At 45.5% G+C, this 288,358-nt stretch overlaps 3 protein-coding genes across 4 annotated transcripts; 1 reads left to right on the forward strand and 2 right to left on the reverse strand.

Annotated features, from left to right (window-relative positions):
• Positions 1 to 42,934: 42,934 nt before the first annotated feature.
• Positions 42,935 to 64,226, reverse strand: LOC146869788 (small nuclear ribonucleoprotein E-like). Of its 2 annotated transcripts, none has more exons than XM_085615280.1 (5): positions 64,060 to 64,226; positions 62,729 to 62,755; positions 62,231 to 62,293; positions 43,403 to 43,481; positions 42,935 to 43,220 (listed from the first exon to the last, which is right to left on the reverse strand). In XM_085615280.1, exons 1-5 carry the CDS (start codon positions 64,216 to 64,218, stop codon positions 43,165 to 43,167), a joined length of 384 nt encoding a protein of 127 aa, XP_085471406.1. In that variant the 5' UTR covers positions 64,219 to 64,226; the 3' UTR covers positions 42,935 to 43,164. The 2 variants fall into 2 exon arrangements, with proteins under 2 accessions (XP_085471406.1, XP_085471373.1); XM_085615247.1 differs by having other exon boundaries at positions 62,729 to 62,860; positions 64,078 to 64,206.
• A 552-nt stretch (positions 64,227 to 64,778) lies between these two features.
• Positions 64,779 to 229,944, forward strand: CIMAP3 (ciliary microtubule associated protein 3). Its single transcript, XM_085615411.1, has 6 exons — positions 64,779 to 64,905; positions 115,460 to 115,602; positions 144,403 to 144,501; positions 206,312 to 206,445; positions 206,898 to 207,015; positions 227,046 to 229,944. Exons 1-6 carry the CDS (start codon positions 64,890 to 64,892, stop codon positions 227,112 to 227,114), a joined length of 579 nt encoding a protein of 192 aa, XP_085471537.1. The 5' UTR covers positions 64,779 to 64,889; the 3' UTR covers positions 227,115 to 229,944.
• A 9,309-nt stretch (positions 229,945 to 239,253) lies between these two features.
• LOC146869790 (acidic mammalian chitinase-like) lies at positions 239,254 to 283,979 on the reverse strand. Its single transcript, XM_085615342.1, has 11 exons — positions 283,853 to 283,979; positions 277,297 to 277,326; positions 272,167 to 272,368; positions 271,153 to 271,209; positions 270,297 to 270,462; positions 263,126 to 263,250; positions 258,421 to 258,544; positions 256,915 to 257,100; positions 256,697 to 256,813; positions 246,440 to 246,578; positions 239,254 to 239,603 (listed from the first exon to the last, which is right to left on the reverse strand). The coding sequence occupies exons 1-11, from the start codon at positions 283,875 to 283,877 to the stop codon at positions 239,344 to 239,346; spliced, it is 1,431 nt and encodes a 476-aa protein (XP_085471468.1). The 5' UTR covers positions 283,878 to 283,979; the 3' UTR covers positions 239,254 to 239,343.
• Between the last annotated feature and the right edge of the window lie 4,379 nt (positions 283,980 to 288,358).

Below are 288,358 nucleotides of genomic sequence, written 5' to 3' on the forward strand. Positions count from 1 at the left end.
TGCTTCTTCTAATATACAATATACAAAATTAATTGCACAATTCATTGTGGTAATTTCAAATTGGACATTTTTGCTTACATACCACCCCACTCGACTGTACTTGTTTCTTACTTGGAAGGATGGAATCGGGAGTTGGCACCACCGGGGTAGCAGGAAACCTAACAGTCATGTGTAAAGTGCACGTTCCCCAAGGATATATTTGCGCTGAATAACAGATGTTTATTGTTGCCCCCCACTCTCTGGTACTGATTTTATTGACCTCGAATACCTGCCCAGAATCTTGGCTTATAACTGTGTTCCGCTTGCGTTTCATCGGATGAGAGTGCGAGCTTCTGTCCCTCTCTGGACTCTGGCACCCTTCAGCCCTAGCTGCTGTCATGCCCAGACCAGGGGCACTAGGACCCTGGGACGCAAGGGCAGAGGGCAGGGGACACTGGACACCAGTTCCGGTGTGGGGAGGGGGCAACGGGAACAAAGGGCATTGCTAGGCAGGACCTCAGGTCCACTGGTGTGACGACAAAGGACTAATAAAAGATACCTGAAAGCTCCGGCGAGTCCTGCGTGGTCTGTGGGGTCCGGGGAACACGACAACTGGCGACGAAGGTGCGTGATCACAAGTGCCCAGCAGAAGATTGGAAGAGCGGCGGTCCGAGGCGTCGAAAGACACTGGAAATCGAGACCAGGAGCCCACCCTGACTCGTGTGTGCAGCCATCGAAGTAGACACGGCGCGGGAGCCCACCCCGACCGTAATCGAGCGCAGGAAGACTGTCCTACATCACCCGGTAAGGAGATTCAAAGCCGAGTGGACGCGCGCTGTTTGGAGCGCGAAATATCGCGAGAAGAGGGCAAGGTCAGGCAGACATAAGGACAGCAAGCGTTAGGAAGCTGCGGGCGGCCATTTTAAAGTCAGGCAGAGCCCCGATTGGAGGAAAAAGTATCGTGAGACCACCGGCGGCCATTTTGAGGTCAGGCGAACAGACCAATAGGAAGATAGAACAGTGCGGCGGCCATTTTGAGGTCAGGCAGTGATAAAGAAGTGCCAAATAGAACAGCAAAAAAGGAAAAACAAGCATTGGCAACGGCAAACAGGCACCAGAATGGATTAAAGAAGCACTGGCAAAGGCAGATAAACAGGCACCATAAGTGGGAAACAAGCATTGGCAAGGACAATAGCAGAAACACCAGAAATAGAAAACAAGCACTGGTAAAGACAAAAAAAAAGAAAGAAAAAAAAGACAAGAAGCAACTAAAGAAGCATTGGCGAAGACAAGTAAAGAAGAAACAGAAGTGAAAACAAGCATTGGCAAAGGCAAATAAAGAGGCAGCAACAAAAGAAAAGGATGGCAGAAAGACAAAATGCGCAATATCGAAGACCACTACCATTTAACCCATCAGAGCCACAAGCAGGAATACGGTGGGAGAAATGGATCAGGCGTTTTGAAAGATACATGGAAGCGACTGATGTGACAGCAGCGAAACAACTAGGCCTATTCCTAAATTTGGCAGGAGATGAGGTTGAAGACCTACTTGTAACACTGCCAAAAGAGGAGACTACCACCTACGACAAACTAAAGGCGTGCCTGACAAACAAATTTGACCCACAGAGAAATGTTGATTTTGAGCGATACACTTTCACGATCGCTTTCCAGCAACAAGACGAAACGCTGGATGACTTCGCAACGAGACTGCGAAAGCTAGTAACACACTGCAAATTTGACAAATTCGATAACGAAGAAGCAATCAGACTGCGCATCATAGAGGGCTGCCGTGACACAGAATTTCGCGCAAGAATTCTAAAAGAACCAACGTCTTTAGAAAGCATCCTATCACTAGCAAGAGCGGAAGCAAGAGTGACAGCACAAGCAAAGGAAATGGAACGAGGAAAGGAACGGTCAGTGGACCAAGTGCACCGAATGACAAACAACAACCGCACAAGTGGATGGAAAAAAGACAGAAATGACCAGACTGTGAAGAAACGACCGGAAGGAACGTGCTACAGGTGCGGACTTGAATTTCCACATCAAGGGCCGTGTCCGGCGTTTGGTCAGACTTGTCGGAAATGCAATGGGAGAAATCACTACGCCAGTGTGTGTCAAGGAATGCAATTCAGGAATGATAGAGGAAGAACAGAAAGGCCACAAGTACCAGCCAGCAGGCATGTCCGGCACGTCGACACAGGAGCAAGGAGCCCCTCAATAGGATCAGAAGGAGAAGAAGAAAAAGAAGAGGTACCGACGGGACGACTATACCTCATGTCGGATGTCAGTACCGAACAAAATGAGGAGGGCGAAAGCAGAGAAAGCATATGTCTGGCAGACAAAAGCAAGATGAAAAAGACAGAATCGGTGACAATAGGTGTAGGGTCACACAAAGCAAAGTTCGTTTTAGACAGTGGCGCAACGTGTAACATCATGTGCGTGTCAGAATACGAAAAAATGAAAATAAAGCCCAACTTGAGGCCGTCTCGAGTTGAAGTCTTCACCTGGGGGTCCCGCACACCAGTAACAAACATGGGGGAATTCACAGAAGAACTGACATACAAAGACAAAAAGACGAAAGAAGAAATTCACGTGCTAAAGGGCGACATCCCAGCGCCATGCCTCTTGAGCAACATCACGGCTCAGATGATGGGTCTGCTTGAAATGACTTACAATATATCAGACAAAGGAAGCATCCTGAATGAATACCCCAAACTACTGCAAGGTTTAGGGAAGCTAAAGGGGCGGCAAATAACACTACACATTGATGAAACAGTAAGGCCGATAGCGCAACATCATCGGAGGGTACCAATACACCTGCAGCCACAGGTAGAAGAGGAATTGGATGCATTACTAAAGCAAGACATCATAGAACGAGCAGAAGGACCAACACCATGGGTGTCTCCGATTGTGGCCGTACCAAAGAAAGATACGTCAAAAATAAGAATTTGTGTCGACATGAGGATACCAAACAAAGCAATAGAACGCGAGAGACATCCCGGACCACACCTTGATGACATGATCAGCTGTCTAACAGGCATGAGGCGATTCTCTAAACTGGACCTGTGCAAGGGATACCACCAGCTAGAACTAGATCCTCAGTCTCGATACATCACGACGTTTTCCACACACCTAGGCCTGTTCAGATACAAACGTCTGAGTTTCGGTGTATCGTCGGCTGCAGAAATATTTCAAGAGACAATACGACAAGTAATAAGGCCGGTAAAGAACAGCCTAAACTACAGCGACGACATCCTGGTATTTGGAAAATCAAACGAGGAGCACGACAGAGCGCTAAGAGAGGTGTGCTCTCACTTAGAACATGCGGGTCTGACACTAAACAAAGAGAAATGTGAGTTGGAGCGAGACGAACTAGTATTCTTTGGCCACATCTTCTCCAAGAAAGGAATGCGACCAGATCGCAACAAGGTAAAAACGCTGGAAAGAGCACAACAACCAAGTGACGTGGCAGAAGTGAGGTCATTTCTTGGTCTGGCCAGCTACTGTGCTAGGTACATTCAAGACTTCGCTACAGTAAGTGTACCACTGAGGGAACTAACAAAACAAGGCCATAGTTTCGCATGGACTGAAAAGTGCAGCAAAGCGTTTGAGGAGATCAGAAGCACTGTAACAGCAGTAGACCACCTAGCATACTTTGATCCGAGGCTATGCACTGAGCTGACAGTAGATGCCAGTCCAGTGGGGCTAGGGGCAATACTGGCGCAACACCAACCGGGAAAAGACTCCCCAAGACATGTAGTAGCATATGGAAGCAAAAGCCTATCGGATGTCGAAAAAGGATACTCCCAGCCAGAAAAAGAGAGCCTGGCGGTAGTATGGGCATGTGAACACTACCACATGTTCATCTACGGAAAACCATTCACAATAATAACAGATCACCAAGCGCTGATAACAATATACAGAAACCCAAATGCAAAAATACCGCCCAGGATAGAGAGGTGGGGGATACGGCTAATGGACTACAATTTCAAAATAATACACAAACCAGGGAAAGAACACAATCCGGCGGATTATGTGTCAAGACACCCCCTGCCACAAGCATCTCAAGCAACTACGATGGCGGAGGAATACCTAAACTTTGCATTAAAACTCAACACACCGGCAACAATAGCAATGGAAGAATTGGAACAGGAGACAAGGAAAGACCCCACCATGCAAGCAATAATGAAAGTGATGAAACAACAAAGATGGAGGCACGTCAACAACAACAACAACTGGGAAGAAGGAGTGAGAAAAGAAGAACTGCTCGCATTCAAAAAGATCAGCGGAGAACTCTCCGAAAGCGAAAATGGAATAATGATGAGAGGCACTCGAATTGTAATTCCACAAACTCTAAGAAGAAGAACAGTAGAACTAGCACATGAGTCACATCGAGGGATTGTGGCAACGAAAAAAATGCTACGAGAGAAGGTGTGGTTCCCGGGACTGGACAACATGGTGGAAGAGACCGTGATGCACTGCCACATCTGCCAGGTAACAGGTCCCCCACCAAAGCCGGAGCCACTGCAAATGTCCAAACTACCAAAGGCTGTGTGGACGGAACTGGCGGCTGACTTCTATGGACCTCTGGAGACAGGAAATTACCTGCTGGTAATAATAGACGAATTCTCCAGGTTCCCAATAGTGAGGCCGGTAGCTTCGACGTCAGCGAACGCAACACTGCCCGTCTTGGACGACATCTTCGCAGCATGGGGCTCACCACAGACACTGAAGACGGACAACGGGCCCCCATTTTCAGGCGAAGAATTCAAAAGGTTCATGGCATACCTCAGGATCAATCATCGACGAATAACACCCCTATGGCCACAAGCAAACGGAATGGCAGAACGGTTCATGGGAACAATAAAAAAGGCCATACAAAGAGCAAAGTTGACGCAGATCTCGATAGGACAAGCTCTGTGCCAGGTCCTAAGGGACTATCGAAACACCCCGCACAGCTCCACAGGAAGATGCCCCGCGGAGCTGGTGTTGGGACGGTCGAGCAGGACGAGGTTGCCACAGGTGAAAGAAAAGGAAAGCATAGAGCGACATGACGTGGCAACGAGAGACACCCAAGCGAAGGAAAAGATGAAGGCATATGCTGATCGGAGAAGACACGCGGCAAGCACAAAAATAGAAGAAGGAGACACCGTGGTAGTGCGGCAGAGACAAGTGCGAAAGTCAGACAGTGTTTTCTCAAAGGACCCACTGACAGTGACAGGAGTCAAAGGGCCAATGATAACGGCTTCAGCAGGGCCATACCACATCACGCGAAACAGCTCGCATTTCAGAGAATTGAAATCAAAAGGAGAGGAGCTGCCACTACATGAACTGAAGGAAGAGACACATGAGGAAAGAGATCAAGCGGACAGCGGAACGCAACGACTGAAGGAAGAGACACATGAGGAAAGAGATCAAGCGGACAGCGGAACGCAACGACCGAGAAGAGAATGCAAGAAAACAAAAAGACTAATTGAAGAAATGTAAGGAGACAAGGGTCCGTGGAGACGGTCTCTCTCTCTCTCTATCTCTATCTATCTCTCTCTCTATATCTCTCTCTCTCTCTCTCCCTAAAAAAAAAAAAAAAAAAAAAAAATGTTTGTTTGCAACAAAGGGGGAGATGTCATGCCCAGACCAGGGGCACTAGGACCCTGGGACGCAAGGGCAAAGGGCAGGGGACACTGGACACCAGTTCCGGTGTGGGGAGGGGGCAACAGGAACAAAGGGCATTGCTAGGCAGGACCTCGGGGCAAGAGGTCAGGGTCCACTGGTGTGACGACAAAGGACTAATAAAAGATACCTGAAAGCTCCGGCGAGTCCTGCGTGGTCTGTGGGGTCCGGGGAACACGACAGCTGCCATTTTCTTTCATTAAAACCTGGCACACTTCGGCCCCAGCCGAGATCTATCTTACATTACAGTAAACATACTAACTGCAGTTTTGTCGCTTAGCTTAGCCACAAAATAGGTATGCTGAAGGCAGTAAACGCTAGAGGGCACTGTTGTCTATAATACCTTTCCTTTCTTCCCATTCGTGCCGATAACCGGCAGCTTCTTCCCGGACTGCAGAGCTGCAGGATGTTTCAGAATCTACATTATTTTCTTTTTGTTGTAGTTTTATTTAGAGCTAAATCATTAGGCCACCTAGTTTATCATTTCGTCTCAATCGGGTAATTTGGGAAGAAATATTGACCATGCTAAGAGCTAAGCACAATGTTTGTGCTCACAGCGCCTGGTATTCCGAGGTGGTCTCCCATTCAAGTCCTAACAAGGCCCGAGCCTGCTTAGTTAACGAGAACAGGCCCTTACAGGGGTGGTATGGCCATCGGCTGTAAAGATACTAAATATACTTTATTCGGCGGCTGTAGGCACATCATTCCGAGCTTTATATTGCGCACCAAGGTGGGGAGTACCATCATTCCCTGAAAGTGACGGCCTGCTCTCCGCTGGACCCCTGCGCAGCCCAATTGTTTCCTTTAACCATATCCTGCTGCTCTAGAGACACCCAGAGGCAGAAGCTTGTGTCATTTTTAGTGTAAGGTTATGCATGCTAGACAAACTTCAGTAATGCACGGGCTCCACGTGAGAGTGGCCCAAGCTTCAGAGTTAGGTAGCAGGGTGGTCGCAGGAATTGAAAAATTACCGGGCCATGATAAAAGGCTTTGATCGGCGCCCTTCCGCCTAAAAATCTCCCTCCCGGGAGATTAAGTGGTTTGACCCGACACACACAATATTCAGCATGAAACTTTCAGCTCACTTTTTTTTGTTTTTTATTGTAACATTACCTCCAATGGCTAGGAGTGCACAGCTGTATCTGGCGTGGACTCGGCCCGTTTTTCCCTCGCACCGGCAGTGTTATACAAAGGGGCCCATTCCTTGCTGTTAGTCCCGGGGGTGATTACGTGATTTGCCCCGAATCACTGGGTGCTGAGCCAGCGCCGTGGATCATGCCTGGTTCCCCCGCTCGCAAAGGCATACCGAAGGGGCGCACGTTGCATCACCAGGCACCAGCTATGGCTTGTGGGTCCCCCGAAGACTTTCTTATCGACTAAAAGGGCTCCCCTGGTTGCTCCAGGCCTGCCCTCACTCACCTTCTCTGGGTGAGTCCCTCAGACCTTGCTGGTCTGCACCATTGACTAAATTCACTTTCCACGAGACTTGCGGTTGCCAAGGCTTGTTGGCTCCAATCCGGTTGCCGACATCGCCATCAGCTGCAGAAGTCGTGGAACACTCCGAATCCAGCTGCTGGTCATCCTCGATCTCTCCTGGACCTCGTGAGCGAAGAGTCAAAACACCCTTGATCACCTGAAATCACCCGGCATCCGTGGGCATCATTCTTCCTGGCCCCGGGTCACTGGCAAGTGACTGTGACAGGCGCGGTGCGTCCATTGGGGTGTGGGGGCGTAGCCCCCCCGCCCGCGCCCGCAGCTCCCTCCTAGCTCCCTCCTCTGTGAATGTCAGTCAGCATGACGTCGGACCGTGGGCGGTCCTGCGTCATGTTGACTGACATCATTGTCAGACGCCTCTTTGGGAAAGGCAGCACAAGTGCGCATGAGTGGGCATGGAGCGTAATTTTTACTCCGTGCCCAGTCATGCGTACTTGTATTTTTGCGGCCTTGCCCATTAGCCCCTCGGTCTCCTAATGGGCAGGCGGCGGGCGAGGAGTAGGCGGTGCCGTCAGCCAATCCTGGCGCTGCTGCAGCGCCAGGATTAGCTGAGGGCCGGGTTGCAGTCACTTGCGTCACGTGGACGTGGTGTTCCGGACCGTTTGAAGGGGCAGAGAGGCGCCAACGCGGACCAGGAGAAGAGGCGGTCAGGTAAGTGTTTTTTAATTTTAGTTTTAGGGTGGTTTGGCTGGGTTGGGGTTGGTCAGGTTTGGCTGGATTTGGTTTGGATTTGTTTGGTTTGGTGTTGGGAAGGTTTTCCAGTGGTTTGGCAAAATTCGATCGAGATTTGCCTGATTTTGGGGTGTTTTTGCATGTTTGCTGGCGATACAAAACACAATCGCGTTTGTATCCGGGACTACTTCATTGTTACAGCAAGAAAAGTTATACATTTATGTTGACGGCAATCGGTGTGCACGTGGGAACCAATCTGAACATGTTTAGGTCAGTGTCATTTGAGGCTTCGCAGGTTTTCCTTTCAGAGGCATGTGTCGGTGGAGGTTTGTGGGTGGTGGCCTGCAGGTTTTCTGTTATTGGAGGCTCGCAGGTTTTCGGTCACTAACAGAGGAGGCTCGCAGCTGCAGGCATCGTTAGCAAATAGGATGGCTACCTTAGAAGCTGCCAATGAGTGTGGATTGGAGTGTCCATCTTCCATGATATCTCCCTGACACTCCTCTGTAAGATTGTGGAATTATGAATGTATAATGCAAGGATGAAAGTGAGTCAGAAATCTGAAATTAAATGTAGACAGTAGAAGGCTCTACCCCGCATATTAAGTTTCTAACCAAATACTGAGCATTTGTAGAGTGGGCTTATATGGTCTTATAATCCATTCACCAAGAGACATGACAAAGACCCCATTACAACTCCACTCTTAATTGTGATTCGGCTGGTAACAGGACTACAGAAATTATGAATAATGTGGGACGCCGTATCCCTGATATTTCCATCCCCAGACATTTCACCTGCTTAGAGCAGGTGAAATGTACAGGTGAAGAACTGGGAATAACGAGCAGGCATCTGTTCGCAAACATTTAGTCCAACATGTTATTTCTCAGGAAACATCTCATAATGGCTTTATATTCCCCCAACCTGGGTGCTTGAATACCAATACCGTATTCCTACATGAGTCATAATAATCGGTGCGGTTTGAGGATTCTTCCTGTTCCTTGTGCTGTTGCAGGGGCGGCTGGTGACATTTGAAAATGGCGGGATATGTACTTAGCTGGGATCAGAGTTGGGAAGGTCTAATTTTGATTGCAAGTGTTTTGAAGAAAATCCATGGAGGGGAAGGGGTGTTTTGGTCCTAGTTTGAGAGTGCGTTTTGACGCGACTTTGTTACCGGGCACTTTTACGCCCCGCCATTTTCAAATGTCACCAGCCGCCCCTGCAGCTATCCTGTGTAACATGATGTGGTAGCTCAGTTGAAGTATTTGAAAGAGGTGACTGGAGCCCAAATCTCGGGTCCATCACTCGACCGATCGTCTGCGATCCTGGGCACGTCTCGTATATTCGATGCCCTCACGTCGCGAACGTATGGCAGTTCCTAGGGGCGGATGCCGCCTGTAGTGTGCGCCACCCTAGAACTTTAATTTCATGTTGTTAGAAATGGGATTTCTGGTTGGCTAAGGCTCGCGCCAAAGCCAGGCAGAAACCACCACTCTAGTCAGGGCAAGGGAGTTACACGCCAAAGATAACCCCTGCTCACCCCCTTGGTAGCTTGGCATGCGCAGACAGGCTAATCCCCAAGGCAATGTGTAAAGTATTTGCACTAACACGCACAGTAACACAGTTAAACACCACACAGGTTGTTTATAAAAATACCAATATCTTTATATATATATATGAATGTACGACGTTATTCCGCCGCATTTTTCCCCGCTTGGAATCACAACGCGGTCGTTACAACGACCGCGTTGTGATTCCGCATACCATTACTCCGCAAGTCGGAACAACGACTTGCGGAGGGGGGGCACTGGATGTTGGAATAGTATAATTTACTATTCCAACTCCAGTGTGTGCGGACACTAGAGAAGGTGTTGGATTTTAAATCCAACACCCCTCCCCCCCCCAAGTCATTCTTCCGACTTGCGGAGTAATGTTATGCGGAATCACAACGCGGTCGTTGTAACGACCGCCTTGTGATTCCAAGCGGGGAAAAAGTTACGGGGTAAACGTTGTTTACCTATATATATCTATATATAGTTTAGATCAGATCAAAAACGCCCAAAAATGCACATACATAATGTGCTCCTTCTTTAGAATGTCTCTTTTAAAATGTTTCCTTAGTAAAACAAACTGGTAGGTTACTATTGGCAAAAGCTAAATTACGCAAGGTAGCAATAGCGCTGGTCTCTTTAGCCCCTACACAGTTCTGTTATCATCTGCACAGTTCTGTCAGCAGAAACCCACCTTGTATGCCCAAAGTTCACCTCAGTATGGCTCCTTCGTGCTTACACAGCTCCCTTCAGTGATAAGAGTTGTGCTTCCGCTGTAGTGTGCTTCCTTTGTGAGTGTGGGCCAGGGCCATCAGCCGCACCGCAGGAGGTGGTGCCAGCATTGTGGAAGGCAGGCACAGTACCATTCAGGCCCAGGTGCAACTCCTCCCACCACTCTAAGTGCAGATAGGTCTATTCTGCCTAGTGCTGACTCACCCAGCTTCCTGCAGCCACCCCCAGCCCCTGTCACTCACAAACCAGAGAGTCAATACACAAGCAGGCAGAGGCACACAGAAAGGTTGAACAGGAAAATAGCCACTTACTAAAAGTGCTATTTTCAAACACGGAATTTAAAAACCATCTTTCCTAAAAGATGCGTTATCAAATTCTGAGTTCATGGATACCAGACTTCAGATTCCCATCTTGCTCCTATCGGGATATATGCAGGTACACATGGGACACAGCATTCCCCATTCTATCCTATGGGCAAGATGGCCGTTCAATAGTGAAGAACGAAATTGGCAGTATTTCACTATCAGGACATATCACCCAAACTAGTACATGTCCTACCTTTCACATACACTGCACCCTGCCCAGGGGGGTACCTTGGGCCTACCATAGGGGTGTCCTATGTGTAAGAAAGGGGAAGGGTCAGGCCTGGTCAGTATGTACACTTGCCAGGACAACATGGCAGTTCCCAGACTGCGCACAGGCACTGCGGTGGCAGGCCTGAGAGACCATTTTAGGGCTACTCAGGTGGGTGGCACAATCAGTGCTGCAGGCACTCTCAGTGCACTTTACTAGGGACCTTACAGGTAAAACAAATATGCCAATCATGGATAACCAATCACAATAACAATTTACAGGGATAGCATATGCACTTTAGCACTTATCAGCAGTGGTAAAGTGCCCAGAGTCCTATTGCCAACAACCACAGGTCAGGAAAAACAAGGGAGGAAGAAGCAAAAAGTTTGGGGATAACCCTGCAAAAAGGGCCATTTCCAACACATTTGCTCGGCTCTCCCTTATTAGAACTTTACCCCATTTTATTTTATTTTTTTGAAAGGCTGCAGTCCCTCAGAGAAGCAGCAACACGCTCCAAATCCGCTAGCGCCAGAGCTCCTGCCTTGTTAACCATTCACCCCTACTGGATTGCTGCCTTTCCGCGGTGACCATTTTTAAAACTTGCAGCACAGCCCTCGAGTTCTGCCACTCTGTGCCGGGGAGTTACCAAACGTACTGACCCAACCGGATAAGGCCGACCTTTATCGGTGCACATCCGAGTTATGCGTAAGGGGGGAGGGAGTCCCCCTGCAGATAGTCTCCGAGTGTATATCTAGTGCTTTGGAGGGCATGCCTTTACTTTTGCCACAAAAAAGCTTCTGCTGCCAGCAAAACCAGGCCGCTTCGATTCCACTCCAATCCTACTCCTGCGATGCAGTGAAAAATGCACATAGCAGCGCGGCCTTCGAACTCAACCCTCCCTGCAGGGCTTTTAATCAAAAATGGGTGCGGCGAGTGATTGCCTTGTAAATTGCGTGCTTAGATTGCACTCTTCCAATTATGGCCCTATTTGAATAGGCTACACTGCGCACCTATCACCCTGGCCAACCTGTGCTCACCTCCATTGTTCTCTCATCCGTTGTCTCGAGGGCATGCGGATCTGCCCGCCTGGTCCTTGTACCTCCAGACCGAAGCACCGCCATGATGGCTGCAGGTGCTGGTAATTCCGAAAATCGCGTCGTCCTGAATATTTCTGGATTGCCGCCCGCAACATCTGAAGAGTCCTTCGGTGACGCGCCGCGTGTACCGTGGCTCGCTGCGCAGCCCACCGGCCCTTCGGCGCGTTCGCTAGACCGGTTGGGTGGGATAAAGTCCCACTGACGACAAACCAGGAGCCTGGGGAGAGCTTGCGCCGCGCCGACACCGATAAACCACATCCACTCGAAAATCGTTGGCGCCGTTCCCCCAGCTCCCTGATGTGAAGGTGAGCTGTCCAGGGGGGAGCGTCACCTTATATCCCCCTCCCCTTCCTCCCTTCCCTTTGTTATTGGAAGGGGGGGAGGGCCCTAGGCGCGTTTTGCCCCACGTCCTTTCCTGGCGGCGCAAACCAGATCTGTTCCTTTGTGGGCTCTGGCGGCCGTTATGGCGCCGGCCCACATACAGATTAACTAAGGGGCAATGTGCGAGTGAGACATACTGGCATAAAAGGAAAAGTCTATAAATAACCAGGAGCGCAATAATCCAAACAAGCACTGGCATAGCCAATAGGTCTCACTTTTGGGACCTTATAAGTATGTAGTTATGCAGCACAATATCCTTGATGCAACAACATCAACTGTTGCATGGCTAAACACTTATAAGGTCCCAAAAGGGAGACCTATTGGCTATGCCACGGGTACTCATAGTACGGCCCACGGGCTGCCAGCGGCCCAGCAAGCCTTCATTGGCGGCCTGCGGACTTTGAAGACATCGTACCTGTGCTTTTTTTTTTTTTTAAAGTGTGTCCGGTAATACCGACGGTTGCAGCAGCGCGGAGCTAGGGGGGCCGGGCGATTCTTTTAAAGACCATTCACTTGTTAATGAGGCTTGGTTGTATTTAACCTCTTCTTAGCGCCCCTGCAGCTCCCCTCTGATTGAGTGGAGATGCAGGGGCGCTAAGAAGAGGTGAAATACAACAAAGCCTCATTAACAAGTGAATGGTCTTGTAAAGAACTGTGAAGTACTTGGGTGCAGCTGTGTGGGTGCCCAGGGTGCACAGGCCTGTGTGGGTGTCCAGGGTGCACAGGCCTGGCTACTTATAAAAAAATTGCTCACTGAAACAAAAAAGACCTTTTTTGGGGAACAGATCAGAGGTGCTGGCTCTTCTTCCAAAGAGCTATTTAAAACCATCTATTTGCTAACCTCCGCCACTAAGCCTCAGATGGAAATTAATATAGAACTATGCGAATCACTAGCTGCCTTCTTCTTGCAAAAGGTCGGAAATATTTTTTCTTCTTTTACATTTATGCCTATGGCAATCAATGAGGCAGTGTTAACAGAGGGCCTAGAGTCCACTGGTCCCTCTTTTGTATTAGATCATTTTATACCGTTAGAGCAGCCTAGAGTCACCAAGCTTCTCTCTGAGATTCGCTCTGGCTCCCCGTTAGACCTGTGTCCAGCCTCAGTATTAAAATTGGTCCCAGACATCATTGGGGAAGCCCTCACCCCACTGTTCCGCTCCATTTTTAAGTCTGGCCATTTCCCAGTTCTTTGGAAAACTGCCTCCATCCTTCCACTGCTCAAAAAACCTAATCTTGACCCTAAACTTCCGAGCAATTACAGGCCTATCTCTCGTCTCCCTTTTCCGGGTAAGATGTTAGAAAGAGCCATGAATGGTCAACTTAGTCTATTCCTGTAGTCTAATTCCTCCTTAGACACTACGCAGTTTGGATTTCGTGCTGAACACAGCACCGAATTGCCACTAATAAAATATACAGACGAGATCAGGGAGGCCTTAGATCGAGGTGGCTCCGGCATAGTGATTATGCTGGATCTATCAGCCGCATTTGATACGGTTCATCACAAAGTATTGATGGACCGTCTATCAGCGGTCGGGGTCAGAGAGAAGGCTTGGGATCTCCTGAAGTCGTTCCTTGCCAACAGAACACAAACAGTGGCTCTTGGTAGAGAAAGCTCCAAATCCTTTTCTCTTCCGTGTGGAGTTCCTCAAGGGTCCTCACTTAGCCCGACTCTGTTTAATATTTATGTTACTCCGTTGTTGACCTTGATCAAATCCATTGGATTTCAGTTGTCTTCCTATGCTGATGCCACGCAAATTGTGTTGTCAATCAAAAAGGGGTCAGAAGCTGAAACTGCCTCAATGTGTCACAACTGTATGCAGGCAATTGCTGCCTGCATGGCTTCAAACTGCCTTAAACTCAACACAGATAAAACCAAGGTTATTCTCTTTGGGAACATGACCAATCTTTGGACACCAGATTGGTGGCCGGCCACAATGGGAGAACAGCCTGCCCCAGTGGCAAATGCAAAAAAACTTGGAGTGATTTTAGATTCAAAATTGTATTTTAACACTCAGGTCAGCAGGGTTGTTTCGTCCTGTTTTTTTATGCTCAAAACACTTCGTAAAGTCAAATTTCTCCTGCCTGAATACTGCAGTTACTGCACTCATTCTGTCGAGGCTGGACTACTGCAATAGTCTTTATATTAACATTCAGGAAAAAACATCTGTCCAGACTGTGCAGAATACGGCAGCCAGAATGCTCACTGGCACTCCCAGGTTCTCCTCAATAAGGGCGGGACTCAGATCACTTCATTGGCTACCTGTGGTATCTCGGATTCAGTTTAAAGCCATGTGTATTGTTTATAAAGCCCTCAATAGCATGGGCCCTGATTTCCTGAGACAATCCATTCAGTGGTATGTGCCGGGGAGGGCGTTGCACTCCCTGAATTCCAGACTTGCCTTCCTTCCCCGCTTTAAGAAAGCCGGGTGGGGGAAGTTTTCGTCATTGCGCCACTAAGGCATGGAATAATCTTCCTTTTTATCTCAGGAATTCTACAGAACTTCTCCCTTTTAGGAAGGGAGTAAAAACCTGGTTATTTGCCTAGACTACTTACCCAGCCTACTGGTTTTCAGCTTCTTCTTAGATAGGTAGCGTATAGCGCCAGGACACCTCAGGGTAGCAGAGCGCTCTAGAAATCTTAATAACATAACAGGAAGCAGTCTCAGCACGGGGTGACACACGCGGGGTGATGAGACAGAGAGAGAGCAGCGGGTGATGAGGGATAGAGAGAGAGAGCGCAGCGGGTGATGAGACAGAGGGAGAGACAGAGAGAGCAGCGGGTGATGAGACAGAGGGAGAGAGAGCAGCGGGTGATGAGAGAGAGAGCAGCGGGTGATAAGAGAGAGGGTGAGAGAGCAGCGGGTGATAGAGAGAGAGCGAGCAGCGGGTGATGAGACAGAGGGAGAGACAGAGAGCAGCGGGTGATGAGACAGAGGGAGAGAGAGAGCAGCAGGTGATGAGACAGAGGGAGAGGGAGGGAGGGAGAGGGAGGGAGGGAGGGAGGAAGACAGAGGGAGGGTGGGAGACAGAGGGAGGAAGGGAGACAGACGGAGGGAGACAGGGAGACAGAGGGAGGGAGGTAGACAGAGGGAGGGAGGGAGCCAGAGGGAGGGAGGGAGACAGATGGAGGGAGGGAGACAGACAGAGGGAGGGAGAGGTAGGGAGACAGAGAGGGAGGGAGGCAGACAGAGAGGGAGGGAGGCAGACAGAGGGAGGGAGACAGACGGAGCGAGACAGGGAGAGAGACAGAGGGAGGGAGTGAATTCAACTTTGGGGGCACAAGCGTGAAGACGGCAGAGCTCCGCTGAGGCACAAGAGCACTTCCACCCTATGCTCCAGTGCCGGCCGGGCTTAGCTCCTCCCCCTGACCGGGACCACAACGACCAGAAGCCCCACAGCCTTCAGACAGCAGCCGCCAGCGACATCGGAGCGCGCCAGGAGGCGCTATAAAGCAGTGACTGGGACCGAGTCCCTGGGGTGAATTCAACTTTGGGGGCACAAGCGTGAAGACGGCAGAGCTCCGCTGAGGCACAAGAGCACTTGCACCCTATGCTCCAGTGCCGGCCGGGCTTAGCTCCTCCCCCTGACCGGGACCACAACGACCAGAAGCCCCAAAGCCTTCAGACAGCAGCCGCCAGCGACATCGGAGCGCGCCAGGAGGCGCTATAAAGCAGTGACTGGGGCCGAGTCCCTGGGGTGAATTCAACTTGGGGGCACAAGCGTGAAGACGGCAGAGCTCCGCTGAGGCACAAGAGCACTTCCACCCTATGCTCCAGTGCCGGCTGGGCTTAGCTCCTCCCCCTGACCGGGACCACAACGACCAGAAGCCCCACAGCCTTCAGACAGCAGTCGCCAGCGACATCGGAGCGCGCCAGGAGGCGCTATAAAGCAGTGACTGGGGCCGAGTCCCTGGGGTGAATTCAACTTTGGGGGCACAAGCGCGAAGACGGCAGAGCTCCGCTGAGGCACAGGAGCACTTCCACCCTATGCTCCAGTGCCGGCCGGGCTTAGCTCCTCCCCCTGACCGGGACCACAACGACCAGAAGCCCCACAGCCTTCAGACAGCAGCAGCCAGCGACATCGGAGCGTGCCAGGAGGCGCTATAAAGCAGTGACTGGGGCAGAGTCCCTGGGGTGAATTCAACTTTGGGGGCACAAGCGTGAAGACGGCAGAGCTCCGCTGAGGCACAAGAGCACTTCCACCCTATGCTCCAGTGCCGGCCGGGCTTAGCTCCTTCCCCTGACCGGGACCACAACGACATTGGAGCGCGCCAGGAGGCGCTATAAAGCAGTGACTGGTCCCTCCTCCCGCGAGGACGCGCGCAGGACGCGCCGGGAGAAGCCCGGGACAAGGGCTGGACCGTCTGAGGCCGTCGTAGGCTGACGGAGGCTGGGCTGTGCAAGGTCTCTGTCCTCTGCCGATTCCCCTCGTGCCGTTTCATGAACACAGGACATTCACCTACTTTGCCTGTATTCAGCTCAGGCAGTAACTCTGTGAGTAGCCGTTGGCTTACGTTCTGCCTCTCATAACTAGTTTGGTCACACCCTTGATACTGTATCATAATACAACTTGTGTAATAATCATGGAGACACGCAATAGTTCTGTGGGGACATTGGATGCTTACCTTCTTCGGGCCGTTTCAATAAGCAAAGCGATACATCTTATAGAGCTGACTTTCTATCGACCCTTCCCAAAAGTCCTCGCTCAGACATTCGGCCCAAAGCACCCTCTTACCCCCTACCAAAACACCTCCTCCTAGTTCTCTTTTCACGCCTCCTATTCCTGCGACACAAATTCAATCTGGTATTAGTGACACTCACCCCCCACCCTGTTGTACCCAGCACGAAGGGTCCACAAACTCGGGGGAAAGCGAAACATCCTCAAGACCCGGCCTTAGGGATCACTCAGAAAAAGAGTAGGGCAATCAAACAACGTAACAACTCTATAAAACTGAAAATGCAAACTCAGGGCACACAAACAGACCAAGGGCAACTTCTTTCTGCCCCCCAGCCCACTCTCAATGCAACCTTATCCGAGATTAACTCACAAACTAATGTCAATTACTTAACAGCAGAAATAAAGAGTATTCTTGACCATAAACTCGAGGGCATGGCTCTTAGCCTTCTCACCAAGCTGAATGACGCACTCACGTCCTTCGAGCTCAAGCTAAATCAAACAGCAGAAGCCAAAGACCCTTCTAGATTACGAGTTCCAAGACTCGACAGCTTTCGGACACCCGCCACTCACACTATCCACTTGACTGACCCCTCCTGTCAATCTGAGGAACGTACATGTTTTCCGCGTTCTGAAATTCCACAACAATCTAATAATTCTCTTTCTAATAGGAGTACGACAGACAAGAATCTACCCTTGACAAATGTCCAACAAAAGAAAGCTTTTCCAACTACCCACCCCAATACTTCCATCAGAAGTTCTCATTCAAACTTAGACCGTCCAAACCTGCCGCCAGCCACTTGCCCATACATTGTAGTTTTAACAGGTGTCCCCCCTCTAGACCAAGGAGTGACAGAATCCTGGCCCTCTCTGCGAAACAAAGTGGTGGATTGGCTAGCCAAACACAGACACTTTAACGTGCTTAATACCAACCAAATAATCATGGTACGGAGAGTTGCCTGGATTGGCCCTTCACTAAAAACCATCCAGGGTGACTGCATTATTGTCAACTTCAGTACTCCTAGAGCTGCCCGTTCCATCCTAGCACAAAAGGAAGACCTTTTCCCTAACTCAACTGCAATTTTTTCTGTTCCACTTGGTTTTTTCTATCGCCCACTCACTCACCCACCAAAATAATCAAATGGCTCAATCTTAACGCAAAATAGATTTGACTCATTGTCACTAATAGAGGAGGTAGATTGACTATTCACGACCGCTAAGTTTTCTAATATATCAAAATCTGCGCAAGTAATCAATAAAAAATGATGTCATCCAAACCCCATCCCAGTAGGAAGCCCTCCTCACTGACCAATTCCCCACCTTCACTTCCCTTCCAACCTCTCCCACCTTCTATACACCCACAAGCTATCCCACATCTCTCTTCAAATTCCATAGATATTCAAACCAATCTACTAACTACAATTCACTCAGATTCAAAACTGATTCCTATTCTTGAGGATTCTTTCCCTGCCCAAAAAATTCACCAACCCATCCCACTAATAAGATCAAAAAAATCTTCCTGCTCGCCACCCAGTTAGCGTACCCTTCTGGAACATTGCAGGCCTTCACTCAAAAATACATCATGAGGGCTGGCTAGCATTCGTAAGGCGGCACGACATTCTCTGCCTGCAGGAAACTTGGGCACTTTCCCCCACTCATCTAAATGGCTATAGGACTTTTTTTTCTCCCGCACTCCCCTCATTCCCAGGACGGGCAAAGGGAGGTTTAGTGACTTCCATCTCCAATCTTATTCCAGCTCAATCCATCAGTGTTCAAAAAACGGACTCTAATTATCAGATCAGATCCATAATACTTAACAAACTCACCCACGTGCTGATTGTAAACTTCTATAACAACCTGCAAGATTGCCAACTGATTGGTTTAATGAAAGAAATCCGCTCTTTTCTTATAGAGTATTACAACCAGCCCCAAGCGAAAAATTCCATCTTAATTTGGGGAGGAGATTTCAACCTATCACTATGTGAGAAAAACAACATTACCTGTGGCCTTACGGGACACAAAGAATCTCCTTCCATTCATTTTTCTCACTCTCCGAAAGGCTCGCTGATGAACGAAACTATGTCCCTGCTCCAACTAACTTTTTCCAATGAATTATTAATTCCAAACGTCAAGATAAGCCCTTCATATTATGGCAGAGGTGCTATGACCTGTATAGATTTTATATTAATGTCACTTAGTGCAGTCAATCTAATTACCAACTTTATTACTCATGATTGCGCCTATAGTGACCACTTTCCCATCTCTATTACATTGGAATTAGCCGGCAGCACCACCTATGCAAAAAATTCCCTACACCAAGAAAATCTGTCAATGAACCGACCAAGTGGCTATGCCTTAAAATGGTCTTGTATTGACCCTGAAAAAATTCTGAAAGATTATAGAAGGGAACAGGGCAGCTTTTACAACTTGCCTGGCGGAGTCCTCCTCATCGTATGAGGTAGTAGTAAACTTTAAAATCATTATCACAGAGATTAATAAGGCTTTGACTATTTTTCCAAAATCCAAAAAGAAACCAATAGTAAGCTGGTTTAATTCTACTTGCTCCAAGGCATACAAAGCACTTAAAATGGCCCTAAAGAGACTCCCGAGAGATAAAATAGAGGTTTCCCGACGGAGAAAACTCTACAATGAGTCCCTTATGAACCGCAAGACAGAACTAAAAGAAGAACTTTGGTATGCCCTGCAAAAGAGCTCTAAATTAAAGGACTCCTCAGCATTCTGGGAGGTTATTTATTCTTCATTCTTCTCAGCCCCAAAAGAGCGTGGCACCCTAGAGGTCACCATAACCGAGCACGAATGGATTAACCATTTCTCGCACATGTTCAGCTTTACAGACACACTTTCGTCATCCCCACACCCCCTCGTTCAGATCACATCAGCTCCCACTCTTGCCTCTAACTTTCCCCCTCTAGTTTTCACCTTGGCAGACATCATCTCAGCTCTTAAAGCTAGTCGGGGAGGGAAGGCTCCAGGGCCGGACGGGGTTCCCGTGGACTTATATAAATCCAACACTGATCTATGGGCCCCCCTCCTACTTAGAGTGCTTGAAGCCACCAGTGAGACTGGACCAATGGACTCCTGGTCGGAGTCCATCTTGGTCCCAATCTTCAAAAAGGGAGACCGCAATAGCCCGTCTTGTTATCGACCCATCTCGTTACTTGACTCCCTGGGTAAAGTGGTGGGTCGTATCTTACTTGACCGGTTGCAATGTTGGACGGAACTCAACAACTCCATTTCTGACCTCCAATACGGTTTTAGGGAGGGCCTGGGTACCATCGACCAGGTCCTCAACTTGGTCCTACTAAGAGGGAAATATGTTAACGCTAAGGGAGGTAGCCTCTACATGGCTTATGTCGACCTCTCGGTAGCGTTTGACTGCGTTTCACACGCAAAATTATGGTCCATCCTGTTGGACATAGGGGTGGCTATGACCCTAGTCAATTATATTAGAGAACTCTACTCTAGCGCTACTGCTAGAGTGAGGTTCGGTACAAGGGGCCAGCTATCCTCACCATTCAGGGTTGAGCGGGGAGTTAGACAGGGCTGTGTCCTGGCTCCCTTCCTTTTTACCATCTATACCAACGGCCTGGAGGCAGCCATGTTGGAAGGGAGCCAGGATCTGCCTCAGATTACCAACCGCCCAATTCCCGCATTACTCTACGCGGATGATGCGGTAATCCTCGCCCGTACCCCATTAGAATTACAACGCTCCCTAAACCGCTATTATAATTTTATGTCCAGCCTTGACCTAAAAATAAATCCAAATAAAACCTTCAGTATGACCTCTGGTAAAAAACCTTCAAAGGGTCTGGGTACTTATATTTCCAACACTAAGATCGATAATACAACAACCTACCCCTATCTAGGAGTTGTGATAGACGAGAGGGGGACCTGGAAAAGGGCAATCGAGGCCAGAAATCTCCAGTTTTTGAAGGCAACAATGGCTTTAGTCTCTTTCACCCAGAGACTTGGAAAGAGATCTCCTAAAGAAATCCTGGAAATCTTCCGCCCAAAGTGCATTACCACCGCCACCTATGGTGCGGGCATATGGGGATACGCCCAAGTCGACTCCATCCAACAAACTGAAAACAGCTTTCTGAGATACTTATTATCACTCCCTAAATCTTCATCCACCTATTCCTGCCATCAAGAACTCGGTTTGCCATTTATTACTGACCTCATCCGACTGCAACCGATCTTGCTGTGGCACCGCATTTGGACCTCAGAAAAGCTGCTTTTAACCCAAGCAATCATCAAGGACTGCCAAAAATTGGAACATTCTCAAAAAATTCCTTGGTTACACTATGTTCAGAAATTCTTAATCGACATGGGCCATCCAAACTTCTACTCTGCTCCCCAAGACATGCTAAGGACCCCTCGAAAACTTGTTAAGGCCGAATGCCTAAAACATCTCGACGATCTCCGTTTGGCCGCTGAAGCCAACAAATTGTCCGTTCAGCACTCTTTATTAATACAAACCTCTTACAAAATTGAGCCCTACCTAATCTTAAACTTGCCAGTTTGATGTTTTTTTACTCACCAGATTTAGATTTAATAATTTTCATCGACTTATCACCTTTCCCAATATTAATGACTGGTCAAGGGAGCTTTCCACCTGCCCATGTGACGATATCTCCTCACAGTCCTTACTACATGTTACCTTCTTCTGTAAATATTTTTCTGAACCCAGGAAACGGTGGCTGAAACCTCTCCTGCTACAAATGTCCCTACGCGAATGCCGTCCTGCCCTGCTGGCATTACAAATGCTGGACTCTCCTGCAATTTGTTTTAACATTGCAAAGTTCTTAAAATTTTGCATAAGGCATCGAACAAATCTTTAATCATAACATTTCGTTCCTACGATTGCCAGTTGTATTTTTATAAATTCTTATAAAATTGTGTGTCATAATCACATTCCTAAATGAATATTCAAATGAATTATGCTTTTAAATAAGATACTCTGCATTTGACACGTTTTGCTACCTCCGTGCCTAATTGACTTTCACACTGAAAGAGCAGTTCTACATGAAATCATCGGTCTATTAAAAATCTGAATGTAATATTGATATTGACGATTTTAATTAACCATGTTGTATCTGTATTTTGCTTTTATGGATGTGCTCTGCTTTCCGAATAAAGCTTTTATTGAATTGAATTGAGAGAGAGCGCAGCAGGTGATGAGACAGAGGGAGAGACAGAGAGAGCAGCGGGTGATGAGACAGAGGGAGAGAGAGCAGCGGGTGATGAGAGAGAGAGCAGCGGGTGATGAGAGAGGGAGAGAGAGCAGCGGGTGATAGAGAGAGAGCGAGCAGCGGGTGATGAGAGAGGGAGAGAGAGCAGCGGGTAATGAGACAGAGGGAGAGACAGAGAGCAGCGTGTGATGAGACAGAGGGAGAGAGAGAGAGAGCAGAGGGTGATGAGACAGAGGGAGAGGAAGGGAGGGAGAGGGAGGGAGGAAGACAGGCGGAGGGAGGGAGACAGACGGAGGGAGGGAGGGAGACAGACGGAGGGAGGGAGGGAGACAGACGGAGGGAGGGAGGGAGACAGACGGAGGGAAGGGAGGGAGACAGACGGAGGGAAGGGAGGGAGACAGACGGAGGGAGGGAGGGAGACAGAGGGAGGGAGGGAGACAGAGGGAGGGAGGGAGACAGAGGGAGGGAGGCAGACAGAGGGGGGAGGCAGACAGAGGGAGGGAGGCAGACAGAGGGAGGGAGACAGAGGGAGGGAGGCAGACAGAGGGAGGGAGACAGACGGAGCGAGACAGGGAGAGAGACAGAGGGAGGGAGGGAGACAGAGGGAGGGACGGAGACAGAGGGAGGGAGAGAGACAGAGGGAGGAAGACAGAGAGAGGGGGAGAGAGGGAGGGAGACAAACAGAGAGGGAGGGAGACAAAGGGAGACAGAGGGAGGAGGGTGGGAGACAGAGAAAGAGAGGGAGACAAACAGAGAGAGAGGGAGAGGGTGATAGAGAGAGGGAGGGTGAAAGAGAGAGGGAGGGTGACAGAGGGAGGGAGAGAGGGAGACAAGCAGAGGGTGGGAGACAAGCAGAGGGAGGGAGGGAGACAAGCAGAGGAAGCGAGACAAAGGGAGACAGAGGGAGGAGGGTGGGAGACAGAGGGGGAGGGAGGGAAACCGAGAGAAAGAGAGGGAGACAAGCAGAGTGAGTGAGACAGAGAGGGAGGGAGAGAGGGTGAGTGATAGAGAGAGAGGGAGGGAGGGAGACAGAGCGAGAGAGAGCATCGTTTTTTTTGCTCTAGCCCCGCCCCCTCCCCCACTGCCCCCACCAGTGCAGCCCTTGGCCATAAACCACACTGTAAATTTGGCCCCCGAGAGAAAGTTTGTGAGTACCCATGGGCTATGCCAATGCTCGTCTGATTTTCCATTGTGCTTTTGAGCCATGACGTGTATCTCTAGCCCTCTCCTGTTTTCCATCAAAGTTTAATGTATTTTCTTTCATTCATTTCATTTCATTTCATTTCATAAGGCTTTATTCGAACATTAAGCAAGTTCATAAAAGCACACGATACAACAAAACTTGTTATAAATACAGAGGCAGAAAATTCATCAAGATAAAACAATTAAAAAAGCATACTTTTCCTAGCATTAATGGATTTAAGAAGAAAAGTAGCCGTATAAAAGCATACTACCGGATGATGTAAATTAAAAAGTAAACACATACAGTCACATTCTAAATCTGGTCAACACAAACCGATGTGCCTTCCAAGTTATTTGAGACAGATAAGATTGAAAGCCCACAACTTCACTTAAATCATGATAAAAGGTATAAGATGAAAGATTGGAGCTGTTCTGATGTCTCTCGATAGCAGCCTGTTCTAAAAAACACTTCTTGAGATCAGATTTAGACAACATATCTGCCCCGTGATGATCCGCTAGGATGTCGATGTTAAAGACCACCCGAAAGCTATCAATAACGTACTTCAACCACGGGATCCTTGTAAAGTGGTCCATAGTAAGACAGTCAGAAATGATAGCTCTACACAAAGAAGTCTCTTCTTTAATCCAAATGGAGCGCCATAGGAGCAAGGGTCTAAGGAGAATCAAATCGGAGAGATGGCAAATGCCCAATTCATTATGCACTAAGGTATTGGAGACAGAGCTTGGCAGGCATAGAAGTTTTTTCAAAAATACGTTCTCCTCAACCTGAAGAGAACCAGCCGGGGCATAGCCCCATATACCTGCTCCGTACAGAGCAATTGAGACACACCGTGACTGATACATTTTCAGCATGTCGCTTATCCGCCTGTCTCCCAATTTGGTAGCCATAGTAAAAATACCAAAGGCACTCCTGGCCATTTTAGACCGTACATTCTTAAATTCATTTGCCCAGGTGTTTTTATTTGAAAAAGTAACCCCCAAATATGAAAAGTTATCAACAACCTGAACCTTTTGACCCTCTATTAAAAAGGAGGGTTGTTTCTTTCCAATCCTATGGCCACATTCCATTACATAGGTTTTGGATTTGTTTAAAACTAACTTTCTGCTTTTAATGAATTGCATAAAACCATCCAACAGCTGTTGAAGACCGTATGGTGTACGTGAGATTAAAACCGCGTCATCCGCATAAAGTAACACGGGAACATATTCATTATTGATTTTGGGAGCATCCACTGCCAGAGATTTAAGAAAGGTTTCAATCTCATTGATGAAAAGAATAAAAAGCAATGGGGCTAGCACACAACCCTGACGTATTCCACGCCCAATCTTAAACATGGGTGTACATTCGCCTTGTGACCCAAAACGGACACAGGCTCTTAATTTAGTATATAGGCGGGCTAAAAAGAAGACGATGCCCTCTGGGGCCCCCATTTCTAACAACTTATCCCAGAGAATGCCGTGGTCCACCAGATCGAAGGCACTACTTAGATCCGCAAAGCAGAGGTAAATAGTGCCAGTCTTTGACAGAGTATATTTACCAACGAGCAATTCTAAATTTAAACATTGCTCTATCGTTCCGCGGCCCTTCCTAAAGCCAAACTGGCTCTCGGCTAAGATGCCGTTTTCTTCAGCCCATTCCTCCAATCTCACCATGAGCACTCGACTCATAACTTTAACAGAAGAGTCCAACAGGGAGATTGGTCGATAATTCTTGGCTTCCCCACGATTGCCTTTCTTGAATATTGGAATTAAAATGGATTCTTCCCATGTCGGGGGCATCTCATATCTGACAGCTGCGTTAAAAATATTAGCAAGCAGAGGCCCCCAAATTTCTGGGACCAATTTGTACACATCAATTGGAACCCCATCTGGGCCTTGTGCTTTTCCCCCCTTACTGTCCCGTATACTGTCTAAAACCTCTTGAACCGTAAAATTTAATGGGATGTGCGGCCATTGTTTCCCTGAAACTTGAGGTCCACCATCTGACTGGAAAATTTTAGAAAAATGCGTGATCCATTCTGCCTGCATAACATAGGAAGTTAGTTCTGGAATTTTGTCATCTTTAAGAAATGGGGAGTTGACAGTTTTCCAGAACAGGGAACAATTATTCAATTCAGCTGCCTTGGTCAAATTGTCCCAGGCCTCTTGCCGAAGTTCCATTTTCCTATTTTTAAGGGTTTCGTTGTATCTGGCTCTTAGATCTATGACCAGTCCCTTATCTCTGGGTTTAGCTGATAGAGCAGATTTCAGCTCCCTCAGGGCCGAGGTACAAGCTGAGTTAAACCAGCCCCACGGTTGGTCCTCTTTATGTTTACAGGTACCTGTGAGTTTTAGGTTAATGGCCGCATTAATACTAATAAAATGTTCAATAGAGCGAAAAGTACATAAATCATCTTCAAGAATCGCGGTAATATGTACCAGGGAACTGGTTATGATAGAATCAGACGTAATGTCTGCCTTATCCCCCTTCCATCTGAGTCTAGTACCGTTGGGGCGCTCAGCCTCTATACTATTGATAGTACGGCCCGGGATACTAACATCGTCCTTTTCCCACAACTTAGCCTTTACTACCAGGCAGTTGTGGTCACTTAATTGAATATCTATTACTTTTGGGGCCGTAAGCAGAACCTCAAGGCCCGGGGAAATGCAAATAAAATCTATTACAGAATTCATTCCCCGGCCTATAAAGGTAGGACAAGTATCCCCCTTAGTGTTTTTCTCATTATCCATGATGTACATATTATATGAGGCGAGGAAATTATTTAGGGCATCTCCATAAAAATTGTGTTTGAAATGGAGAATCCCGTCCTCGTGAGCGTCCACCAATCCGCAAACATTAGCCTCAGAGAAAGGGCAGGTGGTAATATTAAAATCCCCTGCCAAGATCAAATCAAAGACTTCATTAGAGTCCTTAAACAACTCTTCCAGTGCTTTAGAAAGATCTTTAACCGGCTGATCCCTGGAGTCAATAAAACGAATATTGTAAAAATTAATTAAAAGAATATTCCTGCCTCCTCTTATATGCAGCCATAAAATCTGGGAGTAAGCCCCAACTTGTACATATTTAATAACTGATAAAGGGGCTTTAACTGAAATCAAAACAAGTAGACCTCCCTTTGCTCTACCTGAAACGGAGCCAATAGCAGGAAGCTGGTATGAGTTAAAACCACTGTAGCCTTTAAAATCAGTACACCAAGTTTCCTGTGAACAAATAATGTCAAAAAGATCCAAGAATTCCAACCACCCCAAGCTATCTGTTTTTGATCGGACCCCAGCAATATTCCAACTTACAATGTAACAATCAAATGAGGCGTGGGTACCTGTCCCCAAATTTATACCATTGCTACCCTGTTGAGAAGGGACAACATTTAAAGTCTCGTCATCTAACACGGGGTTACCCGGTATATCTCCCACCTCAGCTGGGGGCAGACAGACTACAGGGATTTCCGCCTCCAACCCTGATACACAAATTTTAGGGCCACTTGACAACAAGTCTTGATTCCCCGAGGGTTCCGTACTGACGACGGTAGGGCCCGTCCTAACCATTAAAATGGGATCTTCTGTTGGACCTGAGACGGCACCCATCTCCTGTCAATCATTTTGGTCCAATCCACTCAGGCATTGATAGCGATTAACAGTAGCTACCTCGGTATTTATCAAGCTAAGCCCCTCGTCTCCCCGCATTCTCCCTCCCCCCCCCGATGCAATGGGAGGTGCTCAATATGTTGCCTATAGAAAAAGCCAAGGGGACGGAGTACGATACCCTGGTCAATGCTGGGCCGGGACGTAGCACGAATCAGAGCGGTCGTTGCTAGGTGAGGGTTACTGAAATTTATAATTACACAATCACCGGGAATGTATTTGGGGGACATTCCAATCCAATTGGTTCTGGTAGTTACGAGAATCTGGTCCGCCAAGGCCACAGGAAAGCCGCATTCACGGTTGAGCCATGCCACGGTTTTATTTTTGAGGGAATCATGTGATTCCACAGAACGATTGGGCCCATCCTCTCTAATAGCTGGCACATTGGTCAAAACTGCCACATAAGGTGCGCAATCAGGTGGCAGATTTGGTTGGGAGAGGCGACTATCATTAAACCTCCCTCTTCTTGAAGTCCTATTCGTGTTCCCCGTATCATAAGTAACTATATTAATAGGGGCACCATTAACTGGGGTAGCACTAGATAAATCCCCAAGAGTGCGTTGTGTTGAGTTACCAGTGAACCCCCGCCGGTCATTACTAGGATTAGTCCCTCTGGTTGGCTGAGTGGGAGAAATAGAGCCCACGCATGTTTGTCCGGTACTTGATAAGGCTTTGGATTGTAGCACATGTTGGCCCATTAAATCCCCAGTCTCCCCCACCACAGCAATCGGTGGGGAGCTATTATGGGATTTAAGTCCCAGTTGCACCAGTTCACCCAGTCTGTTCACTTCCCTGGATACAGCCTCGAGTTTATCTAAAAGCGGTATGATAATTTTATCTAACTTGCTATCAATCATACCGATTAACATGTCGAGCTGATCTGGTGCTAGTATCATTTGGGTAAGGTTATCTCCATTGTTTAGACAGGTATGCTCTGGGGAGCCAGCATTAGAGACCGTATTCTTTTTGCTTTTGCGGCCCCCCTTTTTGGGTGGAACATATCTGTTAGGGTGTAAACCTGATCTTAGCACTCTATGTGTTTTGGGGGGTACAGGGGTTGAAACTGCAGTAACATTGGGGGACTTGCTAATATCAGAATCCATAGGCAAATCAGTATCGGGCAGGGGGACCGGAGTGGGCTCAGTTACACAAACACCCACCCTCGCTGGGGAAACTGTAGAAGCCGATGCTTGGCTATCATCAGATGAATGGATCTCAACGGAAGCTAATTGGCTTGTAATCTCAGGACCACAATTACTGGTCAGACCTAGGGATAGTCTGCGTTCCTTGTTGATTTTGTCTACAACTTTGACTAAATAATTATCAAGTGTAGACACAGTTGAACGAGGGGTCCCAGTCGTTTTAGACATGCTGCCCTAAGATAGAAATCAAAATAATGAAATAAACTTTATAAAACAATAACTACCGTTTAAAATAGCACTTACTATGAAATGATACCACCAATATAAACATTGGATACAAATTAAAAATTGTTATATACCATGGTAAAAACGCCTTAGATTTAAATGCTTATTAGCTGGTACTATATTCCTTAGACCTTTATGTGCACGGTAAGAAGGCCAAGTACACACCACAGGAACACGTATATAACATACGCGGACACAGACCTGATTGGCGTAACACAACACCTCAAAATCCACAGCATACAGCAAGGTGTCGTTAAGCCACAAAAATAAAAGTTACCCTGATTACTTCAATGTCTTTAGCGATGTCCAGATGTTGACAACTTAGGGGGGTGGCCCTGCCCGGCCTCCTCCGGCCACAGACGGTCCCGCCCTTGTCCCGGGCTTCTCCCGGCGCCGCCCACGCGCGTCCCGCGAGGCGGGAGTCAGAGCAGTCTCTTATGCGCCTCCTGGCGCGAAAGACGGCGTCGGCGGCGACTTCCTGGTGCTAGGGGCTCTGGGTAATGGAGTACAGTGTCCGCTCCGCGGCCGCTGTTGGTGTAGAGGCGGCGGCGGGAGACCGGACAGACAGGGAGCCAAACACTGTGCCAGGAGGAAGGTCAAACAAGCACCACCACGGCCTGAGGGTAAGAGAAGCTGCCCACTCAGCCGAAATCAGAGCCGTCTCTTATGCGCCTCCTGGCGCGAAAGACGGCGTCTGCGGCGACTTCCTGGTGCTAGGGGCTCTGGGTAATGGAGTCCAGTGTCCGCTCCGCGGCCGCTGTTGGTGTAGAGGCGGCGGCGGGAGACCGGACAGACAGGGAGCCAAACACTGTCCCAGGAGGAAGGTCAAACAAGCACCACCACGGTCCGAGGGTAAGAGATGCTTTCATTCTTAAAGCATTAGGTTAGAGCATGGGTGGCTGCCAGAAACCACATGAAAGCTCAGCTCCATTTGAGCTGGAGTGTCCAACAGTACATCGAGCAGAGCCAGTCTTCTGGCTCGAGCTTTTATTGGTTCGCCGACCTCTAGCATATGCCTATTGTATGTGTAAAGCCATTTGCGATTCGGAAAGACTTCACAAAATGGTTTTAATACATGCAAAAATACCATTTTGCTGGCACAACCCTTGTGATTTTGAGAATCGCAACAGCAAAATGGTTTCCTATATATCACCCCAGGTTTTAAGCTGTGGACAAAAGATATAAAATTAAAGGCCATTCTCCTGCTGAGTGAAAGAGCGTTCCAAAGCATTGCACAGCTACGCCAAGGGCCTTATCAGTGCAGATTTTATTAATTGTAAATGTAAATGTTTCGGTCGTCCTACGGGCGTGCGCTAGGACACCCTGGAAATAAATTAGCAACACAGGATACCGGGTTATAAATATACACACGCAATTCAAAAATAGGAAATTGTCCAAGCTTCTCCCCGAAATGCTGAAGCGGTTAACAGACAAGGCTATCCTTTTTGATTTTGTAGCTTCAAAAGCAAAAATTATCCCAAGAGAGCTTTCTGTGCATTTAAAAGCAATTCAAAGGAAGGCAGGAGGAATGCGCATATTTTTGGCATTGTGTATTTCACCCTGAACTTACAAACCGTGCAGCTTGGCCCGTATGGTTCTTATTTTCACTGCGTGCGCTGCTTGTTATTTCGGAGGCCCACAGAACTCTGCGATAAAGCATGAACTCGCCGTTTCTCGAGGCTCGCGGGCCACAGGGGACAAAGTAGAAACGGTTTGTGGTGCGTGTGCCAGCGGACACCTCCCTGGCCAACAACTTGTACAGCATTGCGCAGACTGATAATACAGCACGCTAGTTGAGAAAAAACCTTCGGTGAGTTCACTTGACTTATTTGAAATACCAGAGTTTTATTATAGTTTATGGAAGCGCTAAAGATATCGTTTGACTTATGTGAAAACCTGAGCTCTACAACAGTTTAAGAAACGCTAAAAACATTGTTTAAAGGGAAGCAAGAAACAAGCATTGGATTTGTGAATGCTTATAAAGACTGCCAAAAACAATGCTAGGATAAAAATCTTTTCAAGTTGTTGTGCATGCTGGGAATCTGAGATCTTGGAAGGCAGGAAGTGACCGGAGCAGGCAGGCTGCAGTCAGAGCCACAAAGGAGGGATACAGGCCGGTGACCCCTCTAACCGCGGCCGGGCCCCCTACAGCCCCCTCCCTCGGACCCGGACAGCGCTGCAGCCCAACCCAGCGGCAAGGACTCCACTTTAACGGAACAAACAGCGTACCAGCCTCCCAGCGTACCAGCCTCCCAGCCTCCCAGCCTCCCAGCCTCCCAGCCCACCTCTCGCCGCACCCGCTCCGCGGGTGCCGCTTCGTCGGTGGGTGTCGGTAGAGGCACCATCCAGAGGACCAGAGGCGAGGAATCCAGCACAAAGACAGCAAGGCGGTAAGGGGCGCGAGGGACCAGCGGGGCTGCGAGCGTCGGGGACTTCATTTCCCAGAAGTCCCTGCAAGACCACGGAAGAGCTTCCGGTCCGCTCTCCCTGCTGGGCCCGCCTCCCGCCCTTTACGCCTCCCACATAACAACACCCCTCTCCCGCAGCGCGGGACGCAGCTTGGGCGAAGACAGGGCAAAGACAGGGCAAAGACAGGGCCGTTAGAGGACGGCCACGGCCCTGTCACCCTGAGCCCTACGACGATCCCCCTAGCCCCTCTTGAAGCCAAACGCACATTTTTGGGACTTAAGATGCGTCCCAAAACAAGAAGCGCTACTAAGAAAGTGGCTCTGGTCACACAAGTAACCGGCCCAATAGATCTCTTTATATCCAGGGTCAATGATACCATTGACAAAAGCATCATCTTACTGGAGAAAAGAGTCTCCTTGGACCTCATGCAGGCAAAACGATCATCGCTCGGTTCACTTGCAACTGCAAATTCCCCCGTTCACCCGGTAGCCAACAATTGCTCATTGCCACTACCAACAAATACCGCTCCAACGCTGACTGTTCCAAATTCTGTCGATTTGTCCGTAACCCAATCGGACTCTGATTTATCATACGTCGATCTCGATGCAACCCCAGACCTAGAAGCCTGCCAATCATCGGTCGAGAAATTAGACCAGAGTGACGCTAATAATCCTATACCACCTGACCCAGAAACGATCCGAGATACAACAAAAATAAGGGAAATCGTCTCCACCAATCTCATGGCAATGCCAACCAGCAAGGAAAAACCAAAGACAAAAGGAAAGAACCATAATTTGACTACACCAACCCCTAATACCTCGGCAGGTATACCCTGCTGGGTGGAAAATATGGTTATGGACTTAAAATCCGACCTTGAGGCAAAAATTACAGCGCAGATTAAACCACTCATTTCAAAATTGGACAGACTCACGTCATTAATCAACACCAAATGTAGTTGTAAATCAAGCAGGAATGGTTTCGCCCCAACGCAGGGCATACAGGAAATACCCCAAAAAAAACCATCCAACACTAAACAAGTAACCAGCACAATAAACAAGACTAACTTATCACTAACCAAAAAAGCGGCAGTACCTCATCCACTAGACAAAAAAGCGACCAATCTGGATGTCCCCAAAAACACCCTGGGCGCGGTAGATCTTTCGACCACTACCCAAACAGGCCCAGAAGCTCAAGCAAAATCAAAAACAAATAACAGGCAAACGAAAGGAAATCTCACCATCACAGCAGAGACCCCCTCCCAAGAAAATCCACCAGATCTGAAGACCAAGCAACCTCGGCCCAAAATAATCAACTTACCCCCGGAAGCTTCTCCCTTCGTGGTGGTGTTAACAGCAGTTCCCCCACTGAAGGAGGGCGTAAAAGAAACCTTCGCAGAGCTGAGGAATAAATGTGCCCAATGGCTCCACATCCACAGACCACTACCCGCCCACATCAGGGGCGACATCTTCTCTGCACGTAGAGGAGATTGGGTTGGTAGAAGCACGAAGACAATCACGGGGGATGTCATCAGTATCAAATTCAGGGAGATAGGGGCAGCAAACTACATTTGTAACTCGTCCAATAGAGGACCTGCCACACAAATAAACCCCTTTCCTCTCTCTTACTTCCTACCTCCATCCACAAGGCAAAATTTCTCCTCGTTCGCACACCCAATAAACCCCAACCTTATAAACCCCTCTGACCACAATATCTACCACCCCCAACACCACTCAGAGAGGTTTAGACCCCTGCATAACTTACAGTATCCAGCCTTTCAGTGGCATCCACCTGCTGCATTTCCCCAAACCACTCCTTTTGTTACCCCACCCCCGGTAAACCCACCTCCATGGTCACATCATAATACCCAACAATGGTGGCAACCTCAGCAATCTACGCACTATAACAACCACTTATGGCAACAGCCGCGGCAAGGATGGCTTCCCCCATTCAAATCACTAGGTCCAAATCGCCAAGATAGAGACATGAATGAATGGAGTGGACAGGACCATCGGTTAAAGAACAACGACCCTACCCGCTGGGACAGTTGGAACGGCCTCCACTTAACAAACAGATATAGTCCCCTGGACGGCGTCGATTGACCACCACAATTACAGGCATATTCCCAAAACCATACAGACCGCACGGAAACCATTGATCTCCCATCAGTCTCTCCAGACCGAGAGATTCCACCTGCCCCCGTGAAACTAAAAAGAACACAAAGCTCAGATGACAGCTCAGCAAACCTGAGCCTGATTTCATGGAACATTGCTGGTTTAAGGACAAAAATAGAGGATGGGACAATCCTGCATCATACGCTCAATCACCAAGCACTATGTATACAGGAGACATGGTCACTACAAGAATATCACCTGCAGGGGTTCAAGACGTACTCATCCCTCGCGCAGTCGGGACACCTAGGTAGACCAAAGGGAGGTCTGTGTATTTACCTAGCTAACACTATTCAAAATGTTAGAATAAAGGTTATTGAATTGACACCAAACCTGCAGATCCTAGGTCTTTATTTTCAGAAAAGAGAGACGATGATCATTATTAACTTTTATAATAATCTGGGGGAACTGGACTTAGAGAGAGTTTTGGCCAATCTCCACGGAACATTAACCACCCTTATAATGCAGCAAGGAGTAGGAGGCCCGGCATCAATAGTATGGGCAGGCGATTTTAATCTTCACGCCTGTACCCAACCAAGAAGTAAATGCCCAGGCATGGTAACAGAAGATGGCCTCTTACTCACACATTTTTCGCACACCAAAATGGGAAGGCAAATGAATGATCTCCTATCCGATCTGGATCTCCAGATAGTAAACACCTCGGAACATGGGGAAAACTCACTTGCACCTACCTACATAGGACGAGGTCATCAAACCACGGTAGACTTTATAATCATATCAGCCTCTCTGCAAACAAGAGTAAAGAACTTCGAAGTGCTACCGAATTCGCAGAGTGACCACGCAATACTAACTCTGAAAGTCTTATTAATTCATCAGAAATGCTCCCCAGCAATAATAGCAAATGCCCTGACCCAGGAAAACATCAACGTGGACAAACTAAATGGGTATACTATAAAGTGGGTGAGGATCAACCCTGAAGAACTCACTAAAGAATTAATAAGGTCAGTTCACCCACAAATTGAAACCTGTTTGGACCCAGATACTAACGACATGGAGCTTTTAACTAACTTCGCCAAAATCATGGATAAAATAAAATTGTTACTTACAAGAAAACAAAAAACTGACTCATCGCGGACCACAGGATGGTTCAATCAAGAGTGCACCAAGGCACATACAAGACTAAAATTAGCCTTAAATAAAAATGATAGGGACTTCAGTGCAATAGCCATTCTCAGGAGCGAATACCTAAAAATAAGGAAAAAGAGGAAAGAGGAACTGAAGCAAGCGCTGTGGCACGAACTCCATACTAGTGCTCAAGAAAAAAATTCAACAGCCTTCTGGAGAATCATCAGAACCCCTTTCCTGGCGGCCGAATCGGGCCCAAAAATCGAAGTCGCCATAGATGCTGCAACCTGGGTATCACACTTCACTAGCATCTTCCAAAAACCAACTTACGATCTAGAGCTAGAAGTAGGAGAAAAAATACTCCCACCTTACCCAATAGATATTAAATTCGAAATTTCTGAAATTCTTGCGGCATTGAACTCCACCAAAAAAGGCAAGGCTCCAGGGCCGGACGGCGTCCCAGCAGACTTTTTTAAATACCAGATAGACCTCTGGGCACCAATTTTAACAAGGGTTTGTAGCGCCACGGCAAAAGTAGGAATTTTAGAGTCCTGGACCAAATCTATAATGGTCCCGATTTTTAAAAAAGGTAATCGTATGGACCCCGCCTGCTATCGCCCAATCTCCCTGTTGGACTCACTGGGGAAAATAGCAGGAAGAGTGATACTAGAAAGATTACAGGACTGGGCGGAAGAAAAAGGTATCCTATCCGATCTCCAATTCGGATTCAGAAAAGGATTAGGCACGGTCGAGCAAGCCTTAAATCTATCAATAATTGTCGGAAAATATGTGCACGCAAAGAAGGCAAAACTTTATATGACTTACGTAGATCTGTCCGCGGCCTTTGACTGCGTCTCCCACACAAAATTGTGGTCCCTTCTAGCTCAGATCGGGGTAGACCAACCACTTTTGAACTTTTTAAGGGAACTCTACTCCAATCCATCCGCAAGAGTTCGCTTCGGGACAAAGGGAGAACTGACGGAGACTTTCACAGTAGAGCGGGGGGTCAGACAGGGATGCGTCCTGGCACCCTTTCTTTTCTCCCTCTACACCAACAACTTGGAGGTTGAGTTACTAAAGGGTGCCTGTGACCTCCCAAGGGCCAATCATCGCCCGATCCCCGCCCTGCTGTATGCGGATGACGCCGTCCTCCTTGCACAAACTCCCCGTGAACTCCAAAGGTCCCTAAACAGATATTCCCGGTATATGAAAACTCTTGACCTCCACATAAATGTGAAAAAAACTTTCGTAATGAAGGCTGGGGTCGGGAAAAAACAGCAAACATCCATCTACCTCGACAGCCAAAAAATTGCCTCAACAAACGATTATTGTTATCTGGGGGTCACGATAGACAATAAACTTTCCTGGAAACCAGCAATAGAAGCTAGAAAGCATTGTTTTAAAAGAGCTCTAGCAGCTCTGATGTCGTTTTCTCAAAAATTAGGAAAACGTCCACCCAGAGAACTGCTAACCATATATAGAGCCAAGTGCCAATCTACAGCCCTATATGGAGCAGGACTATGGGGATACACGGACGTTACTTCTCTGCAAACTGCAGAAAATAAGTTCTTCAGATTTATCCTGTCTGCCCCCAAAACATCTTCCGTTTACGCCTGCCACTTAGAATTAGGGGCATCATATATTGAAGATCTTGCCAAAATCCAACCTCTTCTACTCTGGCGACGAATTTGGGTGGCAGACACAAACGACGTCACAAAAACAATACTGGCGGATGCAATGTCTCTGCACTATGCTTTTAAAATCAAATGGCTGGCCTATATCCGGACCTTTCTTGGCGATCTCGGACTGGAAAAATATTATTGTAATCCCGAAAAACTCGGGGAAATCACAAACGACAATTTAAAGAAGCGAGCGTTGGACCATCTGACAAATATGAGACTTCAGGCAGAAGCTGGAAAACAGTCGGTGCAGCATGCTACGCTGGTCCAAGCTACTCTTTCAATGCAGCCGTATTTAAAACTTGACATTGGCACCTTTGAACGTTTTCTCCTGATAAGATTTAGATTGAACATATTTCATAAACTGGTGGCCTTTCCAACGCCAAATGTGTGGGATTTAAATCCATCCCCATGCCCATGTGATGGGACATCAAGTCAATCTTCTATTCACACAGTCCTATTTTGTAAATTTTATCAGGAACACCGTAAACTCTGGCTACTGACCCTTTTAAAATCCTGGGGTCTCAGACAATGCAGAGCAGCCATGTTAAGTTTGCAGCTTTTGGACACCGAAGCCACATGTTATCATGTCCTTAATTTTCTGAAATGTATTTATAGACATCGGAAAAACCTTTAAACAGTACCGTAATTTATTTTCTGCTTTTTTAACTTTTAAAACTAGATCTCCTTGAAAGACTTTTTAAATTGTAATTGTAATGCTTTTATGGATCGTAAACAATCCGAATAAAGTTTATATTCATTCATTCATTCATTGATAATACAGCACAGCCAGGAATTGAATGACAGCTTAAAAAAACAAGCATTAAAAATGCAATAGTCTCGCCTTTTATTAAGTTAAAGCCATTTGCTTTGCTATACAATACCATTAGCAAAGCAAATGGCTTTAACTTAATTAAAAATGTCAACTCCCTTACGGCCCCCCAGTGAAGAGCTGATATGGCCCAAGTCAACTGGAGCTTAACCCTACACAGAGTGGCTTTCCAGCTTGTGTGACGAGGAGGATTTGCACAGCCGACATATTATTGGCGGAGGGGATTTGGCCGGCGGGGTGTTTGGATCAAATTGTAGTCAAACTCGTTCTGTCTAGGATGGATTCGTTCAGCTTGAAGATTTACTAATGCCAAGCATTTACAATGCAATAGGTCTCGCACTGACATTATTTTGAGCTATTGACATTGTAAATGACATTGTTTTTTCTTTTTTTTCCTTTTGTAAAACAAATCAAACGCATTGTAATTTAATACGGCAATTGCTAAAAAAAAAAAAGTTTAAATGCGAAAACTATTGCATTTACACGAGTGTACACTCAGTGCTTTGTCTGCCCTAACTCCATGGGAGGTGAAATAGCTCAGTGGGTTACTGCGCCTGCTGCAGCAGCCTAGCTGTCCGCAGTTGTAAATGTAGGCCTTGGATGAGCCGCTTTCGGGGACATGTTGGCGTAAGTGACTTGTGTAAATATGATGTATCCGAATTGTGCCCGATTTAGAAAGTGTTTGTAAGCTGGTCTGCGTGCTTTGTGACTCTTTCAGTGCTTTTCTATTGGATTCCTTTGTGACTGTTTCTCTGATTTTACATTGGATTCTTTCTGTTTGTGCCCGTTTCTCTTGACCACCTCTCTTATTATTTCATTGTTTTGCCTTTGTTTCTCTGTTCATAAGATATTTTTTCTGATTGTGTGTATCTCTGGCCCGTGAGATTTTTATATGGCTGTTTCTTGATAATTTGACATGATGTGATTTTTTTTCTCCAATTGTGTGAATGCGCATTTCTCAGCGATTTTTACTCATGATTGTCGGAAACGGTAGCCAGCACTGCTGATCAGCTAACAACTCTGAAAGATAAGAGTTCGGGGGGGGGGGGGGGGGGGGGTAGTGAGTGGGATCAAATGCAGAGAAACACCAGGAAACAGACAAACGCTTACACACACGCGGAGGCACACGGAAACATACAAATACAAGCATGTGCTTATATACACACACGCATATATATGAATGCACGCATCCACACAGGTTTATATACACATTGGCACACGCAAGCATGCAGACAAACATATGGACGGGCACACATTCACAGTTCATAAAAAGACAGGTACACACGCACTCACATGACCCCTCCTCACACACACCTGGAATAGCCCATTGGTCGCCACCCCCTCTCGCCTGCTGAGTCTTTAATTAACGAGCGTTGATCCCCAGGGCCGGCCTCGGATATGCTCTGCGGCTTCCTTTCATCCATCAGCTGGCCGTACCATGGTCTCCAGTGTCACGGCAATCTCTAACCATCACTCATTAGCAAAGCCCCAAAGGTCAGCTGCAAAATTTTTGGGAAACCAACAAGCACTGCACAATCCCAATCCAGGCTGTGGGCACGGAGCATCCTCCACCTTTACTGAGGTACCGGGGCTCAATGTGCAGAGGCGATACTGGACAAGGGCATGAGTACGGGGGTGGGGGCATTCCTGAAATGAGAAATAACTGCTTGTACCTAGAATTACTGTCTGATTTTCCGAGCAAATTTTCACCATGTTGGTGGAAATCAAAAGGCTGACATTGTCTACGGTCTGCTGGTGATGGTGTTGGGGGGGGGGGGGGGGATGCGGTGTCCAGTGGGGTGCAGGGATGATGGTCCCTCTGGTGGGGGCATTCACTGGTCTCAAGGCCGACTGTAGCACATAGTGGGTAGCAGAGTTCAGAGCTTCAGCCCCGGCGCCTCCGAGTGGTCGCCATGTCTCTTGGATGGAATTATCGGGCCTGAAGATTTCACACCCAAAAGTTCCAGGCACTAAAACACTTGTAAGTGCGGAGTGTGTTTCTTCACCCAGAGCTACCAGAGCGAGTGAAACACGGCAACTTGTATCGAGGGACGTAGGAAGTCTACAAACTGCCACCAGTCCAGGAGAGACCTGTAAATGGTCCCGCTTGCTGGGTATTGCACCCACCATCTGCAAGGCCATCTGTGCTAAGGGTTTCACCCTTTCCTGATTTCCACTCAGCATAACAAACTGTTTACTTCCCTTCCATCTACTAATATCATCTAAACCCCCCAGCCTTTTCCGTCCTTTGTTCTTTTTGCTTCCAATCCTCACAGCGCTCACAAGTCACCGCTTGGTGGCATGTAAGCGCTTCACAAACGTCCTTCAATAAATAAGTAAATTGAGTGCGTTAGCCCCCACACTGCTAAATGGACCCACCTTGAGGTGAATTGGTGAAACACGAACCGATGGCTGACGTGCAGGCTCGGTGTAAGGACCCCCCATGGAGTTACATGTTTGTAATAGTTAGCATTTTTGTGGTTACAAACTAAGCAAACCGGGGGAAGCAGCATTTAGGTGGAGACTGAGGAGAGGGTGTGAAAGGCAATACCAGGGGAGCTCTCACACCCGAAAGAGCAGCGGGAGGAGACCCTGCTTCTGTGAAACGGCAGGGGCCGCGCTGAGTCAGGAAAAATCCTTTAATAACACCGAATAGGGAGATAAGTGTGCGGCCGCCATGAATACAAAGCTTGGCGTGCCGCACTTAATAAATATATATTTGAAAAGTAAAGCGTTAAAGACCAGCTCTTGGAATGAAAACCGATCGGAGCTTCTCATTCCGTGCCCTAGAACACAGGCTCACACTGGCGCTGCCGCAGCTGAACAGGTCGCTCCTGTGTCCAGCGAGGAAGCACCATGTCTGCTCCTCCCCTCCGCCGCCTTCTGTGTGTGCTGGAGGCAGGGCGCGAAATGGTGGCCATCAACATCGGAACAAGCTTTTACGGCAAAAGTAAAGCAAACGAGTCTGTCCAAATGGGACGGCTCGAAAAGCAAAGCAAAAACGTCAGACACCTCTGTTCCAATGGCTGTCCACCGTTTAGCATAAACAGTGACAACAGCCATTAGAACAGAGGGGAGTGGCTTAAAGCCCCTTACTGAAAATACCCTGCTAACACTAAATCTCACCAGCGAGACTGTCCATGTCTGCGCAGCCTACGCCAGCCGAGACCTAAAAAGACAAGCAAAAGTGACGCGGCCGCCCGTGAAAGCAAAACTGATCGCAATCATGTAAAAAGAGGGAGGAGGGGGGGGGTTAGGAAAAGGGAGGCAGAAGCCAAACTGAGTCAGAAGAGGGTGGGGGCAGAGAAGAAAGAGAAAGCCGGGGAGGCGGAGAGCGAGGGCTTTCTGTAAACATACCGAGGGAACCACACGTGTGTGGCCGCGGAAGTAATTAGGACAGCGATGCGGAGGAAGAGATGAGAAAGATGGCGAATGTGCACGCAAGCTTTTTGCCAGGAAAAGCTTGTGGGGTAGCAATTTGAAAAGCCCCTTAAAGTAGAGCAGCAGCGCATGCGCTGCTCTAGGCTCGACCTAAAAAAGGGCTGCCAAGGATCACATCAACTGTTCACCCCGAAGGCAAGTATTTTTTCATCATTAATTCAACTGGTTCATGCAATCACTGTAGAGATTTGGGTAACCTGAGTGAAACAGAATGGGGTCATGCTTGGTGCACTGGCAAGTAGTGACTTCTGTATTATAGTGCTACATGGTCACAGCCAGCAACTAAAAAGTGTGAATACTCACATTATCTAAAATTGTATTACATACAATAGAAGGCCAGCTGCTGGAAACCGAGCAGACATTTAGTGCTGAATAAAAAGCATTTCTTAACCTTTCATTTCAGGAGTTTTGCAGCAGTTTCAATATATTTTAGAACTCCTCGTTGCTCATCAGGGTGTTATTTCTGATACCTTGTACGTTCCATGCACTCAATTGCTTGGTTTTACCCTCAAGAAAGTGACTAATTGTTACACATTTGGTCACTGAATGTCACTCAATCCTGGAAACATCACACATAAGAAATCTGAAAACTTGGCAGCTAGGTTCAACAGATAGCCATTGCCGCCTCACTCAACGAAGGTTACTTTGTGGGTATTAATCTACCAGGCTTTAAATTAACGCAGTTAAATAAAGCAGAATGTTGAACCACTTTAAGGATTCTCTGAAAATTTCCACGAAGGTCCGGCATAAAACACACAGATGTCTTAAGTCCTACAAAGTGTCAGTAAAAGGTCAGGGGAAGGTTTAGAAGCCCTGCCTTTCTTCCCATCAAATCATTACACATTAACACTGTCATAAGTAACAAGCATTTTCCCTTTATTTAGAGAGAACGCTTTAGAGGCGGCAGGTTATGATTTTCTAATTACGTTCAGACAGAAGCACACATGAATGCTGAACTGCTTTATGGGTGTTATTAGAGAGAGAAAAAAAAAAGGCCTCGGCTTCGAAATAACTAAAAATTCGTGGCAGGATATAGGAGAGGGTTTAATCAAGGATTCAAAAGAAGAGGCAGTGCCAGATGGGTGGGATAAGGGGAATTGAAAAAGAGTCCTAGAAGTGGTGGGGGAAATGTTCAGGGTAAGAGAAGGGAAGCAACCAGCCGAGTAGATGTGTATAAGGGAGTCAGCAACTAGAGTTAGAGGTTGGAGGCTGTACAGTATGAGGACTGGGAAAAGATAATAGGGAGGATGTGAAAGGCAATTGCTAAGAATACAGAAGCATTAGAGGAGGGTAAAGGTTTCTCTCAGGTGTAGCACTGAACTCTATGACTCATTGGATTGGACGTTTGACTCATTTATTAACTCAGAGTGCTCAAAACATTTTGTTTTGCATTTAACTCAAGTTTGGGGACATGGTTTGGGGTTGTGTGGTAGCTAACCTGTGCTCTTGAACACTAGCAATCTATTACTCATCGTCTTTACCGTGTCCTGATAAAAACGGTGAGCACCTTATCTTAGACCTGGCAATCCTGTAAATTTAATTGATATTCTACACCACACCACTCCAGTACTCCATGCTACTGCATTCTACGTCATCCTACTCTAATGTACAACTATCTACTCCGCTCTACACCACTCCACAACACACTATGACCCGCAACTCTACAACACTCTGGTCTGCAACACTACTTTACGACGCTCCACGCCACTAACTTTTAGCCATGTTGAACCGCAGCCAAGCAGATGGACAACATACTGGCAAAGCCAATTGCTCTGGCATAGGTGAGACCTATTGGCTTTGCCAGTGCTTGTTTTTATGTGCTCCAATGACTCATCTTCTGGGTGACTAGGGTCAAAGTACACAGGCATATGCATGTATTTACTGACTCACGCAAAAAGAACAATTGGACAGAATGCAGAACAATGTCATACATTCACCCCAGTAGAGAGATCTGGGCCTTAATCCATAGTGTGTTTTGCTTCCCATGCCGTTCTAGTTTGAACCCAGCCATATGCAAATCAGTCTTGACCCTGCACCCAATGGAAACAGTCCAGCCCGAACTGCCAGGCCAGCCCGAACTGCCAGGCCAGCCCGAACTGGAAACAAGCATCCTAGGACCGGTTTCAGGCTTTCATCCCTCATCAGCCAAGATAGCTGGACTCTAGTTGCCATTGTAATCAGACTAGCTGCCCATCATCTGTGTTTGCTTAAATGGCCCATGCAACAAACTGTCTCTGTAATTCTCCCACAAAAAAGAAAAACCCTTGGTGCTTAAGAGAGGACTGGACTAACGAAATGGCTTCTCAACAGGCTACCTCGAAGCCCATAACATCGCCAATAATACTAATCTTACATCGAAGGCAGGGATCTCGAAACTTTCCTTCAGTGAGCTACTTCTGATCATTGAAACTCACTGAGCTACTGAAGGCCGAGCTACTCGCGCATTGTTACAAGACGCCCCCACACCCAGTTTCACTGAATTTAAGCGTAATATCCATAGAGCGTAACACTATGGTTTGAACAAAATACTTTGACTAGATTCACTATGAAGGGACTGCCATGTGTGTCAGTGTGGTTATTGGGGATGTCTGAACATGTGTATGAAAGGGATATATTTTTATGGGTGACTGAGAGCCTTATATCTATTGTAATTGAATTAGAACATACCTTTCGCCATATGAGGCACTATTAAATGTGTAACACAAATGTACAGCCATTTTTTATTAATCGGAGAAATTTATAGTGCACAAAATATTCTGAAAGTTCTCATTGGGAACATTTTTCTGCACTCTTAATTTCTCCAACTTTGAATTTTTTTTTTTAGTTCTAAATATGACCCCATGTCTAGCAGCCACTGAGGGCAAGACGCCTGTTGTGTGTAATGTAAATGAGACACTTTGTAATGACCCTACTCTATAGAACACACATTCGAGTTTGACACGTTATATTACAGATTGCAGGTCTTCAGCACTCTGCACAATGACAGACTTGCTTTCAACAGGCAAGAAGAAATTACACTTCACTAACAGTCGGGTTTATTTATCAAAATAATTTCAAAAGAAACACACAAAGTTATCAAAGAGACAGTAACATTGATAAGCCCGGGATACTCCAAAACAAGAAGCTGTTTCCGCCTGCAACTTCCACCAACCAAACAAATGCTTTCTTGGGTGCACCAATTCTTCAAATGTTCACGTGATACTGCGCGGTCACAGATAGAAAAAACTACAGTTCATGGATAGAGCTGCTTAGACAGTGACGCTTTGAAGTAAAGTGATGTTGTCGCCTTTCAACATGACACGACCTGCAAAAAGAGCAAAAAAAAAAAAAGTATGTTTACACACATTATGCTACAAAAAAAACAATATGTTAATTCCCCAGAGCACTGAGCCATCTTTAAGTATTTGCAACAGAACACTTGGAGCTTCATTATCAATTAGCCCATCTTTCAGACACACCCCTATGCCGTTAAGGTTATGCACTCACCCAACTGTTTCCTGGACTTGGTCTTCAAGTGAACTTCTTGTGCATCATCAAGCACCAAGTTCATGTATTCGTCAAATCCCTGAGGGGGTAAAAAGATTTTGGAAAGGTTTCCATTATGGGGGTAGACTGAAGAGCAAGTTTAGGAGAGCTACAGAACAACATTCCTAACATGCAGCACTGTCCACCCAGAGATACACATTACTGGATGAGGGCAAATTTAATTGACAAAATAAGATCTATAGATTACTGATGCTGAAATGCATCATAAATATGCCAATGAAGTAACCAAGTATAAAACGAAAAAGGATGGTAAAAGCCCTGCTAGTTGAAGATGCAGCTTCCGTACACCTATAAAATTGTCCTAGCCTGTGATAAACTTATAAAGCCCCACACATACCAAAACATTTGACAGCAGACGAAAAGTACTAATAGGAAGGGCAATAAATGTGTGCAATTCAGCTTTAAACCAACACTTGACCGTGTCTGCAGGAGGATTTGGGTCAGACTGTATTTTCTTTTTGCTGGGAGTCAGAAAGACAGTTAAGTTAATTGAATTCCTGCGAAAATGTATGTGCAAACCACTGGTACCCGGTTTACATAATTGAATGAACCAGTCCTTTAAGATTCAAATTAATTTGAGACTTCATGGTGATTACAAACTTTACAAAACACACACAACAGTGTTGGGTCCATTTATATCTGGCATGGACAGAAAAGAGCAATATACAGATCCAAAAAGGCTTCAGCTGGAGCAGAGGCGGTGCTATTTCTTGGTGAACCAACTTGAGGTGTGTACCCCCTCCTAAGTTTGTACAAACATTGGAAAAGCTTTCAATTCGGTTCATATGTTTTGCGGTTTTTATAATACAGCCAATACCAAATAGGCAGCAAAGTACAGAAAAGGAACAACATTTTTACAACTTAGAGGGGTTACGAAATGGGTAGGCAAACCTGTAGATGGAGGTGAGGCCAAAATGATACACCTTTCAACTCTTGAAGAATGCAAAATGATTCACAGTGGTAAGGATTTACACACTTTGGGTGCATGCACACACCCCTGGTTAGAATTTCTTTTCATTCTTAAAGAGCACTGGTAACGCCAATAGGGTTTTACTTGACAAAACAAAATGATTTTAGAATAGCTGGTACTGAATAAGTCTTAAGCTGTAAGAAAATCTAATCAAAAATTAGAACACGCATGTTTACATGCCCACAGCAGTCATCCAACTGTATCTACTAAAAGCATAAGAAAGTTATTTCAAGGTTGGATGCTGCAAATGTGCATGCCCTCAGTAGCTATGGGTTTAAACTGCGAACGCGTTCAAACGCAGTTATCTAGAAATTGTGTTTTTTCCATACAGCACAAACTTAGCACAAGACTACGTAACACAAGGTCAAATTCATTGTATTTTTTTTAAAGTCTCGCTCCTAGCAATGCACAGCAGTGCTCGCGCAGCTAAAGTTCTTTTGTCCGGGTTTCTGAAATGGACCCTGGAATTGTACACGCTTGTGCGTGCCTTTTTAGTTTGGTCTTCTGTGATTGGGCTTTGAGAGCGTGTTTTTTCTTTTTTTTTTTTTTAAAACAGACCACGCAATAGGCCAAAGGCAGGTGCACTGCTCCGCCCATGGCCTATTGGTGTCTGTTACGCGCACCAAAGCCCATGTGGTTTTAATTATCGTGCCCAGACACGGGCGCGATAGTTGAAAGCACATGTTCGCTGTGGCGCGCGCACCACTTGCGGGCGTGTCTTTTTTTTTTTTTTTTACAAGTGCCACTTGTATTCAGATGGAGCTGGGAGCAGAAGAGCTGCAGACGCTCCTCTGGCTGTAGCGGGGTAAGTCACTCTATTTTTTAATTACTTTTAGCGCAGAGTTGGAAACATCATCCTGGCAATATCACAAGAAGGGGGGGGAATAGGAGCTAAGGTTAGAAAACAAAAAAGAGGTCCTGTACCTGTGCTCCTAAGACAATATGTATATAGCAAAATGGTACAGTTCCTTAAGGATAAAAGGAAGAAACTCCGTAACCCTAGTATGTTTAGGAGTAAGGTATAAGTGTCTCCAAAGGATAGTTGTGTGCTTGTGAGTGTGAGAACTCCTAATATCTTTTTGCCCTCACACAGTTGCGAGTGTAAAGCATCATCGTTGGGCGTTGCTCCTCGTGGGGGTGGCGCTGCAGTCCCTCACGGGCTCTCAAAGAGAGCTCTTTGTTCGAGATCTTTTCAGGAGGTGCCATACTTGTGCGTGTGGGTAAAGAAAGTAAGTGAAAGTGGGGTTAAAATTACCTCTAGGTACCCAAATGAGTTTAATTAGGGGTCCATGAGGTAAGTTAAAAGTAAGGTTTGGAGACTATCCTTCAGACTAGATAAGGGGAGGGTTTAGTATGTTCCCATCTTCTCTCAAACCATAAGCAAAAGTGTCAGGTGAACTAAAAGTGAACGATGGTCGACATGTTTCGCGCAATCCTCTGGTCCCTAATGGATCCCTGTGCGCTTCTTCAGGACCTAATGTGTGAAAAACAAAGTAATATCAGTGGTAGTCAGGGAAAGACACCCTATACTTCCACTTCGCCCATAGTCCGGTAAGAGGCGACCTCTGCATCGGAGACACGTAGTGTTCGTTGTCTCAAAAAACCAGAACCTGGTGGAGACATAAGGAAAAGGGGATAATGTGGAGCTGTATGCAACATTGATATAGCTAGAAAGGAAGATAAAAATACTGTATAGAATCACATAGTATATGGTACTAGCATGTACATATAGGTACAGCATCGAAGGATATAAAAAGGGAGGTAACTGGTAGCAACGCCATAGACGAGGTGCACAACAGAAAGTAAACAGGTAAACAGAAAATGGCAACACGGTGATGAGGCCACAGTAAGGTGTTAAACAGTGGAGATTACTAAAGACTGAGGTGCGGCGCAGTAAATGGTAAAGAGGTAGCGTCGTACGTGCAGGCACCCTGGAGGGGGCAGTGTTACAGCCCTGAAATGTAATGTGACGAGAGGAACGGTTAAAGAGCTAACAATAAAGGGGGGGGGGGCCGCTAAACACAGGGTAGCATCAGTAGGCGGCACGGAAACCGTTAAGTAGGGGAGGTAGGATCAAGACCGAAGTACAAGATAAAGCTGCAGATAAGGCATGTAAAACATTGACAACTACATTAGTAAAAAAGTCATACCCTCCCCTAATGGTGTGGAGGGCCGCGTCAGCGTAAAGTCAGACTGCCAAGAGTTGATGCTGAACAAGTGAGAAAAACACAGCATGGTTACAGGGCGTCCGCAGCGGAGGCGAAGTGGGTGGTGCAGCCGATCCGGACGTGGCAAAAGAAAAAGGGGGACAGCAGGGTAACTCACCGTGTCGTCCTCAGCGATGTGCCTGTACACCTGTCAGCTGATCAGGATACGCCGGTGGTCTGAAAAGCTGGGAGTGGGAATAAAAGGGGGGGGGGGGGGCGCCAGCGTGTTGGCGGACATGACATCATGTGGAACCAACATGTGCGAAAGCATCGCGCGAGAAAGACTGGAGAGCCGGGTTGTTGCCATATTGGAAGGGGGAAGGCTATGCGGAAAAGTACCGGATGAGTAGATAAACTGCAGTTGGATGCATGGAACGGACCTCTGTGTAGGTTGTGTGAGACAAAGGGGCGCTAATCCGGAGTTAGAGGATCGCAGGTTGGTGCAAGTACCCGAGGGTGCGAAGAATAAAGTATATTGTATGACAACTCTGAATGTGTGAGATGGTACAGATATGCAAAGCAAAAGGAGTACCAGAGTTAAAATGGCAAGGATACTTGAAGGAAGACAAATAAATTAAAGAGGAAATAGACATACCTATGTGTTGTATCCTGCCTATTGTATATTTCTATGTATGCTTTTACCCACTTCATGACCTTCCAGTGGAATGCCTCTGCACTGTGATGTACTGCGGAATGTTGGGTGTGGGTTGAAGATAAGCCACAGTTATGATGGGGCTGAGCTGCCTGCTGGCTGCTCCTGGTGGGGCTTATTCCAGGCTACTTAACATCTTACAATAAATCTACATGAAATACCTCAACCAGTCTGGACTACATTACTACTTAATTTTGGCGACGAGTTGATCTTACCTACGTGCTCAACTAAAGAAGTCAAGTTTCAAGAAGGCAACTAAAGAAGTCAAGTTTCAAGAAGGCGAGTTATTCTAAATCTTCATCAATTTATCTTCATGTCAATTCAACAACTCTATTTTCAAGAAGGCAAGAAATTTCAAACCTCAAACATCAAGCAAAGACTCTGGCTTCAGAGCCCCACCAGTGACCACCTCATCGGTCGTCCCAACCTGCATATGCCAGATTCTTCTTCAATTTTTCATCATCTGCGGTGTCTTTTCAACAACTATTTCAATCTCTGGTAATTGGTCCTTTTGAAAAAACGAAATATCAATATACAAATAACTACTTTTCACTCTAACTTAAGTATCTGCCATCCAAGGAAGACTGCTGAGGTTTTGCCCAGATACTACAGAATAATGAAAGCTGCCTACAAAGTAACGCGGCAATTAATTCAAGACAGAAGGAACCTGTCAGGTAATGCCTTTAAGAAGAGATGTATGTCATTAACCAAGCTGCTACCACGAATGAATGAAACTAAAAGAAATCATATTTTGCCCAGCTGATACCATCCAGTGTTCCCGTTTTGCGGTTATGGAGAAATTCGGCAATAAGAGCTCTGGTACTCGAATTCATCCAATTTAACAGTGAGTCAATTGCTGGTGTGCCTGTATTTGTATGCGCGTGCCCTCTCTCACCGTTTGTCAGCTGAGCGATCCTTCTTTGACGCTGTCATCTTTAGACTGATGACGTAGTCGAATCTCCATGTGTACCAGCGGAAAATCAACGCGTCATTGGCATCCAGCGTCTTTATGTTTTCTTCATTCTTCGACTTTGGAAGGACTTTGAGGACGTCACTGCGTAAGGTAGCACAACGTCAAGCAGCCATTTCGTGTTGTGTTCCCATGGTAACGGGAGCGCAACGTAGCGCAAATAACACGATGATGGGAGGTGTTCTGCACAGTGAAAGTGTTTTCTGCCGGACTGGGGTTCTGCAAGTAATCTCAATATCTTAGTCAATTTCCTTACGCAGCGCATGTCGATGTATCCCAAGATCGAGGTTTGTGCTGTGGAATTGCCTTGCACTTCTATTATAATTGTTAATGCCCGTCTCTCAATTCGATGTCACCTTTCTAAATTATAGGGAAGCGAGCGCATGCATAACTAAGCATAACACTGTTTTATAATTTTGGCAGCCAACACTACCAACTTTTGAAACTTTTCTTGTGTGCACGGAACATGTTTTTTCGCTGGTACTATCTTTGAGCACAGAGACCTATCAATTTCTGGAATCAACACGAAAACAGAAACAAGCACAAACGAGTTCGAGTTAGGTCTTTCAATTATTTCACAAGAGTGCCATCTTGTGGTTATTTTTTGTATTCCAATTGTCAATACTTAGGGAGTTGTTCGAGATCGTCACTGTTTGATCATCTAGTGCATCACGAAGCTACAAGTTTCTTTTTGTTCAATATGCTCAAGTTCAATTGCCATATTTATTTTGGTGGCTTCTAATAAGACAGCTCCAGGTCTATGTCAACTAAGTTTCTAAGGAGTGTGTTCTATTTCAATGTTTTTTGGGTGCACATTCAAGCTATTGATCACATGTCTAGCTGAGCATGATTTCTATTCATATTTCTATTTTCGTTAATGGGGTGTTTATATTTATGACCTTAGTGACATGCTCTCAAGAAATCGATTACTCAATATTTTTTATCTATCAATCTACTTGCATGTACACTGATATTTAAAACGCGCAGTTTTACATTTTCTGTGTTACAGGTTGCATGTTTTCAAAAATTCAATTTCTCTATTTTTCAATTTGTTGCATGGAAAGTTACTTTTGCATAGTTGACATTTACATGCGTGCAGTATTCCCTGTAGGGATTGCACATATAGATTTGTTTTCTCGATTATATCAATGTACATGCATCCGTGCAGTATTCCTTGCTAGGGAATGTGTACCACAATTCACTTATCAAGTTGCATGTATTCTGGTTGTATTTCCTAGTTGGAATTACATTGTGTTTCTACTTCTCAACTATTCAATGTTTGACCGTCTCAGGTTGACGATTTGGGGTTTATCCCTCAATTTTTCAATGGAGTTTCTATCAAGCCGCACTCCTCTATTTTCAATGTGTAGCCCTTTTACGAGGTTGTCTCTATATGGGTTTTATCGCCTCTCAAATGTTCAATAATTTTCAATTTTTAACCGTTTAGGTTGTTGATATGGGGGGTTCTCTCTATTCTTCGATGTCTTCATTGGGGTTTTATTCCTCTCAAATTTCTCAATGTTACTTCAATCTAAATTATTTTAATGCTGTTTTACAGGGTGGTATGAATGATCTTTTTTTGTTCTTTCCTCTGCCCCTCTGTTTGCTATTTTATGTACTCATTGCCTCTCTTTTCATACCCTTTTCTTCCAGTGGGTGTGTCTGGAGTAGTTTTTGGTTATATCTTTCTATTCTCTCTCGTTGTTTCATTGGGAAGGTATGAAGGTTACTTATTTGTGTTCGTACCTTCTGTTCCTTTTTGTATTAGTTGGAGAGGGGAAGAAGAGTACCTATTTATGGGTTCATACCCATGTGTTCGTACCTTTCGGTTTTACTTCTCTAGTCTTTGTTTTATTTTATGCATTTTGCATTGCCTTGTGTTCTCAGAGAAGGTATGTATCTGATCTTTTTTCTCTATTCCTTTTCTGTATTTTCTGCATACTGTGCATTGCCTTCTGTCGCATCTGTCTGGCCAGTGGGTGTGGTAGCAGTTAATGATCGGTACGCTTTCTCTTTCAGTTTTTATGCTTCTCTGTTCATTGTTCTGTTGTGGAAGAAAAGGAGGTATGTTGTATCCTGCCTATTGTATATTTCTATGTATGCTTTTACCCACTTCATGACCTTCCAGTGGAATGCCTCTGCACTGTGATGTACTACGGAATGTTGGGTGTGGGTTGAAGATAAGCCACAGTTATGATGGGGCTGAGCTGCCTGCTCCTGGTGGGGCTTATTCCAGGCTACTTAACATCTTACAATAAATCTACATGAAATACCTCAACCAGTCTGGACTACATTACTACACTATGCAGTGTATGTCGGGGAAGATAGTGAATGTTCCACGCTGAATCTTAAGGAAGAGATAAGCCTAGGCTGTATGGAAAGGCACTGGTTGGTGCGGTAGTGCACGGTTGTGTGGGCAGCGTAGCCCTCTCCCCCCCCCCCCCCCGATCACCCTCCACCCATCCCCCCCACCCACTGTATCTCCATCGCTGCCCCCCTGCACGTCTAATTGGCGCTTGAAAGAAGTAATAAAGCTCAGGGCATTGACGCGACCAATCAGTTCTATGTGACGAGCTCCACTGACGAGGAGCGCACGGGGAGACAAGATAGCCCGAGGGCACGGACGTGTTGTGGTATGCAGGCCAATTAGCCCAGGTTGTGAGTCCACTCGAGTATCAAAATAGAAAGCAGCAACACTTTTACACGAGTATGTGCCTGCCACGTACAGTGCGGTGAGCACTTCTTGACTAGGTCACCAGCACTGCGCATGAGTGCCTTCCAAAGTTGAAGGGATATGCACAGCACTCGGTCCACGGGGCTGGATCCTCGCCGGATTGAGATAAAGTCGACACTCAAACTTAGCCACTCCCTCGTGCAATACTGTGCTGGATCTGGCTTTCCGGGCCTACTTTGGACACTCCACCTGTAATATGTACGATGTTCGTTGCATGATTGCAGTGAGACGGGTGCTTTTACACAACCAGTGAAAGAAGGCTATCTGCCAGGGTCAGAGAGCCCTGCTGACTTGTAATAAGGGCTGCTTTCAGAATTGTTCCTTCACGTTAAAGACTCAGATTTAAACCCATGATATAAGTTTTCTTGTGGAATTCGATGAAAGCCTGGGCTTCGGGCACTCTGTTGTCAGTGGATTTTTGCACTAACTACACCCCAGCCCTTAAGCCGCTGTCTGAATTGTAGCACCCCCCGCCCTGAGGATTTTTGCACCCCCACCTGCACTCTGCTGTCCGTGCCCAAGCTAAACACCCAAGCTTTTGATTGTTGTGGATTGATAAGGGATGAGATTATATAAACCAAGTGTTTGAGATGTTGCTATGGTTTCCACGCCTTGTAAAGTAAGGCCTCCGGCACCAATTACAGCAGAAAGACCACAAAGCCAGTGGCACAGACCCACCCATCCGGGGCTACCTGCCCGTTTAAAGATAGTTATTTTACTATTCATAACCTATTTTATAGAGTCATGCAACGTGTGTGTCTTGTGACTAGGGTTACTACTTGTAGTAAGTGAAGATTTCTGCATGCAAATTTTGATGCCTCAGCTAGTGCAATACAGTCATGTTGCGACACCAAAGCTTTAAAGAGGACTCGCATCGCTCATCGTTTTTCAGCGCAGACTATTGATTTTAACTTGCAACGAAGTATGATGAGCAAGCTTGCCGACAAACTATATCTGAGAATAAACGTAGGAAAAGCAGAAATCTGAGTTGCAGACCTCTAATCTTGATCTCCGCGAGCCTTCAGTTGTACATTAAGGGGCAGATTTACAAACCCTTTGCACCACTTTTGCGTCACTTTTAACATGGGACTAGTGACGCAAAAGTGTCGCATGGGGCTTGTAAATCTGCCCCCAAGAATTTTGGAAACCCGTAGGCCTGAATGTAAACTTTTCCAGAATGAGAAATTAATGTTATATAGTACAGTGAAAGCTCTTTTAAGCCAGCGCATAGGAATTTAGGATCCTGGCTAGAAAAACGTTCGTTATTTCTGCTGCCTCAATGTCGGTGGACCTGCGAATCGAATCACCTATTAAACTGGTTATTTTAAAGCTTTCTATATAATCAACATAAGCAGCACAAGTATAATTTAAAACTTAGTGAACCGAAAGAACAATCTGACAGGTACAATTTAACACAAGCATTTGCAATGCAATAGGTCTCGCATTTACGCGAGTTTGAGCTATAGGCATTGTAAATGACAATGCGTTTTATTTAGGTTTCAAAAACCAAAACATAAATAAAAGGCATTGTCATTTACAATGTCAATAGCTCAAACTCTCGTAAATGCGAGACCTGTTGCATTGCAAATGCTTGTTAATTTGTGAATGAAAGGTGTGTGTATGTGTTTATTTTCCGCCTGCGCCTTGCTTCCCCTCAGGCAGCTGGACAGGTGTCTGTGATGGCTCCCTCCTTTGATGCCGGGACAGGTTTTTCAAGTCCTCTTTGGTACCTCGTTATAACCATGGGAGAAGCAGAAAATAAACAGCTCAGTCATTAAGTGTCGTTTGACCTCCCGCGTGTAACAGAACTGGAGCTAAACCAGCTTGGTCTGCTTTCTTCGATCCTGTGCGTGGTCTGTCTCTGGGAGTTGTGTTGCGATTGGAATCAGTTTTCTGAGTGCACCAGCTTCTACTTATTGTGAGTGGGCTGGCTTGTGAGAAAGTGACTATCACCTCACTGCAGCATCACTTCTGTGGTCCACGGGGATGGAGGAAGTGTCGCAAGAGGACGTGGGAGACGGTGGCAACATTCACCGACTTTCCTGTGTGGAGGGGCTGGAGAGACAGCAATGTGCGAGCATAGCATAAACACGTAACAAAACATAACGTAACAAAACAATATACTTTTTAGAATATATATACTTTTTAGAAAAGAAATATATAAACAAACATTTGCAATGCAATAGGTCTCACATTATTAAAGTCTGAGCTATTGGCATTGCTAAATAATGGAACACGAATAGCTCAAAACTTTAATAATGTGAGACCTATTGCATTGCAAATGCTTGTTTTTTTTAAGGCGTGGTGAGAAGGTAATTTTGCCCAGAAACACAGTTAAAGCCGAAGCTGGGACTCAAAATTGGTCCCCCAATTCTCACAGATGGCAGCTCTGGCTGTTAAGGCACACCACCTCCCAAAACGCAGTTAGAACATTTAAGCTATGTATACTAGCTTTACCAGTGGTTGCGTCTTTTATGCTCTGGTTGCACTTTGCTTTAAAATTGCATAGAAGCAGTTGTCATGACAAAAACAAGAGTAACTAGCTCAATATCAGGTCAGAGATATAGCTTAATGGTTCCACTGCATGGGTGTATATACAGTCCCCAGACTAATTGTTTTTTAATGTAGCATCAATGTGATGTACGCACTAAACATGAACCACACAATACGGTGTAAGAGTAACATTTAACTAAGGAGTTTTAACTACTGTTTCATGTGACATTCAGACGAATGATACTGTTGTAGGTCTGATGTCCATCTGGCATTTAGCAAGTGAAGTGGAGGTTTGAAAGAAATGGCTATTTGTGAAATACAAACACCATCAGTTTGGCCCGTCTACCATAAGTTTCAAGCACCGTATGCCAATTTCCATCACCAACCGGCTTAAATAAACCAGCACTGACAGCAAACCTGTTAATATACGATTAGTAAGACGGGATGTTGAAAGTTATATGCTTGCTGATCACATAATGACAGACCTCAAATGTGCAGAAAACAGACAGGTCAGTTTCAAAGTCTGGCTGAACAGTTCCAGTGGGAACATACAAGGAGCACTGCTTCAGTCCTATCTTCAGTTAACAGGTACCCGCTGTGGTGAGAAGATAAACCCCCTTACCACCAATCAAAGCAACTTGGACACGTTGTGAAGAAATCTCAAGTTAGCATGCCATTTGAAAGGATTACAGTGCATGTGCGCCGGCCAGCCGCACCATTTGGAGGCCTGAAAGCACTAGTTTGCTTTCACTTTCGCAGGCCGCACGGCAGTAAAGATAGTCAGTAAAGATTGCAATCTTTGTTCCCAGCATCAGTGAGATGCAAATGAACAAACAGCGTGAGGCCAAAAGTCTTATTTTTTTTAAAAACAAACCAGGTCACTGCTCCAGTGAAAGGAACAACAAGCATTTACAATGCAATAAGTCTCGCATTTACGCAAGTTTGAGCTATTCACATTGCAAATAACATGGCCTTTTATTTGTGTTTTCGTTTTCCAAACAAATAACAAGCATTTGCAATGCAACAGGTCTCGCATTTATACGAGTTTAAGCAATTGGCAATGTAAATGACAATGCCTTTTATTTATGTTAAAAAAACAAAAATAAAAGGCATTGTCATTTGCAATGTCAATAGCTCAAACTCGCGTAAATGCGAGACCCATTGCATTGCAAATGCTTGTTTTTAATACTTGCTGTGGGACTTAGTGTATTTTTTTTGTGTATTAAATAATATGCCATTAACAGCGTATAGCTAGTAGATGGATGCTATAAAAATACACCTATTTCCTGAGGATGATTATTTTGTTAGTGGTATTATAGTAAGTGGCGCAAAAACGTTATTGTTGTTTGCTACTGGAATATTGTACACTTGTTGAGCTGGAGGCATTAGCAATATAAGTTTTACCAAATGCAAAGAGAATGTTTATAAATTGCAAACTGTGAAGCATGTAATGTAAGTAAGATATTAATGCAGGTATGCAAGTTTGTTATGCAACTGTGCATGAAAATTATGTAGTTGCAATTGCATGCAAAACGTACCGAAATATGTTTTGTATCGTCGTAAAGCTTTGGTCGACATCTGTTGCCAAATATTATTTGCATTTATTGTGCAGAATAGAGAATGTTTATATTAGTTTGAGTAAATGGGCGTAGGGGTAAAAAGGTCGGCACATGTCAAGTGAGACTGGCATGGTGAAACAAAGGAGTTATGTGCAAGTAAGAATTTCTTTTTATTGTTCGACATGTTAAAAAGTGTTTGTTTCTTTTGGGAAAGGGGTGTAATATGATAAACCACAGTTAATAAAAACGTGTTCGTAGTGTAAGTAAAGGGATGGAATGGAGTAAGTAAATCAATATTATGGCTAAATAAATGGAATAGTGACATGGGTAAAGTGCATGAGGTAAAGGATATTTAAGATGCAAAAGTGTTAGTATTGTAAGTAAGGGATAGTATGAAGGGAGTAGATGGTGGAATAGAGTTAAAAAGAAAAGGAAAGTGTAAGGTAAGAGGGCTAACAATTGTGAGGAGGGTATTGTAGTGTGTGTGTTGCAGAGCGTAAGCAAATTGTTAGATTAAATATGTGGTTATGCTGCATTAAAAGGGATATGTGTAGGTATTTGGGTAAAAAATTGCTTTTTTACGTGTAACAGAAGAATGAGAATAATTAGTTGTAGAAGGTGAAGGAGATTATTATTAGTGTATGCTTTTAAGTGTTTAGTTGTTTATAGGTAGGTAGCACAACAAAAGGGGTAGGAAAGTTAAGGGTTCAGTAGTGCAAGAAGAGAAATGGTATGGGGTATTGAGGAGTTGGCATCGACAAAAAAAGGATGGAAAGTAATAAAGATTATGAAGACTGGAATTACATCTAGAAACAGTGATGTACACACAGGCAGAAACGCACACACACTGATGCACACAAAAAGACAGTGACGTACACAGAGATAGAGGCACTTACACAGAGTCAGAGACGCACAGACCGAGGCGCACACAAAAAGACAATGGTGCACACACAGAGACGCACAAACAGAGACAAACGAACACACCTAGAGACAGAAAGGCACACACTGCGACAGGGAAGCACAAACAGAGACAGAGGGCACACAAAGACAGTTAAAAAAGACAAAGAAGCTCACACAAAAGCAGTGATACACAAACACAACTAGATGCAAACATAGAGACAGTGATCCACATGCTAAGACAGTCATGTACACAGAGAGTCAGTAATGCACATACAGAGACAGTGATGCACACACTGAGACAGAAACGTAACACAAAGACAGTGAAGCACATACAGAGACAGTAATACACAGACAGACGCACATACAGAGACAGACACAGAGATGGCCATACAAAGACGCTTACACAGAGATACAAAGACAGTAATGCACAGACAGAGTAGCCAAGAAGCTTTACATTCTTTTCCATTTAAATGATTGGTGGACACTAAATTGTTAGGCACGCTATCAGTTGAGCTCTGGAATGGCCAAAGTGCAAGGCAAAAGTTTGAGGGACAAATAAAAACCAACAAAATGTGCGTCTAAGATTGTAGACATTATTACTACCACTTAGTAAAGTATATTTTTCATTAAAATGTAGACCATATAGTGTATGTTTTTTAAACTTGCACCCAGTGTATCTAAGCAATAATTGTATGTGTTTTATTAGACATTTTATAATATAAACAGTGCTTTAAATGGGCCAGTACTCACCGGTACCGAGTACCGGCACTTCTCATTTTTATCCCTCAGAGTACCGGCACTTCTCTGCTGCCAAGGAGAGTACCGGTACTCGTCAAAGGTAGGCTCATTGTTGCTAGTGCTCACGAGCACGAACGAGGCTGTCTGACAGCCAAAGCGCCTCTTGCCCAAGCTGAGCCACCTCTAAACAATTCAGCAAGGCTCATGTGCATAATGTCCGGTGTTCACCACGCTGTATTTGACAGAGCAGGGTCCATTCAGGCCCTGTGCTGTCAATCACATTCACACCATGGTGTGTACTTGTGCGCACACTCGACAGCAGCAATAGCAGCAATTAAGAAAGCCACGGGAGATAAGGAGTGTAAAATGGCCTTTATCCAACCGGAGTCTTGTGTGAGTGTCTGTCTGCTTGTGTCTGGGTGTTTGCCTGCTTGTGTGCCACATGTTTGTGTGCGAGTGTGTGAGAAAAGCGAGCGAAAGAGGGAGAGAATCCAGACACTTGGGTGATATTTTAAAGGACATACTTGGAATGCTTTGTCTGAGCATTGCTGCTTGTTTTTGTGAGTGTGCACTCCAGAATATATAAGTAATCTGCCACATAGTAGAAGTGTCTCATATGTCTTGTCATTAGCCCCACCCCTAGCCCAGTCCACTTGCTACACTCGTAGCTCATTTTAAGAGTACCTGCACTTATTTTTTCCCATGTAAAGCACTGAATATAAACCTTACTATTTATCTCCTGCTGGGTATTTTGCAACGTGTAAGGCAGCTGGCAGCAGTCTACGTGTTTGCATGCCGTTGCTATGAAGCCACCCGTTTGTTCTCTGTAAACAGCTGCTGCAAGTGCGAAAAAAAGCACCCGCGCTTGTTTAAAGTATGGAGATAACTTATAGTAGGAGGGCAGAGTAAAGGATGTTAATGGGAGACGACTCGAGCACAGAAGAGATAAGGGAAGTGATATAAAGGAAACAAATGGCACAACGTCTTTTACGTTGAGCAAGCTAAACCCTTGCACATTAGCAGTTCCCCCGGGGCACAAGCAGGCATCCACTTCTGTCAGGACAGCTGATCGTAGCAAAAAGACAGAAGTGGGTGCCTGGTTGTGCCCCGGGGGACTGACATTTTAAAAAAAAAAAAAGACACGCGAAGCCTCATGCGCGCGCCCGGCGTACATGCACTGTATTTGGAGGCCTGAAAAGCACTAGTTTGCACTTCCAGATCCCCTTTTACAAAAGCTCTCGCGAGAGCAGCGCTAAAGCGCTGTCTCAGGCGAGACCTAAAAAGCAGTCATTTACAATGCCAATAGCTTAAACTCGCGTAAATGCGAGACCTATTGCATTGCAAATGCTGGTTATTTGTCTGGCTTGGTGTCCTTAAAAAAAAAAAAAAACTTGCTTTCCAATGGGCAATCTTCCGCCTTTGTCCCTCCCAATTCCCGGTTTTCTCCGAACAGCACCGACTTAAGTACAACATCATTACGCTTTACGTGTTTATGTCTTTGTAAGGGGACTACTTTTCTTCATCATCCGTTTCCCCTTCCTCGGCCCCACACATGCTTCACATCTAGCACGCTTCCCATTTGTAGAAACTACAAAAGGACCGAACCACTTCCTTGTTAGACTGGCATATGCAAAGTCGTTAACAAGGAATTAACTTCACTGATATTAATAACTTTGCAACAGTGTAGCATACGCTTACGGCTGCTTCTTCATTAGTTTCATCTATCGGCAATCTCTTTAATGTTGTGGGCGTACCCATGTGACGTCACAATCCAAGACGGCTGCCTTGCTGCTGGCATAGGGGAGAGACGCCATGGGTTGTTTCTTTGACAAAGAAAGTGAGGGCGCTGTTGACTTGCGTATTGATCTTCTTCAGCCCCGCCTGTGTAGCTGCTGCTGAGCTACACAATCCACTCATGCCCAGGTCGGTGCATGCTGCTGGAGGGAGTCATTGCAGCGAGGTGTGGCCCCCAGCTGTATAATTGCCGGTATCCGTTTTCAAAGTGTACATTAAAACGTTGGTAATAGCACTAACGCGCCGCCAGTGCGGATGGTCCGGTCCTATTACTTGCAGCGCCAGCGAACTTAATTCAGCACAGGTCACGAATGTGTGCAGGAGCCCCTCTTTTCATCTGGGCAGTGTTCGGGCCCTGCATTCACATTACCTTATGTTATGCAAGTTATTTCATAACGTGTTGTAGAGGCCTGCTTGGGAACTGTTTAGCAGTGAGCCTAGTGTATTTAAATCAGAACGCCTCTCGTTAGGCACATGCGCGGACTGCTTCTGATCTCCACGAGTTCGAGTTGGTTTTCATGTTAGAGTGCTGCCATTTGTATGGTAGGGTGCATGTGCCCTGCTCTCCACAAGCAGCCCAAGCAGCATATTGCTTGCGAGTCTTGAAACAGACTCTTTAATTAAGCACCAGGCTCGGGCTGTGCAGGAAATGCCTCAGCAGGTATGAAGAGGGTACTGTGTTGCTAAAATAATGCATATCCTTGCTGTTCCGATGGCCTTGTAAATCTTTCTTTAAATATTAGCATGTCCGCTGTGATGCAGTTCTTCTGTTTGCAAGTAAATACTATGTGGGCTGTAGCAGGTATTAGCCCGACCAACTCTTGGGTAAAAAACGTTAGAGGAGGCAAGCACTGAAAATATTCCAGTTGATACCATTTTCCAATACTTTACCCCACCGCTTGTGCATTTTTTTTTTGACACCCCCTCGTTATAGCTGCTATTGTGCTTTCACTCATCTTTGGTTTTTCTCTTCGCCCATCACTTCACCTCCAACTCAACTATTTCTCTTACCATTTGCTCCTTTCCTCCTTATCTCTTCACCTTCACCCTCGCCCCCTCCATCTGATTCTTCTTTCAACACTCACAAACCTTTGTAGCTCTCTGCCGTTTTACCCCTTCTTCCCCTTGCACTCCTTCGGTCCTCTATCTCTCCCGCTTTTTGCTTTCACTTATTTCGAACACCTTTTGCCCGTCCTTCCATTATTCGTCTCTTACTTAATTCTTTTCAGTCTTTTCTCCCTCCTCTACTGTTACCCTCTTCATTTCCCAAATCACTTTCTCCCTTTATTTCCTCTACCCAGGCACCCTTCTCCCCCACCCCATTCGCTCTTCTCCCTCCCTTACTCCTCCCCCTGGTATCCTGGAAATGACCAAATTGAGGGACTATCTCCAGCCTGTCCTGCTAGAGGAATAGGAGGCTAAGGGGCCGGGAGTGTTAGCAGCATCACCACCCACACGTCCAATGCAAGTTCATTCCTTTCTTTAAGAAGGTAATGCCCAGGCCGGCATAGGCACTGCTGCAAGCACCTGAAGGAGGGCTAGCATCTCCTAGCAGGCACCATGCAGGGCACAGCGGCATGTAGCCATGTTTGTTGCTTTTAGTGTAGTGTTTTCACTGGAAAACATTCTTTGCAAAAACACGGTCTCAAAAACAGACCGTGCATAAATATCTCCACTCAAAATGTCTACCTGCACTTAAAGCCACGTCCCAAATTATAAACAGATCTACAAATAGTGTGCATACATTTATTTCTTGATAGGGAGCACCTAGAGCCCACGAGGACTCCGATCACATGACCGATAACTTCTCTGTGCACACAATTACATTATTTCCTACCAATATCTTCTTAGCTTTGTGACCATGCCTCACACACCCATGTTATGTTTTGCCAAAGTGGAGACTGGGGTGGTATTTCATAGGCCTTCGTATTCGCACAGCACGTTGCTATCACTGGTGGTCCTCAAGCACTGTGCAGAAGTTGTGCACTACAATACTTATTATAGTGCGCCCTTTCTGGGAAGCGTTGGATGGTGCCTGTGGGATCCAGAGGGGATCGCCATTGTCGCTGCAGACTTGGCACCGCGCTTAATTTGTGCTGGTGGTTGCAGGTAGTGGCCACTGGCACTCCCTTTCTGGGGAGCAGAATTTGTCAAGATCACTTTCACTGAGAACACGAGAGGCAAAGGTAGACAATGATGACAAAGGAGGAAGTGGAGATAAAGAGTCTGCAAGAGTTGTCTATCTGGTCATTCCAAACCATAGATCCATGTTACCGCCCCAGAGATCAAAAAAATGCTGTTCAAGGGGAGTCAGCCCTGTGCCGATGTTCTCCTTGTGAGACACTCAATGGTGCTATTGAGGGAAGTCTTAACCAGCATACCACCTCCCTTCAGGGGATATTTCAGTTGGTTTCTCTTGCCTTAATTTTTGATTAACTTTAGGTCAGACGTTTGAAATCCAGGTTGATTAGAAATAGTGGGGCCTGGGTCTCTCCAACATCAAGCAAGGCCCCTCTATGGCCATCTAGCCTGTAATGTCAATCCATGCAGCTAGTTTTCAAACACTGCTACCTTTTTCACCATTAAATTGTAAAATTCTCTCATGTGCTCCTATAGTTGGTAGATTGCTCCAATTCTCTGTGGACACGTCTGCGTTTGATAAAGACGAACAATAAATTATTTTGTAAGTACTTTTATGTTCACTTTTGGAGAATCTATTATGAATCTACACTATCAGAAAGTCCCCAGAAATATTAACTATGAAATAATTTAGAGCTCAACTGCCATCACCAAAACGCAAGTCTGTCCAGACAGTTATGCGCCACACAATTCCAACTTCACACATTTCCCATCCACACCACCTAATTTGACACCAAACTACATAACACAACTCAACAAAACAATTGCTAAAACCACCACCTAGACCCAATCCACACCACACAATTACACATTGTGTCACACAATTCGACAGCACACCACATAAGTAAACTCCACTACATACCACTCCACAAAATACCATTCCACATAACTACCCTGCGTAACACAATCCCTCTACATAATTCCAGAACACTCAGTACCACATTATCATCCACATCACACCACATATTTGCGCTACACAAATCTACTCCACACAACACAACTCCACGCCCCACATTTACACAACTGATCCAATACAACCCACATACCACTACATACCACATACACTCCATAATACAGAGGTAAAAACATTGACATTTACAATCTCAAGAGCTGTAACTCAAGGAAATACGAGACCGATTACATTCCCAATGCTTGTTTTTTTAAATAGTAGTGCTACTTCATTCATTGATCAGGCAGTCACCGCAATTCTATGGCAGGACCGGAGTGTCAGATTATGCTTCGCTATCTTAACTGCAAAATTCGCAGCCGCCAATGAAGACAGTTAAACACGAAAAACTAAATTTGCCAATAAACTTAACCAATCAGCACATTCATAGTCCTTCAACTGCCAGAGGTCTTGCCTCTTTGATGCAGCAGCCAAAAGTTAAGTCAGTCTCATCTGAATACCTTGCTGTTTAATACGGTCAGAAGAGAAAAAATGTTATCCTTAGTATTACAGACTGATTCAGTGACTAAACACTTTTTTTTGCCAATTCAGAAGATAAATTACACCAAGTGAAAAATAAAATTGGTTTTGTACAAAGATGGTACCATTGCAGGTGTTAGCTAGGATTGAATCTATAGAAGTAACAGATATGCATGTTTAACTTACAATGATACAGCCCTCTATCCGCATGTTCACCTGTTCATACAGCCATACTTGGATTTTGGACCTCTTGAAAAAGGGAGAAAGCATAGGTGGTAAACAACTTTGCCCATTTAAAACAGTTACTCGCCGGCTCTAAGAGGCAATTTAGTTAGCAGTGAATTACAAAAGCAGACCAGCAAGGCAAATCAAATGCTGCTGTGGCGGAAAGCAAAAAGTTGGCATGCTCTAGAGACTCAAATTGTATGTGGAGCGACTGAAGCGTAGCGTTTGAAAGTGTGGGTAAAACGTACGGCAGGGTAAATTTTATGAAACAATGGGAAAATTGAATTTTCTGTTTGCAAGTGTGCACGGTTTTATTTTTTTATTATTTCAAACCGGGCTTGCAAATCAGCAAAACGTTATGTCTGCTTCCACAACCAACCAATATAGCGCCCACCCATTCCGCTCCCTTGCAACAAGAAAGTTAAATTCACTACTCCCCAACTAATTGTGTATACTTACATTTTGTAGGTATCTGAAGATGAGATTCTGAAATAAAGCTGTTAAGGAAAACCACCAAACGAAAGAAACGCAAACGATGAGGGACATTAACACCCATATCCACCTTTCTAACCTTCTAGACAATCTGTAAAACTTTGGTTGAAGGAAACGGCAGTGTTAAATAAAAGCAGAGTCAAACTCCTGAATGTGGTTATAAGTATGAGAACATATATAGCACTGTACAAAAGGGGAGGGCATTGAATTAAGTGAGGGCTGACGTTGGGAATAGTTACAGAAGGGTTACAAATGTGGGTGGCCAACAAGTCGAGATGCTGGATTTAGGTTACCATTTAGAGATGATTGAGTTGAGTTTGCCACTTGGGTTTTAAGACACTTCAATATACTGTGATGAGATGCTACTAGAGGATTATCTTTAGATACTCTCTTACAGGGAAGTAGTGGTGGTGCGTGCCTTATGTCTCTACATAGCATGACTACCTGGCCTATAAGGTAGATTACCTCACTAACACTTATCCCAAACAGCACCTTAGGCTCGCCTAGTAAACTATTGCCAAACATGTACCTATACAACTTGGGTCTTCAGTCCACCGAGGGGTGTTTGCCACTCCTTTTGTCAAGCGGGAAGTCTTTGTAAACTCTGAAGTTCGCCGCCCCAACACCATACCTCGCATGATATTACATTTTACTCGATAGCGTACTTTTCAAGCGCGCCATAAAGTCGCTTGCCTCACGAATGGGTCAAAATCACAAGCCACAACTAATGGCCATTTCTCCATTAAATGTTTAAATAAATCACATACTCCAACCCAAGGCAATTTCACAGTACAAATTCCGAACTGTGCGTGTTCCCAGACTCGCTGGGACATTACTTTCTGGTACGCACCACTCGCATCTCAGATCTATCCACAAGCTTTTATGGATGCGCTGGCTGCAACAATGTTTTTAGCATATTCGCTCCTCACCCTTGACTTTCCCTCTATTCAATCAAACGAATTCATTAGCAGTCCCAAGAGCTCAAATAAAAGCATGTTAGCGTCTTAGGACCGCTAAGATGTGTACCAACTGTCTACAGTAACCTGTATAGTAAGTCTGATCTCTTTTCGGTTTTTAACTCGCTTCGAAACGCCCTTTGCGGCACCCACCCCTTACGCGCCGAACTCTCACAAGGGAAACCCACCCACATACAAACATGCAACATTTTCAAATAGGTTGCGTGGTTCACTCGCCATTCAACAACTCATCATCCCCCGCCTTCACCATACATATTTTGGGACAACCGTACAATAGTCTCCCCCTCTTTCGCCTAACGCACGCTAACGGTTTCAGGATACAATGGGCTGTACCATCACCTTCTGCACCTTCGGACCTTGCCCACGGTAAGCCATGACTGCGGCTGTTGGAACTAAGAAAGACCGGAAGAGAAACGAACCCGAACGCACGGTGAGCGCGAGGGAAGCAGGAAATGACGCCAAAAGCTGCGCGCCAGGCATAGAAAACAAGGGCGTTCCTCGCGCTAAAAGTAAGCAGCAGGGGGAGGGGCGAGAGGAGGGGGGCGAGTGAAAAGCGTTTCACTTGCGGGAGCGTGCAGTGCCAGGAGCGAGAATTGCTACCATATTGCGACGCGCGATCCCGCAAGTGAATCTCCACAGGTGCACGCGTTGCCATGAAGGCAATGGAACGCGTGCACGTGTTTGACTGAAAAGCCAAAGCGATTTCAAAAGGTCTTGCATGCGCTGCGTCGGCGAGACCTAAAAAGCGTTCAGAACGTAAAAACAGTAACCTTCCAAAAAAAAATAATAATCTTTACGCCCTCTTCAGAAAACGTTAAATACGTTTCCAAATCAGCATAAATTCGAACCAACTCGAATAAATACCGCCTCCTCCTTCAAAACGGAACGAAATATCTCAGAGAGAGAAAACAACCTTCATGCACGGCAGCACGCTCACTTCCGCTCAGTGTATCTTTGTCACTTGAAGTACACTGGGGGGGGGGGGGGGGAGAGAGAAATGTGAAGCCATGTTATAGTCAGGCGCTTTGCCAGTAGGTTCTCACCTTCTTCCAACACTGGCTCCTCCTCCACTGTGAGACAGGCGTGTCTGTGACGTAAGGCACCACCCTGATCTCCATAGTTACCGATACCAAACAGGAGCAGTCGGCGGCATGGAGGAGGGCCTAGGTGAGCAATTTATTTATTTAATGCAGTTTTCTATAGCGCGCACGTTACCTAAAGGTGTCAAAGCGCTTTACAATAGAACCAAGTAAGTTACACGAGATACACATGATGGAATTTACACACTAACAAGTTACATACACAATCAGGATTATTAAAAATGAAAGGTGGCAAAAGTAGGTTAAATCAGATATAGAATGCATATTTACAAAGTTGAGCTCATGTGAATGCCCAGCGACCGTGAGGGTAATTAAATGGGTTGAATTATCCCTGAAAGTGTCTTTGGAAGAGAAGAGTTTTAAGATCTGTTTCGAAAGTTCGGATAGAGGCAGATTGTTGTGGAGTCGAACATAGCTGCCAATGTGCTGCCAAGGTTTCAGATTGCCATGTGCGACATTTTCTTAATTTCGGTGAAATTATGATTGACATTTCAACGACTGTGAGTGACACTTTCTCGCGAGCAAAAGTCATGCAATGAAGACGAGGGAAACTTCTAAATATCAGAATTTACATCCATTTGGTGATGGAGATAAACCCACAAAAAAGGATATACGCCTGATTTGTTCATAATGGAAAGGTATTTCAAATTCTATAGGAGTGATCTGTTAACTATGAACAGTTCATGCACAGACAGGAGGGCTGGCTTATAGTGAAAAGCATACGTTAAAGCTATTCGCCTATTAAAGGTGGATTGTCGTTATAGGCCTGTAGGCAGTCACTTGCTACACAGAAGCTCACGACTACTGTAGGATGCAAAGGTTTTGGTTGTAGTTACTTCCTTTGACAAACCAGGGGTAGAAGATTTGCAGTGTGGTAATCCTTGCTAGAAACTTAGGAGGACCTCAGAGTTGTAGTTGTCTGTCAGGCCCTTATAATAAGACAAAAAAACACACACAAACTTTACATACAAATATTCATATATGTATATTCAGAAGGTGTTATGGGTCAGCCTTCTTTCCATTCGAGTGTCATTTACATTGTACTTGTCCCCATGGCAGCATACTGCGGGGGGAACTGGTTACCCTATTTCTGCCATTGGCTGTCCTGCCCTGTGGGTAATGGCATTTACCTAATCACATGTGTACATCTGTCTAAAAATGAGTGTGCTTCAGTGTCTGGGCAGGTGACTAGTCCTTTGTATTTCCCCTTTCATAAGGTCCTTTCACTTCTTTCCTTCTCCGTTTTTTTAGTGGCCTGCAGCTCCATAGACAATCATGCCAGGTCGTTCGCTTGCCACTGATTTAATCGGTACTGTGCTGCAACTTGTACAGCTTCTATTTCTGAAATGGGCAGCCTTCTTGGAATGGTATTGTCCACACTCTATCATTGTTTTACCATTCCCAAATGACAGTCATGGTTAGAAGCATTAAGTTGGATTAGCCCCTGGTTTTCCATTAAAACATGCATTTTTGGAGCACCCCAACCAAAGGCAGGTTGACTTTACCCTTACTTCACAGTTTTATAATGAGATAATAATTCTGCAAGCAAGCTCATGACTCAGGTGTGGTATATATAGGACTTGCGGAAGCACATGAATATGTCAGATGTTTTAGGCCCATGTATTCTTAATTGAAATTGTGATTCAACGAAGTGAGGGCAAATTGTAATTAAACTCTGAAGTGAGGGCAAAGTAAGCCACTCCACGATAGATTTCCCCGGGGGAGGAGCGTGCTCCGGGCCGCGGGGGCCTCCCGCCCTCCTCCCCGGGGATTACCTGTATCTTCGACCTCCGCTAGGCCCTTGCGCCGGTTCCCCAGTCGGGAGGGGCTCCCTCCTCCTCCCGCTTGTCGACACTCTTCCCGGAGCCGTCCGGGGCCAGCGGAGACCTCGCGGCGGAGTCTCTGGGGATCAAGAACCAGCTGGGCCGTCTGCAGGGGAGGGGCGCCCGCAGCCGCCAATCCCAGCGCGGCCTGCGGGGGCGCGGCCTCCTCAACACTCCTCGGACGGCGGGGGCGGCGTTTGGCAGTCCGCCCCCGTCACGTGTCCCCAGTGCGCGGCTTCAAGGCCCGGCGAGGCCTACCTCGAATCCCGGCGGCCCTCTCCTCACGGAGGGCCGCGTTGCTGAGGCTACGACGGCAGCGGCGGGGCCCCGGTCTTCCCCGCGGGCCTCGAGGGTGGCAGGCGACAGGCTACACGGCCCAGGGCCGCAGCAGTGAGCAATTCTTCTTGGTATCCCCGACGGGGGTGGAAGAAATTAAGGGCTGGCCTGTAGCTGGGGGGAAGCGATTTGTTCAGCGCCCAGCGCCCCCTTACTCTCTCAGTGACGCCCCGGCTCGGGGCAGGTAGGCTGGGAGGTGGCAGGCCACACGCCCGTGGCAGAATAAGTTAGGGAGAGAGCCCAGGTTAAGTCAGGGAGCGCAGGAGTGGCACAGCGCAGGTACCTGGTCGATCCCCCAGCAGTTCTGTGGTAAGTTTCTGTGGTAAGTTTCTGTGGTAAGTTTCTGTGGTAAGTTTGAAGGTCCTCGTGGCGCTTGTTGGTTCTGGCGCCCTTAGTAGGTTTGTTCCTTGAGGGGGGAGATTGAGTTGGTGACTAGATAGTTCTTAGTCAGGCTTGGTAGGTTGTCCCTGGGTTCCGCTCCCGCTGGGCCAGATCATTGGGCTAGTTCAGGATCCCTCACTCAAATTAAAAGGCAGCACCTAAGCCCTGTCACTTTCAGTGGCATAGGTCCCTGACTAGGCCCTACCGCCAAAAAAACTCCTGCGTAGGTTCCCCCAGGTCTGCGTCGCCCCAACTGACTAAAAATGTTCCCTCCTTTCCTTAAGTATCCCTAGGTCAGGTGACCACTCTCTAAGGCAGCAAAGGTAAACCCCACCCTTCTTCTAGAAGGTTCCAGCAAGTTCCAGGAGCTTCCCCACTCTAGCTATAGGAGAAAAAAGGCGGGCTGGGGTCGCAACAATGTTGTAGGGGCCCAGCCAGCTCCTGGGAACTAGGGTGCTACTAAAAAGGCCACTCCGCAGTAGCAGGGGCCTGTTGCAGCCATATTGGGGGAAGCGAGCACCTGCACCTTAACACTGATTAGCAATGGAAAGGCGCTTGGAGACCTAAGGCCAACGAAAAAGAGGGTGGAAAAAATGAGGCAAGGGCAAAAACACAGGGAAAAACCACCCTAGGGCTGACAGGTCTAACACTCATTCTTCCATGCGTCTGCCCTTTCCTTAGAAAGTGTTGAGCTTGTTTGAGTTGAGGTGTACACCAAGTAACAGCTTTGTTTGACAGAATTCATTCAAATGTTTTAGAAGGGCAATGTTGGTTGCCAACCTATTCAATGTGAAGTTGTGTAGTTCAACTGTGTCTTGTTGATCAGTTGGCATCTTAAAATTACAACATGTCTGCTAGGCCTTTCTTTGATCTGTGCAAGGGGCACACGTTGGTTTCCACTCACTAGGGCTCTAGGCACTTTGGGCCTGAGTTAGCATTTGTCAGATGGGCACTCTGTCACAAATGTCATGGATTCCCTGCCCAAATCATTACAAATGCTATAGAATATAATGCACTTGTAATACAGTGGATGGGATATCTGTCATGTTTGTGATGGTGTTATCCATCTGCCAAACTCCAAATCAGATACGAAAAACAATGGTCCTGGACCATAAATCAAAATAGGTAGTAGTTCCTAACTTAGTGATATCATTCACATATTCTGAGCTACATATAATCTATTTTGGTAGCTCTTAGTACCCAATACAGTATTGCTCGTAAGGTCAACCATGCAACAAAACAATATCCACAGTAAGTAAAGCTTTTTATTCTTTTTTATCAAAGATTTTATAAAATTTCCATTAACAATTGTGTCAAGGTTGTTCCAAGGGGAACGTGCAAATAGTAAGGGTGCTTGAGTAAAGAGAGTGAAAAAGGAAAGAGGGAATTATTTCAGAGGTTGTGACATAAGAAAAATTTAAATTAGTTAAGCAATGGACTGGTTGTCATTCACCATCCAAGTGCAAGAACCTGGTCACGTGTATCGGTTTATAATTAAATCAAACGATTATACATTCATTAGAAGCCAATTCTAATAGAGCACGTGGGCAGATAGGCGTATCCCAGGTATGTATGTATGGGGCGTCGACGTTTCGATCCGTCTTGGTGGCCTAGTGGTGGTTTGAACCTTGGCCTTGCGGATCTTCCTCAGGACTGGGGAACAACCTGGAAGGGTTGGGCCTAGTAGGTTGCCTAAAATTAATGAGATTGAAGTTAACATGTGTTGCATGGGAAAATGATTAAAAAACCCCGTAAGAAGGCCTGTGAAGGGGTAGGGAGGGCTTACCCGCTGCAATGCGCGAAGCGAATCCCTTAAATGGAAATCCAGTGGTGTACCACATATGGCTGTCCTCCGTTAGTAAGGTGTCACACAGTGGGGCTGGTGGGGGCTGTAAATATGAAGAACCGGCTGTCAATTAATGGAGCCAATCTTACGCATGAGATTACCTCAGTTGCGAGATGGCACCCACTTGCGTTCCAAAACTTGTTTCTTTTGTTCTTATTTCACCACGTTTGGAGTCAATCCCGGGCTAAGGACGGGGATATATAAAAAGGGGGGGGGGGAATGTGGTTAGAAGGCGAGTGTGTCCAGGTACTCTTAACAAGAAGCAGGTGATATTCCACACAAGCTAAAATTACCTTAGCCGTTAAGATCCGGCAACCATCCGTAACACGTTGTGTTCGTCTACTAATCACCGCGCACCGCGAGGACGTCTATTTAAAAGAGGCGTCGACGTAAGGGCTGCGGTACCGGGGCGTGAAAAAGGGGAAAGAGTTAAAAGACTCGAACCGGACTGCCGGTTGCGAGTCCACCTATCATGCGTTCATAAGGAGTCAAGGTCTTTAGGTTGCTGACAACTTAAATTCGAGTTAATAATTGTATCTGCATTAAGCCTCCGATATATATACTTCAAACCGAGAGGTGTCCCTTATACTTCTGTAGATAGTATGGAGCAGGCATTAATTAAGACAGTCAAACCTAATTACAATTTTACATATATTAACAAAAAACAAGAAATTCATAATGAAACATTTAGCCATTAGGTAAACATCATCTGAGTACGTAGAACAGTGTTGTACAGGAATAATGGTTAAACAATGTGTACAACAGAATGTATCAAATTACGCGTGGTAACCAAAGCTGGTTAGGTGTGGTACATGGTGGTTAAACATCATAGTCAGACAATATGTACAACAGAAATCAGCGTTACAAGGTAAGCTACCATAGCAATTAGACATTGGGTGTTGGTCATGACTAACTTATTAAGAGGCATATTTGACATACTAGGGCCCCGGTGACTACATGACCCATTATGTGTGTGTTCCACAAGGGTGGACTCATCCAATGTTCATCCAATATTCATAATTGAGATCTGCTTACTGATTTCCTCAAATTCATTCAGACCCCTGGCGATCGTGTCCAGGGAGTGTATCCACCTGCATTCTCGTTTGCTAAGTATACTATTAAAGTCACCACCTCTTGGGTTGGGTGTGACCTTCTCAATTACCCACCATCTCAGGCTATCTGCAGGGTGTTCAAAAGCAGAGAAATGGTCCACGAGGGGGGCACCTTGTGTCTTGCAGCGTATGCGGCTGCAATGCTGCAGGATGCGGCATTTAACTTTCTGGATTGTCTGGCCCACGTACATAAAGCCACATGGGCAGACAATGGCATAGATAACTCCCATGGTATTACAGTTACTATGTACGTTGAGTTGATATGTCTGATTATTATGTGAAAATTCCGTTATCTCTTTTGTCAGTGTACAGGCCTTACATGATCCACATTTGTGGTGACCTCTAATCGGCGGAATTCCCCATAGTGTGTTTTGGTTTGCTGTACGAGCTGTGGGGAGTAGAGATTTAACTACATAATCTCTTATATTTTTGCCCTTCCTGAAAGCGTGTAAGGGTGGTGGCATATTACCCAAATCTTCCGCTATTAGGTGCCAATGTCGATTGATAGCCTTTTTAATAGCACTGCTTTTCGTGTTAAATGTCGTGACACATACTAGACGTTCATCCTTGATGTTTGTTCTAGGTTGTGGAGCTAGTAAGAACTCTCTATGGTTGTGCCAGGCCCGTTTACGTGCCTGTTTTAATAGTCTGATGGGGTATCCACGTTCTAAAAGTCTAGCTAAAAGACTTGTTGACTCATCAAAGTAATCCTCTTTTTTAGAGCAGTTCCTACGTAACCTCAGGAATTGACCAAAGGGTAAGTTATCCCTGAGGTTACGCGGATGGTGACTAGTGTAACGCAGTAGTGTATTTCGTTCACTGTTTTTTCTGTAGAGACTCGTGTGCAATTTGCCTGACTCTGACTTGATAATGATATCCAGGAAATGTACCGCTTCTCTATTAGATTCTAGAGTAAATTGAATGTCAGCTGAGCATGTATTCAGCCAGTGGTGGAACGTAACCAATTGTTCATCGTTTCCTTGCCAAATGATTAGTACATCGTCGATGTAACGTCGCCAAAGTGCTATATTGGACCTATAAGGGTTGAGGTCACTGAAGACAAATTGATTTTCATAATCATTCATATAGATAATGGCCAGGTTGGGAGCGAAGCTTGCTCCCATCGCTACGCCTTTAGTCTGGTTGTAGAAACTACCTTGAAAGGTGAAATAATTCCTGGTCATTGCGATCTTGAGTAGTGAGATTATGAACTCAGTGGGAACTTCATGTGGGGCAGGTCTGGTGTTAAGTGCCGATTCCATGCTGGTAAGTGCTGAGTGTTGTGGAATATTAGTATAGAGGGACGTTATATCCATAGTGGCCAATAACTGTGTATTGGAGTCAAAAGGGCGTTCGTCCACTAATTGGATTGTTTGCATCGTGTCTCTGAGGTAAGTCGCAGTATTCTCAGCGATGGGTTTTAAAAATACATCTACGTATTTACATAAGGGCTCTAAAATTGACCCACATCCAGAGATGATTGGTCTGCCCGGTGGATCCTCCATACGCTTATGTATCTTTGGGAGGGTGTAAATAGTCGGTATTCTCGGGTGTTTGTTATTTAAATATTCATACTCAAGTTTGTTTAGAAAACCGGATTCTAAAGCCCGTTTTGTCACATCACTTATGATGTTACTTATCTCATTTGTGGGGTCCCTGCTGAGTTTAGTGTAATTACCTTCAACTGACAACTGTGCTAGGATCTCTTTTCTGTAATCATCCACGTTCTGAAGGACGATTGCACCGCCCTTATCCGCGGGTTTAATCACGATGTTGGTGTTCTTTTTCAGGGTTTCTAGGGCTTCTCGTTCTAGTTTGCTCACGTTATATTTCACATATTGTCTTTTAGTCAATATGGAGTCAACGTCCCTCATGACTACCTGTTCGTATGCCAACAATTTATGTGACATAAGGTGAGTAGGTGGGTTAAACTTAGAGGGTGGTCTAAGGCCACTGCCTGAGAAGACCGGGTTGTAGGGAGTCTTAAGAAAATAGTGTTTTAGGCGAATCTTCCTGAAGAATTGGTGCAGCTCAATTTTCAAGTTAAATGTGTTAGGCATGGAAGTTGGTACAAAGGAAAGGCCTTTTTCCAGGATTCCCTGTTCATTGGGTGTCAGTGTATGGCCTGATAAATTGACTATCGGGTTTTTGGGTACATGAGCTACCATCTGTAGTGCTGTCGTCGGGTCTGTATTTCTCCATGTGTCTCCTGTTGGAAGTGTGTTTGTTTTTTCATTTGGCCCCTCCCCTGATTCCATGTTCCGCCTCTGGGGCCCCTGGGTCTGCCCCAGGGACGTCCCCGTCCTCGCTGTCCCCACCATGGTTCCTCCACTAAAAAAGGGGGCTGATGATAGTTCTGTCCTGTAGGGGGTGCACCTGTGTTTGTACCTGAACTTGGACCTGCACGTTCTGTGTCACTATCAGCGTTACTGCTGACTGATGATCCAGAGAAGGTTGCGTACCTTCTGAATCCACTCCTGCCTCTGCTAGAGAATGTGCCCTGTGGTTCCCTTACGTAGTAACCCTCCTGTAGGTATGGATAAGTAGCTCGTTTGTCATATACCTTGATGTCCCTGGCTACTTTGTCTAATTTGGTGGCTTGTGTGTAAATGTCAAATTCACGAATGGTTCTTTCCAGCCTTTCTAAAGCTTCTTTAGCATTAAGTAATGCCTTGTCCTCAATGATCTCTTTCTTCAGATCATGTATCTCTTTGGTTAGACGTTGCACTTCTTCCACCGCAGTTTCAATGCCAAGCACCATCCAGTGCCTGGAACAGTTATTTGAAACAAAGCTAAAATTCTCTTTGAATTTTGGGTTATCAAGGAAGATGGCTGGTTCATTCCTTACTTGTAACCCTACAGGGATGACATTGGATTTTAGATATTTAGCTAGAGTGTGTTCATGTAGACGTGTTCTGATCAGTTTCTTCTCTAGACGTTCTAATTTGGATACTTTTTCATTGAGTGTCAGGTCTATATTAGTAGTGGTATTACCCAGAAAAGTGTTGCCTTCCTGTTCTTGCAATAATTTATCTATGTAGTCTTCGCTATAAGATAAGGTTTCCTTATCTGACATAATGCGTGTAATATTAGTCAGAGATATAGCCGTAGCTACAGTGATGGCTAACAAGAAACTATAAGACTTAAATCACTCATTGACATACAATATTTGACATACAACATTTAACATACAACATTTAACATAAAACCCTCGCAGGACTTGCCTGCACAAAGGTAACCATTACAAAAAATGGGGTAACCCAAAAATGTCAAGGACCTGGGTACAATGTAATACGAAAAACAATGGTCCTGGACCATAAATCAAAATAGGTAGTAGTTCCTAACTTAGTGATATCATTCACATATTCTGAGCTACATATAATCTATTTTGGTAGCTCTTAGTACCCAATACAGTATTGCTCGTAAGGTCAACCATGCAACAAAACAATATCCACAGTAAGTAAAGCTTTTTATTCTTTTTTATCAAAGATTTTATAAAATTTCCATTAACAATTGTGTCAAGGTTGTTCCAAGGGGAACGTGCAAATAGTAAGGGTGCTTGAGTAAAGAGAGTGAAAAAGGAAAGAGGGAATTATTTCAGAGGTTGTGACATAAGAAAAATTTAAATTAGTTAAGCAATGGACTGGTTGTCATTCACCATCCAAGTGCAAGAACCTGGTCACGTGTATCGGTTTATAATTAAATCAAACGATTATACATTCATTAGAAGCCAATTCTAATAGAGCACGTGGGCAGATAGGCGTATCCCAGGTATGTATGTATGGGGCGTCGACGTTTCGATCCGTCTTGGTGGCCTAGTGGTGGTTTGAACCTTGGCCTTGCGGATCTTCCTCAGGACTGGGGAACAACCTGGAAGGGTTGGGCCTAGTAGGTTGCCTAAAATTAATGAGATTGAAGTTAACATGTGTTGCATGGGAAAATGATTAAAAAACCCCGTAAGAAGGCCTGTGAAGGGGTAGGGAGGGCTTACCCGCTGCAATGCGCGAAGCGAATCCCTTAAATGGAAATCCAGTGGTGTACCACATATGGCTGTCCTCCGTTAGTAAGGTGTCACACAGTGGGGCTGGTGGGGGCTGTAAATATGAAGAACCGGCTGTCAATTAATGGAGCCAATCTTACGCATGAGATTACCTCAGTTGCGAGATGCCACCCACTTGCGTTCCAAAACTTGTTTCTTTTGTTCTTATTTCACCACGTTTGGAGTCAATCCCGGGCTAAGGACGGGGATATATAAAAAGGGGGGGGGGAATGTGGTTAGAAGGCGAGTGTGTCCAGGTACTCTTAACAAGAAGCAGGTGATATTCCACACAAGCTAAAATTACCTTAGCCGTTAAGACCCGGCAACCATCCGTAACGCGTTGTGTTAGTCTACTAATCACCGCGCACCGCGAGGACGTCTATTTAAAATAGGCGTCGACGTAAGGGCTGCGGTACCGGGGCGTGAAAAAGGGGAAAGAGTTAAAAGACTCGAACCGGACTGCCGGTTGCGAGTCCACCTATCATGCGTTCATAAGGAGTCAAGGTCTTTAGGTTGCTGACAACTTAAATTCGAGTTAATAATTGTATCTGCATTAAGCCTCCGATATATATACTTCAAACCGAGAGGTGTCCCTTATACTTCTGTAGATAGTATGGAGCAGGCATTAATTAAGACAGTCAAACCTAATTACAATTTTACATATATTAACAAAAAACAAGAAATTCATAATGAAACATTTAGCCATTAGGTAAACATCATCTGAGTACGTAGAACAGTGTTGTACAGGAATAATGGTTAAACAATGTGTACAACAGAATGTATCAAATTACGCGTGGTAACCAAAGCTGGTTAGGTGTGGTACATGGTGGTTAAACATCATAGTCAGACAATATGTACAACAGAAATCAGCGTTACAAGGTAAGCTACCATAGCAATTAGACATTGGGTGTTGGTCATGACTAACTTATTAAGAGGCATATTTGACATACTAGGGCCCCGGTGACTACATGACCCATTATGTGTGTGTTCCACAAGGGTGGACTCATCCAATGTTCATCCAATATTCATAATTGAGATCTGCTTACTGATTTCCTCAAATTCATTCAGACCCCTGGCGATCGTGTCCAGGGAGTGTATCCACCTGCATTCTCGTTTGCTAAGTATACTATTAAAGCAAACCAAAACACACTATGGGGAATTCCGCCGATTAGAGGTGACCACAAATGTGGATCATGTAAGGCCTGTACACTGACAAAAGAGATAACGGAATTTTCACATAATAATCAGACATATCAACTCAACGTACATAGTAACTGTAATACCATGGGAGTTATCTATGCCATTGTCTGCCCATGTGGCTTTATGTACGTGGGCCAGACAATCCAGAAAGTTAAATGCCGCATCCTGCAGCATTGCAGCCGCATACGCTGCAAGACACAAGGTGCCCCCCTCGTGGACCATTTCTCTGCTTTTGAACACCCTGCAGATAGCCTGAGATGGTGGGTAATTGAGAAGGTCACACCCAACCCAAGAGGTGGTGACTTTAATAGTATACTTAGCAAACGAGAATGCAGGTGGATACACTCCCTGGACACGATCGCCAGGGGTCTGAATGAATTTGAGGAAATCAGTAAGCAGATCTCAATTATGAATATTGGATGAACATTGGATGAGTCCACCCTTGTGGAACACACACATAATGGGTCATGTAGTCACCGGGGCCCTAGTATGTCAAATATGCCTCTTAATAAGTTAGTCATGACCAACACCCAATGTCTAATTGCTATGGTAGCTTACCTTGTAACGCTGATTTCTGTTGTACATATTGTCTGACTATGATGTTTAACCACCATGTACCACACCTAACCAGCTTTGGTTACCACGCGTAATTTGATACATTCTGTTGTACACATTGTTTAACCATTATTCCTGTACAACACTGTTCTACGTACTCAGATGATGTTTACCTAATGGCTAAATGTTTCATTATGAATTTCTTGTTTTTTGTTAATATATGTAAAATTGTAATTAGGTTTGACTGTCTTAATTAATGCCTGCTCCATAGTATCTACAGAAGTATAAGGGACACCTCTCGGTTTGAAGTATATATATCGGAGGCTTAATGCAGATACAATTATTAACTCGAATTTAAGTTGTCAGCAACCTAAAGACCTTGACTCCTTATGAACGCATGATAGGTGGACTCGCAACCGGCAGTCCGGTTCGAGTCTTTTAACTCTTTCCCCTTTTTCACGCCCCGGTACCGCAGCCCTTACGTCGACGCCTCTTTTAAATAGACGTCCTCGCGGTGCGCGGTGATTAGTAGACGAACACAACGCGTTACGGATGGTTGCCGGATCTTAACGGCTAAGGTAATTTTAGCTTGTGTGGAATATCACCTGCTTCTTGTTAAGAGTACCTGGACACACTCGCCTTCTAACCACATTCCCCCCCCCTTTTTATATATCCCCGTCCTTAGCCCGGGATTGACTCCAAACGTGGTGAAATAAGAACAAAAGAAACAAGTTTTGGAACGCAAGTGGGTGGCATCTCGCAACTGAGGTAATCTCATGCGTAAGATTGGCTCCATTAATTGACAGCCGGTTCTTCATATTTACAGCCCCCACCAGCCCCACTGTGTGACACCTTACTAACGGAGGACAGCCATATGTGGTACACCACTGGATTTCCATTTAAGGGATTCGCTTCGCGCATTGCAGCGGGTAAGCCCTCCCTACCCCTTCACAGGCCTTCTTACGGGGTTTTTTAATCATTTTCCCATGCAACACATGTTAACTTCAATCTCATTAATTTTAGGCAACCTACTAGGCCCAACCCTTCCAGGTTGTTCCCCAGTCCTGAGGAAGATCCGCAAGGCCAAGGTTCAAACCACCACTAGGCCACCAAGACGGATCGAAACGTCGACGCCCCATACATACATACCTGGGATACGCCTATCTGCCCACGTGCTCTATTAGAATTGGCTTCTAATGAGTGTATAATCGTTTGATTTAATTATAAACCGATACACGTGACCAGGTTCTTGCACTTGGATGGTGAATGACAACCAGTCCATTGCTTAACTAATTTAAATTTTTCTTATGTCACAACCTCTGAAATAATTCCCTCTTTCCTTTTTCACTCTCTTTACTCAAGCACCCTTACTATTTGCACGTTCCCCTTGGAACAACCTTGACACAATTGTTAATGGAAATTTTATAAAATCTTTGATAAAAAAGAATAAAAAGCTTTACTTACTGTGGATATTGTTTTGTTGCATGGTTGACCTTACGAGCAATACTGTATTGGGTACTAAGAGCTACCAAAATAGATTATATGTAGCTCAGAATATGTGAATGATATCACTAAGTTAGGAACTACTACCTATTTTGATTTATGGTCCAGGACCATTGTTTTTCGTATTACATTGTACCCAGGTCCTTGACATTTTTGGGTTACCCCATTTTTTGTAATGGTAAACTCCAAATCAGGCCACTTGTCTGAAACCGAAGTTTGGTTCGCTAGGCCTCCTCAGCTCTTCCAGGTGGGCATGGACTGCGGTCAAAACCTTGCTTGAGGACGGTGCGATAGTAGTCTATGATCAAACAGCACCATGCAGTAACTACAGTTTCTCTAAATAGCTGAATGTCCTACCAAAGTATAAAAATGCCTTTATTGTACAAATGCCACTTCAAATAAATGTGAATCCACAATAACACAGTAGTGCACTGCTATGTTGTTGAACCAGAGCCTCAAGATATCAACAACATATACAGTTCCTGATCAATAAATGTTCAAAACGTGGGCACAATACAGAAAGTTAAAATACAATGACACAGCAATACAGTTACCCCACTTTTTGAATGTTTAGTAACGTTAACAAACATAATAAGAAATGGCAAAAACGAAAGAAATGCAATGGCACCTTATTAAACAGTGTACTGATTAATCAGCAAAAAGGAGATTGTGTCCCAGGGTTCAGAAAGAACGTTTTCTGGGTCCAGGCACGTTACTGGGTCTGCCTTTGGGATTAGGTGTTAGTGGTGGCTGTCACCTGAAATAGGGGTTCTAGAAGCTTCAGATCAGTGCTCCTCACTCAAGAGATCCATCTGCAATGACCAAAGGTGGCAGACCACAGCTGGAAACACAGGAGGGGCAGCAAGCCCACGGCTTAAAGGGCGTGCCCTGACCACACAGGTATCTCTAGATCCAGGTTAGCCAGCCATGTACAGCAACAGCAGCAATGTCAAATGAAGAAATAAGATAACTGAGGACTGCTGCATGAAGGGAACATGCTCACCCTTTAGCCAGGACAATACTGGCTGCTCTCAGCTCCACGTCTGGAAGCACAATCGCTAGTGGTATCTGCCCAGGGCTGTGTTCAGATAGTTTCAATGAGCTGGCAGGTAGGTAGACCTTAACTTATGTGTCAAAGGTCTGTCAGTTGAATTACATACAGCTTATGCTCAGCACCTTATTCAAGTTCAAATTGCCTCGTCTATGATCTTCTGGCAGAGTTTCTCTCCACAGAAAGGCTACTGGGAAGGTCACCTCTACCAGAGTGCGTCAGTCATCACTGCCTAATGGTGCTAACTAGGTGAACCTTCCAGGGGGCTGTGTTGACAGGAAACCTAGTGCATTTCTTCGAGGCAGCAGTGATAATAAAGGACCAGAAGAGAAAGAAGTGGGTATTCTCTTTGGGCAGCATCCGTCCTCTAGTCTTCCAAAATTAAATGTATTGCTATGACTAGTTATGGGTAAACTTAACGCCAAGTACACTGGTAGTGGTCAGAAAGCGTTTACCATACCCACACCTTTCTATAATCGTGTTCAGTACTGCAACAAATTAAGCTCATATGTTTGCAAACATCTCAAATGCTACAAAACATGCGGAGACACCTGCTGCTGCAAGCCTTTGGACTTCATTTCTATGAGTAAGCCAGTAGGTAGGTGCCCTGCATACAGATAACTATTCAAGTATAATACGCTCCCACGATCCAGGACGTGTGCAGTGAAGTGTAAAGGAGCAACTACCACCTTGAGACTACAGTGTGCGGAGACAAATGGAGGGTCTCTCCACTAAGGGTAAACCAAACCTGTGTTTGGGGAACTTTCACGGACAAATGAAAAACTGTGGGAATGGCACAGTTACGCAGGTTGCGAGGTGCTTTCATCCTTTAAGTTACTAAAGCTTTCCAAAGCAAGATCTCTACCAGTATGCATTGGTCTTACACAATGTTCACAATGGTTCTTCACCTCTTCGTATAAGCCAGCTGAATGTTAATGAATGGGCATATCATCCATTCAGTCTTGATCACCGAGACCCGCGTCAAAATTAAAAACATCTACATTTCTTCTAAAGTTCATTGTTTCCTATCACGTGATACATGAGAATTTGCCCAAATATGGGATATGATGGTTCCATTTCTCTAGATATTTGTTTCTATGTGGTATATTGCGTGTGTTCGTAAAATAAGTACGTCCACAAGCTGGAAGACATACCAATTGGTTAAGAAACTATCACATAAAGGAACTGATACTGAGATTTTCCAATGCTGATGGCATATTATGGGTTCTTGAGTAGAGATTTGAGCAACTGCAAATTAATTTCATCAGTTTTTATTTGCAGAATACTTTGAGAATTGAAAATTGAGGACCTAGTAAAGTATGCCTCTAAGTTTGCTAACATTTTTAGGGCCCAAATAAAAATGCTTATGTATGGAAATATCCCGATCTTTGTATGCCCATGTAGGTCTTACCCAAAGGCCCTATGACTTACTTTTATATTACAGTAGATTGTTTTCACAAAATATTATTGTTCAATTCTTATGAATAGTCGGGGCTTAATGGACTGCATAGTTGGAATCTGCCAGGTAACAAAACAGAAGCAAATGGCTAAGATAGATTCACTGGATCATAGAGAGTTTAACATCCTTTGAAAGTGACATTCATGGCATCTTCAACTTTTATTTCACATTTGGTTTCTCCAGGTTACTAAGTTGATTCCTGTTAGCATTACTTACTTGTCTGCAGTAGTGGCTTTCTTGGTTAAAACTCTGAAGTCTTTTCCTTAAAAACCAAAGGTATGGTTTACCATTATTTGTCCGTATCTATTTTTCTATTGAAGACTGTTCCTCCGTGAAACTTACAACTCCACTTATGGATAGCATAAGCCACTTCGAAGTGTGACTATTTGCTACATAGATATATTACGTTGAAAATTTTTACTTCGGGTGGTGATTACTTCAGTTAGACGTGTCAGTGAGCTATTGTCTATTCTGAAGAGCTGTACAAAACTTTCTACTAGGACAAATTTGTAATTTAGAGAGGCCCTTCTTTCATCTTGAAGGTATTAGGGGATTTCCACCTCATTAAAGAAATTGTCAGCCTAGTCCTTCAACTTCTTTAGCTAAAGATACTTTGCTAAATCGAGCTGTTTCGAGAGCTATGAAGTTAACTGGAAAGGACAAAACCCTTCCCATTTTCTGAGTATATATTTGTTACTTACATTAGTCTTACTCCAGGCAGTGAAACAGCTATAGCTCTGGTCGTTAAGAGGATAGTCAATTGTATTTTAAAGTCTTAAGACATTGAGACCCTCACGGGTGAGCAGCGCGCTTACAATTAATTGATTGATAGAAGACATCAGAGCAGTTCAAGGAGCACTTACAATTCCCTGATAGATTGAGTGGTTGATTGATTGATTGAAGACATCAGAGCAGTTCAAGGTTTTCAAAGGTTTCACATCTTGTTCAACCATGGCAAATGCAGCATTTATGACCATCCAAAGCATACCAATATCTCAGACATTTGTGGGGCAGCAGTGCTGCTACTTTTCATATGTTTTGCAGACATTTGTCACTTGACGCATCTTGGAGAGATGTGTCAGTAACAAGTAGCAGGAGAATTCCCTGTGAAGGCAAATCTTTGAAACTCTAGGACGGAGGGAATATTGGACTCACAATGGAAAAATCCGATGTAGGTGATCAGGATGCATGTTCTCCCTCCCCATACAAGATAAACCCCTTGAGGAGAAAGGAGATAGCTCATCACATACCCTAAAGTGTTATATAGTACCTGTGCCAACTATGTGCACCTTATCTATGCTACATGTCAAGGAAAGACCTGGACAGCAGATTGTTCATGCACACCAGTCGTGTTTGATATTGCAACAAAAGAGAAAAGGGTAAGTGCTTTGATGAATGGTCATCAGATTCCTCCAACCGGAGGACTGTTTTGCTTCAACTGATCACTTAAATTAGTCAGCACACCAACAAACTGGCATCTGAAGTGGAACTGGGGGAGGGCAGTCATAATCCCATGGGAGGAGAGGCCAATGATAATCTGAAGAGCATATGATACTACTAACTAGAAAATCAAGTTCTGGAGTAAGCCAATCAATGAGTCACTCACTCTTGAGAGGTAGGGCACCAACAAGACCGGATAAAAGCGAATAGGCAATTGGGGAAGAAGCTGACATCATAACCAAAGTGAATGTAGCTATGTGTCCTTAACAACAAAACCTTCAGATTCGGCAAAAAAGTCTCCATTGGCAATCTAATGCTTGAACTCATGTCTCACCCTATCAATCCCAGGTCTGATGTCAGCACCCTTCTAAACAACTTCATCCTTGTTTTGGAAAACGATGTGAACATCCACAACCCAATGAAACACACAAGCCAAAGCATTCAGCATCCTGCTATTCTAAAGACCTTGCTGACAATAAATATTCTATCCGCAGACAGGAAAGACAATAGAAGAAAAATAGAACTCCTGATACTGAAGTCCACCCGCACAGCACGCAGACAGCTCATCACATAAGCCAAAGCAAAATACATACTTACACCATCAGTGAGGCCACCAACAGAAGCAGAACGCTTTTCAAAGTACTCAAGCACTTTATCAAATACCTGTCAGAACCACCTATTCCTCATTCATTAGGGAAATGCTGTGAACCTCTCCAGTGAAAGTATGCAGAAGATCAGACAGCCAAGCCTTTTCATTTCTTTTGGCCATCCCTTCCTGTAGAAACATGCAATGGTCAGCCTTAAAAGCTCAATCTCTTGCAGATGTCAGGAACATACAAGTCACTCAAAGCCCCTTTTTTCAATCTTTATTTATTCATTTTCAAAAGCAAGTTCATTAAATCCACAACAAGATACATACTAAATACCCTGAGTAGAAAAGGAACATATATGTAACCGTAAGTTAATGCCACGGGAATCCAAACAGTAAGGATGAACCGCCATACACATCAATCCTGTTTGTCACTTCCCGGAATGAATGAAGGCTTATGCCTGCTATGGTTTCCATATTCTGAGATTTTCCTAGTGACACTCCAACCCACCCTCCCCTCTTTTATTAGAACAGATCTACTCACTTCCTCAACAGTTATCCAGGGCAGGCTGCACATGAAAGCGAACCATCTTCACAAACTAAGTGTTATATCACTGGTCTTCAGGAACAGCAGTTTAAGGGTACCAATGTAAACCTACGCCCCCCTCTCCCAAGTACAAATATGGCCAAAGGTTTAAATTAGGCACTAGCTTCTCATATGTAGTATACAAGCGCGTAGTTGCTTCAGGAACCCGTCCCTGGGGAGGTACATCCCTGCTTTCCGAACAACGTTATTAGATATATTAATAATAATGAAATTATCAGGATTCACAGAAATTCAGTCCCAAGAATTCCTCATAAGTCGGGTAATAATGTCCCATCTTCCTTCATGGTGGTCAGTTTGTAATCCTACGCTGATGTAGCCAGAGAAATATGCAAAAGCTTTCCACATCTGGTCATCGAAGTCCATCTTGTCTTTGTTCTTGTATATGATTTGCTCACAGTGTACTATTTGTGTCACTTCAGACAAGCAAATTACCTTATCCATTGGTTTACTCCAATATCCGAGGATGCATAGTGTTTTAAGTAGCTAGCGCAGCTGCCACCCGACACCTATGTTTTGAGGGGGTCTACACTGCCTGTCATATCCTGTGGGAATGCCAGACGTATCTAGAGACATCTTCGTTCTGAAAGGACTACCCATATCTCCTCCCAGGAAGCTGTGAGGATGGCACAATTCAACAGTGTATCTGCCATGTCACAACCATCCTCTCCACATCTTCAGCAAGTAGCATGTGGTAATAAACTATCCCTATGTAATTCAATGGGAGACAAGTATCAACTATGGGAGAGTTAAAAGTAAAATACCTTCAGACTGGCTTCCTAGAGAAAAGAATCATGTGATGACATTAATGAGACCATTCCCTGGGGAATAATCATGTTCCATATCCACTTGCCAATAGTTTCTGAAGGTGTCTAGGGTCAAGTGAGAATAGCTAGAATCTACGATAAGCACAGAAATAACGCCCTTAAAGTTTCCCCAAATCTAGCCCAAGTATGAGCTTCTCGGTTGGATTGAGATGGATACGGGGTCTCTGCCTAGTCTGTACCTATGACAATGGGCCATTTGTAGGCATTTCCACAACTCTGACTGGTCAAGACCATATTCTAAGCAGAGGCTTCTACTTCTAAAGGTTTTAAAATGATCACCAGCTATCAAATGATCCATTGTGTGTATTTCATGTGCCTTCCATGCAGTCCAACTAACCACGGACCCCCCCATTGTCAGGCCAGCATTATTCCATAGAGGAGCAGATGCTTGTATCCGTGATTGGTTTTCAGCAGGGCATGTGCTTGTTTTTAAAACTATAACAGGGTCCTAACTTTGGGATTGTCCAATGCCGCAGGTGCACGTTAAATTTTATAAACAGATCTCCGGTCAAGGGTACAGGTCAGAATATCCTTTTCCTTCATTATCCACAGCGGGGGATCCTGAGCATTTGGTAACCAGGATAAGAGTAGGACAGATGTATGCCAAATAATAAGATCCCATATCAGGAAGGCAGCGCCCCCACGAGTAAGCCAGGGCCCTCCGGTTTCAGTGTGGGCATATAGCTTAGTCATCCGGATTCAAGGTTTGTCCTATCCCCATACAAAGGCCCTGATTTCTGAGTTAATTCATTGCAGTAGGTTTCAGGGAATAGAAATGGGCAGTATACCAATGACATAGTTAGTGGTAACAATGTGCTGTTACCATTTTCACTGCTTGTACTGTCCCCCAAAAGAATATGCTAGAGATGGGACCATTTAGCATTTGGCCAATAAGGGAATTACATTTGCTTCCACCATGTTGGACAGGCCTCTATCTAAGAGTATTCCCAAGTATTTAATTAATTTAGGACCCACTTCATTTTAACACCATTTTTGCTTATTTTGATTGTGACGATGGACATTGGCATGATCTTGCATTTCCCCTAGTTAACTCCATGGCCACAAAAATATATGTTGGAGTGGTTTCAATGCAGGAATACATGTTTGTGATCATGTCACTGTCATCAGTATATCATTTGCATATAGTAAATATATTATCGGACCAGCTCTTTATGTAACTAATTTGTGGAAATTATCTAATATCAATAGCTAATGGTTCTAGGGTCAGGAAGAAAAGCAGTGGTGACAGTGGGCAACCCTGACTGGTCTCTTTTTTTGATCTGACTCTTGTGGGAAAGATATTCCCCACAGTGAATTTGCACTGTTGGCTCACTGGATTGCCATTTAACTTTAGCAGCAAAAATCCTGTCCTGTGCTGAATCTGTCCATTATCATAAACATGTAAGGCCATTCTATCATGTCAAAGGCTTAATCTTCATCTAAAGATAGAGCTCCAGCTGCTTCCTCTATGTTTCTCAGAAAAGATGAGCTAGAGTTCTCATGTGATTTCTCGAGGAACACTTAGGGTCATGCTCGCCTTCATGTATGAATCAGGAGAATACTTTGTGGAGTCTATTAGCTTACATTTTTGCAGTATCTTAAAGTCAAATTTTAAAAGGGAAAAAACCCTACATCTCACACATTCCAGTAAGTTTTCCCCTTATTTAGGGAGCACTGTTATAATAGCCTTGTTAGAGATAGAGCCTGATCTTTCTGAATCCTTGAAGGCCTGATATAACATTTGGGTCACTTGGGGTTTGCATGTCTTGTAGAATTCCCATGGAAAACCATCCTCCCACGGTGACTCACACATTGGTATCCCTGTTATGGCTTCACTAATCTTCTCCAGGGAATTTCTCCCCTCATGTGACCAAGTCCGTATATTTATGGAATCCAAGAATGTTCTTTCAGTTTGTGAGTCTCTATCACGGATTTAGTCAAATAACATCTCCTAGAAAGAGGCAAACGCATCTGATATTTCGTCCGGGTGCATGACGAGGTGCCCCCTGAGGGTTCGTATTGCTGGCATGGACAGTTGCGCCTCTCTCTGTTGGAGTTGAAAAGCTAGCATACATTCCTTCTTCTCACCCCACTCATAATGATGCCATTGGATTTTCACAAGAGCTCTGTCTGCCGTGCGTGTTTATTATAGGCTATTTTTCTGCCTCTAAAGTGTATCTAATGTGTAACGTAGGTCGTATATTATATTCAGCTATGAGTGATAGTACTGATTGTTCTAGGGGCCACCTTTCAGGTACATATGTCTTTTTAGCTATCTACTAAGGCCTTGCCACAAAGCCTTACCCTCTACCCAGACCACCTGTTAGGAAGAGAACGATTGTTCATTTTCTGATTTGTAAAGCTGCACATCAGCATTTATTGCTCATTTTTCTTCTGGTAAGTAGGATTTGGGGGCCTGCATTCTTCAGAGACTAGTGAGAGGGGGTCTTCAGTAAATGGACAAGTCCGGTACTATTTAGGTATGATCTGATACCCTCCAGGTAATATATCGGTCTGAAGCGAAAATTGTAACAGACTGTGGTGGACCAAGAAAAAGTCTATCTGGACGAGGTGAAATGTACCAGGAACAGGAATTTTTAATCCTTGTGTGTAGTGTGATCGGTTTGCCGTATATCCATTAGTTCATGATCTCCTAGAAGGTCCTGCAATTGTGCCTTATCCACATTATTACATCTGCCCCCTCTTACAGCCAATTTAGTATTTCCACATTATGAAAAACCCCTATTCAGCTGACCTAAAACAGTGGAGACTGGTAACCTAGCCGTAATTTCACAAAAACGTATCTACCTTTTGCGTCTGTCCATGTTTTCAGAACTCTTTGGTGAAGGGCCTTATGAAACAAGATCTCCACCCCATATTTTCTAGAAGGGTTAGAGTACTTCTGAGATCTTGTCTTAGTATCTGCTTCAAGATGCATTAGGCAACTACCCACCACCCTCCCTATCCAATCTCTTTTCAATTTGTCAACTTCAGTCAGTAGAATGTGGGTCTCCTGGAAAATAGCGATATCTGCTCTTTGGGGTGCAGGTTGTAAAGATTTGTTTTCTTCACTTGACAAAATTAGTATATATTCATTGACAAAATGCACTGACATAAATTCTGCACTGTCCCCTGTGCCATTTTACTGAGGTTAGCACACAGTAAATAAAGTAATAGTAACAATGATACCAGTGTCTAGGAATACTAGACAGTGCGTGGGTAGACCTGGATGGTCCATAGGAGGTCGTTGTATTCCTGTCTAAAGCAGGCTAAGAGTGTCTTAAATGTAGGTTAGATTTATTTTCCACAAGTATCAATAATGGATGTGTCAGATGTGGCGGGCATCCCTAAGTGTCCACTTGTCTGATTTATGGCTGTAATCTGTGGCTACTACTTCCATATGGCCACTAGAAGATCTGACTCAGATTGACAAAAAGCATTATTAGAATGCCCTAGAAGTGAGTCAGATAGCCAATGTGCAGAGGGAGAATGGGACCAGGTAAGAAAGGATCACATCTATAAGTTACATGTTGGGAAGAAGTCAGACCTTTCCTCTTTACATCGTGATATATATTTATATGTATATAGGGATCAGGTGAGGTTGGCATGGCACGTGTGTTGTAGCTCACCAAGTGGGGGTAGCACCGGGCGAAGCATACCAGAGAATATCTGCATATGAATGTGACATAAGAGAAGTATGAACATATAAAGAGTACAGTACGTACATGAAAATAATGCAGAGCATAATTGTATAAGGCACCGATAGACTTGAAAAGATGCATTCAGCTTTAGTGCCCTGGCTTTCCTGGCGGTCCTTCTTTTGAGGGGTACTGAAACTTAAACTTGTCTCTATCTCTCTCGGGTCAGAACATCCAACACTTTGTCAAGGTTCACCCTATCCAAGCACCTATGGTGGGTGGAGTGTTTGGGATTTATTTATGTGAGACTGAGGTCCATCACTGCTTCCATTGGTACCTCTATGCTGTTCTGCGTTGGACCGATCTCCATCAGACTTCCCATATTATCCCAAAATGTTGCCAAGTTGCCTGGCTCGACGAACTCAGATGTGCAGACTTGAATAGTCACGATCATCACAGCTGGATCCAACAGATCATCTTTGACCCCATTTCTTTTCATTCTGGGGTGCAGTGCAAGGAATTAATTTTTCTCAATTGCTTTTTCATGTGAGAAAATAGTCACAGTGTGAGCCACTAAGGCCTCATATTTGAGTGGACCACCATTTGGTTTTTCTGCCTGGAGGATGAGCTTGGTATGTTGGTGCCTCAAAAGGCATTCAGTAATCACACAGGGCCTATTTGTTAGTCTTGAGAAACAGGCTGTGCGTCTGTGCACTCTCAGAAATTCTAAAGTACCTGTAAATGTGATGTGCAATAGTTGCGGAGATCAGAAATGCAATCATATTGTTTCCCTCCTTCTATTATGATATTACGATATTCCATAGACTCAGATATTATCTTTGCTTAGCCTATCCTCCAAATCTATAATTTTTCTCTTTAGTCATCCAGGTTCTGTACCCCGGCTCGATATGAGATTGAGTATCCTATTGAGTTCATCTATATGCTTATCAGAGGTATCTAGTCAGTGGTGCATGCATGTTCATGAGACCCACTAAAGAGATGTGGTATCTGCAGACAAATTGATCCTGGTAGCATCAAAAGAGGTGGTCTTGAAGTCCATTGCCTTGACTGCTTTTATGATTGAGGCCAAAGGGCTTTTTGTCATCACGTTTATGCAAAAAGGAATGGCCTGTATGTTTTTAAGACCGACATGAGCGCAAGTAATGGTTAACAAAATAGTATTCGCAAATGAAGCACATGGTCGCTTGAACTATGGTTTTGCTGAAGTGGGGGTGTTTTGCGAATCTCTGAACAGGCTGGGTAGGCATTAATTTTTAGCATATGCTCATGGGTAGATCCAAGATGATCCACTGATGGAGTGAGGGCACATCCCTGCCCCTCCTCAATCGGTGTACACAGTGCAAATCCAGGCCTATACCCCATTATCCAGTCACTATGGAAGATGTGTCTGATTGCAGATATTTATTTTGTGCCCATCATGTTTCAAGTATACTTCTGGAAACTGTTGTGGGGCCAGTTTGATAATAAGTATCCTAGGAACAGAGAAAGCATAGTGATCTGTAATCAAAACAGGGTCAGGTGTTGTCGTTAATAATCTCCAAGGCCTCTTGTTCCTCCATATTCATATCTCTGCCCTGGGGTTTGATTTCTTGGTATCACCCTGAGTCCGCATAGCCCAGTGGATGAATGAAGGCCAGGCCCTTCTAATGCACCTATGTGGCAAACCAAGTGAGAGGTTTGTAGGGACACAGCACATTCGTCTATTCATTAAACGTCGGGCAACAACTCAGCAGCATTTAATAGTAAGTGCCCAGGGTCATCCGGATATAGTTGGGAAGGTTATGTACCTTATTCTATAGCCTGAGCCTGCCTAGTCCCTTTGCTCCCTCTCATGACAAGGTTTTGCTCCACTTGCTCCCAGACACAGGTATGCCGCTTGATCCCCAAACAGCCTTCTACTGCATTCGGCCCTCCGTGAGTCCCAATAAGTCTTCCGGCCTCCTTGGCAGGCAGATCTCCGCTGCTCCCTGTGCATCTGAGCAAGCGTGGGCCCATTCCCATCTCCGCACCCACTGTGCATCCTGCATTCTCTCGCTAAGATAATTCATTACCCATGTTGGGGGTTTTATGACTGTACAACGCATGCAATTACTTTGCATGCCTTTCAGACGCATTTTTTAGCGTGCATGTTTTTACCGCGAATATGCATTTAAAACGCATGCCAATACCACGTATTGTTTTTAGATTTAAAAACAATGTATTTGTGGGGGATACCCGCATGGTATTGGCATGCGTTGTAAATGCATATTCGCGGTAAAAATATGCGTGGTACAAAATGCGTGGTAAATTCACAAGGAGGTAAAAACCTCATTGTAAAGGATGTTTCCCATGTTGGGCCCCCATAGCTTCACATCTCTACAATGATGGCTGCCATCTGGCGGCCTTGTTTGATGATTGGGGGGGACAGCACTTCGGGCCTCGAAAAATCCACTTGCAATTACTTGTGAGATTTTATCAGGTCGAGTTATTTTTAGCACTTACTCCTCCATGATGGTGAGTAAACATAAGCTGGAAGAAACAGGTGTTCTGTTCATTCAGAAAGTGAATGAGCAATTAAGATACCTTTAAATGTTGGTTTTATCTTGCCACATTTGGTTAAATGTCACTTTGTCTTTTTACTAATTGTTGTTTACCTGTTCCTGGAAAATGGTTTTTACTTTTCTTTCTCTTATTACAGTAATACTTTTTGTCAAGCGAGCTGACAAAAACTATGAAACAAAAGGATGTAACATTTCAGTTTTTTCCCTAACACAACATTTAAACAGCTTGTAAATGAATAGCACAAGTATTTCAAAATATGTCAGGAATTATGAAACAACTTTTTTTTGTAATTCAGAAGCGGGATGCAAACAAAGATTTAAATAGGAGCAAAACAAATCAGAACACTTTACTTGTTGATGCGCAAATGACAAATATTTGCAGAAACTTTATTTTTAAACATTGTACACTATATAATTTTAAAACTTTATGTCAGTGACAAACTCCGTGGCTATTTCAATGTACAATCTGCTGATTGCAAATGAAAGTGTGCTTCTACTTTATGCTTTAGTTATGTATTTATTTAAAGTGATAGGTTTTTAAACATGATTTGAGAAATATTCCTGCCACCGCCATGATGACAATGCAGGTAATGAACTAAGAGGCAAATCAGAGGTCATGTGTATCCTATATGTGGCTAGATTTGTATTCTATATGGAGCTAATGTTTAGTTTACTAAGTCAAACTAAAGAGTTTTCTGTACAGAAAATCTGCTGAACTCGTATTTGAAGGTGCTCTCATAAGTGATAAAGAAGAAAATGGTGTCTCAGTGAATTAAAATACTTGCCCAGGATCACAACTTTGAAACTAGTTTATGGGTCAATAGCATTATAATTAGGTCGAGTAGATTATTTAAGTGACTAGACCTGCAGGTCAAGTAAAATATTTAGGATTTTTCGAGGTCTGCACTTTAGTTGTATGCAGTACATTGGCCGATCATTTATTCACCAGCGGTCGCTTCCAACCCCGGGTGATTATGCAGCTGTATTCCACTCCCATGTGTCCTACTCTGCTCCTGTGGGGCTCTAGAAAGTGCCCAAGTGTTCCTCCTGCAGCCAGATCAATCCACGGTGCGGCAATCTTGGATCTTAGCGTGTCCCCTCATCCTCAAAGCCACTTCTTATGAAGATCGGGTCTTACCCTCATTCTTCAGCAAAACATTCTCTAGGGATGCTGTCTCACCCTTACTCACCATTGTGAGTGCCTCCTTCACTCAAGGCATCTTCTTCGAAGCTCACAAGACATCCAAGATCCTCCCAATCATAAAAAAACATAGCAGTAATCTTCACTACCACACCTCCACTTGGTCACTGACTTCACTCTGCACACAGGCTAAGGCCCGATTGGCTCAGCAGTGATGCTGACCATGTCTAACTTCATGGTGGCCCCCTCTCGCATACTGCACACCAGATCGGTGAAGCAGCCATCTCCTCACAGCTCGCTACAGGGATCCACTTGCCAGGATCTCCCACTGCACCTTGTTTCGTCCTGTGCTTTCCTCACAGGGCATACAGGTCTTGGAAAGTAGGCAGGCACCTGTGCTCCAGGTTTCAGGTTCAGGTGGTCTTGTACGTCCCTGGGTGATTACCCCTTAACCAACTAGGAGTCTGGCAGGCCTTAGCCTCAAGCCCTAGTCACCGGCAGAAGTCTTGCCTGAGTGGCTGCTTGACAGTTGACAATTTTGAATGCCTTGAGCTCCCTTCTTATAGTCCATTTCCAAATATCAAATGTGATTTAGGGTCTGAGTCTTTGAAGTTTGTTTAGGGATCTGCTTCCTTTTGAAATGCCCTCTTCTCTGCCCTTCTTTCAGAAAGCAGTCTGTCACAGCATAAGCGACTCCAAATCAGATAGCCCACAACATAGGCCTTGGGAGTTACTAGAGGTATCCTAGGGCCTGACCTACTCTTTATGATTCTCTTATAAGTTCCATCTCCTTCCTGAAATGTGCCGGGTTCTTCTGCCTCCAGTGTGTGTCCCACCCAGCTCCCAAGGATGCAGCAATCCACAAATCTGTCCGAGGGATTCCTCTGCCTCCTCATTCTCCTCCAGTCAGCCCTCTGCTACCCAAAATGGAAACCAGAATCATCCATGTATTGTACAATTCACAGGCACACATACACCCAGCATGTGCATGCAACACATACACACTGCAGAACGCTACATACTAAATTGATATAGGCCAAGAGTGAGTTAAGCACACAGCAGCGGAACTTCACATTAGTGACCCTGTAGGCCTCACTCTAGTGACACAGGTAAAAAGGCCTGTTCACTTCTACTGATCGCTACAATGTATGCTGCAGCTACGGCACTTGTGCTACCTAACTCCTGGCAAAGATAGTAGCCTTTCACAACTATGAAGTTAGCTCTTCCAGCTCCAACAATGCCACAGTTTGTGAGACAGGCATATGGCTTGGCACACACACTTGATCCATGTTCGCCCATGACAACAAAAAGCAGCACCAGTGGTCCCGACATTGCACTAAGGCACTCAGGGCAGGGTAGGGGTACACATCTATCACCATATGAGGGACTATTCTGTTCCAACACCAGCTATTAAGTTATACTGAAGACAGACTGGCTGACTGGGGTTTGAACCCTGATCAAGCAGCAGCCCCAATCCTAGTCAGGGCAAGGCATAAGTAAGCCCTAAATTAACCTGCTCACCCTCTGGTAGCTTGGCAGAGAGAAGTCAGGCTTTACTTAGAGGCAATATGGAAAGTATTTGTGCAACAATTCAAAGAGTAAAACACGGAAAACAATACCCATAAAGAATCCCAAACCAGGTTAGGAAAATGGAACATCCAAGTAGTAGAACTGGAGATATTGAATTTTAAAGTCACAAATTCTGGCCGACCACATCAGGGCTTGCGATGCCTGGTGTCGGGGGTACAGCGCGCAGCTGGCAATGCTGCGGTTCCAAGGAACGGTGAAGCTGTGATGCGGAGTCCAGCGTCGAGGCTGCCATCGGCGAGAGTTATGAGGACCTGGGCTGTGGATGCTTCGTGCCGTCAGAACGATTTGTCCGTTCCAAGGACTTGGGTGCGACAAATCCAATACACGCAGCACCAGCAATGTGTCAGTTGGGCTCAGGGAAGCGCCACTCAGCTGAGGAGATGTGTCGGTTCTTCTCAGGGATGCGCTGCTCAGCAGAGAAAATGCACCGGGTTCACTGGCTAGCACCTTAGGCCCACTTCCAGGGGTCCAGGACTGGGGTGGCACCACTTGGTAGTAAAGACTTGCAGATGCCAGAGTCCAGGTGCAAGGTGGTCGGGAGCCTGTTATGTCCCTGAGGCCTCAGATCGGGAGGCCAGCCAACTAGCCCTTGGAGTCACTCTGGGTTCTGGGTTCAAGAGATGCAGGTCCAGTCCTGCTCACCCAGGCAAGAGGGCAGCAGGGCAGTTCAGGAGAGAGTGGCATGAAGTGATGGTATCTGAGGTCCTTCTTTTATAGACAGTTGTGCTTTTGAAGTAGTGAGCTGCCCTGGCTCCAGACTAACTACAGGGCGTATGCAGCTCTTCAGGTGTAAGTGAGGCTGGGCCCAGCTGCTGTCTCCCATCCTGTCAGCGAAAGCCTATTCAGTCACACCTGAGCGCCCATTGTGTGTGGCTGTCTAGAAGAATACACAAAGCCCAACTGCCAACTACACCCAGTCATATGACCAGAGACTGGCGGCAGGCACCAAATGGCAAAGGGAAGAAAATGCAAACTTTCTGAAAGTTTCATTTTTAGAATTGCAATGTAAAATCAGATTTTACCATAAATTGTAATTTTAAATTGTGATTCCAGAGACACCAAACTTGAAGGGGTTCTCTTCCCATTTGGAAATTACACTTATAAAATGTAATGGATCGGCCTTGCAGTAGTGAAAAGTTAACGTAATAGTTTTTCACTACCAGGACATGTAAAACTTAAAAGCACTTGCCCAACGTTTTAAGTACACTGCACCCTGCCCTTTGGGCTGTCCAGGGCCTACGGGGTGACATATATATTACAAAAGAAGGTTTGTGTCTGTCAAAGGGCATATCTTGCCAAGTCGACATGGCAGTTGAGACATGTTTAAAGGGCTACTTAAGTGGGTTGCAGTATCAGTACAGCAGGCCTGCTAGTAGCATTTAATTTACAGGCCCTGGGCACATGTAATGCACTTTACTAGGGACTCATAAGTAAATTAAAATATGCCAATTAGGCATGAGCCAATGTTACCATGTTTTAGGGAAAGAGCACAAGAGTACATTTTAGCTCTGGTTAGCAGTGGTAAAGTGTGCAGAGTCCTGAGGCTTGCAAAAATGAATTCAGCAAAAACAGGAGGTCTGAAGGCAAAAGATTGGAGGGGGACAGGGGCCAAATAGTTGATCATACAGCTCTTAGATCAGACGTTAATAAGAATCCAATTTCAGTTATCAGGGGTGACAAATCTTTTTTCCATTTACTCAGATTGCATAGTTTGGCCACTGCAAGTGTGATCGCAGACCACCTCCTCCTGTCAGAGTCCATAGCTGGAACATTGGTGACGTCATGCAGCATTGCCAGTTGGGTATTAACGGCAAAGTCAATATCACAGGCAGTCTGTAAGTCGTGTTCAATCTGGTTCCAGAACATCATTAAATTCGGGCAAGACAATAGAACATTGAGTCCATCACCGCCAGGTAGCTTAGTTCTCCAGCAGTCAGGAGTCAGGGCGAAGTTTCTATTTCTTTCTTGTGGCTGGGAACCAGTGTCAGCGATATTAGATTTAAAAGTATATAAGTTATAGTTATGCTCCCTCAGGCCTTTGTCACTGGAAAACACATTGTCCAACCTTTCTTCTACAGAGTATTTACGGCCTCGTCTTTTGTGCCTGGTCAAGAGTAATGCTTCTTTTATGGGTTTGTTGAATAAAAGATGCCATTATATAGATCATTCAGTTATATAGATCTGATACCATCCCCTTGCATCCCATCCAGGTTTTGGGATATACTTCAATGGGAGAGGCTTTCAGTGATCACCTAGGAATCTTTTATGACAGTGAGTCAGCCTAGAATATCTCGACTTTTGTTAGAGTAGAAGATCATGTTCATCTTACAGATCTGTGAAGCACTTCGGTGTATCATCCTTAATCAAATTTTGCAATTGGTTAAACTCCAGGGCCATCCACTATACTAACAGAGTTATTTTTTACCCGTTTCTAGCCCTGCATTGTACCACAAAAAGGTATTTGAATGGAGAAGTATATTAATGTCCTTTTGTCAATGCAGCAGTCGCCAGTTGGTGACTAAGGAGCGTAACATCAGGTTACTAGCCGCAGTCTGGAAACAGTTTGTTGTATTGTTTTCACTATAATAGCGTGAGAGAAATTGCATCTGATGAACCTTGTGGTGGAGCTGCCGGTTTGGAAGAGATATGTCTGTTAAGGTATGGAGTTACATTATTCTGAGCTTAGACAACATTGTTAAATTCTATATGGAAAAATAGAAAATCTGTTAATATCGGTATCCAAAGTGAGATCGAGTAGAAAAAGTAGTTAGAACTGGTGTAGTAACCCTTTTACTGCTTGCACCCAACCCCATAAGACTGGTGCACGTCAAATCAGCATCCTATGTCTGACTCTGGATTCTAGGAGACGTAGGACATTGTTATGTACCATGTTATGCAGTCCTTTGTTGATGAACCCAAATAAACAATAGGTCTCTCAAGAAGACTCCAGTGGAGCCACTTAGCCTTTGTAGTGCTTTGCTTTTATAGCAATTACATTTGTAGCCTGAAGAGGCGGAGACGGTCTTAATTTTGTAGTAGGAGTCGAATTGATTCATGAGGATTGGGACACTGTTAGCAGTATGTCGTCCATGTTGTTAGGAATATCAGGAAAGATTAACTAGCATTGTACTTTACCAGGCATACAGGGATTAAGTCCTCCTTTAAGTTCAGAAGAGTTCAGGCTTCGGGATCATGGATGATGGGAGCATGGAAGCCGGACTAGTCCTCGCTTCTGGGTTGTGAGCTGGACGTATGCGACGTTAAGGGTCAGTGACTTTAAAAGGCCAGTTGTTTCAGTTTACTTCACTTCTGTCAGTTTGTCACTAAGCATTTACAATACTTCACTATTTCTTATTGTTACCCAAATCAGTTCCCCGCTCGAGCTTATCTTCTGAATACCTTGGTCTGCAATCATCCTGCTTTACCGGCTTGCTGGCTCACTCCATTATGGCAGTCCCAGATCTTCTGCTTGCCCATTTGGCTCCAGGTCAGATTCCTGATAGGATTGGGGCTAGTCACAGGGTGCCTTGCTGAGTGAGAGATATCTGAGTGGTAATTCTGAGATGATAGACTGCTGTTGGTGCCATTTGGAATCAGTCTTTGTAATGTCTTTTTCTTTACCGTTATGAAGAAGAGCAGTGAGAACGGGCATCCCTGACACACACCTCTCCTGATAAGAATTGAGTCAGATAGAAAACATCCAAAGTTCACTTGGGAAATGGTTGTTTCATAAAGCCATCTCACTTTGGAAATGAGGTTGGGGCCTAAATCAACTCTTTACAGCAGTCTAAAGAGGATGTCCCATTCTAAACTTTCATGGCATACAGAGAGAGTGCCTTGGTTTGGACTCAGTATAATTCTGCATCTGCCTGAGAAGATGATGTAGTGTGCCCAGGTTAGTCCTGGAGAAGGGTCGAGGAACAAACCCATCTGCGGGCGAATAAGAGCTGTTTTGGGTCTTTCTGCCAGAACCTTTGCCATGATCTTTGTGTCTACATTAATAAGAGATACTGACCAATACGTTTTGCGACTTTGTACACATTTTTATTGATGGACAGAATGCAGAACAATGTCATACATTGACCCCAGTACAGAGATCTTGGCCTAAATCCATCATTTGTTTTGCTCACCAGGCCATTCAAGTTTGAACCCAGCCATATGCAAATCAGTCTTGACCCTGTGCCTCATGGGAACAGTCCAGCCCGAACTGCCAAGCCAGGTCCTCCCTGGACTGGAAACAAGCATCCTAGGACCAGTTTCGGGGTTTTACCCCTCTTCAGCCAGGATAGCTTTATTCCAGTGGCATGGAGAGCACGGGACCCACGTCTGGGCATACCCGTCCCACTCGTGGTGACAAAGGCAAAAACAACAGTTGATGGACAGATTGCAGAACAATGTCATACATTCACCCCAGTACATAGATCTGGGCCTAAATCCATCGTTTGTTGCTCACCATGCCATTCCAGTTTGAACCCAGCCATATGCAAATCAGTCTTGACCCTGTGCCTCATGGGAACAGTAACACAATAAGGAATAAAAAATGTATGATGTGGGAGATGTTAGAATGCCAGCAGGAAAAAACAGCTATATTGTATGTTCACTAGGATGTGGAAGAACCACAGAGCTTGAAGAGTCAGGAAGTTAGAACATAACCAATCCAAAAGTCAAGTAAATAGCTTTAGTTCACCTCAGAACTAGTTTACTGTATCAGGCAATATGGCACATGTTAATATCCAGACAGCTAATAATGTGTTAGCGTGCCAGTTATTAGAGAGAAAGATCCTGCTGCCTCCAAAAAATCATTCAGAATAGTCACGCCATATGAGGGTATTGATGTAAGCCCAGCAGTGGTATTGCAGGTTAGACCAAAATGTCAGCCGCTAATCTTTCCTTCCCTCAACAAAAGGATAACATGAGGGGGAGTGCACTTTAAAAAATAAGCAAGCAGACAAAGAAGGCATGTGCATACCACCATGAATAAAGCCTGTTGAGGTGTCAGCGCTACATGAGCTGCTTCGCATACAAAATGGCGGCCGTGAACTTATTCTTCCCTCAGCAAAAGGAAACCATGAGGGAAATTGCACTTTAAAAACAAGCAGGCAGACAAAAAAGCCAATGATAGAGAAATCTGGCTTTTAGTTGAGGCTGTGTTATCTACGAAGAACGGAACAGTTATTTAATATTAGATTAGAAGCGACAGGAATATGTTTGGTGTAAATAACGATTTAAGTTCCCGCATTTTAAGCACGCCTTTGAACAAAGTCCACTTCCCACAGATAATTGAAACAAGCATTTACAATGCAATGGTCTTGGCATTGTTAAAGTTAGAGCTATTGGCATTGCTTATGACATTATTTTTGTTTATTTTTTTGTTTTTAAAACATTTAAAGAAACTGCATTGTTATTTACAATGTCAATAGCTTAATCACTCTCAAATGCGAGACCTATTGCATTTGCACCCACACACAGAGCCACACACACAAAGCCACCCACACACACAGAGCCACCCACAGAGCCACTCACATAGGGCAACCCACACACAAATAGAGCCACCCACAGAGCCACCTACACACACACGCAGTAGCCCACTGACCTATTTACATTATGTGCACTTTGTGATCTGCATGGTACATGTTCTTTGCTGCAGGCACATTAACCCTATGTGCTACCTTTCCAGGAGTCAAAACGTACCCTAGACACAACTCTGATCTCTCTCTAGGAAGAACATTAAACACCAGAGTCATCATGACATTTTTATTGTTGCCGAAAATTGCTGGAGGCCAGGAAGGAGGCAGCAAGCGCTTTTAAAACCTTAATTTACTTGCAAACATAATGTCTCCACCCAAAGTCAGCGCCCGGTCACACCGGTTGCACTGTCCTAGAGCTAGCCCTTCTGAAGGGTCCTGTGACCTCAGTGACAGAGTCACTGTTGTTCTTGGCTGTGCTGCTTCATAGGCCTGCTAGCAAGACTGGAGGTGAACTTCAGTATGGATTGTGGTGGCCAAACCTTGAAGGTTAACCTAGACTTGCCAGTGCTAGGGTCCACCTGCTGGTGCTAAGACACCAGCGCTTCTAAGGTCTTGCGAAGCCTTCTAAGGTCTAGCATGGGATTGTGCTCTCACAGGAGAGTCATCTGGTGGACTGGTTATTAAGGCTGAACCTGGTTCCCCAGTTCCAAATTCAGCAGCTCTGGCCATAGTGCCACATCGTCTCCCCCACCGAACACCATACTGTCCCACTGAGAAAAACTCACACTGCCTTCAACTACAACCCAATTGCTGCCGGCTATAAACACCTGGATGAGGCTCAATTTAAATGATGCAATTGACAAGAGCACTATGCGGCCTACAAAAAAAAGTAACATCAACCTGGAAAAAGCAAACACTCATAGGGGAATGCAAAATTTAGCAAACCATGTGAAATGCAAGCAGGAATAACATTGTTACCTTAACGCTTTTACACTCACTATTCAGAAATCAGTGAGTGCTTTTGCCTGAAAGGGGCCTTGAATGGTCCCATTTTAATGTCCATTGCTGATATCCTTACAAAACGTTAGAAGTATGGTAAAAAGACCACATCCCTGGAGGCAGAGCCGCAGTACACATTTTGTTTTCCAATCCACACTTTGCAGTACCTCCAGGATTGGTGCACTAGTTGCAAGCCCAGGGAAAACAAAGACAAGAAAAAAAAAATAGTGCTTCACTGGCAAACTCTGTAAAAGTGGCGCTAATGTGTTTGGGTGTGAATAAAATCAATCTGGCCAGTTTGCTACCACTGTCTTACTTTATTTAATTATTTTTCATATTTTTAACCTTTTATTCCAGATGATGCACCTTAGAATTAAAATACGACATTTCCAGCAAAAATGATTTTCATTTTTGGATCCATTTCACAGGGCAGCAAATAAAAGAAAGTAGAGGAAAGAGAGTGAGAACCCCATCTTGAAGTCAAGGTTTTCAGCAAGAGAAGAACTGCTAGACAGAAAGAGAGGGAAGAATGAAAGAGTGGGGTGGGGGGGCAGCTGAAGCATTGTCGCACAGGGCGCCACAGGCACTAAAGCCGGCCCTGTGTGCGTCGAAGGCGCTGTACAAAACACTGCTGGAGAGGGGTGAGGAGGAGGGGAAAGAGTGGGGGGGGGGGGCAGCTGAAGCGGCAGAGCAGACGCGGACACTGTATTTTACTTCTCTAAGTAAGAAGGAAAAGACAGAGTCCTGTTACTTCTCTGCCGCCCGCCAGATGTTTAACATGTGCAAAGAAGGCTAATTTACTACTCAACAATACTCTCAAGACTATTCAGAAAAAAAATCAACTTTCCCCAAACCAGGAGGCTAATTCACCAATGTAGGGCTATAGTTAAATTCTGCAACATTTTGAGAAATGTTAAACACTACCCAAATAGTGTAAATCGAGGTTGAAACATTATCATTTAGCATTTCAGAATAATCCTGGCAATTACTACTGACGATAAAATACTCCCAATACCATAATGAAATGAATCAAGTGATACAATGAACTCTATATGAAGACATTTCCGTATTAACTGCTCGGGAAAATGCACGTGGATCTATCTGTCCATTCAATGTATACTTCTGTATTTTGCTTTTGTGTCGGCTAGTATGCCTGTTCCCTCCCGCAAACCGGGACTCCGTGCGTATTCTTACTCGCGTACCATCATCGATGTAAACTAAATGGCTTTATATAAAGGGGATCTGAACCTACCTAGGGCGTGTCCGACTGACGTGGACACCATTGAGCACAACGCTGCAAAGAGACATTTATAGGGGGCACGCGAACGGGATCTTCAGAGCAGTCTGACCTGCCCTGAGCAAGATGCTAAACAGCACACTTGGAGTGAAGGATACAGCGGATCAGTATTCTATTCCAGGACATCCATGCCATGATATGCAGATAACACAACATGCATCAACTTAAATTTATAAAGTTGGAAAGTTGGCTGCAGTTAAAATATAACATATCAAATAAAATAGCGTGTCGGAGCCAGCCAGTCGTGTCGGAGAGTCCGATTACTTATCCTCCGCACGTCCTCGAGCGCCAGGAAACGCCGAGCGCCAGGAAACGCCGAGATCATCCTTGCAGCAAGGGAGTCCGGTTATTTATCTGCCGCACGTCCTCGAGCGCCAGGAAACGCCGAGCGCCAGGAAACACCGAGATCAACCTTGCAGCAAGGAAGAGGGACCCCACGTCCCGCTCCGTTCCGACCGCGCACATATGGCCGAACCTTCCGATGGTAAAAAAAAAAAAAAAAAACACGCCCACCACGCGTAAAATGGTCAGGGAGTAAAAAAAGAGAAAGCCGCGAAAAAACACGCCCCCGAATCCGAAAAAGACGGGGCTTGTTTCAAGAGACAAAGCTCTTCTCCAATGGCTGACCAGCATTTAAGAGGCCAGCCAATGGAGAAGAGGGGCGGGTTCAAGCCCCACTTCTGAAAAACGTTAAATCTCGCGAGCGAGACTGCGCAAGCGCAGCCTTCGCTAGCCAAGACCTAAAAACCGGCTGCGAAAAAAGAATTGGACAAGAAATAGGATTGAATTTGCGCCTCAAAAGGTAGGAAGCAGTTTAGTTTCAGGGTGTTCGGTGGAAAATAATTATTTTGGACCACAAAGCCTTACAGCTTCCCTTTTTAATACCAACAGAATTTATTACCAATTCACTTAAACGAAGCCAAAGTCTGACAGAAAGAATATCTTCTGCTAGGTACATGTAAATAGAGCAATATGTTTCATGAAGAACAAGAATAGATGTAAAGGGTGGGAGCCTCGCTAAGCATTAATATACATTTCTTTTATACCTGTTTCAGACAACACCACTGTTTATAAAATTCAGAAGCCCTGATGAGGGCCCCTGTACTTCTTGCCCAGGACTCGAAACGCGTTAACAAAATTTAAAACATTGAGGGATTGTGAATTTAATTTCACTCTAGATGGAGGGTTATTCCATCTACCCCTGGTATAGATATTCAAGTGCTCCCCTTGTTTGTTACGGAGACCTCATTTGTACTTCTTCAAGAGTGTCCAGACTCAAAAAATTTATTATACCCTTTAAATTGGGGCTAGAAATTGATGTTGTCTTTTTGTTCATGTCCTATAAATGTAGCGATGTTGTATTGTTGAATGCTTTTTGTAAATGTATAGTAATGAATGTAATGATTTATTGTATTGATTGTAGGAGAGTAGGATCTGCACTTACGGTGCCCCCACTTTTTTTCTGATGTATACACTGGTTTCTGGCTATAGTCTGGCTGGGTCCCTGCTAATCAGGGCCCCCGTCTCTCTGTTCTCTCTAAACAAATTTGAGTGCATACTAGATGCACTAGTGGTTGGATACTGTGGTACCTTATGAGCCCCTAGTATATGGTACTCTAGGTACCAAGGGCATAGGTACTTCACAGGCCTACCAGGGGCTGAAGCATGTATTATGCCACCCCTGGGAAGCAGACTAAATCTGACACCACAGGCCTGCTACTGCAGCCTGGGTGAGGTAGTGTTAGCACTTCTCACTGAGGTATAGGTTCCTATATATCACCATACACACACATATAAACCTATCAGTCACCAGTCACCTGAGGGCAGGGTGCTTGGTTTACAATGTGAGGGGGTGCCTCTGCCTGAGCAGGGCCCCTCTGCAGCTGGCAGGGTCTATTCCTTGTGGCTGTATGGGGATGCGGTTAAACCATATACTCTTAGGTGCATTATAAATGCTAACTTTGGAATGACTGCACCAAAACATGTCGTGTTTGGTGTCAAACAACTTGGAATCATACCCCCACATCAGTCCATGATGTGGGAGCATGATTCCACCCTTCTAGAGGGGACGACATGTGCCTACTGTGGTAACACGGTAGAAATCTGAAAGAGCCCTGGCATCACAAAATGGATGCCACCAGCACAGACACTGGGCTGCCCTCCTGCTGCTGACTGAAACTCGCAGTGGAGGAGGCCCAGCAATAGGCATCCTGTCACAGAGAGGTGTCACCACCTTCCAGACAGCATTTAGTGTATTGGGGCTGGGTGGGTGCACTCCTAGAGTGCTTTGAAGTCCTGCACTGGGGGAGCAGTAGGCTCCTCTGTGCATATACCAGCTCAAACCGGTTCAGGGGCTACCTGTCCCTGCTCTGGCGCGAAACTGGACAAAGGGAAGTGGGTGTAACCACCCCCTACCCTGACCCTCCCAGAGGAGTGGTCATAGAGCTAGTCCCTCCCCTATCTTCAGTATAAGATAGGAAACCTTGCCATTGCAAAGTAGATAACCCTGGACGACGCTTTACAAGAAGAATCCTGATCCTTCGACGTTCCACTACCTTTGGAAGACGGAAGAATCTCCCTTGGAATCAAGGAGTGACTCCCCTGCTTGGCAGGCACCAAAACTTGAATCAACGGTCGCAAACTTTCCCGCTCCCGGCGGAGTCCGAAGTCCCTGCAGCCCCAGAAGTGGATTTCCTGACTTCTCGACGGCCATTGTGAGTCCCCAGCAGAGCTGAGGCGAGTGGACCCCACGAGTGACGAGGAACCGCAATACCTGGGAACCGTGCACTATTGTCGAGTGCAACCCCTTCACGATGTTCTACGAAATTGTGCTTTGGACCACTTGTGGCCCACGCCTCCAGCAGGTTTTGCAGCGAAACTCAGAGGCCTACCCCGTCCCGAGTGACCGTGGGCTCCTGTGAAGCATTTCCTCAAGAGGCGCCTTTGTGATCCCTTGCCCGTTGGCTTGTGGGTCCCCCGAAGACTTTCTTATTGACTAAAAGGGCTCCTCTGGTTGCTCCAGGCCTGCCCTCACTCACCTTCTCTGGGTGAGTCCCTCAGACCTTGCTGGTCTGCACCATTGACTAAATTCACTTTCCACGAGATTTGCGGTTGCCAAGGCTTGTTGGCTCCAATCTGGTTGCCGACATCGCCATCAGCTGCAGAAGTCGTGGAACACTCCGAATCCAGCTGCTGGTCATCCTCGATCTCTCCTGGACCTCGTGAGCGAAGAGTCAAAACACCCTTGATCACCTGAAATCACCCGGCATCCGTGGGCATCCATCTTCCTGGCCCCGGGTCACTGGCAAGTGACTGTGAACACTGTCCCTTCAATTTTCAGGTCTTCTATATCTTGAATCCAGCCTTGGATTCTGCCGGACACTTCTTCAGTCTTCGCAAGCAGCAAATCTTCTTTGGTCTCCATAGAAAACAGCGACGCGACCCGACACCAAAAGACACCTATGCACCCGGCTTCCCTGGGTGAGGTAACTCGTGCACTCCGGTGCCCTAGTGTGTGTTGGCCCTCAATTTACTTACGTTGTAAGTGGCTTGCTTGTAGACTTCCTCAAAGTACCATAAAACTTTAAAAATCAAACCGCGACTTGCTCCATTGTACTCAATAGGGAACCCGCGGCTGTGTTCACACACTGCATGCGTCTCCCGTGGGTCTGTTTCTTACCTGCTTTCACTACAGTAGCGAAGCCCCAGCGATTCTACAGGCCCTAGGCCTTGTCATTCTGCAAGTCGACTTTCCTAAACCTCTTTTTTAGTATATGGTCTGGTATGCCCCTAGGGCCCCAGCCATATTTGTGCTTAACTTATTGTGAAACGTTGATATTTGAATGTGTTCCTGGCTTCTAATCTCATAAAGAGATTAGTAGAGTGTGTCTAGAAATAAATACATATATATTTGATATATATACCTGTGTGGTGTCCTTTCATTTGGTAATTCGAGAGATTATAAGGTAAAACAAGCTGCTTTACATTCCTCAGAGACTTAGCCTGAAGGCTGCTCTCCACAGCTACCACTAGGATAGCTTTCTTTAAAAGGATGTCTTAAACCTATCTACCATAAGAGTCGAATTGTACTGGTGCAAGGGGGCCACTATAACTAGTGAACAGCATATGCCAGGCCAACTTCTCACATTGATGTATGAAAACTTGATATGACTACATCGTGTTCTTTTTCACATAATGATTAATTTTTGAAAATCAGGAGAAATAGTTTGAATATGAAGGTAAAATAAAAATACCTGATCAAACAACTGAAGGAATGTGTTTGGTCTTCACGTTAATTCAATAGCGTACATAAATTGTTACGGTCCAGGTCATTCCCTTTTGTGCACAATTTTTAAAACATAGCATAAATTTGTTGCAATCAGTACGTTGAAACACTGTTGATTTATGCATTCTCAAATTGTTTCCAAGAATCACAGTCTATTGACATCGATGGAAACCCCAATTCATCCTGTTGATTTCTGGCTGTATTATTAATTTTCCGCTGTCAGTTCAGCCATTCAAGATTCAGTATGCGGACCTGCCCTGCGGTTAATATTAAGGTCCCTTGCATAACTTATAAGGATTCATGATTAACACCTTCTAACTCCTTGTTTTTATGTCAGTTTTCAGGGCCTGTTCAAAGGAGTTAAGGAATTTGATTAGTTTGCAGTTCAATTGAGGATCTGAGGGGTCGAACCCTGTTATTATTGCAGCACCACAGGTCCTGATTACTCTAACATTTAGAGCTTTTCTAAGTAAAATGACTCGTGCATTGTGACGTTTGGGGCATGTGCAAATTATATCGATAAAATCCTCTTTGTTAGTACCGCAAAGTCAGCATGATATAGGCCCTTTGTGCACCCAGGTTGGCTGGTCTGCTATTGACGGTAGTTTCCCAAAGCGTATGGCCATCAAATGTCTCTTTAAATAGATTGAGAATGTAATGCTCAAGTAAGGTGCTGGTGCAAGGGTCTTGTATGCAACCTTGAGCTAAAGATGTTATCAAATAGCAATGAGTGCAGTTTTGCTGTTTTGTTTATTACTTGCTTAAAAGACTGATACAGCAAGTTGTTCTTCCACAGCTCAGCTGTGCAGGTAGTTAGCAGGGATTTATAAAGATATTGGTTATATGGTGCTTTTTTTATCCTCATCCAGTTCTGTCCAAAGGGCTTTGTTGAGTGGAGAGTTTGCCGTGTTCTGTTTCAATCCATACCAAAGTTTTATTCTAGTATACATTCTCCAGATTGTTTCGTTTAAAGGGCCAAATTCAAGTTGAACCTGGGCTGGAGAAGTGGACTGATGTATCTGGAAGACATTTTTATAGGTTGAAACTAATAATTTGTTTAAAAGATCCGAGTCTTTGCTGTATAGAGCGATACTGGCATACATTAGCATTGGAAGCATTTTGGCCGCCATCACCGCGAGCAGAGGTTTGTATGACGTCCCCTTCAATTTTTTTGCCAGGGTCCTAAAAACGAATGTTATTGCACTCGTTCTCTGCGACATTTAGATTTTTTGCTCTAGATGATTCTGTCTGTTGTTGTAGGACCGGGGGTCACCAGGCCCTCTGGGGGTAACGTGACTCGAGCAGGTAGGCACCAAAGGCTTACGTGTAAAGTGACCATACAGCACACACATCCACTGAGACAGGAAACGCACGCAATAATTGACACCACACCAGTAGGTTGAATAAAACCAATCAGTTTTATCTAGATCAACATTAAGATCAAAAGCATTTCATTAGGAGTAGATTGGGCAGTTCATTAACATATCAAAACCTGATATGGGATCAAAGCGCAGCACCTGGCGATCCTGGGGAGCGTCAAACACAGCATTTACGCAAAGCGTTGCACATAGCAATTCATTAGCGCTTCAGACATGGCATGGAAACATAGCGCTGCACATAGCAATTCAATAGCGCTTCAGACATGGCATGGAAACATAGCGCTGCACATAGCAATTCAATAGCGCTTTAAAACATGGCATTTAACATAGCGCCGCACATAGCAAATCAATAGGGCCCCAAAACATGGCACTTAAACCTAGCGCTGCACAGAGCAATTCATTAGCGCTCGACTGGGCAATTCCTTCAAGCGTTAGTCACTGCAATTCCTTCTAGCGCTGAACATTGAATATCACTGGGTCAGACAGCAAAGCTATGAACCTGGCAATCAAACAAGGTATTAACTATAGCTTTTCCTGTGGGCATGAAGCGGGGTCTTTGAGACCACTCTCCAACAGTCCAGCCAGAATAGTGCGTCCCGCCAGGTAGGGGTGGAGTCGCTCTTAATGGTACCCTTGGTTCTCCACCATGTCCTTCCAGTCAGGCACCTAGTGAGGGGGCCGTGGCCCAGTTCATTCACGCTCTGTGGCAGTGGGGGTCTAGCGGCTCCACGATAGATTTCCCCGAGGGAGGGGCGTGCTCCGGGCCTCCCACCCTCCTCCCCGGGAATTACTTGTCTCTTCGGCCTCCGCTAGGCCCTTGCGCCGGTTTCTCAGTCGGGAGGGGCTCCCTCCTCCTCACAAGCCTCCCGCCAGTCAGCACTCTTCCCGGCGCTGTCCGGGGCCGGCGGGGACCTCGCGGCGGAGTCTCCGGGGGCCGAGAATCATCTGGGCCTTCTACAGGGGGGGCGCGCCCGCAGCCGCCAATCCCAGCGCGAACTGCGGGGGCACGGCTTCCTCCACCACTCCTCGGACGGCGGGGGCGGCGTTTGGCAGTCCGCCCCCGTCACGTGACCCCAGTGGCGGCTTCAAGGCCCGGTGAGGCCTACTTCGAATTCCGGTGGCCCTCTCCTCACGGAGGGCCGCGTTGCTGACTCTGCGACGGCAGCAGCGGGGCTCCGGTCTTCCTCGCGGGCCCCGAGGATGGCAGGGGACAGGCGACACGGCCCAGGGCCGCGGCGGTGAGCAGTTCTTTTTGGTAACCCCGACGGGGGTAGGAGAAATTAAGAGGTGGCCTGCAGCCTGGGGGGTGGCGATCGGTTCGGCGCCCAGCGCCCCTTGTTCCCCCCAGAAACGCCCCAGCTCAGGGTAGGTAGGCTGGGAGGAGTCATTATTGATCCTTGGCAATTCGGTGGAATGTGATTTAATAGTTCTATTTCTTTAAATAAGATGGATCAATCAATCAAACGACATTTGTAGAGCGCACTACATACCCGTGAGGGTCTCAAGGCACTGGGGGGGGCACGCTCCTGATCGAACAGCCAGTTCTTGAGTAGCCTCCTGAAGGTCAGCAGGTCTTGGGTCTGTTGTAGGTTAAGTGGGAGGGTGTTCCCGGTCTTGGCGGCGAGGTGGTAGAAGGATCTCTCGCCAGTGGTTGTTCTTTGGATGCGCAGGATGGTGGCGAGTGCGAGGTCGGCAGAGCGGAGCTGACGGTTGGGGGTGTAGAAGGAAAGTCGTTTGTTGAGGTAGGCTGGGCCGGTCTTGTGGAGTGCCTTGTGTGCGTGGGTGAGGAGCTTGAAGGTGATCCTCTTGTTGACGGGCAGCCCGATAAGGTTTCTCAGGTGGGGGTGATGTGGCCGTGGCGTGGTACGTCGAGGATCAGTCATGCAGAGGCGTTTTGGATGCATTGTAGTCGCTTGATGAGCTTGGTCGTGGCTCCCGCGTAGAGGGTGTTTCCGTAGTCGAGTCTACTGCTGACGAGGGCCTGGGTGACTGTTCTTCTTGTATCTGTCGGGATCCACCTGTAGATCTTGGGGAGCATGTGGAGGGTGATTGATGCTCACTCCAGAAAGGTGGGTCGTTCTTAAAGATGGCTTGAGGAATGCCGTTGGGTCCTGGAGCACCGTCTCCTCTGCCTTTCCGTCGTATACATACTATTTCGTCTGCCGAGTATTAGGGCAGGTCTGTTTTTTGCTTTGAGGGAACAGGTGCCATATTTGCTGTGTTGCCTAGTGGGTTCCTCAGTTGCGTAAGTACCTAGGTCCGTCATTACTGTTTGATTGCTCGTGCCGTCTTCTCCTTGTTTACTAGTATCAGCACCTCCTTGTGTGATGTTTTCCAATAACTCTTTTGCCGCTGCTAGATCTTGGTGGTGTCGACCCTCCTGTTGGTTCTAAAATGGGTGATTGAGAAATGTGATTATTGTAAACTTGTTTGATAGAAATTTAGCCCACTCATGTTTTTGTTTATTTGAGGTTAGCGTGTTCACCGGCCTGTTCAATTCATTAACCAGAAAGTGTTAGAGTTGGTATTCTTAGCACTACAGAGTAATTTAGACCAGAATTTGTCATAGTTATTTCTCTTTTCTTCCCATAGCTTTTTTTTAAACGCTTTCCTCAGCTGGCGTATGTTGTTCCAAGCTGTTTGATCCAGGTGTGTTGTTTTTAGCCTCCTGATTGCTTCTTTCAGTTCACGTTTCAGGGAGCCAACCTCTTCTGTTAATTTGATTATATTTTTATTTTTTGTGGCCCGTTGTTGTTTCCTGGACATTGATGTTGTTAGTTTTGTTGTAAAATATACCCATGCTTGGATTTTATTTAGGCCCTCGTTTTCACTTTCCGTTATTAGCCCCTTTAATTTGTTTTGGAATGCTTTTATAATTTTGTTTGACCATTTTAGACGTTTAAGATCAATTGTATGGATGCTTCCCTCTATAATGGTGTTAAATGGCTATGTTGATAAGAGTGGTCACTCCTAATTGTATACTCTATCAAACAATGGGATAGTAATGGCATCATTGATAATGAGAGGGCTCTGTAGTCCAGTCTGGATCGCGTCTTTCCTCCATGGAATGTGTATTTAGGCAGAGAGTCGTCTGTAGTTCTGCCGTTTATTACTCTCAATCCCAGAAACTCTAAAGTTTTTACCAGTTGTTGGCCTGCGTGATCTGGGCGTGTCATCTGTAGCTGGTATTGAGGTGGGACGTTCCATTGTATATTATCAGCTGCTACCTTCTCATCTTTGTCTGGGGTGTACATTAGATTGGAGTTAAAGGCCCCTGTAAGCACTATGTCCCATAAGGGATTTGTACACCTTATGTCTGTAATTGTGGCGATTAACTGGGTGTTGTGGACTTTTATTTTCTTGCTTTCGGATGTGCATACGTGTTGATCAGCAGAACTGTTTTTGATTTGTCGGCGATGTGTGAAGTTTAATTATTTGCATGTTGAGTCCCGGAGAGACTATCTGATCCGATTCGATGTTTAATGCTGTGAAAACGTAGACTGCCAAGCCCCCTTTCGACCGGACATATTTCTTTGTTTTGACTGCAGGTGAGGCGCATAATGTATATACCCAGCCAGGAGTAAGTCGTCCAATGGCATGTCTCCTGAAGAGCTATTATGTCGTATGTTTCCCAGTTTTGAAGGAGGCAGCCTTCTTTTAGCCATGTTTTTGCTCCAGCCATATTCCATGAAAGGAGGTGAATGTTTCCCTTGTTTAATTTGTCGGACAGCTTTTCCACGGGTTAGTTACTCTTATCTACATTTAGTGCGCCTGGCAGCCAGCTCTATTTGTCTTGATCTAATTCTATAGCTGCTTTATGATCTTTCTGCACCCCACTCCTCTGTGAGGCCGATAGACTGCTACCTTTTGCACTCTGCAGAACTAAGTACGCCTGTTGGTTGTCTTTCTTTTGTCCTGATCCATGACTTACATTATGGTTAGAGTTTGCAAACAGGATGCCAGGGTAGCGTGGTGTAATAAGTAAGCACAGCTTAATGCCCCAAGCTTCAAATTGTAAGTTATAGTTCATAATGAGCTGGACTTCTTCTTCTGACTGCCATGTGGTCAGCGTTTGTTCGTTGTTTGTATGATTTTCTTTTAAAATAAATTCTACGGCCAGAAGGTTCGATGAATTTAAATGTTTTAGAGCTGAGATTTCTGCTTACAATTTTAATATGTTACCCCTGTTTAGTATATCATGCCGTCTTTGTGATTCATATTCTGGTGCTAAAACTATTTGCTCCTTCATTAGTTTTTGCTCTTGCTTTGTACCCTGGATTACCTCTTCATATTTGTTTTCCGCTATTATTAGCTTCTTGTGTTTTTTTTATTTGAAATCTGAGGTTTCCATATTAGGCCATACTGCTCTTTCTGGTTTTGTAAGCTGGGGTTTCTAATAAAGACGAGTTTATATGATTAGCCTCCTTTGTATTTTTGCTTGTTGTTTCAGGGTTTCCTAGTTCGCTCTCTCGGGTGTTTACCCATGATGGTTTCAACTGTATGCCTTCTTTTATACTTGCTCCATTTTTGACTTGGGCGAGGGATCTAGGATTTTCCAATAAAGGTACCACCCCTTTGCTGTTATAAGGTACGTAAGACAGATCCTTTCGGCTCTCGTTTTTAACATTTGTTATATTAGGCCCTCAATTTCTAACTCATTAACTTCTGTAATGCCTTTGGTGTTTATTTGCCTCCCTTGTCTTGTTGTTTCCTTATTTTCTGAGCCCTCTGGGACTAGGGAGTTAGAGACTTGTGCCTTCTGTTCTATTTTTTCTGGCTGATCATTGCTCTTCCAGTCTTTTCCGTAAGGCTGGGTGCTTTGTAATTTTATGTTCGGGGGTTTTAACGTGCTTCCCCCCTTTCCCCTCCTACCAGAGGCAGTGACTTTTTGCACTACTCTCCCTGGAACAGTGTCCCCCCTTTGTTGTATTCATGGTTAGTATGGAGCACGGACACTGGACCATTAACTAGCTCCTGGTCCCCCTTCCCTCTTTTCGTTGACATTGTAACGTGCTTCCGTCATGTGACTGGCCAAGTCTCCTATTTCTGTTTTTGTACATGACTTTTGTTTGTTCTTCCCCAAGAATATGGTATTGCCTCCTGGTTTTCCCTAGTGTGTATAAGTATTTTTTCCCCACATTCAGCACCCGTTTCTGTAGTAGTGTCCGTTCCCCTTTGTTTGGTCTGATAAGCTTCTGCTAGGCTGTCACACTCCGCCTCCTCGTCCTTTTGATATCCGTTCGAGGGGTCAGCCGTGCTTGTTATAAAACTAGTCAAGTCTGTCCCAACCCTATTTACCCTAGTTGAGCTAAATATAGGGATTACTTTGACGGCCTGCTGTTTTGTTAGTAGGGCCATTTTGTTTCTTGCTTTTCTTTCACGCTTTTTTTGTCTTCGAGTCTGCTTCAATTATTTATTTCCATCCAGGTTTATTAAGCTTGATTCTTCTTGCATGGGCTCTTGGGGTATGGCCTTTGGGTGTACCGGGCTTAATCGATTTTGTATTCCTTGTGGTTTGGATGGTATTTTTATTTGCTTCTGATCTTTTTTTGCTGAGCATTGCGGATGTTGCACAGGGTTAACTGTGTGCTTGTCATGCTCTATGGCAATGTATTCCCTGGCTGCCGATTTTAACTTATTTAATGTTATTATCTGTTCTAGTAACATTAGTAGGAGACTCAATTTGTCGATTATCGAGCCACAAGCGCACTGGGCTGAATATTTAGATTATGCTCTTATTATTAAATTGTTCAGATTGTCCAGTCTTGTATTTATTCCGGCAATATGTATGGCAGTGATGTTCATTAATTCAATTTGAATGTCCAGTTTGTCTGATTGCATATGGAGAACCTTTGTTGATGTCTGCAATCTTTGTAATAAAGTTTAAAAGAGATCCAGGTAGCTACTTTGGTCCCACGATGTCTCCTCTTGTGCTAATTGTGATTTCCATTCTAGTTTGGTGAATTGATTTTGGTTAAGTAAGTAGCTAATATCATGAGAGGAGTGGGAGGAATTGTTGTTATTTTTGGTTCTTGTATGTCCATATTATTTTGTGTAATGACATTGAGCGTTTCTCCGGTCGGTGTTCCTGGTTTAATATTAATGGCATGTGAGGAATCCTTGTTGGGTGGAGGCCTAGGTATTATCAGCCCTGAGGCATCCAGTCCTTCTGAATCATCTTGATCGCACTGATGAACCTGTGCTGCTATTTTTAAGCTTTGTGTTAACCCAGTGTTGTTGCAATCTTAGGGGTGGAATACGTCGGATTTTCCTGGCTTGTATAAGAATTCATTGTCGCTGTTTTTGTTTTTGTGTTTTTTCCTCCAGTCATCTCTTCTATCTCATACTGGGAAGGACCGAATGCTTCGACCTTATTTTCTAATATATCGTCTATGTTGTTATTTGAGCCCTTTATCTTTTCATCTATTGTTTAAGAATAATTTCCCATTGTTGATGCCGTTTTCCCTTTAATGCTGCCTCTAGGATTACCAAGTTTGTTCCTGCCAGGTCGCAGTTTAATGAATTCACCAGGCCGTTTGAATCCCTTGTGATGTGCATAGAGTCCCTTTGCATTTCTTTTGTAATTTCGCAGGGAACTGACCGCTGAGGGGCCAATAGCGTCAAGAGACCTGGTACCTCTCCTGGCATTGAGTAAGTTATGGCTCTGGGGTCTTTGAGGAAGGAGAATCTAGAGCTCAAGCTTGAGTTACTTTTTCCGTCTCTATCTGTATTTCTGAACATTGTTAAGATTGGAGTGATAAGAGGGCTCTTTTGAGTATAACCCGGGTCTTCAGACTTAATTGTTTGTTTTATATTCTGTTTTTTGACATCTTGCTTTATGCCTTTAGACTTCTGGCCCGGTGTCTGCCTGATTCGGCCGGATCACATTTTTTCTCCTCTCTGGAGCCACCTGCTTCTTGTCCCTGTTAGTTCTATGTTGGGTATTAGGTGTTGGGAGGTGCTCGGCTTTCTCTATGTTGGCTGTCTACCTGCCTGTAACCACAGTTTTCAGGTTATCAATTTGTTAGGTTGTCCTGTTGTCCAGTTGTCGTGCTTCATTTAAATTAAATTAATTTGTGAGCTGATAAGGATGGCTAAATGTGGCAAAAGGCAAGACAATTAACAGCCTGGTAGGGGCAGAGCTGACAGGCAGTTTGCGGGATGGCAGCCTGGCAAGAGACCCAGCAGGGATTGGCCGACCCGCAAGCTGCACTCAGGCTGGGCCGATTCCGCAGATGGGGATTGCGGGTCGGGCCACTTCACTCACTATGAGCCTTGGCCCCCTGCACTTAGGCTTTGGACAGATCTACCGCTGCTTCAGGCGCCCCGCCACACCTCTCAATGCCTGATCTGCTGTGCTCTGCTTCACGTACGGCGGAGCACTGCGGGTTGACATAGGCACTTGCCAGGCTTGTGTTTGGGCTGAGGATTGTGGTTGGTTGTTTTGACCCACATGATTCTGGTACAGCTATTTGCCATTTAAACAGTAATGTAATGTGAAATAGAGAACTGACAAAACTCTTTTCAAGCTGCCTCTCAGCACAAAATTGCATGAGGTAACCTTCTGGTCAACAAATGGAAAGAATCAGTGTACTTGGATTAAACGGACATCTGGTTTACCGCTTTGTAAGGTAGTGTCAACTAAAAGATGCCTGTTGAACATGTTGTCTTGTACTTGCCGCATCCTGATTAAATGCAATGCATATTCTCTTCAACTTTGGCCCTCAGTGACGTTAGGCATTACGAGTAATACTATAGCGTACTAATGAGTGCAACAGTATCAATCAAGAATACTTACGTATTATAAAATTTTCTAGTATGTGTTGGACAGACAGTTGATTGTAAAGGTCGCTTTGACTGCAGATGACACTTATTTGGAGCAGGTTCACTCTTTGAACATGTAGTTAATTTAAATAATTTGAATGTGTTACAAGATTTATATACAGTATCTCTTCAATGAGGCATGGATTGATTGGTTTAGAGTATTACTGAGATTAATTGAGATTTGTAAACATTAATTATTTCCAGTAAGTAATTTTCACTCCAGTGTTTTAAAAAAAACTGTTAATGTGAATTGCTGAAGGATTTTTTTAGATTTAGTAGATTCAGAATATGTAACCTGAAAATACTGGTGTGACAGAAGTGATCAGAACATATTTGAACTTTGTTCACTAAAGTGAATTTGTAGAGTTTACTATCCAGCCCGCAAGACAATTATTGTCTTCAAAGGTGCACTGCTGCTTTGTGTTGTCCTCGTTATAATCCATGCGCTTAAACTCATCATCGCGCATCTAGAGTGTCTTCCTAATTCCTAGGATACCTGGTCAAAACTTCGAAAACCACACCAAATGGGCAGCCTTCTGCCCTCTTTAAGCAGCCTCTTTGGAACTTATCACCTGTTTTCATGTGCTGTATCTACAGTTACTCCCTTCGGCATATTTATTACACCTGAAAACCTCACCATCATAAGTGTTCCTTGTGTGTAGCACCTTATTGTCAAACATTATTTTTCTCCGTACATTTACTTTCTTGATGTTTCTTCTCTTGATCGTTGCTTTTGTTCTTTTTTGTTCTTTTATTTGACTTATGCGCTTGAGTGTTTCACAAATGACTCCAAAGGTAACCATTGTTCTGTTCAGTGCTGACAAACAGGAACTGCAAGGTATTACTTTGAGAATCTATATAGCAGGACATCATAATGCCACTCCCTAATCAACAGGTACAGTTGAACATCCTTAGCATCTGCAGGAGTGTAATGAGAGCAGGCTAGTCCTAAGTGAGGATGCCTTTGGAAGTGGATCAAAGCACGATAACTACCATCGGAAGCAAAACGATACCTGCTGACAAGTCTTAACTCATGGGTAGGGGAGATGGGGGTAGAGCCATGGGGTAACCTCCGCACGACTACCCCGGATAGCTTGTAAATTCTCTCAAATCAATATTTAATACGTTAGTAGCAGATTTACTAATTCCAAACAAATATTTAGTTTTTCCTATGTTTTAGGTTAATGCTATTATTGTCAGTAGGCCTGTCAAATACTTGGATCATGATAGACCTGCACTGTGTGATTTTAGTTAATATGGTGATAGTTCTACAGGAGGTTATGTACAGGCAGTGATGTTGGAGAATAGGAGATTTCTATGTCATCAAGGACGTCTGTGGCCGAGAGGACATAGTGGAACACACCCTCTCTGCCCTCTATGCATCCAAGGGAACTGGGGATTATTAATGTCTCTGAGATTTGCTGGGGAGGTAGCATTATCTAGTTTTTGTGAGGTGAGTGCGGACTGGTGTTGATTCCCCTACCATAAAATTATTTATAGGGCATATATTCATATAGAAGAATGAAGCGCTTTCTAGCATTTCTGCAACAAAGGAAAGACAGATCTTATTTAGCTCTTATGTGAAGAAATACGTGTGGACTTGATTCTCATGGTTAAATCTGGAGTGTTCCCAGGTACATCTCGCCATAACCAGTGGTGTTTTTGTCATTACAGTCTCTGTGAAGCACATTTCATTTGGAAGTTCTCAGGATCGGAAGCTTTTCCCGTATAACTGTGCCCCAGACCGACTAGGCAATGAGCTGGCCCCCATCAGAGGGAATCCCCAGTGTGGACCCGGTAGCTACCGAAACGAGGAGGTAAGTCCATGAAAGAGCATCATATATGATGTATTCTGGTGGGAAACAAGGGTCAGGGATCAGACAAGAGAGCCACTTAGGTGAATAGGTCAGGTGAGGAATTTATTCATAGTCCTTCATTGTTTGTGACCAGGAAATGCTGTTCGATTTTAAAGACCTCTGTTTAGGAACATGAAGGGACTAATAGTTCCCATGATCGAAAAGGGCAAGGTATATAGAACTAAATAAAGATGGTAGGGTGTATTTATATAATTAATTTATTACACACATAATTCAAAACAAATTACATGTGAATGTGGTTCAATGTAAGGTCGGCAAGGTAGTAGCACAACTTCCCTGAAACAGTAAGTTTTAACAGTTCTCCAGAAGGTTAAAAGGGTATAGTTTGTTAGACTCTAAGAGAAATGTTCGGCATCAAAAAGATGTAGGTTCGCAGTTTTGTGGTTTCCTTGGGGTCTTCTGAGAGGCTGATTATCCATTAACCTGAGTGGGGGAATCAAAACGTTATACGACTGCTACCCTGCTAATTTAAGGCTGCATGAGATCACCTTCCTTCTTAAACTACCCCACACACGATGAGAGCTCCTCTGGCAGAGACAGCAAGAAAGCTTTATTTGTATAAAGAAAGTTAAAGTATCGTTAAAAGAGAGTTCAGTTTTACACCTACTTTGCTGCAGCACCACATTAGGCTATCAGCTGCTGAAGCACATCCACCATATCTACCAAGTAGTCCAATGTGTGACATGTTGAACCATTCCTGGCTCAATTGAGTCAATCATGTATGCACCTTCTTGGACAAACAAAGAAAGCAGATTATGTTGCACTGTATTTTTTCGTCCTCAGCTCAAGTCAAACTCCAGGTTTGGTGCTGAGCCAGCTATTTGAATGAGATCTGTTAATGTTGCTTTTTACTCATGTAATGTACATCAGCCCCACATGTTAACTTTCAAATGTGTGTGTCTGTTATTTTCCCCCACTAATGATACTATTATACGTGTGACAATAGGTCAGGTAGAGTTAAACAGATGTTGTTGTCTGTGGCTCGCATGTGTCTGGTTTGAAATCCTCAGCAACTTGGTTCCAACAGTGATAGAAGCATGTTACACAAAAGAGAACATTTCCATTCTATTATTCAAACTCTTTGCATACTGGTTGCTTTTTGTTTAGTACACAATAGTTCCATTTGCAGCAAAAATGTGTTATTCTCTCAGCCACTTTTTGGCTATTCATTCAATTATCTGATATTTCATTTGTGTGTCCATATTCATGAAGGTATCTTGACACAGATGTTTTTTGTTCTTGTTCATTGTGAAGCTTTTGAGTCAATATAACCTGTTTTAATCTTATGTTTGGTTTGCCTACATATATGTTTCCACATTGACACTTCAAGATGTAGCTTAAGTTGGTGGTGTCACAGGTAAATATACCATGTAATTTGTATTTTTTACCCATTTGCGGAGGAATTAAATAACTCCTTAGAACGGTTGCATTACTGCGTGACTGCAGTTGTGGAAAGGGACTAAATCACATTTTTGGTTTGTATTGTCAGTTTTCCTGGCTTTGTTTTGCAAACATTTTTTTTAGGTTGATGTTTCTTTGGTAGGTACATTTTGACATCAAGGAAAACACACCTTTGAATTAAGGTTTCTGTTTTAGTCAAGATGCTGGTTTTGATCTTTGTGCTATTAGTGGATTGTTCAGATCCAAGCACATATGGTATGGAGGAGCTCTTATTTCTCATAAGTAACAATTTATCTTGCTTTTGGCCATGATTTTATTTTTGCCTTCTTCAAGAGCTTGTGTTGTGTACCCTCTTTCAAGAAATGTGTTGCAAGTGTCTCTCTTTTGTTACTGATATTCTTCAGGTTTGGACATGATTCCTTTGAGGCTCATTAGTGGAGACAGTGTTAAATTGTTCTCAAGAGACCCCTGGTGAAAGCTAGCATGATGGAGTAGATTATTTTAGCTGTTGTTAAAAATATAGTGATCTTTAAGGGATATCTGTACATCAATGAAAAGTAAACTTTGATTTTGAATATTAGCTGTAATGTCAATACTAGGATGTTTAATCTGCAGCTGGCCAATTTAGTTGAACACATACTGATCAGTGTATCTCCACAAAATTATGAAGCCATCGATAGTGTGTTTATAAAGAATGAAATCTAGAATCAATACAGCATCCCTGCAGATATGTTTTCTTTTCAATCATTTCATGAAGAGGTTGGCATCAATAGGGGCATCTACTGAACTCACTGAGGTGATCTTAAGTTGTAGAAGGAACGTTTATTGGCATTCAAAGTAGATGTGAACTAATATAAAATGTAATAGTTGTAGTAAGAAAGTTGTTTAACATCCGGTGTCGGATTGTCCAATAGGAACCATTAACTAACTTTCCAATCTTGAAAAGAATTAGAGTTTTACATAGCTTTAATAGCTAGTGCGCACAAGATGAATTCATTTTCATTAGGCAGATCTTGGCCAGCACCAATTCAAAGATCTGTGGTGTTTTCAAGCTCTGCATATGAGTGAGCTTTCCAGGTTTTCTTTTTTTTAAGTGGATGTTCTTTGAGTGCCACCAATGTAAGATATTTCCAATTCTAAGGCATTGGTATCAGTTCACTGTCCATCAAAGCATGATCTAGATTGGCTAAAAAATATTTCTAGTTCAACTGGATCATACAATTCTCTTGCTTTGCCTTGCACAGTCACCAGCATAGTTACTGGAACAAGCAGGCCATTCCTAATTTATTTTGTCTTAATAATGGGGCATAATAAAAGGAATTGCTTTAAGAAGGAGATTTGTTTCCTATAAAAAGTCCACTGCAAATGAGACTCTATGTCTGTTGTTTGTATTTATAGGGGCATTCTTGAATGCCTGGATCCTTAAGTGTACATGATGATGGCATAAAAGGCAGACAGTCATTGATCTAGGCATTTGTTTGTTTGATTCCTTTTTAGGTCTCGCCTAGGCAGCGCTCGCAATGTTTCTTTGAGACATGCTGTATTCAGGATATGGGCATAAAGCTCTGCCTACTTTCCGCCCATCTTTTTAATTGGCTCCAGTCCCTGTCCTTTGTAAATGGTGGCTTTTCATTGGTCATTAGGCTTAGTAGTCCCTCCTTAGTACCGCCTTGTCTCTTCATGTAACCTCCCATGAGGACACCCATGTTACGCCGTTGGCTTTAATTACAGCCTCTAGGCACTATTTTCTTAAAGGCCTTCAGAAAGGACACTCACTTGGTCCTAAACCAGGTTGGCAGTGGTTACTTAACTCGCTAGGACTTCTCACATTCCTATTAGACCTTCTATAAATTTCCCTTCATCAGGTCCACATAGAGTACAACCTAATCCGGAATTAATATAATAATTATTTTGTCACGTTTCAAAGCTACTAATTGTATATGTGGACATTCCTATTGGAATGTACTTGTTGTACTGTCTTGCATGCAATGCATTATGGTTATGGTGGATTTACCATATTTTCTGCAGGGTGCACTACCATATGTGACCACAAGTTTATGATGCTCACTAGGGACCTCTAGGAGCAGCTTGTGGTACTGCACCCAGACATGCAGTGCTGGTGCCTAGCTCACTAGAAACCTCTAGGAGCAGCTTGCGGTACTGCACCTAGACATGCAGTGCTGGTGCCTTGCTCACTAGGGAGCTCTAGGAGCAGCTTGCAGTAGTGCACTGGGACATACAATGCTGGTTCCTGGCTCACTATGCAACCATTTGCCATGCACTAGGTCTCGCATTGCTGAAAGTATGAGCTATAGGCGCTGCATTATTATTTGCAACGCCAATGTCTCAAACTTTCAGTAATGCAAGACCTATTGCATTGCAAATGGTTGTTTAGCATATTCTATGGTTTCTCTGGAATTCAGTGGGTAGTTGGAAATCTAAATTTAGAATTTTCAGTATGAAGGTAGCCAGACGTGTCATCATGTATTCACCTTCTAATTCTGTGACACCAAAAATATATATATTGTCGCCAATATCTGTCTTCAAGTTCATAAACTTCTCTTTTTTTATGATTCTAGAGTTCATTGCTATAGCACTTTTGTTTCAGTGGCATCCAGCTACTTTTCCTACCTGTCATGTTGAGCTTTAAAAGTAACAAACTCATTGTGCAAAGATTTTAATTCTTTATTCATCTCTGTGGGCTGTTGTTCCTCTTTATTTATCAAGACTTTGATATCTTTCAGTTCCAAAATAGGTGATTTCTAATGTGACTGCAACCTAATTTGATCAGGGGCTTGTTGGGCCTTTTAAGTCTTATTCTTCCCTCCAGTCAGGACCTTTGAAAATAGAAGCCGTAAGGAGGATCTATTTACTTCCATCTGTAATGTAAAAGAGAGGCATATAGCAAATGGCGAGTCTGGCTAGGATACACCTTTATAGATCGTTGTCAGTTATGGGGGCATGTACCTACCCCTGGAATTCGGTTTAGCAGGTGTATTATAGTGTAATAATCTCCTTCAAGCTGTGAGATACAGAATTTTCAAGAATGACTGTACATTACTTTGTGCCTTCCCCTAAATACTTATTGTTCTGTGAATGCTAAGTGTGTCAGACTTTTAAGTCGTTACTAGAGTGTGCTGGGCTTGCAGCACTTTTCCTGCATGGTTCTGTGGGGAAAAGTGGCTGCCTTAAGAAGGACATAACACGTCATCAACTCGTTTCTGTCCCAGTCTACTATGGGTACACCACAGCAGGCTGAAATGGTGTTCTCTGGTCAGTAGTATTTTGGTAAATCTGCCACAGTGCTCTCTCACTTTGGCGGCTGCTGCAGTGCTCTCTCACCTAAGCGGCTGTTTCTACATTCCTCTAATTCATCTCAGTAGCAGCAGCAACATGTATCGCAGGAGAATTGTCGGGAGGCTTCTTACCTATTTTTTCTCTTCAGCAGCACCAGTACCTTCCCTGTCCCATCTACCTTTCCTACTTTGTGGGTTGCCATGTAAACCTTCTACAACAGGATTTCACCGATCACCTGTTTCCCTGATCTGTGGAGCCCCATTCCTTGAAACCATATGGTAGAGAGCCCAGGCGACAGGTGACATTTAGATTTTTGTCTCCAAATAAGATTGTAGTGCCCTTTGAGGCAGATGGCTTTTATAGTACAGTGCCTGAATGTAAACAGTCATTCACAAGACATCTGTGTCAATATATTGGCCGTTAGGAGTACTCGTTTGTCGAAGTACTTTAGAAGTTGGTCATCTTCCTCACACCCTGACTATGTCTACTTTGGTGTTGACTTTTCTCCTTCCACGTAAAGAAACAAAATAATCTCTTTAATATAATAGTCAATTTAGATGACTTCGTACCTCTAATAAAGGTCACAAACAAATTGGCAGATTTTCTGAATGAATTACATCAGTTGGAATAAATTGATAATGCTCTTTAAACATCAAAACTGTGCAATAACCTCCCTTGATCAGAGGAAGGATAATGAAAGAAATCATGAAGAATGATCTCCTGAGGGGAATGAAAAGAGGAGTTGCCTTTTAAAGGAAAGAATTATGCCATCCTCTAAGATCTTAGAATAGGAGGTTGATAAAATAAAGCAGGCAATTCTCCCATTCTCCTCTCATCCTAATAATTGATTGCGGAAAATAGCCAAATCAGATAATCAAGGCCCACTCGGGGAGGTTGATGTTAATTTAGAAATTCAATTAAGTCATAAACTGAATAAAAAGCCACTCCGTAGGAAAAAACGTAAAATCTGCAGAAGTTAAGGCTTCAAATGGAAAGAACGGACGAGACTTCAAAACTGAAGGGTGTTCCCAAGGTGGCGCAGTAGGGCAAGAAAGAGGTTGAGAAATAGAGAAACCTTTAAACATACATGACACTAAGACATCACCTTCCAGAATGCTTTAATTTCAAACCATTGAGCTTTTAGAGTAGATAGTGAAAGACTAATGTGGAAATATTTAACAAAACTGTAAGATAGACATCAAAGAGCAAGAATCAGGATACCATATCTGTAGAGCACCATTTTTATGTTTAAAAAAAAGCCCAATGTCTACAATAAGATTTCAAGATTGATAATCTTCTAGAACCCTTGAAGACTTGTTCTGCCACTTTAGCCTCGCAATGTCCTTACCGCGAGGGACATCTTCAGAAGAAGAGGAAGACTGGATGGATTGAGAGCAGATGGAAATAGAGGAAGGCTCCATGGAAGAAGGAACTGCCAGAGAACTGAGAAGTGGGAACCAAGACCTCTGTGACCAAAATGGGCCACCACTGTTACTTATGCACTGTCCTCCTGAATCTTCACAAGTGTTCTTGAAATCAAAGGAAATTGAAGAAAAGCAAACAACAACCTCTTTGGTCACTTGACAGTAGTGCATCCATCCCCATGATCCTTTTTCTGGTAACTAAGAGCAGAATCTTGGTAACAGGGAGTTATTCTTGGAAACAACCCAATCCACATAAGGGGTGCCAAAACTCCTGCACAACCTGTGAAAGGTCAACTTTGATAAAGACAGATTCTAAAATGATGCAGATACTCTGCTCAACTAAACTATTCTTAAATTATCATGATTCCCGGTATGGAAGCCATCTAACTCAGGGATCTTGACTGGATTCTATCCTGATGATTGATATATGTCACAGTCTCTGTGTTGTCTGACCTTAGCACATTTCACTGAAGTACCCACATTCGGAAGTGGAGTATGTCCCAATGAATTCAGTGAGCTCCCTCCAATTGGTGTATCTGAAAGTGTTTGCTAGTGACTACTACAGGTGGATAAGATCCAAAGTTGTTCCCAACCTGTTGAAGTGGCATCCATGGTCAGAACTTACTGGGGCTTCGGGTACACCACCTTTCTCTTACCATACCACTGGAATTGAGATTTGAACTCCTATGAAACCGGAACTACAGTGTACATGGGTCACAGCACCGGGTACCAATGCTTCTGAAGATGCCAGAGAAGAGGATGAAGATAAAGTTTTGTCCACTGGACTATAAAAACAAAGGCTGCCATATGTTCCTGCACCACCATCATTTCCGTGCTGGAGCTTCTTTAAGAGATAAGGGAGCAGACAGCAATTGTCAAAAATGAACCACTCTTTCCTGTGGTTGAAGCAACTTTCCCAAGGCTGTCATGAATTTTGCACTCATGAATGCCAACCCCTTTGATGGAGTGAGCTGACATTTTGGAAGATCTTGTAAAAATCGGTGATGATTCACAGTCTCCTTTGTAATCTCCATCTACAGTTTCCTTTCTGATGGACTATAGATTGACCAGTCTTCCAGGTACAGAAAGATCAGTACCCTCTGGAAATGAAGACAAGCTACTCTTGAGGATACCACATTCGTGAACACTCTTGGTGCTGACCTAACCATAAGGGGAGAGCTTTGAATTGCCAATGCTGATCATTAATGCAGATTCGCAGAAACCTCTAATACTTTCACTACAGAGATCTGTATATAAGCATCTGTATATAAGCATCTATTAAGTGTATTGTTGACATGAAGTAATTTTCAAGAATCAGCAGAATTATTCTCTAGTAGGTTTTCATTTTGAAAGGAACATTCTCCACATCCTTGGTTCCCCTCTTGATATCTATTACAATTTGATAACCCCCATTTACTCTGGGGACTATAAACACAATAGAATACATTTCTTGACCATTTTCCTCCTCCGTAACCGGTATAGTAGCTGTTTTGGTCACTAGAGCCTGTGGTCTTTCTTCCAGGGCTTTCTTCATGATTGGGCATCTTAGATAGGGCATAGGTATGATCTCCCGAATATTGTGGAGGAGACACAGAGTCTATCCTGTATTCTCTCCGCACAATGTGTTGAACCCGTACATTTGAAGAAGATTTTTCCCATTCCACTGGGAAGTGGCGCATCTCCTCCCCACCTCCAACTTATGGCAAGCAACTTCCTAGACCTCAGCATAGTCAAGAATGAGGCCTTGAGACCCCTGGATCCTGCTTCTGTTTCTTCATATATTTTTCAAATAAAGAGCTTCTCTGGAATCATCACTATATTCTGATCCAGACATAACAGAATATGCATCATTCTGGTTCCATAGATCCTTTGCCACTCGATTCCACTTTCTTCTTTTTAAGTGTTGTCAGAGTCTCAATAAAATAATCTCTGCTCCTTCTCGTCACCTCTGAAATTTCTTGACCTCTTTGGCAAAGTGGACTTTGATGAAGCCCAAGGAGAAGAGGAAAGATGCCTCCTCGTCACAGAATAGTGACGGTAAGCAGACCACCATAATATGAAGCTCGTACTGCTTATCAATGTAAAACAGAACTGGGAGGGCATTCCAAAATATTTCCTCCTGTCGATACTCCCGCTGAGATTTCACATTTCCACCTAAGCCTGGCAGGGAAGAAACATGATAAAAGAACGATGCAGGTTGAAGCTTTTGCACAACCTCAGCACTCCTGAGTCCAAGTCCTGGGAGACTGGAAACAACAAGCATTTGCAATGCAAATAGGTCTCACACTTGTGAGTTAGAGATATTAATGTTGTAAATGACAATGTTTTACCTATACATTTTATTTTTGGATTGATTGAATGTATGTGGTGTGGAGTGTTAATATCTGAGTTGGATTGGAATTGTTAGTTCTGGAACTGTGCATGGTGGAATTGTGTGAAGTGGATTTGTGTAGTGGAATAATATGGCAAAGTGTGCAGTGGAATTATGTGGATAGTAATCATGTGGTATTAAGTGTACTGGAATTACGTGAAGTGGGGTTGGGTGTCATGGATTGTAATTATTTGAAATGGTATTGTGTATGGTGGAGTTGTATGCAGTGGATTTTACTCATGTGGTGTGCTGTTGAATTTTGTGGTATGATGTGGAATGTTGTGGTGTGGATTGGATGTACGTGGTGTGTTGTGTTGTGTAAATGTGTTGATTTGGATTCTGTGGTTTGTTAAATTATGTGGTGTGGAATGGAAATGTGTATAGTTGAATTATGTGGTATGGAAGTGTGTGGCATTGAGTGAAAACAGTGAGTGGTATTATGTGGCATGGTGTAGAATGTATTTATGTGGAGTGTTACTACCTGGAATAGACTGACTGTATGTGGTTTGTATTTATGAGGTATGGAGTAGAGTGCAATTATGTGGAGGTGAATTATGTGGTGTTGATTGGTCTTATGTGGAGTGTAATTATACTCTGTGGTGAATTGCGTGGGGCTGAATTGTGTGCTGTTGTGTAGAATTATGTGGAATGGTGTAGTGTATAATTGTGCGGAGTGTAATCATGTGGCATGTTGTGGATTCTATGGATAGTGCTGTGTTTTCAATATTGTAACAGCAACAGGTGACTAATATTAGTGGAAATAATCTGTGACACCCTCCCATTTCTCATGTCAGGTCCTATTTTGATGTGAAACAAACGTTTTTATATGGATGTTGCATGAAACAAACACGGAGTTTCTCTGCAAAATGTTATCAAGTACCAACTTGGCCACCTGGAAAACAAACTGTGATGGGCAATCAAAGGGAAAACAGCCACTGTATAACCATCATAACTCAAAATGATTGACTTAAGTTAAGGGAGAGTAAGCAACTAAATAATTTCCAAACATACCAATACAACGTAGATATTTGGTAGGATTGGTGCTACAGGAAATATAAATAAACAAACCGCTTAACAATCCTGAGAAAAGACCTCGCCTTCTTTGCCAGACATAAAGGCACATATACATCGGGAAATAAAGTTTTGTATTACCATTGGACCTAGATGTGCAGAAGTCGTCTGCCATGCGCCAACCAGGTTATGCTTACCTGTGAATGGGATCAATTAGTTAAGATAACCCATGCCACTGTGCAACTACCCTAGCTCATTCGGAGGGGAGGTGACATTCCCGCACTACACTCCGAGAACACTCCTTGTGTATGGAATGAGGGTAGTCAAGAGACACGTAAAAGGACACAAACAGAGCAAACTGACATCCGAATCACAGGAAGAAATGGTTTGTGAAACAGACACCAACATTAAACCTCCACCAAGGAATCCCTCTAGAATGCACACCATCGACTGTCTCTCAAGCTTCAAACAGTACGGAGTGGCCTTTGTGAATAATGGCTAATACACTATGTGAAAATGGTGTATCAGAGGGCTTCTTCTGCATGGAAAAAGTCTATCTCAATGCATGGATCAAACCCTTTCTGCTTAGGTTTTATGATTAAATATGTTTACTGCCTATATTGATATACACAGACTGTATGTGTTATCACTGTAAACACGTTTTTTTAAATCTCAGGCCCAGGTGCAACAAAATGTTGTGGATTTCTATACAAGGTTTGCCCCTGGTACTGCGTAATACTACATTCAGTGGAAGCCTGTGAGAATGGTGTCTGTCCTTGAAGGGTCTGACTTTTGGAAGCTTAAAAGCAAGCTCCAATCCCAGCTCTCAAACTGAGGCCAAGGTTTTCACGCTTAACAAACTGTTCAGCTTTGCCTGCTCACTCAGAATGGCTTTGTTTTAACTATATATTAAATTTATTAAACACTCAGCCTCCGTGTCAGCTGAAATGTCAAACTTCTGTCTGATGAGAAAGCAATTGATAACAAAACTGTGTGATTTGACTTAAGCCCTACCCATGGGCGTCCGCAGGAATTTTTCCAGGAGGGGCTAACCTGGCAAATGAAGGGGCGTGGTTAATGTTAATCAATAGGGGGGGCTAAAATGGCAGACAATCAGTATCGGGTAATGCTCAGGCCAAGCTGAGAAAAAAAGAGGTGAATTCTGCATTTGAAACTGGACAACAGTTAGAGCACACATGAACCCTAAAATTACCTCCCTGGCCCCTTAAAACTCATACATTCCCTGATCCCTACAATTAGCCCCCTGGCACCCCAAAACCCATACCCACCCGAACCCTAAAATTACCCCCCTGGTACCCCAAAACCCATACCCACCATGAACCTTAAAATTATCCCCCTGGCATCCCAAAACCCATACTGAACCCTAAAAGTACCCCCTGGCACCCCAAAACATATAACCACCCTGAACCCTAAAATTACTCCTGCTCCCCCAAAACTCATACCCTCCCTGAACCCTAAAATTACCCCTCTGGTACCCCAACACCCATACCCACCCTGAACCCTAAAATTATCCCCCTGGCCCCTTAAAATCCATACCAACCCAGAACCCTAAAATGACTCCCTGGCACACCAAACACCCATACCCGCCTGGAACCCTTAAATTACCCCTTGACACCCCAAAACCCATAACCACCCAGGACCCTAAAATTACCCCCTGGTACCCCAAAACCCATACCCACCATGAACCCTAAAATTATCCCCCTGGCCCCTTAAAATCCATACCAACCCAGAACCCTAAAATGACCCCCCTGCTACCCCAAAACCCATACCCACCCTGAACCCTAAAATTATCCCCCTGGCACCCCAAAACCCGTACCCACACAACCCTAAAATTACCCCCTGGCACACCAACACCCATACCCGCCTGGAACCCTAAAATTACCCCCTGGCACCCCAAAACCCATTCCCACCCGGAACCCTAAAATTACCCTGGCACCCCAATCCCTAACCTACCCTGAACCCTAAAACTTCTCCCTGACACCCTAAAGTCCACACCCAACCTGAACCCTAAAGTTACCCCCTGGCACCCCAAAAGCTGAACACTACAAGCTTACACTACATTTGCATATTCGGAGGGGACTGTACTTAAAAACTGCTGCCTGCTCTTCTGATACTACTCAGTGGAGTCGGGCTGATCAGCAGCACTGTCGTCCTGGCATCCAGCCCCTCCCGAAGGTCTCACTGTGTAGATAGATGTGGGTCAAATGTCTCCTGGTTTCTCCTTGCCTGGGCCTCCTCTGCTTCTTCGTCGGTGCCCTTGGATGCAAAAAGAGAAAGATCCATGGCCCTGTTCACCAGTCATCTGGTGAGCAGCACCGTGGATGTGTATTCCATACAAGTGCACAGACAGCAGGGGGAAAGGGATGGCAGTGCAGGTGACGCTTTTCCTTTGTAAAGTAATTCCTGCTGGCGTCATAGCCCAGGGTTTGCTGTCTGTGCACTTGTATGGAATACACATGCATACAAGTGCACAGACAGCAAACCCTGGGCTATGACGCCAGCAGAAATTCCTATACAAAAGAAAAGCGTCACCTGCACTGGCCATCCCTTTCCCCCTGCTGTGCACATCTTCCCACACGTTAACACTCTAAGGGAATGAAATATTAAGTAAAACGTCAAACATAAACAGGAACTAAATCGCTGATATGGATTGCCTTTTTAAATTCATTATTTAGAAATCGATCAGTGTTTGTCAGAATAAAGGGCCCGATAAGGACCCGTTGCAATGTCCTTTGCGACCCGGGGGGACCCAGCCCATTTAAAGCCCTGGCTGAGGGGTCACTTCAGAGAAATCCCTTTTCTGGAATGGGGGCTGAGCAGGATGTTTGTGGCGGGGAAGGAGACTCATGGTTCCTGCGCGGCTTGTAGCGTGTATTTTCCCTGCTAGTGGAGATGCGTGCTTCAGTCATGCTTCTGGGCTTCTGTCCTGTCCAGATCTGCACATCCGAGCGTTTCACATTGTAAGTACCATGGATGCGTTGGTGAATGCTTTGCAGACACTTTCGGGTGAACTCTTTGAACTCACCAGTTAATGTAGGGTGACCAACTGGCATGGTTGCAAATTCAGGATGGTAAGTGTAAAAATTCAGGACAAAGGGTCAAAATTCAGGACAGAAGGTCAAAATTCAGGACAAATCTTTGGAACAAAAGGTACGTTTTACAGACACATCAGAGGAAGTTGCGCGATAGTATAAAAGTAAGTAAATAGACAACCACTTAAGTACAAGTCAAAATAAGTTTATATTAGGTTGAGACAATCGTGCACTTCACGGTTATTTGGTATGCGCACAGCTTTGAGCAACTGTACAGGTCTTTTTGAGGTATTTCATATGATAATAATCTATTTATATGGTTACTGCACTGGGTTGTCCAGTCTGGTATTTCGTTTACAACTCATGGTCCTGAGCAGGCATGTTTGGTGAGAGAAGTGCTCAGGAAGATCTGCTCGGATAGACTTTGTTACTAGCATCTCATATCCGAGTACCATTGTGAGATGTAAAGCGGCACGCATAGGGGAACTAAAGGGGGGATTGCTGTGATGAACCCACTATAGGGAGTGCATTATGGGTGTTTCAGCAAGTCGAACTTAAAATATGGAATCTGACTTTGCTTATGGGTGCTTCGCAGAGAGTTGTACTAGCTGACGGAAGACACAAAGGTGCTTTTTCCTGCAGCTTTCTTAAAGAAGTCACTGTCAATACACTATGACATAGTTTCTTTTTGACACTTTGCCTATTGTTACAAACACAATATACATCTCAAGCACAGCTTATGGCACTATGAGGCTCTCCCTAAAACCTTACACCTAAAACAAAGCATGCAAACATTTACAATTACTAGTGTAACATTCAAGTAGCAGTTGGGATTCACTCAAAAAGTCGTATGCATGATGTATGGATCCCACACATAAACACACAGCAAATACAGAATAGTAATACATAAGCAAGGCAGTAGCCAGAAAATTGAAATACCTCCAACTTTGAACTAAAGCTCTTATGGCACCAAGAAACCAAAGTAAGTCATCACAACCCTCCCCAGAAGAGCTCTCTTGTCCAAGGATCTAGCCATTCATCCTTCCATCAAACCCCTGACATCCACCATTTCTGTTATCTATTAATTTTTTCATCCACCATTCAGTCTTTCACCATTCATTCTGTCCTTCCATCTGTGTTCCCATCCATATCCAAACCTTTTCAACCATTTGCAAACCTATCCAGCGTCTATTCTTCCATCCATCATTTCACTCATCCATCCCTCCATCCACCCTTTCACCCAATCCATCCATCATCCATCCTCCCTTTCGCCAAATCCATCCTTTCACTCATCCATCCACTCTTCCACCAAAACATCCATTCACTCATCCATCCACCCTTTCACCCAATCCATCCTTTCACTCATCCATCAACCATCCACCCTTTCACCCAATCCATCCTTTCACTCATCCATCATCCATCCACCCTTTCACCCAATCCATCCTCTCACTCATCCACCCACTCTTCCACTCATGAATTCCATTGACTCATCCATCCAACCATTTACCTTTTCATCCAAGCCACCCTTTCACTCATCCATCCACTCTTCCACCCATCCATCCATTCAGTCATCCATCCATCCATTCATCCTTTCACTTGTTAATGTATCAATCCATCCGTCATTTCTCTCATACATCCACCCATTCACTCACCCATCATCCACCCTTTCACTCATCAATCCCTCCTTTTACTGATCTATCTTTCATAATTGGTGGTGTGAAGGGTGGGAACCCCCAGGACAGCGCACACATGCGCACACTACTGTTCTTTCACATCCCCTACTGCTCACCTTTACTGGCACGATCAAATCTTTTCTACTGCTGCCTGAAGTCAGTATGGTATATTTTCTGAATGGCCCTTGTATTTTTACTGGAGCTGTTTGTGTTTATTCTTGTATACAGACAAACATGCACAAACATTTCTCTATCTATCTCTTTCATTACAGAGAATAAAATCAACACATTGATTTACATTTCTTTAACAGTTCCATGGCGAGATAAAGCGTTGTCCGTTCCTTTCACACTGCAAAATGAAATGGCACCGGAGAGTAACAAGACCTCACAATTTATGGAACACAAGCAGGTACATTTGTTAGAAGATACCCGTCTTCTTATGAGAGAAGGGCCAGATTATGCTTTCAACTGCACGGATCCCCATCTTGCATGTTTTCCGGGAGCGAAACCCCCCTGGTACCCCCACTGCCTTCACTGTGCGCCCCAACTGTAAGAGGAGACTTATTTTAACACCCGCAGTGCTCTTCTGCTTCTCCTACCATGTGTGTGTCATATTTAAACTTCAACTTTACCTTCCGCTCGGCTCCTCAGTGATTTTGAGCTAAGGCGCTTTAGAGGTTCAAGGTGAGAAGTATGCTGGCGCAGCAGCTCAGACTGGCCATTGTCAGTCTGTCTGTGGCAATCAGCCGCAGACAGACTGACAATGGGCGGGAGGGGCTGCGAGGAGGAGCGCGAGGCGCCCCATCAGGGAGTTGAGGCCTCTGGCAGGGAACAGCTCTGCTCCCTGCAAGGCCCAGAATTACAGACAAAAGGCGTCCGTAAAAGCATGGGCGTCCGCAGGGGGGGCAAGGAGGGGCGCTCCAGGGGAGGGGCAAGCGCCCCTCCTTGCCCCTCCCCCCGCGGACAATCATAGACCAATTGAATTGATGGTTATCGCTTCCACTTTCTAGCACTTTGAGCTGGTGCGTTTAGCTGCAGCAGTTTGCTGTGTTATTATGTTTTATACTCGAAAACATTTGTATGCAATGACATTATTGCTATTAGACCTCGGTGCTACTCAGAGTGGATGAGTCATTTGCTTCCAGTTTAAAGGTCACATGATTTTCATTAACAATGTGTGCGTTCACCAGGGAAAATACCACACGATTAGAATGAACTAACATGCATCCGCGCATTTCTGGGACACAGTTCTTTTCCTAATTAACTATGGACATTTTTCAAGCTTCATCTGACCTCCCACGGATGCAATACATGACAATAAAAGCAAAACAAAACGACGTTCAGAATAGTATTCATTAGGAGTGTGAAAGCGAGCGAATGTAAAGTCGCACTACTACTTAAACAAGTAATATGACACGAAAAGGTTAGACACAGAGTGGTGTTTGTGGCACGGGCGCTGCTCTGATAGTTACAATGTTTACAGCGCAGCGCTGGGGGTTGGGGGGCATTGTTAACTGTGAGCCCGTGTTAAAGTTTGCGGGCTGACCAACGGTCCCCGCTGGGGACCCTCATAAGAGGGCGGCCCCTTTAGTGCCACAAGATGGCACACTGGGCAGCCTAGGTTTTTGGCTGAGACCCCTGCTGGGGTCCCAAGCGTCACTTCCGGCCGTGGGGGGGAGGGGGGGGGGGGGCAGGGAGAGGTATATAGTCCTCCCCCGCCCCCTTGGCGGCCTCTTTTTCCCCTCGCCCAGACGCCGACTCGGTCCCATCCGCTTACCCGGCGATCAGGGTGAGGGGAGGAAGGATGTTCTAATCTTTTTATTTGTGTTGCAGGCGGAGTTACATGGCGATCCAGAGGCGGAAAGGTACTCAGGGGTACCCTCTTCAGGAGCACAAAGGGTGCTGAGGCCGAATATCCCCAGGAAGTCTGTGCGGTGGACCCTGGGGTGTGACGGCGCCCCATCTGTCCTACGGGCGGTTGGAAACCTGTACAACCGGGGGTCGCTTGAACGCTCCGCTCCTCGTAGGGGGGGCGTGAGTTATATGGTGAACCAATGTTTCACCGGAAGTGGGAGGGGCTATCCCCTCACCACAACCGCTAAGCACCGATTGGCTAAGACCACGATGCAAGTTGGCCCATCAGGTGGTAGGCCGCGTGGGGCGGCTTGCCTTTGGATCGCCTGTAAGATAACCCACCATGTTGGCATATTTGGTATGCTAATAAACCTGCAGCAATTTTCTCCACCAAAAAGTTGTCTTGCCTGCTTATTTATGCTACCTGTATATTGCCGCGGGAGGGCTGGTGAGTGTGGCCGATATTGGCACTAAGGCCAAATCACGCATCCATCTATTCTACCCATGCGGTTGTAAAACCGAGCGTTTGCACATATAACCTAAAAGCTCATTTTGATTGCATGGACTGGCTGAGGCTCAGGAAAGTATGTATCAAAGGCCATGGGGCACGAAGGGCCAACTGAACAGAGCTGGATTTTAACACCAACTAGAAGTTGGGGGCATTTTTCTTGGGCTGACACTAATGCCGCTGTTGCTAATCCATCAGTGACAGTCAGGAACAACAAACACTGCCTGATGCTTTAAACCTAATCATAAGCATTATGACAGGATATCCGCTTCCGTAAAATACAGATATCCTAAAACTGGCCACTCTCAATAGAATGCAGGACATGCCGATATCCACTCACCACTTTCTCTCCGGTTGAAGGCGTCTCTCTCTCCACCAATGAGAAAGTGATTCTGCACCGAGCTCCTCTCGAAGCAAGAGTGACGTTCTCATCACCAAATAAACGCCTTTCCCTTCTAGCAATGCTCCCACCCACAGTTTTTTTTTGGGGCATATTTATATAGCGCAAACTCGACCGGAAGGTATTGGAGCGCTTTACATAGCACCGTATTTACATTACACATTCAGGCACGGGGAGATTAAGTGATTTTCCCAGAATCACAGGATGTGTACGCGACCTCGAGGCTCGAACCCTGGTTTCCTGCACCAGAGGCGGCAGCGCAGCCGACGGACCACATCCTCTCCTCAGCATGGCACCACTGAATCAAGATAATCGAGCGGCCATGATAGAACTGCTATTTTTAAATTGTAAAAATGTATGTCAATGTCTTCAAGAACATGTTTATGTGTTTTTTTTAAACTAACTTTTAATTCTTTTATCACGTGCACACTTTCTATCTGAAATTCAAATCTCTGGCCCTTTTCACTGTCCAGAGTGCTTATTTAGACTTCCATCCCCTGTGCCGATATCTGCGTATAGGAAAGCCCCTTCAGGTTGCCTAGATAGTACTGTACTACCGGTAGTACACTCTCCGACCCCTTTTAATTTCAAGGTCTGTCATCTCAACGTGAGGTCGTTGGTTAGACATCACTTGGATGTACATAGCTTACTTACGGAGGCGGCTCCCAACGTTTTGTTTATGTCAGAGACATGGCTGCACGAGGATGCCTCGGCTGCGGTCAACTTGGCTCTTCCCTCTGAGTATATGATTTTTACTCATAATCGTAACTCGAGAGGTGGTGGTATTGCGGCCGCTATTAAATCCTGCTACTCATGCATTTGGAAGGCTATGGACATAGCTGGATGCGAAAGTGCTCATTTTCGTATTTCAGTGAGTCCCCATTTTACCTTCTCTGGGCTACTTATTTATCGGCCTCCGGGACCAGACACTGCCTTTAGGTCAGCTCTTCCTGAAGCTGTTAGCTCATTGGCCCTAAGTGCGGCTAACTTTAGTATCATTGGGGATTTAAATCTTCATTTTGATACCCCCCTTTCTTCAGCCGTTCAGAGTATTCTGGCCGATTTGGAAGCTTTCAGCTTCTTCAGCGGGTTAATCTTTGCACGCATGTCGGTGGTCACACTCTGGACCCTATCTTCACCAATATAACTATGGCCAAAGTCTTGCCTCCCAGGCCTATGGCCTGGACCGATCACTACCTTATAGAGTTGCACCTTACGATTAAGGACTCTCCTCACAGAGTTATTGCACCGGTGTCGTTTAGACACCCATGGAGAAAGCTGATATTAGCTGACTTCCATCGACTTCTTGACCAATATCCTCTCGGCCCTCTTTTTGATGTAGAGTCGGGCTATGATCTGTTTTGTAAATGGCTGACTGGAGCCTTAGACTGCCTGATCCCAATTGCTGAGAGTAAACGCCGTCGTACTGAACCGAGTCCTTGGTATGATTACTCGCTTCGGCTCTTAAGGAAATCTTGCAAACAAGCTGAAAGAGCCTGGCGTAAGTCTTATCTACCTGACAGGAAAGCGTTGTATCGTGCCTGGACTAAAAAATACCACAGAGCGGTTTGTAAAGCTCGAGCTGCTTACTACTCTTGTGAATTCAACATTAGCACCAATCCTACTAAGCTAATATTTAAGGTGCTTAAGGATCTTACAGCTAGTAGAGCCCCAGCTGCTGAGATCTGCTCAGCCTCACACTGCGAGGATTTGGCTGCCTTTTTCGTGGAAAAGGTAGAGGCTATTTATCGCTCCTTCCCTGCTCACTCTGCTTCTGCAGTGAAGCCAGATTCTGGCCCAACGACAACTCTGTCATTGAGTTCTTTTCCAGAACTTTCAGAGGTGGAGTTTAATACGATTGCGGCAAAAATCAAATCAGGCTCACCGAAGGATCCTCTTCGACCTGCCCAGTTTAGAGACTCAGCGTCATTTTGTTTTCCTCCTCTGCGCAATCTTGTTAACTTATCCTTGATGTCTGGTTCTGTTCCTGTTAGTTGGAAACAAGCCTAGGTGATGCCTATTTTAAAAAAACCTGCCCTCGATCCATTGAAACTGGAGAATTATCGCCCTATATCTCTCCTTCCGTGGGTCGCTAAATTAACTGAGGCCCATGTTAATGCTATTCTTTCCAACCATCTTCATTGTGCTAATATCCTAGACCCCTCACAGAACGGCTTCCGACCCGGCCATAGTACTGAGACTGCGCTGCTCTTTATGGTCGATCATTTGCGAACTCTGGTCGATTCTGGTCAAACGGCGGCACTGGTGCTTCTTGATCTCAGTGCCGCCTTTGACACCGTCTCCCACGCTATTTTATTACAGCGCTTGGGTGAGGCTGGTATCGATAGCTTGGCACTCGAGTGGTTCCGATCGTTTTTATCTGGTCGTACGTTTAGGGTTGTTACTCCTCCTTTTCAATCTAAACCCTCTCCTATTGCCCAGGGTGTACCACAACGGTCTGCCCTGAGCCCCACACTCTTCAATCTTTATGTGCAGCCGTTGGCTGCTGTTGCCAAGCGCTGGAACCTCACTATGGTGTCCTATGCTGACGACACGCAGCTGGCGGTTGCATTAAGTGGGGCCTCCGACCTGGAAGCTGCTAACTTCCGTGAGGGAATCAGCCCAGTGGCCCGTTGGATGACAAATAATTGCCTGCAATTGAACGCTAAAAAAACCGAAGTGCTCATTGTCGGCAAGCAGAGTCATCTTTGGGGTGACCACTGGTGGCCATCTGAGATTGGTCTAACACCTCTTCCTGTAACCGAGGTTAAAAACCTTGGGATTTGGTTGGACTCTAGGCTCAGCTTTGTGTCCCATACTAAGAAAACTGCTGCCACATGTTTTGGGAAACTTCGTAGGCTTAGACCTATCTTTAAATTTTTTGATGCTCCAACCAGACAACTCATTGTACAAGCGACGATTTTGTCTAGGTTGGTGAGCTCTCTTTTATTGGGGGCCAATATGGCCGAACTTTCTAGACTTCAGCGCGTTCAAAACGCTGCTGCCAGGGCTCTGGTTGGCTTACCGAGATTTTGTTCGGCCAAAAAAACCATTGCTAAACTTCATTGGCTCCCCGTTGCTCAGAGGATTAAGTTTAAGTCTCTATGCCTTGTGTTTAAAATTTTGAAGCGTTCTTCTCCTCAGATCCTGGAGCATTTTATTCTGCCTTACGTACCCTCACGTCCCCTCAGATCCTCGGGACTTCATTTGGCTATAGTCCCACGCTTTAAGAGGGCTAGAGCCGGCGGCTGCTCTTTTAGAGTTCTTGCTGCAAAACTCTGGAACTCTCTTCCTGTTGATATCCGCGCAATTAATGAACTTTTTGCCTTTAGGAAGGCAGTTAAAACCTTCCTCTTTCCTTTGAACTCTTAGTATTGTTGTGCTTGTGCTTTGATATCGCCTGTGTCTGGTATTTTGTCCTCATAGCGCCGGGACGCCCCTTTGCTGGGGCAGCTGTGCGCTCTACAAATCCGGATAACATAACATAACATAACATTTAACTGCTAAATATACTTAAAAGGGTATTGCGAAAATATTCTTACATTAATTTTTATCCTTTGTTTAAAAACCCAAAGCAATCTGGTGTGTCGCCCTTTTTCTAATGCGTGTATATATGCTGCGTATATTTGACGCTCCTTTGTTACAAATATTAAGTACAGTGGGAAACCCAATCAACCCTTGACGGCTTTGTCAATTTCTGTATGTATATTTTAAACAAAAAAACTTGTATACAATTATAGTTTTCTAACAAAGTATGAAAACATCAGATTATATCAAAACACAACAGAGCACACGGGTGTATATTAAACAAGCATTGGCATAGCCAATAGGACTCGCCTTTGGGACCTTATAAGTATTTAGTTATGCAGCACAGTATCCTTGGTGCAACATCAACTGTTGCATGGCTAAACACTTATAATGCTTCCTTTTCCTTAAGATAGTATACACCTTTCAGTGGCTAATGTTCGGCCTATGAACATGTGTTCAAGATGATGCTGCCTTATGAACATGGATTGGTGTTTTGGCGGATACCAGATGTTGTTTAGACCTATAGTATGTCCTCTAGAGACCATCTTGCTATCTCAGATACCTGTATTCAGAGATTTGACTGCTTCATCAGGGTCAGCCTTTAATGTTAACCCACATTGCCACCAAATATAACTTTGTGGTTATTAAGCAGCAGACACAGCCTGGCCATCTATGATCTAGCAGCAAGGAAGTTCTCCTTAGTGTTCCTGACAGAAAGTAGCTTTATCAAAGCAGCTCATCTTCTCATCACAGTGGGTGCTTTCAAGTCACTTCTGCTGAACCATCCTTCATAGGTTTATGATGGATTCTTGCATGTTTTATTTATTAGAATTACAATATTTATAGATTTCTATCAATGTTTGTTTTTAAGTAGGCATTAGCATTTTGCATTAAATAATTAAACATTTTTAATGTACTGAAGAAAAAAAAAATAGCTTTGAAAATACAAACTGAGAGTTGAGTTCCTGAAATGTACATTGGGCTCCTTCAAGCCATGTTTTTTGTACGACGGTTCGGTAGGCATGCGGAGCTGTTCCACTCCTCATCAGTGGCGTCACTAGGGGGGTGCGGGGGGTGCGGACCGCACCGGGTGACACCCTCACGGGGGGTGACACCAAAGGTCCGGTCGGTGTGTCACTCTGTCTGTGGTGCGTGCACTGCAACCGTCCGTGGCGTGCACAATGTTATTGGAACCACCAGCAGTCCAAACGCAACGACGACGTTCGACGCGCGCAACCTAACCTTGTTCTATTGGTGCCTCCTCCTCCGCTGCGTCGTCACTAGAGGGGTTCCTTCCCGCATGCGCATTGCCCCCCCCCCCCCCCAAAGTGCGCGTGACTTGGCATCATCACGACGAGGAGGTGAGGAGGTCAGCGGAGCCTGTGGTCTGGTGAGTAGTCAGACGCAGATGGAGGAGACACGCACCTTCTTCTTCGTTTTCAGCTGCAGAGAAAAACGTGCATATGTCTTTGCCATCTTCTGGGTTCCTGGTAGAAATTCACATGCGGCACAGTCTGTAGACTGCCATGCTGGTATCGGGAAGGACAGGAGCCTCAGGTAAGAAAGCCAGCTGCAGAGTGGTTCCAATTTTGTTTTAGCCAATTGCAGGCACTTGATGATTGGTTTGCCTGATATCTAAACAAGAAATGTTTTTCATGACTTCTATTGTACATCGTGGAGGGCAAGAAACTAAGCACACAAGAGGAAGCAGACAAGCTCACTTTCAGTATCGTCTGCTGATGAACCCACAGCTGAGGGGAGGTCTCAGGTCGCCGTCGGCCCGTCGCCAGCCCCCACTGCCACTATAATTTAATTTTAAAGCAAGGCCGACCGAGGTAGTCCTGCCCCCCCCCCCCCCTGTCTGCAACTCAGCAGGTGAGTGGCCAGTACTACTATTGCCTGCAAGAGACAACTGATGAGCCTGGTGCGATGCTTCTTCTGTCTGGTTTCTGGAAACATAGTGACAGGTAAGAAACTCTACTCCTGCCACCTGCAGTATTGAGGGTAAATATGGACTGACAATGGGGTAACTGTTAGGATCGCGCACAAATTACTTGGCGGGGGGCACCAGGGAAGGTGTCAACAAGGGCCAAAAAGATACCACAGATCGAGATTCATCGATGTCAGGGGTGTGTTAGCGCAGAGATCAAGGGTGTCAGCTGGCACGCGGGGGAAGAGATAGTGCAAGGATAGAAAATGCAATGAGTCCAGTGAAGTTAGTAGATAATGCTGCATTGACCTGCCTTGTACTGTAGGTGCTTTGGAAGTAGGTATTTGATTAATTGATGGTGAAAGAGGATGGGCGATGTGCTGCAGTTTTTGCACCATTTCTGTGTTTTTTACCTTACTGAATAGTGCTTCAGTCTTTCTGCACTGTGAGGTCAGTTCCTCCAAGTGATTCCCTCAAAGAGTTCATTCCACACACACATTACCACACATTATTTGGGTTAATGTGTGTAAGGGGGCCTAATTTAACACTGATCCAGGTCACTTCTTGACAGAACAGCCATGCTTTGCTTGTTAAGTCTGTCCACCTGTCATTTCAATATTTAGCCTCAGAAAGTAAGACAGAGTGGTAGCAAACTGGCCAGATTGATTTTATTCACACCCAAACACATTAGCGCCACTTTTACAGTTTGCCAGTGAAGCGCTATTTTTGTTGTCTTGGCTTTGTTTTCCCTGGGCTTGGATCTAGTGCACCAATCCTGGAGGTACTGCAATGTGAGGATTAAAAAACAAAATTTGTACTGCTGCTCTGTATCTAGGGATGTTGTCTTTTTTTTACCATACTGCTTTCGTTTTGTAAGGATATAAGCAATGGCCATTGAAGTGGGTCCATTCAGGGCCCTGTTGTCATGTCCTTAACTCTTCAGGCAAAAGCACTCACTGATTTCTGAACAGTGAGTGTAAAAGCGTTAAGGTAACCATGTTGTTCCTGCTTACATTTCACATGGTTTGCAAAATGTTGTATTCCCTATGATTGTTTGCTTTTTCCAGGATGCTGTCACTTTTTTTTGTAGGCCACATATTGCTCTTGCCCAGTGCATAATTTAAATTGAGCCGCATCCAGGTGTTTATTGCTGGCAACAATTGGGTTGTAGTTGAAGGCAGTCTGAGTTTTTCTCAGTGGGGCAGTATGGTGTTCAGTGGGGGAGAGGATGTGGCACTATGGCCAGAGCTGCTGAATTTGGAACTGGGGACCCAGGTTCAGACTTAATAACCAGTCCACCAGACCACTCTCCTGAGAGAGCACTATCTCATGCTAGACCTTAGAAGGCTTCGCAAGACATTAGAATCCCTGGTGTCGTAGCACCAGCAGGTGGACCCTAGCATGACAAGTGTAGTAGGTTAATCTACAAGGCTTGTCCACCACTATTCATACTGAAGTTCACCTCCAGTCTTGTGGGCAGGCCTATGAAGCAGTACACCCTAGAACAACAGTGACCTTGTCACTGAGATCACAGGACCCTTGAGAAGGGTCAGCTCTAGGGCGGTGCAACCGGTGTGACCACACCAGGTGCTGACTTTAGGTTGAGGCAGCATTTTTGCAAGTATATTATGGTTTTAAAAGCGCTTGCTGCCTCCTTCCTGGCCTCCAGTAATTTACGGTAACAATAAAAATGTCATGATGACTGGTGATTAATGTTCTTCCTAGAGAGAGATCGGAATATTGTCTAATGGAAGATTTGACTCATGGAAAGGTAGCTCAGTGGGTTAATGTGCCTGCTGCAAAGAACATGTACCATGCAGATCACAAAGTGCACATAATGTAAATAGGCCAGTGGGCTACTTCTTTTGTCAGAGAGACCCTATTGTTACTTGCAGTTTATAAGTTAAAATCCTAACATAGAACAGTGAGCTATTAACTGTCATCTACTCCGCAGCAACACAAGTCACATTTTTTATTAACTTTTGATACGTTTGAGCTACAAACAATGTATTAGTTTAAATGGTCAGATCATGCAGCATATCTTGCATTATGAGGCAAATATGGCAGAGCCATTATTATTTAGAAAACATTTGCAAACTAGGATTTTTAGCCATTCATGTTTGAACTGCTGTTTTGGAAAAGGGAGAAGTGCTGATGACAGAAACTCCATGGCTCGGAGACAAATGGCTTGGACTTCCACATTTTATCGTATTTGGGGACATTCTGTGATTAGAAGCATATCCCACTTTGTGAATACATTTTACTGTCAATAACTCATTATAACCTTAAATAATCATGTGTATCCATTGGTTGATAAAACTGGGCAGTGAAACCAAACAAATACAAAAAATTGGGATGTTTGTGCATTCTGGCCACGCCTCTGGCTCTGCCCACTGATCCAATCCTTGGGTTATTCCCGCCCTCTGATTCTCCGCCCAAAGTTCCCCTACTTTTTTTCCCCACTTCGACCACTGATATATTGTGTTTCTGGATAGTGGGAACACCACACCAGTAAAAAGTACCATACCTATGATATTATAAATTCCAATAAACTGTTGACCAGCAGGTAGCCCACTGTACAACCTGATTAATGAGTCATTATCACACTGTAGTTAACAGGCACATTTTGTAAATATAGGACCTACATTTACAAACGTTACGAAGGATTCTGTATGGTCCCGTTATTTGCCAACTGTGTCCACTGGCGGACTCGGAGCGGAGGAGGTCCATGCGGTAAGTCGTGAGGGGGTGACACCATGAGTTACCCGCACCGGGTGACACCAACCCTAGTGACGCCACTCATGCATTAACTGTCTCATTGTCCAGATCTCTTTGAGTTCCTTGTGGCCCAATCCTTTTGCCATTAATTAAACCTTAAGCTTCTGGTTAATATGACGACTATTGATGTTGGCAGCCTGTTACAAATAGCTTTTAAGTAGGTCTTTAATTTTTAATATGAAAAAATAAATATATTTTCACTGGGCATGCTCCGATTAGTTTTATGTCCTCCAGGCTCAGTCATCCTGTTATCCTTGTAGATTTATCAGTAGCACTTTGATGCAGGCCACCACTCTACTCTGCTAACCTATCTGATGGAGCTTGGAATGGAGTACTTCGCTCAGGACTAAAGATTTTTTGGGCAAAATATGAACCACGTTGAAACACAGTCATTTAGTTTGGCAGAAAACCTATTCAGTTTGGAAATCCTCTTACTGAGTTTGTCTGATGAGGTCTGCTCGGTGCTTGTGATGTATTGTGACATAACTCACCAGATAGCCTCTTCAAAGACTGCCAAAGGAACATTATGGAATGCCTGTTGGCGATCCACTGTTATATCCACAGTGGATGACAAAGTGTTTACATGTCTCGGATGGGACTTGTATCCTGTGATAAGACACAACCTAGTAGCAACCACCACTGTTGGTACTGTTAAATGCTACACACTAGCCTTGCTACTCTAAACCATAGCTACCAAGCATTGGACTTAAGGCTTTACAAACGAGCCTCCCTGGACCCAAGACAGCTTTTGAGAGTTTATTACAGCTGCACAGCCATACCATATTATACACCTAAATCCCCACACTTTGCGTAGAGTCAGAAATGTGTCATAATGTGAGCCTTGCTAGAATTCAAACCCTGGCATAATGAGTGAGGATATTATAAGAGGTCCGATATGAGAATGCTGGTACAATTTGTCACCTTGTTGTAAGTAGATTTTTGAAACATTCTATCTCTTTGTCAAGTAGATATTTTATAACCTTCCACACCCCTGACCCCATCTTCAGGGAGTCCCAAAAGACATCTGTAAAGCAGACTAATTTCAGCAAGACCCAAACTCTGTAGTATTTACTTGAGTGCAGAGGTCACAAACTGTTCATACTGTCTCATAAGGAAAAAACAGGAAAGTGGTTAAGATTGTGTGCAACTCTTTCACTACAAAATGAATCCAGCTGTCATGCATTTTACTGTCACACATTTTGTGGTCTTCGAAGGATTCTTGTGCTAGGATGTTTATGCTGTCCCCAGGTTATTTTCTAGTAGCTGAAACCTGCCACAGATCCACTGCCTCTTAGTTTTCAATTGTTAAAATGTGATTGAAAAGCTGTTTGCCCGAGGGAGAACTCCGTTTCACTGTTCTAGATCAATGCATGATGTTCTGATGCCATCATGTGGCCACTTTTAATATTGCAAGCATCGGTATAAACACACTGACATGTTAATGCTTTGCACTCGTGCTTGTGCTGGCATCCACGACAGCGAGCAGGCCATATGTTTTCAATTAGCATGCGCGCCGCTGCTCGCTCCCGCAAGGTGGATGCCAGCACAACCACTAGTGTGCTTGAAAAGGAGCAGACCGATTTCTAAAGGTCATCTCCTAGATCAGCGCATGCGCGCTGCCAAGGCGAGACCTAAAAACGAATTTCATTGTAAATAATGATAATGAAGGGTACTGAATCTTTAAGCACACAATGAAATAGGAAGATGTGTAGAAATACAGATGTTTTTGAACTTCACAGTAACAATTGTGTAAACTTTTTCAAATCAGTATAAGGCGGATCAACTGATTAATACAGAAGAAAACAGCCTATGATAATATTATACAGAAAATAAGTGTAATTGTCGACGTTTCGGTCTTTAGGCTGTTGTCTGTAAGACCTTCTTCAGGACTATGTATTATCTACAAATTCTCTGGAGATTCGTCACAATTTGAAATTAGGGTTTGTTCCGCTATGTAGAATATCTGAGAATTTTTTAATGCTACAGTGAAATTGTTTTACAGACTGATTTCTAAGGGTCAACCATTTTAATCTTGCATATTCCTGAAGAAGGTCGGTTTTTTTATATACACCCATATGCTTTGTTGTGTTCTAATATAACCTGATGTTTCATACTGTGTTAGAAAACTATAATTGTATATGAGTTTTTTTGTTTAAAATATACATAAAGAAATTCATTTGCAAGTAAGATACAAGAACTTGCACTAAGTAAAGAGCATAAATAATCTAAAAACGAATTAATCCTTTTATTACAAGCCATATGTTTATCTTCCGTTTCAGTTCTTTGTTGTTACTGAACCCCCCCAAAAAAATGTTCTCATACAAATCTCCTAATCCCCATAAAAAGTAAGCCCAAAACAAACTAAATATCCTACCAAAAACTAGCCCAACTGTGGTACACATCAAAAAGTGGAAAAAGGCTGAATAAATGCAATCAACAGAGCGGGAAGAACAGAGAGGAAGGCAGTACTGACACAATTGTGGCATTAAGAGGCGATGGAAGGGAGGAATTATATATTTACATGTAAGCAGTTTTGCCTCCAAAGCTGAACACAGGCAAACAGTAATAGACCAGGAAACAAAGAAAAAAAATATTCCCCCCAAGAACACAAAGAGCCATAGCAGAATGAGACAGTACTTAGTCCCTGCTGCATGGGAGAAACAGAAGGGAAAAAGGACGAACAAAGAGGCAGGGCTGACCACTAGCAAGCAAAGTTTTCTAAAGGACACTAAAACAAGCAAATCAAAAGGAGGGGGGTGGCTTTAAGCCAACATGAGAAATTACAACAGTTCTTGAATGCTCAACCTAAAAAGGGTGGGGGCGAGAATGCTACATCCTATTATAGATAACAGCTTTGGGTTGGGTTTGTTTGTCAGCATTCCTGTTTGTTTTCTGTCTCAGGAGGAGGGATTTATGTCATATAGCAACGACTGGGAAGACGAGAGGTGTAGTACTTGGCACGGTCTGATGCTGTCCCCTTCACAACCAACAATCCATCCTCACCTACATCCTTCCAAAAACGGGGCTGTAGCTTTTGCCCAGGGGTAGTGCAAGCTAGTTTCACACAGAGGAGTTACATTGAAACGGGATTATATTTATTAAGAATTGTAAACTCGAGCAGGAAAACATATCTCTGAGAGATTCAGTTTATTTTTGTTGTATACAAAAAAAGTAAGATGCTATTAGACCGTGCTAATAGGGTTATTATGAGTAATATTGTGCTATTTCATGTGTTTTTGGGAGAGGGTGTAGGACACAATGATTTTAAGTAATTTCTTCTGTTTACTTTGTCATTTTAAATTGTGATGCCGTGATGTTGTTTACTACAACAATGATTGTTGCCCATTACAAATAGCAAAGCGAAATACGCCTTCTCAGTTCTCTTGGAAATTTCCATTCCGTGATGTAAATGTGTGTTGCGAATGTAAATTTATGCACAGTCTTAACATCGCGTTGATTAATGTGTCAAAAAACTGGACTGACATTTGTGAAACCTTTTTAAACAAACACAGGTGAGCAATATGGTATACCTCTTGTCAAAGAAACCAGAGAGCAAGAAAGGCTACACCCTGGGAGCAAGAACTGCTGTGCAGTTTCCGGTGGAGAAGACGGTAAGCCTCCAAGTCTCTCTGATATGCTCCCTCCTCCTAATAATTGATTGCAGAAAAGAGCCAAATCAGGTCATCACGGCTTACTCGGGGAAGGTGACGTCATCTTAGAAATTCAGTGACGTCATAAACTGTAGAAAACAAAAAGTGATGGGTGGATAACTTGAATTAACTCCAGGCTCTGGGAAATGATGCTAGGCCTCAATTCTATATATGTCTGTTTGCCCACCATGCCACTTCAGATAAGAACCATCCATATGCAAATCATCCTTGTTCCTTCTCCAGTAGGAACAGTCTAGCCCTATGTGCCTTGTCAGGTCCCATCTGAACTAGTACACAAGCAAACCGGACTACTTTCAGCCTATCTGGGCCTCTTTAGTAGGGTCCAGCGTCAGCAATTAGGGCATCACATTGAAAAATGCAAAACAGTGATGGGTAGAGTGCTTGAATGAATCTCAGCCACTGATAACTCCTCTAGGCCTTATCCCAGTCCATCATGGTTTTGGCAAACCATGTCACAGTGGACAAGAACCAGCCATCTCCAAAACAGCCTTAGTCCTGCCTACGCGGAATAATTGGAGCGTCCACTCAATAGTATTACTTTTGTCAAAGAAAACGACTGTCCATTTGCGTAAAGGTTCACTAATCGGTAAAAGTGCAATACCTTACAACCCACACATAAGAAACAACTCCACTCTCCTTTGCAAGTATATCTTCGTTCTGATTGGGCATGTTGTATTATACATTCTCTATGTTTGTCTGCTGCAAGTTAGTCACAAAGAGTTATGTCAGCATATTGTAGTCAATGTTATTTGTTTTTGGCAGGTATTGGTTGATGGCAGTGTCAAAAGTAATTGTATGCAACCCAGTGGTCACAATGACTGCTGTAGGATGTTTGTTGTTATAATATCCGACGAGGCAACACTGTCCTAACACCTGTGTCTTTACTCTGGAAATCAAGAGGGGTTCCTACCCACTGCAGAATGATGCAAACTTTCAACTTGTGCTAGGAAATAGGTGGCCAGCAGTGACACAGGAAATCCACACAGTTTCTGAGACAAGGGAGCAAACCATAGGAACATTATAGAACTGTGGTCAATCCACCAGCGGATATCCCTGGATGTTCGCCAGATTTTCTCTTGGTCAGAGCTCCATCACCATAGAGTAACCTCTTTCTCGCAGTGCAAATGTGGCAAGGGTTGGAGAAACAGTTTCTCTCTCTGTATAATGTATCTTTGGGTGGGCATCAGCTCCATGAACACACAGGGTTCGGAAAAGGCTCTGGTTTGTAAGCAGCACGCCCTCACAGCGGGGCTGTAAGGAAATGGGCCTTTGCAGTTCTCCAGTTCAGTTTGGCCAGGTTCTAAGAACACTTGGCAGTATCTATCCTACACCTTAGATAACAGCAGGAGTGATGGAGCCTTGCAACTGCGCAGAGCAGCAAGTGGTCATTACGGTAATGTGGGAGAGTCCACAGCAAATCAACGCAGTCGCTGAGACATGCCACAGAGGAGTAACATTACCTTGTGCAGCCCACCAAGAAGTCATCAGTTGGTTGTAGATGTTCTTAAGCTTTACCCTTGGTCTGTGGTATTGATGTATCTGTGGTATATTCTGAAGCGTCAACGCCAGCACTCTAACCGCAGACATGGCTCCTGGGTATAGAAAGCGTATTCTCGCAGCAGGGTTCCAAGTGTCCATGCCTCAACGAGTCTTCAAAAGATCTAAACACACTTGGTCAATCTGTGTCCTACTTCTTGATTGCAGGATTATCCTCCTAACGCCTATAGCCTCACCCTGGCTCTTAAAGGAGAGCGGCAATATGGATTCCGATCTCAGACACGGTCTTTCCTCTGTGCTGGGGTTCGTAGTGTTCCCAAAGACAAGGAACCAGGTAACACCACCCAGATGCAAATGTTGTGGCAGCTGGTTCCATTACAACCACCTACTTAGATTTGGTGCTGAAAATGTGAACATTCCGAGGGAGCCAATCAAATGCAAGTGTATCTTTTTGTTGCACTTTCGAGCCCCAAGTCAGTAGGCACTCCATAGTAGGCGTCCCATAAACCTCGTAGGAGAGGTGGGTACACGGCAGGCAGGCCTCAGGCAAACATGCGCATTACAAAGAGTGCAGGTTCACTTACTGAGCAGAGCATGATCTACATCAGTGGCACAGATAACATATTCATCCTTACGTAAAGGCAAGTTCTCATGCCTTGGGCCTCTCTTATGTTTTTTCCAGGAGTTGTCTCTTAACAGTATGCTGACTGACCTGCTCAATCTTTACAAAAATGTCAGGTAATCATATGTGCTTCTCCCGCTCCATTGTACAATTTATTGACCCAGACAAGACACACCATACCTTGAGCTACACTGGCCTGTCCATGGAAGGGAAGGAGGAATGAGCAGGGGGCAGAATAGAGACTGGTAACAAAAAGTTCTACAATTGTCTGCTGTGGCAACCCACAATTTACGAGATGCATTCTCTCTCTCTCTCTCTCTCTCTCTCTCTCTCTCTCTCTCTTTCCTCTCTCTCTCTCTCTCTCTCTCTCTCTCTCTTTTTCTTTTTCTCTCTCTTTCTCTCTCTCTCCTTCCCTCCTCCTTGCTTCAGCGCTCCTGAGCCCCCAAATCTCACACTCGTCGAGGTCTCCGGCATGACAGAATTTACCAGTAAGTGCAAATAGGTAGCCTTTTCAATAGAATTGCATCGGAAAAGTGTCATGCCCTTAAACTGCAATGCACAGCCGCCAATGATATCTTGGCATGTGAAAGCACCACATGCCACGAACGGATTCTTACATGGTAAGTAACATATTCCTTGGGGTGGGTGACTAGCCACTTCCTGGAACAATCATAACCCTTATCAGGGTTAACCCTCAAAATCACTCAATTAACCTGAGCCCAATCCCCTGGTAACTATAGCACAGAACAGACGAGGTTAACTTAGAGCAAAGTCTAACGTATTTATGCAGTACCAAAACAGTAATAAAGTCAAAATACAAAACAATACAAATCCCAAAGCAATTTATTTTTAAAAGAGTAGAAGTAAATACATTTATGATCCAAAAATGACCAAAATTAAACAAGAGAAGCGGCGTTATGGATGTGTAACGTTTCAAGTAGAAATAGCTCAAAAAAGCACAAAGCACCAATGATAGTCAATGACCGCTGTAGACTGGGGCCTAGGCGCAATTTGAGGTGACTGCGATAGAGCACGGGTATGATATATCAACCAGGTTCACACTAGTCAAAGATTTACTTAGTACTTTAATTCCAATCCTGTACTTCTAAAGCCCCCCCAGGACCTGCATGAAGGCAATTAGAGGCTCACAGGGTGTCAGGCAGGGGCCAACAGTACTGTCCATTTCAAATCCAGTTTCCACAGGTCAGCTGCGTACTTCCAGGAAAAGACCTCTTGCAGCTTGTTGTACCCTGCATCTTGAACAGTAGGTCAGCCGTATGACCCTTGGAGTCCATCTATTTCAGGGCTCTTCTTGGATCACAGACAGCAGGTCTAGTACTCTTCTGAGGATCCATGATTTGTTTTGAAGTGGGTGCCATGAAGTGCCATGTGTATGCCTGGCACTAGCTAGTGGATAGGAATGACTCTTGGGCACACCGCAACCTATGGGGTAAAAGTTACCGGGACCAATCTTACCCACTGTGGACATTTTTAAGATGTCGAAAACCTTTGGCCACCCTAAATTTGGGTTCTGAGCGCTTGGGAATGTGAGAGGACTATATGGGAATCCTAGTGTCCTCCCACTTCTGTGACTAAAATCCAGTTTTAGGCAGCCACCATACCCACAGTAAACCCAGAGACAGTCTTGTAGGATTAAATCAGTTTTTTAGCTACCAGGTAGTAAGTGGGTCCACATTAATTGTCTTGGCAATCCTTGGAAATATGTTCTCTTTCCTTTCAAGTGTACCCTGAGAGTTATTTGTGAACCCAGAGATAGAAGTGTGATAGGACAAAGGCAGAGAGCCCGTAAGCAACCAGACATTGGAATACGCCAGAATTGTCTTGGCATCCTCTTCTCTCCCTTTCAGATTTTACACGTGGCTCAAAATACCTGTTTAAGCCGGATTTGACTCTGTGCTGACCCCACCCTGCATATTTATTCCACTCTCCTCAGAGGATTTGTATCTGCCTATTCAGACTAGCCTATTGTTTACTTCTGGGAAACATTTCACACCTACTCAAGGCTAATTACCGGCTTTCTAAAAGTTATTTTTCTTTATTATTTATTACAAATCTCCCTTACCCATTTACTTGGATATTTAATGACTATTACATTTGTTATTTAATTATTTTTCTTGCTGGTCCTTTTACCGAGATACAGTATTAGGTTTTTCAATCTGTACTCTGCTTTCTACATAGGACAGCCAGGCTTGCCACAGTTAAAATAGCTTTTGGTGCTACTCACTGCAAGGACATGTTAATATTAAACCTCTACATGTCCTACCATTAAAAATAATGCAGTCTGCCTAGTGAGCTACAAGGCCTATAGAGGGATAACTTATTAAAATTTAAAAGGGAGGTTGTGACCTCTCAAAAGGGTTTATTTTGACGGGTTGAATTGCAGTCTGTACACTGCTACAGGCACGCTACATTGGTAGTCTTGAAGCCATGTTTGACCTACCACTGTAGTGGATGGCACAATATGTGTTGCAGTCCACTAGTGGCATTTCACTTTGAGGTCCTGGGTACATCGTTTTGTATATTATACTATGGACTTATAGGCAAGTAAAATATACCAATTAGGAGTAAGCCAATTTGACCATGTTTTGGGGGGACCACAGGCACTTTACTACTGGTAGGCGGGCTAAAGTGCACAGAGTTATACAGCCAGCAAAATCACAGGGTCCAGCAAAAGGCGAAAGATCTCGGATAACCACGTAGAATAATGCAATTTTCTGTCAATAATCAACTCAGTATGATTGACATTGAGTTTCAAAAAGTTAGTGACCAGCCATTCATGGATATTTCACTTGCTCTGGTGAAGGGTAAGGCTCCGGGCAAAATGTTGATAATATGCTGGGTTTTAATTGCATATATGATGGGTTTGCATTCTAAGTGTCTAGTAAGTTGAGACAGTGGTCTCATGTAAATGTTATAAAGCATAGAGTAGTGGGCTGAGGCCTGTGGTACGCCACAGGTCAATGTAGGGCTTTAACACAAGAAAACATACTTAGTGGTTGCAAACAGTCCACCAAAAATAAGGTGAACCATGCCTGCACTGGACCAGTAATAAGCTGAAGTGATCAATTATATAAAAGGCAGCGGAGAGACTTAGTAAGGCCAGCTAAGCTGCCATACCCCAAGAGTTCTCATATTTTAATGTGTTTCTTGCATTGTCCATGTTAAATAACTAAGTGATAATGTCTTTATTTATTGAATTGGGATCTAGCACACAATTGTTCCCTATTTCATCTCTTCGCATCTCGCAAAAGAACCACAGGTGTCAAATACATTTCAATGCGACTGCTCTTGGTCTCACCAAACCTGCATCTTGTGTCTTCTGTGTAGCGGCAATACTCCAAGTAAGAATGTATTGCACTGAATTGTTATAACCATATTTTGCCCGTTTACATGCACCGACCTGAGACGCAGCTTCTTAGCAATTCACTGTGGGATCCATAGGAGAATGGGTATCGGGACAGGCATAGGTCAAGGCAGATGTTCGAATCAGTCCTTGGTTATGTATATTTCACGAAGGTCCCTTCACTGAATTTTTTTTTGATATTCAAATTTTTATTGATTTTGAACACATAAAACAAAACAACAACACGCACAGAAATCGTTACAAAAATCACATTCCCATAATCAATGCAACCCCCAATCACGAACCCCAAAAGACATACACAGGCAAAATATGTGGGCAAGTTACTCGAAACCCTCAACATTACCCAACCACTTCCCCCACACTCTACGTTACTTCTTGCCGCACCCCTTGGCCATGTACGCCACCTCCCCAGATCAGGTGGATCGGGACTTATCCAAGCCGCCGCTATGTCCTGCTTGGCCATGATCATAGCTGTATTAAAAAATAACTTTTCATTTATGGACCCATCCAGCCCGTCCGTGATTCCCAGCAGTGAGTGACGTGGGTCTAGAGGAACCTCCCACCCCAACACCTCTGCAAGTTCTGACTCGAGAGACCCCCAGAATTGATCCAACCGGGGGCACGACCAAACCATATGGAAAAAGTCAGCCGGGGTGTGGGCACATCTTGTGCAAGACGCATCCGGGCGCAACCCCGCTCGGAAAAGGCACAGGGGAGTGAGATACGCAGCGTGTAGATAGTAGAGCTGAATCAATTTGAGTGACTGTCCTGGGGATCATGAGGGCATCGCGCCAGTCCACTTCATCGAGGGGGCCCACCCATTCCACCCATGGTTCCCTCAACTTATCTAAGGAGGCGGGTGTGTTGTTAACTAAAGTGCTGTAAATACGGGAGATCCCCCCTTACCCAAGTCCCCCATCATTGTCTGGGCCTCAGTGGGGCTGTATTCGGGGAGCCTCGTGTCATCCGGAATGTGCGCTTGAAGGGCGTGTCTCATCTGTAAATATTTATAAAATTGGGACGAATGTAGGGAGAAGCGAGTTTGGGGCCCCTGAAATGTAAGTAGATGGCCTTTAGCCCATACATCCCCACCCTTTAATGAATTTAATTTTGCCAGTCTGGTCATCAGCCACGGCCCGTGCAGGTAAGAACGGTGGGGCTAGGTTGGGGGGGATTCGACAGATGACCAAACACAAAGGAAAAATAAATAAATAATTAATGTTCCCTCGTCCACTGTCGAAATCCCCACACGGCCCCACTGGGCCCCACTGATCTTACCTGCACGGGCCGCGGCTGCTGGTCATTAAGTCTGTAAATAATAGTCTTGAATTCGGACATAGTCATCATTTCTTGGAAGCATTGGGGATTTCCAGTGAAGAAATACAAACTCCTTCTCAGGGGTCTCACTGATATTTAGTCCATTCAAAACAATAATAAAGAATTTGGCACAGAAGCTGAAATATAAAAGAACATTTTTATTAAACTCAAATGAGTGTGACTACGTCACACAGAAGCCGTAGCAACTGAATGAGGTAGTCCCTAGAATGGTCTTACTTCATGTCTTATATACTCTTTATCCAGCCCCAGGCATGTAAGGGAGTTGTACCAATTATATTCCTAAACAAATGGGAAATCTGGAGGGTCAGCAGGTGAGTAGCCTTTGGGGTTTTAGCAGGATATGGGCAAAACATTATAATTACATAGTTCACAAAGGTTAATCTGATTTAGATGGCACTGCAGGGCATGGCATGATTACATGTACAGTATCTTGATTGGCAATCTCAGACAAAGATCGATCAGGGAAATTGGCTTTGCGAGGTCAGTTTCAGGTGAAGAGGTCAGTTTCTTACAGTTCATTCCAGAGTCAGAAAGAAACCTAGTTAATGTATACATAGACTAAGAAGGCCAGGCCACTTTGTTCGCCAGGCTACCTTCACAGGCCTACGTGAGGGCAACACAAAATGGTGGTACAATAAAATGGAGTCAGTCTCGAGAATTACAGAACCTCAGACCCTCCTTTTGCCATTACGTAGGCAATAACCTAAGACTCATGTTAATCTGAATCTAGGTCTATATCGATATTCATTAGGTCGTCAAGGTGTTGCTGTAACATCATCTTATTATTCTCTACTTCTCTCGGGACAGGTCTCCGAACACACATAGTAGCACAAAGACTCACTTCTGGTGGACCATTTTTGGATGCTAGAGGCGGAGCCACTTCCTGTTCCATGGCAATTCAGTCAAATGAGAACTTAATTAACATTTTCTTTATACAATTGCACTGGAATCGCTTGTGCAACTGTACCCAAAGTCCGTTCAAAGCCTCTCTGGCAGGCTTCTATCGTCCATCAAATCTGCTTCCATTGTCTTCTTCCGCATTGGGCCTCTCGATTCAGGCCTCTTCATGAAAATAGTACTGCTTAGTTGGAGTGCCCTCCTGGCAAACACTCACAGCTCACTCGAAAGTCTCAATGTCTCAAGGCAGTGCACCAGTGTCTCTCCTCTGCGGCAGACACTACAAATAATGTGCTCTTCATTGGTCATGGGCACAGATCATCTTGTGCAGACCGGGTCTACATTCTCAGGCTCCAACACTCATTATTCAGTGTCAAAGGACGCTCAGGCTGCTCTTTCATGGGCACCATAATGTAGTGCCTTTTGTCAATCTTAGAGCCTCCGGTGCACTGCCCTTCCATTGGAGCAAAGAAAAAGGGGGGGTGAGTGGCCAAAACTCAGGCCAAGGGGTTCAAGGGACTGCACACTGTCAGAGGTTACCAGCACATGACAGGTAGAAAACTCAAGGCTCAAATCAACCCTGCCATCAACAGCTCCTCCTTCTTTTCTGATATTCAACGCCTTCTGATGAAGCAAGCACTATGCTTTGGAGATACCATTGATGGCGCGCTGGCGATCACTGTCCAGCCTTGCTACTTTTCTGGGTGCTGGGACTGTAGGGCCAAGACCTCCGGCCCTCATCTTGTAGCTGTCACTGATGGGAATTAGGCTTAAATCAGCGTTCTGCGGGTTATTATGACTTGATACCGCAGAACCTAGTGACGTAGAAAATGTGACACAGTTGTTAGTTTCCTTCAAATTCAGTACAAAAACAGTTAATTGTATTTAACAAGGGGACTGCAAGTAGGTGGCCTGCAATCTTCAAAGGAGTGGCTTCAATGTGAGAGCATATCCTCTACCATCTAGGGGTAGATAGTTACATGGGAATTCTATCTGAATGGATGTCCTCACACATAGTGGCATTGTCTAATGGGGTAAACACATATTTTCCTCAATAATTAAGTCTAGGTGTTCCTAAATTCCTTATCTAGAACCCCTCAAAAGAGAAAGCACATGATACAGATTATCAGGGACATGTAGATACCTCCCTTAAAAACCCATCTGGTCATACGAAAGGGAATTATACATAATATGGGGTTCCCTGGTACATCACTGCAGTCTGGAAGTCTGGAAGTGTGAACCTGAACAATACACCAACAATAATAAATGGGCTGACTGGTGAAAGGAATACGGAAAAGGGAAATGGGACTAGGACACAACTAAAATCCCCAATAACTAGGCACAATGTGACATCGATCAGGGGAGAAGGCACAATGTGACATCGATCAGAGGAGAAGCGGCAAAAGAAAAATCTATAGGAAGGACAAGAAATTACTTGGGTGATAGTCAGGCATGTGACACAACACCATATACGGTAATCTCGGCTACTGTTCCAGTTCCTTCCCCGGGGAAAATGAAACCTGGTACTTAGGAAGCAGAACATGATTAACTAATGCAATATAGAAATTAGGTCACCTTGTACAAGAGTCACAGATCTATAATCTCATCCTTAGGTCCAATCAAGGAAACATAAATCTAGGGCTGCCTGTTCCTTGGGGAAAGGGCAGTAACGTGACTAACTGCAGGTGACACACTTTGATCCTGTATATCTCTTTTATTTTTCTTCAATACTATTATAGCCAAATAGACATGATGCACTGGTGAAGTGTTGTCTGTTCACAGTATGAAAATATCATATCTGTGAAATTTAGTATCAGAGCAAGTTCAACCAATTGTTGCTCAAAGATGTACATCGTCATGACATCCCCTCACAACACAGGAAAACTTGTAATAGTATCAGAAGCAACAACATAAAACAAAAACATACATAAAATAAAAATAAAAACCCACATGTCAAGCCATCAGATATATGTGCTGTATACCAAGCACAAAAAGCATAGACAAATTACAATAGCACATGTAAATGAGCGGTGACGCACGCACTTCATAGACAAATTACAATAGCACATGTAAATGAGCGGTGACGCACGCACTTCATGCAGCCCAAAACCCAATATTCGGGCCTGCTTAATTTGTCAGGCTTAAAATTAAAAGTACACTTTCTTTTACTTTCCTCACCCTCCTTTTGACAACTGGTCACCAGTTAGTGGTGATCAGCTGTCAAATACAACTTACTGTGTCGCTTCTGCCACACAGGACCAGCAGGAACAATTCATAGAAGGACAAAATGCAAAAATGTGAAAAACACACGAACATTTTTTCTTCAAAGGAGTCATACAAAAACTTATCTTGTTTCAACATACTGCTAACCCCCACCTTACTGACCTCAAGGTCAAAATCTGCCTCTCCTCAGCCCTCTCTCTCTTCACCCTGAAGCTGTCAAAGACAAAAAGCCTACCTAACTCTTTCTAACTTGCAATAACCAACCCTATCCAAAACCACATACCATATATATTACTCCCTTTAGGGGCCACAATCCACTCCTATTCCCAGACTCAAAAACATCTACTGTTAATAATTTACAGAACACAACGACACAACATACCAGCTTTAGAACAAATGCTTGTTACCACCCTATGCAATGGTACTCATTTCATCGACCTTAAATGGATGAACGTCTCAGTAGGTCCAGCTAGAGTTAAAACCTTCAACCCTGATATTAAACTCAAACCTCTGCACCGGGCACATTGGCTCACTGAGCCATTAAAAGCAACCCCAAATGAGAACAACCTGCAAATTTGTATTATACCTAAATGTATGCATTTACTGAAACCTAAGGCACTTTAAAAGCTACTCTAAATGAAAAAAAAAATGCTGCCTAAATAGTGCCCTCACCCAATTTCGACTTTGACACCTGGGGCACTTAAAAATAAATATCCTATAATTGTGCTACATATTAATCATCCTCAGAATGTTCTTTACAAATTGCAGAGATTGGACATTAGACATATCTCATGTAAATCCTTAGAAAAATGAGTTTTTTACGCCTGCGCCAAGTGAAATTCCATATGCAAATGTTCTCATTTTTGCGGTTCAACACAACTTAAATTAAATTTTAATGCTAGGAGCAAACACTCAGGACACACAATACAGCGCGCTTTAGTCATTTATTTCATAAATAGTGCCATCGCTATTTACTTACAGAGACATTTAAACACACATTTAACCCACAGATCAATACTCAAGACAGAAACAAAGGACAGCCCACAGACTATACTTAGACCAAACCATTTGTAAATACTAGTTGTAAGTCATATTTACAAGAATCGCTTCTCAATGGTGTTCCAAAAGACTGCGAAACAGCCCCACAGACCTTTATTTCCAAGAAGCCAAGATACACTCAATTCACTAGCTTTGGCTGGTAGAACACCAAAAATCGCTCTGCATATCTCCATTCATAAGATTGCGCAGAACAAAGGATCCTTGTATGTATTATGTCCATATTTTAATTCCCTGGGGATACAGAATCACCAAGGAAGAAATATGTTTTTATCCCTAAACCTATTTAGGTATTCCCTCTAGGGGAGCCGGCTAATTTACTTCACATCACACTATGGTACCTCCAAGAAAAAAAAGCAACACATTCTTCAATGTGAGCTTTGAAAACAGGCATGCCAAAAATACTGCAGAATATGCAATATTATAATCAAAGTAGTGCTTAAGGTACTCTCCGTACGTTGCACCGTTCAACAAAACCAGATAGAGAAAAATCTCCTCATTACCTGCCTACACAAATTGCAATTCGCATGTACAAACCTATACAAATCCAAAGTTGGCCAACACAAATTCCAAAATTCCAAAGCTATAGTAAGTGTTACTAAACTACCTTACCAATCCAAGGCAAAAACCAACAGTAAGAGTCGCATAACGACTTTTACCAAACAAATGGTTGTCCAAATTCTAACTGCCAAGTTCTAAATGACCTAACGGTCTTTTTTTTTTTAAATTCTCACGCCAAAAAGGTTCTCAGTCAGGGGTGACATCATGTGGAGGATCAAAATCAGGAAGATCAGAAATATACTGGGCTGCAGAGACAAAGAATCCCCAGAATCTCCGTGCACAGAGTACCTCCTTAGTAGAGTCCTGTCCTGTCCTCCTCAGTAGATTTCTGTCTTCTGACAAGATCACTCCCACAGATAGCCACTTCTCTGATGAGGCCCACGTTGGCCGCGCCATTTGAAGAAATACAAACTCCTTCTCAGGGGTCTCACTGATATTTAGTCCATTCAAACCAATAATAAAGAATTTGGCACAGAAGCTGAAATATAAAAGAACATTTTTATTAAACTCAAATGAGTGTGACTACGTCACACAGAAGCCGTAGCAACTGAATGAGGTAGTCCCTAGGATGGTCTTACTTCACGTCTTATATACTCTTTATCCTGCCCCAGGCATGTAAGGGAGTTGTACCAATTACATTCCTAAACAAATGGAAAATCTGGAGCGTCAGCAGGTGAGTAGCCTTTGGGGTTTTAGCAGGATATGGGCAAAACATTATAATTACATAGTTCACAAAGGTTAATCTGATTTAGATGGCACTGCAGGGCATGGCATGATTACATGTACAGTATCTTGATTGGCAATCTCAGACAAAGATCGATCAGGGAAATTGGCTTTGCGAGGTCAGTTTCAGGTGAAAAGGTCAGTTTCTCACAGTTCATTCCAGAGTCAGAAAGAAACCTAGTTAATGCACACATGGACTAAGAAGGCCAGGCCACTTTGTTCGCCAGGCTACCTTCACAGGCCTACGTGAGGGCAACACAAAATGGTGGCACAATAAAATGGAGTCAGTCTCGAGTCTTACAGAACCTCACCAGTCACAAGATGCAGGGTCTTGTGTCTGAAAATGTCATGACCAACCATTATTGCAGATGTGCAGATATCCCTGAAAAGTCAAACATATTGTGTAGCATGGCTAAGGAGGCCATAGGGGTAAAGTTTTGACTATAGGATGTAGAAATGACCATATTTGCGACTAGTAATGTGCTAGGTTCTGGCAATTCCATTCAATGTGTAAGATGTCACCGTTCTCAGTGTTACATCTCCAGCACTTCAAATTTGCTGTGTACCAGGTGTAATCTTTTTGAGGATCGGTACTCCTCATGTAGGCTATTAAAATAACTGATGAGTCTGGCTTCCTCAGTCTCTCTGTCGTGCAAGAATAGAATCTCCCTCCATACATCGCCCTCAAGTTGAATGGCTAGTTCTTCTTCCCATTTGACTCCGAGTACTGCCCCTATTGGTATTTAAAAAGTATCCTCAGTTAAAGTAGCATATAATCCTGAGCTCACTTTGTTTTCTCCAATTCTTAAAATATTTCTATATAGGGGCAATGGTGTGAGAGTAAAGTGGGACTTATTTGGGAGGGTGGAATATTGTAGTCTCCACTTGAGTCGCAAAATATTTCAATTTCCAATCTCATCTCAAATGTATTTATACCATCGTCTTTCCATATTTGCCAATGAAGCATGTGATGTAAGCATGTAATCCCCACTCAATGAGAAGGCATTCAAGTGGATATAAACCTTTTCTTACTTGAGTGCGCGTGCTTCTCGCCAAGCTCGGGCTCTAGCATGCATGAGGGGGTGTTTGAGTTGCTAAATGAAAAGTTCAATACCTCCTTTTAAAAGGCAACAAAGATGTTCCCTCCTCCTGTAAGAGGCCATGAGACCAAACAACTGTGTCTTCATGCTGTTGGTGTGTGCAATGGCGTACGCTTTCAGCACCCTTGGCATACCCTTATGTCTCGTATAGTGGCTTTTAGTATCTGTACTAGTGGCATGTACAGTCAGTGTTTATTATATTGCTAGTCCTGTAAATGACTTTTACTCTTTACTGATTTATTTATTTATTTATTTACTCATTTGTATTGCGCAACGAATCATCCCCAGGGGGATCTCTCGGCGCATGAGAGAGGAGCACCATATTGTGGAGGAAACATTAGAAGAGCCAGGTCTTGAGCAGCTGTTTAAAATGACAGAAATTGGTACAGGCACGGATCTCGTCTGGCAAGGAATTCCACTGAGTGGGGGCCAAGTATGAAAAAGCCCGGCCACCCATCCTGGCCTTCCTGACTCTGCGGACACAAAGCAAATTACGGCTGCTGGATCTCAGCAGTCGTGTGGGATGATACCATTCAAGCTTCTTTGTCAGGTAGGCAGGGCCCAGCCCATGAAGGGACTTATAAACTAGACATAACAGTTTAAAAGTGGATCTCTTTTTGATGGGAAGCCAATGTAGTTGGCGCAAGAGGAGTAGTGAAGGGGTCCGAGCCGGCTTGTTGAGGACAAGATGGGCCACCGTGTTTTGGACCACCTGTATCCTTCCTCATCTCAACCAGCAGTGCATTACTGTAATCCAGTCGACTAACCAGAAGTGACTGGATAAGGTTCTGTCTGGCCATAAACGAAATCCACGGAAAGATCCTTCTAAGCATTCGCATGGTTCCGAAGCAGGAGCCTGCCACTGACTTTACCTGCTCATCCATTGAAAGGTTGTTATCAATTTTTATGCCCAGATTCTTAACCCAACCTCTAGGGGCGGGAGCGTCTCCTAGCTCAGATGGCCATCAATCTGGGGTCCACATCTCCTTCGCTTTGCCATATAAGACGATCTCGGTCTTTGAGGAGTTGAGCTGGAGAAAGTTCTTCCTCATCCAGTTCACTATGCTGATCATACAATGTCTAAATTTAAGTCTGGTGACCGCAGGACTGTTCTCAATAGGAACTATCACCTGGGTATCATCAGCATAAGATATGGTTTCAAACCCACAGTTTCTAATAATTGACGCCAGGGGAGCCACATATATATTAAACAAAGTGGGGCTCAAAACCGAGCCCTGTGGAACCCCTTTGTCAACGCTAGTGGTTTGAGAGATAAATGACCCAAGCTGAACACATTGAGTTCTGTCCGCCAGAAAGTTCTGGATCCATTTAAAGGCCCTGCCTCCGACACCAATCTCTCGCAACCGGTCCAGAAGGATCTGATGGGAGATGGTGTCAAAGGCAGCCGACAGATCCAGCAGCACCAAGATGACAGGGACATCCCTGTCCAAGGACATCCTTATAGTGTCTGTTACCTCCAACAGTGCCACTCCGTGCTATGTGAGGCACGGAAGCCCGACTGGGAGGCATCCAGTATGTTGTTCTGCTCCAGGTAGTGGTAAAGATGTCGGTTAACTAAGGCTTCCATAATCTTTGCACAACACGGCAGGAGAGAAATGGGTCTAAAATTCTGAAGATCACTAGGATCCGCTAGCACCTTCTTCAGAAGGGGTTTTACGCGTGCATTTTTCCACTTACGCGGGACAGTGGAAGTTGCAAGCGATGTGACATGTAATGTTCCATAATTTTCTATCACATTACCACATCCTGTTAGTCTCTTACAGAAGCACAAGCTAATATCGATAGTGTATGGTAACAGTGTCTGTCTATGGCAAATGGTGTTTGGCATGTTATACTAGCATGCACATGTGACACTGAGCCATGCTCTCAGTATATTTTACACTGGGCGAACATCAGTTTCTGTCACAGCAGCACATGCTGTGAGCATAGGTTAGATTGGTGCCTGCTGTTAGTGGCTGTTTCACCAGCATGCACATGTGACACTGAGCCATCCTCTCAGTGTCTTTTACAGTGGGCAAACATCTGTTTCTATTCCAGCAGCACATGCTGTGAGCAGTGGTTAGATTGGTGCCTGCTGTTAGTGGATGTTTCACCAGCATGCACATGTGACACTGAGCCATGCTCTCAGTGTATTTTACAGTGGGCAAACATCAGTTTCTGTTACAGCAGCACATGCTGTGAGCATAGGTTAGATTGGTACCTGCTGTTAGTGGCTGTTTCCCCAGCATGCACATGTGACACTGAGCCATGCTCTCAGTGTATTTTACAGTGGGCAACCATCAGTTTCTGTTCCAGCAGCACATGCTGTGAGCATAGGTGAGATTGGTGCCTGCTGTTAGTGGCTGTTTCACCAGCATGCACATGTGACACCGAGCCATGCTCTCAGTGTACTTTACAGCGGGCAAACATCAGTTTCTGTCACAGCAGCACGTGCTGTGGGCAGTGGTTAGATTGGTGCCTGCTGTTAGTGGCTGTTTCACCAGTATGCACATGTGACACTGAGCCATTCTCTCAGTGTACTTTACAGTGGGCGAACATCAGTTTCTATTACAGCAGCACATGTTGTGAGCATAGGTTAGATTGGTGCCTGCTGTTAGTGGCTGTTTCACCAGCATGCACATGTGACATCGAGCCATGCTCTAAGTGTATTTTACAGTGGGCTAACATCAGTTTCTGTTACAGCAGCACATGCTGTGAGCATAGGTGAGATTGGTGCCTGCTGTTAGTGGCTGTTTCACCAGCATGCACTTGTGACACTGAGCTATGCTCACAGTGTATTTTACAGCGGGCAAACATCAGTTTCTGTCACAGCAGCACGTGCTGTGGGCAGTGGTTAGATTGGTGCCTGCTGTAGGGGCTGTTTCACCAGCATGCACTTGTGACACTGAGCCATGCTCTCAGTGTATTTTACAGTGGGCAAACATCAGTTTCTATTACAGCAGCACATGTTGTGAGCATAGGTTAGATTAGTGCCTGCTGTTGGTGGCTGTTTCACCAGCATGCACATGTGACACCGAGCCATGCTCTAAGTGTATTTTACAGTGGGCAAACATCAGTTTCTGTTACAGCAGCACATGCTGTGAGCAGTGGTTAGATTGGTGCCTGCTGTTAGTGGATGTTTCACCAGCATGCACATGTGACACTGAGCCATGCTCTCAGTGTATGTTACAGTGGGCAAACATGAGTTTCTGTCACAGCAGCACATGCTGTGAGCATAGGTTAGATTGGTGCCTGCTGTTAGTGGCTGTTTCACCAGCATGCACATGTGACACTGAGCCATGCTCTCAGTGTATTTTACAGTGGGGAAGCATCAGTTTCTGTTACAGCAGCACATGATGTGAGCAGTGGTTAGATTGGTGCCTGCTGTTAGCGGCTGTTTCACCATCATGCACTTGTGACACTGAGCCATGCTCTCAGTGTATTTTACAGTGGGCAAACATCAGTTTCTATTAAAGCAGCACATGCTTTGAGCATAGGTTAGATTGGTGCCTGCTGTTAGTGGCTGTTTCACCAGCATGCACATGTGACACCGAGCCATGCTCTAAGTGTATTTTACAGTGGGCAAACATCAGTTTCTGTTACAGCAGCACATGCTGTGAGCAGTGGTTGGATTGGTGCCTGCTGTTAGTGGATGTTTCACCAGCATGCACATGTGACACTGAGCCATGCTCTCAGTGTATTTTACAGTGGGCAAACATCAGTTTCTGTTACTGCAGCACATGCTGTGAGCAGTGGTTAGATTGGTACCTGCTGTTAGTGGCTGTTTCACCAGCATGCACATGTGACACTGAGCCATGCTCTCAGTGTATTTTACAGTGGGCAAACATCAGTTTCTGTTACAGCAGCACATGCTGTAAGCATAGGTTAGATTGGTGCCTGCTGTTAGTGGCTGTTTCATCAGCATGCACATGTGACCCTGAGCCATGCTCTCAGTGTATTTTACAGTGGGGAAGCATCAGTTTCTGTTACAGCAGCACATGCTCTGAGGAGTGGTTAGATTGGTGCCTGCTGTTAGTGGCTGTTTCACCAGTATGCACATGTGACACTGAGCCATGCTCTCAGTGTATTTTATAGTGAGCAAACATCAGTTTCTGTTACAGCAGCACATGCTGTGAGCATAGGTGAGATTGATGCCTGCTGTTAGTGGCTGTTTCACCAGCATGCACATGTGACACCGAGCCATGCTCTCAGTGTATTTTACAGTGGGCAAACATCAGTTTCTGTTACAGCAGCACATGCTGTGGGCAGTGGTTAGATTGGTGCCTGCTGTTAGTGGCTGTTTCACCAGTATGCACATGTGACACTGAGCCATGCTCTCAGAGTATTTTACAGTGGGCAGACATCAGTTTCTGTTACAGCAGCACATGCTGTGAGCATAGGTTAGATTGGTGCCTGCTGTTAGTGGCTGTGTCCCCAGCATGCACATGTGACACTGAGCCATGCTCTCAGTGTATTTTACAGCGGGCAAACATCAGTTTCTGTTACAGCAGCACATGCTGTGAGCATAGGTTAGATTGGTGCCTGCTGTTAGTGGCTGTTTCACCAGTATGCACATGTGACACTGAGCCATGCTCTCAGTGTATGTTACAGTGGGCAAACATCAGTTTCTGTTACAGCAGCACATGCTGTGAGCAGTGGTTAGATTGGTACCTGCTGTTAGTGGCTGTTTCCCCAGCATGCACATGTGACACTGAGCCATGCTCTCAGTGTATTTTACAGCAGGCAAACATCAGTTTCTGTTACAGCAGCACATGCTGTGAGCATAGGTTAGATTGGTGCCTGCTGTTAGTGGCTGTTTCACCAGTATGCACATGTGACACTGAGCCATGCTCTCAGTGTATTGTACAGTGGGGAAGCATCAGTTTCTGTTACAGCAGCACATGCTGTGAGCATTGGTTAGAATCGTGCCCGCTGTCAGTGGCTGTTTCACCAGCATGCACATGTGACACTGAGCCATGCTCTCAGTGTATTTTACAGTGGGCAAACATCTGTTTCTATTCCAGCAGCACATGCTGTGAGCAGTGGTTAGATTGGTGCCTGCTGTCAGTGGCTGTTTCACCAGCATGCACATGTGACACTGAGCCATGCTCTCAGTGTATTTTACAGTGGGCAAACATCAGTTTCTGTTACAGCAGCACATGCTGTGAGCAGTGGTTAGATTGGTACCTGCTGTTAGTGGCTGTTTCCCCAGCATGCACATGTGACACTGAGCCATGCTCTCAGTGTATTTTACAGCGGGCAAACATCAGTTTCTGTTACAGCAGCACATGCTGTGAGCATAGGTTAGATTGGTGCCTGCTGTTAGTGGCTGTTTCACCAGCATGCACGTGTGACACTGAGCCATCCTCTCAGTGTCTTTTACAGTGGGCAAACATCTGTTTCTATTCCAGCAGCACATGCTGTGAGCAGTGGTTAGATTGGTGCCTGCTGTTAGTGGATGTTTTACCAGCATGCGCATGTGACACTGAGCCATGCTCTCATTGTATTTTACAGTGGGCAAACATCAGTTTCTGTTACAGCAGCACATGCTGTGAGCATAGGTGAGATTGATGCCTGCTGTTAGTGGCTGTTTCACCAGCATGCACATGTGACACCGAGCCATGCTCTCAGTGTATTTTACAGTGGGGAAGCATCAGTTTCTGTTACAGCAGCACATGCTGTGAGGAGTGGTTAGATTGGTGCCTGCTGTTAGTGGCTGTTTCACCAGTATGCACATGTGACACTGAGCCATGCTCTCAGTGTATTTTATAGTGAGCAAACATCAGTTTCTGTTACAGCAGCACATGCTGTGAGCATAGGTGAGATTGATGCCTGCTGTTAGTGGCTGTTTCACCAGCATGCACATGTGACACCGAGCCATGCTCTCAGTGTATTTTACAGTGGGCAAACATCAGTTTCTGTTACAGCAGCACATGCTGTGGGCAGTGGTTAGATTGGTGCCTGCTGTTAGTGGCTGTTTCACCAGTATGCACATGTGACACTGAGCCATGCTCTCAGAGTATTTTACAGTGGGCAGACATCAGTTTCTGTTACAGCAGCACATGCTGTGAGCATAGGTTAGATTGGTGCCTGCTGTTAGTGGCTGTGTCCCCAGCATGCACATGTGACACTGAGCCATGCTCTCAGTGTATTTTACAGTGGGCAAACATCAGTTTCTGTTACAGCAGCACATGCTGTGAGCATAGGTTAGATTGGTGCCTGCTGTTAGTGGCTGTTTCACCAGTATGCACATGTGACACTGAGCCATGCTCTCAGTGTATGTTACAGTGGGCAAACATCAGTTTCTGTTACAGCAGCACATGCTGTGAGCAGTGGTTAGATTGGTACCTGCTGTTAGTGGCTGTTTCCCCAGCATGCACATGTGACACTGAGCCATGCTCTCAGTGTATTTTACAGCAGGCAAACATCAGTTTCTGTTACAGCAGCACATGCTGTGAGCATAGGTTAGATTGGTGCCTGCTGTTAGTGGCTGTTTCACCAGTATGCACATGTGACACTGAGCCATGCTCTCAGTGTATTGTACAGTGGGGAAGCATCAGTTTCTGTTACAGCAGCACATGCTGTGAGCATTGGTTAGAATCGTGCCCGCTGTCAGTGGCTGTTTCACCAGCATGCACATGTGACACTGAGCCATGCTCTCAGTGTATTTTACAGTGGGCAAACATCTGTTTCTATTCCAGCAGCACATGCTGTGAGCAGTGGTTAGATTGGTGCCTGCTGTCAGTGGCTGTTTCACCAGCATGCACATGTGACACTGAGCCATGCTCTCAGTGTATTTTACAGTGGGCAAACATCAGTTTCTGTTACAGCAGCACATGCTGTGAGCAGTGGTTAGATTGGTACCTGCTGTTAGTGGCTGTTTCCCCAGCATGCACATGTGACACTGAGCCATGCTCTCAGTGTATTTTACAGCGGGCAAACATCAGTTTCTGTTACAGCAGCACATGCTGTGAGCATAGGTTAGATTGGTGCCTGCTGTTAGTGGCTGTTTCACCAGCATGCACGTGTGACACTGAGCCATCCTCTCAGTGTCTTTTACAGTGGGCAAACATCTGTTTCTATTCCAGCAGCACATGCTGTGAGCAGTGGTTAGATTGGTGCCTGCTGTTAGTGGATGTTTTACCAGCATGCGCATGTGACACTGAGCCATGCTCTCATTGTATTTTACAGTGGGCAAACATCAGTTTCTGTTACAGCAGCACATGCTGTGAGCATAGGTGAGATTGATGCCTGCTGTTAGTGGCTGTTTCACCAGCATGCACATGTGACACCGAGCCATGCTCTCAGTGTATTTTACAGTGGGCAAACATCAGTTTCTGTTTCAGCAGCACATGCTGTGAGCAGTGGTTAGATTGGTGCCTGCTGTTAGTGGCTGTTTCACCAGTATGCACATGTGACACTGAGCCATGCTCTCAGAGTATTTTACAGTGGGCAGACATCAGTTTCTGTTACAGCAGCACATGCTGTGAGCATAGGTTAGATTGGTGCCTGCTGTTAGTGGCTGTGTCCCCAGCATGCACATGTGACACTGAGCCATGTTCTCAGTGTATTTTACAGTGGGCAAACATCAGTTTCTGTTACAGCAGCACATGCTGTGAGCATAGGTTAGATTGGTGCCTGCTGTTAGTGGCTGTTTCACCAGTATGCACATGTGACACTGAGCCATGCTCTCAGTGTATGTTACAGTGGGCAAACATCAGTTTCTGTTACAGCAGCACATGCTGTGAGCAGTGGTTAGATTGGTACCTGCTGTTAGTGGCTGTTTCCCCAGCATGCACATGTGACACTGAGCCATGCTCTCAGTGTATTTTACAGCAGGCAAACATCAGTTTCTGTTACAGCAGCACAAGCTGTGAGCATAGGTTAGATTGGTGCCTGCTGTTAGTGGCTGTTTCACCAGTATGCAAATGTGACACTGAGCCATGCTCTCAGTGTATTGAACAGTGGGGAAGCATCAGTTTCTGTTACAGCAGCACATGCTGTGAGCATAGGTTAGAATCGTGCCTGCTGTTAGTGGCTGTTTCACCAGCATGCACATGTGACACTGAGCCATTCTCTCAGTGTATTTTACAGTGGGCAAACATCTGTTTCTATTCCAGCAGCACATGCTGTGAGCAGTGGTTAGATTCGTGCCTGCTGTCAGTGGCTGTTTCACCAGCATGCACATGTGACACTGAGCCATGCTCTCAGTGTATTTTACAGTGGGCAAACATCAGTTTCTGTTACAGCAGCACATGCTGTGAGCAGTGGTTAGATTGGTACCTGCTGTTAGTGGCTGTTTCCCCAGCATGCACATGTGACACTGAGCCATGCTCTCGGTGTATTTAACAGCGGGCAAACATCAGTTTCTGTTACAGCAGCACATGCTGTGGGCATAGGTTAGATTGGTGCCTGCTGTTAGTTGCTGTTTCACCAGCATGCACATGTGACACCGAGCCATCCTCTCAGTGTCTTTTACAGTGAGCAAACATCTGTTTCTATTCCAGCAGCACATGCTGTGAGCAGTGGTTAGATTGGTGCCTGCTGTTAGTGGATGTTTCACCAGCATGCACATGTGACACTGAGCCATGCTCTCAGTGTATTTTACAGTGGGCAGACATCAGTTTCTGTTACAGCAGCACATGCTGTGAGCATAAGTTAGATTGGTACCTGCTGTTAGTGGCTGTTTCCCCAGCATGCACATGTGACACTGAGCCATGCTCTCAGTGTATTTTACAGTGTGCAACCATCAGTTTCTGTTCCAGCAGCACATGCTGTGAGCATAGGTGAGATTGGTGCCTGCTGTTAGTGGCTGTTTCACCAGCATGCACATGTGACACCGAGCCATGCTCTCAGTGTACTTTACAGCGGGCAAACATCAGTTTCTGTTCCAGCAGCACATGCTGTGAGCATAGGTGAGATTGGTGCCTGCTGTTAGTGGCTGTTTCACCAGCATGCACATGTGACACCGAGCCATGCTCTCAGTGTACTTTACAGCGGGCAAACATCAGTTTCTGTCACAGCAGCACGTGCTGTGGGCAGTGGGTAGATTGGTGCCTGCTGTTAGTGGCTGTTTCACCAGTATGCACATGTGACACTGAGCCATTCTCTCAGTGTACTTTACAGTGGGCGAACATCAGTTTCTATTACAGCAGCACATGTTGTGAGCATAGGTTAGATTGGTGCCTGCTGTTAGTGGCTGTTTCACCAGCATGCACATGTGACACCGAGCCATGCTTTAAGTGTATTTTACAGTGGGCGAACATCAGTTTCTGTCACAGCAGCACGTGCTGTGGGCAGTGGTTAGATTGGTGCCTGCTGTTAGGGGCTGTTTCACCAGCATGCACTTGTGACACTGAGCCATGCTCTCAGTGTATTTTACAGTGGGCAAACATCAGTTTCTATTACAGCAGCACATGTTGTGAGCATAGGTTAGATTGGTGCCTGCTGTTAGTGGCTGTTTCACCAGCATGCACATGTGACACCGAGCCATGCTCTAAGTGTATTTTACAGTGGGCAAACATCAGTTTCTGTTACAGCAGCACATGCTGTGAGCAGTAGTTAGATTGGCGCATGCTGTTAGTGGATGTTTCACCAGCATGCACATGTGACACTGAGCCATGCTCTCAGTGTATGTTACAGTGGGCAAACATGAGTTTCTGTCACAGCAGCACATGCTGTGAGCATAGGTTAGATTGGTGCCTGCTGTTAGTGGCTGTTACACCAGCATGCACATGTGACACTGAGCCATGCTCTCAGTGTATTTTACAGTGGACAAACACCAGTTTCTGTTACAGCAGCACATGCTGTGAGCAGTGGTTAGATTGGTGCCTGCTGTTAGCGGCTGTTTCACCAGCATGCATATGTGACACTGAGCCATGCTCTCAGTGTATTATACAGTGGGGAAGCATCAGTTTCTGTTACAGCAGCACATGCTGTGAGCAGTGGTTAGATTGGTGCCTGCTGTTAGCGGCTGTTTCACCAGCATGCACTTGTGACACTGAGCCATGCTCTCAGTGTATTTTACAGTGGGCAAACATCAGTTTCTGTTACAGCAGCACATGCTGTGAGCATAGGTTAGATTGGTGCCTGCTGTTAGTGGCTGTTTCACCAGCATGCACATGTGACACCGAGCCATGCTCTAAGTGTATTTTACAGTGGGCAAACATCAGTTTCTATTAAAGCAGCACATGTTGTGAGCATAGGTTAGATTGGTGCCTGCTGTTAGTGGCTGTTTCACCAGCATGCACATGTGACACCGAGCCATGCTCTAAGTGTATTTTACAGTGGGCAAACATCAGTTTCTGTTACAGCAGCACATGCTGTGAGCAGTGGTTAGATTGGTGCCTGCTGTTAGTGGATGTTTCACCAGCATGCACATGTGACACTGAGCCATGCTCTCAGTGTATTTTACAGTGGGCAAACATCAGTTTCTGTTACAGCAGCACATGCTGTGAGCAGTGGTTAGATTGGTACCTGCTGTTAGTGGCTGTTTCCCCAGCATGCACATGTGACACTGAGCCATGCTCTCAGTGTATTTTACAGCGGGCAAACATCAGTTTCTGTTACAGCAGCACATGCTGTGAGCATAGGTTAGATTGGTGCCTGCTGTTAGTGGCTGTTTCACCAGCATGCACGTGTGACACTGAGCCATCCTCTCAGTGTCTTTTACAGTGGGCAAACATCTGTTTCTATTCCAGCAGCACATGCTGTGAGCAGTGGTTAGATTGGTGCCTGCTGTTAGTGGATGTTTTACCAGCATGCGCATGTGACACTGAGCCATGCTCTCATTGTATTTTACAGTGGGCAAACATCAGTTTCTGTTACAGCAGCACATGCTGTGAGCATAGGTGAGATTGATGCCTGCTGTTAGTGGCTGTTTCACCAGCATGCACATGTGACACCGAGCCATGCTCTCAGTGTATTTTACAGTGGGGAAGCATCAGTTTCTGTTACAGCAGCACATGCTGTGAGGAGTGGTTAGATTGGTGCCTGCTGTTAGTGGCTGTTTCACCAGTATGCACATGTGACACTGAGCCATGCTCTCAGTGTATTTTATAGTGAGCAAACATCAGTTTCTGTTACAGCAGCACATGCTGTGAGCATAGGTGAGATTGATGCCTGCTGTTAGTGGCTGTTTCACCAGCATGCACATGTGACACCGAGCCATGCTCTCAGTGTATTTTACAGTGGGCAAACATCAGTTTCTGTTACAGCAGCACATGCTGTGGGCAGTGGTTAGATTGGTGCCTGCTGTTAGTGGCTGTTTCACCAGTATGCACATGTGACACTGAGCCATGCTCTCAGAGTATTTTACAGTGGGCAGACATCAGTTTCTGTTACAGCAGCACATGCTGTGAGCATAGGTTAGATTGGTGCCTGCTGTTAGTGGCTGTGTCCCCAGCATGCACATGTGACACTGAGCCATGCTCTCAGTGTATTTTACAGCGGGCAAACATCAGTTTCTGTTACAGCAGCACATGCTGTGAGCATAGGTTAGATTGGTGCCTGCTGTTAGTGGCTGTTTCACCAGTATGCACATGTGACACTGAGCCATGCTCTCAGTGTATGTTACAGTGGGCAAACATCAGTTTCTGTTACAGCAGCACATGCTGTGAGCAGTGGTTAGATTGGTACCTGCTGTTAGTGGCTGTTTCCCCAGCATGCACATGTGACACTGAGCCATGCTCTCAGTGTATTTTACAGCAGGCAAACATCAGTTTCTGTTACAGCAGCACATGCTGTGAGCATAGGTTAGATTGGTGCCTGCTGTTAGTGGCTGTTTCACCAGTATGCACATGTGACACTGAGCCATGCTCTCAGTGTATTGTACAGTGGGGAAGCATCAGTTTCTGTTACAGCAGCACATGCTGTGAGCATTGGTTAGAATCGTGCCCGCTGTCAGTGGCTGTTTCACCAGCATGCACATGTGACACTGAGCCATGCTCTCAGTGTATTTTACAGTGGGCAAACATCAGTTTCTGTTACAGCAGCACATGCTGTGAGCAGTGGTTAGATTGGTACCTGCTGTTAGTGGCTGTTTCCCCAGCATGCACATGTGACACTGAGCCATGCTCTCAGTGTATTTTACAGCGGGCAAACATCAGTTTCTGTTACAGCAGCACATGCTGTGAGCATAGGTTAGATTGGTGCCTGCTGTTAGTGGCTGTTTCACCAGCATGCACGTGTGACACTGAGCCATCCTCTCAGTGTCTTTTACAGTGGGCAAACATCTGTTTCTATTCCAGCAGCACATGCTGTGAGCAGTGGTTAGATTGGTGCCTGCTGTTAGTGGATGTTTTACCAGCATGCGCATGTGACACTGAGCCATGCTCTCATTGTATTTTACAGTGGGCAAACATCAGTTTCTGTTACAGCAGCACATGCTGTGAGCATAGGTGAGATTGATGCCTGCTGTTAGTGGCTGTTTCACCAGCATGCACATGTGACACCGAGCCATGCTCTCAGTGTATTTTACAGTGGGCAAACATCAGTTTCTGTTTCAGCAGCACATGCTGTGAGCAGTGGTTAGATTGGTGCCTGCTGTCAGTGGCTGTTTCACCAGCATGCACATGTGACACTGAGCCATGCTCTCAGTGTATTTTACAGTGGGCAAACATCAGTTTCTGTTACAGCAGCACATGCTGTGAGCAGTGGTTAGATTGGTACCTGCTGTTAGTGGCTGTTTCCCCAGCATGCACATGTGACACTGAGCCATGCTCTCAGTGTATTTTACAGCGGGCAAACATCAGTTTCTGTTACAGCAGCACATGCTGTGAGCATAGGTTAGATTGGTGCCTGCTGTTAGTGGCTGTTTCACCAGCATGCACGTGTGACACTGAGCCATCCTCTCAGTGTCTTTTACAGTGGTCAAACATCTGTTTCTATTCCAGCAGCACATGCTGTGAGCAGTGGTTAGATTGGTGCCTGCTGTTAGTGGATGTTTTACCAGCATGCGCATGTGACACTGAGCCATGCTCTCATTGTATTTTACAGTGGGCAAACATCAGTTTCTGTTACAGCAGCACATGCTGTGAGCATAGGTGAGATTGATGCCTGCTGTTAGTGGCTGTTTCACCAGCATGCACATGTGACACCGAGCCATGCTCTCAGTGTATTTTACAGTGGGCAAACATCAGTTTCTGTTTCAGCAGCACATGCTGTGAGCAGTGGTTAGATTGGTGCCTGCTGTTAGTGGCTGTTTCACCAGTATGCACATGTGACACTGAGCCATGCTCTCAGAGTATTTTACAGTGGGCAGACATCAGTTTCTGTTACAGCAGCACATGCTGTGAGCATAGGTTAGATTGGTGCCTGCTGTTAGTGGCTGTGTCCCCAGCATGCACATGTGACACTGAGCCATGTTCTCAGTGTATTTTACAGTGGGCAAACATCAGTTTCTGTTACAGCAGCACATGCTGTGAGCATAGGTTAGATTGGTGCCTGCTGTTAGTGGCTGTTTCACCAGTATGCACATGTGACACTGAGCCATGCTCTCAGTGTATGTTACAGTGGGCAAACATCAGTTTCTGTTACAGCAGCACATGCTGTGAGCAGTGGTTAGATTGGTACCTGCTGTTAGTGGCTGTTTCCCCAGCATGCACATGTGACACTGAGCCATGCTCTCAGTGTATTTTACAGCAGGCAAACATCAGTTTCTGTTACAGCAGCACATGCTGTGAGCATAGGTTAGATTGGTGCCTGCTGTTAGTGGCTGTTTCACCAGTATGCAAATGTGACACTGAGCCATGCTCTCAGTGTATTGTACAGTGGGGAAGCATCAGTTTCTGTTACAGCAGCACATGCTGTGAGCATAGGTTAGAATCGTGCCTGCTGTTAGTGGCTGTTTCACCAGCATGCACATGTGACACTGAGCCATTCTCTCAGTGTATTTTACAGTGGGCAAACATCTGTTTCTATTCCAGCAGCACATGCTGTGAGCAGTGGTTAGATTCGTGCCTGCTGTCAGTGGCTGTTTCACCAGCATGCACATGTGACACTGAGCCATGCTCTCAGTGTATTTTACAGTGGGCAAACATCAGTTTCTGTTACAGCAGCACATGCTGTGAGCAGTGGTTAGATTGGTACCTGCTGTTAGTGGCTGTTTCCCCAGCATGCACATGTGACACTGAGCCATGCTCTCGGTGTATTTAACAGCGGGCAAACATCAGTTTCTGTTACAGCAGCACATGCTGTGGGCATAGGTTAGATTGGTGCCTGCTGTTAGTTGCTGTTTCACCAGCATGCACATGTGACACCGAGCCATCCTCTCAGTGTCTTTTACAGTGAGCAAACATCTGTTTCTATTCCAGCAGCACATGCTGTGAGCAGTGGTTAGATTGGTGCCTGCTGTTAGTGGATGTTTCACCAGCATGCACATGTGACACTGAGCCATGCTCTCAGTGTATTTTACAGTGTGCAACCATCAGTTTCTGTTCCAGCAGCACATGCTGTGAGCATAGGTGAGATTGGTGCCTGCTGTTAGTGGCTGTTTCACCAGCATGCACATGTGACACCGAGCCATGCTCTCAGTGTACTTTACAGCGGGCAAACATCAGTTTCTGTTCCAGCAGCTCATGCTGTGAGCATAGGTGAGATTGGTGCCTGCTGTTAGTGGCTGTTTCACCAGCATGCACATGTGACACCGAGCCATGCTCTCAGTGTACTTTACAGCGGGCAAACATCAGTTTCTGTCACAGCAGCACGTGCTGTGGGCAGTGGTTAGATTGGTGCCTGCTGTTAGTGGCTGTTTCACCAGTATGCACATGTGACACTGAGCCATTCTCTCAGTGTACTTTACAGTGGGCGAACATCAGTTTCTATTACAGCAGCACATGTTGTGAGCATAGGTTAGATTGGTGCCTGCTGTTAGTGGCTGTTTCACCAGCATGCACATGTGACACCGAGCCATGCTCTAAGTGTATTTTACAGTGGGCGAACATCAGTTTCTGTCACAGCAGCACGTGCTGTGGGCAGTGGTTAGATTGGTGCCTGCTGTTAGGGGCTGTTTCACCAGCATGCACTTGTGACACTGAGCCATGCTCTCAGTGTATTTTACAGTGTGCAACCATCAGTTTCTGTTCCAGCAGCACATGCTGTGAGCATAGGTGAGATTGGTGCCTGCTGTTAGTGGCTGTTTCACCAGCATGCACATGTGACACCGAGCCATGCTCTCAGTGTACTTTACAGCGGGCAAACATCAGTTTCTGTTCCAGCAGCTCATGCTGTGAGCATAGGTGAGATTGGTGCCTGCTGTTAGTGGCTGTTTCACCAGCATGCACATGTGACACCGAGCCATGCTCTCAGTGTACTTTACAGCGGGCAAACATCAGTTTCTGTCACAGCAGCACGTGCTGTGGGCAGTGGTTAGATTGGTGCCTGCTGTTAGTGGCTGTTTCACCAGTATGCACATGTGACACTGAGCCATTCTCTCAGTGTACTTTACAGTGGGCGAACATCAGTTTCTATTGCAGCAGCACATGTTGTGAGCATAGGTTAGATTGGTGCCTGCTGTTAGTGGCTGTTTCACCAGCATGCACATGTGACACCGAGCCATGCTCTAAGTGTATTTTACAGTGGGCGAACATCAGTTTCTGTCACAGCAGCACGTGCTGTGGGCAGTGGTTAGATTGGTGCCTGCTGTTAGGGGCTGTTTCACCAGCATGCACTTGTGACACTGAGCCATGCTCTCAGTGTATTTTACAGTGGGCAAACATCAGTTTCTATTACAGCAGCACATGTTGTGAGCATAGGTTAGATTGGTGCCTGCTGTTAGTGGCTGTTTCACCAGCATGCACATGTGACACCGAGCCATGCTCTAAGTGTATTTTACAGTGGGCAAACATCAGTTTCTGTTACAGCAGCACATGCTGTGAGCAGTAGTTAGATTGGCGCATGCTGTTAGTGGATGTTTCACCAGCATGCACATGTGACACTGAGCCATGCTCTCAGTGTATGTTACAGTGGGCAAACATGAGTTTCTGTCACAGCAGCACATGCTGTGAGCATAGGTTAGATTGGTGCCTGCTGTTAGTGGCTGTTACACCAGCATGCACATGTGACACTGAGCCATGCTCTCAGTGTATTTTACAGCGGGCAAACATCAGTTTCTGTTACAGCAGCACATGCTGTGAGCAGTGGTTAGATTGGTGCCTGCTGTTAGCGGCTGTTTCACCAGCATGCATATGTGACACTGAGCCATGCTCTCAGTGTATTATACAGTGGGGAAGCATTAGTTTCTGTTACAGCAGCACATGCTGTGAGCAGTGGTTAGATTGGTGCCTGCTGTTAGCGGCTGTTTCACCAGCATGCACTTGTGACACTGAGCCATGCTCTCAGTGTATTTTACAGTGGGCAAACATCAGTTTCTGTTACAGCAGCACATGCTGTGAGCATAGGTTAGATTGGTGCCTGCTGTTAGTGGCTGTTTCACCAGCATGCACATGTGACACCGAGCCATGCTCTAAGTGTATTTTACAGTGGGCAAACATCAGTTTCTATTAAAGCAGCACATGTTGTGAGCATAGGTTAGATTGGTGCCTGCTGTTAGTGGCTGTTTCACCAGCATGCACATGTGACACCGAGCCATGCTCTAAGTGTATTTTACAGTGGGCAAACATCAGTTTCTGTTACAGCAGCACATGCTGTGAGCAGTGGTTAGATTGGTGCCTGCTGTTAGTGGATGTTTCACCAGCATGCACATGTGACACTGAGCCATGCTCTCAGTGTATTTTACAGTGGGCAAACATCAGTTTCTGTTACAGCAGCACATGCTGTGAGCATAGGTTAGATTGGTGCCTGCTGTTAGTGGCTATTTCACCAGCATGCACATGTGACACTGAGCCATGCTCTCAGTGTATTTTACAGTGGGGAAGCATCAGTTTCTGTTACAGCACCACATGCTGTGAGCAGTGGTTAGATTGGTGCCTGCTGTTAGTGGCTGTTTCACCAGTATGCACATGTGACACTGAGCCATGCTCTCAGTGTATTTTATAGTGAGCAAACATCAGTTTCTGTTACAGCAGCACATGCTGTGAGCATAGGTGAGATTGATGCCTGCTGTTAGTGGATGTTTCACCAGCATGCACATGTGACACTGAGCCATGCTCTCAGTGTATGCTACAGTGGGCAAACATGAGTTTCTGTCACAGCAGCACATGCTGTGAGCATACGTTAGATTGGTGCCTGCTGTTAGTGGCTGTTTCACCAGCATGCACATGTGACACTGAGCCATGCTCTCAGTGTATTTTACAGTGGGCAAACATCAGTTTCTGTTACAGCAGCACATGCTGTGAGCAGTGGTTAGATTGGTGCCTGCTGTTAGCGGCTGTTTCACCAGCATGCACATGTGACACCGAGCCATGCTCTAAGTGTATTTTACAGTGGGCAAACATCAGTTTCTATTAAAGCAGCACATGTTGTGAGCATAGGTTAGATTGGTGCCTGCTGTTAGTGGCTGTTTCACCAGCATGCACATGTGACACCGAGCCATGCTCTAAGTGTATTTTACAGTGGGCAAACATCTGTTTCTGTTACAGCAGCACATGCTGTGAGCAGTGGTTAGATTGGTGCCTGCTGTTAGTGGATGTTTCACCAGCATGCACATGTGACACCGAGCCATGCTCTCAGTGTATTTTACAGTGGGCAAACATCAGTTTCTGTTACAGCAGCACATGCTGTGAGCATAGATTAGATTGGTGCCTGCTGTTAGTGGCTGTTTCACCAGCATGCACATGTGACACTGAGCCATGCTCTCAGTGTATTTTACAGTGGGGAAGCATCAGTTTCTGTTACAGCAGCACATGCTGTGAGCAGTGGTTAGATTGGTGCCTGCTGTTAGTGGCTGTTTCACCAGTATGCACATGTGACACTGAGCCATGCTCTCACTGTATTTTATAGTGAGCAAACATCAGTTTCTGTTACAGCAGCACATGTTGTGAGCATAGGTGAGATTGATGCCTGCTGTTAGTGGCTGTTTCACCAACATGCACATGTGACACCGAGCCATGCTCTCAGTGTATTTTACAGTGGGCAAACATCAGTTTCTGTTACAGCAGCACATGCTGTGAGCAGTGGTTAGATTGGTGCCTGCTGTTAGTGGCTGTTTCACCATTATGCACATGTGACACTGAGCCATGCTCTCAGAGTATTTTACAGTGGGCAGACATCAGTTTCTGTTACAGCAGCACATGCTGTGAGCATAGGTTAGATTGGTGCCTGCTGTTAGTGGCTATTTCCCCAGCATGCACATGTGACACTGAGCCATGCTCTCAGTGTATTTTACAGCGGGCAAACATCAGTTTCTGTTACAGCAGCACATGCTGTGAGCATAGGTTAGATTGATGCCTGCTGTTAGTGGCTGTTTCACCAGTATGCACATGTGACACTGAGCCATGCTCTCAGTGTATGTTACAGTGGGCAAACATCAGTTTCTGTTACATCAGCACATGCTGTGAGCACTGGTTAGATTGGTACCTGCTGTTAGTGGCTGTTTCACCAGCATGCACATGTGACACTGAGCCATGCTCTCAGTGTATTTTACAGTGGGGAAGCATCAGTTTCTGTTACAGCAGCACATGGTGTGAGCATAGGTTAGAATCGTGCCTGCTGTTAGTGGCTGTTTCACCAGCATGCACATGTGACACTGAGCCATGCTCTCAGTGTATTTTACAGTGGGCAAACATCAGTTTCTGTTACAGCAGCACATGCTGTGAGCAGTGGTTAGATTGGTACCTGCTGTTAGTGGCTGTTTCCCCAGCATGCACATGTGACACTGAGCCATGCTCTCAGTGTATTTTACAGCGGGCAAACATCAGTTTCTGTTACAGCAGAACATGCTGTGAGCATAGGTTAGATTGGTGCCTGCTGTTAGTGGCTGTTTCACCAGTATGCACATGTGACACTGAGCCATGCTCTCAGTGTATTTTACAGTGGGGAAGCATCAGTTTCTGTTACAGCAGCACATGTTGTGAGCATAGGTTAGATTGGTGCCTGCTGTTAGTGGCTGTTTCACCAGCATGCACATGTGACACCGAGCCATGCTCTAAGTGTATTTTACAGTGGGCGAACATCAGTTTCTGTCACAGCAGCACGTGCTGTGGGCAGTGGTTAGATTGGTGCCTGCTGTTAGGGGCTGTTTCACCAGCATGCACTTGTGACACTGAGCCATGCTCTCAGTGTATTTTACAGTGGGCAAACATCAGTTTCTATTACAGCAGCACATGTTGTGAGCATAGGTTAGATTGGTGCCTGCTGTTAGTGGCTGTTTCACCAGCATGCACATGTGACACCGAGCCATGCTCTAAGTGTATTTTACAGTGGGCAAACATCAGTTTCTGTTACAGCAGCACATGCTGTGAGCAGTAGTTAGATTGGCGCATGCTGTTAGTGGATGTTTCACCAGCATGCACATGTGACACTGAGCCATGCTCTCAGTGTATGTTACAGTGGGCAAACATGAGTTTCTGTCACAGCAGCACATGCTGTGAGCATAGGTTAGATTGGTGCCTGCTGTTAGTGGCTGTTACACCAGCATGCACATGTGACACTGAGCCATGCTCTCAGTGTATTTTACAGTGGACAAACACCAGTTTCTGTTACAGCAGCACATGCTGTGAGCAGTGGTTAGATTGGTGCCTGCTGTTAACGGCTGTTTCACCAGCATGCACATGTGACACTGAGCCATGCTCTCAGTGTATTTTACAGTGGGCAAACATCAGTTTCTGTTACAGCAGCACATGCTGTGAGCAGTGGTTAGATTGGTGCCTGCTGTTAGTGGATGTTTCACCAGCATGCACATGTGACACTGAGCCATGCTCTCAGTGTATTTTACAGTGGGCAAACATCAGTTTCTGTTACAGCAGCACATGCTGTGAGCATAGGTTAGATTGGTGCCTGCTGTTAGTGGCTATTTCCCCAGCATGCACATGTGACACTGAGCTATGCTCTCAGTGTATTTTACAGTGGGCAATCATCAGTTTCTGTTACAGCACCACATGCTGTGAGCAGTGGTTAGATTGGTGCCTGCTGTTAGTGGCTGTTTCACCAGTATGCACATGTGACACTGAGCCATGCTCTCAGTGTATTTTATAGTGAGCAAACATCAGTTTCTGTTACAGCAGCACATGCTGTGAGCATAGGTGAGATTGATGCCTGCTGTTAGTGGATGTTTCACCAGCATGCACATGTGACACTGAGCCATGCTCTCAGTGTATGCTACAGTGGGCAAACATGAGTTTCTGTCACAGCAGCACATGCTGTGAGCATACGTTAGATTGGTGCCTGCTGTTAGTGGCTGTTTCACCAGCATGCACATGTGACACTGAGCCATGCTCTCAGTGTATTTTACAGTGGGCAAACATCAGTTTCTGTTACAGCAGCACATGCTGTGAGCAGTGGTTAGATTGGTGCCTGCTGTTAGCGGCTGTTTCACCAGCATGCACATGTGACACCGAGCCATGCTCTAAGTGTATTTTACAGTGGGCAAACATCAGTTTCTATTAAAGCAGCACATGTTGTGAGCATAGGTTAGATTGGTGCCTGCTGTTAGTGGCTGTTTCACCAGCATGCACATGTGACACCGAGCCATGCTCTAAGTGTATTTTACAGTGGGCAAACATCTGTTTCTGTTACAGCAGCACATGCTGTGAGCAGTGGTTAGATTGGTGCCTGCTGTTAGTGGATGTTTCACCAGCATGCACATGTGACACCGAGCCATGCTCTCAGTGTATTTTACAGTGGGCAAACATCAGTTTCTGTTACAGCAGCACATGCTGTGAGCATAGATTAGATTGGTGCCTGCTGTTAGTGGCTGTTTCACCAGCATGCACATGTGACACTGAGCCATGCTCTCAGTGTATTTTACAGTGGGGAAGCATCAGTTTCTGTTACAGCAGCACATGCTGTGAGCAGTGGTTAGATTTGTGCCTGCTGTTAGTTGCTGTTTCACCAGTATGCACATGTGACACTGAGCCATGCTCTCACTGTATTTTATAGTGAGCAAACATCAGTTTCTGTTACAGCAGCACATGCTGTGAGCATAGGTGAGATTGATGCCTGCTGTTAGTGGCTGTTTCACCAACATGCACATGTGACACCGAGCCATGCTCTCAGTGTATTTTACAGTGGGCAAACATCAGTTTCTGTTACAGCAGCACATGCTGTGAGCAGTGGTTAGATTGGTGCCTGCTGTTAGTGGCTGTTTCACCATTATGCACATGTGACACTGAGCCATGCTCTCAGAGTATTTTACAGTGGGCAGACATCAGTTTCTGTTACAGCAGCACATGCTGTGAGCATAGGTTAGATTGATGCCTGCTGTTAGTGGCTGTTTCACCAGTATGCACATGTGACACTGAGCCATGCTCTCAGTGTATTTTACAGCGGGCAAACATCAGTTTCTGTTACAGCAGCACATGCTGTGAGCATAGGTTAGATTGATGCCTGCTGTTAGTGGCTGTTTCACCAGTATGCACATGTGACACTGAGCCATGCTCTCAGTGTATTTTACAGTGGGCAAACATCAGTTTCTGTTACAGCAGCACATGCTGTGAGCATAGATTAGATTGGTGCCTGCTGTTAGTGGCTGTTTCACCAGCATGCACATGTGACACTGAGCCATGCTCTCAGTGTATTTTACAGTGGGGAAGCATCAGTTTCTGTTACAGCAGCACATGCTGTGAGCAGTGGTTAGATTGGTGCCTGCTGTTAGTGGCTGTTTCACCAGTATGCACATGTGACACTGAGCCATGCTCTCACTGTATTTTATAGTGAGCAAACATCAGTTTCTGTTACAGCAGCACATGTTGTGAGCATAGGTGAGATTGATGCCTGCTGTTAGTGGCTGTTTCACCAACATGCACATGTGACACCGAGCCATGCTCTCAGTGTATTTTACAGTGGGCAAACATCAGTTTCTGTTACAGCAGCACATGCTGTGAGCAGTGGTTAGATTGGTGCCTGCTGTTAGTGGCTGTTTCACCATTATGCACATGTGACACTGAGCCATGCTCTCAGAGTATTTTACAGTGGGCAGACATCAGTTTCTGTTACAGCAGCACATGCTGTGAGCATAGGTTAGATTGGTGCCTGCTGTTAGTGGCTATTTCCCCAGCATGCACATGTGACACTGAGCCATGCTCTCAGTGTATTTTACAGCGGGCAAACATCAGTTTCTGTTACAGCAGCACATGCTGTGAGCATAGGTTAGATTGATGCCTGCTGTTAGTGGCTGTTTCACCAGTATGCACATGTGACACTGAGCCATGCTCTCAGTGTATGTTACAGTGGGCAAACATCAGTTTCTGTTACATCAGCACATGCTGTGAGCACTGGTTAGATTGGTACCTGCTGTTAGTGGCTGTTTCACCAGCATGCACATGTGACACTGAGCCATGCTCTCAGTGTATTTTACAGTGGGGAAGCATCAGTTTCTGTTACAGCAGCACATGGTGTGAGCATAGGTTAGAATCGTGCCTGCTGTTAGTGGCTGTTTCACCAGCATGCACATGTGACACTGAGCCATGCTCTCAGTGTATTTTACAGTGGGCAAACATCAGTTTCTGTTACAGCAGCACATGCTGTGAGCAGTGGTTAGATTGGTACCTGCTGTTAGTGGCTGTTTCCCCAGCATGCACATGTGACACTGAGCCATGCTCTCAGTGTATTTTACAGCGGGCAAACATCAGTTTCTGTTACAGCAGAACATGCTGTGAGCATAGGTTAGATTGGTGCCTGCTGTTAGTGGCTGTTTCACCAGTATGCACATGTGACACTGAGCCATGCTCTCAGTGTATTTTACAGTGGGGAAGCATCAGTTTCTGTTACAGCAGCACATGTTGTGAGCATAGGTTAGATTGGTGCCTGCTGTTAGTGGCTGTTTCACCAGCATGCACATGTGACACCGAGCCATGCTCTAAGTGTATTTTACAGTGGGCGAACATCAGTTTCTGTCACAGCAGCACGTGCTGTGGGCAGTGGTTAGATTGGTGCCTGCTGTTAGGGGCTGTTTCACCAGCATGCACTTGTGACACTGAGCCATGCTCTCAGTGTATTTTACAGTGGGCAAACATCAGTTTCTATTACAGCAGCACATGTTGTGAGCATAGGTTAGATTGGTGCCTGCTGTTAGTGGCTGTTTCACCAGCATGCACATGTGACACCGAGCCATGCTCTAAGTGTATTTTACAGTGGGCAAACATCAGTTTCTGTTACAGCAGCACATGCTGTGAGCAGTAGTTAGATTGGCGCATGCTGTTAGTGGATGTTTCACCAGCATGCACATGTGACACTGAGCCATGCTCTCAGTGTATGTTACAGTGGGCAAACATGAGTTTCTGTCACAGCAGCACATGCTGTGAGCATAGGTTAGATTGGTGCCTGCTGTTAGTGGCTGTTACACCAGCATGCACATGTGACACTGAGCCATGCTCTCAGTGTATTTTACAGTGGACAAACACCAGTTTCTGTTACAGCAGCACATGCTGTGAGCAGTGGTTAGATTGGTGCCTGCTGTTAACGGCTGTTTCACCAGCATGCACATGTGACACTGAGCCATGCTCTCAGTGTATTTTACAGTGGGCAAACATCAGTTTCTGTTACAGCAGCACATGCTGTGAGCAGTGGTTAGATTGGTGCCTGCTGTTAGTGGATGTTTCACCAGCATGCACATGTGACACTGAGCCATGCTCTCAGTGTATTTTACAGTGGGCAAACATCAGTTTCTGTTACAGCAGCACATGCTGTGAGCATAGGTTAGATTGGTGCCTGCTGTTAGTGGCTATTTCCCCAGCATGCACATGTGACACTGAGCTATGCTCTCAGTGTATTTTACAGTGGGCAATCATCAGTTTCTGTTACAGCACCACATGCTGTGAGCAGTGGTTAGATTGGTGCCTGCTGTTAGTGGCTGTTTCACCAGTATGCACATGTGACACTGAGCCATGCTCTCAGTGTATTTTATAGTGAGCAAACATCAGTTTCTGTTACAGCAGCACATGCTGTGAGCATAGGTGAGATTGATGCCTGCTGTTAGTGGATGTTTCACCAGCATGCACATGTGACACTGAGCCATGCTCTCAGTGTATGCTACAGTGGGCAAACATGAGTTTCTGTCACAGCAGCACATGCTGTGAGCATACGTTAGATTGGTGCCTGCTGTTAGTGGCTGTTTCACCAGCATGCACATGTGACACTGAGCCATGCTCTCAGTGTATTTTACAGTGGGCAAACATCAGTTTCTGTTACAGCAGCACATGCTGTGAGCAGTGGTTAGATTGGTGCCTGCTGTTAGCGGCTGTTTCACCAGCATGCACATGTGACACCGAGCCATGCTCTAAGTGTATTTTACAGTGGGCAAACATCAGTTTCTATTAAAGCAGCACATGTTGTGAGCATAGGTTAGATTGGTGCCTGCTGTTAGTGGCTGTTTCACCAGCATGCACATGTGACACCGAGCCATGCTCTAAGTGTATTTTACAGTGGGCAAACATCTGTTTCTGTTACAGCAGCACATGCTGTGAGCAGTGGTTAGATTGGTGCCTGCTGTTAGTGGATGTTTCACCAGCATGCACATGTGACACCGAGCCATGCTCTCAGTGTATTTTACAGTGGGCAAACATCAGTTTCTGTTACAGCAGCACATGCTGTGAGCATAGATTAGATTGGTGCCTGCTGTTAGTGGCTGTTTCACCAGCATGCACATGTGACACTGAGCCATGCTCTCAGTGTATTTTACAGTGGGGAAGCATCAGTTTCTGTTACAGCAGCACATGCTGTGAGCAGTGGTTAGATTTGTGCCTGCTGTTAGTTGCTGTTTCACCAGTATGCACATGTGACACTGAGCCATGCTCTCACTGTATTTTATAGTGAGCAAACATCAGTTTCTGTTACAGCAGCACATGCTGTGAGCATAGGTGAGATTGATGCCTGCTGTTAGTGGCTGTTTCACCAACATGCACATGTGACACCGAGCCATGCTCTCAGTGTATTTTACAGTGGGCAAACATCAGTTTCTGTTACAGCAGCACATGCTGTGAGCAGTGGTTAGATTGGTGCCTGCTGTTAGTGGCTGTTTCACCATTATGCACATGTGACACTGAGCCATGCTCTCAGAGTATTTTACAGTGGGCAGACATCAGTTTCTGTTACAGCAGCACATGCTGTGAGCATAGGTTAGATTGATGCCTGCTGTTAGTGGCTGTTTCACCAGTATGCACATGTGACACTGAGCCATGCTCTCAGTGTATTTTACAGCGGGCAAACATCAGTTTCTGTTACAGCAGCACATGCTGTGAGCATAGGTTAGATTGATGCCTGCTGTTAGTGGCTGTTTCACCAGTATGCACATGTGACACTGAGCCATGCTCTCAGTGTATTTTACAGTGGGCAAACATCAGTTTCTGTTACAGCAGCACATGCTGTGAGCAGTGGTTAGATTGGTACCTGCTGTTAGTGGCTGTTTCCCCAGCATGCACATGTGACACTGAGCCATGCTCTCAGTGTATTTTACAGCGGGCAGACATCAGTTTCTGTTACAGCAGCACATGCTGTGAGCATAGGTTAGATTGGTGCCTGCTGTTAGTGGCTGTTTCACCAGTATGCACATGTGACACTGAGCCATGCTCTCAGTGTATTTTACAGTGGGGAAGCATCAGTTTCTGTTACAGCAGCACATGCTGTGAGCATAGGTTAGATTGGTGCCTGCTGTTAGTGGCTGTTTCACCAGCATGCACATGTGACACTGAGCCATGCTCTCAGTGTATTTTACAGTGGGCAAACATCTGTTTCTATTCCAGCAGCACATGCTGTGAGCAGTGGTTAGATTGGTGCCTGCTGTTAGTGGTTGTTTCACCAGCATGCACATGTGACACTGAGCCATGCACTCAGTGTATTTTACATTGGGCAAACATCAGTTTCTGTTACAGCAGCACATGCTGTGAGCAGTGGTTAGATTGGTACCTGCTGTTAGCGGCTGTTTCACCAGCATGCACTTGTGACACTGAGCCATGCTCTCAGTGTATTTTACCGTGGGCAATCATCAGTTTCTGTTACTGCAGCACATGCTGTGAGCATAGGTTAGATTGGTGCCTGCTGTTAGTGGCTGTTTCACCAGCATGCACATGTGACACTGAGCCATGCTCTCAGTGTATTTTACAGTGGGCAAACATCTGTTTCTATTCCAGCAGCACATGCTGTGAGCAGTGGTTAGATTGGTGCCTGCTGTTAGTGGCTGTTTCGCCAGCATGCACATGTGACACTGAGCCATGCACTCAGTGTATTTTACAGCGGGCAAACATCAGTTTCTGTCACAGCAGCACATGCTGTGAGCATAGGTTAGATTGGTGCCTGCTGTTAGTGGCTGTTTCACCAGCATGCACATGTGACACTGAGCCATGCTCTCAGTGTATTTTACAGTGGGCAATCATTAGTTTCTGTTACAGCAGCACATGCTGTGAGCATAGGTTAGATTGGTGCCTTCTGTTAGTGGCTGTTTCACCAGCATGCACATGTGACACTGAGCCATGCTCTGTGTATTTTACAGTGGGCAATCATCAGTTTCTGTCACAGCAGCACATGCTGAGAGCATAGGTAAGATTGGTCCCTGCTGTTAGTGGCTGTTTCACCAGTATGCACATGTGACACTGAGCCATGCTCTCAGTGTATTTTACCGTGGGCAATCATTAGTTTCTGTTACAGCAGCACATGCTGAGAGCATAGGTAAGATTGGTCCCTGCTGTTAGTGGCTGTTTCACCAGTATGCACATGTGACACTGAGCCATGCTCTCAGTGTATTTTACCGTGGGCAATCATCAGTTTCTGTTACAGCAGCACATGCTGTGAGCATAGGTTAGATTGGTGCCTGCTGTTAGTGGATGTTTCACCAGCATGCACATGTGACACTGAGCCATGCTCTCAGTGTATTTTACTGTGGGCAATCATCAGTTTCTGTTACAGCAGCACATGCTGTGAGCATAGGTGAGATTGGTGCCTGCTGTTAGTGGATGTTTCACCAGCATGCACCTGTGGCACTGAGCCATGCTCTCAGTGTATTTTACAGTGGGCAATCATCAGTTTCTGTTACAGCAGCACATGCTGTGAGCAGTGGTTAGATTGGTGCCTGCTGTTAGTGGATGTTTCACCAGCATGCACATGTGACACTGAGCCATGCTCTCAGTGTATTTTACTGTGGGCAATCATCAGTTTCTGTTACAGCAGCACATGCTGTGAGCATAGGTTAGATTGGTCCCTGCTGTTAGTGGCTATTTCACCAGTATGCACATGTGACACTGAGCCATGCTCTCAGTGTATTTTACAGTGGGGAACACATCAATTTCTGTTACTGCAGCACATGCTGTGAGCAGTGGTTAGATTGGTGCCTGCTGTTAGTGGCTGTTTCACCAGCATGCACATGTGACACCGAGCCATGCTCTCAGTGTATTTTACAGTGGGCAAACATCAGTTTCTGTTTCAGCAGCACATGCTGTGAGCAGTGGTTAGATTGGTGCCTGCTGTTAGTGGCTGTTTCACCAGTATGCACATGTGACACTGAGCCATGCTCTCAGTGTATTTTACAGTGGGCAATCATCAGTTTCTGTTACAGCAGCACGTGCTGTGGGCAGTGGTTAGATTGGTGCCTGCTGTTAGCGGCTGTTTCACCAGCATGCACATGTGACACTGAGCCATGCACTCAGTGTATTTTACAGCGGGCAAACATCAGTTTCTGTTACAGCAGCACATGCTGTGAGCATAGGTTAGATTGGTGCCTGCTGTTAGCGGCTGTTTCACCAGCATGCACATGTGACACTGAGCCATGCACTCAGTGTATTTTACAGTGGGCAAACATCAGTTTCTGTTACAGCAGCACATGCTGTGAGCATAGGTTAGATTGGTCCCTGCTGTTAGTGGCTGTTTCACCAGTATGCACATGTGACACTGAGCCATGCTCTCAGTGTATTTTACAGTGGGGAAGACATCAGTTTCTGTTACTGCAGCACATGCTGTGAGCAGTGGTTAGATTGGTACCTGCTGTTAGTGGCTGTTTCACCAGCATGCACATGTGACACTGAGCCATGCTCTCAGTGTATTTTACAGTGGGCAAACATCAGTTTCTGTTACAGCAGCACATGCTGTGAGCATAGGTTAGATTGGTCCCTGCTGTTAGTGGCTGTTTCACCAGCATGCACATGTGACACTGAGCCATGCTCTCAGTGTATTTTACAGTGGGCAAACATCAGTTTCTGTTACAGCAGCACATGCTGTGGGCAGTGGTTAGATTGGTGCCTGCTGTTGGTGGTTGTTTCACCAGCATGCACTTGTGACACTGAGCCATGCTCTCAGTGTATTTTACAGTGGGCAATTATCAGTATATGTTACAGCAGCACATGCTGTGAGCATAGGTTAGATTGGTCCCTGCTGTTAGTGGCTATTTCACCAGTATGCACATGTGACACTGAGCCATGCTCTCAGTGTATTTTACAGTGGGGAAGACATCAGTTTCTGTTACTGCAGCACATGCTGTGAGCAGTGGTTAGATTGGTGCCTGCTGTTAGCGGCTGTTTCACCAGCATGCACATGTGACACTGAGCCATGCACTCAGTGTATTTTACAGTGGGCAAACATCAGTTTCTGTTACAGCAGCACATGCTGTGAGCATAGGTAAGATTGGTGCCTGCTGTTAGTGGCTGTTTCACCAGCATGCACTTGTGACACTGAGCCATGCTCTCAGTGTATTTTATAGTGGGCAATCATCAGTTTCTGTTACAGCAGCATATGCTGTGAGCATAGGTTGGATTGGTCCCTGCTGTTAGTGGCTGTTTCACCAGTATGCACAGGTGACACTGAGCCATGCTCTCAGTGTATTTTACAGTGGGGAAGACATCAGTTTCTGTTACAGCAGCACATGCTGTGAGCATAGGTTAGATTGGTGCCTGCTGTTAGTGGCTGTTTCACCAGCATGCACATGTGACACTGAGCCATGCTCTCAGTGTATTTTACAGTGGGGAAGCATCAGTTTCTGTTACAGCAGCACATGCTGTGAGCAGTGGTTAGATTGGTGCCTGCTGTTAGTGGCTGTTTCACCAGTATGCACATGTGACACTGAGCCATGCTCTCACTGTATTTTTCAGTGGGGAAGCATCAGTTTCTGTTACAGCAGCACATGCTGTGAGCAGTGTTTAGATTGGTGCCTGCTGTTAGTGGCTGTTTCACCAGCATGCACATGTGACACTGAGCCATGCTCTGTGTATTTTACAGTGGGCAATCATCAGTTTCTGTTACAGCAGCACATGCTGAGAGCATAGGTAAGATTGGTCCCTGCTGTTAGTGGCTGTTTCACCAGTATGCACATGTGACACTGAGCCATGCTCTCAGTGTATTTTACAGTGGGCAAACATCAGTTTCTGTTACAGCAGCACATGCTGTGAGCATAGGTTAGATTGGTCCCTGCTGTTAGTGGCTGTTTCACCAGTATGCACATGTGACACTGAGCCATGCTCTCAGTGTATTTTACAGTGGGGAAGACATCAGTTTCTGTTACTGCAGCACATGCTGTGAGCATAGGTGAGATTGGTACCTGCTGTTAGTGGTTGTTTCACCAGCATGCACTTGTGACACTGAGCCATGCTCTCAGTGTATTTTACAGTGAGCAAACATCTGTTTCTATTCCAGCAGCACATGCTGTGAGCAGTGGTTAGATTGGTGCCTGCTGTTAGTGGCTATTTCACCAGTATGCACATGTGACACTGAGCCATGTATTTTACAGTGGGGAAGACATCAGTTTCTGTTACTGGGGAGAGGTCACCTTGCAGAGGTGCTCTAACCCTTTAACAATGGGTATTGTCTATGCCTCTCACTTTTTATAGGAGAGGGCCAAAAGAGGAAGCCTGAACTCCTTTGCAGATTTCACATATTAAAGCTTTAGATATGATAGATGGGCTGGGGAAAGGTCAGCTTGCAGACGTGCTCTAACCCTTCAACAATGGATATTGTCTATGCCTCTCACTTTTTATAGGAGAGGGCCAAAAGAGGAAGCCTGAACTTCTTTGCAGATTGCTGCATATTAAATCTTTAGATATGATAGATGGGCTGGGGAGAGGTCACCTTGCAGAGGTGCTCTAACCCTTCCACAATGGGTATTGTCTATGCCTCTCACTTTTTAGGTCTCGCCTAGACAGCGCTTGCGCTGTCTGTCCGAGACATGCAGTATACACTTTAGTGTGGAAGCTTCGTGGAAGCTCCGCCCACTCTCTATGCTGCCTTCTAATTGGTTTAAGACTTGTTAGTCCCTCCTCATGACGATTATGTCGTCATTTGTATCCTTCCAAGGCTACTGGCCCCTTTACTCACCGCACTTTCTTCTGGCGCAGGGCCTAACCACAACAACGCGCACGCAATGACGTGGTCTCTTCCTGGCCGGCTTTACCGAAGCATTGCAAATGCTTGTTTTCTCTCACGTGTGCCGATGCCTTTACATCATACGCATGCGCGCGACATGAACACTTTGTGGCTATGTTTAAGAAGGGTTCTGGTGTGCGTACTGTGCTGTAGTCTCTGTGGGGGTGTACTCAGCTTCAAGGCGCATGGGCAAGGCTGCGGCACTAGTCGGTGATGGTGTGCGCGAGGGGCAGGCAGCACGTACTGTTGCTCATTTCATACTGCTTTGGCGCACGCCCAGATCTATGGTTTATTTTAGCTGTGCCTCTCTATTTGGTTAGCAGATTCCCTGCCGCTCAGCGACATGCCTCACTCCCGTTTTATTTGATTGCCTCGGCTGTGTGTTAGTAATTTTGTGCTTGTTGGCTTTCAGCACCAAACGCACGCAGCTCATATTTTCAACCACACGCGTTTTTGTTTTTTACTTAAGAATCACACTGGTTACTTTGTTCTCGCTCCTCTGACGGCATAATCTTGTTCGCCCGTCACTTAATCTCCACGTACCCCTCACCACCTCCCCCTCACACAACAGTGCTTGCCCGCCCCCAGTACCCCTCCAACCTCACTCTTGTTTCGGTGCTTCTACAGCTTATCTCAGTTCGGCAGAGTCGGCAGCTCTGGATGTTTTGTGTTTGCATATAAACTAGCAGCTGATGGCATTTCAATACCCCACACCCCTCATCCACCCAGGAAGGGTTTCCCATTTTATTTTAATTAATCAAGCACAACACCTCCTTTGTGCACGTGGCTTGCAGGCATCATGCTCCCTTCCCAATGCCTGTGTGAACATGCCTGAGTCCACCGGAGTGAAGGAGGACTCACTGCTCATAATACATTGCCGTTCAGCATGTGCTTTACATTGTTAATATAGCCACAGCTTTGATCTGTAAACGCCTGTCGGAGCACACCCTGGGAGGCTCAAGCAGATCCGATTGCACCCCATAAGGTAACACTATAAGTGTTTTGAGTGATTGTGCAAAGATCGTCGAAGAGACATGGGTGATTGTGCTTGGGAAATTGCATGAGGTGAAAGTATGTCCGACGCTGGAGGGTTGTGCTCCGCCCCTTCTGTACTCAGCAATGCTCCAGCTGCTACTTCTCTCCAGGGACAGATGAAACGGCTTCGGAATAGAGGAGCAGGGGTGGAGAAGGTCCCGGGGACGAATCCAAAATCTTTCCAGCCAGCGCCTCCACAGACACATTCATCACAGCTGCAGCCATTGCATTGGAGCACACTCTCATGTATACTGTAGACTCTGTGGAGGTGAGCATGGGGTCAGGATGCTAATGAAGGGATCTTCTCCTAGCAATCCTTTCACCACCTCCACAAGCAACACCTCTTATCCCTTTGTGTTGTTTGTTTTTACTCGTAAAACTTGTACATTCCCCAAGAAACCAAAGTTTCTACCATGATATTCCACAGTACAGTAGCTCTTATGACAAGACTTCGGAGTATTTCAGGCTGCTGTGGAGGGCACTTGATTTGCGAGTAAGCTACACTGTGTACTTACAAGGGAGTGACTATTTCCAATGCTGCTTCCGTCTGCCTCAGTTTGTGTGCACTTAATTGCCTTGGCATGCAAAGATTGTGTTTTGTTTCATTAAAATACACTTTGCAGTTGCAAATGCACAGGATATTAGATTGGAAAATAGCACCTGTTATAGAGCCTGAAACACATAAATCACTGCCTCTTCGGCCATTAACAAGGTGCAATATTATGTTTACAGTTAGGGCTATGTCTGTATTTTGTACATAATTGTATTGTTCCCTAGAGAAGGCCAAAGTTAGAACAGATGGACAGCAGCTATAAAAGTTGATAAATAAGTGTGTGTGTGGGGGGGGGGGGCTACGTTGTATGCATAAATCATAAGGCAACCAAAACCCTGCCCCGATTTGTTGCAGCGAAGCAAAACGTTTGTTTGCACTTTACATGCTATTGCGGCAGCACTTCGACAAGCAGGAATCTTTCTAATTAGAAGGTCAAATTTTGCTCTCCGTTGTGGCCGTAGTGCATTCTGGTTCGAAATCAATCTTTTTACAGCATCGTTAAGCTCTTTATCAACAGACAAAGGCTTGGAAACAATATATTCTGGTGTGCAGGCAGCAGACGCCTTGAACTTTATTGTTGCAACTTGTTTACTTGATTTTATTTGTATTTTTCCTAACTCCTTTTGTTAACCCATTGCCAGAGCGGGTATACTGTAATCCCCTCTACCAATATGGCTACCAATCGCACTTCCCTGCACTCTACCCTTCCCAGTACTCCTGCCCCTAGTTCTTTCTTTATCTCACGTGCCTACTCCTTTCTTTATCTCGATGTACCATGGTCAACTGCATTTACATGCCAGTGTGCTTTCGAAACCCGCTGCTATTCAAGGCACACATAGCCACAGCACGTCCTTCAGGCTCCTGCCATTCTCATGGCACCCAGACCCATGTAGTTGGATCTCTTAATTCAGATATGGCTTTAACAACCCTTCTCCTCAATTTTAGTGCATTATTACCTTATTAGCTTAACCAATCATTTGATATTTCGCATTTTTCAAACAGCTGTTTATTGAATGGAGACACAATGGGGTATATTTACAAAGAAGTGGTGGAGCGTGTTGTTAGACTCCTTGGCTTAATGACATGCTCCACCACTTCTGAAACGAAGTCTGCACCATATTTACAAGAATACGGTGCAGTCCTGAATTTCCCCCTGCGCTGGCACTTAGTTTAGCTGCCAGCCCCAACGCAAGCATAGTGCAAGGGTGTCTGGGTGTAGGGGAAGATTGTTTATGTACAGGAAGGTCTCCTTTTCTACACATAAACAATCCTTAAACGGCTTAATGCAGCACATGTGGAAGTTACAATATGTCTTTTTGTTTTTAAAGATTCTTTACGTGCAGGAAGGGTCACCTTCCTGAACATAAACAATCCAAGGCATTTTGCATTTTCTATGTGTGCTGCTCAAGGCAGCACACATGGAAAAAGCAAAAACAAGGAGAAATAAAAGCATTTCTCCTCGTTTCGTCAATTTGAGACCAGGTTTTCCCGGGTCTCAATTTTGGGGCTACCTCCTATTCACGCTTTCCTTGTAGATAGGGGCTGCGTCAAAATGCAACACCCACTGCCCACCCCTTTCATGCTAAGCAAAGAGTGAAAGGGAGCCTTATTTGCAAGGCAGCGTTAAGCCATGTTAAGTGGCTTATCGCTGCCTTGTAAATAAGGCGAAGCCCCTATCGCCACGGGAATGTCGCAAAAAGTGGCGTTCACATGGTAATAGGGGCTTGTAAATATGTCCCAATGTTTTCCTTCCCTGCATCCCGGTGGAACAGCTACTGGCCCTTAGCTGCAGTGTAGCCCATGGCTAAATACTTATAAGGCCCCAAAGGCGAGACCAATTGCATTGCAAATGCTTGTTATAGGAGAGGGCCAAAAGAGGAAGCCTGACCTCCTTTGCAGATTGCACATATTAAAGCTTTAGATATGATAGATGGGCTGGGGAGAGGTCACCTTGCAGAGGTGCTCTAACCCTTTAACAATGGGTATTGTCTATGCCTCTCACTTTTTATAGGAGAGGGCCAAAAGAGGACGCCTGAACTGCTTTTCAGATTGCTGCATATTAAAGCTTTAGATATGCTAGATGGGCTGGGGAGAGGTCACCTTGCAGAGGTGCTCTAACCCTTCAACAATGGGTTTTGTCTATGCCTCTCACTTTTTATAGGAGAGGGCCAAAAGAGGAAGCCTGAACTCCTCTGCAGATTGCACATATTAAAGCTTTAGATATGATAGATGGGCTGGGGAGAGGTCACCTTGCAGAGGTGCTCTAACCCTTCAACAATGGGTATTGTCTATGCCTCTCTCTTTTTATAGGAGAGGGCCAAAAGAGGAAGCCTGAACTCCTTTGCAGATTGCTGCATATTCAAGTTTTAGATATGATAGATGGGCTGGGGAGAGGTCACCTTGCTTTTGACTTGTGCATGGTGTGTGCCTCTGACGATCTGTAGGAGAAGGCGAGGGAAGGAAGCTTGCAATACGATTGATTCATGGGTGATCCACGCTTTAAACTGAGTTGGGGATAGGTAACAAAGCAGTTGAAATAACACTAACTGTGTTTATTCTTTAGTTACATATTTACTACCGTAGAATATATTTACACTTATTATAAGACACAGCAGGGTAATAGTTCCCAAGTGACCCCACACCTAACTGCAGTGAGAAAACAAAACTGTGAGCTGATAATAACTGGATAGCAGAGCCTCTGGTGACACTGTACCACTCCTTTGTAGATGAATGTTTATGAAGGTGCGATGGAGAAAGGCACACAGTAATAGTATGTAAGGCTAATTAAAAGAGGATAACTATTGTGTAGTTGAAAGATAAAATGCGAAACCCTTGGTAACATCAAAAACTTTAGATATATAAGAAGCAAAATTAGTGATAAGGAAGTGTTTGCAGATAACCACAACTGTTTAATAATGTAAAAACATCTCAAAATGTCACGTTGCCTTTACGCTAGCTGTACCTGAAAAGCTGCTCACCATACACTCTTACCTTACTTTCAAATAAACCAAGAGTCTGGGTTGGTGTGAGTCTTTTAATTGCACTCCTCCTGAAAGCAGACACTGACAGTACAATAAAGGTAAAAGTGACCTGAGATTACAGATTATCTTTTTTACAGTTGCATGTTCTGAATAGAGATTACATACTGTACCTTAAACAGCTGAATGTGAAATTCCCAATAAAAACGTAGTCATTAAGCTGAGAAACCATTTGTTGGGAAGCAAAGCTACTCAGCCTTACAATCGGAAATGCACACAAAGCATGATAGGATAATCTGTGCGGAAATGATGCGGACCTCATGTTGATGGTCTCATGACTGTTCTTTTCCTCTATGTCTATACTTATCTATGTAATTATGGAACCTGTAACTCACTGATCCTCAAGTAAAGCGCTCTGATACTCCCGGGTCTAGCCAGCGCTATATAAAACTTTGCAAATAAAAATAAATAAAGGGGGTCGTTTTGTGTTCGGAAACACAACGGAACGCAGCATCTACAGAGGCATAACAAAGATGCTTCGGTTGAAAATATTAGCAATGAGACCGGGAGGCATCAAAGCTCGTAGTTGTGCACATTGTAAGTAAAAGTTCCTCGGAATAAAAAAGGAACCGGAGTGATTGTAACTGGCCATGTTTGTTTTTAAAAAGGGGGGTAATTTGCAAACATTTATATTATTGCTTTGGATAACAAAGCTAACTGGAAGCCAGAGACAGCATTGCAACTCTGTGTCTAGTCACAGCAGGTCTGCCTCCATTTAGTCGCGCCATCCCAAAACCAACAAAGAAGTGTGAACTCTCCATAGTAAAGTGCGTTGAACATACCGAAGTAGGAGGTTGCTTTCATGCAACCTCCTACTCCACCCCTAATGGGCCATTAGAATTTCAAATGTTTGGTTTGATGAGACGATTTGAGAACGAACTGTGGGGAAATCTGGGAGGCTATTTGTCAACACAGAAAAGACGCTGCTTCCAAAGAGGCATAAGTCAAAATAAAAAAACATAAAATAAAGATACCGAGTGGACTAATTTTAAGTGCATTTTTAAATTTTAACCTTTGGAAAAACAACACATAAGCTTGGCTTGGATAAAGGTAACCTTGCAGCCCTGCTTTAACCCTTTAACAACGCGTATTTGTATATGTTTAACTACTGGGGGAGAGAGGGGGGTGATTAATGTGGGGGCCATGCTGTATAGCTAGCAGCGCACCTAAAAATAATATAAACATGTGAAGTCGACTGAGGAGAGGTCTGTATAATTAAAACATCCTCTATAAAAAAATGTAAAAACGGCTCCGATAAAAAAATACATAACACTTGCTAAGAGCTAAATTGTATTATTTACATTGCTACAAAAGACCATTACATGCTAGTACCCAAACAGAAAACACACTGGTGCACATTTGATTCACAAACAGAGGCGCACTGCAAAATGTAAAGGCGACCACATTTAAGCAAAAAAAACACACTTGTGGCCATTATATTCGCAAACAAAAGCAGACTCCAAAATGCGTCTGCAAGTCTTAGCCATTACCAACACAAACAAAAAAACACTCAGGCGCATTACATTTACAACAAAGGCTCACTGCAAATGTGCAAAGGGGGCCTTCTTAAACAAACCATCACTGAGAGAAAAAACAGCAGCGCGCACAAATCCACACTAGGTAAAGAACGTGGAAAACTACAAGTAGCTGGGGCAGTCACAGGGAGGATAAAAAAAAAACAACAAAAGGCGGGAGGAATTAGGCATGCTAACTAAACAGAAGCATGCATTCCTGTAAGGGAGGAATGTGAACCAATCAAAGAAAGAGGAGGGGCTTTAAACCGTAGTAAGCATTACAACAGGCCTCGCAGAGCAACGCATGCGCGCTGCCCCTAGGCTCGACCTAAAAAGTACTTAACCAAGTAATTAAGTAATTTAACAAACAAAATGACAAAAATCCAAATAGAGGAACAGGAGATATGAATTTTTAAATGCAAATGTGGGCCAATTGGTTGCATTATACATGACCTATGTGCAATTTTTGGCTGACTGCGATGGGTCGGATACACCAACCAGGTTCAACCCAGTCGGAGATTTTACCCTCTGACTTAACTTGAAAATGAAAGTCAAAGTCCTCCATCGTGGCTAGGCAGCAGGCTGCATCCAAGAAGGGCTCCACGACCTCGGATATGCATTGGATGAGGTCCCGGTGAAGCCCTTGGTTTAGGCGGGAAAATCTCAGAGAGGGAAACATTTTAATTCACGCCAATGGAAGTCTTCTCGCCACCAGATATTTTTGGTGCCTTCACCCAGTGAAGTTTTCTACATTCAGAATAAGTCACTATTTTGGAGCTTTGATTCCTCCAGCTGGGCCAGGCTGCAGGATACATGGTCAGATACCTTTGCTGCGCCATCCCGCTAAAACAGATTTGGGGCTGCAGAAAGGCTCTGAATGGGAGAAACCTGAAACCTTTGTCGCATCGGCTTGGCAGATTTGTCCTGGTGCTTCGGAGGTCTTTGAAGCCAAAACGTTTTTAAGTCCAGGGTTTTCAAGTATGTCGGAAGTACACTTTGACACAGCCATGGCTACCAGGACCTCAGGAAGAGCACTTGGGGCAAGACTTACTCCAGCAGAAGCCACCAGTAGGGTCCAGGGCACGTCTTGCAGTTTGTTGTGGTCCTGTAGCTTAACAGGAAGTCAGCCAACTAACCTTTTGTGGACCAGATCCAACCCTTCAACTCCTCACACACCTTAAATTGCAGGTGGAGTCCTTCTTCTTTTCTTCCACAGGTCCAGAGTGTTTTAAGGAAGGTGCCAGATGGTGCCAAGTTTATGACTGGCACTACGGTGCAGTACTCCTGGCCCCTCCCTAATCAATTGGGAAACATTCCCAGGGGTAACCCAACCCACTTTTGCAGCAGTTCTTATGTGTTCTTCCACAAACAATCCCACAGTGCCCATCTCTGCCTAAGCGGACCATGGTGAAACGCTTCTCCTCTTCACCCCAGAAGAGTGGCCAGGGAAATGAGCAACCTCTCCACTGTGTTTAATTTAAACCAGTTCTGCGGGCAGCTCCCTCCCCACTAGTATTAGGATCAAATCTTTTTATTGATGAATAATTAGGCAGGTCACATACACAGCATGCCGCCTACAACCCATTATGGGCCTGCTGCCAAGTTCAGATGCATATCAAGAGGCAAAGCTTAACACATTAATATAGTGATCACAAAATAAGAAAGATGATACACAGCATGTCGCCTACAACAGAGGTTGGGCCGGCCACGTATGGAAAGCAAAAGATAAAGGCCTTTCACGTTCAATAGAAATTATCATAGACTGCTGAGAGTAACAATGACCATGGCACTGTATTGCTGTGTTCTTTTGTAGGCTTTGCATCCTACAAATAGGAAACCAAAAAACAGATAGAATGTAACATTAGAATTGAACAAACCCCCTCCACCCTCTCCCCCTCTCCGACTAGACCATTCAAAGTGTGCAAGATTGCTAGGTAAGATCACTGCGGGTCAGGGACTATAGGATTATGGGGCCTTGACCTCTCCCTGTTCGGGAGGCAGTAGCTTAAGAATGAGCATGTACGCTGGACAGGTCAAAGATAGTAATAAATGGAGACCACATTTTCGCATATGTTGTGTAGTCAACTTTGGTGGCCATCAATAATCTTTCCATACCCAGCAAGATCCAAACCTGATGGAGCCATTGCCTATATCCATGCGTTTTATTTGCCATAGCTATCTGTGAGCCTCTAATGGACCAGAGTGGGTAAGTGAGAGCATTAGGGATTCCCAGGAGTTTGTATGCAGGGAATCGGGGAAGCTCAGTATTAAGAGTGCAATCTATATCATTCAAGATTAATTCCCAGAATCTTCTGAGCTTGGGGCAATTCCATAAGAGGTGTATCAGAGTCCCAGCATTGCCACAGCCTCGCCAGCACTGACCATCACAAAGCGTGTTCCATTTCTGAATGCGTAAAGGGGTATAATACCAGTATGAGCTAATTTTTGTTGTTTCAGTGTGTCCTGTATTATATGCCGTGTGGTGCGTCCTATAGAATGTTTCCCCACCCTTTGTCAGAGAGACGGCGCCCAAGTTCTGCCTCCTAACAAAGCTTGCCCGGAGTCTTATGAGTGGGAGGTGCCTTCATCAAGCGGTGGTAGATTGCTGAGATGAGTTTCTTGTCATCTTTTTTTAGGAACATCCATTTCTTTAAGGGGTTCATAGGTCTGTTCGCTTTAGGGGGCGTCTCTGTGTTGAGCAACCAGTGGGTGAGTTGGGTGTGAGTGAACCTTTCGTGTTCTGCCAAGGAATATTGTGGTTTCAGTTGGTCGAAAGGGATGGCAGCGTCGTGATCAAAAAGACAACCTATCCACTTACAGCTGCCTGCCAACCACGGTTTAGCAAGCCCCGAAGACAAACCAGGTGGGAACTCTGGATTTGCAAATAATAGGATCATGGGAGAAGGGAAGGACGAAAGTCTGGCGGTTTGCACCACTCCGTCCCAAATTTTTAATGTATGGCTGGTGATCGGAGATGAGTGGAGACCCCAAGATCTATGAGCCCAAGAGAGCCAAACATCCCACCAGATGTGCGAGCCCGCTACCGTTTGGTCCATAAAGACCCAGTGCTTTTCCATCATTGGGCAAATCCACTCAATCAAATATCTCAGCTGGGCAGCTTGGTAGTACCGCAAGACATTAGGAATGGCCAGGCCCCGTCTTGCTTAGTGCATGGCAGCAGTTGCCTTCGTAGTCTGTGCCTCTTCCCTCCCCAGATGAAGCGATGGATCTCTCGTTGAAGCTGAAGTAGCTCCCCAGGAGGTGTAGAGAGGGGAAGCGCCTGGAAGATGAAAAGAGCACAGAATAGGACGTTCATTTTCACTGCGGCTATCCTACCTAGCCAAGATAGAGGAAGGCATAGCCACCGGTCTAGCTCTTTACAAATTGTGGCCCTGAGTTTAGAGTAGTTGGCTTGCGCATTGTAAGGGAGGCTCCAAGCCAACACTATTCCCAAGTATGGGAGGTCTGTCTCTGCCCATTGGAAATAGTACACTGCGCGTAGAACTTGCTCCACGTCTTGTTGAATGGTGAGATTTAGTATTTGCGATTTCAGCAAGTTTATCTTAAAACCTAACATGACCCCAAATGCCTCCATCTCTGAGATAATAGCAGGAAATGAGGAGAGAGGTCGGGTGACAGAGAATATAAGGTCCGCCTAGAGGCTAATCAAATGTTGATCAGATCCAAACATGATACCTACTGCGATGGGGTCATCTCTCAGCCTCTGAGCCAAGGGTTCCATATATAGAGCGAAGAGGAGCGAGGAAAGCAGGCAACCCTGCCCTGTGCCTCGCTCCACTCGGAACCCACTTTAGCTCACCCCATTGACACGGACAACTGCACTGGGCGCACTATATATGCTGTGCACCCATTTCACAAAACGCTCGCCCACCCCAAAGCGCCTAAAAGTTGCGAACAGGTAGGGACAGTGCACTCTATCGAATGCTTTCTCTTCGTCGATAACTAGTAAAAGGGCTTCTTCCTGGGAGCGCTGGACTTTGTCGATGAGGTGACACACACGCTTGGTGTTATCCCCACACTGACGTGAGGGAATAAACCCAGCCTGATCTGGATCGGCCAGGCATCCAAGGATTAAGGCGATGGGCCAAGATGCTGGCAAACAGTTTCTTATCCACATTGAGCAGGGATATCGGGTGATATGAGCTGCCGTGCTGAGGGCCCTTCCTGGGTTTCGGGATTACCAAGATGGAGGCTTGCAGCATACATTCTGTCAGCGCCCCGGTGTCCGCAAAGGAATTAAAAAGGCGAGTTAACAGGGGAACTAGTTCAGTGCAGAACGTCTTATAAAAAATAGTCCTATACCCATCCTGGCCTGGCAGTTTCATGGGCGTCAGCCATGCGATCGCAGAGATCACCTCTTCTATTCTGATGGGCTGGTCAAGATTCTCCGATTCTATAGAAGGAAGGCGAGTGATTCCAGTAGACTGAACGTAGAGCTGAGAATCTGAGGTTGTTACATGGTCCCCCGTGTACAGATTAGCGTAAAACTCCCGGAAATCAGCTGTGATGACTGAGGCATCAGATGTCACCAAACCCCTCCGTGTTTGTATGGCTTTGACTGCATTCGCATGTTGTTTGCTACGTAAGCAATGGGCTAGCATCCAACCACCTTTATTAGTCCCTACATGGAATTTGTGCTTCAGACAGAGCATAGCATATTCGGCTCTGTCTAGGTTGAGGCGCTTGAGCTGAAGTCGCTCCTGTTCCAGCTTACGCTGGATTCTGGGAGCTCCAGTGCGCTTATGAATGGACTCAAGTTCCAATGCCGATTTTTCCAGCACCTCCCTTTTATCCTTCCGGGCCTTGTTATCGTGTGCCGCTTTCGCTATAAAAGCTCCTTCGCCCGAATCATTAATAGCCAAATAGTCAGTGATCGTCTGCCTGATTGAGAACACCACGTCAGGGGAATGCATCAGTGTTAGACGCAGGCACCAATGTGGTCGTCAGGCAGGGGGAGCGTGAGTTGTAAAGGTAAGTGTGATTAATGTGTGGTCGGATAGGGAGCAGGGCTCAATGGAAGAGGCTGTAATTTGCTCCCACACCAAGGGCGAGGCTAGGAACTGATCTAAGTGGCGTAGGTTTTGTGCGCTGCAGAATAGAACGTACAGTCCCGTTCATCGCGGTGCTGTAGATGCCACACCTCACGTAGCCCACAGTCTGCCAGCCAGGTCAGTCCATCTGGGGAGAAAGCCCCTGCATGCCCAGTCCTTTGTCCAGAGCAATCCCGCCCCCTCTCCATGACTAAATTGAAGTCTCCACCCACAAAGATAGCCTGATCTGGGGTCTGCAGGACCTCTGCAAGCGCCTCAATCATAAAGTTCTCTTGTCGTTTGTTGGGGGCGTAGAGTGAGGCTATTGTAAAGTGAAGTGTATCTATTTGCACCCGATGGCCAGCAAACAACCCCTAATCTCCAAGCAGGTACCTAAGATCAACCCTTGAAAGCACCTGAAGAAAAGTACGCCACCCCCCCTCTTTCCCTTCACCGGCGACCAAAACTGGTGTGGGAATCTCCTATTATGCATTCTGCGGGTGTCTTGCGCCAGCAAATGCGTTTCCTGGAGCAAATACATATCTCCTTGCGAGTGTTCTTAAAAGGAAAGTATCGCAGACCTCTTAGTGGGATTGTTAAGACCTTTTACATTAAGACTAAATAGTTTGACCTCCATAATACGAAATGTGGAGAGGACTAGGCGAGTGTAGGTTGGGAGACAAAGAGGTTAGTTGAAAAAGCAAGTGAGGGCCAGGTAATCCGGGCGCAGTCACAGTGGTTCAAAGATATGTCGATTGACCCACAAAAAGTCAGTCGTAAGTTGAGCCCCTTAACAATACCCCAAACCCTCAACAAAAGGTGAAAAACCAAAGTAAACATGTAGTCAATAAAGTCTTTTGTGACTTGGAAGTCTGGGTCCGCGGGGATTACCAGGGCACCGTCTCCACCCTTGTGTTAGCAACCCTTCTGCCAATGCACAGTACCTTATGAGGGGGGTCAACGTCATGTTCGCCTTCGCCAGAGAGGGAGCGCAGCGCCTCAGACCTTTCTCTTGCCATGGCGGCCGTGTCCAGGCGGTGAAGCATGGGTCTCAGACTCCGCCGGGATCTGCAACCTTTATTACCCTGGACCCTCTCACCCGTCCAGGAACACTGGGAATCCAAGTCGGGGGTGCGAGCTCAAGGACTTTGCAGGCCTCGGACAAAGAGCGTAGTTGGTGGGTTTTACCGTTCAGTTAGAAAATAAGGTGAAATGGATGGCCCAGGAGTATGAAATGCCCTGAGAGCAGAGGTGACCAGTGACCGAACGGAATTCCATCCATTTCAGGAGAGTGGATGCCGCCAGGTCTTGAAATAGCTGAAGGGAGTGGCCGTGAAATTGTATCCTCTGGTCAGTTCTGGCAGCCATGAGGGTTGCCTCTTTTCCGGTGAAGCTATGAACACCTACCAGAATGTCCGCTGGTGGGCGAGGTGCCCTGAGGATACCAACTGTATGACATGATCTAACTTGGTGTTGCTTGCGCGTTGTCCCTGAGGATGCTTCCAAACAGGGCCTGGACATAGCCCTCAAGATCAGCACCTGTGGGCGCCCCTCTAGTGTATGTTGTTTCTTCACTACCTGTTTTCCAGGTCTAATACATGAGCCTGAAGGTCTAGTTGCTGATCCTGCAAGCGAGTGATCTCCTGCTGGAGGGCTTCAATTTCCACATCCTTAGTTAGGGAGCTCTCTTCAAGGGCCACCACTCTCTCCCCCTTCTCATCGATGTCTCGGTGCACCTCCCTGAGCTCTAACATCAGATCCTTTTTAACCGTCTGTAAATCTTCCCGCAAAGATGTGAACAGTGCTTCCAGGAACTACGCGTCACCGAGCTCACCGCACTCTTGCCTCCTCCCGAATGCTTAGAGTCTTCCGTGGGCACTTTCTCTTGCTGGGAATCCATCCTGCTTTTAATCAACATGTCCTTGACAGATCTATCTTTTTGCCTTCAACTGTGGCCATGGTTCACCCCTCTTGCGCCGAGGGAGCAAGGGGTGTGAAAGTCGTGTAGGCACACCCAAACCCTTGTCCGAAGTACAGTTTAGGGCAAAGCCGGATTCCGGACAGAGCCAATGTGCACAACTGACATGTGCAGACAGCTGCTGGTTCCCAGCGACTCCATGCAGCCTCCAAGCACCTAGCAGTGAGTCAGCCTCAAAGTCTGCCGCCCCACACGACCCAGCCCAGGTCGGTTCTAACATCAGAAGAATAGTAGGGGGTACCGAAAAACAAGGGCATAGGAGTTAATCGGCCACTTTGCTGCAGGTACCCAGAGATGTTAGGGGGCTCCAAAGAGGGCCAGCGAGTTCGACCTGGGGTGCTCAAGGGAATAGCAATCTGCAGTAGAACGTAGAGGTACACCTCAGTCCTCGTATTTAATTTGGCCAAAAACTTTGGCTATCTTGAAAATGCCCAGAGTAGGTAGGGTTGACCCCATTCCCTTTTTACCCTATTGCTTAGGACGTGCCCAGGAGTCATTCCCACCCTCCAGCTCGTGCAGCCATAAATGTTGCATCTCCAGGCACACTTTTCAGCGCACTCCCTGGACCTAAGAAAGATCAGAAGAGGACTGAATCTCCTCTCTGCAACCCAAGAAGAGCCTTGAAGGACTAGACCTACTCTCTCTTTTATTCCTAGGACAAAGAAGTGAACTGCAAGGGCCATAAAGCTGACATCCTGGTGAAGCTACAGGGACACAGCAAGCTATAAGAAGCCTTTTTCTGAAAAGGCCTAGCCGATCTGTGGCAACTGGACTCTGCTGTTGGCCTTTGTCTGATATACTGTGAGTCTCTAAGTGGCTTCTGGGGGCTTTACAAGCATACATCTGTGGTGGATTGTAAAATAAAGGACTAAAGTCAGAAGGGGAAATCTTTGTCCAGGTCGAACATGGCTTGTGCATTCAACCCCTGCTCCATTGCACTTAGCGTCACATTGTGTCAAGGTCTCTCACTATCATGACCATTAACTGTCATTGGCACTTTATTCTTCTATGCATTGTTCCTACTAAAAACGTAGAAAAAATATATCCTTTTTCCTAATTGGATTTTTGGCCCTTAGGCGTCATTTTTTAAAATTAAATGGTACTTTTTTCTCTATATCGATTTGGGATTGTTATTTTTTTGCATTTTGCCTTTATTATAGTTGTGGTACTGTATAAATACTTTACACATTGCCTTAAGGTAAGCTTCACTGCTCTGTGACATAGCTAATAGGGGGTTGAGCTCATGTTATTTTAGTGACTGTAAGTGTTAGCACTGCCAGGGATTGTGGTCATTCCTTCAAGTGGCCAGCTACCCACGCCAAGTATTAATCCACTTTCTTACACTTACAATCTGATTCTTCAATGATGTTTGTAGTGTTGCTCATGAAGGCTCTTGCCTATTCACTGGTGCCAGCCTTGACTGTCTTGCTGAATACGTCCTTTCGTACCATGATAGTCCTGGAGAACTGAAAGATGGGGTTTGTGAAGCCCTGTTAAAACAGGCCAACTTGGACATCAGTGCAATGTCAATTATTGACTGATTTATGTTTTTTTCTTACCAGCTACATCTAAAATCAGAGATACATATCTGGCTCATTGGCTTTCTAGATGCTTTAAACCTCTAAGACTCTTCCCAGGAGTGGGGACTCAAACCACCATGGCTAAAGTTCTGGGTGACCTGGAAGTGTACATTGCCAGGTACCTCTCTTCCAGGCTCATTTACTAGCTCTCTTCTCTGCTTTTGATACATTACATCTTGACATTGTAATCCACCGGTTGGCAGAGGTAGGTCTGCCTGAGGAGGCCCTGCCTTCGTTCGCCTCCTTCCTTTCTGGTAGGAGCCAGGTATTGGTGCTCCCACCATTCGACAGGAAGAAATCTCAGTCTTTTAAAGAGTGCCACAGAACTCTTCACACCCCTATTGTGTGCGGCATGTGGGCAACTGCTAGAGGCATCATCATTAGATATTGTGGAATGAGCGCAATGATACCCAGCTATTCCTGCCCATCGAAAGACCATGTCTGAGCTTCAGCACACTCTGGGGTTCTGCCTACATTGCATTCAAGACAGAATGAGCAGAAATTAGCTGAAGTTCAGTGCCGATAGCCAGAACAGCTTGTGGATGGACACCTTCTCGCCCTGTGAGGCAGGTTCCCCTCATCCACAGTGGCCAGGGTCAAAAGCTCATTACCTAATGGATTGGCAGCTCATCCATTGATTTTGTATCGTTCTGTTTAAGCTCATTTGTGGAAATCTGCATAATGAGGAGCTTTGTGCCTCTCCTTTATCGCATTGCCCCCTCTACTCAGGGTTGAGTCTCTATCCTCTATCAAACTGAATATTGAAGAGATCCGAACCCCTAGTTTATTGCATCGCTCTTCTTTCATAAGTTGATTCCGTTGCATTCAATTTAAGAAATTAGCCTTGATCCCATACCATATCAAGACAGTATTGGACTTTTCGTTTGCTTTACTGTCATCTTGACCATATCTAGTTTGACAGTGAAACTGAACTTACTATTTGGAGGTGGAACTCCTGAAGAAGGCAGTGGTCTGCCGAAACGCGCGTTGAGAAACTATTTGGAAAACCACCCGAAAATTAAATGTTCTAATTAAAATTTTATTGTTACACTACATATAGCTGATTAATGAATTGTACTGTCATCAAAAACAGAACTGTATTTACAAAACAAATTAGAAGTGTAAATGCATGATGAATGATTGAAATAAGTATGCGGCATTAGTTATATTTAAAAAATATTTTTTAGTGATTTATCATGATTCTATTTTTCTATATGAGATATGTGATTATGTATAACAAATACATTATATTGTATTTTTCTTAATTAGAGTGTCACTACTTTTTATTTGATATGTTCTAGGCTTTTTATAGAGCTGAAGTTGCCCCAGATTATTTACAGTATCAAAAGCCATTGCTTCCATTTTGACACAGTGCTTTCTTTAGGGGGTTGAGGTTAGTGTAGCTCTGGTTTCAACATGCTACCATCAGACGAGCCGAGGAATATATTGCCCTTTGTTTCTGACCATCTACATATTTCAGTGGTGGTAGTTTTCATTCTGTCCAAGATAGACAAGGCAAATGCCTATTAAATGCGGCTCCCAACCACAACTATCTGGTGTTTGCAGTTAGTGCAGCAAATATGGCAGTTAGGCTTGTCTGAAGTCTTAGAACATTGACCAAGGCTCAATCTCTCCACTCCACTGGCTTCCTGTGGCAAAACACATTAATTTCAAATCATTCTGTTTAGCACATCAGGCTTTTGACATGGTTCTGTAAAAAAATAAAAAAGCCCACAATTTTATTTTGTATGTGCGCACATGTGGCCAAGTCATGGGCTTCTTTTCTTCAACTTAGTTGCACAGCATTGGGGATGTTTTAGACCATTGCTAAAAACCACTGCCGGGCCTCAAGTAGCTTCCGGGACTGCTCCCGCAAAGACTTCGGGGCCATGGTCCGGCAGTCGGAGCACGACTTGGGGTCGTGGTCGCACTCCAGGAGGTAGAGGCACACACGGTGCAGCTCCGTCACCGACATGAGTCGGATACAGGAACCGCAAGCCTTAAAGCCGGGCATCCCTCGTGCACCAGGAGTCGAAGGACTCTAACTACAACGAAGTCGACAAAAGTCGGGGAAAAAGTTCAGTCAAAAATTGACTGGAGGTACCGTTCTTTTGGGATCTGCGCTTGCTGGCGCGGAAAAAGAAAGAATTGACGTCAGTGCACGAGTGCGGTGTCTAAGTAGCCACCGTAACGTCATCCCGGCGACCACGACACCGAACGCATAGTCGACCAACGCCACCTTGCTACGTGCAGGGGTACTGCTGACGAAAAACTTTCCGGATCCAGTCTGACGCCTGGGGAAAATCCTAAGGTGAGGAATGTATAACTAACCTATGTTTCTTATAGATATATCGTTACTGAAGGTAAGTAACTTGTTCTTTCTGCCTCATCTTGTCTCTTTTTATAATGGTGGACTGAACCTCTTTGAAACCATCATTTTAGCTTCTCATTTCCTACCAAAGCACATTTTGTTTATGATAACTTTGAGCTCAGACTGGGCAGCAGCATTTATTGTGTGAGATTAGTGTGTCAGGCTGTGTTTGAGTTCCAACCCTATAACGCCTATTAGGGGAAGCCTTGATTCCGTGTCTGCACTGCATTTGAACTACAAAGGAAGTACCTGGTCTTTCCAGTTGAAGACCAATGGCTCCCAAGGCCATGAGACAATAGTGGTAAACAACAGTACGCAACACAGATAACACGACCTGCAGAAAAGTTAGTCTCACAGGCCCGGCCAGCGCTGTTACATAAACATGTGGTATCAGTGTCTGGTTAAGCAGTACCTTCTGTTCATGTGTGACACCAAGACACATGGCTGTTCAGTGTCTGTACCAGCAGTACATGCTCACAATGTATCTTAAGAAGCAAGTGATATGAACATCTACCACAGAGGTACATATTGTAAAGTTGAAGGTCTGTCTGATGTTTGAAGTTCAGAGGCACTTCAATTCTGAACCTCTGGATGTGAGAGACAGCAACTCTTACGTTATCCAGTGACTCACTATGGGCGTACTAAAGGTTCCATAGACTTTACCAAGTGTCATAGGGAATCGCCATTAAACTTGATATAACTACCGATCTTCTTCTAGTGGCCTCTTGAACATGAGATGTCTGGCTTTAAAGGCAGGTTTAACATTAGTTGTACATTGAGAGATCTCTTTGTGACTAAGGTTGTGATCTTTAATTTATAATGTTTTCAATATCTACAGATCCAGAACCCTGGGCCTGCCGCATACCAATCCTTCTGGACTCAAGAGAGGGTTTTCACCCCAGCGTATGCTCCTTTCTCCATTCAAGCAGAAAGATTTCCGGCAAAGGTCTCCGATGCAGAACTTCACCCCGGGTACATGCAACTGGCAGTCAAAGACAAGCGCACACATACACACACAAAAATACATGATTTGTCGCTCCTATACCCTTACTCCATTTGTCACACTCTCTCACCCGTACTCTCCCACTGTTCTTTCTCAGCCAGATCCTCACCCTAGACACAAAGCTGCCCACTAATTGTCCACATGCTAAGAAACCAGCACTAATGGAACACGTGCATTTATCTCCCGCACAAGACTGTCTCTCAAACATGATCCAGTAATTCTAAGCTGTAGATTCATCCACTACTCTTATATATATATATATATATATATATATATATATATATATATATATATATATATATATATATATATATATATATATATATATATATACCCACTTGTTTCCTGCACATGACATGGTACTTTCAATAAATGATCTTTCTCCTTGAGTGAAAATAAATTTTTTCCCCTCTCTCATAAGCCCCGGTGCCTACGAACTTGAGGTACCTACGAAGAGGAGGGTTACTTGGCCCATGAAGTTTGGGTCTCCAGACTGGTCGTTGGTGCCATCGCTGGAGAAGAGAACTCTCCGGTCAGAGGTGGGTGCCAGTTTTTTACTTCTCTACCCAAAGGTTCTTTAGGGCCAGAGTATGAGTTGTTCTTCATTCAAACCAACCTTCCTCTAGTCTTGGGCAGTCATTCCACAACACAGTTGAGTGATCATTTGGAAGCCTGGGTGCGTGGGCAAACCTCATGCCCAGAATCTGCCTCCCACGGGCATACCCTAATTCAGTCCATTATCTCGCAAAGAAGATTTCAGATATTTTCCCGCTTTCTTGCATAAGTGCCTCGTTGGCTTCTGTGCTGAGGACTTTTCTCCAACCCATTTTCTTCCTTGCCTCAATGTGACTCTTATGGCTCAGGAATGCAAGCTTAGTGGTCCTGTGTTCTTAAAAGCTGACCCTCATTGGCTGGACAACCCCAGCAACAGCCTGTTGATGAGATGTATTTTTGTTTTGGAGGTATTCTTAATGTATAGGTTTGTGTTCTCTGTCTGAGCTAGGCACTCTCTCTGAGCTCCCAAGCTGAATGTACATAGGCAAATGAGAGACTACTCTCCTCTGGGCTTCTGTTGGATGTCTCGTACCACAAGTGATTGATTGATTGACTGGTCGATTGATTGTGTCAATGGACTTCAACTGGTCATGCTACACAAGGGAAAGAGTCTATACCTCAAAGCTGTAAACCCCGTGCCTTTACCACACAAGTTTAACCACCCAGGCGACACTACCACGCATGTCTTTACTACACAGGATTTGACAACAAATTTGTTGTAAAGGCATGAATGGTAAAGGCATATTCATTGTAAAAGTTTTAAGGGTAAGTATATGTAAGTGTTAATGGTTTTAAATGTTCAAAGTGTTTTTTACACACACACATATATATGTATATATATTCATATGTGTATATACATATATATATGAAACCAGATAATTCCAAACCACGCAGTCCTGTATTTCGAGTAGACAGGTGGTGCAATCTTCCACGGCCGGGCTGCCGTGTTGAAACATGAAACCAAAGGTTTGAAATGCCAGCACCGGTTTTGTTCATTAAAATTCAGCTGAATTATCCTCCGTGGAGTGGCGTCTTCGTATCAGGGCACCTTTGGTTTCATACATATATATAGATATATATCTCTTGTTGTGGAAATATATATATATATGGCGGTGTAAGGGCGAAATAAAACACCTTATTGCACCAGGAATTTGGAGTTTGCATTTGTTTTTTCCCACCGAGAGGGGAATTTGTTACAGAAATGAAGGTCGGAAGTGATATATATATGCAAGGATAGCCCGCACTCCAGATAAGTCCGATTATTCCTTTATTTGTGACGTGTTTCAACCAAATGGTCTTTCTCAAAGCAATGCCATTTATATATTAGTGAATCTTTTTTTAGGGTTTAGGGTGGGAAAGAATATATGGGTTTTTGGGTTGTAGGACATTTTAGGGTTTAGGGTGGGTTGGAGGTTCTGGATGTTAAGTGAATTTTTAGTGTTGAGGGTGGGTATGGCTTTTTGGGCAGTAAGGAACTATTAGGGTTTAGGGACGGTTTGTGGTTTTGGGTGGCAAGAGAACTGTTGGACCTAAGATCCGGGGGTAGCTTGGCTTAAGGGGGAAGGCCTATACTCGTTCGCGTGTCATGCTTGCACCACACTCATCTCGCACTCCAGCGCACCACCACCAAAAATGACGCTACACCAGGAAACTGAGAAAGATGGAAAACCTTTATCTTCCCTTATTTCTTGTCTCTTCTTTTCTTTTCTCTTCAGGACAAATCAATTATTACACCACCCACAGTAGTGGATTAGTACTTTGAATAGAGACAGTCGCTTTAGTGCCGCACATAACCATGACCTGGCATATTGAATTGAGTGAAGAACTACACAGTCGCATATGATACCGACATTACCTGGTAAAGGTCAATAAATAATAGGCCGCACGTAGCATTGCACTACTTTAAATAGGGTCAATAAATAATAGGCAACACATAGCATGAACATTGCACTGTCAAGATAAGCAATAATTACAAGGCCGCACTTAGCATTGCACTACTTTAAATAGGGTCAATAAATAATATGCAACACATAGCATGAACATTGCACTGTCAAGATAAGCATTAATTACAAGGCCGCACTTAGCATTGCACTACTTTAAATAGGGTCAATAAATAATATGCAACACATAGCATGAACATTGCTTGCGCTGAAAACCAGGCCCTATCAACCTAGCGCTGCCCACAACACTTAATACTGCTTCAAAGTATGACAGGTGGACACAGCGCCATCCTTAGCAGATCACTAGCGCCTCTGGATCCTAATTCCTACCCTCACGCTACATCTGGTAACTCAATAGCGCTTCCTACTCTGGTCGCTTGACATAGCGCTTTACATGAGGCCCCTCAACCAGGGCGGAGGAATATAACGCTTTGAAACTGGCGCTTTGAAGGGGTTGGTGCCAAAGGTCCTGGACCAGCAGTCCGAGTCTTATCCTGACGCTTTATGAGTCCTGCAGGGGCAGAGGGCATGGACCAGTCTACTCCTTCGTCGGGAGACGTGTGGGCACACCCGGTTTACGAAGCACTTCCCCGGGGGAGGGGCGAGTCCTGGGCCTCCCTCCGGCCTTCCGCCCGCCTCCCCCAGGGGTTACATGATTCTTGGACCCTCGCGGGTTTGAAAGCGCACACTTTGGCTCCCTCCCGGCGATGTCTGGGTCGAAGGGGGAAGGCGCGGGGCTCCCGGACGGGCCAGACATGGCCGGGGAGCTCCGCTGGATTCCAGGCTTTCCTCACAGGTGCCGAGGCCCGCGCCCGCAGCCGCTCACGACACTCCGGCGGGGGCGCGGCCCAACCAACCAATAGTACTACGGCGGGGGCGGCGTTTGGCAGCCCGCCCCCGTCAGGTGATGCGAGTATTCGGCTTCGGCCTAGCGCGGCCCACAGGAAGCCTCGGTGACGCCTCTCTCTCTCAGAGGGCCGCGCCTCCAGACACTGGGACAGCGATTCTCTTCAGGGAAGCCTCGATCTACAGCGCAGGAGCAAACCATCTACGCAGCCAATACTCCTGGGGCTGCGGCGCTGATCACTTTCCCACCTCAGAACAGCAGTCAGTCTCAGGGTTTGTGCTTTCAAGGGCTCCGGGGAATCACAGTGGCAGGGGGCAATGGATCGGTGAAGGGAGCTCCTTATCTATGTGTCTCTCAGGGGTCCTGGCTAGGCGATTTGCCCTACTTGACGACTTGTTCCCTGAGGACAGAGGCTACCGGCCGGGTCAGGTCACCAGATAGAGGGCGGTGTCAACCAGGGGGAAATTAGCCGGCCCAACGGACAGTCAATCTCTCCTTTTAGTGCACCCACCTCCCCACGCAAGTGCCTGCCTCCTGGCTCCTCACCTCACGCCATCTCTCAAAAATGGCCGCCGCCCCTCACCCCTATATATAGCCTGGGCCCTGACTAGCCAGAGGGACCCAGAAGGTTCTGGAATCCCCCATGACAGCCTATGGCCCAGGCTCAGAGGGACAGTTTGGGCCACCATTTTGTAGGGGAGATGTCATTCACCCTCCATTTTAGAGGAGCACCTTGCGCCTCATCCCCAATTAGTGAAGATGGGCACCCAGGGCCTCTACGTTACCACCAGAAAAAAAAATATAGTGGACAGGAAAAAGAAATGAGGAGAGGAAGGGAAGGGAAGGGACAAAAAGAAAAGAATTGAGGAGGGAACCACCGAAGGGCTGACAGGTCTAACACGCGTCCCCCCCAGCTGAAAGTGGGGAGAGCTACCCAATCCCTTGGGAGTCCTCTTCACTAAGGCGGAAATACCTGGATAGACCGTCAGCATTGGCGTGGTCCACTCCTGGCCGATGTTCCACCCTAAAGTCCATTCCCGGTAGGGAGATGGACCACCTCAATAGCTTGGGATTTTCGCCCCTCATCTGCATCAGCCACCTGAGGGGTCGGTGGTCGGTCTGAACCAGGAAGTGCGAGCCAAACAGATATGGCCGCAGCTTCTTCAGAGCCCATACCACCGCAAAGGCCTCCCTCTCAATTGCACTCCACCTCTGTTCCCGGGGGAGTAGTCTCCTAGACAGGAAAACCACCGGTTGGTCTAGACCCTCGTCATTGAGTTGCGAGAGCACTGCCCCGATACCATGCTCCGAAGCATCTGTTTGGACGATGAACTCCTTGGCGAAGTCAGGGGCCCTGAGAACAGGTGCCGCACACATGGCCTTTTTCAAGGTGTCAAAGGCTTGTTGACATCCCTCGGTCCCGATTACCCGTCGAGGGTGCTTTTTGGAAGTGAGCTCAGTCAAGGGGGCCACGATAGTACCGTATCCCTTGACAAAGCGTCGGTAGTAACGAGTGAGGCCCAAGAAGGCCCGGACCTCTGTCTGAGTCTTGGGGGGTTCCCAGGCCATGATGGTTTCGATCTTGGCCTGGAGGGGTTGCACCTTGCCCCGACCCACCAAGTGACCGAGGTACACTACCGACCCCTGCCCAATCTGGCACTTACTGGCTTTGATCGACAGGCCTGCCTGCTGCAAAGCCTGAAGAACAGCCTGAAGGTGACACAAATGGTCCTCCCAGCTGCGGCTGAAGACAGCGATGTCATCCAGGTACGCAACCGAGAAGGCTTCCATTCCAGAGAGGACCTGGTTCACCAACCGCTGGTATGTAGCAGGGGCGTTCTTGAGCCCAAAAGGCATCACACAGAACTGGTAGTGACCCTCAGGTGTGGAGAAGGCTGACCTTTCCTTGGCTCCATCCGTCAGGGAAATCTGCCAGTACCCGGATGTAAGGTCAAAGGTACTGAGATATTGGGCAGCTCCCAACCGGTCAATGAGCTCATCCGCCCTCGGGATGGGATGAGCATCTGTCTTTGTCACAGAATTCAGTCCCCTGTAATCCACACAGAACCGGAGTTCTGGGGTCGTGCCCGGGGGGCAGCTTTAGGTACCAGTACCACCGGACTGGACCAGGGACTACTTGAAGGCTCAATCACTCCTAGCTCCAGCATCTTGGTAACTTCTCCATGGATGCTAGCCTTCACTTTATCCGACAGTCGGTAGGACTTGGACTTCACAGGTGGGCTGTCCCCTGTGTCCACATCATGGGTACACAGATGAGTCCTTCCCGGGACAAGTGAGAACAAGGTCGCAAACTGCTCCAGTACCTGGCGACAATCCTTCCGTTGTTCAGGAGTTAGGGACGGTGAAAGGATCACTCCCTCCACCGACCCATCCTTCTCTTGGGACGCAAATAGATCGGGAAGAGGTTTACTTTCCTCTTCCTCTGACCCATCAGTCACCATCATTAACGTGACCTCGGGTCTCTCTTGGTGAGGCTTGAGGCGGTTGACATGAAGCACCCGATGGGGCTGCCTGGGGGTCTTAAGATCTACCACGTAGGTGACTTTGCCCTTCTTCTCAACCACCTCAAAGGGGCCTGACCAGCGATCCTGGAGGGCGCTAAGCTCTCCAGGTTCCATCACCCACACCTTCTGGCCAGGCTCCAGCTCCACCGGGTGAGCGTTTCGGTCATACCATTCCTTCATGACCGTTTGGCTGGCTTCTAGGTTTTCAGAAGCTTGCTTCCACAACCTAGCCATTTGGCTACGAGAGGCCAGCATGTAGCTCACCACATCCGGGGGAAGTTTCCGGGGAGTCTTTTCCCATCCATCCTTCACCAGGCTGAGGGGTCCACGCACAGGGTGCCCGTACAACAGCTCGAAGGGGCTGAAGCCCACTCCCTTCTGTGGTACCTCCCTGTAAGAAAACAGCAAACAAGGTAGGAGGACGTCCCATTTCCTCCGCAGGCTCTCGGGCAGACTCCAGATCATGCCCTTTAAGGTTTTGTTAAACCTCTCCTTCAGACCATTGGTCTGGGGGTGATAAGGAGTGGAGAACCGGTAAGTGACTCCACACTCTTTCCACATAGCCCGCATATAGGCCGACATGAAGTTGGTACCTCTGTCCGACACCACTTCCTTGGGGAATCCCATCCGGGTAAAAATTCCCATAAGGGCCCGTGCCACTGCAGGTGCAGCAATGGTCCTCAGAGGGATAGCCTCTGGGTACCGTGTGGCATGATCCAACAGAACCAGGATAAACCTGTGACCGGCAGACGTTGGTGGATCCAATGGCCCGACAATGTCGATGCCCACCCTTTCAAAGGGGGTGCCAACGACAGGCAGTGGTTCCAGGGGAGCCTTCAGCTTCACCCCTGTCTTCCCACTAGCTCGGCAGGTTACACACGTCCTACAAAACGTATCGGACGTAATCCTCATCTGAGGCCAGTAGAAATGAGGGACAAGTCGAGCAAAGGTCTTGTCTTGTCCCAAGTGTCCTGCCAAGGGTATTTCGTGAGCCAATCCCAATAGGAAGGCTCGGTAACGCTGGGGAACCACCAAGGCCCGGGATGAACCATGCACCGGAGCCTTGGGTTCTCTATAAAGGAGACCATCTTCCCAGTATATGTGGAAGTTCCCCGAATCGTTACCCGCTGCCTGGGCTTCGGCCAGCCGCCGTAAACCCTCAAGGGTAGGGCACTCCTTCTGGGCCCGACAAAACTCTTCCCTAGTAGGTCCTCCCTCCACCTGCCAGTCTGCAGGGGTAGGTAAGCCCTCCAGGGAAGTTACATCCCCCTCCGTAGACTCCGGGACCACTTCAGTTGCCCCATCCACCTTTGGAGGGTCAGATGCCAGGGCAGGTTTTCCCCGTCCCCGTTTTCCCTTTCCGGCAGCTGGTTGGGCCTTTGCCCCAGGCTCCAACCTCTGTGAACTCCCTCTTCGGGCAGTCAAGGACCGGGTGTTGGCACATGTCCACTCAGGGGTCCCCAACATTTCCATGTGGGCCCTGAACTCGACCTCCTTCCACGCCGAGTGTTCAAGGTCATTTCCCAACAGGCAGTCGACCGGCATGGCTGGGCTTATCGCAACTCGTAGAGGACCTGCAACCCCTCCCCACTCAAAGGGAATCTGGGCCACCGGATAGTGACCCTCTCGGTTGTCAGCCATCACAACCGGGTGGACTACATTGGGAACCACCTGCCCTGGGGACACCAGCTGACTCCTTACCATAGTCATGCTGGCTCCTGTGTCCCTCAGAGCCTCCACCCTCTGGGCATTGATGGTGACCCATTGCCTGTACTTAGTAGTATTCGAGGGTATCTGGGTCTTAGGAACCATCTCACAATCCCCTAAGAACACTAAGGTTAGCCCTACCCACTCACTTCCCTTATCTAGGGGCAACTCCTCCCCGAGCACTACACTCGCCACCCCAGGGGTCTTTCCTCCAATGGGAGGGTGTGGTCTCTTGGGACACTTGGCATCCCCCTTATAGTGCCCAACCTCACCACACTCATAACATCGGACAACCCTAGGCTGCTGACCACGGTCAGGATAAGGGGGTTTGTGGGGGCCAACCTTAGGAGGGAATCCTACTCCCTTCCCTTGTGAACTCTTTTGGGGGCCTTTGAAGAACTCCTTCTTTTTGTCTCCCCCCTCTTTCTTCTGGGGGGCGCCCTGTCCAGCCCCTTGGAAATTCCCTCCAGTCCCTTTTGAGGATACCCGGGTACTCGCCCAGATATCCGCCTCCTCTGCAAGCTTCCTAGGATTAGTTAGCTTGCTGTCCACCAGGTGCTGACGCAGCTCCGGAAAACTTTTCTCGAGGAGGTGCTCCTTTAGAATTAAATTATACAGTCCCTCATAGTCCTTGACCTCACTGCCCTGCACCCAGCCCTCTAAGGCCTTCTTGGCATAGTCCAAGAAGTCTACCCAATTCTGGGTGGCCAACTTTTGACTGCCCCGAAACCTCTGCCTGAATTTTTCAGGGGTCAACCCAAATTTCCTCACTAGGGCTACCTTCATGAGGGGGTACTTGGTCTGGTCTTGCTGTTCTAAGGCTAACAAGGCATCCCTCCCCACCGGAGGCATATACCTATATAGGCCACCCCCCCCACTGAGCTTCGGGGACCCCGTGTGCTCTTAGGGAAACCTCATAGGCAGCCAGCCATTTAACGATGTCGTCTCCGACACCATAGCTGGCGAATACATCTTTGGGCAGGTAAGGCCTGGACTCTCTGGGAACCTCTCTAGGTATGCTGCCACCAACGGGACTGCTGGGGATTCCAAACTGTAGGGCTTTGAGATCCAACTCCTTTAAGTGGAGCTCATGGAGGAACTTCCTCTCCTCCCTCTCTTTTTCCAAACGGGCCAGATCCATTCTGAACTGCCTCTCCTCCCTTCGGTCAACTAGATCAGCAGAGGACAGGCTCCCCCCTGAAGCACTACTACCCACTCTTGATGGGGGCCTAGACCCGACGTCCATATTGCCGCTCCCAGGGGGAAAAAGGACTTCCGTTTCTTCCGGGAGGTCTAGTCCTGGTTCCTCCTCCCGTTTCCCGCTAGGGTGGGCCATAACCCAGGCTCTTAAGCTAGTTTGGAGCTCTATTTTCCTTGCCCCCTGCTTAAAGAATACCTCCCTCTCCTGGCAGAATTCCTTCAATTGGGTCACCGTATATTCCTCCAGCCTACCCAACTCGAACTCCATCCTACCAGATGGGACACAACGCAGTCAAAAAGTACTTCACACTGGAAGACCTTCCCTAAAAAGGAAGTATAACACAGGACAATTTTGAAAACCTCCAATCAGGAAAACAATCTGGAGAAAACTCCAGTCAAAACAATCTAGTGTAGGCTGTGGCGCGCGCCAAACTGCTACTGAGTGGATGCAAGCACAGATTCAGGATCCCACCGCTGAGCACCAATTTGTTGGACCTAAGATCCGGGGGTAGCTTGGCTTAAGGGGGAAGGCCTATACTCGTTCGCGTGTCGTGCTTGCACCACACTCATCTCGCACTCCAGCGCACCACCACCAAAAATGACGCTACACAAGGAAACTGAGAAAGATGGAAAACCTTTATCTTCCCTTATTTCTTGTCTCTTCTTTTCTTTTCTCTTCAGGACAAATCAATTATTACACCACCCACAGTAGTGGATTAGTACTTTGAATAGAGACAGTCGCTTTAGTGCCGCGCATAACCATGACCTGGCATATTGAATTGAGTGAAGAACTACACAGTCGCATATGATACCGACATTACCTGGTAAAAGTCAATAAATAATAGGCCGCACGTAGCATTGCACTACTTTAAATAGGGTCAACAAATAATAGGCAACACATAGCATGAACATTGCACTGTCAAGATAAGCACTAATTACAAGGCCGCACTTAGCATTGCACTACTTTAAATAGGGTCAATAAATAATATGCAACACATAGCATGAACATTGCACTGTCAAGATAAGCATTAATTACAAGGCCGCACTTAGCATTGCACTACTTTAAATAGGGTCAATAAATAATATGCAACACATAGCATGAACATTGCTTGCGCTGAAAACCAGGCCCTATCAACCTAGCCCTGCCCACAACACTTAATACTGCTTCAAAGTATGACAGGTGGACACAGCGCCATCCTTAGCAGATCACTAGCGCCTCTGGATCCTAATTCCTACCCTCACGCTACATCTGGTAACTCAATAGCGCTTCCTACTCTGGTGGCTTGACATAGCACTTTACATGAGGCCCCTCAACCAGGGCGGAGGAATATAACGCTTTGAAACTGGTGCTTTGAAGGGGTTGGGGCCAAAGGTCCTGGACCAGCAGTCCGAGTCTTATCCTGACGCTTTATGAGTCCTGCAGGGGCAGAGGGCATGGACCAGTCTACTCCTTCGTCGGGAGTCGTGTGGGCACACCCGGCTTACGAAGCACTTACCCGGGGGAGGGGCGAATCCTGGGCCTCCCTCCGGCCTTCCGCCCGCCTCCCCAGGGGTTACCTGATTCTTGGACCCTCGCGGGTTTGAAAGCGCACATTTTAGCTCCCTCCCGGCGATGTCCGGGTCGAAGGGGGAAGGCGCAGGGCTCCCGGACGGGCCAGTCGTGGCCGGGGAGCTCCGCTGGATTCCAGGCTTTCCTCACAGGTGCCGAGGCCCGCGCCCGCAGCCGCTCAGGACACTCCGGCGGGGGCGCGGCCCAACCAACCAATAGTACTACGGCGGGGGCGGCGTTTAGCAGCCCGCCCCCGTCAGGTGATGCGAGTATTCGGCTTCGGCCTAGCGCGGCCCACAGGAAGCCTCGGTGACGCCTCTCTCTCTCAGAGGGCCGCGCCTCCAGACACTGGGACAGCGATTCTCTTCAGGGAAGCCTCGATCTACAGCGCAGGAGCAAACCATCTACGCAGCCAGCACTCCTGGGGCTGCGGCGCTGATCACTTTCCCACCTCAGAACAGCAGTCAGTCTCAGGGTTTGGGCTTTCAAGGGCTCCGGGGAATCACAGTGGCAGGGGGCAATGGATCGGTGAAGGGAGCTCCTTATCTATGTGTCTCTCAGGGGTCCTGGCTAGGCGATTTGCCCTACTTGACGACTTGTTCCCTGAGGACAGAGGCTACCGGCCGGGTCAGGTCACCAGATAGAGGGCGGTGTCAACCAGGGGGAAATTAGCCGGCCCAAAGGACAGTCAATCTCTTCTTTTAGTGCACCCACCTCCCCATGCAAGTGCCTGCCTCCTGGCTCCTCACCTCACGCCATCTCTCTAAAATGGCCGCCGCCCCTCACCCCTATATATAGCCTGGGCCCTGACTAGCCAGAGGGACCCAGAAGGTTCTGGAATCCCCCATGACAGCCTATGGCCCAGGCTCGGAGGTGACAGTTTGGGCCACCATTTTGTAGGTGAGATGTCATTCACCCTCCAGTTTAGAGGAGCACCTTGCGCCTCATCCCCAATTAGTGAAGATGGGCACCCAGGGCCTCTACGTTACCACCAGAAAAAAAAAAAAAGTGGACAGGAAAAAGAAATGAGGAGAGGAAGGGACAAAAAGAAAAGAATTGAGGAGGGAACCACCGAAGGGCTGACAGGTCTAACAAGAACATATAGAGCTTAGAATGGGTATGGGATTTTGGATGGTAGGGGTTTTTAGGGTTTAGGATGGGTATGGGTGTTTGGGTGGTAAGGGGTGTTTAGGTGCGCTATGGGTTTTGAGGTTGTAAGGGTATTTTTAGGGTTTGGGGTGTATGGATCTTTTGAAGGCAAGGTTGGATGCATACATATATATATATAATATAAACTCCAAGAAAAATGGAATGTCGACGCCGTGTCGTTTGGAAAATAATTTTATGTCAGTTGAAAAGAGTCAGACGCGTTTTGCCTGCGCAGCAGGCTTGCTCACCAACAACTCCAATAAAGTTTTTTCCCACCATATACACTCGTGAATCAGTTCCGTGTCACATGGTAAACTACAGCTATAGACAGTGAAGACATACTCGTAGTTTTCTGAATATCGCGTAAATTAAACTTGTTTACGTTTTTTCTCAATATGTAGGAAATTCAGTTATGTGGCTAATACACATCATAATAACAGAAACCGTAATCATTTCAATACTTAATTGATGCTGAAATACATTTCTTTGGTGAAATTGATTATTGGCGTATATGTTTAGAATGACATCGTAAACTTTCAAATGCTGTTATAAGTGGCTCATATTATGACCAGACCAATAATTATTGTTGACATTTAATGTTTCTAGTGAGACTAATCAATCGGCTCGTGCCGCAAAATTGACATTTTTGGTCCTTCTACGTTAGTTAGTGCGTCACAAATATTCAACATTTATTACATATGATTGTCATACTATTTTTCTGAAAAATATCAACGCGCCAGTGCGCACGAAGGTCTGTCAACATCCTAGCAGTTCCTGAGTGTGTGCCACGATGTATGTATTGCCTCATATTGACATATCTTCACATTATTTCATATTTCTGAAAAAGTGAAAACCTAAACCAATTAAAATCTTTTGCAGATTTAAAAAAGGGGAGTGTAGGATCGTGAAGAGTGTTCATAAGTACGTGTGTAAATCTTCTTCCACGTTTAACCCCATAGGAGTTTTTGTATTAAGTTTAATAATATAACTAGATTCTAGTCTTCGAAGGGTTTTCTGCCGATCACCCCCTCTAATGTTGATTGGTACAGCATCTATGACAAAATATGTCCGACCACTCACATCTTTATTGTGCACTTGACTGAAGTGATGGGCAACCGAATAAGATTGGTCCGCATTCTTTATAGCCCGCAGGTGTTGTAGCACCCGCTTATGCACCTGCAAAATAGTGCTGCCTACGTACCTCAAGCCACAAGGGCATTGAAGCACGTAGACAGCAAACTCTGTCTTACAAGAGAACTGTCCCTTGATTTTCTGCTCCCTCTTCGTGAGTCCGGAAACATAACTGGTGGTATTCTTCCCAAAAGTGCAGGCCTTACATTTCGTGCACTTAATGAATCCATTTTTTCTGGTTAACCATGTGCCTTTGGTCTTAGACTGTGTAGCAGAAGGTAACATATTGCTGACTAGTGCTTGTCTTAACGAACGAGCCCTTCTAAAGGTGATGAGGGGTTTTCTCTGAACACATTTTTTTAAAATTGGATCATTCCAGATAATATGCCAATGTTTTTGTAAAATATGGCGTAACTCCTTGTGTTGGTTGTTGAATGTGGTTATCATCCTACAAAGGGAATGCCCTGTCTTCCTGCTCTCTTTCTTGCTGGGTTTAAAGAGTAGTTCTTCCTTTGACTGCTTTGTTGCTCTATATACAGAAGAGGTAATGCATTCCTCTGAGTATCCTCTAGCAGAAAATCTGTTTTTAAGACATTCAATTTCCGCCTCCAGATCATCTTTAATGCTGCAGTTCCTCATGGCTCGAAGACATTCACCATAGGGAATGCTTCTTACCAAATTAACTGGGTGAAAGCTTGTGGCGTGTAGTAACGTGTTGCCATCAGTGGGTTTGCGAAATAATTTTGTGTGCAATTTGCCTTTGTGTATATACACAGTCAAATCTAAGAAATTTACCTCTACACTGCTGATAACACTGGTAAATTTTAAGTTCAATTGATTCGATTGTAAACTCCTCACAAAATTTTCTGCACTGGTGATATCCCCCTTCCATATGACGAAGAGGTCGTCGATGAACCGACTCCACTGAATGACATTGTTCTGCCATTCTTGGGCAAACTGCGATTGGATCACCTGCTCCTCCCACCAGCCCATATGCAAATTAGCATAGCTGGGGGCGAAGCAGGTGCCCATCGCTGTACCGCATTTTTGGTGATATAGATCTTCACCAAAAAGAAAGAAATTGTTCTGCAAGCATGTGGTAGTCATGGAAACTAGCATTTCTGTATGGTGCCAAAATTTAGCAGATCTTTCCTCTAGGAAGTATCTAACTGCATTCAACCCATCTTTGTGACGTATGCTTGTGTATAAAGTCGTCACATCTATTGTCATTAACAGGAGATCTGGTTCCCATGGTACATCATATATTTTACGCAGAAAATCTCCTGTGTCTTGAATATATGAAGGGAGCTTAGTGACTAATGGATTTAGAAAAGAGTCAACAAATTTGGACGTATGTTCAAGAGCACTGTTTATAGCTGAAATAATAGGGCGACCAGGGGGGTTTTCTAAATCTTTGTGTACCTTAGGTATTAGATAAAATACCGGTGTGGTAGGGTTGGATATTTTTAGGTAAGCGTATTCCTCCTTACTGATCAAGCCTTGTCTATGCCATCCAAGTAACTGGGTATTATAAGTATCAAAACTGTCCTGCATTAAAGCATTCTGAGTTTTAACATAGTTACTTTTGTTGCTTAATTGTTTATTTGCCTCCATCAGATATTTTTCTTTTCCCCATAGCACCACATTCCCTCCTTTGTCCGCATTGCGAACAATACATTCTTTGTCATTAGCGAGTTTTGCGACTAATGCATGATAGTCTCTCATTTGTTTGGTGGAAGGTTGTCTCTTAGAGTTGACCTGAGTATACAGTTCTTTCACTTCATTCACCACTAATTCATTGAAAATATCTACAGAGTCCCTTGCTGTCATAGGCATAAATTTCGAAGGTAGTTTGAAATCAGTTTTTTCACTCTGTCCTATATCCAGTTGTTCTTCTTGGGCCAGCACTGTAGCTTTGTTCGACGTATTTGGTTGGTCATTCAAGTTTGTTTCATTGTTCAATGCAACATTCTCAGTTTGTAGTTCACGTATTTCAACCATCAGGTTGATGTCGCTTACTGCCAAACCCCCTTCATTGTCGGGATCCTGTATGTCGGCTAGTTTAGTTGCTTTGTTAGGGGCCGACGCAAAGAATTTCTTCAATTTTAAAGATCTGGCAAACTTGAATAGATCCACTCTAGTGGCTGTATAATCCATATTCATTTGTGGACAAAATGAGAGACCCAACCTCAAAATTCTGCCTTTATCCTCTGTTAGTGTGATAGAAGAAAGATTAATTATTGTTGTATTACTCTCATCACTCATTTGCTGTTGGTTACCCTTGATTTCTCGCTTCTTGGCGCATAGTTTTGCGCCTTTGTGCCTCTTCCTCCTCTGCCTCTTCCTTTTGCTGGTTTGAGGTCTGTTTGGGGTCTTGGTCTTAGGTTGAAGCGTCTCTCCTCCCTTAAAAAATCAAACTCGTCAATCACTGAAGGAACTGATGTTGTTCTGTCCATGGGTGTTCCCTCTTCCAGGTCTGTATCCAGCTCTGAGCTCGGTATACTGCTCGTCACTTCAGTCAAGTGCACAATAAAGATGTGAGTGGTCTGACATATTTTGTCATAGATGCTGTACCAATCAACATTAGAGGGGGTGATCGGCAGAAAACCCTTCGAAGACTAGAATCTAGTTAAATTATTAAACTTAATACAAAAACTCCTATGGGGTTAAACGTGGAAGAAGATTTACACACGTACTTATGAACACTCTTCACGATCCTACACTCCCCTTTTTTAAATCTGCAAAAGATTTTAATTGGTTTAGGTTTTCACTTTTTCAGAAATATGAAATAATGTGAAGATATGTCAATATGAGGCAATACATACATTGTGGCACACACTCAGGAACTGCTAAGATGTTGACAGACCTTTGTGCGCACTGGCGCGTTGATATTTTTCAGAAAAATAGTATGACAACCCACTGGGGTAGTATCATATGTAATAAATGTTGAATATTTGTGACGCACTAACTAATGTAGAAGGACCAAAAATGTCTATTTTGCGGCACGAGCCGATTGATTAGTCTCACTAGAAACATTAAATGTCAACAATAATTATTGGTCTGGTCATAATATGAGCCACTTATAACAGCATTTGAAAGTTTACGATGTCATTCTAAACATATACGCCAATAATCAATTTCACCAAAGAAATGTATTTCAGCATCAATTAAGTATTGAAATGATTACGGTTTCTGTTATTATGATGTGTATTAGCCACATAACTGAATTTCCTACATATTGAGAAAAAACGTAAACAAGTTTAATTTACGCGATATTCAGAAAACTACGAGTATGTCTTCACTGTCTATAGAAGTAGTTTACCATGTGACACGGAACTAATTCACGAGTGTATATGGTGGGAAAAAACTGTATTGGAGTTGTTGGTGAGCAAGCCTGCTGCGCAGGCGAAACGCGTCTGACTCTTTTCAACTGACATAAAATTATTTTCCAAACGACACGGCGTCGACATTCCATTTTTCTTGGAGTTTATATTACATTACTGGACCGGGCTTCGGAGGTCCATCAACGTCGACGCGCCTTGCGTTCAGGAGGTGGCGGGTTGCAGAAGCAATTTTTGAACCGAACATATATATATATATAATATATATATATATATATATATATATATATTACCTACTGGCGGTCGCCAGTAGGTAGTTATAGTTAGGACCACGTTTCCATAGGAAATCCACAACATTCTATTTTGAATAACTTTGGCGCCGGTCGACGAATCCTCGCGAATTTTTCAAAATAGGTGGGGCGCTACGCTACGCTCCTTCCCTGAAAGTCTCGGGGGGATTCGTCAAGCGGGGGCTGAGATAAAAGGGGGGTCCCAAAACGCGTTTTTCCCATGCATATTTCCATAGGACCTTTAGACAGGGCTACAGCCCGAACGGCTGAACAGAATTACTAGAAATTTGGCAGAGAGGTAGTCCTCAGGTCAAGGAAGTGCCTTTTGTAGGTTTGGTGTAAATCTGTTCAGTAGATTCTGAGAAAATAGCCTTTAAATCAATATATATATCTGAGCCAGCTTACGGTGCGCTTACGGTACGCTTACCGTACGCGTACGGTGGCGTGCGCGAGCGCGATTCTGATTGGCTCTTAGATCTTAGTAAACATTCGAATCGACCGAAATCAGGAAGCGGCGGCCGCCATTTTCTCTCTCGCACTGAGAGTGATGTTTAAAATATAAAGCACAAAAACATGTAAAGGGGCTGTTTAGACAGCTCCCACACACATAGCAATGTTGAGGGAGTCCCCAAAGATCCCCCAAGGCCAAAAACGGAATTTTTATTTTTTCGCTAATTTCGCCGATTACGCTTACCGTACGCGTACGGTAAAAAATTATAAAAAAAAAAAATTATCCACACTCTCCCCACCCCGTGTGCAATTGGTGCCCGAAGGGCACCAATTGTGCATGGCTTATTAAAGGTGAGTTAAACTAAAATATTTTTTAAAAAAATAATTAAAAAAAAAATTATCCACACTCTCTCCACCCCGTGTGCAAATGGTGCCCGAAGGGCACCATTTGTGCATGGCTTATAACATATACGAAAAATTAAAATATTACCTTTCAAAACGAAGTGCATCATATGTCCTCCATGTGCGCACGGTGCGCGAAGCTCATCGTGCGTACATGGCCCATCTAGCGTAACGTGGGCACGCGGTGCGTGTAGCGCACCGCGTGCCCACCGTGCGTGCACGGCACTAACTGCGTAAAGTGGGCGCGCGGTGCGCGAAGCGCACCGCGTGCTCACTGTGCGCGCACGGAACTGCGTTAAGTGGGCGCGCACGCCATGAATGGCGTAAAGTAACTTAGCATTTAAAAAACCGTACAAATTCACTGAAAAAACCATAGGTTTCACACACGTTATAGTTAGGAATTAGCATTTAAAAAACCTTGCAAATTCACTGAAAAAACCATAGGTTTCACACATGTTATAGTTAGCGGAAATTTTACTGATAAAAAACCAATGAAATTCCCCCGTTATAGTTAGTGCAGGCAACTATAACTCACGCGACCGCAATCTTCTGCTGATGACATATGTGTCTTTATGAAAAAAAAATATTTGTAATATATGTATAGCTAAAAATGTATGGAAGAAGACATGGGCAAATAAGTGTCTAAATACAGTATTAGCATCAGCAGAGGATTGCGGTCGCGTGAGTTATAGTTGCCTGCACTAACTATAACGGGGGAATTTCATTGGTTTTTTATCAGTAAAATTTCCGCTAACTATAACATGTGTGAAACCTATGGTTTTTTCAGTGAATTTGCAAGGTTTTTTAAATGCTAATTCCTAACTATAACGTGTGTGAAACCTATGGTTTTTTCAGTGAATATATATATATATATATATATATATATATATATATATATATATATATATACATGTATTTACAATTTATAGTTATAAATAATTATATATATGTACATATATAAAGATATTTTTTATATATATATATGAACAAGGCAGGTGTGCCGAAACGCGTCAAGCTAAAGGATCAATAAACCTACAAGCTGAATGGCAATAGCTAACTCCTGTGTCCGTGTCCAATTTTGAATATAAGTCGGGAGTGGTTGGAATATAGATATATATATATATCCGGCTCAAAACTCCATTTCACCGCAAATGAAGGGACTGCACCCAGCAAGGTACTCGGTTCGTTTTTATTCACCGAGAATTTCCCACAGGACACGTTTCGGCTTGTGCGCCTTTTTCGACTGATTATATATCTTTTAAAAAATCTACATATTGGGGTTACACTTACCTGGTAAGTTTTAACAACATATATAACTTTACCATACATGCCTTTAACATTGCAAATTTCATTGTAAAGGCATACGTGGTAAAGGCATATGTGTAGTAAAGGCTTGCGTGGTAAAGACTCACGTGGTAGTGTCGCGGAGGGCAATTTAACTAAAATCCAGGGTTTATGGAATCTTGAGAGTGCCAAAAAATACTTTGTTTATAAGAAGCAAATGTATGAATATGGGGAAACGGTTGAAAAATGTTTGGCTTTACGGCTACGTATGAAAGAATCCTCTCGCTCTTTTGTTGCCTTGAAGGATAAGAACGGTCAACTTTATCAGGATCCGCAGCAGATACTCTCTATTTTTCATCAGTTTAATACTGAATTGTATACTAAACAGGATGGAGGGAGATTGGATGATAATGATAATGTTTTTCTTAAGCAAGGAGTATTATATTTAGATCCTTGTGACTCAGAACAATTGGATAGCCCTATCACAATGGCGGAATTAGAAATTGCTGTCAATAGTCTATCCTTAGGAAAAGCGGCCGGTCCTGACAAAATGCCGGCAGAGATTTACAAATTGTTTTTTCATCACTTGAATACTTTTCAGGCTGCCCAGTACGTCCATGCTCCCAATTCATGGGCAAGGACCCGGAATTAGTAGGATCATACCGTCCGATCTCGCTGTTAAACTGCGATAGTAAAATATATTCTAAGATATTGGCAATGCGCTTATCCAAGGTTGTAAATTCATTAGTTTCTTTAAATCAACATGGCTTTATACCAGTTTGTGGGAATGTTACTCATGTAAATAAAGTCATCACACTGTTTGATGTCGCCCACACTGAAAAACGAGATTTAGGGCTAATCTTATTGGATGCGGAGAAAGCATTCGATCATGTGGAGTGGGAGTATCTGTGGCAATTGATGCGAGACCTATTGCATTTTAAACGGAAATGCTGGCGTCAAAGAAGGCATGAACGGGAGCGGGCGGCGGGTGGTGGTTGTCTAAGAAGTCACGGACTGCGGGAGGGAACGGGGAGAGGCAGAGAACAAAACTGTTTTTAAAGTAAGTGGGTGATAGCCACGGAAGGACAAAAATAACAATACAGCATTTAGTATTTAAGCCAATCAAAATAATGGGCAGAAAGTGGGCGGAGCTTCCCCACTATACTGTAAACTGCATGCCTCGCAAAGCGAGCAGCGCATGCGCTGCAACGCTAGGCGAGACCTAAAAAGTGCCTACTCTGGTAGTATCTATGGGGTGAGTGTGTGAGATCTGTGAAACCAGAGGCACAGTTTTGCTGTTCGTTGCCTAAAGGTATGATTCTTGTATTGTACAATTTATATAGCCTGAAGAGCAGCTTTCTTGTCAAACACCTGAGGGTGTAAGGTCAATGATTTGGGGATATCTAATTGTGACTGAGGTATCAGTCTATTCAGTCCTGTATCCTGAGGGGTGTCTGCTGTCTGAGACCTGAGCGTGTCAGATTTGTGTAGCCTGATGACTATTCTGTAGAATTCCTTCATGAATCATGAGGCATAGAGCCATCCATAATATTTGTGCAGACTGAGGACAAGCTTCTTTCTGATTGCTGTAACCTCCGTGATCAGCTACCTAAGCATGTAAGAGCTGCGTGTCCTGAAGCATTACACTGGCCAAGTTGCAACACTTTACAGGGCATTGATATCAGTTACCAAAAGTCTTGACTACTTATTCTGTCCAGTAAATGCAGAAACACTAGCAACTAGTCTCAGTGTTCGTCTTTCGAGAGAGACCAAATATCTGGCCTTATAAAACAACCTGAGGTAAAAAACAATGCCTGCGCCTTGAAGAACTTTGTAACCTGAGGTGTAGTTTCTCCTCTCTGGTGTACATGCAGTAAGATATCCAACATTTCGCCATGTCTGCTGTCTAAACCCTGTGCACCTTGGGAGATGGTGCTTCTTTCTAACACCTGAGCCTGTACCTTCTCTGTAACCTGAAGGAACATTCTGCTGCTCAGTGCTTTAATGGAGACCATCTGCATACCCCAGGGAGAGCAGTTCTGCTGCCCAATGCCTCAGCTGATAATAATCTCTGTGAATGTTTCTCTCGGAGAGGAAAAATTAATATTATCAGAGGGTATATAAGTTACTCCTTGTTTTAAGTTGAATGTTTTGTGTTGCTTTACAAATTAAATATCAAATTGCCTGTATTTATTACAGCTTATCACAGATAAAGAATTTCGAAAACATCGGAACCGAGTGTCGTACCTGAGCCTTTACTACAGCTGAACACACCTGGAAACCTGCGGTGTCCTGGAAGCGGCGTCACCTGGTCCTGCTAGCTGCATGCGTATATCCACTTCTCCATTTGTTCTTAGTTAATGCCAAAGTTAAACTTTCCCTATGTATAAGCCGATCACTTTGTCTTCTTATTGCTCCCTGAAGTGCACCTCATCTGTGGACTCCCTGGTCTCACAAGGACTGTAGAAGCTTTCAATTCTGCAGCCACAGGGCACAGTGGACTCACCACATGCCCAGGGCCATTGAATGTTTCATTGCAAGGGGCTTCTATCAACTGTTTTCCAAGTATTCCCGAATAACAACCCACCAGAACCACACTTGAACTACAAAACATGTGAGCATAATAAAAAACCTACAACTGTACAAACTTTAGGAAATACATGAAATATACTTGCTCGAGTTATGTTTTTATTGAAATATATTTAAGGCTCAGGTTTTCAGTCTACTTTTGAATACTGGATTCCGGGCTGTTTAACGCACGAAGAATATTTTGAATAATAGTAGTATTATAACTGACCAAAGCCATATTACTATTCTGTTGAGAGAGCTGGTAGATGCTTCGGTGGCACCCATCCCCCTGAAATCACTGTAGCAACTAAGTCCATACTGACATCATGTGCTGAATAGTTGTCTTTTCTCCGCCACAGCTGGAAAGTTGTTCTCTCAGGTGCCATTGGGATGGGCCGTGCTTTGGTTACATACGAATTTTATGAATTGCCTTATTGAGTACACACAGGTATTGATTGTCAAACTCTCCTATAATATAGTCAAGCAATATTGATGGTATAAATACATTTTCTTAAATATAACTTTTCAGGAACTTCTTTCCAAAGACTGCTGCTGGATTGTGCAGCACCCCTCATCCTGCTCCTCAATCAATCAATCAATCGGGTGTTTGTTAAGCGCGACTACTCAACCGTAAGGGTCTCAAGGCGCTGGGGAGTGGGGGGGGTCGCAGGTTCCAGTCCATCAAGGAGGGGGTCTGTCGAAGAGCCAGGTTTTGAGGTTTCTTGCGAAGATCGGGAGCGATGTTATCTGTCTGAGGTGGAGTGGAAGCTCGTTCCAGGCTCTGGCCATGCGGAAGGAGAAGGAGCGGCCTCCCGATCTCGTTTTTCTGGTGCGGGGGACCACGGCGTAGGAGAGCTGGGCTGATAGTAGGGTCCTTTGGGCTGTGTGGAATTTGAGTCGGCTGTTCAGGTATACTTGTCCGGTGTCGTGGAGGGCCTTGTGAGTGTGGGTTAGAATCTTGAAGGTGACTCTAGCTTCAGGGGGACCGCACTCAGCCCAAAGCTCTTGTTTATCTGTTAGAAAACTTAGAGACACACACTTGCAGGTTCACAAACATTAATAAGATCGACTTGGGAACACAGATAGTCCCTCCTCAAGTGCTCGATGATAGATGTAAGCATTAAGAGTGCCTTTGCAAAATGAGTCATTACTTTTATATAAACAGGGTAAAGAAAATAACCTGACGTTTGCGGGTGTTGAGTCAATGGATAGTGTTTTTTGCTCGATTTGTCTAAGTGGCCGAAAGTTATAAAGTTAAACCATGAAGAAGACAGTGAAGGAAGACTTGGGACATTTGTTTCCAAGTCGGCGACAAATCTTTTCCTTCTTTTCACTGGACCTGTTGAATCTTTCAACGAGCATCAAAGGTTTTAGTGAGTCTCCCAGGAAGAATCGAACTGTTCAAGTTGATTATATCAGAGACTGATATGTGTACTAGAATATTCTTTATTGTTGGTTGTTTCTTGGTTGCACTGGTTCTTCTACACCTTGGGGAAGTTGTCTCCCGCCATACTGTCTCATCACTATCCTTCGAATATAGCTGGTTGCCTCACATGCGTTTACAATGCATGCGATTACAATGCTGTCGTTACAACGACTTGCTCTAGGGGGCTTGCTGGACTTGGGAAAAGTATAATTTTCTATTCCAACTCCAGTGTGTGCAATAGTAGGAAATGTGTTGGAATAGTAAATTACACTATTGTAACGACTTGCATTGTAATGGTACTGCGATGTAACAACACAGTCATTGTAACGACCACGTTGTAATCGCATGCGTTGTAACGCATGCAATGTGATGGCTGTTGCCCCTATCCTTCGCTAGTTTGCTGTTCCTCAACCCTCACTTCCTGTTCAGTTCTTGGACAGGACGTAGTGTCCAGGGTCCTTGTTGTGCACCTGCAAGCTGGCTTAACAAGAGATCTGCTTCGCTCGCACTCAACATTGCAGCTCCTTCTTGTATGCTTTTAGCTCTCCTGTGGCCTCCTATTTTGCTGCCGAGCACTCGTGCTTCCCCTCTCCCCCTTAGTACACTGCAGAGCAGTTCCTCCATAGATATGCGCTGCAGTTTGCATTGCCAGTGTGGGTCTTCACATTTGGGCCTTCCCACTGTAGGACCAGCGCCACTCTCTTTCACAGGGACAGGGCCACTGCTGCACGTGCTATGCAGGTTGATAATGCCACCACTGCACAAGACGGGAGGCGCAACCAAAGGCTTTGCTGCACATGTGGGTCTTTTGCCCTTGTCGCCTGTTATGTTGACATCCGAGACAGATGTGTAAACTATTCTGCTCTTTATTATTGGTGACCTCACTATTAGTTTCGTCCCTCTGTTCTGGGACGCTTGTCTCCTGTCATGCTGCCCATATGCTCTCGTACCAGGATTCCCTGATTTTAAAACTTCTCCAAAGCTCAAAGCAGCTATGTATTTACCCAAATAAATCTAAAGCGGACCATCTAGTAGTCCAAATGTTCCCCAGTATTGCAAGATGCAAATAATAAAAACATACCTTTCAATAAACATTTTTAAGCATAATTGATTATGAGTATGTCATTCTGAGTATGGCTTCGGCATGTGCAAAATGTGGCTGAAAGTAAGGATTTAGAGGCTTACTAAACAGTGTTTGTTGCTGCTGTTGAGTGTGGTGCAGAGAAAGTATGAGCTTTTCTTGAACCAGAAGAATGTCTTTACAAGTGGATCAGTATATTGTTTCCTTTTGACAGATGTTTAGTGGCAATGCATTGCTGCTGTTTGCAAGAGTGCACTATTGATGTTTAGAGGGGAATGATGCACGTGATTCCAAGCTGCTTCTCATAAACTGTTTTGCCTGCAACAGAAGAGTAGAGGTAGCAGCACATTTTGTGCGTGACTGTTAGTTCTTTATGCAGGAGTTTGTATAAGAATTACACAGCAAGATGGCGGAAGGAACAAAAGAGCCAAAAGACTGGGAGAGTAGTAGCCTCCTCCACTATTCCCCACATCTACTGAGGAAACATAGTCCAATGCTCACTTTGCAGCAATGCCTGCCATCCACAGAGGACTCCTATCTCGGTGATAAATCCCTGGTCCTCCCAGACCCCACATTACAAACCATGATCTCTCGAGCACCTCATCAGTGGGAATCGGCCCCTTCCCCCCACTATCAGACTCCAGAGAGGGCGCAAGGGTGTCAACGTCACTCTTGGCCTTGCTCTCGATCTTCATCAGAGCCGGTCCTGACGCACCTGAAGTTACTAGGCTTTTGTGCAGCAAGTAGAGGTCTTCAGAGAGAGGCCCATGTTGCTCAGTTTTTGCCACAAGTTCCCTCTGGCATGCAGGGGCGTTCAGTAGGATTTCCGTCAGTCGGTTCACCATTTGTGCCCCTTGAACCTGCATCAGGTTGACTACCGGCTCAGGTGCCAACATTGGTTCCAAGCACCACCCCTGCACTCGTCCCTGTGCATTATCACTGACACCCGAGGAGGATTTGCAGTCCATGGTGTTATCCAACTCCGAGCAGAATCCTCCACGGCCTTCACCGAGGTGCCATCTGGCTCTGACCTGCACCCAGCCAACAGGCCATCCTTCTAATCTGACACTTTGCCACATACCACACAGGAGCCCAAACTCTTCCCAATCTTTTCACCACTGACTTGGACTTCTCCAGATATTGTCTTGTATGAAAGGATAAAGATACTTAAATGGTGAAATTGTCCAACCATTAACATGTAGATGATACCCTACCACTTATAACATATATTTAATTTTCACAGAATCTTTATCCTGACAGATATCTACGGTAAGACCTATTCTTACCATACTTGTAGGTAATTAGATGTAGCACGGACTGTAATTTTGTTGCCCTTGCGAAGTTCCATGACTCTTTATGGGATCACAAAGAGGCCGAAACATGTTTGCTTCTCTTAAAGATGGTGAAGACACAATATCTTTATAAACATCCACATTTAAACTTTTAATCCTGCCCTGTGTACCCAGAAATAAAGTCAATTCCTCGAATATACCCAGAGGCAGTTTTAGGCTCAAATTATGGATCCCGCATATTCCCAACACCTTTTATCTGGATCTCCCTCTTGTTGAGGTTGAAACCACGATGGTGGTATAATCTACCATGGTTCGACAGACTATCTGATGATGAAACATGCCACAACTATGTGGGTTAGGCTTTTTCACCCAGAATCTTTGTTCTTCCTCATTAGATGGTAGCTCTGGACAACTTTTATCTATAATCATTTTCTACCGCACATTGTGTTGGCTTATGATTCATGTGCGGAGGGTATGCAGGAAGAATTAGTATACTCTACTTCTCCTGTTGTAGTAGGATCGTTTGCAGCACCCCTTTGTAGGTCAGGGGTACCGAGTTTTTCCCTACCTTCCACGACTAACTGATATAGGCAGTCTCGCTCCTGGCAGTTGTCAACCACCTCAAAACGAAGGCTAACCTCTTCACATCATTGGGGTTTACTTTCAATGTGCCAAAGTCAGACCAAACTCCTTTGCAGACACTCCCATTCATCTGAGCTATTCTGGATTATGTAGAGTTTTGTGACCTTCCCCTGAAGCAGAGAGTCCAGGGCATTCCTGCTATAATCCTGATGTTTCGGTCTCTGTGCTGAATCTCAGTGCTGATGACTCTTAGGCTGATGAGATTGATGGCCTCTTGCATCCTGCAATGGAACTGTAAATCACAGGGGGCTCAGCATCCGCAGAATCTCTCCAGTTGTATCCATATTTCAAAGGACACTATAAAAGACATGCAGTGGTGGCTACTGGACCGCAATTGGATGAGTGGTAGACCCCTCTCTTTACCCCACCCAAAGCTGACGGTAGTCACAGGTGCATCACTCCTGGGTTAGGGAGGCAGTCTGGGAGAGGTGGAGATCAGAGGTCTCTAGCTACTAGCAGAGACTCTACTCCACATCAGTTTGTAGGAGTTGAAGGTGATTAGCTTGGCGTTGAAGGCCTTCCTGCCCACCATCAGATGAAGCCTCATGCAGGTGCTCATGGGCATAACCATCACCATTTGGTTTTGAAACAAACATGGCAGCGTGGGGTCTTGAGCCCTGTATCAGGAGGCCTTGTACCTTTGTAAGAGAGACTTTAACTTAGTGCTCACTCCTTTTGTGATCCTGTACAATTGTCCTTAAAGGCTTTTGATGTTGAAAACGTTTTTTCTCATCTCTATAACATCTGCTAAGGCTGTGAGTGACCTGCAGACTCCTTATGTCAACCCACCTTATACAACATACTTCCCAGAAAAGTTGGCATTGAGGACTTAAGCTTCCTTTCTACAGAAAGTGGTCACACCATTTGATGTAAAAAAAAGGCATTACCCTTCAAGCGTTCTTTGCCCCACCTTATCCTTCTTAGGAAGAGGAGAGACTACATCGTTTGGACCGTAAAAGAGTAATATGAATGTATATTGATTGCATCAAAGAACACTGGCTAGATGATCAGCTCTTTGTGATGTTCCCCTAGGCAAAGAAGGGCAAGGCAGCGTAAAAACAGACCATCTCCCTATGGACAGTTCTCTATTCCATTCTACTCTACTCACATTTGTAAAGTGAATGGCTACCATAAGGCATTCCAGGGCTAACATGTGCAACACAAACTAACAATGCATGACAAACACAACAAAAGAATAGGCTAATTGCCAAACAGGCAAGTTTTCAGGTGCTTCCTAGATAAAAATGTGTTATCAATAAGTTGCACTGTATAGAGCAGAACGTTCCACAGTTTGGCCACAGAGTAAGCAAAGGATCGCCCTCCAGTTCTCTGCATAAAGAGGTGCACCACACCATTGAAGAAGCAGCTCCCAGAAGGCTTACAGGCTCATTGCGCCAGATGGAAAGCTGCTACCACTGCACTAGTGCCTGGGATACCTGTCCTGGATATTTGTCAGGTGGCTACTTAGGCATTAGTTCATACAGTCACAAAGCGCTACTGTCTTGACAGTCAGGTCCATAGAGAGGAGCATTTTGCCTGCTTGGACCTGCACTACTTTTCGATCTGAGCTTGTTCACAGACCCACCACCGCGGGAGGTACTGCTTTGCTATTTATGCACAAGATGAGGAACGTGCGGTTAGAAGTATTCATCAGAAGAACAAGTTATTTGCCTTTGGTAATGGTCTTTATAGTGAATACTCTAACAAAAGATTCCTCACCGACCCGCCTGCCTCCCTGTTCTGTGAATTGAACTCATTTCTTTCTGCAAAGATCCCAATTTAGTGATCTGCACACTGGTCATACCAATCTTTCTGTAGGCTGGGCGACTGAGGGTACAGACTGCCTGAAAAAGCAACTGACGTTGACGCCCATGGATGGCGCTTATATTTCCCCATCCAGTCAGATGCCTGGGAATGTTCGCAAGGTGAGGAACATGCAGTTAGATAGAGTATTTACCAGAAAGATAGTTGCTGAAAGTAAGTAACTTTTTATCAGTTTTAATGAAAATATTGAATGAATGAAGTAACTTATACAGCGCAACGAATACCTGGAGGCATCTTGGCGCTATAAGTGACAAGATCAGACAAGCCCAAAACGTATATTGTCTAAATAGCCAAGTTCTTAAGGACTTCCTAAATGTTGAAAGGGAAGTTTCCCCTTATAGGTCCAGAGGAAGTCGATTCCAGTTCAAGGCCGTGCAGGTGAAGAAGTTCCTGCCTCCCCAAGAAGAGCTTTTAAAGGGAGGAACAACCGGATTACTGGCTGAGCTAGAGCAGACAGTCCTACCAAGAGCACACCATCTAAAACCCTCCTTCAGATAGGCCGGACCTTGTCCATGAAGAGTCTTAAATGCAATTAATAGGGACTTTGAATACTATATGCCACTTCACAGGAAGCCAGTGTAGCCTGGTAATAGCTATAGATGCAGAGTGTAATCGAGGGACATTTAAAAGCATGCGAGTTGCACCATTTTGTAGAATTAGACGTCTATTCAAAGAAGCTTTCTGTAGATTTTGATAGACCATTGCAGTAGTCTAATCTTGATAAGACTAATGTGATACTGTCTTTATGAGATCCAATGGGAAAATGTGGCTATTTTCTTGATGGTTCGAAGGGTAAAGAAAGAGGACTATATGACCGTGCTAACTTGGTCTTTGGAATTACGTTTTCATCAATCATGACACCAAGGGTTATAACCTTCTACAGAGGCGTAGGAAGAGTGCCCAAGTCATCAGACCACCATACAGGGACCAAAATGAGGTTTTGTTCCTAAAAAGAATAACTTCCGTCTCATACAAATTCAATTTGAGACACTAACTGTCCATACATTTACCAACTGCACTCATGCAGTTCCGAAAAAAATCACTCGTATTGGCACCATTCTTTAAAAGCAACACCACGATCTCTGTATCATCAGTGTAGGACACTAATGATAAACCAAATGACTTGATCAGTGTGGCCAGAGGTGTAACATAGAGGTTGAACAGGAGTCGGGCTCAACGGGAACCCTGAGGAACCCCGCACAGCAGGGAGTAGGGCTCAGATGTAAATTCTTTAAGAGACGTAGATTGAACCAGATCTGCAAGAAACTAATGCAGCATAGCCAATGCTAGACCTTCGACCCCTAGACTTTGTTAACAGTCAATCAAGATGTCTTGATGGACCCTATAAAATGCTGCAGTCAAATCGAGTAAGATAAGGGCTTCATTGCTGCTTTTATTTAAAGAAGGCCTAATTTCCTCTGTGGCCACTATTAGCACTGATTCGGTGCTCTGACTAGGATTGGGCGGAATTTACATAGTCGCGCTACGCAAAGCTCTGCAAAGCTCCGCAAAACGGTAAAAAATCTCCACGAGCACGCAGAAATTCTGCGAACACTCGGAACTGCTTGATCACAATGCTTTTTTCCTGTTTGCGAACTCTGCTTGCATGCTCGGGGGAAATATCTCACGAACATGCATTTTGAGAACGCGAACAAGCAAAAAAATTCAGTGAAGCTGCGATTTCCCAGAATTTTGGGCAATTCTGTGTTCTCCGCGGAACGCGAAATTACCCGAATTCCGCAAGCGGAACGGAATTTACCGCCCAGGCCTAGCTATGACCTTGTTTAAAGCCAAACTGGGTATCATCCAACAGATGTTTTTTTTCTATGAAGGCGGCTAGCTGCGTATTCACAGCCTCCACCAGTTTGGTCGCAAAAGGTAGGCCGATAATTGTTAGGATTCAGCACGTTTAAGTTAGTTTTTTTTTAACAATGGCAAAACTGACGCCGACTTCCACTGTTTTTGGGAAAACATCCCGAGCTGAACATGGCATTGAAAACTTTGGTGAGAAGGATGGCCACCACTTCGATGAATGGCCACCTCTTCGATGAATGGCTACCACTTCGATGAATGGCCACCACTTCGATGAATGGCCACCTCTTCGATGAATGGCCACCACTTCGATGAATGGCCACCCCTTCGATGAATGACCACCACATCATACATGAGGTAGATCACCTTGGGTTTACAGAAGATCCTGAGTTTGTATCGATGATAACTGACTTTGATTGTTTGACTGTGAGAGAGTCACATTTGCTTAAAATGGACTTGACAGAGTTTACGCCAAAAGATACCTTATTCTCATTGGAGCTAAAGCAGTTTCAGGAAAACCTATTAAAGATCACCTCAACTTTCTCCTGAAAAAACTCTTTAGAGAATCACAGAAAGCCTGACTACAGGCTGCTGAATAACTCAAAGATGTCGACGGGAGCTTGTTCACTGTTTGAAAAGTGCTTTTTTAGATTTACTGGCGATTTAATTTGTTCCGTGTTGTAAGCCGATTTGGCAGGCAGAGAAATATTTTTGTACTCAGCAACGCACTCTTTGTATTTTTCTTTTGCTCTTAAGTCATAAGTTCTCCTCCATTTGCGTCCCTGAACCTGGTGAAGTGACATAGCTCTGAAAACACTACTATGCACAAACGATTGTTCTTTACTCTATGTCAGAGCGTTCCCTAGGAGTGCACAAAGGCCCATTTTCCCATTTTCATAGATAAAAGTGAAAAATAACATCCATCTGCGTGAAGCAAAAAGCCCGCTCTGATAACACTGTCCTGCCCTCGTTTGCCTCTTCGTCTTCCTTCAGGTACTCAATGTCCTTGCTGGGCATCTGAGAGATGGATGCATGCGTGTTCCTTGTGTTTTCTTTGGCACATATTCCTGACAGATTTTTTGATACGGTGTGCAAAAAGGGACTATATGGTTAGTATGTTGCAATTGGTTGAGCAGGAGAGGGAGGATGCATTATGGCTTAGGAAAAGAGTTTTTATTCCACCTGGTAATTTAATATCATTCATTACTGTTGCACTAGTGCTGGCAAAATCAAAGTATGTTTGTACAGAGAGCACGTTCACGTTTGTTGTGATAGCTCATCCATATCAGTGTGCGGTTGGATGATAGTAGCATGTCTTGATTGTCTGAGCAGGGCATTACCAAATGGAAAACATTGATGTGAGTGCAGGCCCATGAAAATACGACATCCGAAACATCAAATCTAGATGGAGCAAGAGGGGTTAATTAAATAGCTCAGAAAGTAAACATGTGCTGTACAGCCCTCCATGTATCTCAATTGGTTTATCTTTGGCCCAGACACTATGGGTTCTCATTGAAAGACAAACTGTACAGGCATCTTCAGGTTTGTACCTGTTTTACACTCATAAATCACCTGCTTTACAAACTTCCAACCCTATTATTCAATCTATGCTTAAGATTTGGATACATGCCCACCAACTCCTTAAGAGTGACCCAAGACTGCATGGAAAGGCCCCCATAGGGCATAACACTGATATTAGAATAGGTAAACTGACTATATCCTGGGATATATGGGAAAGAGCAGGCGTTCTAATGTTGGATCACTTACTCACTTTAGAAGGTGAGCTTAAAACTTTGAAATGCTTCAGATAGAGTTTCAACTCCCTCCCTCCCAAGAGGGGAAATACTTCCAACTAAAACAAGCCCTATTTCGTAGACTAGGACCATTTCCTTGGATAGTTGAGGATTCCCCAGTTTTACAATACTTAACAATTTTGGGGAAATTCAAAGGCGCAGCCTTTGGATTTTATAATCTCATAGTACATAAATTACACTAATACCCATTACTAGCACAACTTCATGTCAAATGGCAAGGGTTAATTACTGTAGTTTATTCCGATGAGGAATGGGAGGATGTTATTATGAACATGGATACGGGAATCAGAGAGGCCAGAATGAAATGTACTCTCTTCAAAATACTTCATAACTGGTACTGGTCACCACAAAAACTCAAGCCAGCAGGTTTACTACACCGATCTACCTGTTGGAGGTGCCCACAGGAGGACTGCGATATACACCACATTTTATTCCGATGCCCAATTTTGAAGGAATATTGGTCTTCCATAATTGCCTTTCTACACAGAGCTATACAAGTGTCCATTCCTTTAACAGAAAAAATATTTTTATTACATGATGTTACCGATCTCCCAAATCTCACAAACCATACAAGACGATTGATAGCTATAGTGCTCATTGTAGGAAAAATGTGTATATTAAGACATTGGAGAACACCACAATGCCCTACACATGATTGAAATGTATAAAATAGCATCATATGAAAAACTCATTTATAGATTGCAGGACAATGTTAGAACTTTCATCCAAATTTGGAACCCCTTTCTAGCTAATAAAAATTCTATTTCTGGTAATATTTCAGATTTTTCTTCTAATAAGGAACTACAATAAGGGAATCACTTCTTTTTTCATTTCCTTATTAATTCATTACCATCATTATTTATATTCATGCTGTTGATGTTATCAGTAGGACTGTTGATTCTTTAGCCAGTAACACTGTTTTTTGAATTAGGACTTACCGTTCACCTATTGGAAATTGTTGAGTTAGTGGGAATATCTTCACTTGAAATATTATATTTGTATGGTATTATTGCTACTATCTTCCACCTCTATAATACATGGTTTACTACATATTGTATACTATCTATATCCTCTCCTCCCTAGTCCACCTTTCCTATTCCTTCCTTTCCATGTTTTATGAGTACCTCAGCTATTGTATCTTTTGATATCTGTATTATCTTTTTTATATTTAGAAATCTGAGAAGTTAACATTTCATAGTAATTTATTGTGTGGCCATAATTTGATTTGTTTATACCGCTTTTTTAATGTATTGTTTATAAACTGACATGTACTTCACAATAAAAATATATATAAAAAAAAAAGTAAACATGTGCCAACCTGGGAGTTACTGTCCTGGGTCGAGAGACCAGAGGGAACATGTGAACAGAGTGTCATGGAAGTAAGGAGGAATAAAGAGCAGAAATAAAGCAAGAAATAGCTTGGGTGGTGATCTGATGTATGGATCGAAGATGAAGATGGATTTGTAACAAAGGGATAAAGAAAATTAAGAAGAATAGGGTGATTCACTGCTAAAGCTTCAACAAAGAGGACCATTGTAAAAGTGATAAATAGAAAGATACGTGTAAGCTTTATAAACTCTATGGGCCAGAATTACAAGCCCCTTGCACCACTTTTGCGTCACTTTTCCCATGTTAAATGTGATGCAAAAGTGGCGCAAGGGGCTTGTAAATCTGCCCCTTTATTAATAAGTGAATGTTTTGCTAAAAGTCCCAATACCAACAAAAGGGGAGCCTCTTCTTCAGATGGTGACTGGGATGTTTAGAACAAGCATCTGGTTCTGTTTGAATTCTGGCTTTATCTAATACCAGTGAGAATGGAGATACATTATTCACATGGTAAATGTGGAGGTACATTAGACCCAACAGTGGACTCCAGGTGGGCTTGGACCATGCAGCTCGGGCCGATAGTTCCTACAGCATGTAGATACATAGGTCACAGACACCGCAATCAAGGCCTCAGAACGTTTGTTTATTGGTTGTGTTGAGGATGTATGACAAGACTGACATCAGCACAATGTGTTGTTGAGTGAGGGTGCATTCAGGGCCAGTCGCAGCATTTGCAGCTGGGATTGAAGACCAGGCCGGCTGCACATTGCTTGTGGTAGGTGTAGCCTCGATAACACTCGTAAAACATGTTGCTGTTCTCTGGATCAGCATGGAAGCCATCTTCTTTACCAATGCAGAACCCGCTGTCACCTCCTCCTCCTCCATCTCCACCTCCTCCAGGTGTCGTGGGTGTTGTGGGTGTTGTGGGTTTCGTGGGTGTCGGCACAGTTGTAGGACGTGGGATGCATTCTCCTGAAGGTGATAAGAGAATTATGATTGGTTTTTCATTCTCAGGGTTAAGGGCATCATGTAGAAAGAGGATCGAGCAAATATTTACATGGCTGTGTGACTAGAAGATCATTGTTCTAATCCTGGATTCCTCGTTTTACCACATTTTGCTAGCTAGAGGGAACTTTAATACACCTTACATGTTTCGGTGCAGGCACACAAGCTCTTCCTCCTTACAGCACCTGGCCATTTAATTGGTACAGTTGGTTTATAAGTCTGCCATAGAATTTTTCTTTTTTTTTGCAGTTTTGTATGATGCAAACTGGCTTGATGGCCTTACAGCGCCTTGAGACCCTCACGGGTGAGTAGCGCGCTTTACAAATGTCTGGTTGATTGATTGAGAGCATTCTACTAGAGAACCAGATTGTTACATATTTTTAGAAAGCAGAGATTAAGTGATTTGCCCAGAGTCACAGGATATTGGGCCAAGGCCTGATTTTAACCTGGTTCCCCGGTTCCAAACATGGCAACGCTACTTGCTAGACCGCATCTCCTCCCCCTGGAAGAGATGTGGCCAAGGGGCTAGAGCTGCATGGCAGTGCCTGTGACGGTGAAGTGCCATGAGCAGCTGGGGAGATGCTTTGTCATTGTTTATCCAAATGGTAGTAAAGGAGGAAATGCCATTGTAGCCCTGCTACTTACCCAGCAGCTGGGGAAATGGTTGCTGCTGCACAGACACTGTGTCCACTCACTGAGACGAAGAACCAGCTAGGGGGAGCCATTGCCTGCCCTCCCCAATGCCCAGTTCAGTAAAGCCTATTGTGGCTGATAGGAAAATGGTTTTTGACCCCCACACACATATTTGGGTGCCTTTCCTTCTTTGAAGCTCCCATCTATTAACTACTGCCTGAATTTGCTGAAATCTGCATCAGCTATTCATGCACATGCACAGCAAGGGATGATAGAAGTCAAGAACCAAAGCAAGACTTTAGAGCAAAAAGTTATTACTCACTATGCTCCCATAGCGCCATGTCATTTTTATTATGAAAAAAGAACAATTGATGGACAGAATGCAGAACAATGTCATACATTCACCCCAGTACCGAGATCTGGGCCTAAATCCATCGTTTTTGTGCTCACCATGCCATTCCAGTTTGAGCCCAGCCATATGCAAATCATTCTTGACCCTGCACCCAATGGGAACAGTCCAGCCTGAACTGCCAGGCCAGGTCCTCCCTGGACTGGAAACAAGCATCCTAGGACCGGTTACAGGCTTTCACCCCTCATCAGCCAGGATAGCTTGACTCCAGTGGCATGGAGAGCACGGGATCCACGTCTGGGCATACCCGTCCCACTCGGGGTGACAAATGCAAAAAGAACAATTAATGGACAGAATGCAGAACGATGTCATTTTGTTATGGCCACATCAAATGTAGTCACTCACCAATTAGTTTGTCTACACAGGTATTTACTCACTCATCCACGCACTTACCCATAAATGCGTCTACTTATGCACTGGCTCATCAATCCATTCATCTGGCCCTTGAGTCATACCATGCCACACGCGATCCGTCACGGAAGTAGCACTTTCCACTTAAATGCCAGACCAATGGGCTTTGTCAGTGCTTCTTCTGCTTAGTACCTCCTCATCTTGATACCATTGGGTTAAAACTGTCTATTGCTCAATCATCACAGGGGGATTCATGTTAAGAGCATGAGTGGTGAGAGCCTGAATGGTGGCAGACAGTGCAGTACTGTGCACTATGACCATGAACTTTCTTACTGCTTACTATCCCATTCCGTCCTGTGCGCATATTGTGTTTTACCAGTGATGTTACCAGACCCTATTGTTGGTGTTTGCTGGATATTTTATGTGAACTGCACTTTGTGTATCACATGTTGAGTAAAGTGTGTGAACCTGGACTTCTAGTCAACTGGTTCTCTATCCCAATGCGGTCTCTCACCCAGTGTTATATGTCTCTGCCCATTTGGACCGTGCTTACTCCTGTCTCCAATTTAAAGGCTAATATCTATCAGTCTTTCAGTATTGCTTCCTGCCTCTTAACCGATGCTTGACTCTTGGGTGTTGTTACCTACCACCTCTGCACCCCTGACCATTCCACTAAACCTTAGAGCAACCATCAGACAGGGCGTAGATCCAACTGCAACCAGTCTAGCAGTCCACCATCCTGATCCCTTTTTGACTTACTGAATTTACGCAGGCTGCGCTGCCTGCTATAATTGGTGCTGTTTGTTAAGTGATTTCTGCCTTCATTTCAGTAGCTGCATGCTGGGTAAACTGCAGTACACGGGCTTCTGCATGACTTTCTTCGTCCTTCCTGCCTAATTGCATTCCGTTGCTCTTTACCGGGGTGGACTCAAGCTCACATTATGCATAGTGATTTTGGGGACCTTTTGGCTTCCAGCATGTCGCCCCATTGCCATTCCAGGATAGATCTCCTTGATTTATACACTTGGGACTTTTCAGAAGCTGAGCCTCCTAACGAGTTGGCCCTGTTGGGATTCTGCTTGGTTATACTTGCTTCTACCCCGGCTCGAGTGCCTGCCTGCATGTGTATCCAGTCCCCTGATTTTTATTTTGGTCCTGCCATTACACTAATCTAGCATGTGCACAGAGGGCTAGGCATGTCCTTGACAACATCAAGTTTTAGACTTGTCCTGTGACCTGGAAGGGTGCACCACACATACCCTCATAGTGGGCAGAGGACTACTGTCCCCGGCCTGGATTTCACACAAGAAACAGTGGTGGCAGTGTACCATGTTTTGTGAATCCTTAGTGTGATCTGTGTGGCCTGCAGTCCCTCTTTTGTAAAGTTACAGTGTTCTGTGAAAATAAGAACCTTTTCTGACATCCTCTTTGTTTGTTGAGTGCAAGTAGAGTGTGGCTGTTGGTAGGAAGGGGGAGATCCAAGATCTTTATAAATCCAACTTTGTTAGCAAGGAACCTCTGTTTAATTCTTCCTGAGCACTACCATTTGGTGTAGGTGGTAGGGGTGAGGAGTAGAACCACAGTTTCTGTTTTCTAAGTCAGGCCTGCTCTTTTGTCTGTTCCTGATTACTGCTTCAGAGAGGCTGATGGCCGGGTATGGAAACCTCTCACTTCACTGTGGCTATGTTGTGGGGGCTCTTTCTAGGAGACAGCCCCAGTGATACCTGCTGTGAGAGGCATCAGTTTACACAATGTCTGCATGTGGATAGCTGGCTGAGAAGGAGGCTTAAGAAGGAATCCCCCCAAACTAGTTTTGAAGTTTGAGTTTGTCCCCCGTCTAGAAATTGTGTAAGAAAATGGGACCCAGACAATTCCACTTTATTCCAGTTCTAAGATTTTTATGCACATGGAAGGGAGTGCTCCGCAGAGTACTTTAAGGACCGCTGAGTAACTAGACGTGGTGTCTGCATGACAGTCAGTCTCACAGAGGTGAGGGGATAGCACCTGAAATCTGCACTTTCTGCTAGAGAAGCTGAGGGTCAGCCTAATGCCTATAACCCTGCCCGCCCGCTGTGAGACGGAAGAAGTCAGCCTGGTCCTGGAGGAAGAGACGCCCATTGTGCTCCTAGCCTAAGGGATACCCAGAGAAAGCAGGTCTATATGAGGGAGTAATGCTGGAGTGACCCGTGCTGTAGAGAGTCTACCTGTGTCTCTCCGGGGTTCCCGTTGAGAACTGAAAAAGTCCACACATCAGCCTGCATCTGCATTGCCATTGCTATCTTCCTTGCTGCTTGTGTCTCAGCCGTGTCCAGGCTGCATCTACCATGCTAGACGTGTTGGCGCAGGTTGTATTGCATCTGTCTTGACATGTTTATTGGCCCAAGTCGGGGCAGTATCTGACTTTCTGCATTTATAGACTTAGATTGGGACTGCAACTACCATGCAGTATATGCTGGCCAGTCCTGCTGTTCCATGGGATTACTGCAAGGCCCTGCCGACAGTAGGACTTGGCCACTGTGAATGCACTGATGTTCTATCTACTAGAACAAGAGTGAACCGTGAGCTCACTCCTCGTTGGACTTGTGAAGAAATAATCCGCTCCTGAATCGTATTCATGCTGCTAGCAAAGCCCAATGGGTGAGAGATGGGAGAGACCACGTGTAGTGACCTGGGGTCAGGGGCACTAGGACCCTGCACTCGGACCTAGGGGAGGGGACAGAGACTGGACACCACTTCCGGTCAGTGAGTTGGGTGGGCACTTGACTGGACGAGGGCAGAGGGAACAGACGTGCATGTGGGCACGAGGCAACCAAGCAATAAAGAATAGAAGCATCACTTACCTGTCTCAGCGTGGGTCATTGCGCTGCCCACGACACCACAGATAGGGGAGAAGGGACATAGCACCCACAAGGGCATCACATTAAGTGTTGTCTCTCTGTATGTGAATTGCTGCATAATTCAAAGTATTTTCGTTTTCCAAAAGACAGCACTGGGATGTACATTACAGTTCTTGTGTCTGCTGCTTGATCGTTCAGAGCCCACTCCCACCACGCTAAAATTCCAGGACTCCCTTCACGTGTCACAAATGACCAGGGGTCAGTGGCCAGCTGGGTATGATAGTGTGAAAAAATAAAACGCATGAATGAACATCAGTTTTGCATAATGTCTTTGATGCTCTCTAAAGTCCATTCCACATTTTGCTCCCTTGCTTACAATTTTTTTTATTTCACAATTGGAATCTATTGTGAGAAAAAAGTAACATATCTTTAGTTGTACACTGTTCTTTTAAAATACCACTTTACTCCGTCATCTCACTTGAAATGTTGTTTTTCTTTTTTGCACAGAATATATTTATTATAATAATGAAAAGCAGACCTGTATATTAGATTTTTCTATATTTCCTATGCATCACTCCACTCCCAAGTACAACTAAAAGATCACCATTTTCATTTTCATTTTCCCCTCCAAATTGTATGCTCATCCCCCAAAGCTTCCCCCTAGGCCAGACAACAAACTCACAACCAGCCAACCAAGAAAACATATCAGAGTAAGCTTTTTACCTAACTACACAAAAGCAAGTAAGCAGATGCAAATGGGGTTGTATCTCTCTTACATTTCTCAGCTCTAAACTTAAGCTCAGCTACTTTTGTGTTGTAACTTGATTAGCACACTGCTCCAAACCTTAGTGGCAACATCCACGACTATCTGCATAGACCACCATACAAACTTGCAGTCACAAACCATGCAATACCAATAGAGTAACATTCTTACCACCCTGAGCACTTTGTTTACTCATCAGGGCTATTCAATTGCAACAGAGCAATACAATGCACTATAAAGTGCAAAGCTGGTCTAGTCCCATCCCAAAAGGCATCTGTAACCAAGTGTATCCCCCAAAGTTGAGCACCTGCGAGGATCACCCTAGGACTGTACCATTTGGTAAACCTGCACTGATCCCTCAGCCATGTGAATGTTTCTCAGAGTGCACATATCTCAAATTGTTGCTGTTTTTCAGAATGTCTGCATTTAGCTCCTCCACTTCAAGCTTATGCAAAAACTGTGATTATATGTACCAGGGACATATAATAAAAGTCTTTATCTTCTTTTCTTACGATCAGTTTTCTGACATGCATGCAGACAGAATTCCTCCAATTGTTTTTCAGCCCCAGAGGGACAGGTGGACTGTTCCCTTCCCCTCCTGGTCCATGGAATTTGTTCCATTGGCGGAGACTGGTTGCAGGACATTTTGAACCCTTTCTGTTTGAGTGTACAGAAGGATCCTGTCCATAGTAAGTGTTGCCCATAGTTACTGGTGAATGCAGTGGGTTCAGGATAAGCCCCAGTGCCTTGGGTGCAGCACAGACCACAACCAGCGAAAACCTCAAAACATAGCCTGCAGCCAGCCGCTCATGAGCTATGGGCATCTAGATATGGTTATCCAACTGAGCCTACTATGGGTGTTGGTAAGTGCTCCATGCTTTGCTGTTGTAAAAAAAATTCGACTTTTACAAACAGTGGCTTTTACTGAGCGTTATTGGCAGTGCCATTAGCTCTAAAGCCTTGGCTGCTCTAGCACTCTCCTCACTGGAGGGTCTGGACCCATGCACAGATGCCTGGCATCAGATGAGCAGTGCAGCATTACTCAGGACCCCTGGACCCCGGTGGAAAGTGACAGCTTGGTATCAGAGAAATGCCTATAAATCATTTACTGTCCAAGAATTTGAATACCAGGACATGGCAAGCAATGTCTCAATGCATTGTGAAAATGACTGTAAGCGACACTAAAGAGAATGGGACCCTTGCCCAATAGCAAACCGAGATTGTCAATTCTGAGTGTGTTTTGTATTTCAAATTGTGGCTTTGTTTTTCATATGGTACTTCTCTTCATTTAATCCCTTACAAATGCCTTATATACACTTGCATGTTAAATTCAAGAAAACTGGGATCACGTGTTATAGGTGCATCATACCTTAATACAGTTAGCCCGGAATCTGTCTTTCGTGCTGGCTTGCAAAGATGTTATTTTGAAACACATGACTTCTACTTGTGCTGCGAAATTCTCAGTCACTTTAACTCCAGTCAGATTTGACCATTTACACCACACGCTCCACATAGTGAAGTTTTGATTTCCGTTTAAAAAATAGGCCTTCTTCAGGGTAGGATTGTTTGTGGATTTATATCCTAGGAATATCCTCTGTGTTATTGGTATCTACCTTGTTGGTACTTATTTTCCACCCTTAAAAGGATGCTATGCTGAGTTGGCTCCACCAGGATACCCACATGTGGTCCGAGGCTCACCTATCTCTGGATCGGGCACTCAAACCAAAGGTTTATTTTAAAAAGAAACCTCTGCATTAAGTCAGTTCCAGGCCCCTGCACATTGTACAAATGGGTTTTGCTGCTCCAGTACCTGAGTTGAGTCCAAGGAGGTTCTTGAGTTCGCCGATGAGTGGGTATGATCCTTCATTGCAGAACGTTCCTCGGAAATCGTCCAGATCAATGGCCCAAACCATAGCACCTCCAAAGCGGCTCGCCTTCAAGAAGTCGACCTAGAAAAGCAGGCCCAACCAATGTTAATAAATCATTTTCATGAAAAACTGCAGACGTAAATGGAGCTAAGAGATTTTTTGGGAGTTATGGTAGTTGTAATGCAGAAGCAAGCAATGGAGCTCTCCTCCAATCATCTAAGCACAATCTGTAAGACGAAGGTTCTGCGACACATGCTTATCCTGCAGATCTTGTTATGCTGTATTATGGAAATTCTAGGAATCGGAGTTCCATGTACATCTCTGGGTACAAGCTTGTCTGGAGGCTGATACTGGTCTACTGATATTGGAATGGGTTGTGTTTCTCATTTGGTTAGATGTGAGTCATATTGGATACGACTGGAAAGGTTGAAGTAGACTCATATATACTGTTTAGTAGTGGACTATATTGGGCACTGGACAGGTAGATACTTTTATGGACACATGTGGAGCTTTACATACATGGATGCATATTGTGAAGGCCATTTCCATATGCTTCATTCTACTCGGTATGCAGTTGTCTATTGCTCGCCTGCAGATGGTTGTTATGTTTCAAGATGTATTTCCCCATTTTGTGCATTTAGATGTCATTCTATGTCTAAGTGAGTGTTGGCATATGTGGATGGATGCCCAGCTGTGGTGGGAAACAGCCAGCTAAGTGGTGTGGAGCATTATTGCGCACATGACAGTTCCAGGAGTTGTATCTAATGTATTTTGTAGGCGATTGTGTGGGTGATGAGTCTCTAAGCAGCTAGTGTCCATTAAGGGCCGTGAAGACACCCCAGGACATCAGTGGTGGCCTCAGCAAGCATTCTCTTTGTTTTGAGGTGGTGAGAAGTTGTTGGGTGGAGTGGGCAGAAGTGCCGCTTAGCCAGTTTTCAACACCAAGCTCCTCCCCTCATACAGTGAACGTATTTTTAAGTGGGCAGGTCTGCCATAGGGGTATAGCAAATACAGGACCCAACCATACCACCCTCCTAGGGGGTCACACTGTCCAGATATATAGCACATACAGGCTGCTGTGCGTTCTGGGATGGTTATATCCCCTCAATATTGAACAGCCATGTTCTCCTGCCCTGAATGCCCAGCTGGATCTGATATCCTGGTTTTTCATTTTGACCTTAACCTCATACTAAACTAGTGTGTGTGCAGAGGCCCAGGTCTGGCCCTTGACACAAGTGAGGTCCTGGATCTGTCCTGTGACCTGGAGGGGTCAGACGTGTGCATGGGTTTACGTTTTAGCGCAGTAAAAGAATGACAGCTTTCGAGTAAAGCGACCTCCCTACACAAGAACCATAACTTTTAAAAATGATTGATGGTCCAAAAAAATGAAATAAATATAGTGGAGCACCGTCCTAACACACTCCTTTATATATTTGTTCCTTTAAATATAAAATAGTTGACAACAGAAATAAATGGCAGAAACATTCTAAAAGCCCCTCTTAATAACCGCAGGGGTTCAAGGTAATTTTTAGTGAGATTTAAATGAAAACATGGAGACGACCTCAAAGGCCCCGCGTGTGTTCGGGTCTGTGTGTAACAGCTGTGTCAGCTTTGCCCCAATACTGTAATGTAACAAAGCATTATTGTAATCCATCACTCTCTCTTATTGTCCCTCCTCTCTCTCTTTTTTTTTACTATGTATTTTCTCTTATTTTCTTCAGAATCTGTGGTTAATCAGGGTTTCTCTCATGATCTCTCCATTATGGCAACCTTCTATTACCTCCAGCGTACCCGCGTACACCTGCCGCACTCATGAGATCTTCCATTACTGGAAAGGGTGGGATATTGAGTGGCCTGGTGGAGGGTCCACATTCTGGGTGACCTACGATGGTAACCTTTACAAGGACGGGGAGCTATTGACCTTTCATGGCTTCTTAGCCACCTTTGAGATGCCAAGGGGACAATCCTTGTGCACCGATAGGTGGTGGTGCAATCACTGGAGGGCTGGCACAGCTGAGCCCCCCCATTCATCAATTCTGCCAGGTTCTCTGCAACACAACCGGCCTATCAAAGCAGTTACCTGCCTATATCGAGCCTTGAGGGGTGACATTATCACGCCTCTAGTTAAACTGCCCGAGAAATGGGGGGCGGACCTTATGATCCAATTCAAAGAGGCGGAATGGAAAACAAAACTGGCTAACATGTCTGCAGTATCTCGAAACGGTAGATTCAAATTAATCAACTTTTATTTATTACGTAGGGAATATCACACTGGTAAGATCATTACAACCTTCTGAGTAGCAGAGGCGTCCTTCCACAGATGTGGCAAGTGTGCTGCTGAGATGCTTCATATGATATGGTTCTGCCCCACTCTGGAAGACTTTAGACAGAGGTGGTAGCATGCATTATCGAGACAACTCTACGTAAAACCCGTGTACTCCATTGGCCTGCTTGTTGGGAGAGCTCCACTCCCAACACAAAAATAATATTCCTACCAAATTTGTGAACTTGGCCCTGGTCATCGGGAAGTGAGAAATTACTGTGCATTGGAGGGCAGTATAGGTCCCAGGCTGCCCACGTGGAGGGGTGACCTTATTAAATGGGCAGGATACAAAAGTGCAATCATATTCCAGGAAGTGAGGAGGAGGCCCAGTTTGATTGACAAGCACCGGGCAGGGGACCACCTGGTTGACTGTCTTAAAGAACCAGAGATAGAAACCCCTGCTGGTTCCCCACTATCTTCAGGTGACTTGGGGTGAAGCAGAATTAACTGTGTTTCCTTACTACACGGTATGGGGTGTGTGGATCATTGACGTACTAGGTAACCTAACTGACCACTGGACACATGTAAAACACGGGGGATTGCAGGACTACCCGAGCAGAGGCAAGAGTTGTGAGGGGATGGGTGGGGAAGGAATAATACTCAAGTAGCGGTGGGCCGACTTTGAAATTGTACGTTATGCATATAATTCCTGTCTCCAGGTGTGTCACCAGATCAAGTATGGAGATTACTGTAATTTACAAATTGATAAGCATCTTATCCAGACACTGTGCCCCGCACCGGGTTATTTGTAATGATGAAAATTACAATTAAATTTTGTTTAATAAAATACTGAAACCATCTGTCTGCCACACTCTCTATGCCTGTTGCAGTTTCAGACACCAGCGGGACAGACTTGCGCTGCGTGCTTGAGGGGGCAGTCCGCTTTCACTTGCCACACGGTCCGCGCATGCGCGAACACCCGCATCGGAAATGTCATTGCCAATTGGGTTTCGTGCATTCCGGACCGTTAGTGCTTCCACCCTCAGTCCCTAAGAACGCCCAACGCGGTGCAAAAACGAAAGACGGCACTGCCTTAGGGGGAATAAGGGGTGGCTCCCTCCACTTTTATACATCTCCTCATTGAGTCAAGTTGAAGTACTAGCTAGTGTCAGGGTGAGTTCATTTACATTTCTAGGGACAGTTTAGTCAGGATAATTTGCACTTTAGTGACACCCCTGGGTCCCCCCCCTCTGAAGTTCCTCCACACCTGCTGCTATACAAGATGGCGTATTACGCCGAGGAGGCTGATCAGTGGGCAGAGTACACCGAGGATGTGGAATATGACGAGGTGCCCTACGAGCACCAAATGGAGGAACAATTGGTTGCAGCCCTCGATTCCCACGTCCAGGGTTCAGTGAACAGGGCGTTCATTAAGGCTCTACAGCCATTTACGGAGCTCCTGCAAAATTACGGCAAACGTAAATTCAAGGCTTCCCTGCGTGAACCTTCCCATCATTCCACAGCTGAGGTACTTGCCAGGATGGCGGCTAACGTCATTAACGACCATAGCTATGGGAGCTCTCTGCCATCTGCTAGCTCCTCCCCGCTGTATCAGGGGGACGAAGATGACTCCTGCCGGGCCCTTCCAGACTCCACTGACTCCAACCAGGAATCGGAGACACCTAAGAAGGCACCAAAGAAGAAACTCAAGGTGCCTAAAGAGAACGTTCTTCCCCCAATAAGATTCTGCTCTTCTACCCCAAGAATATTGTGCACCCTAGGTCCCTCGAATGGGTGCCGTGTGTGAAGGTGGCACACTATGTCCAGGAGTATTTACGCCAGGGATTCGAGCGCGAGGTTCGCGCCACTCTAAGATCGGAATGCCCCAGGCCGGCTCTACTAGGCAAGGTAGCAGACACCCCCGAATTGGACCCCAACATGGCCACTTTTCTTTAAAAATTCTCCAAAGACCCCAAGAAAGGCTTGGATCGAGCATGGAGAGGCTGTCAGGATAAGCTCCTTGACGTGTCTGGCCCTCTTACAAAGATTCTCGACGCAGCAGTGCAGCCCAAAGACTCCAACATGCCCTTAGATGTGACAGAGATTCTAGAATGGGCACAGAGAGCACTCTGCTTTTTAGGTAATGCTAATTGTGCCTTATCCACTGAACAACGTGTTCATTCCTGATGCGGATCGATCCGCAACTGACGGACATGGCCTCGACGGAGGCGGGTTCCCTGGCGAACGGATTACTCTTTGGAGATAAATTAGTTAAAGAGTTGGGTAAATATGTGGCCACCTTCTCAGCGCTAGACAAGTCCCAGAGCAACCTTAAGACAGTCTTCCATGCTGACCTTTTTACCAGGGCCGGACGCTTCAGGGGTCGAGGGGCTAGCGGTGGATCCAATCAGACCTCGAGAGGATCAGAACAGAGAGGACGTGGGGTGTCTCAGCGGTCCAACTTTTACCCCACCAGAAATCGTGGAGGTAGAGGCAGAGGCCAGAAGGGAGGCTACAATGGTCACAACAATGACAGAGATACCTCCTATTAAGGTAAATTTGATTCAGTGGGAAGATACCCTTGTGGGGGTTCGCATTGCTGGGTTCGTTCACAAGTGGAGAAGACTGACTGGCGACCTCCCTGGATAATGCAGGCTGTACTAGGTTTTCAGATAGACTTTTACGACACGCCCCGACAAACACGTGCACCACATCCACTACATTTTTTCCATGTAGAGAGGTCTTTCATAGACAGCGAGGTGGCATCTCTGTTGCAAAAGGGAGCTATTGTGCGGACTACACCACACGATCATGGCTTTGCCAACACGGTGTTTCTCGTTCGCAAAAAAAGATCAAGGCTTTCGACTTGTGTTAAACCTCAAAGAGTTCAACTCTTGGGTTGTGTATCGCCACTTCAAAATGGAGGGCATACACTTGCTTCGGGATCTACTTCTAGAAGGGGATTGGATGGTGCGACTCAAGCTAAAAGACGCCTACTTGGTGGTTCCTATTTTTCCACCACACAGGAGGTTACTGCAGTTTCAATGGGGAGGCGCATGGTACGAGTACGCCGCCCTGCCAGCCGGGCTCTCGTCCGCCCCTTGGTGTTTCACCAAGCTCCTCAAACCAGTAGTTCCGTTTTTGAGAGGGTGGGGGGGCCAGGCTCATCATCTATTTAGACGATATCCCGATAACGGCTCAGAGTGTCAATACAATTCGTCATCATCTAGTGTGGACGACTCACCTCCTACAGGAGTTGTGATTAATTATCAATGTGGAAAAATCCGTTATGACTCCATCACAGTCAATGGAGTTCCTGGGGTTCCAAGTTGAATCAGTCTCTGGTCAGTTATTGCTACCTCTCAATAAAGAAATTGTCATCAAGAAAGAGTTGAGGAGGACATTGTCTTCTCAGACCATATCGTTACGGACATTGGCCAGGCTGGTTGGCCCGTTAGCGTCGTCCATTCAGGCTATTTTCCCGGGCCCCCTTCACTACACGGCACTCCAGAGACTGAAAATCCTACACCTACGCAAGGGTCTGAGCTACAAAGAACAGATTCAGAAAACACAGGAGGCCAGGACAGCGATTTCATGGTGGTCAGAGCACATGGACGCCTGGAATGGCAAGGCCATTTTTGTGTCAGCCCCAGTGGTAGTGATCAAATTGGATGCCAACTGATGGGGCTGGGGAGCCCGGTGTGGGGCAGTGGAGACGGGGGCCGTTGGTCCCAGGAAGAGCTGAATCTCCACATAAATTGTCTGGAACTCTTGGCAGGTTCGTTTGCAATTCGAACCCTGTCACCACACAAGGCGAGGTGCTGTATACTGCTCAGAAGGGACAATATCTCAGCAGTATGTTATATCAATCGGTTGGGGGTGCGAGGTCCCAATTATTAGTGGAAATAGCCAAGGACTTCTGGCATTATTGTCTCCTGCATCACATTTCGGTGACAGCGGAGTATATTCCCCGTTTATCTTCGGGATTCCAGCATCTGGCGTCTTCATCCCAGGGTTTTTCATCAGCTGAACGCCAAGTGGAGCCCGTATACGATAGATCTCTTTGCCTCCAGGCTCAATACGCAACTGCCTCAGCTTTGCAGTTGGTGGCCGGACCCTCTGGCGAGCAACTCGGACGCCTTTCTTCAATCGTGGACGACGGGTATGCTGTATGCATTTCCTCCGTTCGCCATGATACAGAGAGCATTGGCACAGTTCCGTAGACAGGGTGTGGAGGTGATGTTAATATCCCCGTGTTGGAAAGCACAAGCGTGGTTCCCAGCAGCGCTGGACACTATTGTGTGCACCCCCAGTACGTCTGCAATCCTTCCTGGAGATTCTGACGAACCCTCTAGATCAGCCTCATCCACTCATACTTCAGGGTCAATTGTCCCTCATGGTGTAGAGACTTTCCGGAGACGCTGGCAAATGCCAGGAGTTTCGGAGGACACTTTGTTTTTCCTGTCCCAATCTTGGGCACCTGCTACACAAAAACGATATCAGTCAGCTTGGCGCAAGGGGGTTAGTTGGTGTACTGCACGAGAGGGGGATCCCTTGGGATCCGGTACCCATATGATCGTTAACTTCCTGTCGGAGATGGCAAGTACAGGTTTAGCTTATAGGACAATTAACAATTTCAGATCAGCAATTTCGGCGGGTCATCCCCACGTGGATGGTAAGCCTGTGGGAGAACATCCATTGGTCTGTAAAGTGGTGCGAGGTATCAGCTTGGTAAATCCTCCCAAACCCCGTTATTCAAATTTGTGGGATGTAAATGTGGTATTATGTTTTCTTCGGAATTGGCCGGCGAATGAGGGTCTCTCTCGTAAGCAGTTATCGGCCAAGTTGACACTATTGTTATGCTTAATATCATGTAGAAGCGTCTTTGATGTTCGTGCTTTGGACATAGCAGGCAGAGTTTTCACTACTTCGGGGGTGTTGTTGACTATTTCTAAGCGTACTAAAATCAATTCTAAATGTATTTCCTACCCTGCATTTCCACATCATAGTAAGTTATGTGTTGTTCAATGTTTGAAGTGTTATGAAGATTGCACACGAGAATTTAGGACTGATGTGGCAGGACAGTTGTTGATTTCTTTGCAGAAACCTTTCCGCCCAGTCACTGCCGCGACTTTAGCCAGGTGGGTCACTTGGTTGTTGCAGTTGGTAGGTATTGATACTTCGGCCTTTGGCGCTCATTTAGTTTGAGGGGCTATGGCCTCTACGGCTCTGGCTAGGGGTTCTCGTTTGGTGGATATCATGACTGCGGCGAATTGGTCTTCTGATTCTACTTTCTAAACGTTATAGCATTAGCCAATTGTAGATGTTGCTACTAATGTGGTGGGTCAACTTTAAACTAGCATAATCTGAGCCTCCGTGGACTGAAATAGAATAAAAAAATTCTAGTTATCACGACAAAGAATTTTCAATTCTATTAAGGACAAGGAGGCGAGAATTATCCCACCCTTGAAACTGTATGTTTTGAGATTTGTTGATTCTGTGACATGATAATGTGTAATTTTAGTGGTTTCTTCCTGCCCTTGTTATTTTTAGACATATAGGGGCATATGCATCAACATTGGCATTTGCGATTCCTTATTAGCGAAAAATAAGGATTCGCTAATAAGGAATAGCAAAAGGCTATGCATGTAGGAATCGCTATTCAAATAGCGATTCCTTAACTTTCCTTAATTGCTACTAGCAAATTGCGAGTAGCAATTAAGGAATGCCATCCCAATCAATCCTATGGGCCTCCAGGCCCATAGGAATGAATTGGAGATTGCATGAGCAAATAGCGAGTACCAGTAGGTTCTCGCAAATTGCTCATGCAATTTCAAGGGTGCCAAAATGACACCCTATTGCACCCCTGAAATTGATATGTGCACATATGTTGCACACACACATGCTCTAAGGGCATGTGTGTGCGCAACATGAAACTTTGAAAAATGCACAAAAGTGCATTTTTCAAACTTTTAGCAAATTACCATGCAGTTCATCTTCATGGTAATTTGCTCCCCCTATTAGCGAATTCGCGATTTTTTTTACTTTCATGCATTGCATTTAAGGAATCCCAAATTGAGATTCCTTAAATTAAGGAATCTCAATTTGGGATTCCTTAAATGTTATCGCTATTTAAGGAATCGCTATTTAAGGATTCCTTAAATAGCGATTTTTGCTTTTGGGTTGATGCATTGGGATTGGGTATTTTTAACTCAATACCGGGAGCTATTAGCGAATCGGTATTTTACCGACTGGATTTTGGCTTGATGCATGAGGCTGATAGTCGGTGAAATGTATATTACGACGTAAGCCGACCTAAAAGGTCGATGGGGTGCATTGTCGAGCTTGACAGATGAAGACACAGGAGATACTGCTCATTAAAGCATAGTATCTCCATCTCACTCCCCACTTTTAACGATACCAGCTCAAAGGAACATTAAAATGTATTTTTTCCACTGAGCCAGGTATTTTAAAATTTTTCACCATTCACTATTCACTCACTTCTGACCCTTCCACTCACACTCCTACACTACACATAGTATTGTTTTTCATAATCAGTGCTACCACGTAGCCGTAGGTCGCAGCCCGCCCCGTCCCGCAGAGGGACGGGAAGACCCCGATGATGAAGCATGCCACCAAGGGTCCTTTTGGTGGGTGAGGGGTATTTAAACAAAGGGGTATTTAAACAAAGCTGTGTGCTTTCCACCATAGTAGGAGACACACGTAGTCAGGAGGAACTCTTCTATACTTTCCCATAAGGCTGGATCCTTTTAATTTTTACCTTTAGGTACTGACAGCCTCCGCTTGATGTTCATACCTGCTGTCCCTATTTAGATTATAAATGTCTTCGCTGCAAGTCTCTTAGCACTGGACTGTCTTTGCTGCCCGTCTATAATGCCTGGCTATCTCTGCTGCCTGGTTCTCACTTCTTCAGCATTTTTGCTCCCCTGTTTAACCTCTGACTGCTTCTTCTGTTCCCCTTTTGCTCTGTCTCAGGTGCACAATTACAGCCCTTGAGCCGTAGCCCCTGTCTCTCTGCTGACCGTCTCTAGCCGCAGACTCTCTGCTCTCATTGGAAACTGGTAGTCGTGGGATAATAACCCTGCTTAAATATGTTGTAGTTTGCAGTAATCATGTTGCCCTGTGTTGTTTGATTTGAAATCGCTTTCCTAGCACAGTTACCAGCTATTATTTATTTTAGTTTGGCCGATAGATTTTACTAAATGTAAATTATGTACTTTCCTTAACAAGCGAGTAACTTTTATTGCTCCAGGAGAAAAGCAGTACTGCTAGAGATGCTTCATTTCTATCTATTCTGTGCAGCTCACACCCCTATATAATCACCATGTAACATAATTCCACTACACAAAACACTACACAATTCCACCCCACATAATTCCAATTCAAACCACATAATTTTACTCCAACCACATGCATCCTCCCCACTTATCAAACCAAAACATGTAGATTACACATTGTCATTTACAATACCCATAGCTCTAACTCTCACAAATGCGAGACCTATTGCATTGCAAATGCTTGTTGATTCTGTCATGAATCTTGTTTTCCTGCATCCATTAATTTATTAGCAGTTCTATAAAGCATGGACCAGAAGGTTAGTAGCAGCGCGACCGGAACATAACATGCAGACTCCTGGAGAAAACAAAATATAACAGTGTAACAGAGTATGACAGAACATGGCGATCCAAGCGAGTCCTTCACACCAACCTTGACGAACACCAGTTCCTGTGCCTATGGTTGGGCATTATCACACTTTATGATATAACCCGACCTATGGGAACTTGTGAGTCAAGTAGGAAAAGATTTGTGACAAGGGTCTAATAGCAAGTGCATCATTTGATGACTTCACACCGAGAACCTGTTCAGTCCATGCCCTGCAAACACAACACTCAGACCAGCAATGACCACCACTCACCTTGTGCTTAAAGCTCTCCTTGTTGTCATAGCCGATCCACTCGTTGCCTTTGCAGGCGTACGGCACCTTCTGGTCCTCGATGAAGTGGAGCTCGGCCCCTGCTAGGAATGTGCAAATCTGCCGGAGCAGCCACATGTTAACACAACTTGGATTTGGGGACACACAATAAATAAAATGACTATTTTATTCTTCCAGATGTTCAACCATTCAAACATTACCTCGTAGTAGGCCCAGAAGCCGGCTTCACGAGTGTAGGTTCCGGCAGACCCTGCCCCTGCTGCTGGGGCGCCGACTTTGCAATTACCCGCAGTAACAAGTCTGAATGTGCGGCCGTAGGTGGGGAACCCCATGATCAGCTTCTCGGATGGCACGCCATTATCCCTCCAGTAGTTCATGGCATACTCCTACAGGTAGACAGTTGAAAAAGAAGTCAACAGCAGCAGCCATGGCTCACAGAGCGAGGGGTTACCGACGACGACCAATGCACCCAGCGGAGTCGACATCCAAGTCATAAACCACATAATCCAGTGAACAGGCCACATGTGGTTATCAGAACACCCAGATAAGAAATCAACAGCTGTGACCACAAGAACCATAAGACACGTTTCTGGCAGCCGCACGAATCTGGCGACAGGTCACTCGTGGCCACACAACCTCCCGACACAGGTTCGTGAGAGCAATCTGAAGATCTAAGGGTTGCTGGCCAATCACAACATCTAAAATCTAGGTCCCCAGCACCACTAAGTAAATAGGACAGTCTAGGCGGTAAGTGCAACATCCAGTGGGGGCCAGAATGCTAAGGGTAGAAGTAGACAGAAACTGCAACTCCAAGAGGTCCCAAGTCTACGACAGGGCCATGATACCCAGGAAACAGATCAAGTGAGGCTACGGTATTGTGGTGACAAATCACTATCAGCGGTAACATGTCACAAAGCTGAGGGGCTGCATCACTTCCTGCCTCAAGGCTACCAGAGAGCAGGTTATGGCTTCAATGAACAGGTAACCGGCAACCACAACACCCAGTGGTCAAGTAAACAACTGCAGCTCCAACACCAAACAGACAGGTCAATGACCGTGGTCCAACAACCAGAGAAGAAATCACCAGTTGCAGAATTTTAATCCATGGAGAGGTCACTGGGGTAGCCCAAAAAAACCTGTAGACATTTCTAGCATTGGTACAACATTGAGTGGACGCGGTACTGGGGATAGCCAGAACACCCCAAACAAGCCACCAACCCAGGGTTTAGGTCCCTCAGACCCAATAGCCAGAATACACCCCAGACAAGCAGAACACACCCCAGACACGTCAATAACCCCGGTCCCAGTTCCCTCAGACCCGATAGCGAGTACACACCCCGGAGAAGTCACCAACCCAGCGGCTAGTTCCCTCAGACCCGATAGCCAGTACACACCCCAGAGAAGCCACCAACCCAGCGGCTAGTTCCCTCAGACCTGATAGTCAGTACACATCCCAGAGAAGCCACCAACCCAGCGGCTAGATCCCTCAGACCCGATAGCTAGTACACACCCCAGAGAAGCCACCAACCCAGCGGCTAGTTCCCTCAGACCCGATAGCCAGTATACACCCCAGAGAAGCCACCAACACAGGGCGCAGTTCCCTCCGACCCGATAGCCAGTACACACCCCAGAGAAGCCACCAAGACAGGGCGCAGTTCCATCAGACCCATGTCACCACAAGCGAATGGAGCAAAATGTGAACTTACAGTGTTAAAGTAAACAAAATCGCCTTTGTCCTCTGAGCCAACGTGGAGAGGGCTGTTGTGTCCTGTGAAGGTGTCCCAGCCTCCGTGGAAGTCATAGGTCATCACGCTGATGAAATCTAAAACTCTGACAGGACGGAAGAAAGTCTCTTAAAAGCAGTGTTAAGAAAACAAATGGTGAAGAATGGCTTCATTCAGTGTAAAACACTCTTTGACAGGAAACCTTGTGTTTCATTGTTTAGGGCAATTCATGTTTACGCCCCAGTATACTCAAAGCAGCAAGAAACTAAGAAAGAGTTTGCATCTCCTCTGGAGGGCTGACCTCTTGAATCTTAAATTGTCTCCTAAAAAGACACTTGCAGAGTAAATTGTAAAGCAGGATTCTGTGCCGCTCCTCGTTGGGAGACTAAATCCAACAGTGGGCACTTGAGGACGACTTCGGTCACACTGAGATACGCAGAATACAAAATGCACCTCGGCCGTTTATGTTTCTTCTATGTGGCGGAAGGTTGTGTATATTTTATAGAAACTATGCTTTCTGGGAGGGGGGGTGCAATATTAGTGCATTGCAATACTTGTGCTTCAGTGAGAAGCTACATGATTCCTTGTTGGAGAGCGCCATCTTGGATGGATCTGGTGAGTGTGTATAATTAGCCTTTTTAAGAAACCGCAGGTTTTTCTATAGCTTGAGGATGTCTTGTGTAACCCGTGTGTTTTGTGTATAAACCATAGCTGGCTAAGAACACAGGGTGCCATGCTTAATTTGCTGAAAAGGTTGCCTTTTTAGGTCTCGCGAGCCAAAGGCTCGAAGAGACATTTTATATGTGGGCTTCTCAAAGTGCTGCCGTGGCCTAAAGCTACAGTGCACGTGAACGTGCACGCGCGCAGCGCCATGTGTCATTCCTCCGTAGCGATCGTAATCACGATCACTTTCACTTTCGCGCGCTCCTCTGTTGCTGACATTCCCCCCTCCCTTCTCGCCCAGCCCTTCTTGTCACCTCGGCTTGTTTATAGCGCGAACTCGACCCGAACGAAGGTCGAAGATAAAAAGCGCTTTTACGCGAGCACCAGTTACAGTACACAAGGACACATTCATTTTTTGCAGGCACAGGGAGATTAAGTGCTTTGCCCAGGATCACTGTTTGTCTTACTTACCCATGCGTTCTCACTCAACAAACTTTCTATATAGCATAGCAATCAAAATAAATTGTCAATTTCAAATTAATTCTAAACTGGCCGCCAAGGACCATGAATGCATGATTCTCAGGGCTCCTAAATGGGGATGAAGAACTGGACCATAAACTTGGTCTTACACACTTAGCCTCACTCTTTTAACCTGAATATTTCAGTGAATCACTCTCTAAGAGATGTAAAAATGTATTAAATGATGGACTATTTACCACACACGTTACAATTACAGCCATGCGAGTTTCACACCTGAAAAGAGCGGGTTTGCAATAATTTCAGGCATAATCCTGTAAATTCAGTCAACTCGTGTTTTGCATGATTCCTTGTTTAAATTAGATTTTTCTAGAGCACGTGAAATGAAGTCCACCGGGGTGACCTGCGTTACCCGCTTCCTCTGATAACTTCTGTGGGGCAGGAACGCCTGAGCCGCTAGAGGTCCCTGTTTAGCAGACAACATTTAATGAACGACGCCCATGAGAGAGGTGTCATGGGCGCCAATAAATTACACACTGATTAGGAATTCCTACCTAATCCTTCAAAGCCTGGTTAACTGTGGCAGCGGCTCTATGTACTTTGCATACACGGTTATACTAATGTGCTATTATTATATTTCTTAGTGCGCTGGTCCTCCATTATTTCAGCGCATCATTATCCGATGCTCCTTTATCTTATCATAACTACTGATTATGAGAAATAATTAATTTTGCTGTTCTTTTCACTCTACGGGCAAAGAGGCTAAAGGCAGATATTCGATTGCGTAAGAGGATTTGTTGTGCTTGTTTTCACATGCAGTAAATACGCAGCTGGTGGAAGAAAGGGTGTGGCTTAACCGCTACAGCGGCCGACTTTGAAGCACCAGGTTTGAGTCTTGTGGGTGGCTCAAGCATCCTGTGATTCTGGGCAAATCACTTCATCTTCCCGTGCCTAAAAAAATAAATGAATGTGTTCTCTGCAATGCAACTGGTGTTCGTGTAAAGTGCTTAGGTACCTTCGGGTCGAGTAGGCGCGATCTACTGGATGTAGCCTAATGGCTATAACAGACGCCCTCAAAGCTGGAGAACCGGGTTCGAGTCTCGGCAACAGCGCTCAACACCCTTTGTTACTGGGCAAATCACTTAATCTCCCCGTGCCTACAATGAACGTGTCCATCTGGATTGAATTTGGTGCTCGTGTAAACGCTCTGATACCAGATTTCTCGGGTCTAGTTCGCGCAATGTACAACTCTACAAAAACTATATATTGGCTTCCAAATGCATATCTATTCATGTATTTAGGAGAGTTTGGCAGCAAATGCCATCAGCCACTCAACCTTATAAACAGCAGTTTCGAAGTACTGGGAATTAAAAACAATAGGCAACTGCGTCATTTGCTAGGCCCTTGCTTGCACAGTGATGCATGTGTGCACATATGAAACCCAGAAGGATGTGATAGGACTCACGCCCGCTCCCTCATTCCCTGAGTTTTTGACACCCCTATAGCTCTAAAATATCTAAGCAGGTTAAACGTTTGCAGGGCGACTCGGGGGGATGAAGCCCCCACCCTCAGCAAACTTTCACTTTTGTTAACAATCCAGTTACAGCGGAGGGTTTATCTACATACACGTCACTTCCCTTCAAAGCTCACTCATCTCAGATAACTCATCCTCCACCGCGTGGGACCGGGGCTGGTCACATTTCTGTTTGTTGGGGCTGGTCACATTTCTGTTTGTTTTGCACAATATTTTAAGCATATTTTTTCATACTGGTGTGCTCTGTGTGTACAACATCCATGCACTGCGGCTGGGGATACTTGTAACCTGAAGGATGGTGTCAGGCTCCTTTCTTGTCCCCTGGAACGCAGTGGACACCACAATGTCACTAATTCCAATATTGGACAGAAGCGCATCCCTACCAGAAGAACGCCTCATAAACATTGTTCCCCCGGGTAACTGGAACGGATCGAGGTCAGAGCAGGCTCAGTTCTACGAGGTGTGTTTTTACTTTCAAAGAATTTTTATAATGTATCATTTATACTTTATTATGCATGTATTCTGTGTTTTCTTTTATGACCTAATTTAGGTCGAATAAAGATTTTTTGATGATGATGACTCGGGAAACCTTCTTTGAGACTCAAACACAGAGCCTCATAAACGAAGGATGGACATTTATAAATATCTCTATTACAGCATACCATAAACTACGAGAGTCATTAGCTTTTAATCAAGGTTTTATTAATGTGTCTATTTTTTACTCGCTTTCTGTTCTTTGTTTATATGTATTCTTCTTCAGTTGTTTGTACAGCGCTCCGATGTCCGCAAATCGCGTTCACACCTTATAAAACACCCTAAATAAATAAACAAGCATTTACAATGCAATAGGTCTCGCATTTGCGAGAGTTTATGCTATTGGCATTGTAAATGACAATGCCTTTCATTTATTTGTTTAAAAAACCAACACATTAATAAAAGGCATTGTAATCTATAATGCCAATAGCTCAAACTCTAGTAAATGCGAGACCTATTGCATTGCAAATGCTTGTTTGTTGTGTAGATTATTTTCGACTTCAAATCGCCCTCCTTGTCTGCTCTGCTGTGAAGGTTTGCGGAGATGCTTCCCTGGTGATGGCTGTGGAACAGACAACATGCAGGGAAGTGGGTGTTTCTCATTTTCGTTGTGTACTAAACTTCATCTTCCAGGAGGTGCCTTTTTACATTTAAAGAAACAAGAAGCTGCTTGGACAGTGAAACACAAGCCAGCTGCCTCTGCTGAGGCGTGACCCCAACATTTAGAGGAAAGAGAGACAACTGAACAGCAGAACCATCAAGGTGGGACCCAGATAGAGACAGTGTCAAGAGAGATTAGAGGAACAAGTGAGGCATTGGCTCTAGTGGAAGGAACCCCCCCCCCCCCGTAATGTTTAAAATACAGCAATACTCAGGATTCGGTGGGCCCGGGTGCCACCGAACCTGCTGCACTAATGTCATGAAACCCCATATGTTCACGCCAGAGTAAAGGTCATACGACAAAGGACTAACCCTGCCTCGCCCCACACCTCTTTCAGGGTGTGCGCTTTCAATATCGACGCCAGAATATCGATCAGACCCTATCGAGGACAAAATATCGCCCCAAAAATCAGCAGGTAAGTAAGTCTGGATTTTCTACACGTAACTCCACATATATGGATCTATTGGAATATGCATCTTCAAGGCTCGGAGATGTGGAGTTAGGAATAGGACATATTTATTTCCCTGTATGCACTTACCTTTCGATATTCTTGCATCACGATATCCTAGGGGTCAACATTCAGCAGTCCAGTCCTCTTTCAGAGGCACAGCCTGTTAATGTCCTGGTTCTCTATAAGAGGGCCCCTCTCAGCCTTTCTAAAAGGCTGGTGTTGTTGGTTTGCTAGCTTTAGTTGGCTGACAATGACCTGGAAGTAGTAGAACTAATGCCCGAGTCATAGCAGCATCAACACTGCTGAGGAACCCGCTCGGAGGCTCTACGGTGGCTTGTAAGCAGCAGTCTCGAATTCCTGTACTCACTTTCCGACTTCAGCAATTTCATATCCGGCGTCGATGGTTCCTTTGCCTGCAGACACCGCAGCGGTGACCAGCAGCCGGGGCAGCCCTGTCGATTTCGCTTCTGCCTCAAAGGCTTGCAGCAGCTCCTAAAAGCGAACACATTGCTTAATTTGAGCCGGTTCCTGCCGGTGGTGGGCACAGGCACTCATTTTTCGACATTGCAATTTTTTTTTTCTTTGCAGCATGGGTCTTCGATCCAGAACGAAAGATAGAAAAGTAGATGAAGGACACAGAAGGAGTGAAGAAATACAAGAAAACAGAGGCAAAGCAGGGATGGAAAAAGAACATGTAAGAGTGAGATAATGGGGCAGGAAATGGAGGGTGGAGAATGAGCCATAAGGTGGAATCAAGGCAGCCGTGTTCTCTGCAAACCCTGGCATTTCGTTAAGGAATGTATGATGTTACAACGCGTGGTGTTACCATGCGGTAGGTAACAACGCGGTCATTACAACGACCGAGTTGTTACCACGCATGGCATTACATCGCAAGTCGTTTCAACGACTTGCGCTAGATGGCGCGCTGGATTTAGGAGTAGTATAAATTACTATTCCTACACCAGTTAGCGCAACAGCAGGGAGGGTGTTGGATTTAAAATTCGACACATTCCCTGGTGTTGCACGCCACCTAGCGCAAGTCGTTGAAATGACTTGCGATGTAATGCCACGCATGGTAACAACGCGATCGTTGTAACGACCGCGTTGTAATCTACCCGCGTGGTGTTGCCAGCTTTGTAACCGCTGTCTCCCTTCGGCAGCATCAGGGCCTGCTTTCAAAGCAAAACGTGTGGGCCCCTTCACTTATGTTTATTACAAATGAAGCACGGGGCAAACACACATACATATGTCTAAGATCGGACACAGTTTGAAGAAAGAAGTGCCTCTCACTTGATGCTCTGTGACAACTGAGGAAACACCATACACTTGCGTCTGCTAAAGTCGCACACCATTCCCTTTCACTGCTGAAACGACGTCATGCAGAATGCCCTGTGACGCAGTGGCGGGTCCTCTGCCCCTCTGCTTTTAAGCCGAGCAAGAAGCAAAAACATAAAATGATAATAACTTTCAGTTCTCTTCATTTTATCTTTGTGCTGCTTTGAGGGCGGCTCTGCTCTCGGAGCAGGGGAGGAATGGTTTGCCTACTCCTAAGTGCACAGTGACTGTTTGGTCGGCCTCCTCAGGCCGCCCAAACCAGTCATGCGCACTTTCCCCGTTCTCCATGCAGGCTGCATTACAGTCTACATGGAGAACATGCCCACCCTCCAGCCCCTGGCTGAGCGCTGTGTCACGGCGCTCAGACCAATCACAACGCTGTATTGAAGCGTTGTGATTGGCTTAGGGGAGGGAGCCTGGCTGCCTGCTTACTGTTCCTGAAGTCGTAGGCAGGTGAGCAGGAGCAGAGACGCGGGACCCGGTGGCGGCATGGTAAGTCTTTTTTTATTTTTTTATTTTGCTCACTCCCTCCTTCGTGACCCCCTCACCCGTGAGCCATGCGGCCGCCTCTGCTGTGAGGACTGAAATGAGGTCGCACATGATGCCCTCTGACCGCAGAAGTAACCTGTGATGCGCATTAACAATAACTAGTTGCTGGTTAGTTTGCAGATTGCCTGCGACTTTTGACATCACACTGAATAACCTATGTCTGCCAAGGTTGTATGTAATGCTCTGTTGCTGCCAATGATGCACGCGGTGTTGTGTGGCTGCCGAAGTTACAGACAACACTCTGTGGCTGCATAGGCCACATATGATGCCCAGTGGCGCTGAAAACTAGTATTGGCATAGCCAATAGCTCTTGTCTTTTCCAATAGCTTTTGTTCATGCTCAGTAGCACTGGCTGTCAGTTGCGGCTACTGCTTGGAAGCAGCAGTGGGGCGGGTGGGGGGAGGGATGGGGTGAATCACTTTAAAAACAAATCACTTACCTCCCCACCACTTCTCCTGCGACCTTTTCCTGGCTTCTTGTGAGAAAGAGGAACTAGGAAGCACCTGGGCTCCCATGCTCCAGCAGCCAATCAGCATGCTGCAATGGAGGCTTGTGATTGGTCTGAGTGCCGCAGCGCTCAGCCAGAGGCTGTAGGGGTGGGCTTGATCTCCATGCAGGCTGTAATGCAGCCTGCATGGAGAACAGGGTAAGTGCGCATGACTATTTTGGGAGGCCCGAGAGTGCCGATCAAACAGGCATTGCGCACTTAGGAGGTTCGTACCACTCCTCCCCTGCTCTTCAGTCCCGTAATGCCCCCTCACGCAAGCTGCCGCAGCAGGAGGACAAAATAAAAGGATAATACCATTAGTTATTATCATTAATGTTTTCCTTCCTTTTGCTGCTTCAAAGTAGTGGCGACGCTCCTCTGCCTCAGTGGAGGAGCCGCCACTGATGGCTGTGCAGTATGAACAAATTAAAAAAGAAAACAAAAGCCACAATGACGTGGCCCTCCTCCGAACCTGTTAAAATAAAGTTACAATTGTTTAAAAAATATGGACCAGTGGTGGCCGGGGACAGAAGAGGAGCAGGTGTGGGCCGGAGCAGAGGATATGTAGTACATGAGGGAGAGCAACACGGGTGATGGGGAGAATTGCAAAAGCGAGAAAGAGCAAAACTGAGTGATGGGGGAAAGCTAGAAGTACATAAGAGAGAGAGAAAGCAACACGGGGAGCGCAATGGAAGCGCACGGATAAGCGAGAACAACATGAAGCACGGGAAGGTGTTGAGAAGCACAGGAGTGAGACAACTTGAAAACTCTAGGCAAAAAGAAAAAAGTAGTTGACTAAAAGTGAGCAGTGGAAGAACACAAGTAAAGAGGTGGTGCTCCACGGGAGGGACAAACACAAGTTGGACAGAGCAAGCCATCGAATTAGAAGCAAGCAAGTAAGTGAGAGTGGCAATAAAGCTAACCAATGGTAAGCACTTGCAGGCTTTAAGCCCACTGTAATTCCTTGGTAAGCTGCGCTCTCAGGTAGAATCGCCCTGAAAACAGAAAAAGTGACGGAATTCATCCCAGCTACTGGTAATGACTCCATTGTTTGTTGCTCACAATAACACCACAAGCAGGACTCAGCCATATGTAAATACGTCTTGAAGCCATTCTCCCATCCTCTGTTGGGCCCCATCACAGACATGCATCTTTAGTCCTAAGGCATAGCGAGCTCAGGATTATATGATGCCCAGTGAATGCCGTTGTCGCACACAATGTCCTTCATTAAAGAGATATCTTCACACAATCCTGTGATTACTGAGGTCTCCTACAACTGATGCCCTGTGCCCGCTGATATCACACGCAAAGTACTACAACTCTTTGAGGTCACACACCATGTCATGTTTTGCCAGATGCACTGAGATCATGTATGATACCACCACTCAACTGATGGGGTGAGTTCGTACACCATGTCATGTTTCACCTGATGTACTGAGATCATGTATGATACCACCACTCAACTGATGGGGTGAGTTCGTACACCATGTCATGTTTCGCCCGATGCTCTGAGATCATGTATGATACCACCACTCAACTGATGGGGTGAGTTCGTACACCATGTCATGTTTCACCTGATGTACTGAGATCATGTATGATACCACCACTCAACTGATGGGGTGAGTTCGTACACCATGTCATGTTTCGCCCGATGCTCTGAGATCATGTATGATACCACCACTCAACTGATGGGGTGAGTTCGTACACCACGTCATGTTTCACCCGATGCTCTGAGATCATGTATGATACCACCACTCAACTGATGGGGTGAGTTCGTACACCATGTCATGTTTCGCCCAATGCTCTGAGATCATGTATGATACCACCACTCAACTGATGGGGTGAGATTTCGTACACCACGTCATGTTTCGCCCGATGCTTTGAGATCATGTATCATACCACCACTCAACTGATGGGGTGAGTTCGTACACCATGTCATGTTTCGCCCGATGCTCTGAGATCATGTATGATACCACCACTCAACTGATGGGGTGAGTTCATACACCATGTCCTGTCACTCTTGCGATCTCATACTTTGCTCTGTTACTGCTCAGGCAGAAACCGATGCCAGTGACTGCTGAGGTCACACATGATACCCTGTAGTCATTAATGTCCTAGAAAATGCCGCACAACTGCTGACATCACAATGCCTTATGACTCCTGATGTCACACACACACTGGATTGCGATTACTGAGGTTGCACAAATGCCCTGTGACTGCTGGATCACAAATAGTGTAAGGTAGGTGCTCATTTTAAAGGCAAGCCCATGTGACAGCTTTTCTGAGATCATACGTGATGCTTTTTGCAGAGGTAGCAAGTAGTGCCCTGTGACTGTGTAGACTGCGCATGATGTCTTGCTGAGGTCACACACAATGCACTGTGGCTGCTTCGGTTGCAATGATGTTTTAGACTCCCCAGGTCATATACAATGCATTGTGAGTTTGGAAGATACACACAATCTCTCTTGTGACTGCTGGGTCACAAACAATTCACTGTGATTTCTTAGTTTACGCATTACGCTATGTGACACCTTTGAGATGGAGCGGTGTGGTGCAGCGGCCAGGGCAGCTGACTCCAGAGCACAGGGTTCAGGGTTCGATCCCCGGCTCCGGCAGCAGCTCAGCTCAGCACCATGTGACTCTGGGCAATAGCTCACTTAATTTCCACGACGGCCCCCAGTGCCTTGAGACCCGTAAGGGTGAGTAGATCGCGCTTTACAAATTGGTAAACCACTTCCAAAGCCACCCATCCTTACGGGTGGGTGAGAAATGGCGAGTCAGGCAGAGGCCGGTGGTGGGTGTTCCCCTTCATGTGTTACAAAGCAGGTCAGCCCCTGCCTCTCGGGGACTCTGTGTAGGACCGCTACAGGGGACAGGTGGTCTCCTGTAGATACCCCATGAAGCACGTACATTGTGTAATCACAGTGGGTGTCTGAAGGGCTGTATACCTAATGGTCTGCATGAAGCCACGCCCCCTGATGAGCAGCAGGATCCAGAGTTCATCAGAAGCCAGTAGAGGGAAAGTTTCTTTGCCTTTCGAGTAAGATCCTTGCTGGGTGGAGCATGAAGTGAGGTAGGTTGTGGAAGAGGTGTGGCGCAGTGGCCAGGGTGCCTGACTACGGACTACGGGGTTCATGGTTCGATCCCCGCTGCCGGCGGCAGGTTAGCCCAGCACCATGTGACTCTGCTTGCTTAATCTTCCTGAGGGCCCCCAGCGCCGGGACACCGCTTCGGAGGTAGCTGTGCGCTTTACAAATACTGGTATTTCACTGCTTATCACGCTGAAGACCCGCCTTCTTGACTCCGCACTGAGAGTGTCTATAGCCCTGCTGGGGTGGGCATCTGACATTTGCTGTGCCACGCATTTTGGCCAATACTTATTTTGGAGTTATCCTATCTTGTATGACATCAGCCTTCGGAAAGCCAAATAGCAGCACCTTGTGAGGAGTGCGTCATCTTTTCCCTAGCACTGGGCTGAGGCTTTTGGTCTCCCCACTTCAGCAGCATGAACCTCCGGGTCACCCTGCATTGCTGCAGTGCCCTTCCCCAAAGGGGCTTCTCTGAGAGTGAGGAGGGTAGTGTCACCCCTGCACACATCCAGACCTTAGTGCTCCCCCCAAGGGCAGGCCACTGATAAAAGGCCTGGGGCAGGCGAGCTGTGCAATGGGACTCCTGAGCATGGTGGGAGCAGAGGAGACTGAGGCAGAGGCTCGTGAGGTGGCTTTCGACCTGCAGCTCATGCCTAGGGTAGAGGGCCTGCGCTGCTATGCCTCACAAGTCTTCGACTGTCATCACTTCCCGCCTGCCTTTCTGTGCCCGTAGGAGGGTGCCAGGATCCAACCTAGGGCACCAAACCTACCTGGGCCTAAGGAAAGCAAGCCTTAAAGAGCCAGAGAGGGAAAGAGAACCTAAGGTAAGGACTGCTTCCAAGGTTAGGACCCAGCCAACATAATGAGGTAACCAGAGTGAGAAGTGGCTTAGAAGGTTAGAACAGCACCAGGTTCAAAACATAGGACAGTACCCACTGCTGGAGTGCACACTCTTCTACAGAGCTGCTCTCTGGCAGTTCAGGAAGGAATTCACCCGGCCCAGGGCCATGAAAGCCCATAGACGGCACTTTGCTGGGTCATTGGGCTTCATTCCTAATGAAATGTGCACGTGCCCGCTTGATCACACCATCCCCACATAACTCTTCTAATCAATGCAGTCTAACCAACTGTCACAAATGTCAACATAACCAGATAGAGATGTTTGTCTGTAATAAAAGATACTTACTCATTTCTGCTCTCCCTCTCGCTTTTTTTTTGTACACATTCACAAACCATCTGTCTTTTAGGAAAACCCCGTAACCCAAAAATCTGGCTTTGTCGAGAATACCTTGCCAGTTCGCTATCTCCAAAACTGACCCCTCCCCCTCCATTACCCAATCACCGCCTCCCCCTCCAGACGCCTCGGAGCCTCAGCGTTATGGAAGATTTTAAGAATAAAGTAATGAGATCTATCTTGATATAGGTCCTTGGCTGTGAGTGTGCATACAGCCTAGAATCAGTCTATCGGTGGAATTCTTAAGGTGTGCAGCTCCTTGGCTCTCTCTCTCAGGTACCCAATTTCCTCCTCTGGGTTTGGACCACTTGGGGCAACGGTAACCAACTGCGAGAGACAGGTTCAAATTCACCATTAGCAGGCCAATGCCTTGCGGGTCAGCTGCACTAATGTCTTTAGGGGCCAGGGGTCCCCTGGTGCTTGAAGGCCCTCTCACTGAATGCAGTGCATCAGCTCCCTCCCAGAGCCCCATGAAGACACATTCTCGTCATTCACAACGACCTCTACGTGCATGCTCACAGGGCAGGGCTGTGGAGAGGTCATTCTGAGGGCATCTCAGGCCGCTCCAGGAAGGAGGAAGGAAGGTGCCATATTAGGGCAGGTTCCTCTTTCCGTGATCACGTTCAACTTGTAAGCGGTCTTCGACAAAGGAGACTTGTGTCCACCAGAAGCGACTAACACTAAAAAGACGCTCTCAGGCTCCTTACTGGCTGCAAACGAGGCATGCGTTCTTACCACAGATGGAGTGCCCATTGAGGAAAATATCAAGAAGAAAGTATTAAAGTGTTTCGAAAGAAAATAACAAAGTTACAGCCAGTGTGGCAGACGATGCGTTCATACGTACCTGACAGAGGACGGTGAAGCGCTGCTTGTCCTCCGGGGGGCTTCCTCGGGACCCTGGGTACTCAAAATCCAGGTCGATGCCATCAAAGCCCCACTGACGCAGCCAATCGATCACAGAGTCAATGAAGATCTTACGGTTTTGAGGGCTTTTGACCATTTCAGTGAACCTGGGAACGGAAAGAGTAGTTTTCAGCCGCCTTTATTCCTGGCACAGCTATCCATAAAATTGTTGTATGGTTTACAAAATTCCACAATGCAATTGATATTGTCCTAGTGCAAATTAAAACCAAAAGGCCCACTTCTAGACCTGCCCACCAAAGCCCCCACTTCAATTTAAATATAATTGCACCTGTCAAACTATTAATAAAAATCAATGTTTGACAGGAGAGAATGAACGTAAGAGCTATGTGGGCTATTTTCAATTCATTCCACGATTGAGATTTAACCCTATTATTTTCTGATTGCTATTTTTGGTTGTCTCTTTCGCACCTGTTAGTAGTTAAGGCCCCCTCAGTGTCACTGTGGTAATATTCTTCATGGAGATTTGTTTTTTGGGATTAAGGGGAAATGTGGAAATTCTCGAAGCGCATTAATTCCACCCATTTGATTTTACTTTAGTTACAGACTCATGAAGGTGATAGCTATGCCGAATTGGTGAATTTGTTGGGCATGTTGTTGAAGAGTTCTAATTTGAAGAAAAAGGAGATTACATAATGAAAATACAAGCCTATGAGGGCTCCCCTGCTGCAACTGAGTGATAGTGCTTGAATCTTTGTAATACGTGCATCTAAACTGCATAAAACCAAACATGTAGCTGTAAATAAGATTTCAAAACCATCATTCTGGAGTGTCCGTACTTCTGTGTCCCGAAGTTCCATCCCCCGATGGCCAGCAGGTTGACGAGCTTAGAGTTGCTGCGAAGAAGAAGATAACATTGTTATGTTTACCGTAGCACAAGTGATGGACAGCTGTCAGATGCCTTCAGAGTACCCCTCTTGTGCATCTTTTCCCATTTTCTTTCAGATTCTGTCCCTGCACCTCTTGATGGAAGGTGATCCTGCATCTGCCTTTGGGAGCCTTATTTTAGAACTGTAATTAGATACATTAATGTTAACTATACAAACCGGTCGTGTTTCAGGCAGAGAGAGTGTTTCATAGCTTGAAATGGAATGTTACAAGATGGGGGCCAGAGGGGCGTTATGTGCCAGGCCTGCATTTTTCATGGCCCGCGCTCACACAATATCTAAAAATGGATTTCTATAGCAAGGCTGCACTGTTTGTTGGTGGAAACGGCAGACAACACTGGATGACACCAGATGTGTTGGCGCTGTCATGCTTTCGTCGTTCCCACGATTATATTTAAATCACCTAGGGGTTAGGGATGTCATGGAAACGTCTGATATGCCTGATCACTGAGCACTGATTCTCTTGCACCCTTTTCAGCTCAGTCTCTCTCACTGGAGGGAGCCTCAGAGGCATCACTGTCTTGATAACTAAGCCTGAGACTCAAGCATTGGAGCACTCTCATTGCCTTGGAGTCTTACGCACTCTGTCTTTCTCTCCCTCACTGTCTCTAGCTCCAATAACCATTTTGGCTTTGCTGGAGTCTCACACCAGGGAATCATTATTCTATAAAAACAACTACTTTGGGCCCCAAACCATCAACCCTCTTTCCTGTCTTGGAGATCTCACCACTCTTAGAACAGCCACCCTATCTTCGTCTGCACCATCCATCCCCTCGCGTCCCACTATCAGCCACCATTATTGACATGTTATGAGTCTGAGGGACTCAAAGGGGTAATGCTACTCTCAGAGGTGCTTTATGAGCCCCTAAAGTGAGTGAAGGTTGTTATTCCGCGGTATATACTGACTGCGACTTGAGGTTGTTGAATTGCTTGTAAAGGACGTCGTCATTCCACTCGTAGGGCGCGATCTTGTGGTTGCTCATGGTGGCGAAGGCGTAGACCAGGTGGGTGCAGAGGCAGGGGTCCACATCAGCCGGCATGTACTTGGCTGGCACCGGCCGGTACTGGGACCAGTTGGTGAAGTAGCAGACCAGTTTGTAGGCAGGCACTACAGGGGGAGAGAAGGCGGAGTCTGCGGTTACATGCAAAGCCAAGGACTGGAGGGGCACCAGACAGCGCGGACACTGGGAGCTTTCAGAGGGGTCCATGCATTGGAAAGGTATGTTGGGCAGAGGTGGGATCAGGTCATTTCAAACTAACAAATGACTGCATCTGCAGAGCAGAACACTCCTCTGAGTGCATCTTCACATTTTCCACCTGGCGAGTATAGTCTGGGAGCACTGGAAGTTTGGAGTTGGGCACTGTATTGGGAGAGGAAGCACAGTCTTAGGTCACAGTGTTAACAAAACCATGGATCTCATCTCTGCATTCAGCAAAAGGCTGGATTTGTGACAGGCTGGTGCCCTCGAAGGGTCAGTATTACTTGGCCATGTCTGCCTTTTTGAGGCATCAGCCAGTCACAGAATATCCTGGCCAATCAGCTGCGGGGTCATTGCACAGTATAACCCCATGCTGGTCACACAGCTCTCCAACACACGCACACCCACATTCATGGGCAGTGTTAGGCCCATTTGGCTTGGAACTCAAGCTTAATGGGGGTCACTCAAAATGTAGACATTTGTAAAAAAAAATTATCATTGATAATATTAGTTTAAAAACTTTAAAAAAAAATTATGGTTAGGAGTCTCGAATGCACAACCTCTTCTGATGCCTGAACTGAGCTACTTTCTTCATTCGCAAGACAGACAGACAGACAGACAGACAGACAGACAGACAGACAGACAGACAGACAGACAGACAGACAGACAGACAGACAGACAGACAGACAGACAGATAGATAGATAGATAGATAGATAGATAGATAGATAGATAGATAGATAGATAGATAGATAGATAGATAGATAGATAGATAGATAGATAGATAGATAGATAGATAGATAGATCAATATCAAAACAATACCCTTTCAGGCAAAGAGTACCGCATAAATTACGCAAATAAGAAGCAGAGAACTGTGGGTAGTTCCCAAGTTTAAGTGGAGATCAGCCACAGTAGAGAGCACCTGTTAGACATGGCATCTTTTGGCGTGTTTCCCCTGAGTTTTTGCTTTTTGCACTCCCGGTTTTGACTCTGTTTTTGCTGGCGTAGTGTTTCTGCGCACTTTTCTCACTGATGATCAGTGGTAAAGTGCAAGTGCTCCTGTGGTAAATTGTGTTATGGATTAGTGTTAACATGATTGGGTATTTGATTTACTTGTTAGTAAAGTGCACTGAGTGTGCCAGAGCCTGTAAATCAAATGCTACTAGTGGGCCTGCAGCACTGATTGTGCCACCCAAGTGAGTAGCCCTAAAACGGTAACTCAGAACTCCCATTGCAGAGTCTGCGCACAGTTTTTAACTGCCATGGTGACTTGGCAAGTGTCCCCACTTGCCAGGTCCTAAACCTTCCCTTTTCTTACATATCAGCCACCCCTAAGGTAGGCCCAAGGTACCCGTGTGGGCAGGGTGCAGTGTATGCAAAAGGTAGGACATGCCCTGGTGTGTGTGGCATGTCCTCCTGATAGTGAATTACAGCCAATTTCGTTTTTCACTATTGCAAGGCTACCTGTTCCCCATAGGACAGAATGGGAAGTTTGTTTATTTATAACATCTTATAAACATAACAGGCCCTGGGAACTAGGTAGGAAAATAAAGTTTAGTATGCCTGCACTTAGAATCTAAAGATGCATCTTTTAGTGAAGGTGATTTTTAAATACTGCGTTTGAAAATACCACTTTTAGAAAGTAGGAATTTTCTTGCTCAGTCATCCTGTGTGCCTCTGCTCGAATGTGGATTGCCTGTCTGGGTTTTGGATGACAGAAGGCTGGGGAGCAGGAGTGGCTCCACATAGTCTAAGTAGGGTCAGGAAAGGGCTGAATAGACCTGGGCTGCAAAGGGGGAAGGGGGGGGGGGAGATTTCCTTGCACCTCAAAGGGCCTGGTCTGCCTCTGACAATGCCGTCCCCACCACCTGCCAGGAAGTCACACCAGAGAAGGCAGAACTGGTTCTGGCTGGGCACAGCCACTCTTTGCCTAAGAGATCAAAGGATTTGGGGATATAAATATTGGGACCCAGACCACTGAACTTTAGAACTATTTTGGATCAAGAAGACTGCCAAGAAAAAGAGCTGGAGAAGCTGTGAGGAGGAACTACTGCTTTGCTGTGTGCTTTGCTGTGTTGGCCTGCAGTGGCTGCTTCTGTCTTGGGCAGTGAAAGGACTGGACTGAACTTTCTGCAATCTACTTTGTGAGTTTCTCCAAGGGCTTGAGGTAGAGCCTGCCCCCTGTTCACGAAGTCTCTGGAACAGAAAAGACTTCAAGCTCTTCTGCCCTCAGCACTGGGGACTGTGTGTTTTGTGCTGCAACGGAAGAAAAGCAACTCGACGCCGTCTACGACGCCGCTGCTGACTCCATGTCCCGAAGGCACCGCAAAGGGCACCGCCGCAACGCCTCACCGACGATTCCTGCTGACGCCGCCACCGAGCCGCTGCTCGCACCGCGACCTGTGGGCACCGCACTCTCCAACGACTTTGCTTCACGACGATGCCTTGGCACCGCAGAGGGCACTGCCACAACGCCGCACAGCGACCCTGGTCTCACCAATGCTACCTGCTGACGCCACCACCGAGCCGTTGCTCACACCGCGACCTGTGGGCACCTCACTCTGCACCGCCTCGCTTCACGATGATGCCTTGGTATCCCCAATGATGCTGCTCCACGCCAAAATCGATGCCGCTGCTTGCACCGTGGTTTGAGGGCACCGCTCGTAAAGTTACACGACGCACCGCCCTCATCCCCCACCGCAGTCTTGGAAAATGACGCCAGTGCCATCGACTCCAGTTTGTCAGCCGAAGACAGCGCTTCAGCAACGATGACGCCGCTGCTTGCACCGTGACCTGCCAGCACCGTGACGAGCACCGTCTTCATCTCACACCGCGACCCTGGTCTCACCGACGCCGCCACTGAGCTGCTGCTCACACCGCACGCCACACCGCTGCACCCGACGCCTGCCGACACCAGCGCTCCTGACTCCAACAGAGAGGAGATCGACCTGCAACGTGTGTGACTTCAAGGGCCCCGACGACTCCGGAACCGACCTCCGAAACCGACGCCTGTGTAAACCGTATTTTCAGAAGCTCAACAAGAGGTCATCGACGCCCTGCATTTCTAAAAGGTACTGTTTGCGGGTCTCCCCGACACTGTAGCTGGCCCGCGACGCCGCAGTCAGCCAGAACTGTTTGGATTTGTTTGATCACGACGCCGTGATAGCCCCGGACGGAGCTATCGACATTAAGGAACTGTTTTTAAAGTGTATTTTGATAACTGTAGATTTTAAAGTACTGTATTGGGGATTTTTTTTTATCATTTTTGGTCTTGTCTTAAATATATAAAAATATTGGATATTTTTCTAAACTGGTGTGGTTTCGTTTTGTAGTGCTTACACTGTACTACTGTTAGTTATGACTTGAGCAAATGCTTTACACACTGCCTCTAAGATAAGCCTGACTGCTCGTGCCAAGTTACAAAGAGGGTGAGCAGGTGTTATTTTGTGAGTGTAATTCCCTTATCCTGACTAGGAAGAAGGGTCCCTATTTAGAAAAAGGTGCAAGCCCTTGCCAACTAGAGACCCCCATTTCTAACAGCACCCTACAACACCAGTGACTCTCTGAATCTGCTCACCTCAAATGTCTGTTTTTCTCACACTATTTTTAGGCATAGGATTAGCACAGTACCATCCAGGTCGAGTTAGAAAGAGACAAAGTATTTGCCTAAAAGACTTTGCTAGAAAAACAGACATTTGAGGTGAGCAGATTCAGAGTGTTGCTGGTGTTGTAGGGTGGGTGCTCTAAACAAGAACTGTTCTTCAACTAAACTTTGGAACTACCCAGAATTATCTGCTTCTTTTTTGCATATGCATCTATATATATTTTTCAGTTCACTTCAACTGCTGTGTATAAATACATGTATTTATGTATTTATTTATGCACAGCGGCTGAAGTGAATTGAAAAAAGTAATTTTGTTGACCTCTGGCCTTCAGATGACTGCATAGAAAATAACACACACCTTAAACAAAAAATAAATGCAAGTCAACCAAATCAGTGGGGAATACAGTTTTACGTTATGACATTTCTACTGGGTAATGTGATCACTGTTGATGCCAGTTTGTAGAAACAGAGAGACAGAGAGGTGTTTTTTGCTGTGTGGTGCAGTGAGGAAGGGTAACGTGTGTCATTTTAGTTCTACGAGGTCCCAGTCAGTAACAGAAAGCACCGTGAAGAAGTCATTATTGTAACCCTTCATTACTGTATACGGTAGGATGCCACAACATGCGCAAAAAGATTTCGGTTGAAGGTAAAAAAAATAAAAAATTGCTTGCAAGCTATAGATTTTAGTAATATGCAATCGTACTGTAGATAGCTCAAACATGTTTATGGTATCGTAAAAAGCACACACTCCATAGCTCAGCTGTTAGCACCCTTACCATATCTCTCAAAGGGAATCATATGTTTGTCCTCACTTAGCTTCAACTGACTTTATCAATTAAAGCCAATACTGACTTCCATGCAGCCTTTACATTTGCAGATTAACCAATCGCACATATTTGCATTTCTTTCAGGCAGCAGACACCCTGGCAGGAGGCTTGTTCATCGTTTAGCTGCCTGTCTCTCCCTCTGCGTCACAGCACAGGAGACTCCCTCCTGTCCATTCCAGCTGCGGCATCTCAGTTGTCGTCATTACCCGTCCGCGGACGGTTCTCTTTTCACAAGAAGTAGGGGAACGGTTGTGGATAAAATAAAAAAGTATGGGCACACCACCCCCCGCAGATCCCTCCCACTTTGACCGACGTGCATGTGTATTTATATATATATATATTCGTATGTGTGTGTATATATATATGTGTATATATATATATATATATGTTTATTAAACGGTTCTCACCTGTCTGCAGTTGCAGCAGCAGCGCCAAACCTATTCAAAAGGAGAGAAAGCATTAAGCATTCGTCCGAGGATATCTTCCAGGTCAGTTAATATGAAAATATCAATATTTCTCCCAGAGTTCACCTGGGCATGGGTGAACCATAGAGTCCGCTGACATCAGCAAGCTTCCCATCACCATGCCCACATGGGTTGTGGGAACCAGCGCAAAAATGGTCAGTGGATACACGCGCAGCGCTGCGGTATGCACGGAAGGCGGTGCCAAAATTGTGTCTTCCCTCCCTGCCTGACCCACCCACTGTCTACACTTATTGTGTTCTGCATTGGGGCCTTTAAGTGAACTCCTCAGAGTACAGGGGTTTAGATCCCAAACCATAAAAGAATCAGAGCCTCATTACAAACAGGGGTGTAACACAGGCCCCTGCATCCCCCGCGGTGCAGGGGGGACCACGAGCTGCAGGGGGCCCCCTCAGCACTGTACTCACACCGGAGTGCTCTGGATTAAATCCAGAGCGGGCCCCTCTGTGTACTTTGCAGGGGGGCCCCTTCAACTTTCGTTACGCCACTGATTACAAATGGACCGGACTGGATTACAAATGGACCAGTAATCCCAATCCCAGTTTGTGCCCAAACTGGGAATACCGCTGGTGCAGTTAGGCTGTGCTGTAGAGTGGGATGAAGAGCACAGTTTTACTGCACCAGTTGTCATCTCAGCTTGGGCACAAACTGGAACTGGGACTTCCATGGCACATTATGACCGTTGCAGCTCTGGACAGGGGAAGCCATGCATTACAACTAAATAATACTCCATTTTAAGGTGTGGAACTTGAAATGGAGGCAATACCGCACTGCGTTAATACCACCCCTGGCGGTATGATAATTAACGTGGTGCTGTGTCCTCCGAAATACCAGAGCGCCCTGGATGTGGCCCTCAGAGCATGAGGGACAGTGTTAGCAAGAAGAACATTCCAGTCAGTCTTTTTCTTAAAAATAAAAACACAACCTGCCCAATTGCAAGGATTATTATTTCATCAGACTAACACATATTTTTATTTCCTCTATTTCATGGTAACCTATGTACCTTCCACACGGACTTATAATGCAACTGAAATAAATAAACTGAAGTCAATCCTTCATTTTTATGGAGGAGCCATCTAATTTCTCTTCATAGCTCCGGTATGAAGCATTCGTGTAGTGCGTAAGTGCCTCTATTGTGACATAAAGCGACCGATTCACAAAGGGCCTCCGCACTTAGTGCGTCAAATCACTTTATTCGATACATCAACATTTTTTAAGATCATAAAAGTACAAAGATGCACAGTATACAGTAAAAAAATAGGATACAGCTTTCACAATAGTAAATAGTAACTGTAATTTGATGACAGACATTAGATTTAAAAACAGGACTAAAATATATATTTCCTAATTCATGAAACAGAGGGGTCCCGCCGCCTAGTCTTCCATGAGAGAAGTAGATATGAGGTCACAGTATAACATACTAGTTCATTGGGTAGTGATTGTAAAAAATACAAAGCTGGAGTAAGATGGTATTTACGCATTAGCTGCCAGCTAAATCTTTTTGGGACGCTTTAATTCACAAAAGAAGATAATATGTCGATTTGATTGGGGAGAAGAGCCATCACACGTACAAGGCGGCAGGTCAACTAAGGAATAAATGCCAGCCGGATAGGAGAACATAGAAGGAATAAGGTTAAGACAGAATTCCACCAAAATGGCGCAAATTAGTTACCAAGGATAGATATACCTGGGCGCCGTCTTGTTCGATAGGGTACTCTAGATACAATTTTACAGATGCCTTCGAAGAATTTAGTTTAGAACGCTCCAAAGCCCTTTGGTTACGAAACAGTGCTTTTATTTCTTTATTTGATACTCAAATACAGTTTAAAGGAGTTGTAAATAATCGACCTAAACCAAGGGAGGTGAGACTGTTTTAATGTATTATAACCATGAGACGGTCTTCTATTAGTCTCTGTGTAAGGTTTACTGAAGTTCTTCTCCAAATAAAGTGCCACAACAATGTAGGGGCCAACCTAATTGTGTAGTCTAAATATGGTATATCTAGCTTGACATGACATAAAAAGTTGGAACAGCTAACTGGGAAGCCAATAAGTCTCTTCCAGAAGGAATTTTCGATAGTCTGGAGAGAACGGGTTTGGTGTATCCACAGATTCCTGCTCCGTAGGTTGCCAATGATATTGACTTGGCAGAGTAAACCTTTTTGATCATCTCAAGGGGCTTCGCACCCAGTTTCTTTCTAAAGGAGTTGAGTGCTATTATTCTTTTCTCTAGTGCTAGTCCCCTAGTTTTGATCATATTGGACCAAGAAAGTTCTCTCTTAAAGGTTATCCCATGATACGAAAAAGTATCTGTGTGGGCTACTTCATGACCTTCTATGTAGAAATGTGGGGCCCTCCTCTCTCTGCAACCAGTCATTAAAACAAGGGACTTCACCTCATTTGTTTTTAAACCTTAATTGTTCATATAATTTACATATGTACACAGTAGTTGTTGTAGGGCTCGGCCAGTTCGGGCAATCAGGACAGCATCAGCTGCGTATAGCAGAAACGGGGTGCGCATTTTCTTAATCAATGGAACGTCTAGGGTGGAGCTCAACAGGGGTGTTTCTACCCCATTCGTGTTGATGGAAAAAAGGAACGGGGCAAGAACACACCCGTGGCGCACTCCCCTCAGGATTGGGAACGACCTGGATCACTCACCCTGATTTCCATAGCGCATAGATGCTGATGCAGAAGAGTAAAGCTAATAAAGGTGGTTGACGCGTCGTCAATACCCATTTCTGCCATTATTTCCCAAAGGTGGTGGTGGGCTCTGCAGCCGAATGCTGCTGAAAGGTCCATGAAACTCAGGTACAGTTTCTCCTGCTTTACCTTGGTATACTTGGCCATTTGTAGGGTCAGATAGAGGCTTTGATCTAGAGTGCCACTCCCCTTTTTGAACCCGTATTGTACCGGGCTCATTATGTGTTTGTCAGTGGCCCATTCCTCAAGTCTGTTGAGTAGAACATGACCCATCAATTTGGCAGTGCTATCTAGCAGGGATATTGGCCGAAAGTTTTTTTGCTGGGCTTTGTCTCCTTTTTTATTAATTAGCACAAGAATAGACGTCCTCCACGATTCGGGTGGACCCACTTTGGCGATTACATTGAAAACATTAGTGAGCACCGGCCCCCACAGGTCAGGGTGCTCCTAGAAAAAATCTACAGGGGTGCCGTCTGGAACAGGGGCTCTGTTGGTAGAGGACTATGAGAGGGCCAATCTAATTTCCTGGAGGTTAGAGGAAAAATGTGTGATCCAGGAGTCCTCAGCCACATGGCATGCAATACCCGGATCCTCTGGCGATTTGAGGAATGACGGAGGCCGCGCAGTTGAGGAGGGGCGCACTCATGGTGGAGGTGCAGCAGTTGTGGAGGGGGTGCACTCATGGCGGAGGCCCCGCAGTTGTGGGGGGCGCAGTCATGGCAGAGGCCCTACAGTCTTGGGATGGGGGGCTGCACTCATGGCAGAGGCCCGCAGTTGTGGGGGGCACACTCGTGGCAGCGGCACTTCAGTGTTGGGGTGGGGCGCACTCATGGCAGAGGCACCGCAGTCATGGGGGATGCACTCATGGCAGAGGCTCTGCAGTCTTGGGGTGGGGTGCACTCATGGCAGAGTCCCCATAGTCATCGTGGGGGGGCTGCACTCATGGCAGGAACCCCGCAATGATAACTACAGTATGGATGTCCAGCCACGACAGCGGGGCCTCTGCAATATATGCGGGCACCCTATGTGTTTAATTGGAGTGTGTAGTAGCAGTATGGGAAGTATTCTGTGTGGTGCGTACAGTGTGTACTTTATTGCGTCCTTAAGTCCTCGCCCCTTTACGCTTGGCAGTCCTCTCCTAGGCTCGTGCAGAAGACCAGGTGTAAGTGAGGTCCAAGAGCTTAGAAAGTAGACTGGAAGTGGTGGTTTCACTACTCCCAAACTCCACCCTTAGTGACTCCATACATTCTGTCATCTCATTTTTCCTCCCTGCTGAAATGATGTGACTACATCTCTTAATTCAGCTTTAAGTTTTGTAAACATGTATCAACACTTTACAGTTTCTGATATTTTTTCTTTGCTTTGACACTTTTCTGGATCATTGAATCGTCAAAGTGAGGGGTCAGAGTTTATCTGCAGCTCCTTCTGCTCCTGAATATCCATCATGAAATGCTCGAGCGCCTTCTCACTCAGAGGCCCTACAGAGGGGAGGGTGAGTTTCTACTCCAGGTTGTGTGTAGCACAGAAGGCCCTGGTGGACTAGTTCAAGGAATTCCTGATTCTGAAGAAAAATGGGGATTGACTTCTACATCTTTGAGAATCTACAGCAGTGAACGTTGTTTTCTGGTACAGGCATCCAGGAAGCATATTTTCACATTCTGGTCTGGTTTCCTCACTAGAAATACTTACCTTTCATGGTGGGAGGAATTCATTTCAAGTTCAGAGTACTTCTCTTTAGCCTCAATGTGGAACCAAGATTACTCACATTTACCTCTGCCCAGACGACTGGCACATCTAAGCCACATATGTACAAAAACTCATCAAATATCTAGAAAGAGGCTGGGAGACTCTTTGCTTTGAACTTTCATTCAATGAAAGACATCTATTTTGGAACCTTCAGTTTCTTCGGGTTATTGGGCATTGCTGGACAAGGGCTGAGCAAGGTCCGCCAACCGTGAGTACAAGTGGCGACCATTATTGGCCGGTTACAGACTTCCAAAAAAGGAACACAACTTCAGTGGTGGTTGGAGATGATCCTTAACTTGAAGGCTCCCTAAACTCTGACTGCGGAGGCCAGGCTTCTCAGAGGCTAGTACAACCTCATGTGACTGGCCACAGGGTTAAGAAAAGATAGCCTCAGTCTCCCAAGATTCTACCTCCAGCTTTTGAATCATAGAATATTTGGTAATAGGGTCAGGAGAGAGTCTCCTTCTGCATTCTGGAACTAATGGTGGTCCTATAACATTTACTGGGGGTACACATGTGGGCGCTACCGTGGGAGAGTTGTGGTTGCCTCAGGGGGCCATAGTCCACAGCAACTTTCTGCAACTCCAGTCTATTCGTGGTGGGTGATCTGATCTCTCTTTTTTCGACTCAGGCGATGTTGAGGCCACCAAATGATCTTGGACCATGTGTGATTGGAAGGTTATTAGCCAGGGTCAATGGTATGTAACTCATGCAGTAGATTTTACTCTTGCAGAAGGCTAGCAAGGGAAGCCAGTATAGACCTGTAAGGATGAGTGTGATGTGGTCAACAGCAGAAGGCTAGCAAGGGAAGCCAGTATAGACCTGTAAGGATGTGTGTGATGTGGTCAACAGCAGAAGGCTAGCAAGGGAAGCCAGTATAGACCTGTAAGGATGAGTGTGATGTGGTCAACAGCAGAAGGCTAGCAAGGGAAGCCAGTATAGACCTGTAAGGATGTGTGTGATGTGGTCAACAGCAGAAGGCTAGCAAGGGAAGCCAGTATAGACCTGTAAGGATGTGTGTGATGTGGTCAACAGCATGAAGTCCACCATTCCAAGGGGCCGGAACTGCACAGTTGAATGAGGAATTCCCTCCACTCACTTGAGGATACAAAAGATTGAACAGAAAAGCAATGGGGGAGAACAGGTTTATTTTCTCTAGCAGTGGATTGGCCTTAAACTGGAAATATCAGCATATTACTATGCAGCAACAAACTCTTGGGAGAAGATGACGTCCCTTCCCAGTCCTCTTTCTTTCAGGAGCACTTTGGAAACGACTCTTTTCCTGCTCCCCTGTGTTTGATGTCATGCTGCGTATGTTATACACTGCTTGGTGGTGTTTATCGCTCCATTGTGACGCGCTCTCCTTCTGTCTAAAGTTCACTGTTGCCTTTTTGGCACATCAGCGCTACTGGAAACTGTCGAATGAATATTGCAGGTATATGTTCTTTCAAAAGCTGAGCATGTGAATGTGTTCCTTAATTTAGCGCCTTAACCACCAGCAGCTCTCATGCAATACAATAGATTCAGTGGAAGTCTCTTATTGTAAAACATCTGGACACTGAAGCTACTGGTAAATGTGGTCTCTGGTGGAGTTCTGTGAACCAGTGCCCTGGCGTCAAGCGTCTCCATTTATCGCTCACAAGTGAGAAGATGTGGGCTCAGTGAGAGCAGGTGGCCATGTGTATCTCGAACAGCTCTCGTCCTCTAACTATGTATACACGGTATTTGCTTTGCTCCTGGCTTTTCCCTACTTGACTTTTATTTGCTCTTTCCTTTTCCATGCACTGATGACTGGACTGCTATATGTACAGCACTCCGATACCCGGACATATATATTAATATATATATATATATATTTGTGTTAGTCATTGGGACAATAAACACTCAGATCAACAGCTGCCTGTCGGCCCTTCCCCCACACTGCTGCCCATGTCTCCACAGTCGCTGGGTGTCTCTATGGGCTGACTGTGCTGAATCACATTTGGGGTCACACCTGCTGTCTCGTGCGGTACTTGGACGGACAGTGCACTCACCAGCCCACAGCAGCATCTTGCCCATCGTTCTTCTTCTGGTTCCGCACTGGGCCCCTCGGCTGCCAGCTCTTTTATACCACAGCACACAGACGTAATCAGGTGGGAACCACACACCTGTGCACGGAGGCAGACCCTGACGACCAACAACACCACCTCGTGCTCTGAGCAAACAGGCCCCCCAATGCCACGCCCCCAATGCCACACCTCCAATACCACGCCTCCAATGGCGCCATCTGCCAAGGTCAACCAAAGCTGCGCAGTTGTAGCGTCATACAACTCAAAAACAAGCCTCCGAGAGCGCTCTCGAGGCCACCGAATGGGCGCAGGTGGGCGATCATGCAGGGCTTGACGCATACGTGGCCACTGACCCCGACATTAGGGTTGCCACAGCGTCAGCTTCTCTGATGGCGCAGCTGCAACGCACATCGCACGTTTTGAAGGCAGCATGCATGCTGCAGGGGAGCTGCAGGGCAGGCTGGGGACGAGAGGCGCCAACGATTGCTTTCCTCTCACCTCCCAGCTTCATTGGCTGATAAAAGATGTGATCAGAGGGGGAAAGGGACTTGCAGGGGGTCGACCATGTCTTATATCCCAAACCTCATATAAATTCAGGCTGGACAGTGAGTAGAAGAGAATGATGAAGGTATTAGTGTTATGATGTCTGGAGGGTGGATAATGTCAGAACTGTACATCAAGTGTGCAGTGGAAAGTTGCAGCATTGTACAGGGGAGAGCGCAGTTTACGGATTGTACCTCTGTAAACAGAATGGATAGTGTGAGAGGTGTATATCTGTGTAGAATGGATAGTTGCAGTATTGTATGTCTATGCGCAGTGTATGTGGTGTCTGGATAGTAACTGTGTACAGAATGTATAGTGTCAGAGCCGTACACCTATGTGAAGGGTGGATAGTGGCAGGATTGTACAGCTATGTGCAGAGTATGTGGTGCGGGTTCGTACCTCTGTGCAGAGTGGATAGTGTTAGACCCGTAAATCTGTGTGCAGAGTGGATGGGGGTGGAATCGTACATCGATATGTAGACTGAATAATGTGGGAGATGTACTTGCCTACAGTGTTGTACCACAGGACCCTGCAGCCCCCATGGGGCGGGGGCCCCCAAGTACTAGGGGGCCCCCTCAGCAAGGTACTCTGGCCGGAGAGCTCCTGACTGAGTCTCGAGGGGGCCCCTCTACATACCTTGCAGGGAGGCCCTCTCAAGTTTCGAAATGCCAGTGCTTGCATATACTGAGTACACAGTGTAAAAGCCATACATCTGTGTGGTGAGTGGATAGTGTTGGGTTCATGACTCAGTTTGTAGAGTAGATAGTGTTAGGACCATGCATGCAGGAAGTGTGAACAGTGTTGGGATCTGTGCATGAGTGAATGATATATGTGAGAGTTCTTTGATTACAGCAGATCTAATCTCCATGTAGGAGACAGAGTACAGGACAGGATACCATCAAAGTGTGAGTGTCTTAATGAGTCAACCGTCTGGTGTATTTGAGGAAAATAATTTTGTCAAATCCTAAAGCCAGACTCCATAATGAGCTTTTTAAGTTAGCCTGTCTGCATTTGGTTCACATTCTGGGGCCGATTCCGATCCGGGTCGGAAGGGCACCGAATGTGATCCGGCCGGAAAAACTGCACGCCGTACGTGTGTTTTCCGCCCGACTCGTACAGGTGTACGAGCGAGCAAGTACGATGCGAGCTACATGAAATTCACCGACCGACTCATTTCCGGGTCCGAACCGCTCCGTACGTCTCGGTCGAAAGTTAACCGTGGCGTGCAATGGATGCGATTCACGACCGAGCCAGTATGATGCACGCGTTGGACAGCCTTTGCGAGCCGGAGTATCCGGCTCGCAAATCGTCCGGGTGGTTGCCTCTGGGGGTCCGCGTCGGGCCCCCTGTCACCCCCAGCCCTACAATTGGGACACAAGGGGAGACCCATGGGTCTCCCCAACATGGGCATGTACGTTGCGGATGGCACCGACGCGTACTCACTGTAGGGGGCGCCCTTGTGCGAGACGTACCCATTCAGTCAATGGGAGCCCATGTACGCGTCGTACAACCGGCTCCCATTGACTTCTATGGGAGTCCGACCGAACCGAGTCCGACAGCATACTGTCGCATCGTATTCGCTCGGTCGGACTGCAGGACTCCGGCTCGGTTGGAAAACACTCCGGATCCGGCTCGGTCGGAGTGCTTTCCGACCCGGATCAGAATCGGCCCCTTTGTGTTTCATTATCTTTTGCAGAACTTGTGAAAGTGTCATTTCATCTAAACAATGACTCATCAACTAATGCAACTCAAGTCTGGAAGTGTTTTGCATTGAAGTAGTTTTTAGGGTGAAGCTGCAATGAACATTCTAATTATGTTACAACTATTCATTTAATTCTTGCTGGTAGCAGCATGCACAAGTGCTGTTTTAATTACATTGTGTGTGGCTATGACTCATGCACCAAGCAACAGAATGAGACTGTTGAAATAAAACACTTTTACATGTATATAGCTCTTGCCTCCCCATACCGGTCCATCAGGGCAGTTCTAGATATATTCACTAACTTTGGTAAATACTCTGGATACGCGATTAACTGGACCAAATCTAAACTGTATATGCTCCATGGGCAGGTGCCCCCCCCTCCCCACCGGCTGCAGATTAGAGGTGGCTGAGGAGGGGTTTCGCTACTTGGGAGTGTATGTTACTGCAGATCCGGCCCTGTTCTACAGCCGCAACCTGGCCCCCCCGCTGACCCGACTGCGATCTGATGTTGAACACTGGCGGACACTGCCACTCTCCTTGGCGGGTCGAGCCGCCCTTTTTAAGATGCTTGCACTCCCGCGATTCCTATACATCCTCCAAAACTGCCCAAATAAGGTTCCGGATACCTACTTTACAGCGGTAGAGGGCGAGGTTCGTTCGCTACTATGGAACGGAGACGCCCCCCGGATATCGCTGAAAAAACTCACCAAAGGGAGGTACGACGGCGGCATAGCCCTGCCAGACCTGAAACTATACTATTGGGCCTCACAGTTGGTGGTGATAAATCACTGGCTGTATCGCCCCCCTGACGACCCAGCATTCGGGCTCGATAAATATCAGACAGGCCGTGCGGGATATCTGGGAGCGCTTTACTCCAAGGGGAAAAAACATGCATATATAGGCCCCATGTCCCATACAATTGACATCTGGCGCCGAGCGAATTCTCGACTAGGGTGGGCAAACGTCCTTACAAAGGCGACACCGCTGTGGCAGGCCCAAAGACTTGGTTTACTGTGTTTTCAACCAGGGTTCGACAAATGGGACCTAATCGGCATCTCAAAGATTGGAGACTTGATAAAGAAAGGAGCCGTCCTTAGCTTTGAGGAACTGAAGGCAACCTACCACATGGCGCAAGGTGAACTATTTCGCTACCTTCAGGTTCGGCATGCCCTCCAGACAGCATTCACGAACCCGCAAGATATCCCTGACTCATCACCTCTAGAGGACAGACTATTAGATGGGCAACTGCACTCGAAGGCCATATCCCTGACGTACAAAAAGCTATGTAACAACCTCCCCGATACATTTGAGGCGCTTCGGGAGAAGTGGCAACACGACATAGGACCCATTGAGGAAGAAGACTGGAGGGAGGCTTTGATGTCTCCCAGGGGGGCAGCGATCACCCTCCGATACCGACTGATCCAACTAAAAGTCCTGCATAGGGCCTATATCACGGGGGTGGTTCTTGCGCGTATGGTGGCTAGGGAGGACTCACTATGTATTCGAGGGTGTCACCAGGAGGCCACTTTCTATCACACAATATGGGAATGTCCCGCGATTCGATCGATATGGGAGGGGGCTACAACTAAGCTCCAAACCGCGCTGTGGAAAACTCTGACCCTCACGCCTCAGGTGGGCCTACTGAACATATGGGAGGATACAGACCTCACGGAAATAGAGCAGCAGATGGTGACGCTGGGCTTCACCCTGGTCAAGCGGGAAATAGCGCGCCACTGGGGGGGCTACAGGGGTGCCATCCATACGGACATGGGTACAGGAATTAGACAGATGTATGGTAGCTGAAAAGGAAGTCTTCATAATTCGGGGATGCCCTAGAAAGTGGGAAAAGAAATGGAAAGCGTGGAATAGGTACAGAGGGTCCCTATGTACATCCCCACTGGCGGATCTGGCAATGCGACGGAAAGAACTTAAGGGAGTGTTGAACCAAGGAATGTAATTTGTTATACGTTATTCAGCAAAGTGCTTTATGTTGCTGCTGCTGCGAATATAACCCTGTATGTGCAACTGACAAAATCAATAAAATGTTATCCCGAAAAACCCAAAAAAATGTATATAGCATCTTTTCGTAGTGCAATGCTTGTGTGTGCTATGCTAAAGAGCTAATTGGGTTTGAATTACCACTGCGTCCCTGAACGCTTTAACAGGACTGTTAGTAACCCAGAAAGCATGATCATCCATTCAGCAGGTATACTCAGTGGGTAGCGTGGGGCTAAAGTAACCCGCAC

Source organism: Triturus cristatus, chromosome 1_1, assembly GCF_964204655.1.
Source record: "Triturus cristatus chromosome 1_1, aTriCri1.1, whole genome shotgun sequence".
Classification (NCBI taxonomy): Eukaryota; Metazoa; Chordata; class Amphibia; order Caudata; family Salamandridae; genus Triturus; species Triturus cristatus.

Bases quoted from the DNA above. Each gene is read 5' to 3' on its own strand.
- LOC146869788 (XM_085615280.1), bottom strand. From the start codon at position 64,218: ATGCCTGGCGCGCAGCTTTTGGCGTCATTTCCTGCTTCCCTCGCGCTC. The intron at 62,756-64,059 runs GTATCCTGAAAC...GCTTTATTTCAG, and splicing joins AGGTGATGGTACAGCCCATT to AATCTCATCTTCAGATACCT. The intron at 62,294-62,728 runs GTAAGTATACAC...CCCTTTTTCAAG, and splicing joins TCTTCAGATACCTACAAAAT to AGGTCCAAAATCCAAGTATG.
- CIMAP3 (XM_085615411.1), top strand. The intron at 144,502-206,311 runs GTAAGCCTCCAA...CAATATCTACAG, and splicing joins AGTTTCCGGTGGAGAAGACG to ATCCAGAACCCTGGGCCTGC. The intron at 207,016-227,045 runs GTGGGTGCCAGT...TATTTATTACAG, and splicing joins AGAGAACTCTCCGGTCAGAG to CTTATCACAGATAAAGAATT.
- LOC146869790 (XM_085615342.1), bottom strand. From the start codon at position 283,877: ATGGGCAAGATGCTGCTGTGGGCTG. The intron at 258,545-263,125 runs GTGAGTACAGGA...CCGTCCTGTCAG, and splicing joins GAAATTGCTGAAGTCGGAAA to AGTTTTAGATTTCATCAGCG. The intron at 257,101-258,420 runs GTAAGTTCACAT...GTCTACCTGTAG, and splicing joins ATTTTGTTTACTTTAACACT to GAGTATGCCATGAACTACTG.